Source organism: Callithrix jacchus, chromosome 5, assembly GCF_049354715.1.
Source record: "Callithrix jacchus isolate 240 chromosome 5, calJac240_pri, whole genome shotgun sequence".
NCBI classification, from domain to species: domain Eukaryota; kingdom Metazoa; phylum Chordata; class Mammalia; order Primates; family Cebidae; genus Callithrix; species Callithrix jacchus.
Genome location: NC_133506.1, coordinates 140,994,531 through 141,282,888, shown reverse-complemented (window position 1 = coordinate 141,282,888; position 288,358 = coordinate 140,994,531). Strand labels below are relative to the sequence as shown.

The 288,358-nt window shown below is 40.0% G+C and overlaps 2 protein-coding genes, 2 long non-coding RNA genes, 2 other non-coding genes and 2 pseudogenes across 6 annotated transcripts; 5 read left to right on the top strand and 3 right to left on the bottom strand.

Annotated features, from left to right (window-relative positions):
• Positions 1–59,416: 59,416 nt before the first annotated feature.
• FGF9 (fibroblast growth factor 9) lies at positions 59,417–91,592 on the bottom strand. The gene is made up of 3 exons (XM_002748897.6): positions 90,486–91,592; positions 81,886–81,989; positions 59,417–60,598 (listed from the first exon to the last, which is right to left on the bottom strand). Exons 1-3 carry the CDS (start codon positions 90,760–90,762, stop codon positions 60,353–60,355), a joined length of 627 nt encoding a protein of 208 aa, XP_002748943.1. The 5' UTR covers positions 90,763–91,592; the 3' UTR covers positions 59,417–60,352.
• Positions 91,593–91,648: 56 nt separating this feature from the next.
• Positions 91,649–101,854, top strand: LOC144582885 (uncharacterized). Its single transcript, XR_013536416.1, has 3 exons — positions 91,649–92,079; positions 94,550–95,066; positions 101,755–101,854. It is a non-coding gene; the product is annotated as an uncharacterized LOC144582885 (long non-coding RNA).
• A 47,099-nt stretch (positions 101,855–148,953) lies between these two features.
• Positions 148,954–154,487, bottom strand: LOC103793453 (uncharacterized). The gene is made up of 3 exons (XR_013536157.1): positions 154,428–154,487; positions 152,796–152,855; positions 148,954–149,091 (listed from the first exon to the last, which is right to left on the bottom strand). It is a non-coding gene; the product is annotated as an uncharacterized LOC103793453 (long non-coding RNA).
• A 66-nt stretch (positions 154,488–154,553) lies between these two features.
• On the top strand, positions 154,554–258,608 carry MICU2 (mitochondrial calcium uptake 2). The gene is made up of 12 exons (XM_002748896.7): positions 154,554–154,783; positions 189,363–189,504; positions 208,818–208,849; positions 208,938–209,013; positions 221,328–221,375; positions 222,955–223,037; positions 226,124–226,189; positions 242,701–242,798; positions 249,160–249,331; positions 255,498–255,606; positions 256,031–256,188; positions 257,962–258,608. Exons 1-12 carry the CDS (start codon positions 154,574–154,576, stop codon positions 258,064–258,066), a joined length of 1,299 nt encoding a protein of 432 aa, XP_002748942.1. The 5' UTR covers positions 154,554–154,573; the 3' UTR covers positions 258,067–258,608.
• Positions 198,315–198,421, top strand: LOC118154209 (U6 spliceosomal RNA). The gene has a single exon (XR_004744100.1). It is a non-coding gene; the product is annotated as a U6 spliceosomal RNA (small nuclear RNA).
• Positions 216,522–216,621, top strand: LOC118154411 (small nucleolar RNA U13). Its single transcript, XR_004744272.1, has one exon. It is a non-coding gene; the product is annotated as a small nucleolar RNA U13 (small nucleolar RNA).
• Positions 258,609–273,200: 14,592 nt separating the features above from the next.
• On the top strand, positions 273,201–273,612 carry LOC100397018 (peptidyl-prolyl cis-trans isomerase NIMA-interacting 4 pseudogene; annotated as a pseudogene).
• Positions 273,613–286,348: 12,736 nt separating this feature from the next.
• Positions 286,349–287,009, bottom strand: LOC100392063 (large ribosomal subunit protein uL16-like; annotated as a pseudogene).
• Positions 287,010–288,358: the final 1,349 nt, after the last annotated feature.

Genomic DNA, 288,358 nt, shown 5'->3' with positions numbered 1-288,358 from the left:
TATTACAGGATACCTAACTCATAGGAAGCTATGAGGATTCAATTATTTAACACTTATAAAATGTTAATATTTTTAAATATTTGATAAATAAAAAAGAAAACACTAAACGCCACTACTGGGCATGAGCCAGCTCCAGCCTTTAAGGAAATCAATGACTAGTTAGGACCGGGAAACAAAGGCAAACAGGGGTACAAAGAGACGTAAAACAACTATTAAACCATCACTGGCTTTTGATAGTGGCTCTGGGTCTTCAGTGACTTGAATATTTGCCTAAACACACACAATAGTTCTGAAGTCCTTTGGATTGATAAGGTAATCCAATATTTACTCTGAAAGTCATAAAGCCAAAAGTCGCCTTATTGATCACAATGGCTAGGTTTAACATGATGGTCAAGAAGGAAAATGATCCATCATCTTGGAGATTGCCATTCTGGGGTCCAAATCTGGGCTACTAGTTTTGCTGCTTCGTTTTTTCACCAGATGGAGTTAAATGCAAATAAGATGCCCTCTGTGTTTCCGGCCTGAAAGAAACAAATTCCAATGTATGTTACACATCATTAAAAATACTAAACAATGATGAGGGTAATACATAAAAATTTTCTCACCTTGAACATTTAAATAAGTGTAAAATTTGGAGATTCAACATAAAAGGCATTAGTGTCTTTATTTTTCTAACTTTTAAAAAAATTATTTTTGCTTTTTGTAGGTAGATAGTAGGTGTATGTATTTATAGGGTACATGAGGTATTTTGGTACAGGCATACAATAATAATCACATCCGGATGAATGGGGTATCCACCACCTCAAGCATTTATCCTTTCTAACAATCTAATTACACTCAGTCATTTTTAAATGTACAATTAAATTGTAATTGACTAAGTCACCCTATTGTGCTATGAAACAGTCAATCTTATTCATTTCTATTTATTGTACCAATCAACCATCCTTCTTTCAACATTGTAATAAAAATGAAAGTCTATTTTCAAGTATCCATTCCTCCCACGTGCCTAAAACATGACCATATCCACAGTAAATAAAAAAGATAGTGGGAGAAAAAAAATGTCTGTCCTGGAGGACTTTACCATCTCCCTAGGGAGACAAAGCACACTGATGCTTCTGAGGCAACCGTAAAATAATTATCAGGATCACACATGTGGAAGTGCCCAGGAGGGTGAGCCTTCACTATGGAGACAAGTCTTAAACTGAGTCTTAAGAAGGTGAGTTTTCTGGTAGAGGTACGCATAACATGAAGCTACAGACAGCCTTTGAAGACAATTTAGTGGTAAGGATTATAATCCATTTCACAGGGCTGTAAGGCAGGGGTAGCCCTCCGCTGGATGGAGCGTTCAGACAAGCTGCACTAGAGCATTCCATCCTGGCGTGCTGCTAGGATGAGCATGAGTGACTCTCACCTTTCTTGTGACTTACTGGATGCAGACACTAGTGGATGTTTAGATTTGGGAAAGTAGGAGCATATATTTTTTAACAGACCATGAAAAATAGCAGAAAAATAAGAAATTGTGTGCATTTGCTTTGGGCTACATGGGCAGCGGAATAAAGTGAACAGGTTAGGAAGCTAGCACCAGCAACACAGAGGAGCCAACGTCGGACAAATCTGCAGCGGCTCATGCGGAAGGATTTGGAACTGGTGGCTCGAAGGCCTTTGGGGGCCAGAAAAGTAAGTAATTGTGTGAAGCTGATCAGGATAAAGGAGAAGGAGAGAGAAGAACAGTTGTGGAGAAGTTCGGGAGCCTGGCCCAAGGCATTAAAAAACACTCTTCTTGCCCCAGTAAACCTCTGCAGGCAAGATTTGATGCTCTGGCTGTGTGATGCTGGGCAAGTTACTGAACCTCTCTGAAACCCTTTTCTATTTACAAACTGGAGATAATCATGCTTGCCTTGAAGAATTGTGGTGATATGTAAGTTAATAAATAACTTCCATTTTCAGCCAAATTACAGATTTCATAACTGGAAACTTTCCCACTATAATTAAATATAACAAATAAAATATGAGATTTCTTTTAAATGCATAGCTAGGTTACTGGAAGGAACTCCCCAAAGCCCACAGATAAAAAAGGAACCAAAAATCAAAGTGAGGATGGTGGCTGAGTGCAGCAGCTCGCACCTATAATCCCAACACTTTGGGATTAGATCTACACTTGGGTAGATTACAATTTACCCAAGGTGAGTAGATTGCTTGAGCTCAGGAGTTTGAGATCAGCATGGGCAACATGGTGAGACCCCCTGTCTCTACAAAAAATTAAAAATCAGCTGACACAGCTACTTGGGAGGATTGCTTGAGCCCAGGAGGTCAAGGCTACAGTGAGCCACAATAGCACTGCTGCACTCCAGCCTGGGCAACGGGGCAAGACCCTGACTCAAAAAAATAAACAAACAAAAAGAGCAAAGATGCTGTGAGCCCGCACTGTAGCAGCATGGAGTTGGTTGAGGGGGTGTGGCAAGGAATTATCTCAGTTACCCGGAGGAGACAAAACGGAAACTCCTACATAAACGCAAGACTCTTGAAGGTAACTCAGGAGAACAATGAACCCACCAGCACAGGCAGAGAAAGAGAAAGGCCTTCTTGACTGTGACTGGATGAGTATTTTTAAGTTCCCTCTGGAAATTCAAAACTGCAAGTTATATCTCATACACATTTGGATACCAAACTTGCTCCCCAAGATGATGCAAAAGTAATACAAAAAAGTATCTATGGACTGTGGTAACCTTAAATAGAAAACCAGTGTGTGACTCTCAAACTTGAGTTCACACACAGCACACAGAGAAAGAAACTACCATGAGTGAGACCCAGCACACAAAACAAGCAATAGGATTCAGTAAGAACTTCTGAGAATAGAACTCTTGCGTAAAGAGTAAAATAATAAAATTTTTAATGATTTAAGAAAAAGATAATTAAAACTGTAAGAAACAAGATAAATGATGAAAATGTAATAATCAAGTGAAAATGAACAGGCAGACTTAAAAATATGGAACTTATAAAAATAAAAAGTATGATTAATGTATTAAAATCATCTCAGTTGAACAGATAATTAGACAAAACTGAAGAAAGAATTAGCAAACTGAAGATAAACCTGAGGATATTACACAGAATCCAGCAAAGAAAGAGAGGGAGATTGAAATACATGGAGGATAAAATGGAAGTATTCAGCAAATATCTAACTGGAATTTCAGAAAGAATAAACAGAGATTGGTATTAAAGAAGACACTGTCTAGAAATTAGGCATACAGGATGCCTAGTACATTCGTTTCTATTTATTATATTTATGCAACTCTGAAGTTCAAACACCGTGAGCCACAAGAGCTTTCTGATTACCGTAGATCTTCTGCAAATGTGGTATAGTCATGGCTTGTTACGCACGGAAAAAACTTTAAAGGTAACCTAATGATGTAACCTAATGAACAAACCTGAGTTTTCATCCTAGCTCTGTCACTTATTAGGCAAAAAATATTGCTTAAACTCTCTAAGCTCTAGTTTCTTCAACCATTAAATGGGAATAAAAACATTTATCTCTAAAAAGATCAAAAGAAAAAATGCATGTAGAACACTTAATATAGAGTCTGGCACAGAATGAGATTCAACAAATGAGAACTATCATTACTTCTCTTCATTCACTTTCACTTAGGATGAGAAAACAGAAGTCCAGAGAAGCTTAATAACTGGTCTGGTGTATTAGCAATAGAACCAGGATTAGATTCCAGCTCTCCCCACCTGTATTCCTGTGCTTTTTCTCCCATGCTTCACTGCCTCCCAAATACAGAGATTAGGAGCTCCAGGCTGCCTTTGAACAGCCACATGAAACTTAGGAGCCATGGCCTAAGATGCTTCCCTCTTGGTTTAAGATGACTTAATATTCTGTGTGAAGACACAACAAGCCATCATCCAAGACACAAACAAATAGGCCAAGTGCGGTGGCTCATGCCTGTAATCCTAGCACTCTTGGTGACCCAGGCAGGAGGTATGCTTGAGGCCAGTAATTCAATATCAGCCTGGGCAACATAGTGAGATCCTGTCTCTACAAAAAGAAAAAAAAAAATTAATAAGCCAGGCATGGTAATGTGTTTATAGTCCTAGCTACTCAGGAGGCAGAGGTGGAAGGATCACTTGAGCCCAGGAGTTCAAGACCACAGTGAGCTATGATTGTGCCACTGTACTCCAGCCTGGGTGACAGAGCAAGATCCTGCCTCTAAAAAAATAAAAATAAAAATAAAAATAAAAAAATAAATATTCTGATGCAATTATAGGCCTGTGGCAAAGAAATTTCAAGCAGAGAAATTAGGAAGCAAATCCAATACCTCAAGGCATTTCAAGGAAGGGTCAATGGCAACCCTGCTTCCCAGATGTGTAGGTGTGCAGAGACACCAGTTGCTTGCTGTGACCACCCCAGGGAACAAGGGCACTCAGGTATTCCAGGGAGATGCCTCACCCCTGGTATTTGGCAAATAGCCTCTGGAGCGCAGCTGGAAAAAAAAAAAATCAGTCAGTATCAACTTTACAGAGATTTATTTGCTTCAGTAGCGCACAAAGAAAATTTGTAATTGTCTATTTTCAGAGATGGAATTCATTGCTGCCCCTGAGGGAATCTGCAAATGTGGCGGCCTGTGTGCTGTCAGGAATCTAGTCACTCCCTTCCCCTACAGCTTTGGAACTAGTCCCTTGTTTATTCACTAAGTATTCACCAGGAAACTGTGATGTCTTTATGAGCCTAATATTTTAAACATCATAAGAGAGAGATTATACTCTTTGTTTTCATGTGTTTCCTGGATGGCAGAATTCTAAGTACTTCAGGAGGTACTTAAAACCCTCTCAGTGAACCTTATGGGTTGAGGAAAGTCTTCCTCACTGTCTTAAAGAGGATCAAGCACTCTGCTGATAGAATGCCATATTACTATGTATGGGGAGAGTAATTATTAATAATAAATGCTAATGAGAATCCCACTACTGGCTAACATAGACTAAAAGAGACCAGATTAATTCTCTCACCAGAAACACTAAAAACTAGAAGAAGTAAAAGTAAAAAAAGAGCTTTCACAAATTAGATGTCAGACAACACAGGACTGTGATTGCTGAGAGAGATAAACACGTGAGGTGGGCTTTACAATTGCCCCAGCTTATTGCCTAGAGAGAGTTTCCAGGCCCCAGTGCAGTAAAGGGGAATGTAGATGATGCAGTGCACCCTCTCTCAGCTGAAGAAATGGAGCTGTAAGTCTGCAGAAGCCTAGACAGTTACAGTTTGCAGCACAAAGTACTTGAGAAGAGACGGCTGAACAGAAAGAGACCTCCGGAGACTTATTTAGTTAAGTACTGATAAGGACATGCATGTGAGAAAACCACCCAAAGCTTAGGAAAGACCACATAGAAGGAGCAGAGAAAACAATCCCTGAAGTTTACACAGAATCATAAGTAGTTCATATTCCCATCAGCCAGAGTGGAAAGCCTCATAATTCTTGGAGTATCAGGAATAGTACATATCAAGGCATTAACTCAGTAGCAAGGAAAAATTAACTCTAAAGGCTGTAGTGGTAACACCCTAAAAAAAAAAAAACTTAAAAGCAAACCTTAAAATCATCAAACCAGTTCTACATATTCTGCATCTCAGAACAAGCCTCAAGAATATTTCTAGGAATACAAATACAGCAATCATCCAAATAGATAAAATTACAATGTCCGACACCTAATCAAAAATTATCAGGCATGTTGCATACCCACTACATAGCGGCAGTATTCACAATAACCAAAAGGCAGAAGCAATGCAAGTGTCCATTAATGAACAAATGGAAAAGCAAAATGTGTATATACATACAATGGAATATTACTTAGCCTTAAAAAGAAGGAAATCTTGTCATGCTACAATGTGGATGAGCCTTGAGGATATTATGCCAAGTGAAATAAGACAGTCACAAAAAGGCAAATGCTATATTATTCCACTTATGTGAAGTATCTAAAGTTGTCAAATTCATAACAGAAAATAGAATAGTAGCTTCCCAGGGCTGGGAGTAAAGGGATATAATGGAGATATGCTCTTAATGGGTATAGCATTTCAATTTTGCAAGATGAAAAGGTTCTGGAGATCTGTTGCACAGCAATGTGAATATACTTAACACTACTGAATTGTAATACATATATATATGTAATAGGCTCTTAGAATTTGAAGGGGTCTTTTCTTTCATACAAACTGGTCTTCTACCTAAGGCAGGATCCCTCTCTATGCTGTTCCTAAAATACTGTCACTTTGCTTTGACCACAGGTTCTGTTGGAATCCATCTATCTGAAAATGTCTTTATTTTACCTTCCCTTTTGAAAGATGTTTTTTGCTGGATATAGAATTCTAAGTTTATAGTTGCTTTGTTGCTATTAGTGGTGGGGGCGGTAGCAGTGGGTAGTGTTTTTCACTTTTTAACCATCTTTAAAATGTCATAATTTCTGGCATGCCTTGTCCCTTATGAGAAGTCATTTACTTTGTTTCCTTGTACATAATGTTTTTTCTGCGGATGTTTTTAATATTTATAGTGAATTTTCAGCAGTATGACTATGATATACCTATGTGTGATTTTCTTCCTTTATTCTTTATGAGATTGGCTAAAAATCTTAATCTTGTGGAAAATGTCTAACCATTATTTATTTAAATATATTCTGTCATGTTTTGTTACTTTTCTCCTCAGGGACTCTAATAGTAGACTGCTTGATAGTAGACTGATTCTCTGATTTAATTTGTGTTGTTTCCTTGCCTTGCTTTCAGCCCTAGCTGTGTGGCACTGTTCTCAGCAAAACAGGTGATGGTGGTGGTGCAGTAGAGATTATTGTCAGGCCAAGTAAACTATGTCATTGTATTTTTGGTTTTGGTTTTGGTTTTGAGATGGAGTCTCTCTCTGTCACCCAGGGAGGAGTGCAATGGCGCGATCTCAGCTCACTGCAACCTCCGCCTCCCTGGTTCAAGCAATTCTCCTGCCTCAGCTTCCTGAGTAGCTGGGATTACAAGCACCCACCACCATGCCCCACTAATTTTTGTATTTTTGGTAGAGACAGGGTTTCACCATGTTGGTCAGGCTGGTCTTGAACTCCTGACCTTGTGATCCGCCTGCCTCAGACTCCCAAAGTGTTGGGATTACAAGCATGAGCCACCACACCTGGCTGCAAACTATTTTTTTAACTTCAGATCTTCTAGACTACAGTTATTCCTGCTTGTCCCAACCTTGACTAGTAGCTTAGCTGGCCTTTTTACTTAGAATGCCAATTTCTTATGGGTTTTTTTGGCAACCTTTCTCCTTTGCCTAGACCCAACCCAGAAGTTGCCCCAGAACTGCTCTCAGACTTGCTGGTTACATATGAGCCATTTCACTCCTTGGGAATCAGCTCATGAAGACTTTCTTGCATTGACTGGTCTTTAATAATTTCATAGATAAGTACAATTTTGTGTTTTATCTGGGTTTCCCTTTGTGTTACTACAGGAATGAAGGTCGTCTGTATCTTTTTACATTCTGACCAGAAATGAAATTCCCTTTCAATTGATTCTAGTAAAGCTGTAGTCCATGAGGTTTTTCCTGACTATTTCTGTTCTTCTATTTGAATCTCTGTTGCTAATACAATGAAGTTACTGAAAATTCTTTATGTTACTTTTTAAGTCACATTATCTTGGCTAGATTTTTTTGTTTGTTTCTGAGATGGAGTCTCACTCTGCTCAGGCTGGAGGGCAGTGGCATGATCTAGGCCCACTGCAACTTCCACCTCCTGGGTTCAAGCAATTCTCATGCCTCTGCTCCCAAGTAGCTGGGATTACAGGTGTATGCCACTATGCCCAGCTAATTGTTGTATATTTTTTTTTTTTGAGACGGAGTTTCACTCTTGTTACCCAGGCTGGAGTGCAATGGCGCGATCTCGGCTCACCGCAACCTCTGCCTCCTGGGTTCAGGCAATTCTCCTCCCTCAGCCTCCTGAATAGCTGGGATTACAGGCACACGCCACCATGCCCAGCTAATCTTCTGTATTTTTAGTAGAGACGGGGTTTCACCATGTCGACCAGGGTGGTCTTGATTTCATGACCTCGTGATCCACCCGCCTCGGCCTCCCAAAGTGCTGGGATTAAAGGCGTGAGTCACCGCGCCCAGCCAATTTTTGTATTTTTAGTAGAGATGGGGTTTCACCATGTTGGTCAGGCTGGTATGAAAGTCCTAACCTTAAGTGATCCACCCACCTTGGCCTCCCAAAGCATTTTGGCTCATCTTAAACTTGTAGTTAACTACTTTTATTAAGGTAAATTTAGTGTATTGTAACAGAAACCCAGAAGTCATATTTTTACTTACTCTTACAGTGACTTATTAACCAATTAAGAGATTTTTATAATGAAAATACATTTTTCAGAGAAAATTTTTTAATAAATTTAGAGATTAATTTCCTTCTATAGAACATAACAGCAACTAATTTGAAATAACTTATTCACATGTACTGCCAGACTTATAATCTTCAACCGACCTTTTCCTTTTTTTTTTTTTTTTTTTTGACAACGAGTTTCGCTCTTGTTACCCAGGCTGGAGTGCAATGGCGCGATCTCGGCTCACCACAACCTCTGCCTCCTGGGTTCAGGCAATTCTCCTGCCTCTGCCTCCTGAGTAGCTGGGATTACAGGCACGCGCCACCATGCCCAGCTAATTTTTTGTATTTTTAGTTGAGACGGGGTTTCACCATGTTGACCAGGATGGTCTCGATCTCTTGACCTCGTGATCCACCCACCTCGGCCTCCCAAAGTGCTGGAATTACAGGCTTGAGCCACCGTGCCTGGCCCCTTTTCCTTTTTTTGTTTAAACAATGTCAGAGGCACCAGAGGCAACACAACATATCTACAACTATACAATCTTTGATAAACCTGACAAAAACAAGAAATGGGGAACGGATTCCCTGTTTAATAAATGGTGTTGGGAAAACTGGCTAGCCATGTGCAGAAAGCAGAAACTGGACCCCTTCCTGACACCTTACACTAAAATTAACTCCAGATGGATTAAAGACTTAAACACAAGACCTGGGACGATAAAAACCCTAGAAGGAAATTTAGGCAAAACTATCCAGGACATAGGCGTAGGCAAGGACTTCATGAACAAAACACCAAAAGCATTGGCAACAAAAGCCAAAATAGACAAATGGGACCTAATCAAACTCCACAGCTTCTGCATGGCAAAAGAAACAGTCACTAGAGTGAATCGGCAACCAACAGAATGGGAAAAAATTTTTGCAGTTTACCCATCTGGCAAAGGGCTGATATCCAGAATTTACAAAGAACTCAAACAGATTTACAGGAAAAAAACAAACAAGCCCATTCAAAAGTGGGCAAAGGATATGAACAGACACGTTACGAAAGAAGACATATATGAGGCCAACAATCATATGAAAAAATGCTCATCGTCACTGGTCATCAGAGAGATGCAAATCAAAACCACATTGAGATACCATCTCACGCCAGTTAGAATGGCAATCATTAAACAATCTGGAGACAACAGATGCTGGAGAGGATGTGGAGAAAAAGGAACACTTTTACACTGTTGGTGGGAGTGTAAATTAATTCAACCATTGTGGAAGACAGTGTGGCGATTCCTCAAGGCCTTAGAAATAGAAATTCCATTTGACCCAGCAATCCCATTACTGGGTATATATCCAAAAGACTATAAATCATTCTACCATAAGGACACATGTACACGAATGTTCATTGCAGCACTGTTTACAATAGCAAAGACCTGGAATCAACCCAAATGCCCATTGATAATAGACTGGATTGGAAAAATGTGGCACATATACACCATGGAATATTATGCAGCAATCAGAAATGATGAGTTTGTGTCGTTTGTAGGGACATGGATGAATCTGGAGAACATCATCCTCAGCAAACTGACACAAGAACAGAAAATGAAACACCGCATATTCTCCCTCATAGGCGGGTGATGAAAAATGAGATCACATGGACACAGGGAGGGGACTACTAAACACTGGGGTCTATTGGGGGGAAAAGGGGAGGGCCAGTGGGAGGGGGAGGTGGGAGGGATAACCTGGGGAGAAATGCCAAATGTGGGTGAAGGGGAGAAAGGAAGCAAAACACACTGCCATGTGTGTACCTACACAACTGTCTTGCATGCTCTGCTCATGTACCCCAAAACCTAAAATTCAATTAAAAAAAAAAAGTCTACATTCATCAATATTCCATCTTCTACACTGCTCAATGTCTGTTATATCTAAAGGATTACCACCAGTGATGATTACAGTTAAACTTTCAACATCTAAATTTTTTCAATGTTCATCAATGCAATTATATTAATACCAGAAATTCATAGGAATTTCCTTCTATGGAAGCAAAAAACAAAAAGTAGTAATATTCTATCTCTATCTCTGCCTATCTCTGTCTCTTCTCCCTTTCTTTCTTCATCTTATCTGATAATTTTACTTCCTTTGCTCCAAATAGTAATTTTTTCTTGTTCTCTATGTTCTGACTATAGGCTTAAAGCATTCATCATTTCCTAACATCTTTTAAAATTTATTGTCTACAGATTTTCACTCTATTTTTGCAGGACATTTTAAATTTATAATATTTGTTGTGGTTATATGATACCTCTTACATCATTTGCAAATGCACATTTAAAGTCTGAGCACATCAAAAGCCCTGTATGCAACCACATATACTTTTCTTAATTGAAATAATTTAGTTTTGAAACACTCATATTTTACTTTTTAAATTTGATATTTATTTAAAACATGTTAACATTTGAAAATGAAATAAATATATATGTTAAAATATATATGTAAATATGTTGTGAAATATATACATAGAATATAGAAAATATATATAAATAAAATTTATATATAATCAGTCATGCAAAAAATATACATATGTAAAATATATGTTTATAAAATCAGGCATGCAAAGAACTCATACTGAGAAGAAACAATCAATCAAAACAAACTTGGAAGCAATAGAATTGGCAGACAAAGACATCTAAACAATAATTTAATTGTATTTTATATGTTTAGAAAGCTAGAAAAAAATAAGCATGTTAAATAGCAACATGAGATCTGTTAAAAATAAGTTCCAAGGCCGGGCACAGTGGCTCACGCCTGTAATCCCAGCACGTCGGGAGGCCGAGGCAGGAGAATTGCCTGAACCTAGGAGGCAGAGGTTGCAATGAGCCGAGATCGCACCATTGCACTCCAGCCTGGGTAACAAGAGTGAAACTCCGTCTCAAAAAAAAAAAAAGTTCCAAATCAATCTTCTACAGTTGAAAATACAATGTGTGGGATGAAAACCATGCTGGAGTGGATTAACAGCAAATTGTACACTGCAAATAAATAAAAAGATTAGTGAACTGGAAGACAGGGCAATATAAATTACCATTTATATGAAAGAAACACAAATAGAAAAAAGCAAAAAAATAACCAAAGAAAACCATCATGAGTGAGCTGTAGGGCAACTTCACTGGCTTACTGCAGGTTTATCTGACTTTCCAAACAAGTAGAGAGAAGAAAGAAGATAGAAAAAAGAATTTGAAGAAATTACACCAAAGACCTAGTTCAATGAAAACTGTAAACACACATATTCAAGTTGCTCCACAAGCCCTATCCCCCAAAATATGAAGAAAACTATACCAAGGCAATCAATTTTTTTTTTTTTTGTGACAGAGTCTTGTTCTGTCACCCAGACTGGAGTGCAATGGCACAATTTCAACTCACCGTAACCTCCACCTCCTGAGGCAGGTTCAAGTGATTCTCCTGTCTCAGCCTCCCAAATAGGTGGGATTATAGGTGCCCACCACCACACCCGGCTAATTTTTGTATTTTTAGTAGAGATGAGGTTTCACCATGTTGGTCAGGCTGGTCTTGAACTCCTGACATCAGGTGATCTGCCCACCTTGGCCTCCTACAATTCTGGGATTACAGGCATGAGCCACCATGCCCAGCCCAAGGCAATCAATTTGAGCTACAAATTTCTCAGAACCAGTGACACAGAAAAAAAATATATTTAAAACAGATACACAGACACACACACACACACACCATATATATGCAGAGGCATAAAGATAAGAATGTCAGTGGATATCTCATTGGAAACAATGCAAATCAGAAAACAATGGAGCAAAATCTTTAGGGAAAAGAAGACTGACAACTCAGAATTTTATGTCCAACAAAAATGAGAGAAAACAAAGACACTTCCAGACATACAAAACACTAAATAATTCATCACCAGCAGAACCAAACTACAAGAAACATTAAAGAAAAACCTTCAAGCAGAAATAAAATGATGCAAGATAGAAATCTAAATCTACACAAACAAAAGAACATTCAAATATTTAAAAAGTAACAAAGAATTTTAAAATGTGTATAAATAAACATAATGTGAGCACAATATGATAAATGCTAAAAGTAATGAGTAAATAAGTGTTCTAGGACACACACACAGGGAAATGACTAATTTTAACCAAGAAGATTGAGTGAAAATGAGTGAAGATTTACCAAGGAAATGATATCTGAATGGACTTTTGAAAGACAGGTAGGGTTTCAACATACGGAAATGAAGGGAAGGACATTCTAGACAGATAGAAGAGCATGAGATAAAAGTACCAAGTGTATATTGGCAAAGATAAGTGACCTTAGATGAATAAGTCATAAAATGCCAGGCTGCTCTGGGGCCAGGAGGCTCCAGTATGTGTGAGTGGACAGAGTTGGAAACATAAATAAGATCTTGATCATCAGACCCATGGTGCTCTGTGCAAGAACTTCCTCTTTCTATGAGAAATGGGGAGCTCCTGAAGTCTTTTGAGCAGAGATATTTTATGTTTCAATCTGTTTTAGGAAAACGACTTTTGTCCAATGTGATAGATCAAAGGAGGAGGAAGGGAAGACCAAAAAACAAATTCAGAAGTTAATAAAGCAATCACAATGAGTGGTTGAGGAAGTCCAATGTAAAAAAATAAAAGTTTGGAATGTATATGAGAATATCTCAGAGGTAGAATCTAAAAACATCTTAATTAAAAGAATGTGGGATATGAGAATTGGGGAAGAGCCAGGTCTACCTAAAGACACTAACCTGGGTGGTTGAAGAAGAAATGGAGGCAGCAAAAGAGAAAGAGTTTATTTGAAGAGGAGAAGAACTCTGATTTGTTTTTGGAAATATTGAGTTTAAGATAATGTCCAAGTGGAAGGGATTCACAAGTTGTTGAGATACTGAACTAGTTATCTGAGGGAAATTCCAGGCTTAAAGATCGAGATTTGGAATTATTTGTATAGGGCTGATGACTGAATCCCAAAAGTGTCTGCAATAACCCTAGATGGAAGTATGTGGCCATCTCACAGAAAAGGACATCAGGAATGCCTGTATTCAAAGTGAGGGCACACTGTTGGTGGGAGTGTAAATTAGTTCAACCACTGTGGAAGACAGTGTGGCAATTACTCAAGGACCTAGAAATAGAAATTCCATTTGACCCAGCAATCCCATTACTGGGTATATATCCAAAGGACTATAAATTGTTCTACTATAATGACACATGTACACGAATGTTCATTGCAGCACTGTTTACAATAGCAAAGACCTGGAACCAACCCAAATGCCCATTGATGATAGACTGGACAGGGAAAATGTGGCACATATACACCATGGAATACTATGCAGCCGTAAAAAGCAATGAGTTCATGTCCTTTGTAGGGACATGGATGAACCTGGAAATTATCATTCTCAGCAAACTGACACAAGAACAGAAAATCAAACACCACATGTTCTCACTCATAGGTGGGTGTTGAACAGTGAGAACACACGGACACAGGGAGGGGAGCGTCACACACTGGGGTCTGTTGGGGAGAAATAGGGGAGGGACAGCAGTGGGTGGAGAGTTGGGGAGATAGCATGGGGAGAAATGCCAGAGATAGGTGATGGGGAGGAAGGCAGCAAATCACACTGCCATGTGTGTACCTATGCAACAATCTTGCATGTTCTTCACATGTACCCCTAAACATAAAATGCAATAAAAAAGAAGTGAGGACTAGGACCCAGAAAGGAGGCAGAAGTCAAAAGAAGTGAGAGAGGAGCTGAAAACTCACCATTTTCCATGAACCAAGAAAAAAGTAGAATCCAGGCTCTGAGCATTGCTACCATTCCCTGCCATGTCTGCTGGGTAAGCACCTTTCCCCACCAAGGACCAACTAAGGCATCACCTTCTGTGATGCTCTCCTCAACTCCCTTGCATAGACTGAATCCCTGACTTCCTTGGGCTCCTTTGACTCCTGTTACACATTGTACACACCTTCACTGTTGCACTTATAACATTATTATAATGTTTATGTTTATATTATAATGTAATGTGTATACATGTCTTTCCCCACTAGACTGTGAGTTCCCAGACTTGCCCAACACATAGGAGGATTCCAATAATATTTGTGGAATACATGCATACATTCCAGCTCTGTTGACTTACACACACTGGAGCCTTCTGGCCCCAGTGCAGTCTGACATTTTATGACCTATCCATCTAAGATCACTTATCTCTGCCAGTACACACCCTGTACTTGTTTATCTCATGTTGTCCCATCTGTCTAGAATGTCCTTCCCTTCATACATGCATTGAACAAGTATTTAGCATGTTATGTGCTAGACACTTTATGGATCCTAGGGATGCAATGGCGAAGAGGACAGACAAGGACACCACTCTTGCAAAGCTTATATTCTAGCATTGAGGATAGGGATAGGAAACAGATAAAAAGCAAACAAATTAGTGACAAAGAAAACTGTATTTTATTCTGTAATAAGTGCTATGAAGGAAAGAGCACTGGCTGGTGTTATGGAATGTGCTGCGATGGAAGCCAGGTGCAAATTTAGGTTGTGTGGTCAACAGAGGACTCACTGAGTAAGTGGTGTTTGAGCCAAGGCATGAATGAGAAGAAAGCAGCCTTGCAGAGTGCAGAATCAGCTGTCCTGGCAAAGAAACAGATAGTGTACATTTTTCTAAAGAGAAGATGCTCAAGAAACAGAAAGAAGGCCAGTGTGGCTGAAGCATATGGACAAGGGCACGTAAGAGGAAATGAAGTCAGGAAAGTGAGCAAGAGCCATATCATGGGATGCTGACATGATCTTGAAGGTAATAGTGAAGAAGGAGTTTAGATTTTTTCTCTTAAGTGCCTTGCAAACAATGAAATGAGCTAATTTTAATTTGTATTTTTTCAATGCCATATTGAATGCTATGTAGAGAACTTAAAGAATAGATGGATGGATGGATGGAGGATGGATGGATGAATGGATGGGATAAATGGATGGATAAATGGCATGGATGGATGGATGGATGGATGGATGGATGGATGGATGGAGGATGGGTGGGATGGATGAGTGGGATGAATGGATAGATGGGTGGGATGGATGGATGGATGGATGGATGGGATAAATGGATGGATAAATGGCATGGGTGGATGGATGGATGGATGGGTGGTGGGATGGATGAGTGGGATGAATGGATGGATGGGTGGAATGGATGGATGGATGGATGGATGGATGGATGAGTGGATGGATGGATGGATGGATGGGTGGATGGATGGATGGATGGTATGGATGGGTGGGATGAATGGATAAATGGGATGGGTGGATGGATGGATGAGATGGATGGAAGGGATGGATGGGTGAGAGGGATGGATGGATGGGATGGGATGGATGGGTGGGATTAATGGATGGATGGATGGATAAATGGGATAAATAGATGGATGAATGGGATGGGTGGATGGATGGATGGATGATGAATGAATGGACGGGATGGATGGATGGATGGATGGGATGGGTGGATAGGATGGATGGATGGATGGATGGAATGGATGGTTGGATGGATGAATGGATGGGATTAATGAATGGATGGATGGGATAAATGGATGGATGAATGGGATGGATGAATGGATGAATGGAATGGATGGATGGATATGATGGATGGATGGATTTTTGTGGAAATTTGAGGAGAAAGTATTATGTGGAAATAAAAGTTTTAAGAAGGGTCAGATAGAAGCCTGGTAACAGTTGAGGAGATGGAGTCTTTGAAGAGAAAAAGGTCAAAGTTAAAAGAAATTATAGCTAAAACCAAGTGACAGAGGGGACCACAGAAGTTGCAATGGAGAGAGGTTGTACTTAGAGAGACAGCAACGAGGAACTAGGAGAGGTGATGGAAACCTTCTCAGATGACCAGCATCTCTCTGAGCAGTGGTTGGGATAAAATGTCAGCACTGCTGCAGTGAGGAACACATTGATACCATAAAGCATAAATAACAATGGTTTGGGAAGCACAGAGGTTAGGATGCTCAGGCTGGGATGAGTTCAGTCATCACGGTTCTATGATATTTCTTCTTCCTGGAATTGTTCAGAAGCCTAAACACAAGAGCTGAGAGAAAAGAAGTTGGCCTCTGAGACTTACCAGGGGCCAGGACCGAAGACTAAGTGGTGGAGCTGAGAACATTTGTTTCAAAAGCATCAATTCAAAACATATCTACTGAGCATCTGTTGTGTGTCCTACGGTGTGTCAAGTACTGAGAATACAACACCAAGTAAAACATTTTCCTTGTCCTTGGAGAACACACAGACTGGGGAGAGGTGACAGAAGCAAGCATCCATCCAGTGACGCAGGATGCAATGAGGGTAATCAGGGGTTTCACAGTGCACATAGGAGGACCCCAGCCGAGCCTTGAGAGTTAGGAAACTTTCCCCAAAGAAGTGACCTCTAAACTAAGAGAACGAGCAAGACAATCAGCCAGTAAATTGGTTGAAGGCGTTGGGCGCATGGGGAACAGCTAGTGAGAGGCTGGGGAGAAGAGGCCAGAGAGGTGAATAGGGCCCTCTACAAAAACCTCTTGCCATGCATCAAGTTGGACTCGATGGAAGATGGTCAAGCAGAGTCAGACTTGTGCATAGAGACATCCCTCTGGCTACAGAGTGGACTGTAGAGGAGGAAACGCAGGAGGCAAGTCAGAGAAGTTGGTAAAAAAATTCCTAACTCCACTGAGTTATATCCTTAAGTTCAAAACAATGTCCCCCTTCCCCCACTGGGTCAATATTAGAATGTTAAAGATAAAGAAGGTAATAAAGATAAGACGGGGTGTGAACCTGAACGCAGGCCTCAGAGTCCAGACAGGTGTGCAAATCACAAGAACCCTTATCCAAGACACTGGCTTAACCCACTTGCCTTGAACACCCTCTTATAAACCAGTAGCATCGATTTCTTCCTTGTTTTTTTTTTTTTTAATTTATCATTTACAGGGACAATTGAGTGTATTTTGATCTATGAAATCAATTTACAGAACACTCTATAGTCTTGATGCTGAGGGCAATGGATGTGACCTTGGATATATTACACTCCCTGAGTCCCATATAAGCATCGCCTGGCTTTTTATGAAAACACTTCATAAGCCCTGCCCAGGAGTCAGAATCTATGAGTGTGGGGTCCAGATATCAGCATTTTAAACAACCTTTTTCTAGTCATTTCCCAGGGCTGCTGTAATAGTCACTACTAGCTGAGTGACTTAACATGACAGAAATTTTTTGTCTCTCAGTACTAGAGCCCAAAAGTCTGAAATCAAGGTGTCAACAGGACCGCGCACCTCTGCAGGCTCTAGGGGAGGCACCTTCTTGCCTCTCTCCTGCCTTCTGATGGTGCCACAGATCCTTGACATGGCCTGGCTCGTAGACAGCTCGCATCAGTCTCTGCCTCCGCCCTCACGTGGTGCTCCCCTGAAAGTCTCCATGTCCAGCTCCTCTTCTTGTAAGGACATCCGGCATTGGATTAGGTCCTGCTTTAATCCACTTTGACCTCGTCTTGGTTACATCTGCAAAGTCCTTATCTCCAAATAAGGTCACATTCATAGCTCATGGGGTTAGAAATTCAACATGTCTTCAAGAAGACACAATTGAACCCACAGCAATTCCCAAGTGAGTTTCATGGCAAGCGAAGTTTGCAATTGTCGCTGCTCTGGGAACTTGGATGAGATCCCATCTACGGCCCACAAAGGCACGAGTTCACAGTCACATCGCATCCCAGTAGGCTGGGGGTTCCGCCACCCGGTCTAATCTAGGAGAGAACAGGCCAAGAGAAACACTCTGGAACACACTCTGTGGGACACATGCAAGGGCCCTGGACCCCACATCTCAGCTCAAGCCACCCAGCTTTCCATTGGCATGCGCAGCTCACTTTTCTGGAGGCAGCCTCACAAGGAACCCACATAACAAACAATGACATGGAATTTTTACCTGAAGATTGAAACCAGAGGTGGAGGTCTTTTTCATCATGATGTGGGCTGCCTGTCCCAACAGCCTTCTTCCACAGCTCTGCCTGATTAAAGTGGACTCCAGCCATATACGGGCATGATGACATTTTCAGGGAGTAGCTGTTCTTGCAGGTTCTGGGGCCAGGCAACCTAATTCAGATCCTTGCTCTGCCAGGTACTGAGCAATCTTAGACAATGTACGTGAGCCTCAGTATCTTCATTTCTAAATTGGGCCTAATAATTGCAACTACCTGGGAGAGCTAAATGAGATGACACAAGGAGGGTTCTTGTTGCATAATCAGCGTTTAATTCACGTGAGCCATTCTGTCTACAGCCCTCCCCACCATCATTGTTCCTAACACACTTAAGCTGATGGAGCTAGACTTTTGGGGCTCCAGCATGATGCCTCATTCCCCCATAGGACTATGTAACTTACAATCTGATGCACGGATAAACCAAAACTTTCCTCTGATATTGATGAATCAAGTAAAAACAATCTTGAGGTAGTGCCGTGTGTTTTTTAGAGAAGACTTCTTCCTAAACCAAAGCACCAGATGTTCCCTTGGGGACTCCAGAGAGATGGCCCAGCCTTGGCAGAAATGTCCGTTTTATTCTCAGTAGCCTACTTAACATTGTTATTTATTGAGGAGTTCTATTAAATGCCCATGAAATGTAATAAGTAATATGATTTACTCACATATTTTTTTAAATAACTGTGCTGCCTTTTAAAAAGAGATGACTCCTAGGGGATTCTGTCTTCTCCCCAAACCCAAAAGAATCCGATCAGCACAATCTCAGGTCAAAAAAATAGAAGCCAGTTTGAAAGAGAAAAATTGCCGTTATGATCCGGAAACATCAGGTTGCAAAAGCGTGGGGTTTGTTTGCTCGCTTGTTTAAAATCACTGAAATTTATATAGAATGAAGGCAGAAGGGCCCCTCAGCACCATTTCCACATGGGCTGCTGTGGGTGTTATTATTCTGTTGACTCACTGCATCATCAATCATAAAAATCAAAACTGACACATCAGACAAAGGGCCAAGGTCTCCCAGAAGGCCTGCATCTCGGTCCTTTTAACATTGCCGTCCACGTCACAGTAACATGGCCTCTGCTATCAGAACAACACGAGAGGACCTAAATTATCTTTTTGCAGAGGAATCACCTACTCTGTTTTCTACCCACATTTCAATGACCCACTTTCTGGTGGGGGCAAGATGAAAGTCGGGTTACACAATACTGCAGATGTTTATTTCCCTTGTTTATTTCCCAAGATAGCGCACCTTTATGGAAACAAGGCTGCCTAGAGATGCCAGCGCTCCGCAACCAGAGATCTGAACTCCATGCCAGGGTACCACCAGCACACACATGAGTCCCTGGAATTGTCAGTGTCTTTGTGAAGTTCTTCTCGTCCATGGCACTGTGCCGGGCACCAGGCAGTGCAAACAGGTCTATGTGTCCTCTGCGCTTTAGGGGCTTAAAATAGAATGCTGCATACACTCATGTACACAGTCAGCTGCCAGGCTATGGTGTGGTCCTAGGGATAAAATGGGAATATGGGTGTTGTGTGTATATTCTTTGTCATTTCATTCTACTATCGCCATGTGTATGCACCCACAGTTCCTTGTACATGCCCCTGCCCCCTACCCTTGCTTCAATTCAATGAGCCCTAAGGAGAGCTGTTGAGGCCAGATAGCAATTTGCCATGATTCACGCAAACATGATGATTCGTTAGCGTAAAACCACTGGAAAGCATGTGTTTTTGTGCCTACTCCATACTGGGCCTTTTGTGAAGTCATTGGTATACAGAGTGCACAAAATGCATGAGTGGAGAGCAGTCGTGCTGCCTCAGACTTTATGGTGCCATGGTGCCAAGGTGGGTGATCCAGGCCTTCAGGGCACCAAGCAGGAATGCAGAAAAGGGTGAGTGATCCAGTGGAGAGGGCGAAGGAGGTAAAGCAGCAACAGACACTAAAGTGCAAGCAGTAGCTAACCCAGGGGATGAGCCAGGCCAAGGCTGTTCCTGGAGAGGGTAGCAGGAGCCCTGGGTGGCTGGCAGAGCGGGAGTCAGGGAGAAAGGGAGCCTGGGGCTGGAGACAGACCGGAAAGGCACTCGGGACTAGATAACATGGGACCAGGAGCCTTGCCTAGGAGTGTGGATTCTACTCTGAAAATGGGAGGTTTTACTCAAGGCAGCAGTCAGATTTTCATTCAAGAAAATTCCCTGGAGGATGAAAGGCAAACCAGAGGAAAGCAAGAACAGAAGTAAAAAGACCCCAGGATGAGCTGTCGGCCTGATCCCAAGGAGACATCTCAAAGCCCTGGACTGAGGGGTGGCGAGGGTGGAGAGGCGGGCTGAATCCTGGAGGCACGCAGATGGGCTCGTGGGGATTGTTTGGATGTGGAGTGAGCATTTTGTTGGTTGAAGGATTACTAGGCAGTATGTAAGCAAGAGATGACCGCATCGACATCACTGCCTGTTCTAAGAAGCTCCTGGGCATGGTGTGTGAGAGGGAGGGGGAAGCAGCTTAAAAATGTGAGTGTATGACATGCAGCACTTCCCACATGGTGCACATATAAATACTGTTCTCTGATATACAGCTGCAGCTGCTCCTTCCAGCACCTGGCTCTGTTTGTCACCATGCCCCAAACTCACTCTTGTAGGCTGGCCCGGGGGCCAGCCTCCATCTCTTGCTTCAGGCCTCTCTAGGGCCATGTCACCAACTGGGCTTCAGGTGGTCTGAGGGCTTGTCCTCTCCCTGCCTGGGCTTTCATCCCTGGTTCCAGTCCCAGCCCTGCCCTGCCCTGCATGGAAGGAGTTGTGCCCCCAGTCCATAGGATTTCAGATGATGGTTTCCCCATGCAGACAGGCTCCATGAGGTCCCTGTGCTTTGCTGCAGGGCAGAGCCCCAACCAGCAGGGCAGTGGGAATGAGTCCTGACAGTTGGCTCCATTCTTTGGCCACCATTTACTGAATGCCTGCTGTATGCAAGTCCTCATGCTGGCACATACATACAGGACACACTGAGGCACCAGCTCACAAAACAAGGCAGGAGAGAGGCACCGACCAGACAGGGGTGAGAAATGGGAGGCCAGCTGTGCATAGACATTGGCTCATAACATGAAGCACACTTCTGACTGCTCACATGCAATTTTCAGTGTTCAGATTTTCAGGAACTTTGGAAGCCCATTGTTAAGCCAGGGGTAGTTTGACATCAGTCACAATGACAATGTTTACACTAAGGAAATGAGCAAGTCCTATACCCTGGGCCTCTCCCATCCCATCATTTCCACCTCCTGGACAGGTAGGGTTGAGGCTTAGCAGTCCTCACCTCTTCTCCTCCTATTTCTGGGACCCCTCCCCAGTGGAGACTATAGGACACCAGCCCATATTATCATGGAGTTGGGTAAATGCTGTGCTAAATCTTGGGTTAGATTTGGAGCTTGACACTGTGAACAGCAAAGGCATTGGAATATGGGGGGTCCTAGCTTCCTGCTCACCTATTCTCAGTCGTATAGGTACAGGGGAAGGTCAACTCAGTAGCTGCAGATGGTGAATAAGACATGGTTGGGGCCAGGCACAGTGGCTCATGCCTGTAATCCCAGCACTTTGGGAGGCCGAAGCGGGTGAATCACCTGAGGTCAGGAGTTCAAGACCAGGCTGGCCAACATGGCAAAATCCTGTCTCTACTAAAAATACAAAAATTAGCTGGGCATGGTGGCTCATGCCTGTAATCCCAGCTACTCAGGAGGCTGAGACAGGAGAATCGCTTGAAACCAGGAGTCAGAGGTTGCAGTGAGCCAAGATCGCACCACCACACTCCAGCCTGGGAGACAAGAGCAAAACTCTGTCTCAAAGAAAAAAAAAAAAAGACATGGCCAGGACGTCACAACCCAAGCAGATACTGAGGCAAGGCAGGAAAGAGTGGCTGGAGCCAGGGTGTCCACTGGCTTCCAGCACACAACTGCACACCTCTGGCCCTGAATGGGATAACTCCACTCCTTGGTTTCCTAATTTATAAAAATATAAAAACTCCACTCCTTGGTTCCCTAATGTTCCCTCACAGACTGTCAGAACCAAGACGGTAGTGTGAGGAACAGTATGACAGAGCCAGTTCCTGCCACAGTCACTGCCCGTCCATCTTGCCACTTGACGTTCTCAACATCCTTACAAAAGAAGCAGGAGAGAAGAGCAGGGGTTCACCTGGGTCGTCTCCTTCTTTTCCTCTTCTCTGAAAATTCCAGTCTTTTTTATCCCATGACTAGATTGGGCTTCCAAAACTCTCAGCCAGGAGTTCTCAAACCTGATTGGTCATTGGAATCCTCTGGAAACTCCTCAGAACACAGATTCAGGCTCACCAGATAAGAATACCTGGGCAGGGCCCAGGAATGTGCATTTTTACAGCTCCCTAGGGAAACTGCTGCTGACCTGGACTGGGGAGACCCTCTCTCCACAGTGTGCAGGCTCCAGGTGCAAATCACACTCAAGGTGGTTGGTGTCTGGAGAATTCAGATAGGGATAATCCCTTTATTTGGAGGGGGTTTTTAAAATCTTGAAATCCAGAGATCTTTGCAATAAACAATGTGCGTGCCTCCTTGCAAAGTAATGTAAACCAATAACAGTCTCCAATAATGCTATTTTTAAAAGGCTTTAAATAACTTTTTCAATGCAAAACAACCCACTTCAGTGGACTTAATTCATTTTACAGCCAGTTCTAAAGCTGACCCACTAGCGTCCTGAGATCGTCACTGTACCACCTGGGGCCATTTTATGCCACTACCACACAGGCAACTTGCTCTATGACATAAAACCAATAGATTCCACATGGTGCCGGCCAGAAAGAGTAGTATTTGTGTGGCTCCCCTCACTGCCTCAGCGGCCAGCACTGCCCTAATAGAATTCCCAGTGTTCTTGACCATGCCTCTTTCATGTACCCAAAAAAAAAAAAAATTCTTCATCTGAGCCTCTGGCTCCTGGTGAACCTGGAGCTAAGTTCAGCTGATGTGTTTTTCCTGATAAGTTAGTGTTACAGGCTTCACAATGATGACCTCAAATCCACATTGCGATGGACAGCAGTTCAGCCAATGCACCGAGCTTGATAGCCCACTGCCTGCCTTTTAATTAAAATTCCAAGTTGGTGTTTTTGTTTTCAAAGGAAGGATGGAGCCCATCAAGGTCACTCAGTGCAGCCAGGCGCTGCTGGGAAGAATGCCTCGCTGCATATTTACACTTCAGCGGCTCCTGGGAGGGCAGCACGCTGCCGCAGGAAGGATTTCTAACAACTTTCAGAATGGTTTCCAGATATAAATAGCCGCTATGGCATGATATATTCTAGCAAGAAAGACTGGAACAAAAGTAGGTTATTGACTGGCAGAAGCTTGCCTGCCAGTGGGCACTGGAGCCTCCGGGACTGGGCCGTTTCCAGCTATAATTAGCATCCACATTAATGTACTGCCTGCCGAACAATGCCCTCTAGAAGAGCCACATAAATCAGAGGAGGAAAGATTACTCAGATTTATGAAGCAATCACGGGGAGAAACCCCTGGGCACAATCACTGTGATAAATACCTTGTTAAGCCCCCTGCCCATCCCCACCTTATGCTTCCTGTTAACACGAGGGGTCCATTACTGAGCGCTGCTACTTCCCAAAGGAGAAGCCATCTGCATTGAGGAGCTGTGCGGCAATCTGGGCCCAATCCAACCTGGCAAAGCCATTCTTAGAATTAAAGAGATGGAAGAGCCCGCTGAACAAGCACGCTCCCTCCCTGGATTTTTCAGGGTGATCATTTTGTTCTTTTCAATCACAAAATCTTTTTTTTTTTTAGTCATTTTGTTCTTTTCAATCGCAAAATTATTAAATACAGAATCAAAGAGGGTTTCATGTTTTCTCCTTGACACAATTTTTTTATGTAAAGAATTGTCAGGGAGCAATCCTGACCGAGAGAGGTGACTCAGGCCTGTAATCCCAGCATTTTGGGAGACCAGGGTGGGTGGATCACCTGAGGTCAGGAGTTCAAGACCAGCCTGACCAACATGGCAAAACCCTGTCTTTATTAAAAATACAAAAATCAGCTGGGTGTGTGGTGTGCGCCTGTAGTTCCAGCTACTCAAGAAGCGGAGACAGGAGAATCGCTTGAACCCAGGAAGCAGAGGTTGCAGTAAGCCGAGATCATGCCACTCAACTCCAGTCTGGGTGATAGATCGAGACCCTATTTCAAAAAAAAGAGAATTGTCAGGAAGCAATCCTTTGTTGAACTGTGTGCCCTGGTTCTGGGGTCAAAGATGAGGAGCCCTCATGTGCTTTGAACTCCCCATTTTGAAAGTGAAATTGAAAGGACCTCCCCCACAGAAGAGCAAGCAGGGCCACATGGGAGGCAGTGTTGGGTCTTACATCAAGAGATGGCACCAAGGGCCGGAGACGGGATCATTACACTCATTGATTCTGGCTCCTGGTGAAGCAGCTGATTTCATCGTGGGCACGAAGTGCCATGGCTAAGAGTAAATTTAATATCAGCTCCATCACTTACAGATGCATGATCTTCAGCAAAACCCTCCAGCTCTCCCAGCCTCTGCTTCCTCATCTGCAAAATAGGGATAGAAGAGACCCCACCAGGAGGAGCTGCTGCAAAAACAAAATGAGAAAATGTGAGTTGTAAAGCACTCATTGTGGTACCTGGCACATGGTGAGTGTTCAAGGAAGATTAGCCATTATTTTGACAGGTGTTGATGATTCCCCAAACTCTGCCTGCATTTTCCCCAAGCCGGAAAGGATATAGGATAGACAGGTGAGGTCAGGGCTGTCCTGCCAGTTTGCCATTGGGAGTGCCATTCACTCATTCAAATATGCACTGAGTCCCTACTGTGCAGTGAGTATTCTGTGACTGAGCGTCATGTCTGTGCCTTTGTCTTCCCTTGTACAAAGTAGAATTAAGTATTCTGACTATATTCAAAGATTCTAATTACATAAATCCAATCCACTAATTGGCTGATTACATTCGCACAGATCATTTTCCTTTTTCATGGTGATAATGTGAATATCATTCATGGCACACGATTTTCAGAAATAAACTGAGCCTGAGAAACATTAATGTCATTGGAAAAAGCAAAGACTTTCCATGTATTAAGTAATACAGACAGACTGAAAATAAGCTATTTATTTCTGCCTTAAAACTCTGGTGTCTTTTAACCACTTGGGGCAAGATGTCACTATTGAATGGAGAAATGCTAAAAAGTGGTGAGAGAGGGTCTTTTGCTGATGTAAGTATGACTGTAATCTAATGTGCTAAGGTCTAAATCACAGAGAACAAAGGGGTGCTCCCCACTCCACACTCCCCAAAGACAATGGAACTGGCTCCCAACTCTTCAGCTGCATCAGGGTGTGAATCACTCCCAAGAAATCATTTCACCTCTGCAGGCTTCAGTTTCTTCATCTGTAAAAATGCTAATAATGACAGCTAACTCCAAGGGTTTTGTGAAGCTTAACTGAGGGAACCTGGTGCTTAATGATATGGGACACAGAAGGAGAGACTCTCCTATCCCCGGGGACTACCCCTCACCCCATCCAGTCTCTACCTGGGGCTCTCGAAGTTTCCAGCAAGGCCAGTCACAGGTGGGCCCTGCCCTCCCCTGTACCCCAGTGTCTCTACATGGATGGGCTCAGATTACTAGGAGCATTGGCGAGGGTTTGAATTTGACTTCTGCCCTTGCCACTCCACTGAATCTCGGCAAGACCTTCTCATCTCTGAAACTAATGACCTTTGGCCGGGATGCCTTTTCCTTTCTCTTTCTGCAGCATTTAGCACTGGCTGATTTCTATCTTGCAATCCTTTTCTCTTTTGGTTTCTGTGATATGGCGCTGCTCGAAGTTTCCTCTTACCTCTCTGATGCTTTCCCTCCAAGTCCTCATTACAGGTCCCACTTGCCGCTCTGACCCACAAATATGCACAGCCCAACACCTTTAGACCTCTTCTCCTTCCAGGCTCTTCCCTTTTATCAGCTGTATTCATTTCCACGGCTTCAACTCTCTTCACATCTCTCTTTCTAAGACAAAATCTCTATCTGTGGTCCTGACATCTTTTCCTCATTCAACAACAGGTGATTGAGCACTCAAATGCCTACAGTGGCCAGGCAGGTGATACAGCGGCGTAATAACGAGAACAGCCTGGACCAGAGGATTACAGGGAACAGCGAGGGCTGCAGCAAGGTGGAGAGCATGTAATTCACTCACAGTCCCAGCCGTTGCAGCTTTGTGGGAATGCAGGCCCAGTGATCCCAAAGCTTAATATTTTTCAAGAAAAGTCATAAATGCAGCTACAACACACAACTAACTTCCAACTAATTTACTTTTTAGATGTACAGATCAACCCCATGCAGGGCAAAATGCCCCTAAAAGGCACATGTGGCCCACGAGCAACTAATTTACCTTATCTTTCTAGTCTCACAAGTTTAACTTCCCATTTTATGCCTTATTTTAAAGTCTTGCTGGAAATTCAAATTTCACATATTCAAACTCACCATAATCTTCCCTAGGCCAGTTCTCCTTACTCACGCCTATAATCCAAATGTTGCCAATCCCATTCACCCCAGCACACAGGTCTCAAATTCCCACATCATCTTTAATTTATTCACGTCTACTCTTCACTGACCCAGTCTGCTACATCAACTTTGCAATGAGTCTTGAGTCTAAAACCTCCATTATATGATCACTGGCACCATTCATTCTCCACTGCAGTGTTACAGTAGGCTTCCTGGTCTCCCCATTTTCTCTTTCTCCCCCTGTTAATCCGTCTATGTACTACTGAACACCTTCCTTTAATACACCCTTTCATGCAACTCCCCTGCTCAGGAGCTCCACAGCTTCCTATCAGCCCATCACCATGAAGTTTAGTACAGATCCTTCTCAACCTGGCATTCAAGATCCTCCAAACTCAGATATGACCAATTGTTCTTTAATGTACATTCTCTTCTTCTGTGACAATAGAATTCCCAGTGATTTGCTGGGAACATAGACACGGAAAACACAGAGTCTGTTTCCCAGCCTCTCTTTCAACTAGGCACACCTGTGTAACCACATTCTAGTCAATGGGATGGACATAAAATTTTATACGGCTGTTTCTGTAAACCTGCAATAGGTAAGATATATATGCCACTTTTTCCCCTTCTTCTTTGTCCCCTTCTCCATTCTGATGTCTAAAATATGATTATATTAGTCGGGGTTCTTCAGAGAAGCAGAACCAGTTAGATATAGATATACATAAAAGAAGGTTTATTATAGGAATTGACTCATGCCATTCTGCAGGCTGAAAAGTCCCAAAATCTGCCATCCGCAAGCTGTAGAGACCCAGGAAAACCAGTTGTGTAATTCAGCCCAAGTCCAAAGGCCTAAGAACCAGGGGAGCCAATGGTGTGAGTCCCACTCCAAGGCAGAGGGGCTGAGAAGGAGGGTATGAACCTTGATGGAAGTCTTAGGGTCCAATGGCGCAAGAACCAGGAGCTCCAATTACCAATGATGGGAGAAGAGAAATGTCTCAATTCCACCTTTCTGTTCTATATGGGTCTTAACAGAACAGACAATGCCCAATCACGTAGGTGAAGGCAGATTTTCTCTCTTCAGTCCGTGATTCAAATGCTAGTGTCTTCTAGACATGCATCTAGAGATGATGCTTTATCGGCTATCTGGGCATTCCACAGTCCAGTCAAGTTGATGCCTAAAATTAACCATCACAATCTTGGACCATCAACTAAAGGCCCACACTATAGAGCAACGAGGTAGAAGAAGCCTAGGTCCCTGACACAAGGAGCACCTTGCAGCCTGGTCCTGCTGACCTTCGCATATTTGTATCTCAAGTCATTGTTGCTTTTGGTTTTCTGCCACTCTTAGCCAAACTTTATTTTCACTAATACAGATTGCCCAACCTACTTCTTCCCACTTCCCTAACCATATCGTATCCATTATATCAAACTATTCCTCAATATGCACCTGCTCTTCTGCCTCTTTTTTTTTTTTTCTTTTTTTTTTTTTTTTGAGACAGAGCCTTGCTCTGTTGCCCTGCAGTGGCATAACCAAGGCTCATTGCAACCTCTGCCTCCCAGGTTCAAGCAATTCTCTGCTTCAGCCTCCCAAGTACCTGGGATTACAGGTACATGCCACCGTGCCTGGCTAATTTTTTGTATTTTTAGTAGAGACAGGATTTCACTAACTTGGCCAGCCTGGTCTTGAACTCCTGACCTCATGATCCACCTGCTTCAGCCTCACAAAGTACTGGGATTACAGGCATGAGCCACTGTGCCCAGCCTACCTTTCTCTTTCCTCATACTACATCTGGATTGCTTTTCTCTCATTGAAATTCTATCCCTCTCTCAATATCCATCTCAAATTTCATGTTTCACTTCAATGAAATCTTTTTTCTTCTCTCTCTCTCTCTCTCCCCCGCCTTTCCCCAAGAGGCATTTAGTCTGTTTCTCTTTCTTCCCCTTTCACATATGTATCCTAACACATGCTCATACACACACAGCCAGCCTGACACCTCAACACTGCTGGCCTGTTGAACAGAGTAGGTCTATGATAAAATTTGTAGAACTGAATAGAGAAAAGTCAGCCACAAGGGAACAGCAAGCAGCTGAAGAGTGGGTTCAGAGGAAACCCCTGCAGGTCTTAGAGTGTTTGGGGACCAGGGCATGTTGTGAGTAGGCTCTCTGTATGTCTATGAGCTGGGGCTGTTTGATGCACCCGCTGACAGAGCCATCTCTACATCCCTTCTCAGAGCAACGGCGTGGAATCCCGCCTCGCACAGCTCTCCCTCCGCCTTGCTCCTTCCCGGTAAACCCCGGGCAAGAATAGCCCTGGCATTAACTTCTTGATCAAAAGACCATTTTGATTTTATATTTGATCAGGCACGCGTTTTACAACTTTTCACTTGGGCAAATCTCCACTGCACCCTAAGATCCACACGCCCTTCCAGATTTGTCTTTTGGAAACGGCTCTGAATGACAATAAGAATAGCTTGGCTTGGCAGAGGGTCCAGGTTAGGATTACATGACATATGGCCCTGTTGGATGCAAGCCACACTTCTCAGATTATCCAGGGGGCTGGTGTCAGTACCCATGAGCTACCTACCTAAGAACCCCCTTTACCTGTTCTCACCAGAGAACTTTGATGAAAGATGACATTTGAATATAAATAGCAAAGAAAGGAGTGGGAAAGAAGACAGAAATATCCTCTCCAGGCTCCAGGTTACTCTGGGGCTGTGCCTGCCAGGCAGTCAGATGATCTCCCCAATGTCTCTCCCAAGTGACATATGTTCTCTCAGGAACTGCGGGCTCTTCATCAGGCTGGGCAGGAGGCTCGCACCATCTCTGCAAACAGAGCTGCTTGCTCCTGCCTCTGTCCTCCCAAGCACATGCCTTTAGATTCCTAAACCTGGGCTAGTGCTGAGGGTGACCACAGATGGGAAGAAAGGACAGCGCGTCTGTGTCACAGGCTGGGAGCACAGTGAGGACGAGTCAAACACGGCAGAAGAGGCAGGGGACGGGAAGGGGAGAATGGCAGGGAGCGTGGCCTGCCCAAAGCTGCTTCTCACTTCTTGAAGCCTCTGTTCCCAGCCACCGATCCCACCGTCATCACAGACTCAGAGAGCATTTATTCAGGCACATTCAAAGGGATTAACTTAGACAAAGACCTTGGGTTGGACCTTGAGTTTATTGTTTTTTGTACTTTGCTTTTACTATTTTTTCTATCCTTCTTTTCATGTGCTACTTTTAACTTAGTCTTTGTTTTTATTAACTTAGCTTCCTCATTTACCTACATATTTTTTTTTAAAGTATCCAGCACCGTAGGATGGTCCCTCTCAGATGTCTCAGATCTGAGGTCAGCAAACTTACACTTTTTCTGGAGAGGGCCACATAGTAGCTATGTTTAGGCTTCGCAGAGTCTGTGGTGTCTGTAGCAGTTACTCTGCTGTTACTGTGGGAAAACAGCCATAGACAAGACATAAACATGAGCGAGCGTGCCTGTGTTCCCATAAAACTTTATTTACAAAAACAGGCAGCAAGCAGATTTGCCCTGGGGGCTGTAACTCGTCAACTCCTACCTTAGATCCAGAACCCAAAGCAGATATCAAGAAGCCAAGAAGAACAGCTTCAGAAAGAGCCAAGTAAGAGAACAAATCTCATCGTCCTTTCAGCCAGGCACCCATTCCTGTTCCCAAGCTTCCAGTTCCTGGTACTAGGATCATGGAACCTCTTTGCTCATGTCCAAGTCGCTCAGTAACCGTATTTTTCAGTCTTCAGTAATCACCCAGAAACCCTGCTAGTGAGACCGTGAACTGAACCTTTCTCATTCTCACTCATTACTAGCACTGATCCTATACGTACCCAAGTTTTCATCTCTACCCAACATCAGATTATGAGGCTTCTTTCCAGACAAAATGCTAAAGAGAGCGTAAGGCATCAAAAATGTATCCATGAGTCAGCGGGGGCACTCATGCCTGTAGTGGTAGCACTTTGGGAGGATCACTTGAGACCTGGACTGCAAGATCAGCCTGGGTGATATAGCAAGGCCCCCATCTCTGCAAAAAGATTAAAAATTAGCCAGGCATGTTGGTACACACCTATAGTCCCAGCTACTTGGGAGGCTTAGGCAGGAGGATTCCTTGAGCACAGGAGTTTGAGGTTATAGTGAACTAATTGTACCACTGCACTCCAGCCTGAGTGACAGCAAGAGACTGCAAAGAGAGGTAAACAAATATATCTACGTTCTCATGAAAGGCACCACAGAGGAAGTAGCATATGAGCTGAGCCTTGGCCAGGCAGAGAAGAAGAAAAACGTACATTTCAGGTAGAGGAGAAAAAAATGACTAAACAGAAAACAAACATGATCAGATTTTAATTTTAGGAAACTAAATGGCTTCAGTATGCAAGGGAAGAGTTGGGCAGGACCAGAGGCAAGAAGACGAAACAGTAGGTTGTTACAAGAGCCCAGGCAAGGGAGTGGTAACAGAGTTGCGATGTCATCTCACACATGAACAGTTTCTGCTATGCTACTGAGAGAATTGAGTGATCAGCTGAATACGAGCAGTGGGAGAGAAGAGCGTGGGGTTAGGTAGCATTCAAGTTAGGATTAGAGAAGGGTTTGGGACAGAATTAAGGCTATCACTGGTTTATTCCCCATTTGAAAACATGATTCAAAAGATTCTCATAACCCATCGTAATTCACCCCTTCTAAAACACATTATTTTTCCCATTTTAATATCTTTAATTATAAGAGGTGTCTTTGAATATTCTTTGTGTCTTAGTTTAATTGGCAGTATATTTTATCTCCTAGTGATAACAGCACAATTAGCCACTGTGGATCTTCAAATCGATGGCAGCTTGGATTTTATGAAATGTAGTGAATGTGTTCAAAACACAATCGAAAATCAAATGATTCACATTAGATCAGAGGGAGCAGAACCTTCACTGGTGTGTATTGTTTGCTAATCAAACTCACTTATGGGTTCAGAGTACCACGTTTTCTGGAAGGACTGTAGAGAGTCAGGTAGTCAGTTACCTTGGCGGTATTCAGGAAGCGATATGTAAGAACACACAAAAATTAATGAAAACTGAGGTGGATTCTCAAAAATAAAACTAAAAATGGAGTTCTTTTTTTTTTTTGAGACGGAGTTTTGCTCTTGTTACCCAGGCTGGAGTGCAATGGTGCAATCTCAGCTCACCGCAACCTCCGCCTCCTGGGTTCAGGCAATTCTCCTGTCTCAGCCTCCTGAGTAGCTGGGACTACAGGCATGCACCACCATGCCCAGCTAATTTTTGTATATTTAGTAGAGACGGGGTTTCACCATGTTGACCAGGATGGTTTTGATCTCTTGACCTCGTGATCCACCCACCTCGGCCTCCGAAAGTGCTGGGATTACAGGCGTGAGCCACCGTGCCCAGCCAAAAAAATGGAGTTTTTAAAAAGAGAAGGTAAGAAATGCAAAAGAATACATAAGAGTAAAACTATGATATTCAGAGTTATTGTGCGAGTTCAGTTCAGGAATCTATCAATCAAGTGAATTTGGTCAACAAAACAGCTATTTTTAAAATCACTTGTGACTCATTACCAACCTAATGTATGATTCAAGTTCATTCAAACAGGTTTTTTGTTGTTCAAACTGGACCGCCTGAGTATCTAATAAACAAAGTGTCATGTGAACCTGTTCACTGCCTAAATCCAGAATACGGCTAGAAATCCTAAAAGGTGTCTAAGAAAAGAAACTAAAGTCTCCCTAAATAAGAATTCCGTTTTCTGTTACCCATCTGACAAAGGGCTGATATCCAGAATTTACAAAGAACTCAAACAGATTTACAGGAAAAAAACAAACAAGCCCATTCAAAATTGGGCAAAGGATATGAACAGACACTTTACGAAAGAAGACATATATGAGGCCAACAATCATATGAAAAAATGCTCATCGTCACTGGTCATTAGAGAGATGCAAATCAAAACCACATTGAGGTACCACCTCACGCCAGTTAGAATGGTGATAATTAAAAAATCTGGAGACAACAGATGCTGGAGAGGATGTGGAGAAAAAGGAACACTTTTACACTGTTGGTGGGAGTGTAAATTAGTTCAACCATTGTGGAAGACAGTGTGGCGATTCCTCAAGGCCTTAGAAATAGAAATTCCATTTGACCCAGCAATCCCATTACTGGGTATATATCCAAAGGACTATAAATCATTCTACTATAAGGACACATGTACACGAATGTTCATTGCAGCACTGTTTACAATAGCAAAGACCTGGAATCAACCCAAATGCCCATGATGATAGACTGGATTGGGAAAATGTGGCACATATACACCATGGAATATTATGCAGCAATCAGAAATGATGAGTTTGTGTCGTTTGTAGGGACATGGATGAATCTGGAGAACATCATCCTCAGCAAACTGACACAAGAACAGAAAATGAAACACCGCATATTCTCACTCATAGGCGGGTGATGAAAAATGAGAACACATGGACACAGGGAGGGGAGTACTAAACACTGGGGTCTATTGGGGGGGAAAAGGGAGGGCTAGTGGGAGGGGGAGGTGGGGAGGGATAGCCTGGGGAGAAATGCCAAATGTGGGTGAAGGGGAGAAAGGAAGCAAAACACACTGCCATGTGTGTACCTATGCAACTGTCTTGCATGTTCTGCACATGTACCCCAAAACCCAAAATGCAATAAAAAATTTTAAAAAAGGGCCGGGCGCGGTGGCTCAAGCCTGTAATCCCAGCACTTTGGGAGGCCGAGGCGGGTGGATCACGAGGTCAACAGATCGAGACCATCTTGGTCAACATGGTGAAACCCCGTCTCTACTAAAATTACAAAAAATTAGCTGGGCACGGTGGTGCGTGCCTGTAATCCCAGCTGCTCGGGAGGCTGAGGCAGGAGAATTGCCTGAACCCAGGAGGCGGAGATTGCGGTGAGCCGAGATCGCGCCATTGCACTCCAGCCTGGGTAACAAGAGCGAAACTCCATCTCAAAAAAAAAAAAAAAAAAAAATTTAAAAAAAAAAAAAGAATTCCGTTTTCCTGCTTCCTGGCCGCACATCTAGATGAACAGAACTGCCTCCTGTCTGGAATCCCTGACTCTGGTCTTACCTGATCCAACCTATGCCTCATGCCTCTCTCTCCCTGATTCTTCTTAAATACCATTTCACGTCGCCATTGTACTCCAAAACCCTTACCAGCCTCCTAGTACTTCACAATTATTGTCTAACCATTTCTGCTGGACTTGTAAGACCCCTGAGCTGGTCCACGTAGCTGAACCAAATTGCCACCCTTTCCCTCCTTGTGGCCTCCATTACCAATAGCTAATCTCAGTCCATCATCTGTACCTTTTCTAAGTTGTTTTCTCCCAAACTGATATCGCCCCTTTAAAACTCCTGCCTATCAAGGTTCATTCCTGCAGGATCTTCCCCTGACACAGTCAAAAGGTCAGTAAAGACACTCGCAGTACCCAGAGTTCCCCATGACACAAACTTTTAGGAACCCAGCCCTAAAAGCAGTCCCAAGGGGCTCCTTCTGCATAGGTGATCATGCGCCATATGACCAAGATACTTTGGCCAGAGCTGATTGGATAAGGGTAGGCTCCTAACCTAGGCCGACAGTCAACAGGCTGGTCAAGGTCCCGTGAGCTTGCCAGATGCAAAAGTTCTGCTTAAAAAAGACAATGAAGTGTGCCCAGACTGATGGGATCCCCTCTCTTGGAAACCTCTGCAGAAGACACAGAGAGTAGGAGTCCTTCCAGGAGCAGGAGTGGAAACACCAGCTAGCAGTCAGGTTACCCTCGCAGTGGGGCCTGAGAGGGAGTCAGGACCCTGCTGCACCAGGCCACAAGACCTACCTGTTACTAAAGTGCTTTTGCATCTGGTGCAGCCTCCCAAGTCTAGTTGCCATGGGGCCAGGTATAACATTGTTTTCGTTTTCCCAAAGAACCCTGTCTGTAGGACCTTTTCTGGGATCTTGTGAAGTCTGATAACTGAGGTTCCTGATTCCCGTACATAACCATACAATACCTGAGGGAACCTGAATAAGTATAAATTCCATAAAACAAACCTGATGCACACACTGATCCTCACTGGTCCCTGTTCTCTGAATGTCTACAGAATTTCCCGTCTGAGCCCACACAACCTGGCACTTGTCTGGAACATCTTCTAAAAGTCTCTGATGTTGCCTTGCATTAATTTTGTTTCCCAAGAAATTATATACTACCTTAGGGCAGGGTTCATAGGTCATGTTTCTTTTTCATTTCTCATCGCTTAATGACCTTAAATAAGGTATTTAATTTCTCTAAGCATCAGTTTTCTCGGCTTTCTCATTTTCAAAATTGGAATAACAATAGTACTTACTTAACAGGCTAATCATGAATAATAAATGAGAACACATCTATAAAGCAATTGACGTAGTGCTTGACATACAATAGATGCTCAATAAGTGCTGCTGGTGGTGATAGTAATGGTGATGGTAGTGGTGATGGTGGTAGTGATGGTGGTGGTGGTGGACATAGTAGTGGTGGTGGTGGTAATAGTGATGTTGGCACTGGTAGTGGTGGTGACAGTGGTGGTGCTGGTAGTGGTAGTGGTGATGGTAGTGGTGGTGGTAATAGTGATGTTGACACTGGTGGTGGTGATGGTGGTGGTCTTGGTGGTGTCATGATGGTGGTGGTGCTGGTAGTGGTAGTGGTGATGGTGGTGGTGGTGGTAATAGTGATGTTGGCACTGGTGGTGGTGATGGTGGTGGTGGTCTTGGTGGTGATGGTGATGGTGGTGGTGATGGTGGAGAAAAACTTTATAGTTTTTCTCTGATGGGGCCATATTTATGCATACTAACTATATCATTTGGTGGTCGTGGTGCTGGTGGTGGTGGTGGTGGTGGTGGTGGTGGTAGTGGTGATGTGTTGGTGATGGTTCTGGTGGTGATGGTGGTGGTGGTAGTGGTGGCGGTGGTGGTAGTGGTGGTGGTGATGGTGGTAATGGTGATGGTAATGGTGGTGGTGGTGATGGTAGAGGTAGTAGTGGTGACGGTGTTGATTATGGTGGTGGTGGTGATGGTGATTATGGTGATGGTGGCAGTAATGGTGGTGATGGTGGTGGTGATGGTCATGGTGGTGATGGTGATGATGGTGGCAGTGATGGTGGTGATGGTCATTGTGGCGATGGTGGTGGTGGTGATGGTCATGGTGGTGATGGTGGTGGTGATGGTGATAATGGTGGCAGTGGTGGTGGTGGTGGTGGTGATGGTGATGGTGGTAGTGATGGTGATGGTGGTGATGGCAGTGGTGATGGTGGTGATGGTGATGGTTGGTGGTAGCAGTGGTGATGGTGGTGATGGTGATGGTGATGGTGGTGATGGTGATGGTGATGGTTGGTGGTGTTGGTGGTGGTGATGGTGATGGTGGTGATGGTGGTGGTGATGAAAGTGGTGGTGGTGGTGATGGTGGTAGTGGCAATGGTGGTTGGTGATGGTAGTGGTGGTGGTCTTGGTGATGGTGATGGTGATGTTGTTACTATATGCATCATCTACTTCTGAATACATAGTAGATAATTTAGGAATATTTATTGATATGTGAGTTGTCTGGCACACTATACACTACATGAGTTATAAAGGGGATAAAAGGTAGAGATAACTAGAAATGAAAACCAAATTTTGAACCAACTCCTTGAATATGAAGCTCTGTGCAGGATACATTATCTCATCTACACCTCACAAAAACTGATTGGTAGAAATTCAGATTTAAAGATGAGAGAAGTTAAAATAAAATAAATCTAATGACTTGCCCAATTTTACAATATTAAGAAATAACAATGGCTGTGTTTGAGATCTGATGGCTCTGGTAACAGCACCTTTCCCACTGTCCCATGCTATTGCACAAAGAACCCTCTGGGTAATTAATTGCCAGAGAGAAGAGAAGCCCAGCAATATTTTTTCAAGACCATAATGGTTTTGGAGTCTATACCCTATGGTTTTTTTCTGAAGGGACCATCTTTATGCATACTAACTGTATCATTTGTATCCTAGTCTCCCCATCGAACTGCATTTTCCATCAACACCTGATCAAGGTTTACGTAAGTGTAAGTGGCAATAAAACTCAATTACTCAATTTCAGCTGTGATGTAAAAAGAAGAGGTAACACAACAGTGAGGTGTCAAGAAGCGGTGCTGTGGCTGGGAGCTGGGAAGCCACCATTAGGACGAACTTTGAGTGAAGCTTCATTGAGAAACATCCTCAGATATATGATCAGTGAATTCTCTTCCTCAGAATTAAAATGATGGAAAAATCTGCTCTGTTAGGGTGTGTCTTACTGAGCTTTGCATTCTGATTCTAATCTGGGTGACTCCTGAAGCTACTTACCAGGCCATCGGCGTCTAGGAAAGCGAGAGAGTGCTAACATTTACTGAGCATCTACACCCAGGAAAAACTCGATTATTTCAGGAGCTCCATGGTACTCTGAGGATCTGTGTTTTCTCAGGATGAAGGAATGAGGCCCAGACAGTGCTTGCTGGGGTTCCTCCGTGAGCAAACGCTGAAGCCAAACCTCACTGCCGCATCTGTCATTTCTACCTACCTCCCACTTCCCCTCTGGAGAAGAGCAGAGGATTTGGAGCCAAGCTAGCTCGGATTCCAACCCAGCTGAGCCACCTTCAGCTGAGTGACATCTGGACACCTACCTAAATGTCTCTGAGCCTCAGTTTCCTCAGTCTGCTAGATAGAATTCTTAGGAGCATTAAATAGGAGAATCCATAAGCCTCAGCACATAGCCTAGCATAGTTGGCCCTGGACACAAGTGGCAAGTGTTACTGTCAATAATCATACAGCTAGGTCTGCTCCCTGGGTCTCCATTCTCAATTTTCTCCTTCTCAGATTCTTGTTGCAGAGGCCTAACAGCTAAAAGCTAGCAAAACCATTGTAGAAACACCAAAGTCAGCACTACGCATCAAGCAGCCGCTCTGGCTGTGTGGAAGAGCTGCCAGGGTGATGGAGAAAAGAAAATGAGATATGAGTTAGTCAGGCCGATACAGCAGCAGAAGGGCTAATGCAGGTTTGGGCTTTGTTCCCAACGGTTTCATCAGCGGCGAACAGAGGTGAGAGGCCTTTCTAATAGCCTTTCTCCAACCCCACCTGGAAAAATTACATTAAATTCCAGGCACTTCAATACCATAAAGATGTAGAAAAGCTGAAGGGAGTTCAGAGAAGAGTAATAAAAATGATGGGGAGGTTGGGAGACTTGATTTACTAGGAAAGATTAAAATAACTAACTATGTACAGCACGTCTGGGTGGTGATGCTTGGGAGGAGCGGGGGAAAGCTCGCAGCCTATAAATAATGGGGCCATGTAAACACCCGGGCAGAGCTATCTACACGGTGCAAGGAGGCACAGCCCCCGGGGAGGAGAAGATGGGAAAGGACAATGTATGAAGAATGCTGGAAAAATTGTGTCGCTGCGTTTGGGGTTTTGATGTTTTAGATTTTTTGTTGTTGTTGTTTTTAAGACAGTAAGAAAGGCAAGAAATTAAAGATACCTAGAAATAATGTTTCAATTCAGCAGAAGAAAATCCTATTTTTCTAAATCGTACGGGTTTCCGGCCTCTGCACAGCTACTACACCAACTTATATAACATTCCTTCCCAGTAGATTGTAAACCCAGCAGCAGGGCAAACGCATTGTTTTGAACACTGTTGACTCCATAGCCCCTGATGCAGTACTCAGCTCACAGCCATTATTCTATAAACCATGGCTAACAGAAAAACTGAAAGAATGAACAGTCTTCAAAGAAATCGAATGAAATAATTGATTACCAAAAGTGATATGTAGTACTGGTCATTTGAAAGCACTAAAGACCTCGCAGTATCATTGCTATGGATTGTAAGATACAAAGTTTGGGAGTGAGAGGGGCCATTAAAAGTCATATTTCAATAATTCCCAACTTTTTCTCCCAAACCCAGTACATGACATACCTATATTAATGCACAGTTTTCAGGACATTAATACATTTCTCTTTCTTTCTTTCCACCTCTAGAAATGTGTATTGGTCAATGAACGGATAAAGAAAATGTGGTATATACATACCATGGCGTACTATTCAGCCTTTTAAAAAACAAAGGGAATCCTGTCCTTTGTGACAACATGGATGAAGCTGGACGTGATTCTAAGTGAAATAAGCCAGACACAGAAAGACAAACACCGCATGATCTCACTTATGTGTGGAATCTAAAATAGTCAAACTCATGGAAGCAGAGAGTAGAATCTGTAGTGGCCAGAGGTTGTGGGGAGAGGAAAATGGGGAGCTGCTGGTCAGAGGGTGCAAAGTTAGAGTTTGCGAGATGCCTCAGTTCTGCGGCTCTGCCATTGTATGGTGCCTATAGCTAACAACATTGGATTGTGTGCTTGAAATGTGCTGAGAGGGTAGATCTTAAGTGTTCTCACCACAAAAAAAGAAGAAAATGGTAACTATGTGAGGTGATGGACATGTTAATTACCTTGATTGGGGGATCATTTCACAGGGTATCATATATCCCAACAGCAAGTTGTAAACCTTAACTATATACAACTTTTATTTGTCAATGATAGCTCAATAAAGTTGTTAAAACAATTTTTCTACAATGTGAAAAAAAGGAAAATGAAAAAAAAAACCACTCATCAGAACACAGCCAAATGAGAGTGACATTATTACATAAATAACCTTGAAGCCACCCTTATCTGTTAAAAACAATTAAGTAAATAAGTCATGGGCTGTTTGTATTCCCCTCGCTGCCTGCCCTTGTGCATTGCTTACTTCAGTCTGTCTCCCGTCCTGGGCCGGACACGCCCTGCAGACACGGGCTACCTGGTTCTCTGCATGTACTCAGCCAGGATACAGGGCCCAGCACATTCCCAGCTGCCCGAGAACCTTTTTTTTGTTTTGTTTTGAGTTTTGAATAATAATTGTATTTGCTCCATTAGTTATGTGACTGTGACTTGTGTTTTGGGGTAAATAGAGGGCTGGAGACCACCATTCTAGCTCAACATCTTCCTTTTCAGATTAGGTGGTTCCCCCAATAACCCAATTCACAGCACAGCCAAAACTATAGTGATCCCTCAGATTGACTGAGCTTACCAGGCACTGTTCTTAGTATGCGGTTGTTATTTACAAATGAGGAGACTCAGGTTTAACAAGTGAAAGAGCTGCCTAGAGCTAAAGGTGAAGGCCAGCTTGAGCACTTACAAAGCCCCCTTGCCCAATGCCCTGCCTGCCCTGCTTCCTCACAGAGCCTCACCCACTCCCCAGATTCCTCTGCACCTGGGCATCAAACAAAAGCTACCAAGCACAGGATCATTGAGATTCCTGGTGAACAATTTCCTTTGTCAATCTATCCAATGCTTAGGACTTATAGTTATGAAATTCAGAGGCAAAGCTCAGGTAACCCTTGATACACACATTTGTTTCTGAAAAAGAAAACTTTAAAGCCTAAAGTCCATCTTCGGAATTCTAGCTCCCGCATTAACACCCACAGGAAAGAGGGAAATACATCCCAGAGAGAAAGCAAGGAGAGGGAGCCCTTTATTCAGCTTGCTCAGTACTGGGCCTAGTGGCCCTCCCGCTGTAGACCCTTTGAAAGCACTGGGAAAACAAAGGTAAAGGAGACTGAACCTTTCCCTCCACCAACCTACGGGACAAAAACAAACCACGGTGCACCAATGTGCTGCCAGGCTAGTGAGGGGAAAGGTGCGATCTTCCGGGAGCGCAGCAGGGGAACAGGGGAGCGGGGGAGGTCCTAGGGAAAGAGGCTGCATGAGCAAAGGTGAGCAAAAGCATAAAGAATTGGTGGGATGTGCTGGGGAGCTGCAAGCATTTCAGGGACACCGGGACAGAGAGAAGGAAGAACAAATGATGACCCCCTGCACCCATGGCGATCCATCAGACTGATGGGATGTTGACCCTGAAGAATCATTTCTAACACGCTGGGTGAAAAAAAATCAGACTTGATCTAAGCTCAGGACATAGGCAAAACCTGACCTGCCTTGGTCTGAAGCTATGTATAGCCTTTATCCACTTAATGTGGTCGATTTTTCCATGCAGAAATATTAATGTGTTGGAACATAAGGTGCTACTCAGACCCTACTAGGGTTACATAATATACGGTGTGCATTCTACACCACCTTTCTGAAACCTGGACTGTTCCAAAACCCCGCAGGCCCCAGAGGTGTGAGGCTGCAGCTCTGTACTGTCCTGCATCTCTGTGAAGGATGGATGGGAGCTACGAGCCGAGGTGGAGAATCCAGTTCAGATGATGTAGGGGAGCCTAATTGTGGCGTGGCAAGAGAGATAGAGGAAAGGAAATGATTTTGAAAAAGAATCTGGGGATAAATGTACATGATTTGATGATTGTGACATGCAAGTTTGGAGGGTTGGGGACAAGGACTCTCGTTTCTCCCTGACTGCCAGGATAGATAATGGTACATTGTTGAGACGCTTCTCTCAGGAGTAGGTTTGGAGAGTACCATCATATGTTCAGTTTGGAATCCACTGAGTTGGAGGCACCAAGGAGACATCCAGATAGAGCTATCCAACAAGGAGCTGAACATACACGTCATAAGCTAGCTCAGGGGGATGTTTGGCAATGCATGGTGGTAAATTAAAATTGCATAAATTGATCCTGAGCAAGAAAAGAGGGAGGAGAGGAGAGGCAATTCAGAGAATTCTTTTCCACCTACCAAGAAGAGAGGGCAGAGAAACTCCAGCCAGGCTCTCCAGCAACTCCCTAAAGATGATCGGTCATCTACGCTGAGACAGGTGCCGGAAGTCAGAGAAGCAGCTCTTGAATTGCCCCCAACTTTCTGTTCCTCCTGCCTGCCCTGGGCTGGCTTGGTCACATACAAAGCTGCTGACTCCCATCAGCAGGTCAGCACCCAAACACGTCTCCTTGGACTAGACAACCTCCATTACCTCCCAAGAGTTGTCACCCCGAACGGCCTCTTTCATTAATCCCAGAGAAGAGTTATTAGGTGAGCAACATGGTAGCGATTCAAGCTCCATTATATAACTAAATAAAAACACATTGTTGGTATTTTTGATTTGTTTTGTTTATTTGTTTTGAGTTATAGAGGTGGAAGAATGTGGGTTTGGGTATGTTTTAAAATTGGCGGAATAAGAAGTTGCGCGACCTTCGAGGGAATGACTCAACATTCCTGTCTCCTCCCACCTGCACTTCTCCTTCTGCTCGATTCTATGTATACAGATTTGTGTACTCTTCTCTAGATATCTCTGACTTGTTTTTTAAAGTCATCTATAAAATGCAGGCATGCTCCTTAGAACAAACACCCAAATTCCAAACGGGAGGCAACACATAACCGTATACCCAGCAAAGGGTCACTGACAAGGTAGTTTTATTCAAATGTGTAGCTCTGGAGAGAAAAACAAACAACAAATTTACCCAAGGCTGCAAAGCCATTTTCTATGAAATAAATTATTCTCACTCAGTGACTGTACCTGGGCACCACTGTTTAGGGACTATCTTCTGTTTTTGTCTTTGGAGTTTGTTACTCACTTAAAGTGGGCAAAACTTCATTGTGAAAGACGCAGCATAAAGCCAAGCTTAAGGCTAAGATAAAACAGAACCAATATTACAGTCTCAAATAATATATATGTTCTTGTGGGTTTTTTCCTTTATTTTTTAATTGATGAATAAAATTTTATATATTTATGTTTGTTTTGAAAAATGTGTATATAGGCTGGGCATGGTGGCTCATGCCTGGATCACTTGAGGTCAGGAGTTCAAGACCAGACTGGCCAACATAGTGAAACCCCTATCTCTACCTAAAATACAAAAATTAGCCAGGCACAGTGGCACGTGCCTATAATCGCAGCTACTTGGGAGGCTGAGGCAGGAGAATCGCTTGAACCCTGGAGGCGGAGGTAGTAGTGAGCTGAGATCGTGCCACTGCACTCCAGCCTGGGTGGCAGACCAAGACTCTGTTTCAAAAAAAGAAAAAAGAAACATGTATATATTATAAATGTTATATATACTAATATTGTAAATAACTAAATCAAGCTAATTTAACATAGGTATTATGTCACATTAATTTTGTGGTAAGAACACTACTCTCCTAACAATATTTAAGTGTACAATACATTATTTTTAACTATCATCATCATGATATATAATAGATATCTCGAACTTATTTCTCCTATCAAACTAAACTGTTGTGTCCTTTAACCAGTATCTTCCCAATTCTCCCACCCCACCCCCTTTCTACTCTGCTTCTATGATTCCAAATATGTCCTTGTGATTTTCTCTCTTCCATAAGGACATTTAGGGAACTTTTCCCTCTCATACCTCCATCATGCCACCAGCCACTAGACTGCAAGGTCAAAGCTGAGTCTCAAGGTCAGATGGTTTTCATGGGCTGGCTACCCACCAGTTGGAAAAAAAGACCCCACCTTAATGTACAACCTGAAGTCTTCTGCCCTCATGCCCAATGAAAAGTTTGACCCAGGTCATTGCTGCCTCTGGATCCCCTGACTACCTATGTGGCCCAATCTCAGCATGGAGGAGGGAATAGAGGGATTTAAAAAACTCAACAGAAGGGAGAAGGCATGTTATCGGAAGACATATGTGAGTACTGGATGATCAGGCTTCAAAGGCGGACTGTATCTCACTCCCAGTGGCAACCAAACCAAATCAAGTCACATCCTCTCTCGAATTTCCATTTGTTTTCAATTTGGAAATAAAGGAGGCTCTGCAGGGCCATTGCATCACCTCTCTGGAATGTGGTGAAGGTAAGTGAGATTGTGCCTGCCCACTGCTTTGCATTCCAAGAGGCACCAGAGCTTGCAAAGAACATCATGGACTCCACATTTGAACTGCAGAGCAGAGGCAGGAGGGGCAACCCAAAGACCATTACAATGCAAGAAAAACGCTACGTTGGACTTTCTCAAAAGTAGAAATCTTAGTGGGCAGCACCCCTCAGGTGCTATAATATAATATAGAGAAGAAAGCTAAGACCAAGTCAGAAAGCCTAAGTACAAGTACAGATATAATATGAACTACATAGTTTGTTATCCATAAAACAGGAATAATCACAGCTCCTTCTTATGTTACTGTAAGGATTCCAATATGAGGTATGTAAGGACAGCCAATATCTGATGAGTGCTTACTGTGTACCAGGCATTATTGAAAATGCTTCACAGAACTTCCCTTAGTCCTGACAATCCCTGCAGAGGCAGGGATAGAGGACTAAGCTAAGGCACAAAGAGATAAGTAATTTTGTCCCAGGTCACAAAGAAGAAACAGTGAAGCTGAGATTCAAATCTAGGTGACCTGATTACAATGTCCATGCTTTTAAACACTGCTCAACCACCTGGTGGAGAATGGGTGTTTAACAGATGTTGAAGAATGATCCTACAATGTTAGCTCCACTATCCTTAAAATATTGATCTCTCGGCTGGGCACGGTGGCCCACACCTGTAATCCCACCACTTTGGGAGGCCGAGGCAGGTGGATCACGAGTAAGGAGTTCAAGACCAGCCTGGCCAAGATGGTAAAACCCCGTCTCTACTAAAAATACAAAACTTAGTGGCCGCGGTGGTGGGCACCTTTAATCCCAGCTACTTGGGACGCTGAGGCAGAGAACTGCTTGAACCCGGGAGGCGTTAGTGAGCCTAGATTGTGCCACTGTACTCCAGCCTGGCCAACAGAGCAAGACTCCATCTCAAAAAAAAAAAAATTGATGTCTCACTGACCTGCATCAGTCAGCATCCCATGAAAATTCAAATAAATATTATTTATAAACTATTATTACCCAAGTGTGAATTTGTACCAGAACAAATGATTAATATTTTAATGGGCTCGATTCTCCTTTTTAACTATTAATAGTTAAGCAGTAATTTTTAAGTCCAGAAGATTCCCCTTTAGTGTTGGATGCAATGCTAGATAATGCAAGGCAAAAAAAAAAAAAAAAAAAAGACCCAGTTTCCATTGAGACAAACCACAGTTGATTTCTTTACTGCCCTCCTAATAAAAAGTTGTAGAAAGCAAAATACAGCTTTCATGTCCAGTTGTAGAAAGCAAAAATACGACTTTGATTGGATCTCCTCTCTTTTACACATAACTTGTTTTCAGACCATTCATTCATCATTCAACAGTCTTGACCTTTCTTTGTGTCATATTTTAAATATAAAGTCCTACAACCCTAAGGATGGGTAATTCAGTAATCATTGTATTAATTTTTCCCTCTCATCTCTTATGAACTTCACAGCATACATCTGAACTCTGGTGTTTGCTTCAAATGCCCAGCCCCTAATAGAGAGCATACAAATCAAGCGGATTTGTAATGTGTTCATACATTTGTCACATGGTCCTTAATATAGTTCCTTGAGTGTGCTCAGAACCATCGGGTGTGGTTCCGAATTTAGCCTTCTGACAGTCACGTGTTTCTGTGATTAAAAACAGCTAAACAGGAATTTTGAAACTTAACTGCTGTTCTGAACTAAAAATACAGAGCTAATCATTCCAAGGCATGTCAAAAAGATATTCCATATGACGTTACACATATGACTTGTTCTCCTTTTCCGATTTGCTTCCACATCTCCTTTACTATATGTTGCAAGTCAACCCACTTTGTACCAAAAGGCTGTATTTCCTGTACCCAGGTTTGGCAGAACCCAGGTGGAGATCTATTTGAAACTTTACCCTGAGGAATGCTCTGCCTTGTCCCCAGATTCATCCACCTGTCTCTGGCAGATCACTCCACTCCTTAGAGCTGAATTTTAGAAAATCAGTCAGGAGCAAATATCCCAATACTGTTTCCCTTCCTCTGAATTCTTTCTATCTCTGCTATTTAGCAATTTGAGGAGAGCTTCCTTGATGGGAAAACACTAGTCTGTAGTTGTAAGGGAAAAGGGCTGACTTAGATTTAGACTCCCTGACATGCCAGGATCACACCAGCATCCCTTACCTCATTTTAACTACATGACAGCTCTGGAAGGTCATTATGGGTTGTGATCATTTCATATTATTTGTTTAAAATGTGTTATCATGGTACAATTGGCATACAATAATCTACATACAAATATATTTTGACAAATTTGACATGTTCATACGCCTGGTAAATCAAGATTGCTAACAAATCCGTCACCCCCAAAAGTTTTCCCATACCTCTTGGTGATTCCTCCTCCAACCCTGCCTGTCCTTATCTCGAAGCAACCAATGATCTTTCTAGAACTCTATATTAGCTTGAATTTTCTAGACTTTTATGTGCATAGAAACATGCAATATGTACTATTTTTTTCTCTAGCATCTCTCCTTCAGCACTATTTTGAGATCCATCAATGCTGTGGTGTGATTCAGTAATAAATTCTCTATTACTGCTGAGCAGTATTTCACAGTATAGATATACTGCAGTTTATTTATTTATTCACCTGTGGTGTTTTGCCCAGTTTTTTGGCTATTACAAATAAAGCTGCATGTTTTTGTACAACCATATGCTTTTAGTTCTATTGGGTACAAACACAGGAGTTGAATGGCTGGATCATACAGTAGGCATACGTTTAACTTTTTAAGAAACTGGCAAAATGATTTCCAAAAGTATTGTACACTTTTACATCCTAGTTTCTGTGTATGAGAGTTCCTCCAAATCCTCACTGACATGCAGTAAAGTCAATTGTTTTTTAATTTTAGGTGTTTTAATATGTGTGTTTTATGACTGTGGTGTTATTTTACATTTCCCTAACGAGCAATGACGTTGAGTCTCTTTCCATGTGTTTGTTTGCCATTCACATATTCTTTGGTAAAGGGTCTGTTCAAATCTTTGACTCTTTTTTTGAACTGAGTTGTTTATTTTCCTGAGTTTCAAGAGTTCTTCCTATATTCCGAAGGTAAGTTCTTAACAGATACGTAATTTACAGATATCATACTGTCTTAATTACTGCAGCTTTACATACAATGTTGAATTTATGCAGTGTCAATCCTTCAACTTTGTTCCTTTTCAGAGTTATTTTATCTATTCTAGATCCTCCACACCTCTATATGAATTTTAGAATCAGTTTGTTAATTTCTTAAACTAAAAAAATTTAATTGCCTGTGAGATTTTGACTGGAATTGCCTTAGAGTATAGATCAATTTTCAGGAAATTGACATAATAACAACATATAAACATGATATATCTCTCCACTTATTAGATGTTCTTTAATTTTTGATTTGCTTCCACATCTCTTTTACTGTATATCATAGAAGTCAAGCCACTTTGTACCAGAAAGTGGTACAAAGCAAGCTTTTAAAAAGCAAGACCCAATTATATGCTGAGATTTTTTAAAAATCTCATCTGACAATCTCTGCCTCTGAGTGTCTAACTCAGCCATGTTTTGTAGTTTGTACTATATTGGTCTTGAACATCTCTTGTCATTTCTCATCTCTATTTCGTTCTTATCCTATTAAATGGTATTATTATTTTAATATCCAACTGTTCATTGATGATAGAATTGTAGAAATATAGTTGGTTTTTGTACAATTGATTGCTCTTGCCTCCAGAAGCCTTGCTAAACTCTCTTTTTAATTCCAGTAGCAACTCAGTAGATTCTATCAAATTTTCTATATACATGATCGTGCCATCTGCAGAAAACAAAAAGACAGTTTTTCTTCTTAGTTTCTCATCTGGATGTCTTTTATTTCTTTCTCTTGCCTTATCACATTGTCTAGGATCTCCAGTGCAATGCTGAGTAGAAGTGATATTAGTACACATCTTTCTTATCTCCCTGCGTTTTGCAGTAAAGCACTCATTCTTTCGTAAGTATGATGTTCACTGTAGGTTTCTCATAGACGCTGTTTATCAGGTTGAGAGAGTTTCTTTCTTTCTTTCTTTCTTTTTTTTTTTTTTTTTTTTTTTTTTTGAGACAGGGTCTCATTCTGTCATCCAGACTGGAGTGCAGTGCTGCAATCTCAACTGACCACCACAACCTCCACCTCCTGGGTTCAAGCAATTCTCCTGCCTCAGCCTCCCAAGTAAATGGGATTACAGGCACCAGCCACCACGTCTAGCTAATTTTTGTATTTTCAGTAGAGAAGGGGTTTCACCATGTTGGCAAGGCTGATCTCGATCTTCTGACCTCAAGTGATCCGCCAGCTTTGGCCTCCCATAGTGCTGGGACTACAGGGGTGAACGACCATGCCCAGCCAAGAAAGTTTCTTTCTATACTAATTTACTGAGGGTTTTATCAGGAATTATTTGAATTTTGTCAGGAATTATTTGAATTGCTTTTCCTGTTTATTGAGATGTTAATTTTTTTTTCATTTTTAGTTGGTTTTTGTACAATTGATTGCTCTTGCCTCCAGATAGATTACACGGATTAATTTTTTATTGTTAATTAGTCTTGCATTCTTAGGATAAACTCCACTTGGACATGATGTATTATTCTGCTTATATATTGTTAATTCAGTTTGCTAAAATTATGTTTAGAATTTTTGCATCCATATTCATGAGGGATATTGATCTGTACTTTTCTTGTTATGTATTTCTCTGGTTTAATTTATAAAATGAATTTAAAAGTATTCCTTTCTCTTCAATTTTCTGAGTGTATCTTAAAATAGCACTTTTTTCTCCTTAAATATTTGGTAGAATTTATTGGTAATGTCATTAGAGTTTTCTTTGTGGAAAGGTTTTAATTGCAAATTCAATTTCTCTAATAAAAATAGGGGACTCATAATTCTCAGCAAACTGACCCAAGAACAGAAAATCAAACACCTCATGTTCTCACTCATAGGTAGGTGTTGAACAATGAGAACACATGGACACAGGGAGGGGAACATCACACACTGGGGTCTGTTGGCGGGACTCGGGGAGGGACAGTGGGGGAGTGGAAGTGTGGGAGGGATAACATGGTGAGAAATGCCAGATATAGTATGGATGATGGGGGGATGGAGGCAGAAAACCACAGTGGCATGTATGTACCTATGCAACAACGCTGCATGATTCGCACATGTACCCCAGAACCTAAAGTACAACAAAAAAAAAAGAAAGAAAAATAGGGACTCATGTTATCTACTCCTGAGTTTTGGTATTTGTTAGTTTGTGTTTTCAGTTTGTGCATTTACCTAAATTTTTGAATGTATTCAACATGAAACATTAGCATCAATTTTTCTTAATATTGTCTTATTTTAACATCTTTAGAATCTGTAGCAATGTCATGTCTAGTTTTTGATAGTTGTAATTTGTATCTTCTTTCTTTTTTCCTAACCCGTTTGGCTAAAGGTTTATTATTTATATAAATTTTATGGATTATGTCAAAAATTTTTATATCACTGTTTTTTCATTGTTTTCCATTTTCTATTTCCTTGATTCCTGCTCAGATCTTTATATTTCCTTTATTAGGCTTACTTTGGGTTTTATTTTCTCTTCTTTTTCTAGTTTCTTAAGATGAACATTGGAATTATTAATTTGAGAACTTTCTTCTTTTCTCAAATATAATTCACTGTTGTAAATTTCCCCCACAGTATTAATTTAGCAGTGATTTTTGATATATTGCATTTCAATTTTTATGCAATTCAGATTACTTGATAATTTTACTGTTGATTTCTTCTTTGAGTCTTGGGTAAAAGGGTATCATTTAGTTTCCAGTATTTGGTGATTATCTCCAGCTCTTTCCAGTAATTGAATTCCATTACCAGAGAACACATTTCTATTAACTCTTTTAAATTTATTGAGATATGTTTTATGGCTCAGAATATCTTGGTAAATGTTCCTTGTGTGCTTGAAAAGACTATGTAATACACTATTGTTGGGTGGAGTGTTCTATAAATATCAATTAGATTATATTGGTTGATACTATTGTATAAAACTTCTATAGTCTTATTAATAATGTGTTGTTTACTTGTTTTATCAATTATTGGAAGAGGGTTATTCAAATGTGAAATTGTAATTGTGAATTTGTCTATTTCTCCCTGAGGTTTTATCACATGTTGCTTCATGTACATTAAAGCTATGTTTATTAGGTACACAGTTTGGATTTTTATGTTTTATTGATGAATTGACTCCTTTATTATTTTAACATGATTTTCTTCATCCCTGATAATATTCTCTTCTGTGAATAATCTTGTCTGGTATTAACATAACCACTCCTTCTTTCTTTTAATTAGTGTTAGCATGGTGTATATTTTTCCATTCTTTTACTTTCATCCTATGTGTCTATATTTATGTATGTCTTGTAGGCAGCATATAGTTTGGTCTTGCTTTTTAAAATCTCATCTGACCATCTCTGCCTTTGAGTGTTTAGGCTATTTACCTTTCATGTGTTTATTAGTATGGACAGGTTTAAGTATATCATCTGGTTATAACTCTTTGTTTTATTATTTTAGTGATTGATTTAGGATTGATACCACACATCTTTTAACTTAGTGTAATATTATACCACTTCAGGTGTAATACAAGAACCTTACAATAATATATTTTCATTTATACCCTCCCAGGTTTGTACTAGGGCTGTCATCTATTTTACTTTTACATATGCAATAAATTTCACACCTCATTGTTTCAAATTTCACACCACATTGTTATTTTTAAACAGTCAACTATCCTTTTAAATGATTTGAATGAAAAGAAAAAATTATGTATTTATCCACGTAGTTATCATTTCTGGTGTTCTTCATTCTTTTGTATAGTTCCATATTTTCATGTGGTATTTTTGTCCTTCTTCTTAAAGGATTTTAACATTTTAACATTTTTAACATTAATAATTAACATTTACAATTTTAAATTTCTTATAGTATGTCAGTGTCAGCTGATGAATTTTTTCAGTTTTCATATGTCAGAAAAAATTTTCACCTTTGTTTTTGAAATATATTGTTGCTAGGTATATAATTCTAGTTTGACAGCTTTGTTCTTTCAGTACTTTAAAGATATTACTCCTTTAATAAAGATATTAATTACTCTGTTTTCTTGTTTGTATTGTCTCTGACCATAAATCATCTCTCATCCTTAACTCTATTCCTCTGTAAGCAGTGTGTTTTTTAAGGGGCTTCTTTTCAAATTTTCTCTTATCAATGGTTGTCAGCAATTTGATTATTATGTGTGTTGGTATAGTTGCTGTTGTTTTCATTTTTTAATACATGAGGTTTACTGAGCATCTCAGATCTGTATGTCTACAGTTTTATCAAACTTAGAAATTTTCTGACCATTATTTATCCAAATATTTTTTGTCTCCTCCCTGTACTCTCTTTTGGAGACTCCAATTACATACATATTGAGCTACTTTATGTAGTCCCACAGTCTACTGAGGCTCTGTACAATTTTTTTAAATTCTCTCTTCTCTGCTTCTCATTTTAGTCTCTATTGGTAATTTAAAGAGAATTTATCTTTTCTTTTGCCTAAATTTGTCTAAATTGCCATTTTTAAAATATACTCATTCTAATGTATTTTTCATCTCACACATTGTAGTTTTCATCTCTAGAAGTCAAATTTTAATATGTTCCTGTAACTTCCAGGTCTCTTCTTGAATATGTAGAACATAATTATAAAAACTGTTTCCATGTATTTTTCTACTCACTCTAACATCTTTCTATTTCTAGGTCAATGATATAGTTTGATTTGTCCCCCCAAATCGGATATTGAAATGTAATCCCCAGGGTTGGAGATGAGGCCTGGTGGGAAGTGTTTGGGTCATGGGGGTGGATCCCTCATGTCTTGGTGCTGTTCTTGTGATAGTGACCTCTCATGACGTCTGGTTGTTTAAAAGTGTGTAACACCTCTCCTCCCCACTTTCTCTCTCTTGCTCCTACTCTCACCTTATGAGCTGCCTACTCCCCTTTCACCTTCCACCATGACTGTCGTCAGCTTCCTGGGGCCCTCACCAGAAGCCAAGCAGATGCCAGCACCGTGCTTCCTGTATAGCCTGCAGAACTGTGAGCCGGATAAGCCTCATGTCTTCATAAGTCACACTCTCAGGTATTTCTTTATAGCAATACAAGAATGGCCTAATACAGTCAGGTTGAATCGACTGATCCTTTTTCTCCTTATTATGAGTTACACTTCCCTGCCTCTTTGCAAGTCTGGTGACTTTTGGTTGGATGCCAGACATTGTTTATCTTCTTGAGTGCTGGATTTTTTTATTCCTATACCTATTATTGAGCTTTGCTCTAGGATGAACTTCTTAAATATACTTTAATCCTTTTTGGTGTTTCTTTTAAAATATGTTAGATGGGGCTGGAAAAGTGTTTAGTCTATGACTAATTGTGCTCCACAACCAAGGCAAAACCCTTCTCTGTATTCTACCCAGGTCTCCGTGAATCTTGAAGTTTTCTAGTCTGGCTGTAGGAACAGGCACTATTCCTGGCCCTTTGTAAGTGCCAAGCACTATAACCTCTCATGTTTAAGGGTGGTTCTTTCCCTGTCCTTAAGTAGCTTCCTGATACTCAGGCACTAATCAGTACACAGCCCCTTTCTAGAGAGTTAATCAAATATATTTATAAATTGTTCATACATTTGCCACATGCTCCTTAATATAGTTCCTTGAGTGTGCTCAGAACCACTGGGTGTGGTTCCCAAATAAGATAGCCTCATGACAAGCTGTCACATGTTTCTAAGATAAAAACAGTCACATAGGAATTTTGAATCTTAACTATTGTTCTGAACTAAAAATATAGAACTAATCATCATAAAACATGCCAAAAAGGTATGCTAAATTACTGCATATTGACTTTATGTATGTTTTATTTTTCAGATGCACAATTCAAAATCAAACCAAAAAGGAATTCTTTTGGGAACAATTTTAAGCACCCTGTTGAATGAGAAACAAAATATTTCCAAATGGCCTAGGTTCTTTAAAGTGCTTACTTTAAAGAGAGGGTCTCTACTTTAAGTCATATCCCAGTCCCTTTCCCCACCAAGAAGTGATATTTTCCAGAAAGGAGACAAGAAAAAAAAAGCTCATGAAAATTAGTTCACTTCACTTTTACCAGAGATGTGCAAAAACCACATAGGTCAATATATATTTATATTGTACATGAAAACAAATTTTAATAATTCTGCTTTTACTTTAATAATCTTGGAACATAGTATTTATCAATAATTGCTTGCTGAATAAATTAATAAGTTTCAGTGAAAAGTTCCCTTCACTTGAATTTTGCTCAGGTTCTAAGCTATATGGGAATTACAGACATGTTGAAAAATCATGGGTTTACCTAAGATTAAACCTCAACTATTGGCCAGTTTTCAAAGGATTGTTGTTGCTGTTGTTGTTTTAAAAAAAATGCACCAAATATAATTCATGACTACAAAAATAACTTTTATTATTCATACTACAATATTTGCTATTTCTATTTTAATTATCCTATAAGCTGAGATTTTGGTATTTGAAAAAATAGATACAACCCAAGTGTCTATTAAAATCAGTTCACTAGGACATAAAACAACTAATTTGAGATGCAATTTGGCCATTTCAAGGTACTGATTCTTCTGAAACACATTTAGGACGACATGGAATACAGAATGGGGCCAAAACACAGAAATCTGCTTTTGGGCTCATGGATATGGACTAGAGGTGACCAGAGCATATTTTCAGGCAGGTAAATTTATCCACTTCAACAGAAAACATTGTTAATTCAATACAACTCTTCTACCCAATAATCTATATTTTAAAAGAAATAAGCATTTTGCATCTGGAACAAAATGAATTCTCTGAGAAGAAAATAGTAGAATTCAGCCTGCTCGCATAGGAAATATGCCAAGAGGAAGAAAGAGGAAGCATATATTAGGCACAGTAGAGTCACTACAAAATTTTAAGTTGCTTCTTTGAAGCAAATAATCAGAAGAAATGCCCTGATTTCTAATTTTGTGCCCACTTACCAAAGAGTCATTCATTACCCTCAACTATCCCCAGATGGCACTTCAGATGCTAGGTGAATGGCAGTATCATGGAAATATTTAGGCTTTACCCAACCAATGTCAGTCATGAAGTATCTCCTAAAGGATGGTGAGTTTCTTTGCTTACCAAGATGCCCTGCTTTGAATACTGCTCTAATTCAATTTGCTTTTATTTCCTAAGCCAAATTTAAGATCATAAGACTCTTCTGAGAAAATCCTAAAGACCGTCCCTCACACTCCATCAGTTCTGCTTATTCTGTAATATGCACCTAAACATGTCTACTCTTTAAACATGGGATGGGGAGGGCAGACCCAAGAGAGTAGGAATCGATGGTACCCTCACAACTAGGAAAGGAAATCAAAGCAAGCCACAAGGAATCCAGAGACAGATTAATTACACATTCGTCATTTGGTGAAGATGAGCAAAACGAAACGTTTCATCTCTCTAATCAAGATGTACAATTTCATCTTTCTGACATTCAAGCTATGACTATATATTAGATGTCCATTGAAATTCCAGTGAGATGGATTCAATGGGAGGAGATGAGGCATTTTCCAAGCTTTATCAGTCCCTTTAGCCCAGTCAGGGATGTCTCCACTGAGCTCTCATATCCTTGAAAGTCATCACAAATCTACAACTGAAAAATTTGGAATTCCATTTCCTTTTCCCTTGAATTTTCTCAAGGAGGGGAGGTCAGGGAACAGGCTGGCCTACATTCTGTTTATTTCAAAAGAAACTCATTTTCTTCCAAGCAGTGGCTCATCTACTGAAACCATCTGTGTCATCAAATCTGAGGACGTTCTTTCAATGCCATTCTACGTAAACCAATAGAACTTGAATAGGGCTACTTCAAACTGAGCTCTTACATATCAAGGTAAATTAAATACATAGTTGAAGAAGAGCAAAGTTCAGGAAAAATTACCAAGGTGTCCTAATTTGCTTTGGATGTGGGCATCCCAGTCCTACAGTTTCTTGAGCAGGTACCATGTGTCTATAGATTCATTGACATAGAACCCAGTTTGGTGTTTAAGTAACAAGATCGGAATGTTGTCTTATTTTTTACTACTATATCCCAACCCTGCTTCATATCATATAGCAATTTCTCAATACAAATTTATTGAAAGAATGAACTGGATGTTTTAAAGATTATATTTTGCCTCTTCTATTTTCCTATATTTTAATTATTTTTACACTGCAGATTTTGCCTGTGACATGAGGTAAATGGGAGAGGGATAAATAAAATAAGTGATGCTAATAAAAACATGTAGGGGCACAATGGCACATGTTTGCAATTTGGGGAGACTAAGGCCGGCAGATCGCTTGAGCCCAGGAGTTCGAGACCAGCCTGGCCAACACGGTGAAAACCCGTCTCTACAAAAAAAAAAATTAACTGCATGCCTGTAATCCCAGCTACTCAGGATGTTGAGGTGGGAGAAGCCCTTGAGCCTGGGAAATGGAAGCTGCAGTGAGTTGAGATCGTACCACTGCACTCCAGCCTGGGTGACAGAATGAGACCCTGCCTCAAAACATAAAATTAAAACAAAAATGAGTAAGATAACCTTTCTCTGGAAAGAAACCAAGGGCAGCACAAGAGCATTCTGAACAAGGCCACAGGTGAGCCCAGGGCAACAGAGCTGATCTAACGCAAAGACTGGTTCTGATCATCTCCCCACACCCCCACAGAAGGCATAGGAAACCCTGCAAGACCAAAGCTGGTCCATCAGCCAGCACTTTCCACCTCAGGCTTTTTACATCTGACATTAGGCTCAGACAGTTATCTGGGAAACATCAGTCAAAGATAGAATGAGCCCAAATTCACAATGGACAACGCCCTTTCTTGACACATAGAACACCAGAGAATCGATAGCTCTCTTCCCTATAACCCTTCTCATCCTTTGCAGTTCACCATAATCATCACAATCCTGCACCCTCATAAGTCCGAATCGGGTGCAGCTTACTTTCCACAGCTCCCAGCACCTTCCTTATCCCAGGATTCATCACAATGCACCATGATGTCTATTTGTCTAAACTCTGTGTGCCACCAGTGACATGTCTGCCTTCTTCATCCTGACTCCAGCTCCACATAATAAAATGAAGGAAGGAGGGAAGGGAGTGAGAAGGAAAATAAGCAGGCAGGCAAGAGGGAGAACGAGTGTGGTCAACCACAGAGCAAGGGGACATCTGGAGGACTGCTTCCCTCTGAAACAGGAGTCGTGATTCTATTATCTTCACAGCCTAGGAAGAGCCCTCTTATTAGTAAGTGGTAAAAAACAGAAATCTCACCAGGCTGCAACCCTGTGCCCGTGCATACACTAGGAGCCAGAGACAACAGCCAGGAGGAACTTACAGAATGTTTTGCAACATCATAAGGAGAAAGCCTGCATGAGTGTTTCCAAAAATAAGTTTCTCCACTCTGGGCCATGAACATTGTCAATAATGCCTGCCCTTCCCCCATGCAAGGAGGGCAGCACCGGTTGTTCAGCTCTGAACGCTCTCATACTCAACTTTTTCTTTTAACTCCTTAGCTCTTGGTATCAGATCTTCCTAAGTCTACTAATATCAATGGGAATCATAACCAAAACAGCAGAGCTAGAAGGACCTTCAGCAGGGGACAGAAAAAAAAAAAAATAGCAAGAACCAGTTACAAGCACAGCTTGCCAAAGGCTATTCAGATATCCAGTTATGCCTACAAAGTTTGTAATTAAAATTAAAATTTTAAAAACTTTTTCCAATATGTAAGCTGGAATATGGTTGAAGAATAATGAGAATTTAAGTAAGAATTTTCTTTTCCTATTAACCCAAACAGCAAAGAGGCCTTGTAACTGGCTGACCTAAGAGCCAGATGTCTGCCTAGCAACCTGGTGACTAAGCTGGTGGGGAATACATATTAAGAATATTCATTTTCAATTTATTCCAAAAGAAAATTATCGAAGTGTCTATTTCTTATTTCTACATGTTCCTCTCTGATGAAGAAAGGCTACATCAAAATTTTTTTCTAAAGACCTAAGAGCAACGACAGAGGCACGCTGCAAGTACAAATCACATTTTGATCCATTTATTCACACATTTGTGACCAAACCGTGTGTGGCCAGGGTCCATGCTACAAACCTGAAGCCCTGAATTCTGGACTGTGTCCTAAAGAATAGACTTACAATTCCTCCCCATTCTGCTTTTAAGAATAAAGTATAATTTTAAAATGTGAAATGTCTATGGATACATGTGGGCATCATAGATCATGTAGACCACATGAGTACACATGTACATTTGAGAGGGGCTCGCTGGCTAATATTTCTTTCAAATTCATCTGGCAAACTCCCCCACCCCCAGCATTTCACTGCTTTTTTGTGCAAGTGACCACAAACAGTGGATCTAAATTTGGCACATTTCAAGGTCAAGTGATGCAGCAAACAGAATCTGACCTCAAACAATATGCCTTTGTCCATTCACCCATCCACGTAAATGTGCACACACACTTAGCTTCGCCTGCTCCAAGTTCATAAATCTTCATCCCAAAACATTACTTGCTTCTTCATCGAACGCTTACAGAAAGAAGACATCTGGATATGTTTGTTCCTTCCCTTTCATCCGCCATAACCCTCACCCCCTCAACACACAGCACTGCTGTAAGAGCAACGAGAATATGCTTTTTAAATTCCACTGGCTCAGGTAGGCACAGAATCTGAAGCAGCTCCAAAATGGACATCAAGTAAGAAAATACCGGTTTTCAAAAGTCTGTAATTCTGTATTTACACAAATTACATAATCCTGTATGTATTTACATACAATTACAGATTATCAAGTAAATAACACAAGGTTGTAGTGTTAATGAGATGAAATAGAATCAAAACACCAGAAGGAAGTCACTTGTGTATCTACAAAACAGGACCTGGCAGGGCAGGTTCCCCAGCACTGACCTGGCATGTCCTTCAACACTGCTCCGGGACATTCGCATGACAGATGGGAAGGCTGTTCAGTCTTTGACCATGGTGCAAGTGTTGGCACCAAAAAGACAATGGTTTGGCTATCTGAGCATCTGTGAAACTGGAACCCCCCATTCCACAATGGCTCAGGGCTGCCATTCACCGGGCTTTGGGTCTCAAGACAAGAACTGGATGCAAACCCATGAGCTGGGGATGACTCACTCTACTGCCCAACAGACAATGCCCACACGGAAACCCTGAGCCATCCACTCTCCCAGAACTCCTATTTACATAAATTGCATGAGTCAGCATTTATTTATTTACAGACCATTTCAGTTTATTGTATCAATTGCCAAAAGCATGTAACAGTTTGCTTTTCTTAAAAAACAAAAGCTACTAAAACAAAATTAACTCCAAAAGTAGACATTAAAGTAGCATTTTCTAGGAATGCATGAAGATTTTAGTCGTTTTCACAATTTTCTTTCTTTTAGGTTGATTAAGGTCTCATGCTACTTTTAAGACTACTTTTAGTGGTGGCCTAAAATCAATTTTTTCAGTGCTAAATAGTATACCTATAATGTTCTAGAAACTTGATTCTTCCCTGTGGTCAAATGTTTAATATTTTTATCCAAAAAAAATGCCTTTTGGAAAAACAAAGCCTGAATATGTGCACATTTTAGCAGCAGCAAAGGGTTAAATAATAAATAAGAATACTACTTCTTGGAATTAAATGCAGTTTCTGTTTAGAAAGGAAAAAAAAAGAAAATAAATGAAGAGGACATTCTGAGCTTTATCATAAATCAACTATTTTACATTGCTTCTGTCCCCCAAAATATCTCTTAATTCCAAATATTAGGCTTAGATTTTCCTTAATGCATATCAGCAGGAGGGCATTGCCATGTACCCCAACTTGGACCACAGAAAGGCAAGACATCGTCTCGACAATAAGTCATGCGCTTCTAGCTCGTGACAGCTGTCACTCACCAGTGACATACTTTTTCTTTTTCATAGAGAATGTGCATCAGAGCAAAACAGTTTGAATATTAAATTTTTAAATTAGTTCCATAAATCCCAACACACGTTTAAACTGTCACTTTCCACTTCTCAACACCGCCGGCTAGAAAGTGTCATATGTAGATGAGAATTTGTTATAAATTCCTTTTTTCTTAAATATTGCTTTAAGAGTTTGGCTCTTTTCTCCTTAGTATATAGTTAAGAAATAGTCTCGCTTGCCCAAGGGCAAGTTCCAAAATTATTGCTACTAGAGAAATATGTATTCCTATGCTTTTCAGCATAAAATGTTATAAAAGCCTTGTAAAAGATATTCTACATAGTAACATCCCCTCTACAAAAATTGAGTGCTTGTGGAGACCATTTTAAAAAACAAAACACAGTCAACAAGTATAATACTTTCCCCCTCATTGTCATTATTGATAACGATTTATTAGTTTCATTTTGCAAGTTTTACTAAGGGTGCTATTACCACGTAATTATGACAGTTCATACTGAAACCCATTTGCTCTAAAAGATGCTACAATGACCCCTATGATACTTCTATAATTTCATACTTGATAGCCAAGTGAACCAAAAAAAAGTTTACAAGATCCTGTTAATGTGATTCTTATGTCTTTAAAAAAAAATAGTCTGTGCTACATACTTTTTTTTCCTTTTTCAAGAATTCTAAATCAATACAATGTTTGATGTTAATACTGTCATTCTGGAGATTAGCTAAAATAAAAGCAGAGTTATCATTTAGCTTTGGTATATTCTGCGATAGATTTAAACAAGTAAGACATATACCAACCCTCATATTTTCCAACCATGAAGTTACAATAGTGGAGTCACTTATGAGAGAGGAAATATTACAGACACAGAATCAAAGTTTGAGACCCAGTTTATCTTTAATCCTCTGGGATAAGCTATGAAACAAGCAGTCTGAAGAGTGAATACTCAGTGTCATGAGCGATGTGCATAAGTTTACAATAATACGGGCACAAAAGAGATTGTCGCCTTTAGTACATCAGGGTCATTAGAATTTCTCACATCCATGCACCGTTATATCTACTTGCATGAATTTACCACAGGTTCATAGCGGACTTTGCCATTTAATGCTTACAGAGCCTAAAGCTTCCAAAATGCCTATCTGGCCTGTACATATTTCATTAAAAATAAACTCTATATAATAAATAAATATATAAAATAAATAAAATGTTGCCTTTGGAATTTCTATAAATAAATTTAATTTTTTTGTTTTTTTGTTTTTTGTTTTTTTTACTAAGAGGTCTTTGCTTTAAGTTCACTGGGATGATACCAGTGAGAATTAACTGAAAAAGTCTTTTAAGTAAGACTGCACCCTTGCGCAGGCCACCAGCCAGAATCCTGATGAGTCGAAGTATGGCAGCTGTGCTGATATAGGATGAAGTACAACTGATCAGAAATGTAAAAGCGTGTCTATTTCCAGCATGCATCAGGCCGCAGTCCTTTCACTCTCGCTCTGCCCGTATCTCCTGCTACACACACACACACACACACACACACACACACACACACACACGGTCTCCTAGCGCTCAATCTCTCCTCTTCTCTCATGATAAATCAAGCAAGTGGCCCTAGGCGGTCCTCCAGGAGGAGAAGCCTTTAAGTGCAGAACAAAATCAGCATGTTCCCATCCAAGCCTCCATCATACATTATGCATGCGACAAAGTTTGGCAACAGTGGAGCTGATGTGATGACACAGCTAATCAATAAGAACCCACCACGTGAAACCTTTATAGTGGTTACTTTTTTAAGGGCTCAAGTGAAGAAATTGTCTTTGTCAACTTTGGCTTAGAATATCCTTATACAGTTCAGGTACTTTGTCGGGGTCCACTGGTCTAGGTAAAAAATGTGTGAATTTCTGGTGCCGTTTAGTCCTAGTCCCTTCTCTCGGAGTCCCATCTTTATTTAATGCAACATAGTATCGCCTTCCAGTGTCCACGTGCTTATATATGTTTGATGAGTAGGTATTATACCAGTTTTCTTCGAACTGTTCTCTGAATACACACTCTTGGGTTAGTTTTTCCTGTAAAAAGAAAAAGAGGGAGAATATCAGGAAAAATAGCTAATGCATTCTGGGCTTAATACCTAGGTGATGGATAGGTGCAGCAAATGACCTTGGCACTCATTTACCTATTTAACAAACTGCACATCCTGCACATGTACCCTAGAACTAAAAACTAAAATTAAAATTTTTAAAAGGTAAATAAACGTTGCAAAATTAGCTACTTTCAATATTAAAAGTAATATTTCATTGCTACACAATATAACCACCATGAGAAAATACTGATGTTTTAGCCCATTTTAACCATTTTAACGCATTTTGCAAAAAATGCCTAACCCTACAAATTTAACTACATTCTAATTTCTAATGGCAAAAGAGTCTACATGTTTTCTAGTTGAACTCTTGCACATACCAATCATTTAAATCAGTCAAATGCAAAGAACAACTAACGTGATAGGTTTTTCCCATTTTTTCCTAGAGCGGCTATGTGACGACCGTGCTGGGAGGGAGAGCCTGTGGCTGTGCCAAGGCTCAGATAATGGCTTTGTCTTTAACACCAGTATATTTTGTATAAAGTACTTGCTGCAGAGACCAACAGTAGCAATCTGACCAGTGACGTCAGATATGTTCTGCCCTTTTTAGCAGCGGCATTTACTTACTACTCTCTAAGAGTGGTTCTTAAACTCCATTCAGTGTGTAGAAGAATCACCTGAGAAGCCTTTTCAAGATGCAGCTTTCTGTGCCCCAACCCTTGAAAACTCTGATTCAACAATTCTCGAAATGCATTTTTAATAGGCCCATGGGAGAATTCTAAATGCAAAATTCTAATTTTCAATCTACATTTTAAAACATAATGCTTCTATCATGACTGAGTGAGTCTTCCTGAATCCGAAGTAAAAACAAATGTTCTGGCCTTCCTTTTCCTTGAATGTAGATAGAAGAGACCCCTAACTAAAAAAGCTACATTCTCAGCTTCACAGATCCCAAGAAGAAATGTGCCCTGAACCAGATCAGAAAGGTTCTGCATCTTCTCTCCACTTGAGCTTTATGAAAGCTGGGGTCCAGCTGAACCTCACAACCTAGGGCTCCTGGGGCTGTGATCCTCACGGGCAGCAGCAACCAAAAATAACCCACACACACCACATCCCAAAGCCATGAACACGCCCCAGGCAAAAATGTGTGCATCGAAGCCGGCCCCTAGAGAAATAAAGCAAAAGGACTTACTGGCCTTTTTCCTCTTCTCACCGTTCAACTGAAACTTTTAAAATGAATATATTTAGTGTTTAAAAATAGTAAACACTACAATAACTTGTTAGAAGTAGTTTCTTTTCTCTTACCTACCTGGCACCTTATATAAATAAGAACACAAATAAGCAAATACAGAAAAGGGTGTTCGTTTCTGTCATTCAGTCCCAGGGCACAGACAGTAAATTTTATATATCACCACAATACAGACGTTCTCTTTTCACGTGCGGAGTTAAGGACAATTTAATACAATGAATTCATAGATATCAGTTGGGTAGAATCCATCATCCCCACTCCTTGCAGAGTAAGTCAGAAGAGCAAAGGAGTAGACAAAGGGAGATAATGTGACAAAATCAATCAATAGTCTGTCGTGAGGCCACCTTTTCTATATCCCTTCCCTAATCCAAAGGCTTAAACCACACTCAAGAGCTCATGAGGGCTGGCACTTCCTGACAGGTGCTCTTCTGTGTGTTCGGAAGCACTGAGTAGGTTTTTAAAAAAATACTATCACACTGGACAAATTTTGCTAAGTGGGCTGAAATGAAAAAGCAGAGGAAAAACAATATATCAGGCAAGGACAAAAAGGATGGGAAAACTTTAGACTTCTGGTGCTGGGTTCATAAGGAGAGAATGAATTGCAGAAACAAGCTCCACCCCAAACTGAACTACTCCCATCTGAGGGTGGTCGGGAGAAGCAGCTCTACCCGACAGGAGGGGCGCACAGGAGAGACGCACTCCTGTACCCTCCTCTGCATGTGGGCCCAGAGGGGTGCTCTTCTGGGGAAATTCAACCTCCTCCTAGGCTGAGGAGATCAGGCTGAATGTGTGAATGTGACTTCTTTCTCATCTCTATTGAAACTGATAAAAGTTTAAGTGTGTTAAAGACATTAATGGCTATTTTAGTCTTACTTCCATTTGCATAATAGTCTCCTCAGAAAGATCATTCCTAGCTAAAAATAGCTGGTTTCAGTTTGCTGTAATCAAGTGAAATTTCTAAACAAATGATGTGCATTTATTTTATCATTAATAAAACAAACCAAAAGATGGAATTGGATGAGCCTTTAGTTCTAGAAAGGACAAAAAAAAAAAAAAAAAAAAATTCAAAGTAAGCTGTCTTTTTTGCAGCAGGAAATCAAGTCACCTACAAACACTATGAAATTAAACTTTATTTTAAAATGTAGAACACTTGCTCCCCGTTTTTTGAGCAATGAGTGAGGTGCTACCTTATATTTCCTCTGCATACCCAGCATACCCATAGCACAATGGTTTTTCTTGGATCAGAAATAGATACACAAAAATCCCGGCAGAATATAATGAGTTTATGTGATGGGAAAGCCCGACTTTGGAGTCGGAAGCCTGGTCCTATCCCAGCTTCACCCATCACTAGCTGCAGGGCTTTACAACTGGTTCTCTCACCTCTCCAAGTCTCAGGAACCTCATCTTTAAAACAGGTTAGTGATAAGTATCTTGAGACAGGGTTGTGATAGAGATCCAGTCAGAGAACAGCACTGAACATGGAGTAAGCTCCCAGTCAACAACAGTGTTCTTAATACCATGTTAACGTCTTAACATCTTAGAACCTGGTACCAGTACCATGCTGTTTTGATTACTGTAGCCTTGTAGTATAGTTTGAAGTCCAGCAGTGTGATGCCTCTGGCTTTGACCAAAACAGAGACATCTACCAATGGAACAGAACAGAGACCCCAGAAGAAACACCACACATCTACAACCATCTGATCTTTGACAAACCTGACAAAAACAAGCAATGAAGAAAGGACTCCATGTTTAACAAATGGTGTTGGGAAAACTGGCTAGCAGTGTGCAGAAAGCAGAAACTGGACCCCTACCTGTCACCTTACACTAAAATTAACTCCAGATGGATCAAATATTTAAACATAAAACCTAACACCATAAAAACACTAGGAGAAAATGGACATAGGCTTAGGCAAGGACTTCATGACTAAAACACCAAAAGCAATGGCAATAAAAGCCAAGATAGACAAATGGGATCTAATTAAACTCCAGAGCTTCTGTACAGCAAAAGAAACCATCATTAGAGTGAATCGGCAACTAACGGAATGGGAAAAAATGTTTGCAATCTACCCATCTGACAAAGGGCTAATATCCAGAATCTACAGAGAAATAAAACAGATTTACAAGAAAAAAACAAACAACCCCATTCAAAAGTGGGCAAAAGGTATGAACAGACATTTTTCAAAAGAAGACATAGATGAGGCCAACAAACATATGAAAAAATGTTCATCATCACTGGTCATTAGAGAAATGCAAAGCAAAACCACACTAAGATATCATCTTATGCCAGTTAGAATGGCGATCATTAAAAAATCTGGAGACAACAGATGCTGGAGAGGATGTAGAGAAATAGGAACACTTTTACACTGTTGGTGGGAGTGTAAATTAGTTTAACCATTTTGGAAGACAGTGTGGTGATTTCTCAAGGATCTAGAAATAGAAATTCCATTTGACCCAGCAGTGCCATTACTGGGTATATACACAAAGGATTATAAATCGTTCTACTATAAAGACACATGCATACATATGTTCATTGCAGCCCTGTGTACAATAGCAAAGACCTGGAACCAACCCAAATGCCCATCAATGATAGACTGGACAAAGAAAATGTGGTACATATACACCATGGAATACTAAGTAGCCATAAAAAACGATGAGTTTGTGTCCTTTGTAGGGACTTGGATGAATCTGGAAACCATCATTCTCAGCAAACTGACACAAGAACAGAAAGCCAAACACCGTATGTTCTCACTCATAGGTGGGTGTTGAACAATGAGAACATGTGGACTCAGAGAGAGGAACATCACACACAGGGGACAGTTGGTGGGGGTAGAGGAGAGACAGCCGGCGGTGGGGAGGGAGGGGAGGGTGGGGAGGGATAACATGGGGAGAAATGCCAGATATAGTATGCACCTAAAGTAAAATAAATAAATTAATTAAAATTAAAGTTAAAAAAAAAGAACCTGAATACACATTAGAAAACAGCGAATGCAACTTTTCCAGTTAAATACATGGGATAGCAAGGCCCAGAGGTGAAGCAATTTGCGCCTGTCTGTGCCACAGGATCTTGTTATTATATAATGAAGCCATCAGAGCAAGAACTTTCCAGGAGCCCTAGTACAGCCACCACTCTTGGGACCAGGCCCTTCCATTTTTCACTCTTCACTGACGAGGCAGTATGATGCCCGCAGCGCCACTCTTCCAGTGACACTTGTGCCATTTCCCTCGGGGAAGGTGCTGGGGAGGGTCGCAGAAGTAAAGGCTAAAGTTTGCAGGCTATGCTCAGCAATTCAGTGAAGCAACTCTTCTCAGAGTCCTATGTGTCTTTCTACTTCAAAAGGTAATTTTGTAATAATTCTATTCATTTTCAGGAGGACTAGGTGGAGAGGGAAGGAAAATAGCAATTATGAACAAAATTCCACAGTGGTAGAGGTATGACGAAGAATAAAACGTGAAATAGTTTTCAGTGCTTAAGGAAAGATTCTCATTTTATACTTTTTTAAAGAATACGAAAAATCCCCTTTTAAAAAAGTAAATATACTAAGAAATTGAACTGACCTTTTCACTGCCAGTTAACACTGCCCTATTTCCCTGGCAAGCTATTCCAGCACCGTTCATACACACATAACTTAGAAAATAAAGCGAATTATTCAATGTAAACAGTACAATCGGCCAGGCACAGTGGTTCATGCCAATAAACCCAGGACTTTGGGAGGCCCAGGCCGGAAGATCACTTGAGGCCAGGGGTTCAAGACCAGCCTGGGAAACACAGTGAGACCCCATGTCTACAAAACATAAAGAATTAACTTGGCATGGTGGTGCACACCTGTAGTCCGAGCTACGCAGGAGTCTAAGGCAGGAGGATCGCTTGAGTCGAGGCTGCAATGAGCCATGATTGTAACACTGCACTACAGCCTGGGCAACAGAGTGAGACCCTGTCTCTAAGAACCAAACACAAACGAACAAAAGAAAAACAGTATAATCTATAGCCAGCATTTTTCGTGATGGCTGAGTCCAATTCCAGTTGTCTCATATACAAGAGGGTTATGTAACTTCAGTCAACAAGTTAAATGAGATTGTGCAAACATGACATTGCAAAATCACTGGTACATTTCAGCTCCTGCAACTACACCAATTATGCCACAGAGATCAGCCTAGATACGTTAAAAATCAAAATTATCATGAAGAGCTAAAGACTGTGTTACTCATCTAAATCATACATATGCTTTTAAATAATTTCTTCCTCTTATTGGGGATTATGCCAATGTGTGATTTTTATTTTAGACAGAGTAGCAAGATTTACAGAAATAATCTCTTGATGATCACACTTCAGTACTTAGTGATACCATATTTAGTCGAGGTGAAAATATTTATGTTATATATTTCTACTCCAAAATTATTTTTCTAAAGAAAAAATAAGTCAATAAATGCAAATTTGGATAGCAAAAAATATTAACCTACATTCTTATATAAATCTGGGAATAAAAGGAAGGGGTGGGGGAGGGAGTGTCTGCCTTCAAATAAACTATACACTCTAGAATTATAGAACTCAGATGTTTTAAAACTCACCACATGTTTCTAATGCAGACAGTTTATAGAGTATTCCACTATAAAGTGATCAATTCTTGTTTTATTGTATTTCCATGTTTTAATTTTTTTTTAGATTATTTAACTATAGCTGTTTATGGCATACCTATCTTTGAACTGTTGGATTATATCACTAGGCTTGGGTGGAGAATGTGGATTTGATTCAAAAGTCTACTGAAGTCCATGCTTTGGAACAAAATCTGGTGACTGTTAGCAACTATGGAAACGTCTTTTCATTTTTTATCATCAAATTCCAAGCAGGGAAAAACTGAAATTAAAACTTCAAAACTCTTACCAATCCCATTAAAACCAAAGTATGAGATAATAACGTGAAAATTATAGTACAGCCCAGAGAATGCTTAGGAATGGGTTATAATACATAAACTTATAGACACTATTTTAAAATATAAGACAATTTGAAAATGTATAATCCACGTGGGCAACATTATGCTGGATTTGTATCTCTGCCCACTTAAAAAATGAAGTCAGAGTTGTTTCAAAAGTCAAGACTTAGTAATAGTTATTATTGAAAACATATAGACTTCTGCCATGCTGTTATTTTAAAACATAATTTCCATATTAACAAACATATGGTGTCGCTTTGTTCACATGGTTGCATTTATTCTACTCAATGGGCCACTTAGACTACTTGCTGCTATGTTATAAACTACTACAGCACGTCGACTTATGATCAGCAACTGTACACTGACTTCACTGCAGAGGTCCCAAACATGTCATAAGTTAATGGCTTCAGTGTAATCGTTCATTCTCATATCTATGTTTATTACAGTCATGATATTTAAACCTCCCTGAACCACAATTACTGTACTCATACAGATGTACTCTTCCTCACTAATAATCTAGCAGTAAAGCCTTAATGAGAGTTATCGCAAGGATCAGGGTGATTAAATATAATGACTAAAGGACCATTAAGAAGAAGCCAGGTCTTTCCACTCTACTCTCATGGGAGAAGTCCCCAAGTAGACAGAAAGCAACAAACACAGAGAGATTAGGCAAGAGGGCACTACTTACTTTATCAGAAGCTCTGACCCAGACCCAACCAGACGTGGCTCACCTTAAGCCCCACTTTCTAATTCCCCAGTGTTCCAGATGGGCCTGCTTTTATATCCACATTTCTGGCCATCAAAATTGCCACCAGAATTGTGGGAACAACGGAATCAGTTGTGTCTGGTCCACATAAACAAAATGAACCAAGTAGGTAGACCATTTCTCATTTTGTCTCATCAAAGTATACAGGAAACTAAGAATTCCTAAATTCTCTCCACTCTTCCTCCACCTAAAATAAAAAAGGAAAAAGTAAACACAAAAGACCTTTGCCCAGAAGGTACTTAACGTCAGTATTTGGGAACTCAGCAATAGGGGTCCCAGTCTGAATCTAATCACATATGCACAAAAATACACACACACACGTACACAAACACACACGCACATCTTCAGTGCTGCTCACCAACCATGTGGTACTCGGTCTGCTGCTAAGGACAGAACCTGCCAAATGTACCACCGGACAAACTACTGAGAGGTCTTCCTTGGAAGCTGCCTATAAAAATGAATGTTTGTTTAGCAAATAATATTAGCTCATAAACTTTTAACACATGTTCAGAGGTGTATTCTCACAGGGAAGAGAAAGTCTTGCTCAGAGAATAACAGAATTCAAACTTTCAGAGTTCAATATTTACTTTGAGAAGTATTTTTGCTCGTGTTAATGTTTAGCCAATGTACATTTAATTGTTCCATAAACAAACCTATAGGAAAAATTCATTGAATTTCAAATCTTATACCAAGTTGAAAAAAAAAATCACATGGAACATTTTTCCCCCACAGACTAGTATCTGGTAAGGGTAGTAATGTAATTCAGTGACCACTTAAAATGCACATCAAAGATACGCAAAAACTAAAAATACTTCAAATTAAATATTACTCAGTAAAAACTGAGAATAGAGTGTCCTTGAAGGATCAGATTGGCAGACAATGGAGGAGAAACGGAAAGCTAAAAGTCTGAGAGGTAAAATTGCAGGAACAAGGATTCCAGAAAGACGTTCTACAAAGACAGCTGACTCCATCTACCTTGTTTCCATGATAATCATGGGAGATACTGGAGGGGCAGAATTTTTTTAATGTACCAGACCTTCTATGATAGAGAAAGCAGACTAAATTCACCACATGATTTGAAGAAATAAAAGGACAGAAAATGACAGATTAACAAATCTAATGACAGTATATGCTCAAAGACAAATTTTGAAGAAGTAAAAGATGCACAGAATGTCCCTAGTAGAGGCATGCTGACCTTCTAGGAAAATGCACACATAATCTAGTAACTGTGGATGAGTCGATTAACAGTCCCAGGGCTCCATTTTCTCCTCTGTAAAAATGAAGAAATTGGACTAAGATTTCTAAGGTCCCTTTAAGTCTAAGATTCTAGTGATTCAGTTTTGGAAACATCAAAACCAAACTTATCCACAGTAACCCTGGAAGGATGTATTGAACAGGAAATGGAAAAAGAGACTGCAGTGCAGTTGGGAAATAGAGAGATAAACCCAATGGAATGGGCTGCATCACTTCCCCACTGCAGTGGGGAGTGGGGAGAGGATGGGAAACAGAGACTGAGTTCACGCTTCCAGAAATGGGGGGAGAATGAGATGCTGATTCCGGGAGGAAAGGACGAGGAAGGAGACAGCCACGTTGGACTGCGGAGCTCTCCTTCTCTTCCCTGGGAGACCACTTGGGGGATACAGTCCTCGAAGGCATCACTACTTCCTTGCACTTTGGGGACTGCCACATTCTCTTCCCAGCGTTGGCCTCAATAAACATGGCTCGTTCATGAACTTTCTGCCTGATCAACAAACCCTACATCATGAACTGCCCAATCCCGTCAAAGTTAGAGAAGAAAAGCCAAATCCCGTCAAAGTTAGCAATCTCGGGCCGGGCGCAGTGCCTCACGCCTATAATCCCAGCACTTTGGGAGGCCGAGGTGGGCGGATCACGAGGTCAACAAATTGAGACCATCCTGACCAACATGGTGAAACCCTGTCTCTACTAAAAAAATACCAAAATTAGCCGGGCGTGGTGGCGCGCGCCTGTAGTCCCAGCTACTCGGGAGGCTGAGGCAGGAGAATTGCTTGAACCCGGGAGGCAGAGGTTGCAGTGAGCCAAGATTGCTCCACTGCACTCCAGCCTGGTGCCTGGTGACAGAGTGAGACTCTGTCTCAAAAAAACAAAAAAAAAGTTAGCAATGTCATAGGACACTCAAATCTGGAGGAGCAGCTGGGCATGAGCACAAGGCAGAGAAAATGCAGCTCAAAAATCAATGAAGCCAGGGATCCCTGGGTACTATGTGATAGTTCCACATGGCTCTTGAGTTTCTAATTTCTCAGACAGCCATAGCAGATACCCGTGTCCCCTCAGCACCCCCATATCCACCCAATACCCACAGAGAAGTCCTGAGCAAGAATGCAAGGAAGATGAAACTGTCCCTGGCACCCTCCCCACTCCTTGGCCCCCAACTCCTAGCCCCCGTACACTCACATCAGCCCGGATTTCTTGGGAACTCAACCTTTATGCTGACCCCACCTTTTGATAGATTAATAGAAATGGCCCTTTCCTCCTCAACACCACAGTGGGACTATCTCTAATTCTCTGTAATTCCATTCCTCTAAGACACCAAATGAATATGCTGGCATGGACCTCTTTAAAAATTGTGCCTTCACCCTAAGAGACCGTCTCTAACGATAGCATTTTGGATGCTATGGCAGCCTGTGAGGTTACCATTTAAAAAATAATAAATAAGTATAATCACCAAGTAAATGAAATACCTCATAAATGTCTTTAACTGAGCAGATAAAATAATTGTGAGCAGCATATGAGAATAAAGTATGTAAAATTAATCTTGGTAAATAAGGCTTCATTGTTGACATTTTAACATATAACTTGAGGAAGGGCACCTCATGGGTTTTAATTTCAGAATTCAAACTCACAAGAAACACAGTGTCAGTGTGTCTCTCGCACGAGTGCAGCATTTCTGTCATCACCACACGCTTGGGAGCACGAGCATGTGCTGAGCAGACACATAAGCCAAGCACTACATGGGCCGCTCTGTAGGCATCATCTTCTCTAATCCTCACAGCCTGGCTTAGAAGTGCCTAACCCTATCCCGTCCTATAGCCACAGCTCAGAAAGAGAAGATTACCCACGGCTACAGGGCCAGCGAGCAATGAAGTGGTGATTCCAGGGCCTGTGCTTCCACTAGCCACGCTTCATCTCCAAGTTGCCACTGTTCAGCCTGCAAGTATAGACTAGAGTGTCCCATCTAAACACAGCACAATGAAAATGAGCTTGAAAGAGAGAGAAAAAAGGAAGAAGAATACAAACCAAGTAAATACAGCCAGAAGAAAAGTACCTGAAACACAGAAATTCCCATGGAAAACAAAAGAAGCGGGAAAAGGAAGGGAGGAAGCAAAGTGGAGAAGGAGGAAGAAAGAGAGCAGGAGAACCTAAAGCTGAGGGCGGACAGCTCATTATGTGCGAATACACAATGCAACATGGCAGCTAAGTAGGCAAAAATAATGCAGGGCTACAGCACTGCAATCACGCTATGTACTGTGGGGACAAGGACGACTTCGGTATGACCTTGGCGAGTCCGTTCTTAGAATATTGCATTGAACTTTGGGCACTTCATTACAAAGAAGCAACAAACTTCAACAGAGATTTCAATAAAGAATTACCAAAAAAAAAAAAAGATTAAAAGGGAATCAACTAATGTCAGATTGTAAGCATTTACGGAGAGCATGAAGGAAGACAGCTCTGAGCGTGGCTCTCGCACTTAGCGCCATAACCTTTGAGTCCTCAGGGGAAGCCCTCTGCAACGGGGGTGTCAGGAATGCAGACATTTTCCTCAGCCAGTTGTCACAGTGCCGCTGAGGCACACCAGGCCAGCAGGGTGACAAATAATGCTTCCGTGCAAGTTTAATTCAGTCCCTGGTAAGGGGGAGACAGGAGGGGTAAGGCGACCAGGACACAGCTGAAGCTGCCCCAGGACAGTAGCCACCACTCCACCCCAGCAGGGCCAGCATTTTTGTAAGGATCCGGGGCATCTCTCTGGCCAGGAGGGGCTGCTGATGCTGACAGGGGAGGACCCGCCAATGTCAGCAAAGATGCCTCTGGCACCAACTAGGATAAACAGAAGCAGAGACAAGATGTGGCAGATGAGGCAGGGACAGAGGAAAGACCACAGAATCCGGGCACATCCAGCAACCTCCATGTTTCTAAACCCTGCAGCAAAGTAGCCTTCTTGGCTGAAAAGCTTTTTTCTCTACTGAGAACACCTGCCTGTTTTTCTCCACCTCCTCTGTGCATAATCCTGACATTCTCTCCTACTCCTAGAATTAATCTCCCTCCTGCAAGCTCTCCAAGCCCCTTTTGTTTACAATTCTATTATAACATTCATCACACCAAATTATAATTCTTAGTTTCCATGTCTGACTCCCTCAACGAAGTTCCAAGTTCTTCCTGAATCAGCTCTAAGATCACCCTCACGAGGAAGTACCTTTGCATTTGTAGATACAGCTGATTCCCCTTATTAGAGGCAGTGAAGTCCTCTAAAGTCTCCTAGAATACTGAACCGTTGCTCCCGGGGGAAATACAGGGTTGGGTTCCTGTGAGCCTCTGGTCGTAACATTTTTGTCAACCAGCAGATATGTAACCTTGTTTTATGTGTGTTTCTGTTGAACGACACCACATTTAATATCCGTTGCTGATTAACATCAAACTCACAACTAACAGCTTCTCCAACACACATATTTGCTCCTTAAGCCGCACCACAGCCTTCTTGTGCTTGGCAAAGCTCAACCACACTTCAACACTACGCTGAGGATGCTTTCTACACAAAATCACCAATAAAAAGCACAAAACGTGACACATGGCACTAAACAGATCCCGAAAAGGACCCTTGCTTCCAGCAGAGCTGAGACAAGGAGAACAGCATCTTCTCCAACCTCAGCTGGGAGCATGTGCATGGAGCCTACTCACATTTTTTGCTTCTCTGCCCATGTCCACAGATAACCACGAAAGTCAGACAAATACTGATTTGGGGGTTACAAGCAAGTTTAAGTAAGTGAGTGAAATTTTAAAAATTAAAAAAAAAAAACAGAATCTGTGAACAATGAGGATCAATGTATTTCCAGCACCTACCAAAGCACCATGCATTATTAGTAGGTGATCAATAAGACCTGTTGACTTTGGGAAAGAAAACAAGAAGGGGTTGTAAGGTAGTGCCTGCGTGTGAGAGTGAATGCTAGTGTGTGAGTGGGTGTGAGCAGGTTAGTGTGTGAATATCTAAGCACGTGGGTATGTCTATGAATGGAAGAGTTAGCAAGTCAGTGTGAGTGTGAGGGTGAGTGAACTGTGATCAGAAGTGAGTGTGAGTATGCAAGCATGGGAGAATGTGTGTGAATGAGAGTGTGTGTCAACAGAAAAGTGAATGTGTGTGTATGTGTGGATGGAAGAGTGCTTGAGTGTGCGAGTGAGTATCTGAATGATTAGAGAGCGCTTCCAATTTGAGCCCTATTCTGAATCAGGCTGTGCAGCAGCATTAACTCAGGGAACCCAGGGAGACTACGCTACCCCTGGGAGAAGCAGGAAGCTCTGCAATTCAGAGGTACTGTCCACAACACTGAGGCTCTGATTGAGGGGTTCTCCAGGGTTCCATGCGATGAACAATCTATTCTGAAAACAAGGGCAACGTGGGAGAGGTGAGGGGCAGGAGTGCCAGGATTTAGGAGGTCAGGAGAGGAAGAAGCCAGAAGAGTTTGGAGATGCTGACTTGTGCCTCTGTTGTCCCTGATACTACTGTCACCTGGTTATCTTGCAGACCCTGACTCACAAGCTGATCAGACTTCTCCGTGTGCCCCAAGGCTCAGGATGAGGGGAAGCAGGAGTCGGCACTGTCAGCAAGCCACAGACACAAAAGACCCTCACACAGATTCTCAGTGAGGAATTCATTTTAAAGTGCTAATGAATTCAGAGGAGTTGCTGTCATAATGCATTATTTCAATCATAAGACACTTAGAATGCAATTACTAGCATGTGAGGCTCCCTAACACTTTTTATCAAAAAAGGAAACTTCTTATACTCAAAATAATCAGGAACCACAGGTCTACAGGTCAACTCCTCCAGCTCTCAAATACCTATTCAGGAATCTAGTACTTATCAACTAGGCTCTGCCTAGTCCTAGAAAAACACACAGGTGATTTGGGATCCCACTGACAATACATTTCATTCATTCAATATTCATTAGGTGCCAAGTGCATGCAAGACTCGGCTTCACATACTGGTGGGACCATGGGAACCACAGTCACCAAGTCTCTGCCTTCATAGAGCTCCACTTTACAAAATGGGGCAGCTTTAATAGGCGTCTGACTCAGGGCTTCCCAAAACTACTCCCTCAAGTTCTTATCAGGCTTCTCTGGCAGAGACTGAGGCAGAGGGACTTCAGAAAATGCAGCAGTGTGAGGCAGGGAAGAGAGTAGGGGAGAGGGGTGCTGGGCTCGTGTGTGAAAGCTGCACCTGTCATGGGAAAACTCTGCTCCAGGATTCCTGAGAATGTTCCTGGGGGCCCACAACAATGTTCCTCCAAATTCTCATCCCAGACAGGAAATGTGTCTGCTGAGCGACTAACAATTTAAAATAATCCTTCCCCAAACCTGGAAAATATCCAGACCTGTGTTCTATGACTGGCCATACTAGCTGGGAATGTTTTCAGTGTGCTTTAAACATCAGTAAATGTAGCTACCATGCTCAACACCCTAACTGAAATCAAACAGATACATTATTTTAAAAGATGATTGTCCACTAATGGCCAGCAATACAGATGCTAAGGAAAGAAATGAACCACTAAGTTAAAACTAGGCTACTGTAAAGAAAAATAATCCTCCAAAATCACATCTGTGTAAGATATATTAAAAACTTGCTCCACTATGTGGTTAATTCTGGTTAAAAATATTCATTATGTAGTTAATTCTAGTACATGTATTTTTTATTCGCAAAAATGGATGGCCTTTCTTAATATATATATATATATATCAGACAAGATTTACTAATTTGCCTACATTCAAATCCTGACTTGTCATCATCTATGTGACCTTCAATAAGTCACTAAAAGCTCACCTTATCTATAAAACCAGGACAATGTATGGATTCAGTCACACAGCAGAAGCTGCACTCCATATCATCTAAGAATTGTTACTCAATTCTTTGAAAATTGGTCACACACATATGAAACACAGCATAAGGCAATGCTCTATTATTCAAAATATCTGTTGAAAACCACCCCTCTCCAGATCATGCCTGATATCGGATAGGTTACTAAGGAAATGAAACTTTTCCTCTCCTTTAAGTGAACTGCGTTCTTTGTACAGGACGTGTCTGAACATCTCCCATTAAAGCAATCGGAACTGAACCACTACGGTGACCAATCAGAAGCTGAGTGGTCCTTGCCATGTGGTGTGGTGTCCTGCTCCATGAACACATAAGGTTATTCTGCTTGTTCAAAGGTAGCTCCAAATTGCCCCTGCAGAGCACCTGTGAGAGATGAGGGGGCCTCTGATGAACTGCAAGGGTTAGCCTCCGTCCTCAACTCTGCCCCATGCCTGTGCAGTGTCCTCCAACAGTGACATCACAGATCCCTAGAAGGCAAAGGGAATAATCTACGGGGCCATAAGTTCTCTCCAAGAATGTTTTTACTTTGCCTTTCCATTTCAATGAAAAAGTATTAGAACTGTTTCAAGGTATCCAGGAACCCACAGATGACCATCCCATAACCACATAACTGCCCCCCAAGAATGCACAAGGGTTTAAAACTATTGTCAGTGCTACACAGTGCTATAACACTTCCACCATCAGGACCGATAGGAAAAGTCAAAGGCACAGTGAGTACATCGGAGGTGTGTCTGAGATACGTGAAGACCAGATGAGATCATTTAGTGTCCCAGGAACTCACAGGAAGCAGTGGGCTTCAGGTCATCCTGAGGTGCTCTGCAGAACAGGCACCCTGAGCTCACAAGAAGATGTGCCAAGCACCAAGGTGGATTTACAGTGAGGCAGCATCTTCATCTCAGTCAGGGAACATCTTCCTTCACATGAAATCCACCGTGTCACTGTGTATTTTACTGATCTTGCCATTTGAGTTCTGGCATATATATGTTTTGAATTACAGTTGTCAAAGAGGTATAAGGAATTTATATCTAGTTTCATGTGTGCACATTTTCAAATAACATAGTAAAAATAATTTAAGTCAATATAGGATTATAAGGATCTGAGCTACTTCACTGTCTCCTTTTAAACAGGTGGGTATCTCCTTCGATTCCGGGACAGAGGGATCTGCAGGGTTCCTCCCATCTGCCCCACAATATGGAAGCACCATGCAAGAAATTTCTTTGACTCATATACGTCTGCCCAACAGAAAAAACTGTCCCCAAATGAGGTATTTGCTAAAAGAAACTTTCTGTGCATTGGAAACAGTCAAACCCCATCACGCCTAGTTACTGATTACACGGAGTCCCATAAACCAGGGCCCTGGTGCATCCCTGGAAATATAACCAAACCTACTAGTAAACATCTGTTTTAACAAGCACCTGTCAGGGTGAGGCTAGGAATGGCTGCAAAGCACTGGTCTGAGGCAGTCAGCACAAAGCTGGTCCTCACTCTGCAACCGCAAGTTTTGGGCATTTCAGCAAGTCACTTAACCTCTCTCATTTTCAGTTTCAGGAGCTGACTAACTCCTGTGAAAACACCTGGACTCTACGAGCTCACAACCCTGTATCAGTGCTATCACTGTTCGATGCTCACGTACGGTAGACACCGCGTGTGTGTTCATGACAGGGTGAATAACTGGGTCAACAAACATTTACCACGTGCCAACTGCACATAAATTGCCCTGCCTGGCCTTCAAGAAACAGAAAGATTATAAAGCCAAAGACTCTGACTCCAAAAATGTTCATTAACAAAGAGACCAGCAGGAATTACAATTTTGGGCAAAATAATGTAAGTGTTATAAAGGGATACACACCAGAAACGTTAGCACTTCTGCCATCCCTGTGCCATCCTCCAGCGTCACTTCTGTAGACTCTACGCTCTATGTTCCAACATCCTTATAACGTTAGTGCCTGTGCCAGCTACTTTTTTAATAAGAAGGTCAATTCCTTTCATTCAATGCAAGCTTCTTGAAGGAGATTAATTTTTTCATGACATTCTTTTTTAAGGAGGCATTTATTACGGTCAATTATTCTTGATGTTTCAAAGCATCTTGAAGGCTGGGAATGGTGGCTCAGGGCTGTAATCCCAACCCTTTGCGAGGCCAAGATGGGAAGATCACTTGATGTCAGGAATTTGAGACCAGCCTGGTCAACATGGTGAAACCCCATCTCTACTAAAAATACAAAAATTAGCCAGGTGTGGTGGTGCGCACCTGTAATCCCAGCTACTCAGGAGGCTGAAGCAGGAGGATCTCTTGAACCCAGAAGGCAGAGGTTGCAGTGAGCTGAGATTATGCCACTACACTCCAACCTGGGTGACAGAGCAAGACTCTGTCTCAAAAAATTTAAAAAAAAATGTTAAAGGTATCTTGATAATACTCAAACAATTTAGATTAAGACTCTAAAAGTAACGACCAGAGCTATGATTCTAATCTTTTTGATAAGAACAAAAGTGACCAATGTTAATGAATACTCTAATCCCCTGGCCCGGTGTGTTGTGTGTGTGTGTAAGCTAACATCCTCTTGCATAACCGGGCAGCATATTTTAATCGTTACATTTGAAGGGTCATGTGACCTGACTTGTCTGCCCTTCCTTTTCTGAGGCTCTTATTTATTCCTCAAGACCCATTTTAAATGCTACCACTCAACCTCCCCAAGCAGTTATTTAAACACTCCTCTGGGACACCAAGACATCTGTCAATTCCTCTACTATGGTAAATTTCACACTGCCCTGAATTATTTATAAGCATAGATATCTGTTTCATTGTTTTGCACTCATCACAGTGCTGGATGAAGCATAGCTATAAATGTGAAATAAGTAAGCAAATAAATGAATGGATATATGGATAAATTATCACACGAATACAATAATCGAACACCATCCCTGAGTTAGAATTATTCATGTTCTCCTTCTAATCGAATGATAGCCATTAGCAATATAGTTTTGCTTATTTTCGCATTCTAATAGGATATCAGAATCCTGTGTATTTTTCTGAAGAAGTATTAACCCATTTACCTCTAACCTCTTAGATCTATTCTCAAGGTAAACCTGAAGGCAAAAACAAGCAAACAAAAGCTACACAGATGAAAAGAGAAAATTAATCCCAAAATAGGAAAATACACTCTAAATGAATTTCACTATATTTACACATTTACTTTATAAAAGTGACTCTTATCTCCCCAAATCTCCTTCATGAAACTTCACACAGATAAAGATTCCTGGAGGCTCCAAATGTGAGTGTATTTAGTAACATAACCACTGCCCATTTCTTTCCCTCTCTCAATCTCATCACGAAGAAAATGAGATATTTTTGTCACTCCTCATCCTCACTGCCACTCGAGGCATGATAACCACAAACCCAGTGGGAAATATGAGACTCCAGTCCCCCTGAGAAACAAGACTTTCACTCTTGCCCTCCCCCTCGCCTGCAGGGGGAACAGACCAAAGGGAAATAATCTGCTGCCCAGGAGCCTCCCTCCCAGCTCCTTACAAAAGAGGCGAAGAGATCTCGCTGCACTAACATTTTGTGTGCATAGAGAACATCATCGGTCAGACAGAGAAGACCTGAGAATGAAGGCTGAGAAACTGAAACTACGGAATTCTTGGGATCCATCCAGACTGGGAAGAGACATTCCAGATGTCTAACTCGAGTTCTTCATCTTACAGAAGAGGAGAAAGAGAGCCTGGTGCCTACTTCGTAGCAGATACAGAATGAGAGTTAACCATGCTCTTGACACTGCAGTATCTTTCTTCCAGCGTCAGCCTTATCCCCCTTGGGCCACACACAAGGGAGACAACACAGGCACACACGGGCCAATTATGCATAGAAATGGAAGATGGTGATTCCTCCTTCAACTGGAGACCTAAATATACATACAAGTAACCATACAAGGGACATACTGCGAGAACACTTCAATGCAACTAATGAGGGATAGAAATAAATCTTAACTTTTAATTCAGTTCAACCCAATGAGAATTCATCGAGCACCTACTATGTACAAGCGCCACTGCTGTGTGTTAGGAAACCTTAAAAAAAATGTGGTCCATACCCTTTAGATACATTAGGAAACAGAGAAATACAGTCGATCACACTGTAAACTGTACTGTGACTTATGTAATAAGGGAGCAAAGTATTCTATCCCCGGGGACCAAAAAAACACTCAAGAAATACTAACTAGAATAAACAGGGTTAGAGTTGGGGGTGTAATGAAGGTTTGGCAGAAGTGGCATTTCCATTGAATCTTAAACAAAAAGTCCTGCTTCATCAGGTGGAGAAGGCAAGAGAAAGGCATCTGAGAGAGAAATTCACTTGATCACACATGTAAATCAGACGGTATAATGTGTTTGGAGAACAGCAAATAGACCGGAGTTGCAAAGGTAAAGAGGCACAAGGGGTACTCCCAGCAAAGCAGATCCAAGCAGTGGTTCATCCTAAGCACTAGATGCCGCATTTAAGAATGTGGGCAGTATCCTTCAAAGGCAAGTATTCGAAGGGATCTCTGTGCACAAGTGACACTCCTATCTGGGTTTTGAAGGTACTTCTGTCATCGATGTGGAGAATGGATTGGAGACAGAAGACTAGAGATGCAGGGAAGTGGCTGAAGACGTGTTTCTGCAAGGAAAGCATAATACAGAAAAGCGTCTCTGGCAGCCACCTTTCCTCAGAGCAATTTCTACACCTAGGACACTCTTCGCAGGAGAAGGTGTGTGCTTCTCAAGCACGTGCGGAAGAAGAGCCATTTTGCCCTTTCTTTCATTGCCCTTTGCCTGGCTGGGATTCCATGACTGAACTGTCAGTGAGCTGTGTGGCAGTGGTGACAAGTCTACTCCTGTCCACACAGTGTGTATGTGCTCAAGCCCAACGTGAGGCAGCCAGGAGTTACAGAGAACCTAACAAGGCAGCCGGGACTTCCCAGAAAATGGGAAAGATGGCCTTCTCCAGCTGTCCACCTGCTGCTGTTTCCTACAGTATAGTGACTGGCACCCCGTGGGTCTACACTCAGTGTCCCTCTCATGCTGCCCTAGGCACTGTGCTAGGAACTGGGGCGTGCCAGGCAGGAAGGCATGAGTAAGAAACCACTTAAATCATCCAGAAGGAAAGATGAAGCTCAGCCCGGGTAACAATCCTACCAGCAGCCTTGCTGAACACAAAATCAGACATGCTCTCCTTGTCAACCAATAAACCACAGGAGTCTGAATCATGCTGGTGATTTCACCTGAAAGACCAGTCATCTCTCAACTGGGAAAAATTCAGAGGGTGTGCAAGATGATCCTTGGAACAAGAAACAAGTAATAGGGTCCCTATTTAGGTTTCCTCATTCATTCTATTCTTTGAAATTGTTTACTTTGCTGTTATCTCTTATAAAATAGCATGTATAAACTATACTTGATATATACAATTTTAAAATAATTTAATATTTAAGAAGCACACTCAAATTAAGCATACTATATTTATTTGAAATGCATATGTTGAGATGCATATTGAAAACAATTTTTTTGGTGGGGATACATGATAAACGTTTGGAGGCCACTGTGATAAAACAGAGCCCCATCTACATACTAAAAGTCACAACTTCTCTTCTACACAAAAATGCATTTTATTGAGTCCAACTGAAATCCACATTACGTACCAAGAAAAAAAAGAAGGTATGACAAAAGGAGAACGTCATTTTCTATTTTTTAAATGTAAAAGTTTCCTTTATCTTATATCTTATCTTTCTTCCCACTTAAAGGTATCACAAAAGTCGTTTGGGGGTAAATAACTTTGCCTAAACCATGTTCTGTGTTTATAAAGCTAAACTCAATCCTATAACTACAAATATATTTTAGCATGTTATATGTATATGTATATGTGTATCTATATATACATATTTTTAAAGCCTAATGGTAGAAAAGTATATCTAGAAAAATTTTTGCCCTTCACTTCTGTGTACTGAGAACTCCAAAACTTTTCTTATTCTAAGCTTTTTTTTCTTTTCAACATCTTATAAACTCTAATCAAAGTTCTCATATTTAGAAAACAGGGATTAAATTCTCATTTGACCACCAGTAATTGCAATGATAAATTCCTCTGGGAAACCAAGGCAAGAGAATCACTTGAGGCCAGAACTTCAAGACCAGCCTGAGCAACATAGCGTGACCTTGTCTCTACAAAAAACATTTTCATTAGGGTGTGTGGTGATGCACATTCATAGTCCCAGCTACTCAGGCGGCTGAAAAAGGAGGATCTTTTAAGCCCATGAGTTCCTTAAACAAGCTGCAGCGAGCTACAATTATACCACTGCACTCCAGCCTGGGCAACAGCAATAACCTATCTCAAAAAAAAAAAGAGAGGAGAAAGAAACACTAAAGATTAATTTCATTACAAGTTTGAATGTTGAAAACCCAAGTTTGTATATATTATTCATACTCACACATTCAGCAAAAATTTATTAAGTCCCTGTGTGTACCATGCACTGTGTTTTAGGTACTGCATTAGCAGGAGTGAAGTGATACCATGATGGAAAGTTAGTCCCCACCACAGTGTGGAAGGGTAACCTTGTCTCATTCACACCTCAGCACCTAGAACAGTACCTGCCTGGCACCTAGCAGGGCACAATAAATACTTCTTTACTGCCTCCCCTGAGGGTCTTACAACCTAGTAGGGATGGGGAGTGGAAAAAAAAGAAATTCACAACATTTGCAAATAATTACAATATTGTTATATTCTTATTCACATACAAAAATATCTGACAACAATTTCCATCTCCCTTCTCTGCATAATGAAAATCTTGCATGTAGCTCAGAGAGAGTTTAGATTCACTGCATGGTCTATTTCTAGTTTTAATTACAATGCTTGGCAAAGCTTAGGAGGAGATCATTTCAATTCATTTCAAAAATAACTCTCATTCAAAACAAGAAGATAGGATTTTTCACACTTGTACATTTTTTTATTTACTTGATAATGAAGATGATTTGACATATAAATAAAGCATTTTCTTAGCAACGTTGGTCTACTGAAGACACAGAGCTGATTATCTATTAATAAAAATAAAATGGCTTTCCTCAAAAAGTAAAAACTTACACTCGCCTTCCAAACAGACTCAGTTTCATTTCTGGCCCTTTTTAATCTAGAGAAAAGACAGCTGTTCAAATCAAACACGGAGCATAAAGCTGGATGAAGTCCCTGCAGTGCTTACCGATCCATACAGCTCCCCCTTATCATTCATCCCAAGGTAGAGTCCGCTGTCCACGCCTCGAATGCTGACCAGGCCCACTGCTATACTGATAAATTCCAGAATGCCTGTAGACAAAGGTAGAAGGCAGAGGACAGGTCAGAGCGTGGAGCATGTCCCTAGAGTCGCAGCATCCCTGGGGTTTTGGAGAGGACACTGAGCCCAGCTCCCCACTTGGATAACCCCAGCTAGTTAAAGAAGTGTCTTTTAAAATCACTGCCTAAAAGAATTTATTTCCACCTAAATTCTATCTTATCATAATGATACAAAAATACTTATTAACATGACTTACACAATAAATAAAACATTTGAAAAATTAAAAAGCTACTGTCTACATAGATATGCTAAGAAGTAACAGGACAGAAAAACCAGTGTGAATATAATCTAATTAACTTAAAAGAGTAGAATTTAAGAGAAAGACAACCTATGTCTACTTCATAAAGTATCTGTATGTGATTCTCTTATTTTGAGAGACATAAGACTATTCTCTAAACAGAATACTTAAAGGAAAAAAAAAGACAACCTACTTCCACTTTAGAAACATGAAGTTAAGTATCTGTATGTGAATATCTTGTTCTTGGACTTCCCAGCCTTTAGAACTACGAGAAATAAATATCTGTTTAAGTAGGGAAAAAAAAGTATTCTGTTTAGAGAATGGTCTATGTCTCTCAAAATAAGAGAATGAGGTGCTAACTAAAGTCTTGATTGGTTTCTACAGAAGATTAACCAGCTCCAGCTCTCTGTGGTATAATTTTTTTAACTCTATCTAAAAAACTAAAACTTCCTACATACATCCCAAATATTGATGCTTAAACAAAGTTTTGGCTTTTGCTATACTTAGCTAAACCTCAAAGAGATAGTTAAGCAATTAAAATAATAATATTCTGAAGAGAGAAATACTGCTCATGATTTAAAGTAGGCATGCAATACTGTATCCCAAAATCAAATCAACACAATGATCTTCTTTTACTTCCTTCTTTCCCCTTGCTTACCTCACTAAGAATAACACCTAAGCTGGGCATAAATCCAGAGTTTTATGGCCACACAACAGCAGCTTCAATTTCTCTAACTATATTGTGGTTTTAAGATGATTAGCCCACAGTATATTTAGGACGCTGCTAATATGACTTTAACTCAGACATTTTTTTCCTTTTTATTATAAATTAAAGTGCTACATTTTATGTAGCCCTTTTATTAATGCATATCAAATACTGAGTTGTTTTAAAAATATTTTCAAATATTAAAAATTTTACTTACATTTAAGAGTTCAGAAAAAACTTAGGGTAACAATGGGCTATAGTCAGTCTCGTGTGACTAATAAAAAAGCACTTACATGAATTTTTCAACAATTAATTTTGCAACTCTCACAAAACACACTGGTGCCGCAATCAAAAGAAGACAGGACAGCATAAATCTAATAAAGGAAAGGATTAGCTCAAGAGGAAACTCCTCCAAGGTGAAGTAAAAAAGAGCTATTTCTTCTAAAGGGGTATTCCTTATTCTTTTATAAGGAAAAAATGTAACAAATTTATCTTGCACTTACAGTTTATGGATTATCTGAAGATTCAAATGTAATTATTTTAATAGAATGTTAGACAGTGTATGAAAAAATATAAAGTGAAATTATACATTGTTTTGAATCTATTACTCTATGACTCTACCATGGAAGATGCATCTAAAAGAAGCCAGTTTATGACTAGCCTTCCCTACTCACAAAGCAAATGGGAATTTAAATAAGGCAATACTTCCATGAGATTCATTTCTCATGAGATACACTCCCTTTTTGATGTAATCATTTTATTTCATTGTACTACTTCTAATTCTTATGAGCCAAAATAATTAAAATGTTGTATTTTATTACTATTAGCAGTCACAAGTATGTGAATATCTTCTTAGCTACCTGAAAGCACAGCAAAATGTGAGTTATATATACCCTGAAATTGATGTAAGGAGTTAATTAATGTCCAATTTTCATCATAAGATGAAATGTAGAAAACAATTGGCCCCCTTTGAGGTCTGAACGATTTAATTTACCAGATCAATAAGGAAATGTTTAATCATAAAACTAAAAGATATTTGCAGCTTCTAAAGGGGCATAAGATGATCTTTCTGTTTTTCCTTGCACATGAGGTAACTCTAAGGACTAAAAATGAATATTAGCTAATGTTGCCCATCGGGTCCAACAAAGAATAAGGTGTACATGATTTCATAAAGCCATTTCACTGGCTGGTCTGCAGAACATCAAGAAAAAATAATGCAGCAGCAATAATGATTATTGTAAAGTGAGAATTCTTGAGCCAAAATGAGAGGCTTTCTATCATTTAATCCTCAGAACAACTCTAAGCATTACAATATTCTAATCCCCAGTGTATGAATGGGGAAATTGAGGTTTAAGGAAGTTAATAGTTAGCCCCCAAGCAATTGCACTCCAAAGCCTATTTCCTTAACTATTATGCACATCTTAAAGTTGGTTTTGCCTCTTTTTAATGTTTCTGCGATTTCTGTATTAGTTTCATATAGGTGAGTTCTGAAAGCATTGTTAATATATAATTTGGAAATGACGATATTAAGATATCTATCTAGTTTCTTTTTCTGGCATTGACAAGACAGCTGTAATTCATATTCATTCACTTTTTCATTCAAGAAGCTATTATTGAGGGACTATTATAAACTAAGCATCACGCCATTTCTTGAGTATATAAAGATGAACCAGATATAGCCTAGGTCCTATCACCCTCAAATTGCTCACCATCTGTTGGGAAGAAGGACACATAAACAGATAAATAGAACAAGAGTGTGGCAAATGCAGTGAGAGGGAGATGTTCAGGGTATGGGCAGTCCAAAGACGGCCAGCTCATCTGGGTTTCTGAAGGCAAGTCAGAGGCTTCCCAAGAAAATAAATACCCTAGATGAGTCTCCAAAAAGCTATCCAAGTGAGAAGGAACTACCCAGTGACCCCAGGTGGAAAAGATTTTATCACCTCAAACCACCACCCATTTCTCTGTAGCTCCTTAAAAATAGAGACCTCAAAAGAACAGCCTAGCTTTTCATGTGGTCACCTCAGTGATGCAAGGACAAGCAGACTATCTGAACATAGCATTCTCCCCCATGCAAAGAGCACCACTGTTGTAAGGTCAGGAAGACCTGGCAACCCCGCAACAGGATCCCACCCCAACCAGACTGGACACCTCATCATTCCTGGTACCCTCTTGTCTACAACAAATTCTATAACCTCAGCGAGGTCCATTCACCTCTCTCTGGGGTGAAGCTGGTGCCACGCAAGTGCTTACAACTACACTCCCTAAGTACACGCTCCACATGTTACTTGTTCACATGACTGGGCAGCAGAGGGTGCTGGACCAATAACAGTCAGGAGAAGCCTTCTGTGTAGAGACATCTGAATGTTTAATGATCAAGGAGAGAGGAAGGGAAAGAAGGAAAGACCAAAGAAAAGGAAGGAAGAAAGGAGAGAGGAAGGAGCAAATGATGAGACTGTGCCTAAAATTAGAACTACGGCACACATGTGCACCATGGCAGCCTGTCCCTCATTTTGGGCAAACACAGCCTTGACATCCTTAGCTCAGAAGGTCCACAGTAGTGGGTAGTGATAGAGTGACATGGGAAGCACAGGGTCAGTGACTGCTGTCATTTCTTTATTTTCTTCCACAGCAGTCAACAGTTCCAAATGAGAACACATTCACTGGGCCCCCATGGAATTTGATGAGGTGTGAGATCATCTATAGTCCATGAGGGACCAGGTCAATGCCTCAACTATTTCAGGAAAATGACCCCACTGGACCTTCCTCATTGCCCCAGACTCACTATTAGTGACCATCCCCAGAGCTGAGGGGCTGCCCCAGTTCCATTCAAATGGACAATTAACCCAAAGCTGGCACCACCCCCTAGACCCATCTGTGCTGGGCCTCACCTCCAAGGCCATGTGAGGCCAGCAGTGGGAGGGCAAGGCAGTCAGAGCTGCTCCACTGTGGCCCTCATGACATGGCCCTCTGACCTAAGAGCCCCCAACACATTACAGAACATATTGAGACCACACAAATTATGCAGACTGTGGAGGGGACAGGGCAAGGGGCTGCGGAAAATCCGTGATTAAGCCTCTTCCCTGCAGAGCTTCCTGCTCACCCAGAGAAGCTCCAGCCAGGGCCGCCAGTTCAATCATCTCAGAGCTAGCATCAGGGTAAGTTCGCATCTGTAGCAACCTGAGCACATCTCAGAGTTTACATAGAAAATGACTAACCTAAATGGAGTTACAACCCCACCCATTTTTCCAGAACCTGAAGCAATCCTAAAACCATCTCCTTAAACACCCAGTCTTTTCCTGAGACAATGAAGAATCAGATACATAGAACAAAAATTTTTTTAAGTGTAAAACCCTGAGAATAAGATTTTTAATACCCATTTAAAAAAAATCATACTACCATATTTTTTCACTCTAGTAAAACTTTCACCTGACCCCTCTTTGAATGGAAGCCCCAGTTTGGGTGCTCATCTGAGGTCCTGATGAAGTCTGGCCTTTCAGAGCCACCACCCCAGCCAAAAGGTGAACAGACTTAGGCTTCCCAAGCAAGTTAAATCGCAGATCAGGCCCAGTGTTCACGTTTTTATTATTTTACATTATTATTTCCCCAAATGATATTCTGCTCACTTTTTTTTTCCATTTAGCAAGGCTGGAGTGCTTTAAAAGTGACCTATATATAGATATAGGTATGTAGATATACAGATGAAACAAAACATCTCGGTTCCCCAGCCTAATGCACAGAGATACAACTGCCAGCTCCTTTTCTCCTTGTTCAATCTTACCTCCACACCACCAGCCCCAGAGGGAAAAAAAACAAAGGGCTCCTTCAAGGTCCCATCTAAGTTGTCACCTCTGCAGCTCCTGCTGGAACAGTAAGACTCCCCCACCCCCACGTCCCCTGCACTACCGCTGCTGTGTCACTGCCAAGCTTGCCAGCAGCTGCAGTCACCTGCGGCTGCCTGGGGGCGGCAAAACTCCTTTTTCCAGCACGTTTCCTTCTGCTGTTTCATTTAAGGTAGAAAATGAACTTTCTATTTTAATCAAGGTGTAAACCCACTCCGACCCCTACCTACAGTTACTCTTTTCTAGAGAAACTGAGAGTGAGGACGAAGTCCCCAGAGGGGAGCCGGGCTGCTGCGGAGGAGAGGCCGCTGCTGGAGGAGGAGGAGGGCCGAAGGTGAGGCCGCGGCGGCGCGCGGGAGCGCCAGGTGTGCCAGAGCCCGGCCGCCGCAGCCCCTCGCCCCCTCCCGGCGCCCTTGCCCTCCCTGCGCGCGCCGCGGGGTCCTAGCGCCGCTACCGCCTCATTCCGGGCGGGGCTGGGAAGGCGAGGGTAGGAGGCTCCCAGCACACGCACCACCGCTCTGCAGAGGTTGCTAATATTGGGACCTGCCGCAGCGGCAGCAGCGGGAGACCGCGGCACTGCTGTCACCCCGGGGGCCAGCTTCTCACTGCAACCGGATGAAAGACTTAAATAACCCTCCTGCCTCACCCTGCTTCCCCACCCCCACTGCGCACAGCCACCCACTCAACTCCATCCCAGCCAGGGTGAGTGGCACAATGGAGCTCCAGAGCGCCCTTCCCCCTCGGCCGACGCCAGGCCGACGGGCTAGCTCGCGGCTCGGCGACCCCAGTCCCCAAACTGGGCCGGGGCTTTCGCCCCCTCCCAACCGACACTACTTCTTGCCCCTCCCCCCAGTCCCCACCTCCCAACAGCGCCGACAGTGCCTAAGGACTGGAGATGTCACTTCCTTGGCGACACCTTTCTCCGACCTCTAGGGGTGAGGGGTCTAGCTTTTTGTTTGACGTCTGGTCTCTGTTGAGCCACTGTAGCCCGCCGCAGTCCTCGTACTCTGACCCCAGAACGAGCCTCTCCTGCCTTCCCCTTCCGCGTGGTTCCCGGCCTTGAATCCGCGCTCTCCCCTGTAGCAGAGTTACGGGATTTCTAATGACTCGATTGCGTGTAGCAAACGCCCTATGCTAAAGGTGACTGCATCCAAAAAAAAAAAAATGCTTATGGGAGAAGGAGTCCGTGGAGGAGCACCAACTAGAACATCCCATAATCTCTGTACACCAGGGCCCAGTCGTGCTGCACCACAGTTCTAACAGGGTCTCTCAAAGGCAGGCTCGGCTGATCCACACAATAAAGCCTGCCCGAGCCTGCCGCGGCGCCCCTGCAGCGGTGCGCCCCCGCCGCGCTCCCGCTCGCACCCCGGGCTCCCCCGGTGGTGAAGCCTGAGCCGAGGCGGGGGCGCGGGAAAGCTGGACCACAATCGGCGAGCTCGCGAGCTCTGCTCTCGGAAAGCGGTTAACAATAGCACGCCGCCCCCTCCACCCGCCTCCGAAGCCCTTTGTCCCCCCCACCCCCACTCCTTCCCCTGCGGCTCCGGCCAGGGGCCCCCGACCCACCTCCCGGGCACCACGGAGCCCTTGGAGTCTCCAAAACCTGGCTGCGTGCTTCAGAAGAAGGGGAAGGGCACGGGATGGGACAGGGGAGCTCAGGGGTCCGACCTCCAGCCCGTCCTCCGTCCCCGCCACCAAGTCTCCTGCCGCTGCGCGCGCCTCCAGCCGTTCCCACACCGCAAACCACCGCACAGCCCCGGGCGGCGGCTGTCAGCCCCGCCAGACCCGCTGTCACACACAAAGAGAAAGCGAAGGGGCTCAACTTGGGCCAAAATGAAAAACCGGAGTCCCTAAACGCGGCTAGAAGTGTGTCAGCCCCTGCCTGCCGCCCCTCAGCCCCCGCGGTCCCCGCAGCTCTGAAGGGCGCACCCGAGCCAGGCGGAAAGGGAGCCGGAACACGAGCGCGTTTAGGACCGCGCGGAGCCGGCCGGGCCGCCACTAAGTGCGCCGCGGGGCCCGGGCGGCCAAGCGGGCACCTGCCGGCCGCGAGCGCGGGAGGGCTGGGGCTCCGGCCGCCTGGCACACCTAGGCCGACCGCCCACTCCGTTCGCCTCGACCGGCGCGGCTCCGACGCCCGCGAGTGGCCGACGCGGCCCCGGACACACTCACTCGCCCACCCAGGGCCGCCCACTGCCTGTTGTTCTGGTGTCGAACGCTAGGCACGGTGGCAGCCCTTAAAGAGGCCAGGTGGAAACGGCACTTTTAGTAAAAGTTTAGTCTTGCCTTTGCAACAACCAGAAGCTACCTTTACTAATGGGGTGGGGAGGGGATAGTTATATTTCAACTGAAATAATTGCAAAGCAAAGAGCTACAACTTTCTTTAAGCAGCGAGTGGAGACGCCCCAAGCAATTTCACACTACTAGGCTCAGCTGTGGGCTTAGGCTCCGGGGTGAGCACAAGGAGCAAATCCTGGGCCTCGTGGATCTGGGACTATCCCCCGCCCAGGCCTGAGTCCTCCTCACCTTCTGGCATCATCCGCAGCAGCACGAAGCTGAACATATAGTTTAGATTGTTTTCAACATCTGGCACTAAAGCGTGAGGAAGAAAAATCACCGCAGGACTTTGCTTTTTACGACCCAGTTTAAGTGTTGTCAGGTGGGTTCACTCAGAAGTTAACTCCTTCCAACAGTCTGGTTGCCCCAACTGGCGCTTAATTTTTTCTTTTTTAAGTAAGGAAAAAACTCGAGAGTCCACCCCATCGGGAGTGTGTTAGTTGACTTCGTGCTGTTGGGCTCAGGGTACCCCGGCAAGCACGTGTGTGCAGGCATAAAGTGGGCAGAGCCACCAGCCCTCCAGTCTGCAGCCCTCAGTGCTGAGTCACAAATACCCTCGCTGAAAATGAAATCCTCGGAATGCCCTTTAAAATTACCTCGCAACGTTTGCACGAGCGCACACACTCACACCAGAGAACCAAGCAAGAAACCCACACAGGGCTGCACGCTATGGAAATTTAAAAGCAGAGATTATCACTTGATAGCTGGGAAGAACAAACATCCCCAGCGAGCGTCCTGCCCCTTCCCAAGTCATTTTCCCAAAGCCTCTGCCCCCGGTTTTCACGGAGCCTAAAATATGACTTTAGTCCTCCCAACAGGACAATCCGTCAGCAACCTTTGTCTATAGGGCTTTCAGACCCTCACAAGGGGGAATAATCAATGCGCTTAATAAATAAACAATTCAAGCAGTATACTTATTACAGGAAAGGGGAAAAGTGAAAAACCTTAATTTGGGCACAAGATACCCACTGCCTTCAGGAAACTGTTAAGTTCTTAGTAGTTAATGATTAAAGCTTTAAACTCCTGCAATCGGTCCATTCAAAAGAAACTTCCTAAACCCGTGTATCTGATGCAAAAGAACTGGAAACTTGTATTATATTTATAAATTATGCCCCCCTTTAAATTAAAAGTAGGGGGCCTTTTGATGTATACTTGCATCAGTGCCAGCAGCAGATCTGCAATTCCGGAGGCATTTTTTTCTGAGCTGGCAAGACACAGAAAGAAAGAGAGATACCGAGAAAGAGGGGAGGAGGGGAGATCCCTTCCCACGTTCCCCACCCGGCCACCACCTTCTTGGTAGTTATAATTCCAACATGCCATCTCATGGACACTAAAGGGTTAATGGTATACCTACCGAATCGGCTGTGGTCTTTCCTGGTTCCCTGGATAGTACCATTGGGGAAGATTTCTAAGTGAAATCCAGTCCTGCAGTATAGCTGCCTCCGCCTGAGAATCCCCTTTAAATGATCCAAGTCCGTGACTGCGGGTCCCCTGGGGAGCCCCCCTGCGTCGGACTGACTCAGGTGGTCACTTAACAAAACCGGGCTCTCCACCGGCAACACGGGCACATTCCCAAACGGTACCGCATCCTGCACACCGAAATAGTTCCCAACTTCACCTAAGGGAGCCATCAGAGGACTCGGCTTTTGGAGCACAAGAATAAACGATAATGATGGTGTCAACCCAGGAGATATTAGGCGAGGTATATCCAACTCCCCTCCCTTACTGCAGTTGCAGAGAGAGAGGAAAAAAAAGGTTCTTTTCTTCAATCCATTAAATGCATAAATAAAAGTAATCTGCTGTTTCACTGGCACAGGTTCAAGGTCAAACCACTGATAGTCTAAGAAACCACCACTTTATACTCACACACTGACATATTGATAAACATATCTATGTATCGCTACAGATAGATCCCCAGCTCTTAGCAGGCAGGAAGGTCTTCATCCCATCCGACAGTAATAAGGGAAAAAAATCCGTAGTTTCTCCATTTGGTTTGAGATCAGAATGACCATAGCAACTTAAATGCCTAGGCGTTATTATAGGGATTTTTAAGATGCACGGGCTACGTCAGAATTTACGGATCCTGACTCCAGGAAGGCATGCGCTGTTTTTACTCTCTAACCGACTCTGCAGACATCAGCATGAATCCTTCAAGGGGAAAAAAAAATCTCACGTTGGTGGCGGCGACAAATCTCCCCTCCCGGTCCCCCCTTCAAAAAATGATAATAATAAAACAAAAAGAAACTTTAGGCGTCCAAAGCTAGTATCCAGGATTCTGCAGAGGCTCGGCAGATGTCCATTGGCTTAGAACGGGTGGCGAGCGGCGAGCGAGGAGAGCCGCGTCCGGGAGCTCGCGTGCCGCCCTGGCTGCCGCGAACAGGTGTTGCCGCGCCGGCTCGCGGAGCGTTGTAGCCGGGCGGAGCGCTCCTCCTGCGCAGCCCCCGCCGGCGCGCAGAGTGGCGCAGGCAGCGGCATTGGGCTGGGTTTAAGGTAGCGCCGCGGCCGCCCCGGCTCCCCGCGGTCCTAGCGCCCGGCCTGCTGCCCGCGCCACTCTGCGGCAGGCAAGGCGCGCCAGAGCGCAGGACTTCCTGGGGAGGCAGCCGAGGAGCCCTGGCTTTACAAAGAAAAGCAGATGAAAGATGCACTGCGAGAGGCGGGAGGAAGAAACCTTGAGTCTCCTGAGACTCGAAGTTCTGCGGAATGGAAGCCAATAACCTAAAATCTAGCTGGCTACACGGATGGAGGGTCAGAGTGAAACTGGGAAACTAGTTTTCACTTGGGCTCTGTAACCTTGCATTGCGTTATAGAATAAGACTGAGTGGAGAGAGTCGGAGGGAAGAGGAGTTGATTTAATGGGCTTGGATGGCCGTGGCAGTTTCTCTTCCATTCTTCTGCCACACACACACACACACACACACACACACACAGAAGCACAAACTGTGTTGCAGGTAAGACGCGGTTAGATCTGAACCCCACTTCCCCGTCACACACACACACACACACACACACACACACACACACGCAGATGAGGGCACCGTTTCGGTTTTGTTTGGAGCGTTCTGCTAGGCATCTTTGGGTCGGGGCTATGTTTAGGTCCCGCCCCGCAGCCCGGGTCCTGGCTGCAGCCAAACAGTCGGCAGGGGGGCGCCAGAGAACCTTCTCTGTCCCCGACTTCGACTAGGGCGCGCGCGTCTTCGGGGAGTCTGGGTCGAGGGGAGCGCCCCAGTGGACTTCCTCTCGCCCCCAAACCACGCTCCTTTGGAAGAGCGGCGACATCCCGAGCCCTACGTCGGCTCGGGGAAGCGAAGGGCGAGTTCTAGTGTCTCCCTCCAACCGCCCGAAGCCCGCGGTGGAGCCGGGAGGGCCGGACGCAGGATGTTCGCGGGGCGCCCCGGGGCCGCTGCCGCTCCTTCCTGCCCTCCGCGGCGGGGCCGCACGTGGAAGCCTGACCTCCGGTGCGCGGGCTCGGGTTTCTGCTCGCCGCCGGCGGCCTTCACGCCCAGCGGGAGTCTGGGACAAAGAAACCCGCCTCCGGGGGCCGTCCGGGGCCCTACTGGGCCGGGCCGGCCAGAGAAACTGGAGTCGGCGCGCTCTGCACCCGGGACAGCCTGCCCGCCACCGGATCCCCAGTGCCCGCGGGCGCGGAGCGCGGCGCCCCCGACACACACAGACGCTCGCCCGCAGCCCTCCCGCGGGGCCCTCCTTCCCTCCCCCTGCTCCTCTTTGTTCACATTGTCTTAGAAACGGCCCGACTCTCAGGTCAAGATGGTGAAAGTTGCTGAGACTTGAGCGCAGCTCCAGACTGCGGAGCGTGCAACTGAGAAGCAAAGTCCGAAGCAGAGACTGAACCCCTGCGGTGGGGAAGCGATTCAAACCCTCTTTATGGGGGAGAAGTCGGATCCGCCTTAGTAGTCAGCTAAAGGCTGGAGAAGCAGAACTGGGGCTGGCCCTACTCCGGACGGGAGGGCTTCGCCTGAAGACGAACGGGAGCGATGAATTTGCAGATTTCGGGGGCGCTGGAGGTGCCAGCGACCTGGAGCGACCTTCCCCTGCCCTCCGGGGAGGAAGGCGTGCTCCGGCCCGGGCAAGGAGAAAGGAGAGAGGAGCGAGGTGGTCCTCCCCTCTTCCATTCCCACCCCCGCTTTGCCGCAGTCCAGGGTCATTGGGTGTCCGGGGCTGGCTCGGTGCGTCTTGCTTACGTGTTTCTGAAGCATGAGAGCCCTGCCCCGTGGTATTTACAGCAGTCACATCCGCGGAGGTACAGAGCGGGCTTTAACGTTAACTGCTCGGCAGCAGATACAAGAAGCTGGGGAGGAAGTGTCACTTCTCATAAACCACCCGAGTCGCTCGCATTAATCACCGAGGCAGCCAGCAGCGATGGTTACAGCAGGGGCGTTCCTCGAGCAGTTGTGTACAATGCGCCGAGATGGTTGCTTAGGGGGGAAAAAACGATGGAAGAGACAGAGACAGGAACAGTGAGAGAGATGGAGACAGGGAGAAGCTTCTTAAGAAGAGAGGCGAGCAGCACGTGAACACCGGACATTTCTAGTGAAGACAAGACTGGGACCATTTCCACCAGCTGTCTCCAACTACATTCTTTCGGTCTGAATTTAGATTGTCATCCAATGAGCAAAGACCATTTCCGCTTCCGAATCCTGCAGCTTGTGACTGTCCCTTTAAAAAGCGTTGCAGCAGTGGGAGAGAGGGCGAAGTAGCTGATGGAGCACTTTCCCAGGTTGAGCGTCCTCCCCCACTGCAGTTGGCTTGATCCACATTTCATCCGCATCCTTAACTCCAGCTGCAAGAAGCTTTTGATGCTTCCTCGCCCCTTTGCCTTCTCTGTCAGGTTTCTCTGCTTGGTTTTGTTGGTTGGTTTGGTCTGGTGGTTTTTCTTATTGTAGTAATAGAACAGTGTCCTTCCTTGCACCGGCCACATCACATTTTTCCTGCACTCACCCTGACTCTCCAGGGCTGACATCCTCAAGGTTCTTTGCTCTGGCAAAACCATGCCCATGTCCAGAACTATGAGTACATTTCACAAATCTTCTCAGTGAGTATATAGATGTTAGTTCTCCAAGAAGACTGAGGCCTTGCCTTCTACAGACACGTGGTGTAATTGGGTTAATAACCCCTGCCTCGGAAGACTGTCATTAGGAGTAAAAGGAAAATAAAATGCACACAAAACAAGCAGCACACCTTAGACCCTCAAGACATAGTCGCATTCATTACACTATTCTTTATGTAGTTCCCCGGTGGATTTCTCCCATGGGGGTATTCAGCCAATACTATTATTGATTTTAATTCCAAAGCTCCCTGAGGCTCTCTTCTCAAAATGTTTTAACTCCTCTTACTTTTCTCCTTCCCCTTCCCTGTGTTTTCTATCACGTTTGTCATCTGTCTTTTCTGTTGTCAATTTAGTACTTAGGCCCAGATGGGAATGAACGACAAGAGAAGTAAAGAAGGCTATGAAGAGGAATGAGCACTGGAACGGGAGTCCGCAGATCTGAAACACATCATCTGACCCTCTGTCTACTCCCTGTATGGCTGCAGGCCCTCTCCTCACCCGGCCTAGCCCTTTGCTGTGAAGTTGGTTCATGCAGGTTAAAGTGAGCTGTCAGCTATAAGGTCCTCTGCAAATTCAAAGTGGCCCTTTAGAAAAGGTCTACCTTCCCTGCTGTGTTCATTAGCTTGTCTTCCTTCAGATTCCCTGGATCCCAAAATCCAAATCAGTAGAGTCATTTCATTCCTTCTCTATGATAAAGGTGTCACTGGGCCTCTGCCGTTCCATCCGTTTCCTTCATTCTCCTCCTCCCCACCCCACAACCCTTCAATCTACTTTTTTTTGTTTAGGAGCAATGAGGAGCATGGGATGGAGGGGAGTGATTTGGGAAGGTTGAAGTCAGTGTGACCCCAGAAACTACATTTGAACATCACGGTAAGAGGATAGAACCCTTGTAGAGTTCTACCATTTATTGACTGCTTACTCTGTTTCCAACACCCTGCTAAGTGCTTTTGTGCTTTCTCTTCCTAATATTGAAAACTGTCCTGTGAGATATTATTTGATCCCATTTTATAAATGAGGAAACTGTGGCTTATAGAAATTAAGAAGCATGCCCATTGCCACAGAGCTAATAAATGGTGGAGCCAAGTTCATAGACATGAGAGATCCTCATTGTGCAACACTGCCCTCAATTATAACAGGCATGTACTTTAAAAATTTTAATAGCATGTCTCCCCAAAATAAATCCACAGAAATAAATGATGGGCATATATACTTGTTTACATCAACAGCCAGTTACACTGAGTGTATGTAAACAACAACTAGCTAAAAGACAAAATGAAGGAAAGAAAAGACCCCAGTTACAATAAGTTTTTTTTTTTGAAACAGAGTTTCACTCTTGTTACCCAGGCTGGAGTGCAATGGCGCAATCTCGGCTCACCGCAACCTCCGCCTCCTGGGTTCAGGCAATTCTCCTGCCTCAGCCTCCTGAGTAGCTGGGATTAGAGACACGCGCCACCATGCCCAGCTAATTTTTTGTATTTTTAGTAGAGACGGGGTTTCAACAGGTTGACCAGGATGGTCTCGATCTCTCGACCTCATGATCCACCCGCCTCGGCCTCCCAAAGTGCTGGGATTACAGGCGTGAGCCACCGCGCCCGGCCCACAATAAGTTTTTTTAAAAGCAAAGGAAAGCGAAGAAAGGAAGGAGAGGAGAGATAAGATCCCCAGGAAAAAAATTAACCAAAAAAAAAGGTAGAAGATCATGTGAAGAAAAAAAGGGTTTTTTGAGACAAGATCTCACTATGTTGCTCAGGCCGGTCTCCAACTCCTGGGCTTAAGCAATCTTCCCACCTTGGCCTCCCAAAGTGCTAGAATTACAGGCATGAGCCACCACTCCCAACCAAGAAACATATATATATATATTTATATATAAACACATATAAAAATATTTATATATTTTTATATGTGTTTATATATAAATATATATATATATGTTTATATATTTTTAAAAATATATATGTTTATATATTTTTTGGGGGGGATAGAGTTTCACTCTTGTTGCCCAAGCTGGAGTGCAGTGGCCCAGTCTTGGCTCACTGCAACCTCCACCTTCAGGTTTAAGCAATTCTCCTGCCTAAACCTCCCTAGTAGCTGAGATTACAGGTATGTGCTACCTGCCTGGCTAATTTTTGTATTTTTAGCAGAGACAGGGTTTCACCATGTTGGCTAGGCTGGTCTCAAACTCCTTACCTCAGGTGATCCACCTGCCTCAGCCTTCCAAAGTTCTGGGATTATAGGCATGAGCCACCATGCCTGGTCTGACCAAGAAATATTTTTAAACTATATTTAAATATATTTATAATTTATATTTAAATATATTTTTATTTTATTTTATATAAAAATATATTTAAATATATTTTGTATTTTGTATTATTTTGTTTTATTTTATATTACATAATTTTATTTTATATAAAATATAAAAAAGGTAGAAGATCATGTGAAGAAAAAAAGGGTTTTTTGAGACAAGATCTCACTATGTTGCTCAGGCCGGTCTCCAACTCCTGGGCTTAAGCAATCTTCCCACCTTGGCCTCCCAAAGTGCTAGAATTACAGGCATGAGCCACCACTCCCAACCAAGAAACATATATATATATATATATATTTTATATAAAATAAAATTTATTTTAAATTTATTTGTTTTATTTTTATTTTAAATTTATTTTAAAATATTTATTGGTGTACAAAAGATGCCCTGAACAAATTGAAAGGCATATCATATTCTTAGATAGAAAAACTCAGTGTCATATATATGTAATCCTTCCTAAATTAATCTAAAAACGATGACAATAAAAATGCCAAGACTTTTAAAATTAGATAAACTGATGCTACAGATAATATGGAAAAATAAAGTTGACAACAAATTTTTTTAATTAACAAGAAAAATTAAGGAGTAACTAGCCACACAATATTTTTAAATATTTTTAAAGCTATAATAATTAGAACACAGTATCATATGAATTATTTATATTAGCCTATGAATAAACAGATAAAGCAATAACAGAATTGAAATTATAAAAATAAATCCAAATACATATTAGAATTCTATATATGGTGATCAACTAATTTGGAAAAAATGAACGATGAGTGAACAGTTTTGAAACAACAGAATAGACAACTAAAAAACACATATTTATTCTTCATAATTTACATGAAGATAAAACCCAAATGCAAATATTTAAAATGTAAAAAATAAAACTATAACAAGTCCTAAAGGAAACAATGGAAGAATTCCCTTATGATCTGAGGTATGAAGTCCTTTTTAAATGTACCATAGAATCCATATGCCTAAAAGAGAATATTGATAAATGCAACCACACACAAAACATTTTTTAACTGCATGGGAGAAAAACATGAATTCAACAGATAATGATGAAATGGGAAAAAAATGCATCTCATATAAAGATAAAGGACTCGTTTTTCTAACATATAAAAAGTTGGCCAGCACGATGGCTCATGCCTGTGATCCCAACACTTTGGGAGGCAGAGGCAGGAGGATTACTTGAGGCCAGGAGATTGAGACCAGCCTGGGCAACAGAGCAAGACCCTGTCTCTACAAAAATTTAAAAATTAGCTGGGTGTGGTGGCACACCCCTGTAGTCCCAGCTACTTGGGAGGTTGAGGTGGGAGGATTGCTTGAGCCCAGGTCAAGGCTTCAATGAGCTGTGAGCATGCCACTGCACTCAAGTTTGGGTGATAGAGTGAGACCATATCTCAAATATATATGTGTGTATGTCTGTGTCTGTGTGTATGTGAGTGTTTATGTATATATACAAAGCTCCTACAAATCATTAAGAAAAATTTGACTTCTGGTGTCTGATCCAACATGTAGAGTGCTTGGAAGTCATCATTCCCAAGCACACAAGAAAAAAACTGAATAAACTGAAAATCAAGAACTCTTCTTAGATTAATCAAGAATTTTAGGTCATAGGGAAAACTGCTGCCCTGAAAACTGGAGAGGCAGACAGACAGATACAGAGAATTACAGCTTACCAAAGCAGAAGCAGAGGAGTAGGAGACCACAGCTGGAGCTGCTATCAGTAGGAACACTTGAAACTCTAATTGTTGGAGACTCGCTGTGACAAGCTTGAAAGTTAAGAATTCATCGAAAAAATCTCCTACGAATTTTCTTACAGGAGTCCCCACACTTTCCTGAGTTTTACCTCCAAGAATCCTACCGGGTTCTTCCTGTGAAGATCTGAGAAAAATCCTCTTCTACTTCCCACAAGAAAAGAGGAAAAGTGACTATTTCTAAAGATGCCCAGGGCTGTCTCTTCTTAGCAAGGCCTACCCTCAAGGAAAACTGTTTGACCAGAGCCTAACCAACATGGGGAAGGGGAAATACATAACTCCAGCCCCCTCTAGCCTTCAAAATGGGGATAGGGAAATACCGCCCCCAGGCTCACTAACAGACTGCACCCTAATGATGGTGATCTAGAACACATCTCCTCCACACCTTACCACTACATCACTAGAACTACACTAAAGTGCCCTAGAACTTAAAGAACTGCAAGACTCAAACACCAGGAATCTCTAGACCAAAACAGGGACATCAGAGGACATTTTAGCCTCTGACACTATAGCTACAGCAAAGAGTAAACACAGCCTAACCCCTAACCAGATAAATATAAAACCTCACACTAAAGGTCTATCTACCTCTCGGTCACTTTTATTCAATATGTCATGTCTAGCTTTCAACAAAAAAATTATAAGACATGCTAAAAGTCAAAATAGTACAGTCTGAAGAGACAAAACAAGCAAGAACTCAAAAATGACAGAGATTTGGGAATTATCACACTGAAAACCTAACAATGATTTATTTGCTAAATCACTAATGGAAAAGTGGACAATATGCAAGAATAGATAGGTAAGGTCAACAGAGAGATGGAAACTAAAGGGAAAAATCTAAAAGAAGTGGTAGAAATAAAAACCATTATAACAGAAATGAAGAATGCCTTTGATGAGAATAAAGTTAACTGGACACAGGGAAGTATGCCCAGGGCTCTCTCTTCTTCTCTCTGAAGAATCATTAGGGAGCTTGAAGGTATGTCAACAGAAACTTTTCAAGCTAAAATGCAAAGACTTTTTTAAAGATCGAAAAAATAGAATATGGAAAAACTGTGAGACAATTATACAAAGTATAAATATTCTAATGGGTATGCCAGAAAGAAAAGAAAAATAAATAGAAGAAAATTGGAGGTAATCATAGTTGAGAATTTTTCAAAATTAATGATAGACCCCAAACCATCAACTAGGAAGCTCAGAGACCACTAAGCAGGATAAATACCAAAAAAATACATACACCTGGGCTTATATTCAAACCGCACACAGTCAAAAATAAAGAGAATATCTTGAAAGAAGCTAAGGTGCGGGGGCAGGGGACACCTTACCTATTGCTATGGTTTGGATATGGTTTGTCTCCACCAAAACTCATGTTGAAATTTAATTGCCAATATTAACAGTATTGAGAGGTAACAGGGCCTTTAAGAGGTGAGTCATAGGGACTTTGCCCTCACAAAGGGATTAATGCAGTTCTCATGGGACTGGGTTAGTTCTTTCAAGAGTAAGTTGTTATAAGGTGGGTTGGCCCCCTTTGTCTTTCTCTTTGCACGCACCTGCCTCCCCTTTCACTTCTCCACCATGTATGATGCAGCATGTGGCCCTCACCAGAAGGTGACCGAATTTAACTGCCCAACCTCCAAAATTATAAACTAGAGAAACCTTTTCCTTTGTAAAGTATTCAGTCTGTGGTGTTCTGTCACAGCAACAGAAAATGAACTAAGACAGAAAATTGGTAACAACATTGGGGTTGTGATTGTAACAAATGCCTGGAAATGGGAAAGCAGCTTTGGAACCAGGTAATGGGTAGTATCTAGAATTTTGAAGAAGTCAGCTAGAAAACGCCTATACTGTGAGCAAAGCATTGAGGGAGATTCTGGTGACGGATCAGAAGAAGACAGACTAGGGAAATTCTGAAACTTCTTAGAGATTACTTAAGTGGTTGTGACCAGAATTCTGATAGAAATATGGACAGGGAGACCCATTCTGATGAGGTCTCAGATGGAAATGAGGAACAAGGTATTGGAACCTGCAATAAAGACATCCTTGTTATTCAGTTGCAAAGAACTTGGCTGCATTGTATTTATGCCTAAGGGCTTTATGGAAGGTGGAATTTAAGAAAGACAACTAGAATACCTGGTGGAAGAAATAGCTAAGCAGGAATGTGCTCGAGATACTGCCTGGTTACTCCTGGCTACTTACAGTGAGTTACAGGAGCAGTGAGAAGCAGAGTGGAAAGATTTGGAAAATTCACAGTGTGGCTATGTAGAGAGCAAAAAGTCAGTACAAAGAGGCAGCCAGGCAACTGTTTGCTAAAGAGATTAGCACAGGCAGAAAGAAGCCAGGTCTGCTCATCAGGACAATGGGAGAATGGTCCTAAAGGCATTACAGGGATCTTTGAGGCTGCCCCTCTCATCTCAGACTCAGAACCTTGGCTTGATGCCCAAGGCCACCTCCAGACTCTGCTCCCCACATCCAGTTAAGCAGTCCTTGCCCTGGCAAGGCTCACATGTGTCCAGGTGCAATTCAGGCCACTGTTCAAGAGGGCACACACCGTAAGACTTGGTGGTGTCCATGTGGTGCTAGCTGCAGGTATGCAGAATACAAGAGCTTTGGAGGCATGGTTTTCTCCACCTAGATCTCAAAGGATGTCACAGAAAGCCCACAGCACCAGCAGAAACTTGCCACAGAGGTAGAGCTGCCACAGAGTCCCTACCTGTCAATGCCTAGTGGAGCCACAGGAGTGGGGTTGCCACTGAGACCCCAGAACTGTTGAGCCACCAGCAGCATGCAACACCTGCCTGAGATAGTTACAGACACTGAGAGGGTGCCCACATAGCCTGTACCCAGCGAAGTCACGGGGGTGGGGCTGCCTGAAGCCTCAGGAACTTATCCCAAGCCCAGTGTGTCCAAGTGGTGACATGTGGCATGAAAGATTATTCCAGAGCTTTAAAAATGTATGTCTTCCCTGCTGGATTTGGGGCTTGCTTGGGGCCTGTTACTCCCTTCTTCCTGCTTATTTCTCCCTTTTAGAATGGGAATGTCTACTCCATGCCTATCTCACCATTGTAGTATGGAAGTAGATAATTTGTTTTGATTTTACAGGCTCACAGCTGGAAGCACTTTGCCTTAGTCTCAGATGAGACTTTGGACTTTTGCATTAATGCTGGAACACATTAAGACTTATGGTACTATTGAGATGGAATGATTGTACTTTGCATGTGAGAAGTATCTGACTTTTGGGGGTCCAGGGGCAGAATACTATGGATGTGGTTTGTCCCCTCTAAAATACATGCTGAAATGTAATTCCCAACATAACAGTACTGAGAGATAATGGAGCCTTTAAGAGGTGTTTGAGTCATGGGGGCTCTGCCCTCATGAAGGGATTAATGCAGTTCTCAAGAGACTTGATTAGTTCTTTCAAGAGCAAGTTCTTTACAAAGCAGGTCAGCTGGCTTCATCTTTCTCTTTGCATGCACCCATGGTCCGCCATGTTATTCCACAGCATGAAGCCCTCACCAGAAACTGACCGGATCTGCGTGCCCAATCTTGGACCTCCCAACCTCCAGAATCATGAGCTGAATAAACCTTTTCTTTATAAATTACTCAGTCTCGGGTATTCTTTTATGGCAACAGAAAGTGGACAAGGGTCAGAATTACATCAGACTTATCTTCAGAAACCATGCAAGCAAGAAAAGAATGGAATGAAATATTTAAAGTGTTGAAAGAAAAATATATCAACAATAGGATAGACTAGTTATTTTACAGAAAAGAAAATACAAATGTTCCTTAAACATTAATAACCATGCTTAACTCTGTTCAAAAAAAATTACATCATAAAATTATGTCAATATATGATTTTTAGCCTATAAATTTGACAAATATTTAAAAATTATATAAAACAATGTGTGTTTGAGTTTGGGAAATCAGGCACTCTCGTATATTACTATGGAGATTAAATTGACACAGTCTTTACGAAGGGTACTTTGGTAAAATCTATTAAAATTCCAAGTTCATGGACCCTTGGACTCCACCATTTCTCTTCTAGAATTTACCTTATATATGTCTATGCATGCATATGCAGACTCCCGTATGCCAAAGATTCCACACTGTGGCACTCTATGCAGTAGGGAAAGATTGCCAACAGCTGTGTGTCCATCCAGAATGACCGATTAAGTGAATTCCAGTAAACCTATAAAACAGAATCTTATGTAGCTTGTTAAAAGAAAAGTAAGGAAGCTTTTTGGATACTGATAAGGACTAATCTCCAAAGAATATTATGGAAAAAAATACAATCCTGAACAGTGTATATGGCATGCCTTATTTGTGTCCTAGGAGGAAACCTTTTATATTTACCCATATCAGAAGTATTTCTAGAAATATATTCAAGAAGCAAATACAACACCATTGGCTACCTTTGGAAAAGACAATTGCATAGCTGGGGGACAAGGGGTGGAAGGGAGAATTTTCACTAATACACTTTATTGAATGTGTTATTTACAAAAATAATAAAGTTTAACTTTTCACTATAATTACCTATTTCTCTCTGAAAGACATGGAAGTACTGTGCCTGATGCAAAAATCTTGGGAGCAACTGCAGAAAACATTGTAATTAGGGACCACCTTCCCCCACATATCCCCAGGTGTGTGCATGGATACATCTCCGAAAATGTGAAAAGACAAACTCATCAGGTCTTTGGGGAGGCTGGCAAGGTCTGCTACTTGCCAGCTCTCCACAATAACTCTTGTCTTTCCTCAGCCACGTCTGACTTTTTTCCTGGTCATTTTACTTTCCTGCCTCTTCTGTCATAAAATGTTGCTGCCAAAGCCCGGGGATTTTCTTCACTTATCACTGTCCCCATGCTACATCACATTGCTGGTTCAAACTGCCCCATCTCCCACTCCAAGTCCAGCCTTATGGCCAGTAAAGCTGCCCAGCTTCCTGATGTGACCTCCTTCCCCTTCTTCATTTGCCTCTTCTCTTCCATTGCTCTTCACTCTTCTTCCGGTCTCACTCCAGCATAACCCATTTTAATTTTCCCTACTTTCATAATATAGATGGGGCATAAATAATAATAGTAACAACTATATTTATCAAATGCACATTGTATAAAAGAACTTCACATATTCCATTTAACTTCATTACACTGCAAGTTCAACATTGTTATCTCTATTGGTTAAAGTTGAGGAAACTGGGGCTTTGAGAGGTTAAGATGCTTGACCAAAGTCACACAGCTAGGAAATCATGGGCCAGATTCTAACACAGACCTTTCAACACCATAGCCTACATTCTCTACTACTTAGTCCACTGGAATTTAAGAATTAGCTAAAATAATTTTTTGATCTATTGCATAGCTAGCTTCCATTGAACATGTGAATGGAGAAGAACTTCTCCCTTTTTTGCAAAGGCTTCTTTAATATTTGCTTCTTTCTTGATGTTGGAGGGATGTTTCCAGTATTTTCCAAGGGTGAGTAGCAACAAATTGCCTCGCACTGGTACTGCCATCATATCCCAAAATTAATGTCCAACTACATACATCCACGGTCAGTTCTCAACCTACTCGATTGACCTCTCAGCAGAATTTAGCAGACTCAATCACTCTCTTGGCTTTCATATCTTTTTTTTTCTTCTGTCATCTATGACAGATGAACACATTCTAGCTTTTCCTCCTACATCACTGATCGTTTTTCCATTTCCTTGGCTGCATCTTCTTCTCAATATCCAGCATTTTGAGTATCCCACAGCTTTGTTCTCACAGCTCTTTTTTTCCCTATACTCACTTCTCAAATTTCATCTGCTCCCAAACTTTACATGTCATCCATTCACTGAGGCTTCCCAAACTATACCCCTAGCCCTTCCCTACTCCAGTGTTTACCCTGCTGTTTCTCTGGCACTTCCACTCCATGTTCTAGGAGACCTGAAAAACCCAACGCTGCACACCTGGAGCTCGTGAGTCTCCACAGCCTCTCTCCCCAGAAACCTGGGTTGTCCCCAGAAACGTGGGCTGCAGGTGTTCCCTGTCTCAGCAAACAGCACTGCATCCACTCAGCCACCCATCCAAACTCTAACACTTCCACTTTCAAAGAAGGTCCAAAGTCCAACCACCTTCTGCCATCTTCTCTGATCCCATGGTGGCTCTGGCCACCAGCGACTCCCCACTTGGATTACTGCAATGACTTCCTCACAGTCTCCCTGCACAGGTATCAAACCTACTTGCCACACAACTTAAGCCCAGTCGTGTCACTCTGTCACCCTTATACCAGATTACCTGAGAGCATTCACTAGCTGACCCTGCCTCCCACTATGATTCCGTCTCCTACCACCGTCTCAAGTGTTCACACTACTGCAAAATGGATCTCCCTGTTTTTTCTCAAGGTCTGGCATGTTCCCATCTGCTGGCAGACCTATTGGGGGATTGCTTTTCCCTCAACTGTCCATGCCTGTTCCCTGGCTTCAGTAAGCTCTCTGTAGAACTGTGACTTCTCAGAGAGGTTTGCTTTGATCACTCTAAAATAACACTTCACCTGTCACCCACTATCACTATTTTCCTTCATAACATTATAATTGTTATTATAGTAATTTTATATTTAATTTATTAAAATATAATGATATATATGCAACTAATTATAACAAATATTACTGGCTGATACAGTAAGACAGGCAAGGCCCTCACTGTTGTGGAGCTTACATTCTATGGAGAGAAACAGACAATAAGCAAGTCAGCAGGATAATTTTAGGTAGTACTGAGTGCTATTAGGAAAATAAGACAGTGCTGTGGAAGGGGCTGAAGCCCTGCTTTCTAAGGCTTTCTAAAAAGATGACATTAAAATGAGACTTGAATGACAGAAAAAGAGCTGGTCTTGCTAAGATTTGAGTACAGTCATCCACCGTTATCCCAGGTTTCACTTTCTGCAGTTTCCATCACCCACTGTCAGCTGAAGTCCGAAAATATTAAATGGAAAAATCCAGAAATAAACAATTCGTGAGTTTTAAATTGCATGCACCATTCTGAGTAGCACGATGAACTCTTGTGCTGTCCTGCTCCATTCTGCCCAAGACATGAGTCATCCCTTTGCCCAGCAGATGCACGCTGTATACACTCCCCACCCATTAGTCACTCGTAGCTGTCTTGGTTATCAGAAAACACGTAGTATATGTAGGGTTCAGTACTATCCATGGGGTCAGGCATCCACTGGGGGTCTTAAAACATATGTCCCATGGATAAGGGGGGACCTCTGTAAAGGGAATTCCAGTGGAGGGATTACTGAGCACAAAGACCGTGAGGCAGAAATGAGCTTGAAATGACTGAAGAACAGAGGGGAATAGCAGTGGAAGAATAAGTGAGAAGCCCAGTGTGTGAAATGAGTCAGAGATAGACACGAACCATATCTCCTAGTGCCATATAAGCCTTGTTCAGGAGTTGTGTGTTATTCTAAGCATGATGAGCAACCATTATGATGGGTAATGATTCCCCTAAAAGAATCCACAGGCTGCATGATGCAGTTTCTTCACTTCAAACAGAACAGATGCTAAGCAATGTTGAATAACAATTATGAAATTGTCTAGCTGGAACTTGAGTGACTCTCATTAGAATCACAGTATTTACCTTTTGCAATACTTTCTATCACTAATTAACCTTTTCCAAGACCCTGTCTCTCCCCAGCATCTGGTTCCTCTGCTTCTACTTCTCCCCAACTTAAACCTAATTTATACTCAAATTGTCAGTATCTTCTTATATTCTCTTCGTCTTCATTTGTTTCCAACTCTTCCCTTTGCTATCCTCATTAATGAGGATACTAAGTTTAATGGAACATTGGTCTGCTTTACTTCCTATAGTCCTATGCTTTTTTGTGATTCAACGAATAATTACAAAGTTACCATTTTTATAGTAAGTATGACCTTAAAACATAGGACATAGGAAGAATAAGAAAAACTAAAAGTATACATTATATTGATATGGTTTGGCTTTGTCACCACCCAAATCTCATCTTGAATTGTAGCTCCCATAATCCCCACGTGTTATCAGAGGGACCCAGCAGGAGGAAATTGAATCATTGGGGCAGGTTTTTCCCATGCTATTCTCATAATAGTGAATAAATCTCATGAGATCTGATGGTTTTTTAAAGGTCAGTTCCCCTGCATATGCTCTCTTGCCTGCCACCATGTAAGATGTGCCTTTATTTCTTCTTCGCCTTCAACCATGAGGAACTGTGACTCCATTAAACCTCCTTTTTTTTTATAAATTATCCAATCTCAGGTATTTCTTCATAGCAGCATGAAAATGGACTAATACAATATTAAGAATAAAATAATATTAGATATGACTTAAATGTATAGAAGTCATATATCAAATATGAAGAATGAGTGAAGAAAGAAAAATGGTAAAAAGAAAATTATTAAAGAAGTAAGAGCATCTAACTCCTATTATCTCTCTGCCAACAAAAATCTCATGTCATTAAATAATTGCCTTTATAATTAGATCAGAATTTCTTTAGAATCAGAGAAAATATCCAGAAAAAAATTTCTGAGCACATACATTGTATAAGACATTGTGCTAGAGTTTGTCTGGGACATGCATATTACACAAAAAATATGGTTCTGAATCTCCACTTGTATTTGTTGTGGCCTGTATTTACTTATATTTGTGCTTTCTTTTATTCCATCCTGAATTTCCCTGTTTTCATCAGGAATCGTTTTTTTCTTCTGTTTAAAGAACTCTCTGTGGTTTCTCTTCTAGTGAGGCCCACCATCCACAAATTCCCTCCATTTTTGTTAGTCTGAAATGTGTTCATTTCACCTTTTAAGGACATTTGCACCAGGAATAGAATTCTCGGTTGACAATTATTTTACTTTACTATTTTAAAGTTGTCATCTTATTGTCTTTAACTTCTGTGTCTTTGGGAGGTGTCAGCTGCAAGTCTTATCATTGTTACTTTGCAGGTGATGTGTCTTTTATCTCTGGATGCTTTTAAGATTTTTCTTTTTTAGTATTTAATTTTTCAGCAAGTTTAACATGTTATCCCTAGATAAGATTTCTTTGTGTTTACTCTCCTAGGGGTTTGCTAAGCTTCTTAAATCTATAATTAATGTCCTCTCATTTTGGAAAATTCTTAATCATGTTTTTTATATTGCTTTTTTCCTATTCTTTCTCTTCTCTTTTTCTGGGACTATAATAACGTGTATGTTGGACTTTTTTTTCTATTAATTTTTCTCACTGTGCTTCAGTTAGGGCTTCAGTTTGTGTATTTTCTATTGACCTCTCTTCCAATTCACTAACCTTAGTCTCTACTCTGTCCCTTCTGCTGTTAAATGAATTCACTTAGCTCTTAATTTCAAATATTGGCTTTTTTCAATTCTAGATTGCCCATTTGGATTTTTTTAAATAAATTCCCATTCTCTGGTGAATTTTCCATATTTTCATCTGTTGTTTCCACCTCTCTCTTTCTTTTCTTGAACATTATTTTAAAAGTTCCAATCTACTAATTCTAATAGTTCTATCGTGTAGTCTGGTTCTGCTGTCTTTTTTGTCTCTTTATTATCATTCACATTTTCTTGTCCCTTTGCATGTATAGATATTGTTAATTGTATTCCAGACATTGTGCATAAAAGTGTGTTATATGTACATGTTATATTCCACCAGAGAATGTGGAGTTTTTCCCCTTCTTTTAGACAGACTGAGTGAGAGGCTGTGCACCTTAATCCAATCAGGAATTTAATTTAAGACTTAATAGACCTTTGGATCACCCCTGTCCCTGGGGTATACCCCTCTCAGGACTTTGATGGAGAGTCTGGTGGGTATCAGTTTCCTCAATCATGAAAGATTGTGAAAAATCTATCTCTAACCTTCAGAGGTTTTCAAACAAACTCAGTCTCCTGGCCCTAGAAAACTTCAACATCTGGCAAAGGTCTTAATGGGAAAAACAGTCATGTGCTTAAAGTAGGCTCTACCCACTAGATGCTTCTTGCTTCTTAAGAGCATAAGCCTGTGGGAGGTCTCATTTTCCTTTAGACATTTTCAGACTCACTCCTCAGTATCCTGTAAAGTCCAAGAACTCAGCAAATATCTTGCGACAAAAATAAATTCTGAGTTTGAACCACTCCAAGTTTCCAATTCATCACATTAGCATCATGTTGGTTAAAGCTTTGCTGCTTTGTCTTTCCTTCACAAGGACCCTCTGCCTGAACCAAGTCCAGTCCTCATCCTGAATCCAGAATCAACAAATGCCCCTAGGGCCAAAGGAAACTGTCAATCATCAGCTTACCTTGGAACAATTTACTCCTCTCCATAATTTTAGCTCATCTAGTACTCGTTTGTTCCACAATTTTCTGAGGTTTTGAAAAACATGATTTTTGTAATTTCTCCAGCTTTTTCTAGTTGCTGCAATAGGACCAGCTATATTCTATCCAAAGTAGTAGTCTTATTTTTATCTTCGAAAATGAGAAAATTATTGTATCAAGTATTCTGCCCTATATTTCATAGTGTTTTATAGTTTTCAAAGGTCTTGCACATTCACTATTCCAATAAAACCTTTCACCAAGTCTGCAATGGAAGTAAACTAGGGTATCTGAGTCAGCAGGGAATCTCTGAAGTCACACCACCTGAGCACAACTGTCCATGTGAAAGGCAAAGAGCACTTTTCCAGGTTCTTCTGAGGCCTAGCTTGTCTGCACTCTCTCTAATTTAAGGATATACACATAGAAGAAATTCACCAGGCCAGAGTCAGAGCTGCATTTATCAATCTTTGTTTATAAGACTGCATGAATGCAGATTCAAGCTGAGATTTAAACTTACTTCTAAATCATTTTCCTAGAGGTTGGTAAAGGCAAGTTCATAACATTCATGAAACAATCACCTCAGGCAGCATTTTCCACTGGGTTGCTGACTGGAGAGAACAGGAAACCAAAAAGAATATTCCAAATTTTTCTAAGGCTAAAATTGTACCCTATATGAACTTTCTGGCATGTTAACTCTATGACTTAGGCAGGTGTGTGAACTCACCTCCTAACATTTATCCCAGCTTGTCAATATTACATAGAACTGAGAGGATATGTTTGTGCTTACTACCTCTCTAGAGAGCCTTACCAAACTGATGTTTCAACAAAGTGGAATGGAAAACATCCTTAAGTATCTTCTAGAGAGCTTTGGTAATCCAACAAAACTCCTTTCATTGTGCAGGGTAGTTGCTACTCAGCTGAGCTGGTCTTTGGCACAGTGGTTATCAGCCCTTATGTATTGTCCTCTAAAGGAGGGCCAGAACATCTCAATGCTCAAAACTTTTCCACCAGCACTAGCACAATTTTTTAAAAATCAGAGGGGAGAGGAGAGCAAACCTTGTTCATGAACTAGCCAGACAGTTGATTTGAAACTAATTAACAGTTAATTTTAAGTTAAATATAAGCCTTTACTAAAAAATAATTGAATAGCATGGGTACAAAGAAAAGTAGGAAAACATGGCCCCTCTTGCAATACACAGGAGCTACTTGAGGAAAAAGTAAGTGAAACTGTGTTTTAAAATGCCAATAATGGTAATGCTTCCTTCTCTGCAGTGCTGTAATCTGATCATGTATGTATTTTAATTACTGTCCATATTTGGGATTGTTGACTTTAGTGTGGCATTGTTTGTTTTAATATATTGAACACACAGTGAAAAGACAATGAAAATTTCTTGGTATTTCTAAGCAGAACCAAACAGGGAGAGAAATCTGTATTTTAAATCACTTTTCACCTGAAACATAAGAACTCCCCCTGAGGGTACCCAATATTAATCTTTGAACATTTCCTTAACAATAACTAAAAGGTATGTATTCATTCATTTATTTCATTTTGCATCCTTCCACTTGGATTAGATGACCTTGTAGTACTTTTTCTGTCAGCTTCAAATATGTACCTGATTATGTGGATTTCAAATGGTGTAGTTACCAGTGACTGACCCCAAGCATACAAACTCCATGGCTTTTTCCTCAGGAAAAATTACCACAATGTGAACTCAATTTGAAAGCGTGAATAGAAGTGAAACATCAGTAGTCATACACCTAAAAAAAAAAGGTATGGTTCACTTTGCTAAGTTTAAGAAACACTTAAACTAGATGGTAAAAGATGATGAAGCCAGATGTTAAGTCTTGGCACATATTCTTTTCCACAGAACAAGACGAAAAGGAATGCTCTCCCATAGTCCATATATCCCTTCATCCATGAAAGAAACATAAAGTGAAATAAGCAAAATGAGACAGTACAGCAAGGTAGAAGCAGCATATTCTTCAGAAGTTCTCCCATCAGGCAGACTGAATGAGCTCTTTAATCGTTCCAAGACCAATTGCCTCCTCTGCACACTGGAGATGGTAGTAACACTCACCGCATACTTCTTTTGAAGATGAAAAGAGATAGACCATGTAAAATGCATAGTTCTCTGTATGGCATCCAAACACAGCTCAATAAACCTACATCTTTTCTTTTTCTTTTTCATGTATTTTTTCCTTTTTGAGGCAGAGTATAACTCTTGTCGCCCAGGCTCGAGTGCAGTGGCATGATCTCAGCTCACTGCAACCTCTGCCTCCTGGGTTCAAGCAATCCTGCCTCAGCTGCCTAAGTAACTGGGATTACAGACACACAACACTATACCTGGCTAAGTTTTTGTATTTTCAGTAGAGACAGTGTTTCACCATATTGGCCAGGCTGGTCTTGAACTCCTGACCTCAGATGATTCCCCCGCCTCAGCCTAGCTACATCTTATTAATGAGCATAAACTAATTTTACCTAAACATTAAAGATATTTTCAACAGGAAAAAAAAAGAGAGAGAAAATGATGTATATGAAGACTAATAACAAGAGGGAAAAGCAGGAAAAAAATGTAAGTGCAGTATGATTACTACTATACAAAAATAACAAATGGATAATAAGGTAGGGTTTGGGGGGAACCGAAAGGAAATACACCAAAATACTGGTATTAGTAATGTTAGGATCATGAACTTAGTGGTGTTTTTGCCTTGTTTTCCAGAGTTTCAGCTGTATGATTCTATTAATTAAATAATGAAATACATATATATATACACACACACAAATATTCAATACATATATATATATTCAATACATATATATGAAATACAAATATATGTATATATGTGTATTTCATAATTTAAGTAATAGAATCATTATTAAAGTAATAGAATCACACTACCAAAACTCTGGAAAACAGGGCAAAAGAGAATAGAATCACATATGTATACACATATATATAAAGTTAAATAACCCTTTTTTAAAACAAATTACCTACTTCCTAGCAGAAACATTCAAGATAGTGTTTTATATGCTCCAGAGCTGTTTGCAGTTATTGCTAACAATGATTTCATTCAATCCATCATTTATTGAGAGCCATACACCAGCCTCCAGGAGGAAACAAAATAAATGAGATAAAGTCCTGTCCTCATTATGTCCCTTGATAATAACAATGGTGGTGATTCTCCCATTGTAAATCAGTGTGAACATTAAGGGTCACTGTATCAGCCAGGATGCCATCAGGGAAACAGAGAAAGAGAAAGAAGGGGGAGGGCTGGCAGAAATGAGAAAAGAAGGGAGGAGGAGGGAGAGGGAGATTTATTGCAAGAAATTAATTGGCTTGCCGAAATCTGTAGCACGGGGCTGCAGGCTGGCAGTTCTGGGACCAAAGTTAACTGTGCAGTCCACAGGCGGAATGTCTCCTTCCTCAGGGAAACCTGGGTTCTGTTTTTAAAGTCTTTCAACTGATTGGATGAAGCTCACCCAGATTATCTGGCATCATCTCCCTTATTTAAAGTCAAACGAACACTCATCTTTATCTGGGCAGTTGCGATTAACATCTACAATCAGTTGACTTTACATCAACAGTTCTGAGGTTGAGACACCCTCATCTACACCATCCTAGTAGGAGCTCTGCCACAAATTTCAATCTCGTGTCTCAAAATTTTCTTAACCTTTAGTTTGCTGGCTTTGCTGAAAGTTTCTTTTGTATCAAAGTTTTGAGTGATTTTGGAAGGGTAAGAGGAAGAAAACATGTCCTTTTCAACACAGGTGAAAATACTAATTTCCTGAATTAGTGCCCGTTATTGTTACTGCCTCTAGTAAACTACTAACACTTTCAATACAATCACATATATAACACGTCTACCAACCTGCTGTTAATTCGTTTATTGGGAAACTTAATTTATGCTATTAATTTTTAAAGTTACATATCCCCAGAGATATATTCAATTTTTACTTAACATTCTTGAATTGAACTTACACATTGAACACCATTTGCTCATTTCAAAGTCTCTTTTGTCTCAAATGAGGAATAAGAGGAAATTTTTTAGCTTATAACAGTAGCATCCTCAGGCCCCATGTATCTAATTTACAATTAACATAGCACATATTTTCTGCTAACAATCCAATATGTTTGTTGTTTGACAGGAAAAAAAAAAAGGCTGAAAACACACTGAAAAGGATGTGTTTTTCATTGCCCATGATATTAGTCAGAATTCTCCACAGAAACAGAATCAATAGGAGATATATAAACATAGATATAAAACTAGCGAGATAGAGGGATTTATTATAAAGAATTGGTTCACATGATTATGCAGACTGGCAAGTCCAACATCTGCAGAGCAGATGTCCCACTCCAGTCCAAAGTCCAGAAGCTGCTGTAGAACCAGGAAGAGGCCATGCCCCAATCCAAAGGCCATCAGGCAGGAGAATTCCTTTTTATTCAGCAGAGGGTAAGCCTTTCTATTCAGGCCTTCAACCAATCAGATGAGGTGCATGCACATGAGGGAGGGCCATCTGCTTTACTCAGTCTACAGACTTAAATTTTAATTTCATCCAAATCATTTTCACAGAATCATTAGAATAATGTTTAATGCCCAAATACCTGGGCATTCCATGGCCCAGTCAACTTGACACATACTATTAACCCAGTGAAGAGAAAAAAGACACCAGAAAAGGGGAAGGAAAACTAGAAACAAATGTTCAGTGATAGGGAATCAGTTAAATAGACCAATTTGGCCACACAGATATATTATAAATGATTGCTTTTTAGTGAGGTAGAAGATTGTTTAGTGCATGGAAAGGTTTTTTAAATACTATTGACCAGCTCTCTGCAATCATAGACATGAATTTTTATAGTACCTTGAGATATAATTCTTCCCAGCCTATAAATATGAACCTAGTTAGAGTATTCAGGTCCTTACTTACCAAACCTATAAAATAGAACCATTTGGCTGGAAGGGAACTTTCTGATCATCTCATCCAAATTCCCCCTAAGAGTAACTTAGGGAACAGTAAGGCAGTGATTTCAATTTATCTTAAATTATTGGTGGAACCTTGATTCTAGACACTTTTAAAGTAATAAGCATTTAAATATGAAATCAGGGTCTGAGGCTGACCACAAAATGAACAGGGAAGTACGGACCTGTGTTGGTAAATAATGTTTCACTATTGCTATTTTTTCTGAGAGTCAAGATAGCATAGGAGAGACCAGTCGACACTCTGTCGCGACTTTTATTAGCATCTAAAGGGAACTCCAGGAGCAGGATTTTTTTACTCCTGGCTGTACCTCAGGACTATGAGTAGAGTGACATAAAATTAGAGTTGCAAGGGACTCATGTCAGACTTACTGCTAGGATTTCCCTCCCCTCAGTAGAGAATGCTAATTGAGAATTCACTCAAACTTTTGACTTGCTTTATTTAGATGTGCCAAAGGAAAAAGCAGAAAAAAATAACACTGGACATGCAAATTACCATTTTTTTAAAAGGCCTACAATTTCAAACGCAGTGTTTCCAGAACCACTTTTTTCCACCTATAAAATAGTTTTGATCAGAGAAAGTCTTATAAAGTCACTTCTGAAGTTAATCACCAAAAAGTAAAAATACAGAGTATTAATTTTAAGTTGATCCATGCCTGGAACCAACATTTCAGAATTCAGTTGTAAATTTACATATATCTATCTGTTCCCAATACTTACATACCTAAATGCCACCCTATTGAAGTTTAAAGCTCTGATATTGACAAAAATATTCTTCCTGTATCATGTGGTATGTATGGACCGTGACAAACTCAAAAAAAACACTGGTTCTTATTGCCAAGATGTGACTTGTAATTATGAATCTTTTACTTTTGTACTGAGAAGTGAGGACAGTACAAACTCCAACAGAACCATTATAAGAAGAACAACTATAAAACACACTAAGATCATTAAATAAAAGGTGCCTATAGACACAAACTCTGAAGCCACAGCATTATTACTACAGTAACCAACATAATAAGAACATTTTTCTTTCATTTTGCCAAATCAGTTGCTGAAATAAGTTTCCCTATTGAAAAAGTTTATGAATTAATTCTTAAGATTAATCCAATAAATTTATCAAACACCCTCTTTCCCACACTAAGCAGCCTCCTATAACTGACTGCCAAATGAAGATGCTGCTACTGAACCACTGTCTGTGAACAGAGCGTTCTAGAGCTTCACCTGGAGATCACCTGGGATCCTTGTTTAAATGCATGTTCCTAAGATCAACCCCATAGAGATTCCAATTCAACATCTCTGGATGGGGTTGGGGGGTGGGGGAGCCAAATATCTGTATTTTTTTTTCTTTTTTTTTTTTAAGAAAGAAAGAAAGAGAAAGAGAAAAGGAGGAGAGAGAACAGGAGTCTTGCTCTATTGCCCAGACTGGAATGCAATCTAAAAATAGGTATTAAAAACCTCTTTTTTGCCGACAATTGTGCTTAACAGTGGAGACAGGAAGGAATAGGGAAAGAAAATAACAAACAAACAGCCAACCAATATTTCATTTAAATCTGTGAAATGCTACACAAATGCTAAAGAGTGATTTGCTTCCATTTATGTGGTCACTTTCAAAATAGGTGTAATGTGATACTAAAAAAAATGTATGTTCTGTGGACCTGGGGTGAAGAATTCTATAAATATTCATTGAGTTTACTCGTTCCAGATCTGAGTTCAAATCATAAATGTCCCTGTTATTTTTCTATCTCGTTGATCTGTTGAATATTAACAATGTGGTGTCAAAGTCTCCCACTATTATTGTGTGGGAGGCCAACTCTCTTTATAAGTCATTGAAAACTTGTCTTATGTATCTGGGTGCCTCTATATTGGGTGCATATACATTTATGATCATTGACTCCTATTGTTGCATTGATCCTTTTATCATTATGTAATGTCCTTCTTTGTTTCTTTTAGTCTTTGTTACTATTGTGGTCTATTTTGTCAGAGATGAAAGTTACAACTCCTATTTTTTTTTTCCTCTCCATTTGACTGGTGAGTCTTCCTCCAACCTTTTGTTTTGAGTCTTTGTCTGTCCTTGCTTATGAGATGGATCTGGATACAGAGTGTCAATGTGTTTTGACTTTTTGTTCAGTTTGCATGTCTATGTCTTTGATTGGGGCGTTTAATTCATTTAAATTCAGGATTAATATTGATATTTGTGAGTTTAATATTGTCATTTAATGCTAGCTGGCTATTTTGTCCATTAGTTGGTATAAATTCTTCATTATGAAGATATTCTTTACCTTTTGGTAAGTTTTTGGGATGACTGATACAGGTTGTTCCTTTCTGTGTGTAGTGCTTCTTTCAGAAGCTCTTGTAAAGCAGGTCTGGTGGTGATGAAATCTCTGAGTTCTTGCTTGTTCATGAAAAATTTTATTTTTCCTTCATTTATGAAGCTTAGTTTGACTGGATATGAGATTCTGGGTTGAAAATTCTTTTCTTTGAGGATATTGAATATTGACCCCCACTCTCTTCTAGTTTGTAGGGTTTCTGCTGAGAGATCTGCTGTGAGTCTGATAGGCTTCCCTTTATGGGTAACCTGACCTTTCTCTCTAGCTGCCCTTAGAATTTTCTCCTTTATTTCAACCCTGGTAAATCTAACAATTATGTGTCTTGGGGTTGCTCTACTTGAGGAATATCTTTGTGGTGTTCTCTGTATTACCTGGAGTTGAGTATTGTCCTGCCTCACTAGGTTAGGAAAGTTTTCCTGAACAATATCCTGAAGAATATTTTCCAGCTTGGATTCATTCTCTTCATGACATTCAGGTACACCTATCAAACATAAATTAGATCTTTTCACATTGTCCCATATTTCTTGGAGACTTTGCTCATTCCTTTTTACTTTTTCTTCTCTAATCTTGTCTTCTCGTTTCATTTCATTAAGTTGGTCTTCGACCTCTGATATCCTTTCTTCTGCTTGATCAATTCGAGTATTAAAACCCATGCATACTTCTCAGAGTTCTCGTATTGTATTCTTCAGTTCCATTAATTCACTTATATTCCTCTCTAAATTGTCTATTCTCATTAGGATTTTGTCAAACCTTTTCTCAAAGTTCTTAGTTTCTTTACATTGGGCTTGAACGTGTTCTTTTAACTCACAGAAGTTTCTCATTATCCACCTTCTGAAGCCTAATTCTGTTATTGGAACACACCCGTTCTCCATCAGGCCTTGTTCCCTTGTTAATGAGGAACTGTGATCCTCTGTAGAGGGAGAGGCATTCTGATTTTGAGTATTCTCAGCCTTTTTATGCTGGTTTCTTCCCATCATTGTACATTTATCCACCTGTCATCTTTGTAATTACCGACTTTCAAATTAGGTCTCTGAGTGGACGTCCAACTTATTAATCCCAGCACCAAAATCTGAGCAACCCACTGCGCCGGCTAAAACAGCAGCGTCAAGATTCTTGGTGCTTTTCTGTCCGGGAGTCTCCGGTCTGGCTTCTGTCCTGAATCCCTTCTTCGGTTAGCTGACTGGGTGGCTCTGCCCCTTCCCGGAGCTCCAAACGTCAACCAAAAGAAGACCCAGTCCCGTTTACTCTGCACCGAGAACCACTGTGCCGAGGCACCGGCAAAACCACCACGCCGGCTGCAAGAGTCGCGCTGGTGACCTGTGGGGCTCCTCCGCTGGGAATCTCCTGGTCCTTGAGCAACAAAACTTTGAAAGTGTGGCGTCCTCTCGTTCTCTGTGCTTTCCCTGGAAGCTACAAGGCTGAGCTGCTAGTGATCGGCCATCTTGGCTCTCTCCTCCTCATATCTGCATTTTTAATGCATACCCCAAGTGATTCTGAATGGTGATCATGAAAAGCACACTTGGAGAGATTCTGTGATCCCGAGAAGCCTTTGACTTGTTTCACCTGTTGTGATTTTCACTGATTGACTTGCATTCTCTTGCCTGGCTTCCTTCTTAACCTAATGGTTCAAAAACTTGGCTGAGTGTTGGAATCATGTGGGAGCCAGACCTCACCCTCAAAGATTCAGAGTAAATTAATCCAGGGGGAGCCCACCTCCATGAATTTTTGTAAAGCTCCCCAGGTGTCGGTCCAGTTTGAGGATGTCATCAGTAGTCTGCAAACCAGCTGTAACTGGTCCTGGGCACACTCTGCTTAGCCTCATCACCAAGTCGTTAGTACCTGAGCCAACTGCTTGTTAGGGTGCCCAGGGCCAAGACCCCAACTTCAGGAGACCACAAGATCACAGAGATTACAGACCTTCATGCCAAACAGAGTGGCCCTTCTGAACTGAAGCCTCCCCATCCTGGACACAATCCCAGAGGGGCCCTTTAGGGACACTACTCTTTACTTTCCACAAAAAGAAATCTAAGCCCAAATAAGAGGGCTTTCAATCAGAGAAAATAAGATTTTTCCTCTAGTAAAGGAGTGTCCCGCTCCCTCAGGAGAACTCTTCTGTTTTAGCTAGCCAAAGCAAAGAAAGAAATAATAAATACTTAAGTATGGATTTATTAAATTATATATATGATTAAATATTTATTAAACATTTAATAAATGCTTAAGATATTTATATATTTATTCTTGCCTACTAGAATAAATATATAAAGGAAATGGAAGTTTTCCTAAGGCTGAAGGACCTCCTTATCCAGAAATATATATGTATATATATATATATATTTGTGTGTGTGCATATATATATATAGTATATATATATATATATACACCCTATCATATCATATATATGTATATATGGTATTGCAAAAGTAATGCAAACAACTCAGAAGCATAAGAAGCAAAATTAGGCCAGGTACGGTGGCTCACACCTGTAATCCCAAGCACTTTGGGAGGCCGAGGCAGATGGATCACTTGATGTCAGGAGTTCAAGCCCAGCCTGGCCAACATGGTAGACCCCGTCTCTACTAAAATACAAAAAAATTAGCTGGGTGTGGTGGTGCATGCCTGTAATCCCAGCTATTCAGGAGACTGAGGCAGGAGAATTGCTTGAAATCGGGAGGCAGAGGTTGCAGTGAGCCAAGATTGCACCACTGCACTCTGGTCTGGGCCACAGAGTAAGACTCCATCTCAAAAAAAAAAAAAAAAGTAAAGTTAAACAATCTCTCCCAGCCTCTCAAACGCACTCCTAGTCCTTGGTGCAGATCCTCCCAGAACTTTTCGAAGTACTGACATATGTGCAGAGGGTTGTTCCTTTAACTAGGACCAAAGTGTACATATTGATATTCAGCATGATTTTTAAAAATTAATACTATACCCTGGATATCCTCCTAGGTCAGAACCCGCAGGCTTGTCTCATTCTTTGTTAATGGCCACTTCGTTCTCCATAATATCCATGTACCAATTTAAGCATTTCTCCTACTGGTGGATGTCTGGCTTGTCAACAGTTTTCCAGTCCTTCAGACAGTACCATGATAAACATTCTTCAACACTGAGCACAGTCCCCTCCTGAAGTGAACACCCCTCTTTGCACAACTGCATGGAAGTTCCTTGAAGAAGACAAAAGATATGCCCTGAAGTTAAGCTGAAAGGCCTGCCCCAAATGATGGCTCCTTTAGCATAGTTCCTGGTCTTGCAGTTCCCCTTGAGGAGAATTTCCTTACCTGTTTGTAGAATTCAGCTCAGATCAATAAACCTGGACTGAGCACCCACTAAGTACTCAGCCCCATGCTAGATGCTAGGGTTCCAACACGATGTGGGACGCGGTCTCTGCCCTCAAGCTCTGCCATCATGGCGGGTGTCAAGTACCAATCCAGTAATAGAAGCAACTGCAAAGGGAGAGCCAGAGTGGGCAGAATGGACTCACCAGTCCCTGATCTGAATGTCTGCTCAGACATTTACTAATTATGCTCCCAGAATTAGCTAGCTGCTGTCTCAATACCTGTCTAACTGTCAAGAGATGACATCACTCTATAACATCTCAAACATTGCTCCTCTGGGAGATATGCTGACTGTACATCTTGCAAAAAGCCAATAAATTGTATATTGCACACACATATATACATTGTGTATGTGTGCATACAACACACTAGAAGTGATAAACCAGTCTCGTGCATGGATGTTGGAGTACTCATTACCTCGGATGGAAAAAACGTTTCCTTCTGTATAGTCCCATTTATCTGTCAAGTTAGACACAAAATGTGTTTGTTCTCTAGCTGCAAAGAACTATGCATGGTTTACTATTGTGTATGTATCTCTCTGAAACAATGATTCAGTATTATGTTCAATAAGTTTACAGGTGTTTCAAGTTTTTAAGATAGAATAAATAAAGCTTAAAGATTCTTCATGGGCTGGGTGTAGTGGCTCACGCCTGTAATCCTAGCACTTTGGGAGGCCAAGGCGGGCGGATTAAGTGAGGTTGGGAGTTCAAGACCAGCCAGGCCAACATGGTGAAACCCTGTCTCTACTAAAAAAAAAAAACAAAAAATTAGCTAGGTGCAGTGGCACACAGCTGTAATCCCAGCTACTCAGGAGGCTGAGGCAGGAGAATCATTTTAACCTGAGAGGAAGAGTTTGCGGCGAGCCAAGAGCGCACCACTGCACTCCAGCCTGGGCTACAAAGGGAGACTCCATCTCAAAAAAAAAAAAAAAAAAAAAAAGATTCTTCATGACTGTGATGATTAATCTAATGTGTCAACTTGACTGGGCCACAGGTTTGCCCAGATAGTTGATCAAATATTATGTGTGAGTATGTCTGTGGGGGCGTTTCTAGATAAGCTTAGCAGCAAAGCAGGCAGCCCTCCCTAATGTGGCCTCATCCAATCCACTGAAGGCCTGAACAGAATACAAAGGCTGAGGAAGAAAGAATGCTCTGTGTCTGCCTGACTGCCTACAAGTTGGGACACTGGTCTTCTCCTCGGGACTCAGATGTAGACACCATCACTTTTATTGGTCTCATTCTAACTGCGTCTTCCCCAAACTGAGTAACACTGATCTTATTTCATTTTCATTTTCCTCAACTTCTAGACTTCCACTGTATGTCAGATTTCCTCCGAACTCTCTATTCAGTAGAATACGCTTCCCAATGCCCACCCAAGTGTAACTCTTTGTCCTGTTCACTGATGTACCCAAGTGTTAAGAAAGGGGGGCTGATCCATATTAAGCACTCACTGACAATTTGTTGTCTGGCTAAATGAATCCCCCTGTCTCGCCCTTCCACAACCCAGGTCTGATTGTATCTGACAAGTGTACCAATTAAGGTTATGTGCCAAAAAATTAAGTTCTCCCCTTCTGATCACAATTGTACTGGTTATTGGGATGTCTGATTAGACCTTACAGCCATCTGCTTGAATATAAGGGGAGAAGTTTTTAAGTTCTATAAAATTATTTTTGTGACCTATAATGCCAAACAGTACGTCTATTTTCCAAAATGTCTACTTTCCAAACTTTGATCACTCACTCAAGGCATTTTACATTCTTCAGCCTTGATGTGACAGCATTAACTTTGCCTTTACCCATGTTTTATTTCTGGTTTCTAAAAAGTGATGCGGTGTTTTTGTGCCAAGTCCCAGCTGTGCAATTACCGATAAGTAGGCATACTACTTGGCATTATAGGTTAATGAATATTGAGACTTGGAGTAGAAACCAATTTCGGAACAAAACCCTAATGCTAACATTTTTCTTTTCCTTTGTGGGTGACTATTTTCTTTTCAACTTTTGTTATACAGCACTGTGATTTCTATAAGAATGTACTTGGCTTGGAAAAGCTAAGATAGATGGACTCTCAGATAAAGTTAAAAATACCTTTTTCATTTCTCCCTTATGCTAAGGAGTTATGCTGTTTTTCCTTAGATTACGCAAAAAGGAGAGAAAAACTTAAAAAGAGGAATCTGAGAAACTCTGAAGGCTCCATTAGACCTTGGCAGAGACCCAAAGAGACCACCAAGCTTGCTCATAAATGTACAGTGTCTAATAAAAATGTGATGATGATTATTATTATACGTTTATTGAGCAGCAAAAATGCACTACATTAAAAAATACATGCACTGTGTTTTTCATCTCTCCGATGGGCGTGTAGAGACTGCGGCTGTTTGTTTTCCTCAGTAATTGGCATGCCGTCCTCACAGTCCCATGGCTGCCAGGGGTCACCACGCTGCTCAAGGGTGCTGGACATTTCCTGTGGACCAAAAACTGCACCTAACGCCATCAGCTCACCTTGGTACCCATAAATTATGGATCAGTTCCACTCTGTGGATTGAGTTAGCGTGGGACAAGATGATTTAACAAGCCCATTGGATTTTTTTCTATTCTCCAAAGGAACCAATTCAGTTGAGCTTTCGAAGATGAGGAATTTGCTTCTTAACCCAAAGATCACACACAAACGTGACTTCCTGTGCTACTCCTACTTCTGATTTAGGAATCGGCACAGGCAACCACTGCTGTCTTAAGCAAATTCGCATGCTGTTTGGAAAATAACAACAAAAAACCGGCTCCTTAGGGAATTTTCAAACTCCCTCACTAATCATTACTTTACAAGCGCATTATGAACTCAGGCAAAGTGTTTTAAAAATACAGCAAATTTTAACCAATGGGAAACCATAACTTGTATTTCAAAGTAGAAATAGGTGCTTTGTAACTTGCTTGCCATCTCTACTGGAAAGAATAAAATTTATTCTAATGGAAAGAATAAAATTCTGTCCGTATAAAGGTCTTCTTTTAAACACCATGAAGTCTGCTATTTCTCTTTGCATCTCATCCTCTTTAAAGCTACAAGTCACTGAAATGACTCGAACCAAAGTTTGGAATAACTGTTGTGGGACCCAGCTTGCCTGGACACTATTACCACAGCACACCTAAGGCCAGTTGCTTGGAAACTCCCCTCCCTTTTTACTATTATTTTCATGCACAAATAATAGAAGTGAAGTTGGTCATTTGGGAGCTGAATTCAGCACTGGCTCCTCATTCTGACTAAATAAGAAATGATCTGGAGAAATCATATTCCATGAACAATTTTTGTGTCTGCATGCTACAGGGGAGACAAATGCTTAACCCTAAAAATATCAATCACAACTCTTTTAAAACTTAGTACACTAGATATATTTGTGATTTTATCCCATCCTTCACTCTGTTTTCTAAGATGACAAAGCAACAGCTGTCATACATAGACAAACCCAAAAATCTAACCTACATCCAAAGTTTCTCATTTTTCTTTTTCTGAACAAAAGTAACCAGACCTGAGTCAGTCAATGATCCTCAAGGAAAGAAAATTATTACGGTGGGAAACACCTAGCTTATCTTTGTGCCCACCTAATTGTTGTCTCAAGTTTTGTTTTCTTATACTAAAAATATTTTTCAACTCGGCCAGGAGCAGTGGCTCCTGTCTGTAATCCTAGCACTTTGGGAGGCCAAGGCAGGCAGATAACTCAAGGTCAGGAGTTTAAGACCAGCCTGGCCAACATGGTAAAACCCCATCTCTACCAAAAAAATACAAAAATTAGCCAGGCATAGTGGTGCACACCTGTAGTCCCAGCTACTTGGGAGGCTGAGGCAGGAGAATTACTTGAAGCTGGGAGGTGGAAGTTGCGGTGAGCTGAGATGGTGCCACTGAATTCCACCCTGGGTGTCAGAGAGAAATCCTGCCTCATGTATATATATATAAACTCATTCAATACCTGTATCTTTTACATAGAAGATATCGTCTCTAGATGCATCCCTATTATATCAAATTTAGCAATGTATTAAATGTAGTAAAAATAAATTAATCATATCGCTTAGAGAAAGGGTTCCTGTGACTAAAAATTAAGTGGTTCTTCTCAGGGCTAAACCCGGGGTGAGGCAAACAAGGTGCGTCTACTGCAAAATTTGAAAGGCCCTCCCTCCCTCTCGGGAGCTGGACCTGCACTGGCATGACTCCCAGAGGGAGCACACGGGGTGCTTACTTTTGCCTGTGGGGTGCCTCACGCTGGTCACACAAGTCCAGTTCCTGCCGGGGTCCAGTCAATGCAGCCAGGATCGGGCAAGTCTGGTTATTCTAACAGATGAGGCAAAGCCAACCAATCCTCATGAGCCACCGGGAGCCGACCTATGGCCTGAAGATAAGGGCTCTCCTGGGCAAGGACAGGCAGCACCAGTTTTTGTCACGCCCCGGTTATTCAAACCTGTGATAGTAGCCTGGTTCAGTTATCCTAAATAGCACTGAACAGCTCTTGCCACTAGAGTGAATCCAGCCTTCCTTACCGACTCACATCAGGAGAACCCCCTTCTGTCTTTTGCCCCCCATTTTCCCTACTGAAGTGCTGCCGTTTGTAAACGTGAAAGCAGAGGCTCGGGGCAGGCAAATGGTTCTGTCTACTACTTACTGCTCCATACTTGGTAAATGTAATGCCTGAAATCTGCAAGGGGCTAGCTTTGCAGAAGATGGGTTTTGAGAGACAAGAGAAAGCATGCGTCTTTTTTCACTAGCTGTTCCAACTCTGTTTTTGCAAATGGGAACAGGTTCATGTCACATGAAACGTGTTTGGCTTTCTCAGGAGCTCCTCAACCTCCAGGAGACGTGAAAAACACTTCTAGCCAACAAGGCAGAAGCGCTAGTCACTGAACGGACATTGTCGCAGGCCTGTTGTTGCTCAATGAGATTAGTCTCTAACTGATGCACACGGGTCTTATTGAAAAGGCTATTCTGTAATTGTTGCCATTAGCGAGGCTACCATTAGGCACTTGCCTAAAACTTCCTGGAGGGACTCACTGGAGGCTCCAGCAGCCGCTGTTCACTCATGTAGAACAGCGGGAGCTGCGCTAATTTCCACTCTCCCATCCATTAGGGGAGAGAAGCAGCTCATTAGAGGTCCTCCCCTCTCAACTCCAATTACCCTGGGATAATGACAAAACATGGAGCACACTAGAAACTCTCAGAGCTCCGCAGCCATTCCTCTCGTTCGTGATCTCTGCTGATTACATCCACAGAAATAAACTCCAGCCCCCCCAAATTTCCACACAGCCAAGCTTGTCGACATAATCGGCCATGTGAACGCGGGTCACATTAATTTAAAGGCTGAGCATTTCAATCTACATAGGAGACTTCTAGGGGAAATGCTTAACATAATAGCATAACACAGAAAGTTGTTTTGTTTTTACCAATTCTTCCTCTCACAAGGAAAGAAACTCTCACAGCAAGATGAAGCAAAATCATTGTTCTCAAAAGTTTTAATATTGTATGTCTAACCTGTGCAGAAAACTGTAGAGAAATTAAACGCTAACCTGGATATCCCCTCTTACAAAGTCATACCAGTTCAGGAGCGAAATGATTGGGAGGGTGGGGATACAGGGGTAAAGGCTGAGAAAGAGAACGAGAATTTTTCCCAGAAAAGCATAAAATTGCAAGAATCTCAACAAATTACATCTTCCTTTGTAAATGTATCATACTACCGGGCAGAACGGAGCCCTGGGCCGCAGGGACTGACTTTTGTACACTTTTGTTCAATGCTATTAAAATTTCACTTCTGCTTTCATGCTCTCTTATCTGCTTAGTTCATTATGTATGTTGCAATTCACACTAAGTTCAAAAGCCACCACTTTTTTGTTTTCAGATGTCTTTATCCTCACTGGTGTCTGCCTCATCCCCAGGCCTACCTCTGGGACAGACAGCCCCCTTCTTATTTCTGGATGGGATCTGAGAAACTGTCATGGTGCTTGTCTGAACTTGTTAGTGGTAATGTCTCCATAGTGCTGTAATAAGCAAATGTATCATTCAATTGTCTCACTATTTTAAGTGAAGCAACCAGTTGCTTTCTGTATTATGTAAATATTCTTTCAAATATGCAGAAGCATATTTTAAGGATATTATTTTACTGACAGATCTTTTTCATGTGCACTAATGAAAGAGGTATTTTTACAGATAATCCAAATAGCATAGAGCTCATGTAATATAAGGACACTGTTAAAAGAAGCAGTGCTAACTTCATATCCCAAAGTCCTGATGGAAAAAACGACCACTGTTTGGAATGTAATAGAACTGTCGAAATTTTACAGAAAGTCAGCTCTGCAAACAGCAAAACGTAAGTCAGTCTTCTGTTTATTCTGTGCCAGTATTAAGACATAAATTGTTGCTTACAGATAGAAAATAAAAATAAAGAATAGAGGCGCCCTCTTGTGGAGAGAACCAACACTACCACGACAAAACTGCTAGCTTTCTCCCATTCAGATCATGTCCCAAATCACACGTTCATTTTCAAAGGCAATCGTCTTCCTAATTATTGCTCAAGTAAATAGCTGTGCTACTAAACAAGGGGTTTGTAGTTTCATTTGCTCTCCTCAACGCCTGGGGCCTGCTTGGCAGCGACTCCTGAGGGTCTCACTTCAGGTTCTGCCCCTCTGGGGAAATACTGAAGGCACCAATGCCTTGTGACCACATACCTAATGAACTGGTCTTTCTCTGTATTGTACGTTAATTTTATGGTCATTGTTTGGAAAAGAAAACCTGCTATCAATAAATCTTGCAGTCATTGTCCTAAAAGCAGTAATTGTGCTGTTCTTATGGTTGGAAAATAAGCTAGGATGAGCAGTGTTTCATAGCATTTATGATTTACCAAAATTGCTGAGCTATTTCTGTCTCTCCTGAGATGACAAGCACTGGAAAGGCAGAGATCCTTCTCTCCTTTGACTATGCACCGTCATGGCCTTGCATGGTTTCTGGCATACAGTGGGTGCTTAATAACTAGGAGTTGCACAAATAAATCCCATTTCCACAACCAAATTCGGTTTGCTGAAAGCAGCAGCCCAGACAGCCACAGACGTAGTAGTAGTAGCAGCGCGCACACGGGAGTGGCAGAAAGGAAGGTGCCCAGGAGCTCCGCTTTGCAAACCCGGGAACTGCAGGGGAGAGAGGAGGGAAAGGCCCGGGCGGCTGAGACTGAAGTATGACACATCCACCTTGCTCTGCCGCACCCAGACTTCAGTGGGCTCAGGCTTCCCTGGAGGGCTTGTTAAATGCACAGGGCTGGGCCCCACCCCAGAGGCTGTGAGTCAGTGGCTCTGGCGTGAAGCCCAGAATGTGTGTCTCTACCAAGTTTCCAGGTGATGCTGTTGGTCCGCAGACCACACTTTGAGAACCACTGATGTAAAGCAGGGCTTGATTCACATCCCGACTGCAAATAAGAAACGTCTGGAGACTTCTGAAAATGCAGGACGGCCACACCATGTCCAGGACAACTGAAATCTCTGTGGGGGAGGCTCAGGCAGCAGTCATCTTCAACCCCAACCCCACCCTACCTGGAAGAAAACCTTATAGACAGAAAGGCTTGGCCAAAGTCCGGGGCTCTGTGTATAGGTTATTAGTTTCATGGACAGAAACATACAATGATACGTCACTTTTCTGCAAAGATTTCCCCTACGTTATCTCATTTGCAGCTCAAACAATCCTGGGAGGAAAGGAAAGCAAAAAAATTAGTTCAATTTTAGAGACGAGAACTGAAGTAATAAATGGCATTCCCTGGACTGAAGTCAGATGATTTCTTTTAAAATACCACCTTTAGAGTTGAATAAAGTTGGAATAGAGGTCAGTGTCCAGCTGGGGAACTAGAGCCTCTTGGAGAATTTAATGAACAGCTTGACTACAGAGGAAATGGCAGAGCTGAGCAAAGCAATTCAGAGATTAGCAACACAAGGAAACTGCCACCATCCAGAAAAGAGTGGGAAGGGTGTCACTGGCCTTTAAGATCACCTGGTGCTGCAGGACCTCTGATGGGCCTGGAGAGCCATGGCAGAGAGAGAATGAAAGGGAGAGATTCACGGGTTTCTCCCTTCCTGCCAAGCTCCAACCAGTGTCTTCTTTTGGCCCAGCCAATGCAGAAGCCTTCTGACCTGTAGCTTGGGAAATGCAGCCGGGCAGGCTCAGCAGAACCAAGAGGGTCTTAGCACAATCGGGCCCAAAGCTGACCATATGGACTTGAATCTTGGACAAGTTTCCCGACCTCTCAGAAATGGAATTCTTCACTCCATAAAATGGAGAATATATCGAGATTGAATAATTGACCCTAGCACATCGCTGGCACTGAGCAGGTGCCTCATAAACTGAATAGTCTCCCTCCCTTCTCCCTGCTCCTCTGCTGTCAAAGCTGTCAGTCTTCTCTCTATCCCACAATTAAGAAACCACTGGAAATGATGGGTCCACACATTAGTGATGTCTATGTTACTTCCACAGTGAGAGTTGGGCCTTTCCCATGGGGCATGGCTGATACTGCTGCCTTACCGTAGACATCATCAAACCCCAGAGCTGCTCTTGCTGTCACAGGAGAGCTAGAACAAGACTACAGAAAGGTAGACACCCTAAGCTATAGTAAAATAGCATCTGATGGGGAGCCAAAGATGGGGAAATGGTTGAAGAAGCTTCTTACAACACAACCCAGAGAAGTGATGCCTCTGCTGAATAAATTGACACAGAAGTATGAGGTACAGACTGGTCCCCAAAATATTGTACCAGGCCATCAGGTTGGTGACCACAAGCTGTGAACCTATCTCCCACTGTCTTCCAACAGAGTACTGAAGACATTTTCAGGCACATGTAGAGCATTTATTTTTATATCACTATTTATCATCAATAAAAGCAGTAGACTCATCTTTTTGTCACTTTCTCATTTAAAGAAATTGAATGCACATTTTACAAGAATTAATTAGTAAAGACGGGTAAGAAAAAAGAAAGTGCTGGAGGTAGGAAATGTAGCTTCATGATTATTTGGTAAGAAGAAAATAAGACTTTCATTATTAACAATCTAACACGGGAGGCTTTGTTTTTACTAGTCTGTCTTACATGATGCTAAATTATTGAGGCCTAATAACAATTGGTGTTTTCTTAAAAAAGTAAAATCTCCATTTAGAAGAAAGTGTGTTACTAGGAGTGCAATAGATCTGGGTTCTATTGCTGGATCCAAGGCAAAACCTTCAAGTCTCTGGGTTCATTTTATTTCCTTTGTAAAATTAAAGTTAATAAACAATCTCAAAGATCTCTCCCAGATCTACAATTACACAATTTCTTTAAAATTTGAAAAGAAATTTCAAATTTCCAGTGTTACCTATTATCCCACTGAAAATTCACTAGTTGGGGTGGGAGGTTAGTTTTCAAAGAGCAATATATTAATAGCGTAGTTCAAGGCTTCTTCTCTGAGAGGTTGCACAACACTGAGTTGAAAAGGAAGACCGAGCCGGGCGAGGTGGCTCACATCTGTAATCCAGCACTTTGGGAGCCTGCGGTGGGCAGATCACTTGAGGTCAGGAGTTTGAGACCAGCCTGGTCAATAGAGTGAAACCCTATCTCCACTAAAAATACAAAAATTAGCTGGGCGTGGTGGGGCACACTCCTGTAACCCCAGCTACTTGGGAGGCTGAGGCAGGAGAATTGCTTGAACCCGGGAGTCGGAGGTTGCAGTGAGCTGAGGTGGTACCACTGCACTCCAGCCTGAGTGACAGAACTCACCTACCTTCTCCGAGCCTCCAGCCTCAGCAGTCAAACAAGGTGACTTCCTCCTATGACTTTGGGATCAGTAAGTGAGCCGAACACTTCGAGCACTGTATCAGTGCAAGGCATGAGGTGTTGCTCATGTTAGCTTTTATTATACCACAGATAAGTGCCAACGAAAACCTTTTTCTTCTAGTTGATCATTATTTAAGAAATCTGCAGAATCCTATACCACAGTTTACTTTGGGAAAGAATATCTTAAAAATCTGAGGTCAATTTTACTAAAAAAATCTAATTAACTTCTAGAAAACTCAAAAGTTCATATAAATGCATATATTGAAAAAAGAAGTCTTTCTCTCTTGCAGTTAGTACAAATGTTAGAATAATCATACCTTTTCCTCTATTCTTTTTCAAAGTATTGATGTATTTTTCATAAGTATTTTTTTAAGTATCTTGACTAGAGGATATACTCTCAGTTAAAATACGATGTCCTTTGTTGGAAAGAATAATTATCATAGCATTTTACAATCTTAAACTTTATTGAGAAAAAAATTATATATACTTTGTCATCTTCAATATTATTTTTAAAGCATCATGTTTTAAGATAGACTTTACTATTATTATTATTAACAATAAGAATACTAATTATGATCGTTAGCCATTGGCAGCTGCTCAAAGAAACTAGAGACTCAATAAACTGCTTTGAGTTTGGCATTTTTATGCAACATATAATTTTAAAATACTGAAAATAGATTTAAACACTAGTAACTCTATATTTGCTTCCTTAATAGTGTTGTGACATAATAGATTTCTTTCCTGTTTAAGTTGTTTGTTTCAGCTGAATACAGAGCTATTATTCAGACCTCTGTAACTCACATTAAACTTAAGAGACAAAGGTCCCAATAAGCCTTACTGGAGTTTGGAGTAAAATATGTCAATTAACTTTGTTAATCTTGACATGTTTTATTGTGCTTCTTAATGTAGCTTGTTTCAGAGCCTAGGGGAAAAATCCATATAAACTTCTATCACAATATGTTTTTTAATCAATAAAAGAAGAAGATTAATTTCCTTAATAAAAATTAAAAAGAACTAATTCCACTGGTGTTACACATCCTAAATCCTCTGGAATTAATGGTTTCACCTGAGTACCACTATTGATACTTATCCGAGAGGAATCTGAAAATGCTCAAAGCATAGTGGTGAATCATAGCCTGTGTGCCTTATACATTTTTCCGAAAATTATTTACCTTTCCCTCCTGTTGATCCACATTTTTAAAAAATCTTCCTTTATATTTATATGGCCTACTCTATTCTGTCTCTGTCCAAATTAATATCTACTAAATTCCATGTATTTAATTTAAAAAATACAAGCTTTTGCTGTTAGGTAAATCAAATTAGCTAGTATCTCCTAATTCCACACACCTCAGAAGAACTAGTCAATTAAATTTTTTAAAATCAAAGTAAGATTCGTGACATCTATTGCTTCTCAATTTTAGTGCCACATCAGAATAACCTAGGAACTTTCAATTCAGCAGAATTGTAGGCTAGATAGTCTGGTAGGCCCTTTCACTGGGAAACAAATAAATTCTGCATAATATGCAATTTTTGCTGCATCACTAGGCTTACAGTAATTAAGATATGGCAGGCATTACTAGGGCTCCCTGATACCTGGTTCTTCATTCTTTCTTGGGCACATGGAAAACTGTACTTCTCAGGTCCCCTGCAGTGGGAGGTCACATAACTAGTTCTGTACAGTTAAAAATGGACAGATGGTAAGCATCACTTTTGAGTTGACAAAGTAAAAGTTGCCTGTATAATTCTCTACGCTCTCTCTTCCCTATATGCCATAAAATTGAGGCCTCACATTAAGATAGAAGAGACAAAAGAACAAAGTAACCTGGACAGGTAGATCATGGCATGGAAGACAGATATGCTATAGATGCAGGTACTCTGACCTGCAGCAGACCTTGAATGGCTAAGAATTCGACTTGTATTATTTTAAATCACTGAGATTTGTTTTGAATGACTTATTAAAATTATGCAGACTAGCCTAATCTAATTGATTCATAATAGAAACCTATAAGAATAAAAAATAAACAATGAGCTACAAGAATAGGTAAAGGGTAGCAGTGCCCCAGGGATAAAGGTTAATATTAACCTAGCCAGCACAAAGGCAGGGGAGTTGACTTAAGATACAATGGTTTAGCCAGAGAGTCTGCAAAGGCCTGGCTTCCAGCAGAAACAAACGACTTCTATTAGGACCCCAGGTTTTCCACACATAAGATCAATGAAATATGAGCCCCCTATCAAAAAAATCATGATGCCAAAATAGAAAAGATAAATCCCCAAGACTGGGAGTCAACAGAAATAACAAACACCAGAATTGGGTACTCAGAAACTTCAGATGTTTACATTACCACCCATAGACTATAAAATACTTATGTATATTATGTTAGCTGAAATCACAAAAAATCAAGCTACAGGAAATTATTAAAGATGAAACATTTAGAGTTTATAAATAAAAAATAGCAATTGTCAAAATAAAAAAATCAATGTATTAAACAGCAGAAAACATGGTTGAAGAAAAAATCAGTGAACTGGAAGGCTGATCTAAAGAAATTATTCAGAACACAGCATAGAGAGGCAAGAAAATTTGAAAGAGCCATTAAAAGATGGAGGAAAATGGAAAATAGAAGTCTAATAAAAGGACAAAATAAAATGGAGAAAAGATAGTTGTTGAAAAGATAATGACAAAATTTTCCAGAACTAAAGAAAGACATGAATTCATAGACATTGGAAGCACCACATTATATAAGAAGACAAGAAAAAATTTACATCTAGACACATCTTATTAAATTACTGATCACTACAGATGGACTTTTTAACAGCAGAAAGACAGATCACTAAGAATCAACACTTGGATAGTGAGTAGATATCTCAGAAGCAATCATGGAAGCAAGAAGGCAGTCAAATGCCTTCAAAGTGCTGAGAATAAGTAAGAATCAATCTAGAATTACATGTCCAGAAACTATCTTTCAAGAGTTCAAAATAAACAATTCTGATCAATTAAAAACTGGGAGTGTTTACCACCAATAGACTATACTAGAGGAACTTCTAAAAGATGTATTCAGAAAAAAAGAAAAATTATCTCAGAAAGAGGAACTGAAATACAGGAAGAAATGGTGAGCCAATAACTTGTTTAAATTGTGGGAAAATCTAAGGAAATATTTGTTTTTTGAATCAACACCAGTGTCTGATTTGTAAAGATAAGAAAAAGGACAGAATGAAATACTGAATGAAAATCACACATAAGCTGGGAGAAAGTGATCAGTGCTAAAGTGTTCTAAGGACCTGAATTGTTCAAAAGGAGGCTAAAATGTTGATTGAAAGTGTTAATAAAGTCAGTACAGTCAGCCTTCTGTATCCACACGTTCCACATTCATAGATTCAATCAATGACATGGAAAAAAGACTTGAGCCTACAATGGTCACCTCAATATTGAACATGTACAGACTTTTTTCTTATCATTCTCTAAGCAATATAGTGTTACAACTATTTACATAGTATTAACATTGTAATAGAGATTATTTAAAGCATATGGGAGGATATGCTTAAATTATGTGCAAATACTATACTATTTTATATATAAGGGACTTGAGCATTCATGAATTTTGGTATCCTTAGGGGTCCTGGAACCAATCACTCATGGATAACAGATGATTGCATGCGTAATAAGATTTCAAGCCTGAAAATAGAATGTAATGATTTTCTTTTTCTTAATGTAATAATTTTCAATCACTAGACAGGGAGACAATGAATAAAATTTTTTAAATCAGTACTTAAAAGGCAAGAGGGAAGGGGCAAAAGCATAGGAAAAGCTAGACAATAGAAAGCACCAAGTGAGATTATTGAAACAAATTGAAATATATTTATAATCACAATAAAAGTGAGCCATATTTTTCAATAAAAAACGCAAAAACCAGCCATATGCAGCTCATGAAAAACAGACCTAAGGCATCTAGACTATGGAAAATTTTAAAGTAAAGATATAGAAAAAGAAATTCTAAATCACTGCAATTCTAAAATGTATGTATCTCAAAGTGTGTCAAGCAAACATTGTTGGAACTGCAGGAAGAAAGTGAGAAATTACCATCATAATGTAGGGGCAGGGGAGTTCAACACGTCTCTCTCAAAGAGAAAAGTCAAGTCAAAGAAACAAACAAACAAAAAACCCGAAGAACTATAGCTATAGAAGAATTCAAACAACACAATGAGCGAAATTGACTTATTGAACATATTCAGAATGCAGCCAATAATTAGAAAATATACATTCTTTTCAAGTACAAATGAGATATTTACAGAAAGTAAAAGAAAGCAAGTCTCTATACTTTAGAGAAATATCACACAGGCCACATTCTGTAAACTTGAGACAACGCAATAACAAAAGGATAAACAAAAGTTCTATATTTGGAATTTTTAAACTTTGAAAAGGGGATAAAAGAAGATATTATAATGGAAAATTTTGAATATGCATAAATGAATGCTAGAAATACTGTATTTGAAAACTTGTGAGGATATAGCAAAATTGGTACTTCACAAAATTGTTAAGACATATGCTTATATTACAAAAGAATAAGGACTAGAATTTAGGTGTGCCCTTAAGACGTCAGTACAAATAAATACACAAACAAACAGAAAGTCAAAAGAAGGAAACAATAAAGAGAAGCACAAACATTCACTCCTTATAAAAACAAAGAGGTTAACAAAGAAATGATGCCCTACGAATATCCATTAAATTAATGGCTGTCAAACTTTACCTTGCAATAGAATCACCTGGAGTGCAAAGCATGGAGTGCTTGGCCCTATCCCTGAAATTCTGATTCAGCTGGCCGAGGACAGGTCCAAGATTCTGCATTGCTAACAAACACTCAGGTGATGTTGATGTGCTGTCCAAGTACTACACTTTAAGACTCACCAATCTAAGTTAATATTTTAAATTCTCACCCAAACAACCATAAAACTACTTTTAGTCCTATTTAAAGGAGTCAGATTGTGCATACGCATTTATCTTCTCTCTTTTCTGATACTCTGTTAAACTGTAAACCCAAGTAATAATAAGATCGGGACATACACATCAGCAGGTGAGAAATTACACAATTCTGGAAGAAAGCAATTGGAATAGTGGTAGCAGAAGTGCACAGCAAAGAAAAAGTCAGGTTTCTTACAGACAAAAAGGATACTGAATTACTCCTGACAGAACCCCAGACAGGATCGGTATCCAGCTAAGATGTGGTATCAGACTAAGAAGGATTCAAGGAGCAGGGAAGGCAGAGAAAACAGAGCAAAAAATTATCAGTGAAATATACAAGAAAGTAATTTGGCTTCAAGTACCTTAGCATCCACTTGGAGAGAGACATGTACAAGACAATTATCAAATTCAGGCAAGCTGAGTAATTAGGAATGTTGAGAATTATTTTATGAAAAAATATAATTTGACTTAATATTTAAAACCACTGTACATTATATGGATAGTGTATGTTTCCTAAAGTTATTTTTTAATGCTTCACCTTCCAAAGTATTTTGTACCATTGAAGAGTATTAAGATTAGTTATAAAATTTATTGAATTGCTAAGGAGAATTACTAATTTTTAAGTATTTGATTAAAAAATTAGGATTCGAGATGTAATTATAGCTTCCATAAGCAAGCAGGAAAAGTAGATAATAGAAGAAATATTTTATTAGCAAAAGATATTCAAGTAACATGTATATATTCAAAGCAATGCATTTTTACTCCAAAGACTATAAAGTCCAAAACCACCTGAGCCATATTATACCCCCGTAGATGTTTGGCATTAGGGAAGATTCAAAATAAATTTGTCAGCACATAACTAGAAGGGAAAACTTTAAAGAATTCATAATAAGATATTTAGTTGTGCTTGGGTGTTTGTATTTTCTTAATTCTTGCTCTAAATCATATTATTCTTAAACAAAATGTCATACAAGAGTGGAAAACATTTAAAATACTCCTCGTTTATATTTCACATATCAATAAAGGAGAATCAGAGATATTAAATTAATCCATTAATTGTGGTGCTCTTATTTCAACAAAGATTTTAATATAAAAAGAAAATTTAACAGCAGCTAGATTTTTTACAAGGCGATGTAAAACCCTGGTGTAGTGAAGGGTGGCATCATTCTGGTGATAAATACTCAAACTGCGCTGCTTCTTAAAAGGAAATTAATAAAAGGGCTGGGCACGGTAGCTCACACCTGTAATCCCAGCACTTTAGGAGGCTGAGGCAGGTGAATCACTTGAGGTCAGGAGTTCAAAACCAGCCTGGCCAACATGGTGAAAGCCCATCTCTACTAAAAATACAAAAAAAATTAGTCAAGTGCGGTGGCAGGTGCCTGTAGTCCCAGCTACTCAGGAGGCTGAGGCAGGAGAATTGCTTCAACCCAGGAAGCAAAGGTTGCAGTGAGCCGAGATCACACCACAGCATTCCAGTCTGGGTGACAGGGAAAGACCCCTTCTCAAAAAAAAGAACGAAAAAGACAAAGACAAAATTAATAAAAGTACATTTTCGTGTGTGCTAGTTTTGCAAATGCAAAACTGTTAAGTGATGAGAAACATTGTATGATAATTATAATCAATTTTTCATGTGCGTGGGGCTTTTCTCCTCTGAGGTCATTTTCTTAGTCATCTATGTGATCAGCATGCTTTTTATACCTTTTAGGAAAAAATAAGCAGAAAATACACGACGCTTTTTTTAACTGAAGTTTCAAAGTCCTGGGGCATTTGAGTATCAGCCTATTCCTACTCTTCTTGCATTTTCTTCCCTGCTCTTTCACACAGCTTCTACCTCTGCCAGTGGTGCAATCATTGGTGTCCTCCATTCTTCAGAATTTATTTTGAGAAATTAGATAGATTTTTCTGGTTAGACATGTCCCCAGAAAGTTGGTTTTTCTTTTCACGTTTCTCAGTAAAAGACCAAACTACCTCACGTATTTGAGCGTTTATGTCCATGGTTTGAAGTGTCTACCTGCCGAAGCACAACTCTTATTTCACGTGGCTCCCCAACATATCTGTCCATCAGAACTGCATTTCTTGCCTTCGAGCATGTTGAATATTTTCTATTTCCCTCCATCTCTTGGTATTTCTGTTGGGTAGAATACAGATGAGATGCTTGTGTGCTGGTGCCACCTATTGTTAGAAAAGTAAATGTGACTGTGATGCTTGCTAACGAGACTACACATTGAACTAATATTGACTCTAAGACTACAAAATGGCAAAACGATAGAACCACAATCTTATTTTTAATCTATTGTAAAAGCCTTACTGGAGTAGGGGAAGATACTAAGTGGTTATATTTTATCTTCATTTTTATTTAATATCTACAAAGACTGGCTGGGTACAGTGGCTCACACGTGTAATTCCAGCACTTTGGGAGGCCAAGGCAGCAGGATCACTTGAGCCCAGGAGTTTGAGACAAGCCTGGGTAACACAGCAAGACATCATCTCTATTAAAATTTAAAAAAATTATTGAAAATAATGTTTGTAAAAAGATTTACAAAGAATATTTTCAGTTTTTCCATTTTCAGTTGGACTAATTACATGACAATCATGAGCATAAGCACATATTCCAAGCACAGAAAAGCAATTAAAATTCAAATGAAAAAATAGCTAAGTAATTAAGTGTATTATGTCTATATAGACAAAATTTTCAATGTTATAGTCAATTCAGAAACATTTAAGGCATTTTGAATTGGTATCAAGTTGTCAACTATGATAACATAAACACACTTTTATAATTTTTTCATTTACACCCTAAAAGTTGGCTCAAAATTATGATTTTTTAATTTATAAAGAAAAGAGGTTTATTTCGCTCATGGTTCTGCAGGCTGGGAAGTTCAAGGGGCATCAGCTCAGCTCTGGTGCTACTCAGAGCAAGGAGGAAAATTGAAGGCAAAACAGACACATGCAGAGGGGGAAATGCACTTTCAAAGATACTGTTTAAAATAAGTCTTCTCTTTGCAGCCACTTTCAAAATTTAAACAAAATAAATCATCCATTAAAACATGTTTCCATTCTTATTCTTCACACCCAAGAACTGAAAATGTCAAAAGATTAGAAAATAAGAATCATGAGGAAAGATGAAAGGCACTAATTATCTACAATCTCCTGTGGCCCTTTTGACTTTTGGTTCCACGAGAATTAACAACAGAATTGCCGGAGGACAGTAACCAGCTTCTTACAGACAGTGCCTGTCACAGTCCTGAGGTCCCAGTCCTGGAAACAACATGAGAAGCTCACACATTCAGGGTGTCATTGAGGCCAGCTTCCCATTCAAAGTAGGGATGCCTTTTGAAATATTCTTGACGAATAGCCAATCAGATTTTTCTTGAACATTTCCTGAGTGGAAAATATAAGACCTCCCGATAAAGCCTATTCCATTTTGGGCATCCATTGGGGAAATCATAGTCAAATTAAATAAAACTAGAAATGCCTTTTACTTGATTAGAAGGACTTAAGCATAGCAGGTAAAAGTATTTTTCCAGTTCATTGGCTACCTGGAGAGCCCTGTAATCTGTCCTATCCAAATATGAAGATTATAACATTTTTATGTAAATATACAACATTTCAATGACCCATTAGAAAAATTTAAATCTCCCAATAATGAGACTTCCTTCAATCAAATAGTTTTTCAATTAGGCCCTGAGGGTGATACATACTTCTTTCCCTAGAATCCTTAAGTCTTTTACCCTATTAATGTTTTTCCTTTTTGTATACGTTTTCCTCTTCAGACAGAGTTATGTTTAGTAAATGCTAATGCTTTTGTTTCCATGTCTCTCCAATACAATAAATTTACTTCAAATGTGGATAATACAATATTTCTGTAGTATAGAAAGGGCCAGTCATCCCCTTTCTCTGTAAAATTCATTCTTTAGTTAATAATTTTCATCTCTGAGCCTAAGAACCTAGTCCTGACTGCTCTTCTGAATTCCAAAAATGCAATTCACTACCTACTGGACTTCTCTACGTCATTATTACAAAATACTTCAGAAGCCAGGCATGGTGGCTCACATCTGTAATCTCAACACTCTGGGAGGCTGAGGCAGGCAGATAACCTGAGGTCAGGAGTTTGAGACCAGCCTGGTTAACATGGTGAGATGCCATCTCTACTAAAAACACAAAAGTTAGTCTGGCATGGTGGCGGACACCTGTAGTCTCAGCTACTCAGGTGGCTGAGGCAGGAGAATTGCTTAAGCCTGGGAGATGGAGGTGGCAGTGAGCCAAGATCACACCACTGCACTCCAGCCTGGGCAACAGAGCAAGACTCTACCTCAAAAAAAAAAAAAAAAACCTTCAGATACCACTAGACCAAAATGAAATTGTCACTCCCTTCTTTACTTCATCTCTTTTCCCTGCATAAAGCTGCTCCTCCGTGGGCCCTTCCTTGTTCATGGCAATGCCAAGATTCTAATTGCTTTGTGTTTTCCCTCATCTTCAACATCCCATCAGCTGCCAGGATCTTTTGATTCCACCCCTACCTTATGCCTCCAGCCTCCCCAGCCTCCACATGCTCTGCTCCTGTCCTTGGTCAACTCTTCACTTCTGGACTCTTAGACCGTTTCAACAGTCTTCTAACTTATCTCCTAGTCCTCCAATTAGAAACATTGCTGATTCGCCACTAAACACAGAATTCAAAGCAAAACACTTCACCCTTGGATCTCTAAACTTCTTTTCAGCCTTATTTCGCACGACACTTCCCTGGAACCGCACCCGACAGTTGGTATTCTCCCAGAATATAGTCTGTTCTGTCCTGCCTCAGCAACTTTGCTCAAGTAGCTCTTGTGGTAACGTCCTTTGGGCAATCTCTGCTAGTTGGTGTACTTGCCACTCTTGAATTCCCAGCACAAACTCTAGTACCTCTTCTAAGAACACTCCCAGTCATATTAATCCCTTCTTTCTCAAATACACCTAAAACACTTTGAATCTCTACTGTAGCATTTATCCCATTTTACCTCATATAAGAGTTTTTTATATATATCTTTCTTCCAAAATTGCAAACTTCTTGAAAGCAAGGTGTCTTGTTTATTTCTGTATCATCCACTCATGGTAGCAAAATTCTTTCTTCCTAAGGGGCACTTTATAAATATGTGTAATAGGAAAAAGCTAAAGTCTCATTGAAATCAGAGTAGATTAATCAGTAACATGAACCAACCCTTTAAGAGATGTTAAGTGATGTCCTTCCTGTTTTTTAAATTCGTTTCTATGTCTATATATTGATTAATAAGATATTGTACATGCTTACCTGGTGCTATGGAAATGAGTAAGACAGGATGCAAGGTTTGAGAAAACTGGCTCAAGCAAACCTTGGCTGACATCAGGCACAAAGAATTTTACAAACCCGCTCTACAGTTTGTCCTCAGAATGCTGCATTCGAGTTGTTTTGTTCATAAATGATGAAATTTCATAAAGTACCGATAATGAAATGGGGAAATGGAAATGTACTTTGGAAGTTCTTTGATCACATAATATATTTCTTCCTTGCCTCGGGGCTCAAAGAATGAGGATGACAGAGAGACTGGAAAATGGAATGGTGAGGGTAGAGAGTGAAGAAGCAAGTGGTAAGAAAGAGTTGAAGGAGAAAATAAAAGAAACAAAAAGCAACTTAAAAGGACCAACAGTGATTGATGACCCCTTTGCTGTGTAGTGTGCTCATCACTCTGCCCTCTGGTCCCAGACTGTCTTTGATCTTTCTCACGGCTCATCCCATCTGCTGCCTGGAGGAGCTGGAAGGACCAAGGGTCAGAGTAATGTTATTTCTTCTCTTGTTAAACCTCATGGTCTCCTCTCTCGGCAGTCCTGCTTCCTCACTACTTGTATCAGGGCTGGAATCAAAGACCCACGTGTATGGTCTGTGTCTATATATTTGAAGGAACTGTTGTGGGTTGAATTGTGTCCTCCAAAAACATATGCTCAAGTCATAACCCCTGGCACCAGTGAATGTGACTCATTTGGAAATGAGTCAGATGTAATCCAGTTTGCTGATGCATTCAAACCAAGATGAGGTCCTACTGGATTAAAATGGACCTTAATCCAGTGACTGCTATCTTTTTCTTTAATCTTTTTGACTCTTTTTCTTTTTTAAATTTCACCTTGTATGTTAAATACAGAGGTCCATGTGCAGGCTTTTTACATATGTATATTGCACCCAATAGGCAGTTTTTCAACCCACGTCTCCCTCCTTCCCCTGTCTGGTAGTCCACAATGTCTATTATTCCCAGGTTTACATCCACATTGTTATATTATGTCAATGTTTAGCTCCAATTTATAAGTGAGAACATGTGGTCTCTGGTTTTCTGTTCCTGTTAATTCGCTTACTATTATAGCCTCCACCTTCATCCACTGATGGGTATCTTTTTCAGAGAAAGGAGAAGGAGATTGGGCACAGACACACAGAGAAGGCAGCCCTGTGGTGAGGAAGGCAGGGACGAGCAAAGCAGCTGCAGGCCAGGCGAGCACCAAGGAGGGCCAGTAACCAACAGAGCTGGGAAGAGACAGGGAGGTACACGTCCCTCGAGCCCTCAGAGAGCCCTGCTGACACTTTGACTTCAGACTTTTGGCCTCTAGCACTGTGAGAGAATACATACCCGTCACTTTAAGCCACACAGTGTGCGCTGATGTGCACTGCAGCTCCAGAAAACTCATACAGGGACTTAAGGATGTTGAGTAATCAGAGATCTTAGACCAGAGTATAAAGGTACAAAAGTTTCTCAGCTCCTGAGATAGAAGTTAATCCACGTGGCCCAGATCGCTAAACAATGTGGTTTTCTCGACTTAGAACATATTTTGTAATATTAAGTTCTGGCTTTGCAATTCCATTTTATTAATGTTTAAAATCTCAACAAGAACAAAGAAGCTGTCACTGAAGAAGAGAAGAAAGTAGAAGAGTTAGCAAATGTCTGGCATTTAGTAGGTGTTTAATAAAAATACTTTTTGAATGAATGAATAAATGGAAACAATTATCGGAAAATATCTTAAGATATAAAAGCAGAACCACTGATACTGATCCCTGAGCACCACAGTGGATTTCACAGGCTGAGCTGAGTAATTCAAGAGTGTCTGTCTATACAGGTGGACACAAAATCCAAGAGTAGAGCACCTACCTAAAAGGTATGTGAAGAAGTAGACTAGACTACAGCACTGCGGAAACCACTATATGCTCAGGTGGATGGAATGTTTTCCTGAGCAGCTTGCTGAGTGCTAGGATGGATTGGTGGGTAACGCGGTGTGTACCCACTATCATAGAAAATCCGAGTCAAAAACATGGGTTGTAACATGAGCAAGTAATATTTTATCATTCTTTGTTTTTTCCCCATACTTTACCTTTTCATTATTTGTGTGTTGCCTTTCTTTTTTTTCTTTTGAGACAGAGTGTCACTCTGTTGCCTAGGTTGGAGTAGAGTGGTGCTATCTCAGCTAACTGCCACCTCCACCTCCAAGATTCAAGCAATTCTCCAGCCTCAGCCTCCCAAATAGCTGGGATTACAGGTCTGCACCACTACACCCAGCTAATTTTGTTTGTATTTTTGTGTATTTCGTAGAGATGAAAATACATGTTTAGTAGAAATGTGTATTTGCACCATGTTTCCCAGCCTGGTCTTGAACGTTAGAGCTCAAAGTAATCCACCTGCCTTGGCCTCCCAAAGTGCTGGGATTACAGGCATGAGTGTGTGGTGACACCCAGCCAGGAGTTGCCTTTCAATAAACAACATGTATTGTCAGAAAGCTCTAAGATACTGAGCCATCCATTATCCCTGGCCAACCACGAGAATCTCTCCCTCCCCCATACACAAAGACCCTTACTGCCCTGTCTAAATGTGCGTATTCCATTAGCTTCCTACTCCAGTTTACATGCTGTCATGAGAGCAACCACTGCCTATTTAAACATTCTTCTGAACTTCCAGCCACCACTCATTATCCAGTTTTCATCCTTTCTATCTCCCTGAGTAGCAGCACTGTCCAGTAAAACTTTCTGCGGTGATGGAAATGTTCTGTATCTATGCTGGCAAATGCAGTAAGCACTGGCAGCATGTGGTCTTAAATGTAGCTAGTGAGATTATTGAACTTGATTTAAGTTTTCTATTTAATTTTAATTAATTTAAATTTTAAAAGCCACAAGTGGCTAGTGTCTACTATACTGGACAGCACAGCTCTGAACTATTTTTGAGGAAACCCCCGTCTTTTTCATTGCTTCCATACCCTCAGACTCTTGTCTAAGCAGAGACAGTTCATAGTCATTGATCTACAGGCACTCTGTCCTTGACCTTGAAATCTGCAGAATCTGTCAGGCATCGAAGAGATTGCCTGCCCCTACGCTGCCTCTGAAAGGGCAAATATTTGGGGAATTAATGAAGTTGCAAAGAAACCCACAAGCCAGTCGTTTGGATAATCCATTGCTGAAAGGAATTTTATCACAAGAATGAATTAACCAGGCTCCACCTGGAATTTTCATCTGATATTTCCAGTGATCTATGATCATGTCAGTCAGGCGGCATTTCTTAACAGTGATTTTCTAGACACTCTGTAAAAAGTGAAAAAAGTATTGACCGGGAAGGGCTTCCATCTAATTGGAAAAAAATCTGTCATTCACAAAGAAATAATTTACATGTAAGAATCAGATGTTTAGGATGTATTTATGTGTCACTTTACTTTTGCTTATTTGTTTCATCTCCTACTATATATGTAACCTGCCTAAGGTGAAAATCATGCCTTTCCTAGAGCACACAGACTCTTCATTTTCAGTCTAAGCTCTTGCTACTTAAAGTGGTCCTTGGGCCAACAGCATCAGAAACTCTTGAGCACTTCTTTGAAATGCCAGCTCTACTTTATTCCTACAGAACTTGAAATTACATTTGAACACGGTGCCCAAGTTGTTTGTACATTACATTATTGAAAAGCATGATCTAAACTAATCAGAATTTTCCACACCAATCCCAGTAAATATCTGTGCTTATTACAAAGATAGTAATAGGCTGGTCTTCGGCCATACTGTATTTTATGGAATGTTTCAGTTATTTGTAAAAAGCTCATCCATTAGCTAATTAGCTGTAACTTGAATTTGAGAAGCAGTATATTTTTGTGGGAAGGGTGCTAAATTGATAAGAGGAAACCTGAATTTTCTGTTTTTGCCTCTGTCATTGTCTGTTGGACAATGGGCAAGCCATTAATTTTGTTCAGTTTCAGTTATTTTGGTTTTGTTTTTAATTAGCATCCAGTTAAATATATAAAATTAGGTTTTTCTACCAGCTGCTCCAACACTTGGCTTTGTAGCTCTTTAGAATTTAACAAAAGAAGAATGATAAGACCTCAAACAACTTTCTGTACATAAAAAACCTGACATTGGAATTCTGCGTTTAACCATGATAAGGTTACCCAGAATTTGCTCTTTAGCTACCACATCTTCCTTGCTGCCCCAGATTAAAGTCAAGATTTAAGCTGTCTCAGACATGTGAGAAGTTCTTTCATTTTTAAAGACTTCCGGAATTCACATGGAACTGAAATTTAACAGTCTTAACTGCAAGCGAACCTAAACCCCTCCATCTTTAAGCTGTCTTTTCAGCCTGTGTCCTTGTGGTCAGCAGAGGTTAGGGACCAACAAGTCACTCTTTTCTGAAAGAGCCTTTTATATTGACCTTACCAGGGATTAGTTGTCAGCTCCGGGCCAGACCGTCCAGGAATGGTACACAGGCCACTTGGGGTGGGGGTGGTGTCATGAAAGGAGGAAGTGGAATACGACAAAAGACAAAAGTATTCACTGCACAGTACTGCCTAGGGCCAAAGGCCTTTCTAGTCACAGACAAACAAAAAAGATGGACACAGTTTTTTCTTTGCTCACACTTTTGTTCAGCTCATTTCTTTCTTGGCCTTTACTTTCAATGTGAAGCCTTTTTTTTCTTCCTGTTTGGTTTCAGTGACTGCATACAGTCACTCTTTTGTAAAATCAAAAGCAGATTTATCCCTGATAGGGAATCCTGAAAATTTTCCAGTCCCTTAATATTCTAGGGACATAGTAAAGGTTATATTTAGATGCTGCACTGCATTTCAGAGAAAATGTGATTTCCCTTTAAGGGTTTGCTGCCACATCTCCTACTTACACCAAACACACTTTCAAGTTAATAAAAGCTTTACCTGCCGAGGCAGCAAATCAGGCTATAATTAAAAGGGAGGAAACATTTTACACAAGAAAATGTGTGGTTTGGTTAAATCGTAAATACGAAGAAAAAAAGAAGGCATGAAAGCTGATAACAAGATATAATTCGCATTCGTGGTTTTTATTTATTGAACAAGCTGTTAGAAGAAAACTTGTTTTAACTATTAACTTACCATATTCTAATATGTCTTTAATGTCTCACATAGCTACCGCATTAGAGCCTGTAAAAATAACTTTAAATTCCAATGTCAAGTGGAGCATGAAGATTTGGTTTCATTTTCAAAACTGCTTTGCTGAGAAATATACCCTAAAAAGCAATTCTCATTTTACTTCCTTACAGCTCCAACAGCTGCGGGACGAATTATAAACGTATTTAACCCAATCTGAAAGTCAGAATTTTGATCTCTGAAGAAAGTATTTTTGAAGAGTCTTGCACATGCCAGAAAAAGGATTTAGAACTTTGATAAGGCTTCAGAATGTAAGAAGCACTGTGAAATTTTAACAAAGAACTACCTTCTTTTTTTTTCTTCCAAGAATGCTTCAGATCTTTATTATACGATTTAATACTCTATTATATATGGATGAGTAGTATTTTATTCTTGAATTTTTCATCCTTCTGGGTACATCATATTACAACAGACAAAAAGATATTTTATACAAACAGATTCAAATAAGCGTTTATTTGTTCTCACGCAAACGTTACAAAAATACATATATATCAGCATATATATTCATGTTTTCTGAATATTCATTCAGAATGATCATGCTTTCAAACATTGTATATCTTTCCGAAGCTGCAGACAGCTCTTGGAGGAGTGGCTGGTTAATAAGGACCCAGAGTCATGGCGATTTTTCAAAGCGTGTCCCAGGGGAGCATCACAAATCTCTAGGAAAGGATGGAAATGGTTTACAGTGCCTTCTGTACGGACTGGTGGCCTTTAGGATGCCAATATCGGCAGCCTTAAGATAGGGCTAATGCCATGTGCTTATCTGCACTTACAGTGCTGTGTCATTCATCATTGCCATCTTCTTTGGAAAAAAGTCACAACATGATGTGTCAGTATGTGTTTCTCTGCAGCTATGATAATTTCGGTATTTGCACTAGGGGAAAATAGACAATTCTTATAATGAAAAATGTCTCATGTGCACATGTGCTATCTCACTGCTTTTCTCTGTTTACTTTATTAAAAGATTTTTAATGAAACTCGTAAGCACCATGTTCTGCCTAAATAATATCTTAGGTTATTATGCTTCTCAATATATACATTAGAAATTAAATGTTCCTTACAAAGTGATTGCAATACATTCAGAGATCCTTCAAACTGAAATATAGAAAATATGTAGCAAATATGTGTGCACCATATAAATACATCTATAGATTTGTTTCTGCTCTCTAATTGTTTACTATCATAATGTCCCCATTCCTAAGCTCTTCTGTTCCGTTAGTCTCATCTAATTCCATTTTAAATTTAACACTTTAAGTCAACACATATACTAGTATATTTATTAATCAATCAACTAATAAATACTTCTTAAAAAATTATGAGGAGAGCTACCAAAAATCTAGAAAACATGTTGTAAACTCTCAAGAAGATAATAGCCTAACTGAAAAATATGACCATCAGAAAATGATTGGAGGGAGCGGTGGTTCATGCCTATAATCCCAGGACTTTGGGAGGTGAGGGTGGGTGGATCGCCTATGGTGAGGAGTTCGAAACCAGCCTGGTCAAATGGTGAAACCCTGTCTCTATTAAAAATGCAAAAAATTAGTAAGGCATGTTGGCAGGTGCCTGTAATTCCAGCTACTCGGGAGGCTGAGGCAGGAGAATTGCTTAAACCCAGGAGGCGGATGTTGCAGTGAAGTGAGATTATGCCATTGCACTCCAACCTGGGCAACAAGAACAAGATTCCATCTCAAAAAAAAAAGAAAGAAAGAAAGAAAAGAGAAAATGGTAAAATCTACATATTTTAAAAATGTATTTATATCAGTTTATTTACCAAAAAATATTTGAGCCATTTGAGTAAACACTTAAAAAGGATTTGTTTTTATTTTTTAGCAAATTATGGAGTCGTAGGAAAACAAAGGTAAGAAGTCAGATAATACAGATTAGAAAGCTCACATAGTTACTAGACATGAACCACAGAGTCAGCACTGAAGAAAACATGATCAGTTACAAGATGCAGAGTGTCCAAAAGAGCAGGCTGGGTACAAACTTGAGGGGTCTTTTGTTATCACCAGAACTAAGAGAAACTTCCCCTATTGATTCTTACCGGGGGATACAATATGGCTTACTAAGCTACAACCTCAACAACAGTCTTTTTTTTAACTCCCTTAATCTGAGATACAACAGTCTTTTAATAATATAATATTGAGTTTCATTTTGCTATACAATGTTCTTAAAAATAATGGCAATGACAGAGAGTAAATAATTGAGAGCTGCATTGGAGAATTTACATAGAGAATATTGATAGCCAGTGTATTAGTCAGGGTAATCCATGCCAGCTGCTGTAACAACCAACCATAGAAATCTCAGTCTTTCAACACAAGAAAGTCAGTGAAATGTAGATTGTGTGTTTCTCCTCAGCAGCTCTGCGTCTACAAGTGACCTACCCTACCTATCCCTACTTGCATGCATGCGTGGCCTGCGAGAGCCCTACAGAAGACGAAGAGGCAGGGCATGGAGGAAGGTACATTGGCCTTAGCTACGTTGGCTCAGAATGAACATAGTCAGCTCTCCTCACATGCCATTGGCCAGAGTGTGAGGATATGGCCACACCTCACTGCAAGGGAAGCTGGGAAATATATCATCCGTGTGCCCTGGAAAAAGAAAATAAAATGAGATTTGGTGAATGTTTAACATTGCCTCCGCCACAACTAACAATGCCATACTGAGGAGATTAGATGTGATGCACTAGCCTGGGGTTCTTAAAGGGTACTGTCATATGAACTAATGACATGAGAACAAAATATTAAAACTTCTATGCATTGTTAATTTTAATCCAACAACAACAAATAACAAATATTTATATATATAAAACAAATAAATATATATATATGTATATTTAAGAACTATAGGCCGGGCACAATGGTTCATGGTAATCCCAGAGGATGAGGCAAGTGGATCGCCTGACATCAGGAATTTGAAACCAGCCTGGACAACATGATGAAACCCCGCCTCTACTAAAAATACAAAAAAGTTAGCCAGGCATGGTGGCAGGTGCCTGTAATCCCAGCTACTCAGGAGGCTGAGGCAGGAGAATCGCTTGAACCCAGAAGGCGGAGGTTGCAGTGAGCCAAGATCGTGCCATTGCACTCCAACCTGGGAAAGAAGACCGAAGCTCCATCTCAAAAAAAAAAAAAACGATATTTATACAGACCCAAGTAAGAAGGCCTCATGTCATGATATGCAAGACAAAAGAGTGTAAGTTCTATGACTTAAAGGAGTCATGAGTGGTATCCTTACTTGACCGTGAGGTTTCAATAAATTGTCAGGGGTTGCAGTTTCTGTGCATCCAGTTAGGGGGATTTACCGGTTATATTATCTAGTGTTAATGAAAATAAGTCTGATGAAAGTGGATACCTGGCTTGTTTTGGTTTTTGTTTTTGATGGAGTTTTACCTAGGCTGGAGTACTCGGGTCACTGCCCCCTCCACCTCCCAGGTTCAAGCGATTCTTCTGCCTCAGCCTCCCGAGTAACTTGGATTACAGGCACCTGTCACCATGCCAGGCTGATTTTTCGTATTTTTAGTAGAGACGGGGTTTCACCATCTTGTCCAGGCTGGTCTCAAACTCCTGACCTCAGGTGATCCACACCCCCTTAGCTTTCCAAAGTGCTGGGATTACAGGTGTGAGCTATCATGCCCAGCCAATATCTGGCTTTAAAAGAGTCCTGCAAAAACTCTACAGACAGATCATGCTAAAACATTAACATGCCAGTGAACTAGGACAAAATTCTGTTCTCCAGCTTTATTATAAGATAGAAACAACGATCTAATCAGACAAAATCAGTCCAAAAATAAGGTAATAATCAAGACAGTTATTTGAAAAAATTGATTTATATCCACTATCATTAATAATGAACCTAATCCTAAATGTACATTAAACTCTAAGATATTAACTATTAATGGTATGAAGCCACAATAAGAATTTAATACTACTATCCAAAACATGAAGACAAACCTCTACAAATACATTTTTTCAGAAATATTCAATCCAATACTTGACAAAATTTTACTCAACTTGACTATTCATAAGTTCCAAATGGGAAATTCACAATCTCCACTGAGAAAACAAGGGTTTTATTACAACAGGTTTTTCCTACTGTAAGAAAAACCACTAAGATAATATTCATTCATTCATTCAGGAAGTAGTCACTGAGTGCCAACTGAGGGCGAGGCATTGTTCTAGACATCAGAGATTTAGGGATGCACAGAATAGGCAAGACTGACTGTCCTCCTGGAGCTGACATTCTGGGGCAGTGGTTCTCAGCTGGGGGCGATTTTGTCGCCTAGGGGACATTTGGCAACATCTGGAGACATGATGTTTGCCTTTCACAGCTGGCGCAGATCCTACTGCCAGATGCCCAGGCTCCTGCCCTACTGATGGTCTCTGGGTGGTGTTGCTGACACCACGTGTTCACACACTGCAGTAGGCTAAAGACAACTAATCAATAGATTGGCTTTGGAGAAAAGGAATGAATGAGAAACTGAAATTTTTATTTGGTTTTTAAGAAACAATAAAAATGTCAAAGCGTTTGCATCAACTTAGCGGCTTATTCTGCAGTTAAGGACAGGCTATGATATTCTGGATGTCTCAATGCGCAAGAATGCATATCACAGACTTGAAAGTTTCTGCAGAAATCTTGGGATCAAGGAACATTTCATGAGATTATTTAGATCTTGTCCCTTGCTCCTCTGGACGTGCTGTGTTTCTTAACTCTTCTCTGTCACCATCTTTAATGTGCTTGAGATGTACATTTTACAGCTGAAAAGGAGAAAAGGAAAGAAAGTGTGAATAGTCCCATTTGGTAGGCTACACCGAACTTTGGAAATACTATAATGGACTTTAAAGTACTGACTGAATTCATTTGACATACACGATCTGTTCCATAAATGTGTTTCCAGAAAAAATATTTTTTGCAACCCCAAACATTGTGCTGTCGCTAATTTTCATAAGTGTACTTTATGACAACACAGACCCCTCTCTCTGAGATGTGGAAGTGTTACCCAACACCCATAAAACAGACTTTTTAATCTTTTTCTTTCTGTTATCTTGGTGTCCCCCCAACCTCCCAGCATTTTAAGCAATTGACACAACTTTTTGTCTTCAGCAAATATTTGTGTTCATTGGATTATAAGCATTATTAAGAAATACAAAAACAAAATATTGGTGTGTGGGTTTTCTTTTTAAAAGCACTCATCTTTTAAAAATAGATAATGAGCAGGGCACAATGACTCATGTTTGTAAACCCAGCACTTCGGAGAGGCTGAGGAGGGAGAATAACCTAAGGCCAGGAGTTCAAGACCAGCCTGACCAACATGGTGAAACCCCTTCTCTACAAAAAATACAAAAGTTAACCAGGTATGCTGTAATCCCAGCTACTCAGGAGGCTGATGTACAAGAATTGCTTGAAGCTGGGAGGTAGAGGTTGCAGTGAGCCAATATCACAGCACTGCACTCGAGCCTGGGTGACAAACTGAGACTGTCTCAAACACACACACACACACACACACACACACACACACATCGAAAACAACAAATAAAAATACATAATAAAATATGTAGAATAAAATTATATGAACCTGAGGGCTACTCCAACACAATCTAATTAAGGGAAAAGGAGAAGGCAGAGATGAAATAAGACTGGCCATGAGTTGGTAATTGTGGAAGTCCAGCTCTACATACATGGAGACTCATCATTTTAGTCTCTCTAATTTTATATATATTTGAATTTTTCATAAGAAAAAGCTAAAAAAAAAAGACAAGTATTATGGTTTCATTACCTCAACTAATAGTACAGTACAGTCACTCCTTTCATTTGGATTAATATATTTTTGTGAGGTACCTTTTTGAGCTGTGATAGTCATCAAAAACTAATGTATAAATTAACTCAGTATAATACCAGATCTTGTGTCTCATAAAACCTAAATCAGCATTGTCCAAGTCAATGAAGCCAATTTAATCACATAGATCTCACTAAAATATTGTTTTAGAACAAAACATTCATTGCATCTCTAATAATAAAAACACAATTTTAATTTGTAAATACTAGTTCATCTCTATATCATCATTTAAATTCTTACTATGTGGTTTTTAACACTTACTTGTAAATGTGTAGATTTAAGAAATAACATACATAAATGGGGAGGGTTACATACTTTTAAAAGTTTTCAGCATAGAGGGCATAGGCCAATGTGTGAGAGCATACTTTACTTCAAGCTCTATCCTATTTGTCCCTGTGTCTCCAGTGTGTGGTACCATGCCTGGCACATATTTCACACTCGATACAGTTTGTTAAATGAGGAGAAAAAAGCCACTTTGGAGTAGCATAGAATAGGAATTTTAGAAGTGTAAAAATAAACTGAACCCCTTCTCCTCATTTTCCAACAGGGAGACAGAGGCTTAGGAAGGTTAAATCACAGAGCTAATGGATGTATGGTGAAAGAAATGTTTTAGGAAGATTGATCTGACATAGATCTATGGGATGCTTCAGAGGAGTGAAAGACTGGAAGCAAAGGCACGTGTTAAGAGATGGCTGCAATCATCACAGTGCGAGGTAATGGGAGCTGCATTGGGAGGATGGGAAGGGAATGAGATGCAGAGGAGGATCTGAAAGACACACAAAATGCTCCTCTGGGTACTGCTTTCTCACTGTCAGTAAGATTTCATTCTAACCTATTTCTACACATGCTGGTATCAATCATGATATCCAGATATTTTTACCATGGCCCCAAACTGCACAAAAAGACATAATTAGCAGTTCTTTTGACTCATCTAGGGCCTCTGAGAGTGATTCATACCCTCCGCTACGCAATTATCCACCATATATATAGTTCAACCTCTGTCTATTCCAAGCAATGGTTCTTTATAATATCCATTCATATGCTTTTCACTTAATTCCTATGGGAGTCCAAACTCTTTAATCTTTTGAGATTCCCCCATATTTTTTCTCCTCCACCTAAGATAATCAATTTCAATGCACATTATTCTGGAATAGAACAGTAAACAATCTTTCAGAATCAGATAGCAATTTTTGTTTTTCTCCCCAACACATGCTAAGAGCAAAGATGTGTCTGAGTTAATAATTTCTTTTAAAATGGAAATACAAAGGAGTAAATATCTTCAGTAAGAAAAACTAGTTGACCTCCTTTGTTCAAGAGCAGTAACCCAGAGGGAATCGAAATTTTTGTTGTCAGTAAAAAGGAAAATAATTTGGAGAAGCCTGTGGATAGTGGCTAAGAAAGGCCAGGATACGTCTGGGCAAGCAGAAGAAATACACTGGCAGAGCATCTGAGATTCAGAAGAGGAGCTCAGCCTCAAGGTGGCTGGGGACGCTGGAAGGGAAGCACAAATACCCCAGTGACAAATGTGCAGAGGGACAAGGGGGCTGACAACTGTTTCATAGCCTGGAGATTATTGGGTGGCCCCTGCCTGGCTCCCAGGACACTCCAAGCCAATCCCCATAGCTATCCCTTCTACTCCAAGCCTGCCAGCACACACTGTATGCAGCCTCCCCCAGGCTCGCATGCTGCCTCAGACCCCAGCAAGTTCCAAATTAAGTCTTCCCTCTTCCCTAGATGCTTTTCTGCCTGTGCCAGCCCACCACACCCTTGCCCCTCTGTACAGTACAATAGAGACAATTGTTTTGAAATTCAAGCCTAGCTTCTCCAGCGAAAATAAAGCTTCTTGAAAGCAGTTTTTCTGACATACCACTTCTGTTCTTCCTTCAGAAAAAAAGAGCAGGAGTAAGTGAGTTAAGAATGATACTTTGAAACAATCAGTATTTCCATTCTGTTTTTGTCCAGCTATTTAAAACAGTATACATTGTATAGCTTTAGAAGCAGCTTATTTGGAGATTGGTTTATAAACTGCATGGTTGAAAATACATCCCAGCCCAGGACTTTACAGCTGGTGATGAAGAAATGAACAAAGCTGGAGCCCAAAAAGACCAATATAGTCAATGTGTTTAGACAAATGTCAGCAGCTGCCAAGGAAGATTTCATACTTAGAATGGTTATTCGACTAGAGATTGGTTCTATTATAAGAATTTGTTTCCTCTACATATGAAAAGTTTGAATACATTAAATTACAAGTGAGAGTTCTAGAGGCCTGGGCACATAATGAAAATTAAAAAGAAAACTAATTACACTGTTTTCCAAGTGGGTTCAAAGATTTTCAGCAAAAGAAAATAAAAAGCTTTTGTTCTGAAAATAAAGTACACCAAAGGAGTAATATACTTCTGTATTTTCGATGCCCAGAGCATAGAAATAGAAACCCCAGAGTTTCATTTGTGCCAATTATTTGTTCGCTTATATACTCATTCGTTGAATGTCTATTATGTGCTGGACATTGTGCTAGGTGCTACAGAAACAAGGAAAAGGAAGACATCTTGCCTAGAAGGATATCGAATTGTGGAAGAAATACAATGCTCTTAAATATGCCACGTTTTAATAGAAATCTAAACTTACCTTGGGCTTGAGGCAATAACTGAGTAATAGATCCCAGATTTCATTAAATACCTAGAGCAACTGTGTGAATTAGGTAGTTAGAAGTAGACAAGTAAAGACCGTGGTTTCTGGAAAGCAAGAATAAGCTACAAAGTAAGACATCCAGGGTGTCCAAACATATCCTAAAAGTCCTGTAATCACCAGGGGACAGAAACAAGCTAGATGTCAATAGTCCAGAAAAGCAGGACATGTGCCAAGAGCTACCCGAGTTAGCAGAGGTGAAAAACAGACCAGAGGTTGACAAAGTCAGGCTAGATACGAAAAAGCAGAAAAGTCTCAGGTTAAGATGGGCTAGTGATCTGAAATCATGGACATTCGGTCAAGCTCATTTGTGTTCACAGAACAGAAGTAAACCAAACCTTGACCACAGTAAACATTCATCTGTCATGAGCCTACCAGGTGCTAGGCATTTGGCTTCACTTTACATAAAATATCTCATTTAGCTCCCCCACCCCAAACTATAAGAGGGTTGTTTACAGATGAGAAAATTGAGACTCAAAGAGATTAAATACCTTACCCCAAATTGCAGTCATCATCTCCCAAATCGTGAATCATTTACAAATGAGAAAATTGAGACTCAGAGAGATTAAATAATTTCCCCCAAACCACAATGATCATCCTGGCAGAGCTAGGACTCAAACCTTGAGGTCTGGCTCACAAGTCTGTGAAGTGAGGCTCATCTCTCTACTTCCTGCCTGGGAAGGCACACTGAAAGTGAGTCCCGCAACTCAGGGTAAAGTGAGAAAGCTTTAACTGCAGATTAATTTGGACAAGCAGGCTAAGAGAAAAGGAGCAAGGATTAAGGGCAGATAATAACAAAGTGATCCACGGAACTTCCATTGAATGATCAAATTAGATTTCGTGTGACAGGCTTTTGTCTCTTGAAGTTTTGTTTTGTGCAAACCTGCAAGACAGCAGTGATTATGTCATGAGGACTCTTGGCCCTTTGATGTCGGCTCCGTTACTGCATGCCCAACTAAAACTTCTAATAGCTGGGGACATTTCAGAGGCTGAACAAAGAGTTTATTAGAGTTACTCGGGAAAAGGGCAGACCAAAGAATGGAGGATTGGAGGCTGTTAAATAAAACAAAGTAGTCCGCCTCAGCTACACCACTTAACACCAATGGAAGAGCCAGGACCGAGGTATCCTTCTAAGCCTGCACTCCGGAAAACCTCTGGGTCCCCAGTGATAAGAGACACGGGGCTGGCAGGCTGCTGTCTCCGACATCAGTTTAGGGTAGGATAAGAACTACCATCACTTTGTTGAAACTGAACTTAAATTCAATATTCAGCCAATAGTGAGTGCCTGAAATAAAGAGAATGGCTTTGTCTGAGAATCCTTTTAGCAGAAATGAAAGAAAAGTCAAGACTATAAGCATACGAAGACATGAACAACCCCGAGGCTACAGAGACTATTTCAAAACACGTTTGCCGGTTTCACAAGATGAAAAATGGAAAGGAGAAATCGGCCCACACAATCGAGGGCACTATCTTGCTTTGGACTAGTAGGTCATGTTACACTGTTTTGATACTCTTCCAGTCATCCCATCCCCACAGCCTCAGAAGGCGGGCCCCGGAACCGAAAGCCACTACCTGCGGCTCCGAGCTTCGCCTCAGCAGCCGCACCCACGGCGCACGCCCGGTAGGCGGGGCGGAAGCTTGTTGGATCTCGCGAGAGTTCGCAGGCCCTAGGCAGTGGCGGTGAGTGACAGGCGTCGCGTAGCTGCGCTTCCGCAAAGATGGCGGCGGCTGTAGGGAGCGGCGCTCGGCTGGCGGCCTGGGGCGGAAGACTGCGGCGGGGGCTCGCTGCCAGCCGACGGGCTGTGCCGAGTCGCGGCTCTTTGGCAGCCGCAGTGGCCGGTGCGGCCCTTGCAGGAGCAGGAGCCGCCTGGCACCACAGCCGCGTGAATGTCGCGGCGCGAGAGGGCAGCTTCACCGTCTCACCACAGGTACGGAACGAACTCTTTCTGTGAGCCGCAGCCAAGCTCCTCCCTCCCCTGACGCCCCTTGACTAGGAGTGGTTTGGTACTGGGCGGCTCTGGCTGTTTCCTGGAGCCGGAGGTAGGGGTGTCGCTGCAAGTCGGGGCGCCTTGCAGCTGGTGGGACTCGCTCCTTCCTGGACTGTCTCCTTCCTGGACTGTCTCCTTCCTGGACTGTCCCCTTCCCCAAGCCCCCGAAGACGTTCGAGGCTGGTGACTGGAGATTTTGCCTCCCTTGGGAGAAACCCGCGGTGCGGATGACAAACTGGCCGCACTAATTTAGTAGTGACGAGTGTGGGTGTGTCTTAATTCAAGGCTCCTAATTCAGAATCTCTCAGCACCTCGCCCCTTCCTCCCTCTCTGGTCAGTGAAGTGGCATTCACATCCGAAGGTGGTGTGCGTCCAGTTACCCCTCTGGGATATACTTTTGTTAACCTTTGTAACTAAAAGTTTTACTACCTCTTCTTTGTATAGCGTGGTGAAGTTCTGTAGATGGCTTTTTTTTTTTTTTTTTTTTTGAGACAGTCTCGCTCTGCCGCCAAGGCTAGCGTGCAGTGGTGCAATCTTCAGCTCACGGCAACCTCTGCCTCCTGGGTTCAAGCAGTTCTCCTGCCTCAGCCTCCCGAGTAGCTGGGGACTACAGGCGTGCGCCACCATGCCCAGCTAATTTTTGTATTTTAGTAGAGACAGGGTTTCACTGTGTTGGCCAGATGGTCTGGATCTCTTGACCTCGTGATCTACCCGCCTCGGCCTCCCAGAGTGCTGGGATTACAAGCCACTGTGTCCGGCCCAGTTTGCTTTTTCAAGTCACGAAAGTGTCAGCCATAAAAATTAACCTGTTGATGATTTCCAGATTTTATTAGCAACTTTAAAGAACACTATTTCACGATTATTAGCCTTACTACTTTAGTGGACCATATGTTCTAAGCAAAAATTGATCCTAAAACTTCCTTCTATTAAGTCGTCCTGGCGCCGTGGCTGTAATCCCAGGGCTTTGGGAGGCCTAGGTGGGTGAATCACCTGAGGTCAGGAGTTCGAGACCAACCTCGCCAACTGGTGAAACCCGGTCTCTACTAAAAATATAAAAAATTAGCTGGGCGTGGTGGCGGGCGCCTGTAATCACAGCTACTCGGGAGGCTGAGGCAGTAGAACCACTTTAACCCGGGAGGTGGAGGTTGCAGTGAGCCAAGATCTAGCCATTATACTCCAGCCTGGGCGACAAGAGCAAACGCGATCTCAAAAAAAAAAGGTAAGAGTCAAGTTCCCTAGTTCAAGATAAATAATGTTGTCATGTAACACATTTGAAAATAGGAAAGAGTACTACTTTAAAATTTTTATAAGCAATGTTTTTACATATGAACTTTTTTGAAAATTGAAAGTATTATTTTCTTTGTTAGATTTACATTATGTTTTTCTAACAAAAACTCAGGGAACATTCAGATACAGTAAAAAAGAGGAAAGAAGTCCTTGTGAATTAAAATTAAGTATTGGCAAGTGATATTCCTTATTTGTATTAATAAATAACATAAGTAATATTATATTAATGTAATGTAAACATATATAATGAAAAGATATATCATCTAGTGTTTTTATAGCATTTTTGTGAATCTTATTGCCAAGCAGTTTAGTGTATTCATCATCATTTTCTCTCTCCCCTTAATTCATCCTGTTTAAGACCCTTAGGCTAATCTTCTCCAGAGAAGTGCTTTAACCACACAATGTAACCTTCTTTAGAAACCTTAGTGTCTCATTTTGCCAGAGTAAAATCCACATTTTAAAACTTTGTCATTCAGAGCCCTTTATAGTCACACTCTGACCTACTGCTGCTACTCAGGCACCTTCCCACTAAAGTGATTCACTCACTATTCTTGGAACAAGCCTTAAATACCACTCACCCCCCTGCAGCATTTGTAGATTCTGATTTTACTTACCCATCTCATTGGTTTTTTTTCTGGCCCACTTCTAGTCTTTCTCCTTTGAAATCTGACTTGACTCTAAAAACTTCACACTAGTGTAGTTATTTTGGATTCTCTTCCCAAGGCTCGGCTCTCCTTCCCTGCAGCTTTGTAACTTTAATCTCCTTCCCTGCAGGTTGTAAGTTTAAGCTTTGTAATGTTAATCTTTGTAACTTCTACCATTTTATTATCAATTGTTTTATAAGGTCTGTTGGCACAGCATTTGCCTCATCTGCTGTTGGACCGAGACAGTGGTTCTCGTCCTTTTGCCACCACGGTGGACGTGTCTTTCAGCATCAGTGTCTGAATACAGGAAGGATTGAAAGGAACCTATAGCTTGAAAACTTTGCCTTCACCTCAGTGATTTTGATACATTTCCCTAAGAGGTGGGGCTGTTAATCCTCCTCTGCCACTACTTTGGGGAGGTGTACATAGTTGAGCTAGATATATACCAGAATTTTGGCTCGTGATGAATAATCTCATCACAATACACTTTCTTATGCACCAGTACAGTTATCTTACTTAGTATTCCAAGTTGGTAAAATCTTCCTGATGTGGCCCTGTAATAATAGTGTTATGTTCTTCATTTCAGTCATTACACTAAGTGCTTTTTCCAATAAAAATATGAATTTGTATTAATGGAGTCCTACACTTTTCCACTTCCCACTGTGACCATCAGCTTGCATTTGTGAGGGTCAAGCAGGAATTAAGGGTAGAGTGTCATGTCATAAAACAATAGATAAATTGGAAACCTCCTTTTTTCTTTACTTTCTTCCTTCTCTCCATGGGTCACACCAGCCTTCTAGTCAATTTTGATGAGACAACCTGGATACCCTGGTTGCCGGTGAAGGACTCACAGGCTTATTATGGGTTTTTTCAGTGGGAGCCTCTGAACACTGCTGCTTCTAGTTGACCATCTTGGCCCTGCCGTAAGGATTTTCATGTTTGCATTATATGCAGTGCCGATGATATATGGGCATTTGATCTGATCCAATTCATCCCTTTTGTTTCTGCAATTATTATCCTCAAGGAACTTAAAAACTCAATAAAAGTGAGCTTTTTAGTATTGTTCCTCTAGCACTGAACCAAGAGCTTGGCATTTAGAAGGTGTTCAAAATGTTAGTTGGATAAACATTCCATAGTTTGAAAATAGTTTGACCTACTCCCCACTGGAGATTTTGCCTGCCATTATTTACTATTTGCTTTGTATAAAATTCCTGATAATTTGGTATAGCAATTGAGGTTTAGGATATTTGAAAATAAGGTTATAAGACATTGTAACCTTAATAAAATATAAAATCATATTTTATATTTTTAAGATGAGGTCAGTGTGATGGTTAATATTATGTGTCAACTTGGCTAGGCTATAGTGCCCAGCTATATGATCAGTGACCAGTCAAGATGTAACTTTGAGAGTATTTTTTAAATGTGATTAACATTTTAACCACTAAACTGAGTAAAGCAGGTAGCCCTTCATAATATGGGTAGGTCCCATCCAATCAGTGGAAGGCTTTAAAAGCAAAGACAGAGATTTCCTAAAGAAGAAAGAATTTGGCCTCTAGACTGCATCATAGAAACCAACCTCCCTGCAGATTTTAGACTCAAGACTGCAGTGTTAACTCTTACCCAAATCCTAGCCTGCTAGCCTGCCCCATGGATTTTGGATTTGCCAACCCCTGCATTTGAACCACTTCCTTAAGTATATCTCTTTCTCCTTCTCTCTCCCTCTCCCTGCTTGGATGTGTGTGTGTGTGTGTGTGTGTGTGTGTGTGTGTGTGTGTGTGTGTATGTCTTGTTCTGAGGTGAGGGAGAGATATATATACATATCTTCTCTTGGTTCTCTTTGGAGAACACTGACTGATATAGTCGTTGGTTCTGGGAAGTGGTGTGCTGCTGTGACAGACACCTAAAAATGTGGAAATAGGTTTGGAATTGGGTTTATGGTAATGGGTGGTAACTGAAAGTCGCATTTATTAGTGATGAAATTGAATTATTTAGCAAAGGCAGTTTCTAAGCCAAGTGTTAAAGGTGTGGCCTTAGTTTTCCTTGCTGCACATAGTGAAGTGTGAGTGGTGAGATAAAGAAGGAATTGTTAACCAAAAAGGAACCAGAACTTAAAGGTTTGACAAATTCTTGGCCTATCCATCTTGCAAAAAATGAGAACGTATGCTCTGCAGATAACACAGAAGACTGTGTTTGAGCACCTGTTTGCTGAAGAGATGTAGTGTGACTCATGGATCCAGTCACCCATCTCAGAAATGCTGAAAGGGATAGAGAAGGGATGAAATGAAAGAAGGCTGTGGGACTTCTGGGAGTCCACAGGCTGTTAGTCTGTTGCCTTTCAAGTAAAGGGAAGAGTGACCCTAAGGTTGGGGTCACTACCTGGTGGGCCCAGAGGATGAGCATCAGATTCAGACTGTCTGACTTTACTATGGTGTGAAAACAATACACATTCAGTAGAAACCATACTTCAGATTTTGAATTTTGATCATTTCCTGGCTAGCAATATGTGATGTGATACTGTTTTCTCAATGCTGAGTAGCAGTAGTGAGCTGCATCTTCCAGTCAGACACACAGTCATGAGGATAAACATCAATATTCTACAGTGTACTGTGTTACCCAACTGTAGGCTTAATGTTAAGTGTTCTGTGCATGTTCAGGGTAGCCTAGGCTAAGCTATGGTAAGATGTATGGTAGGTTAGATGGATTAAATGCATTTTCTACTTAACAGTATTTTCAATTTGTGATGGATTTATCAGGACTTAACCTCATCGTAAGTCAAAGAACACCTCAGACTTGCTTGGAATCTGTGGCCTCTTGTTTTCCTTCCAATTTCTGCCTTTTGGAATGGGAGTGTCTATCCTATTCCTTTCTTACCATTGTATTTTGGAAGCAGTTAATTTGTTGCCTCATTTCACAGCCTTACAGAAGAAGTAGAATTTGACTCATAACTGATTTTAATGAAAGATTTGGGCCTTAGTAAGATTTTTGGACTTAGAGTTGATGCTGGAATGATTAAACCTTTTGGAGATGTTGGGATGTGAGGAGGACATGAATTTGGGAGTAACAGAGGGTGGATTGTTAATGAGTTGAATTGCATCCCCCTCAAAATTCATACATTGAAGTCTTAACCCTTATTAGCACAGTATGTGACCTTATCTGGAAATAAGATTATTGCAGATGTGTTAGTTAATGTGAGATCATATGGAATAGGTTGTCCCCGATCTAATATGACTAATGTCCTTATAAAAAGGGGAAATGTAGACAGAGAGATGCACACACAGGGAGAACACCATGTAGAGATTGGAGTTGCCACAAGCTGATGAACTACCATAAAAGTTGCTTTCAAAGAAACATGACAGACAGGAGATCATACCCTCACATCAGAAAGTGATTTCCCCAGGGGTTAAAAGAAAGGCAAACAAGCTGAGTGGTCAAGAAAAGATGCCATTTTGTCACTGCATTCAAATTATGGCAGATAAACTAAAGATAGTTTGAAGATTAATAAATGGCATTAGGGGTCTTTTTTCTCAAGACCGGCTTACAAGTCTTAAGTCTTCTTAATATTTTTCTTTTTTCTATAACTTGCCTGGAATTTGGATGTAAGGCTTTTCTCAAGAAAAAAAATATAACAGAACATTGTATTCCAAAAGCTTAGTTGACATGTTTAGATTAATTTTATATGATTGTTTATATAGTTAATTCTGTTATAGGAATTAATTATAAATGTTAAATTTGATATTATTTACTTAATAAATTTGATTTGGATGTCTTTATGTCCAGAGAAAGCAGAATGCCTCCAACTGTGCAATTCAAAGTCTCACTTATTTGAATGTATCAAAAAAAGAAAAATCAAGATTCAGTATTCACTGAAATTTCATTTACTTTAAGTGCACATTTAGCTTTTAGTTCTTATAACTACCATCTTAAAGTACTTATACCTGACTATTTAGCTTTTATTTATCATTTTACTAATACTTAGTATAGTCCCTAGTTCATGGTAGGTCCTAATAAACAACTGTTAACTGAGTAGGTCAGTGGTTGAATGAATAGTAAGAGTATCCAGCTAAAGCTGTGCTTAAAATGACTTAATTCAGTACAAAATCAGTGTGCCTTTCCTTCCATCTGTAATTCATTCATATTTTTCCTATGCCTACTTGCATTTGCAGTTTTAAAGCATTTTCACCTATGACTGAGTAGTGGCTACTTTCCAAAATGTTCCTTAATTTAGGTTTGGTTGATGTTTGCTCATGATGTATGCACTTTTGTCACAAATAACACTAAAGCCATACTGTGTTCTTTTCAATGCATCGTATTAGGAGGTACACAAATTAGATTTCTACCGGTGGTAATTAGTTACTTTTATCATATAGTAAAAAGACATCTGCCAAGTTTTTTCACTGAAAACTTCATAAGTACTTTGTACTCATTAATTAATAAGTATTTTGTGGGGAAATAATTTTGTGGCTTTCTAGGGCTTTCTCTCCACTGTTTACTCAGTATTCATTTATATCTACAGGATTATAAGCTGATTCATGGTTTCCCATTTTTTCAGAGTTCCCACTTATTTTGATACTCAATCACCCCAAATGCAACCAGTCTCCTAAAAGCCGGTGCCATGAACACTCGGTACTCTTCTCCTCTCGTCCCTGGCAACAGGGAGGAAGGAAGAAAGGGTACAGCCAAGTCTTGATTAACTGATCTGAGAGAGGAGAGCTTTTAGCTTTGATGTACAAAATGACAGATAATTTTTCTAGCATATAGTAGCTTATACTCTCTAAAATGTCAGACAAATCATGGGAAAGAGGGAAGAAGATCCCTGGGAAAGTGACTCCTAGGAAAACAAAATTAGGCATCTTCTCTCGCCAACTTTAATGCATCACTTTTCTATACTATATTTGAATGTTTGTATATTTATGCTGACCTTGGTACTGGAAAGATTTAAAGTGACTTAGAAAAATGCCACTGTAAGTTAGAATTTTTAAATGGAGAGAAAAATGAGAGTAATAAACATAAGCCATAAAGACTAAAAGGTATGCTATAACACACCAGGTTTGTTGGTTCCCACCCATAATCCCAGCATTTTGGGAGGCCAAGGTGGGAGGATTACTTGAGGCAAGGAGTTCGAGGCCAGCCTGGACAATATAGCACGAACTCTTCTCTACAAGAAAAAGAAAAAAAAAAAATAGCCAGGATTGGTGGTACGTGCCTGTAGTCCCAGCTGCTCAGGAGACTGAGGCAGGAGAAACGCTTGAACCCGGGAGTGGGAGGTTTCAGTGAGCTGAGATCATGCCACTACACTGCAGCATGGGTGACAGAGCAATACTCCGTCTCAAAAACCAAACAAACAAAAAACCTGATGGTTAACTGCTCTGAAAAATAAAGAAGTAGATTCAGGGAAATACGGGCCACATCAGAGGGATCTGTAATCTGCTACTGCAGCAGGTAACCCAAATAGTTAGTGGGAGAGGGAATAATTTACAAAGCTGTGAACCTTAACCATGAGATGGAACAATTACAATGAATATAGGACCAATTCCCACAAACTTCTAATGGCTTTCTTCTAGTGAGTCAGCTAATTGGGGTTTTTTAATGTTGCTGTAAACTGTTATCTAAAAAATGTTTTTTCATAAATCTTGGTATTTGAGTTTAATACAGGTAATATATTGGGCATTAAATTTAAAAATCATTAAAATTCTAAAATAGAGAATACCAAAGATGGTTTGCTTTTCTTTGATACTATTTAAATTCATATTTTGAACTGATTTTTTAATTTTGTGAGTACAATCTGACTAAAAGAGATGGTTACAAATTTTAAATAAAAGCAAGAAATGTGGACCAGTATGTTTAAACAAACAGAACTACACTTTTAATAACTTAGGAAGTGAATTTGCAGTTTTATTAGATGTAGGGCCTTTTTTTTTTTGCATGTCAGTGAATATTTTAAACACTCAATGTAGTTAATAAGATGGATCTATTTTAATTTGCTATAATCATAAAATTAAATTGGCATAGCTTTCTTTTATTTCAAGCTGTTTGACCATAATTCGTATTGATTATTTTTGTGAAAAAAAAAAGATGTTAATAGGACATTAACAATAGGTAAAATTGGAACTTATTGGAGTGTACTGCTAGTATATTTGTGTGCTGTGCATTAGTTTAATGATATTGCATGTAAAATTGGTATGCCAAGGACAGTAAACTTTACAGCAACATACAGAAGTTTAATAACCATGAAACATTGTAATCCCAGTGAAGACTAAAGCTTTCTTGCAACAGTAAAGGAAGAATGCAAAGAAGTTTTTATACTTTATTGCCTCAGGTAAAAATGTCTGTAGAAACAGGTAAGTGATGACAAAGCTTTGATGTTAATAAACCTAAATGGAAGTTACAAATCAAAGTGTGTAAATGGCTAGATTATGAAAAGAGAGATGACAAAGTTATACCCTGTACTTACATGTAATTTGTGCTTTTGGCATAACTATTTGTCCTGCATGAATGAGAGGTTGTCTTACTTTTCTTCCTCATATAATGGGACAGTACTTAACAATCCTACTGTAAATCTATGGAGTGACTTTTCTGGGAGGCCAAGGAGAAAAGAACAACAAATTGTAATATAAAAACAAAAGCATATTTAACCTTTTCTTTTGCATGTATATTGTTTAGTGGAATCTGAGTAAATATTACTGTTTGTTCTTGTTCTATAAACTATGTGTTTTAGTAGATAATGAATTACAACAGTACATAAACATAAGCCACTTATAGTAGCAGTATATGAATTTAAATGTTTTATGTGTAGTTTAAAAAGTGGTAAATTGGTAGAGTAAATCAGTAGTAAATATATCCTCTCAATAACTCTTCATAAATAAGATTATTAAATGTTTTCAGAGTGGAATTTCAATATAAAAATAATATTTAACAAATTATATTTTTAAGTATAGCCTGGCCCTAAAATTTTCATAGGCATCTATGAAAGTTCCATAGATATGTGGTATATGGAATAAAAGTTGAACTCTACACACACACCTTATTTCCAAGGAAATAAGTCGTTATAAAATCTTAAATTTATCCACATGGATATTATTTGCTTTGTGTTATGTACTAGAAACTTGATACCTTACGATCATAGGCATCTTTGTCCTCAGTCCCTCATCACTTAAGCTGTATATATCCTGGAAATGCAAACCATTTTTAAAATTAGGCAAAATGAACTTTAAATATGAAAGCACAATGTGTTTCCACAAACTGTCCAGATATTTCAAAGCAACATATGAATAATGCAGCACATCTACTGTTTGGAATTGTCATTCTTCTCATTCACTAGTATATACAATTAGAAGATTATATACAGTAAGAAGTTGTAAACGGGTTGATTTCTACATTTCTTAAAACGTAGGAGATTAAATACAGGTGACAGGACACTGGAGAGCAAGAAAATGGGGCAAGGGCTAGTCTCCAAAACAAAATCCAGGAGATTAAATTACACTATTGAGTGTTTTAAGGACAAAAACCTTTTCAGTTTAACCTGGTAGTAATTGCCCAATTAAGAAACCAGCTCAAATCAGCACATTTTCAATATGGCTCTGCGTCCATTCAACCCTAGTCCTGGGAAGTTCTGGAATGCTTGGAATGCTGCAGGACTGAATTCCAGGTCAGGGAACTGCTCTTTCCATGATAGGAGTAGTACTGCTTTGACTGTTGCTTTAGCGGAAGCCCCATGGATGGAGTTGTGACTGCCCTACTGCAAAGAAAAAACAGTCAATGGCTGAGCACCTCCCAAAGACTCATTTAATTATCAGATGATAACTGATCCAGCTGCCTACATATGTTGAAGTATATATGAAAGATTTATCTGTCCTAGTAGTTCTTAATCTTAGACATACCAAGTGTAACATACTTTAATGGCAAGCCAGAAAACAGTGATTGAGGAAGCATTGGGGTTTAACTAGGAAACCATCGGAATCCAAAGAAGACAATCAGTAGTATATGTTCCAGAGACACATTTTTCTTTTCTAAAAAACTTATTAGTGACTGATCACCTTTTATCAGTGATTGGAGCTTGTTTATTTATTTAATACTGCAACTTTTTTGTTTTTATTTTCTGCTTTTAGAGACAAGGTCTTGTTCTGTCACCCAGACTGAAGCAGTGGTGCATCATAGTTCAAGGCGACCTCCAACTCCTAGACCCAAGCCGACCTCCCTCCTCAGTCTCTCAAGTAGCTAGGACTACAGGCACAAGCCACCATGCCTAGCCCAACCTTTTTGTTTTTAAATTAGTATTTTGTATTTCATTAGTAAACTTGACCATTAGACAGTGCCTAAATTCATCTTAAATTATAGTCATGAAAAGATTGCTTCCTGAAACACTGAAGAAATAATTTTTTATTATGATTACTGAAATTCCTTGACATATATCAGGAAGGGGGCTAGAGATGTTGCTTGTTTCTCGATTCTTTTTTCAAAATTACTTATGTTGGTTTTTTTCTTATTGAAATACTGTATATTAGAGAAAAAGTAGGGGAAAAGTCAACAGGAAACTTGTAAAAACCGTCTTCTTCCTATGATGACTTGAGAAGACTAGTTACTATTAAAGTTTGGCTGTTGGGTCTTGAGTAGGTAGGTTTTTTTAACAGAAATAAAGCTGTTAGTGCTGAAGCGAAGAAATGATTGTGGTAGTTCCAAATCATGTCAGTAGAGGGAAAGTGCGACGTCCAGTCCCTTTTGGAGACCAGCCCTCACCCCGTCTCCTAGTTCTCCAGTCTCTTGTTACCCATATTTCTCTTTAGTTGTTCTCTACTATTGGCTATAAGTATTTATCATACTTAATGTGATGGCTGCTTTCTTATATAGAGCGGGGGAAGGCAGCCTGCAGTGGCTTTATTGCCACATTGGGGAAAAGGTATAATGAAAACAAAAATCAGAATTATGCAGATAGGCATGTAAGATTTTGATAAAGACCAAGCTTTTATTCAAAAATTTTGTGTAGCAATGATTTCCTGTAGTTCTTTGCTTTATTCATGCTAGATAGCAGTTTTGTGTATTCTTCATTTTAATTAATCTGCTTTAGCTGGTGACATTTTTAGGTGACCTGGCATTAATAGACTTTACACTTCATACTTAGTCATGTTGGGGAATCTCTTTTCTTTTAAATTTTAAAAGAGACCTTAACTGCTGGATATCGAAAAGGAATTAAGTCAAATATTCAATCTCAACTGTTTAAACTTCATTAACTATATACATTATTCTAACATGTGCAGTACTTAAAATTGAGACATTTTATTTTGCTGGTCATTGTATTTGACCGTTTTATCATTCGTCTTTGAATAGGGTGTAAATCATGATTATGTACTAAAAGTTATGTATTCTCTTTCCCAAAAAATTCACATACGTGTTTCACACAGATATCAGGGAGTTATGAACCCCAGAAGTATGATTATGTCATGTAAGGTTAAGAACTTCTGCTGTAGGCCAGGCACAGTGGCTCACACTTGTAATCTTAGCAGTTTGGGAGGCCGAAGTGAGTGGATCACCTGAGGCCAGGAGTTCGAGATCAGCCTGGACAACATGGAGAAACCCCATCTCTACTAAAAATACAAAAATTAGCCAGGCTTGGTGGCACATGCCTGTAATTGCAGCTACTCAGGAGGCTGAGGCATGAGAATTGCTTGAACCCAGGAGGCAGAGGTTGCAGAAGCTCTGCTCTAAATTTTCAGGTTACATCCTTATCCCTTTCTGGTTCTTAATATTCATCCTTCACATTATAAAATGTTTCAAAGGCTAGATCTAAAATTATTTTCCACTTCACTCTTTGATTATGTCACTGCTAATTTTTACATGCTGTTACCTTCAGATCATGTAATTGATGATATTTGCCTCTTACTCTACCAGTTCTTCTCTTTTGTTCTAACTCTGTACATTCTCTCTTCTAACTCTGTTTTACTAACTTATTCTGTTTACAACTTTATAAATGGAACAGACACCTTTGTTTGTTGCCACCAACCTTCGTTGTACGAGGGAGCTTCTTCAAGTTTATTCACTCTCTAGCCTGTAAATGAATTGGGGTATTCAAGTTCTCACAGCCTAAGAAGTCTACCCATAACTTCAGGAATATTATTACTACTGGTAATAATATTTATTATATAAAGTTTTATAAAATTATATGTTAAGGGACTGTCTAAAACAGCCCATAAATATTTAGAAAGTAATTTTAAACTAAACAAACTGACACAATTCATTCAGGTTTTCAAATATTTAAGAGTTACTCTTTCGTACTTCACAAGCAATTCAAGTTTGGAGATTTGGCTTGCCTGGATCATTGTAGAACATCAGGCTCTGTCTATTCTAGTCTACCAATGTCTGCTCCACTCTCTTCCCAAGATCTAACTAGGATTATTCTTTATTATAAAGACACAGGAGTAGATGTGCCAATACATTTTAAAAGGGAAAGATTACCCAAATGCTAGCTCTGTCCATGCCTACCCTTAAAAGTATGTACATACAACTTATAAACTACAAGCTTTCACTGGTTTTGTTTCTTATATAAGATTCTAGAATTCTTGGGGATTGAGGTAAAGATTTTTCTTTAACCTGCACCAAATAACTTTATATTTGGTATAGACCTCACTGCTGCCTGGGCAAAGGCCAACAATTTTACTTAGTATATGATTCACTGGGACAGTTTTATACTGCTTCCTGTGCTTGAGGTTAAGATGTAGCACTCACATTTGACACCAACTGTTGTAAAAAAAAAAAAAAAAAAGTGTAGGGGCGGTTGAAGGAGAAAAATGACCCTGGTTCTAATGGTGGCAGTTGAAGTAGTAAAGTGGGAAATTGTTTTCTGCATATTTCATTGCAGTTTTACTTTAGTTATGCTTGTTGCTACTGTAAAGCATAACAGAAAAATCACAAAACTTGTTGGTGTTTCAGTTGTTATACTGCAAATTCCGTTGTGAAGTTTTTTAGAATCTTCACTGTTAAAGTATCCTCAGAAATTACTGAGAGCACGGGTATCTTATGAAATATTTCAAAAATAATAAGGTAAAAGTCGAAAGGGAGACTTTAGCAGATTTGTGCTAGATCTTAAATGATTTGCTGTATATTTGTTCGTGACTAATATAAAACAGAGTTTTGCTTGAACAATAAATTAATTTTCCAGAATATTATATAACCATATCTGCATTACTTTATTTTGTATTGTGTGATTTATTTATAAACATGAACAGAAATATTAATTGCATGTGTCTTAGTACCTTTGCTGGTAAACTGCCTGTTTCGGTAAAATATCTGGCTCATTCTCTGCTCATTTCCTATAAGTACATTTTATTAGCAGAATTTTATCTTAGAAATATTTCATTACAGTCTGTCAATGAACTCAAAGATGAAGCTGAAAACTCGACTAAAATCTAAACCAACCATGGTATAAGGCCTGAAATCCATCAAGTCATTCATTCAGATTTACAGAAGGAGAGTGTGAAGCAGCTGGTGTAATCCAGTTTCAGAGCATTCTGTTTCTAAGATTCCATGATTTCTATGCTAAGCAAAAAATAAGGCAGTATCCTTTGGTACAATTAACACTGCCACCACCTGTCAGTGGCTTTACCTCTTCCTCTTGTTACAGAGGCATTTTTAAAATCTAAAGTAATTAGCAGTATGCAGTAATTTATAGTTAAAATAAAGGGAAACAAAGGACCCTATTTGTTTGTGTACATCTTTAGTGAGGTTGCACATAGAGTACATAGCTGGCTATCTAAAGATATTTTAATGAATTATTAATATAATAAGGCTTTAAAATACATCAGCATAATCACTTTTGCATATTGGTTAACAGACTTAAAAAAAATTTTTTTTTTTTTTTTAATATGGGGCCTCACTCTGTCACCTAGACCAGAGTGCCATGGCACAATCATGGCTCACTGGCTCACTGCAGTCTTGACCTCCCAGACTCAAATGATCCTCCCACTTCAGCCTGCTAAGTAGCCGGGACCTCAGGCATGTGCCACCATGCCTGAGTTGATTTTTTAAATTTTTTGTAGAGATGAGGTCTCCCTATGTTCCCCAGGCTAGTCTCAAACTCCTGGACCCAAGCAGTCTTCCTACCTCAGCCTCCCAAAGTGATGGGATTACAGGCATGAGCTACCAAGCCTAGCTCTAAAATTATTTTTTTAAGATCACACTTTGAGTTTGGAATTGATTCCCATTCATAAAAACCCGTGAATGTTACTATGTTAGCCATGTACTAGGTATTGGGGATACAGAATAAAAAAGATACTTCCTGTTCTTGAAGACTTCAGTGTAGTGAACAGGCAATTCCAGTGCAGGATTACTAGGGCTTTGATAAAAACTTACTCAGGGTTCTATATGCCCACAAGGGAGGACACCTAACGCAAAATAGGTACTTCTGGAAGGACTCCTAGAGGAGATAACTACTGGAATTCTTTTTTTTTCTTTTAATTTATTATTATTATTTCTGGAGACAAAAATCTTGCTCTGTCACCCAGACTGGAATGCAGTGGCACCATTATAGCTCATGGTGACCTTGAACTCACGAGCTCAAGTGATCCTCCTGCTCAGCCTTGTCAGTGACTAGGACTATAGGTATATGCCACCACATGAGGCTACTTTTTTTTATTTGTTAAATTTTTGCAGAAACAAAGTCTTACTATGTTTCCTAGGCTGGTCTACAACTCCTGGCCTGAATAATCCTTTTGCCTCAGCCTCCCAAAGTCCTGGGATCACAGACATGAGCCACCAAGCTCAGCCTAAAATTAATTCTTAACAAATAAGCCAAATGAAAAAGGGGAGCTGTATTACATGCTTAGTTCTGTGAACTGTTTTAATTATAGTTAGAAGCAAGTAAGTGGTTATTTACTCTGTCCCCTGGAAAGGTTCACTGAAGTTAGTGTAAGGCAGTCAAGTGAATACTGAAGCTAAGGAGACCCTAGCAGGTCAAATCTGTTTTAGGAAAATCTTGTTAACAGTGATCAAAACTGAGATTGACATTGAAGAGAGATAGTACAGTATTTGTTTTATACAGTATTTGTTTTGTTTTCTGAATTGTACAAAGACTAATTCAGAAAAAAATACCATCAATGAAAATTTTTAAAAGAAATATAATTTTTAAAGTAAGAAATCAGAAATCTACATTCAAACCGTCATTATCTTCCATTTACCTGAAAGTTTTTAAATTTTTTGTTCCATTTTTGTTTTGGATAAAATTTCTATTTGCACACAATCAACATACACTGTAGGACTTTTTAAAAAATAATTCCAGTGTTTGATAAAATTTTGTATAGGGTTGGGGTAGGCCATGAGAGTTTCGATGATAGGGAGGCAAACTGCTGTCAGTAGGTATTCAGCCATGAGAATTCTCACTGTCAGTTTCCTGTAAGCTGGGGAAGCACATGGAGGTGACAGCCATTTGTTCAGGACTGGGATATGGAAGTCTGAGTGGGTCACAGAGAATGTGGGAGCACAGGGGAAAGCAGGACAAAATACTATATGAATGAATCACTTTCCTACTGCATTCACAAACTATAAAATACTTAGAGCTACAGATTGCAGCTGTTCCCTAAGAAGGGATAGGAGGAAGAGAGGGATCCTTTAATCCATCTCCTCTTTGTTTCATACTATGTCATATATTATAGGATATAATAACCTAAATGTTGTTATCCCTAGTGGTAGCCTCTTTTTATGACCCAGCCCTCTGATAGCAGCACAGACTTGAAGTTCTCAGTTTCCAGGAAACCTTTTTGCGTGGGTACATGGATTCCTGAAATTAGATCAGAGCTTATACCACAGAAGTTCCTTGTTACTGCTCTGCATCTACTTCTCAGCTACCCACAGAAGAGGGATCAGTCAAGATAAAACAAGATACCAGACCTGTTAACTAGTTTTCTATTCAAATTTAATTATATAACATTGAAAAATATTAGTCTGGTGCTATCACATTGTGAAAAGTAAGAAATCAAAATGTCATGTTTGAGAAATAATGTGTGAAAAATACTTAATTAAATTTATCCTTTTGGAACATACACATTTGCTAAATGCTTGTTGCTCCTTTCATAGTTGAAATAAATGATACTGATGATACCTTGTTGGCAGTATTGAGATTTTAAGCCTTTTTGTTTTGTTTTGTTTTTTGAGACAGTCTCACTCTGTTGCTCAGGCTGGAGTGCTGGAGCAATCTCCACTCACTGGAGCCTTGACTTCCCAGGCTCAAGCAATCCAGCCACCTCCACCTCAGCCTCCTGTAGCTGGGACCACAGGTGTGAGCCACCATGCCGAGATAATTTTTGTGTTTTTTGTAGATACGATGTTTTGCCACGTTGCCCAGGCTGGTCTCGAACTCTTGGGCTCAAGAGTTCTTGAGGGAGTCTCCTGCCTTGGCCTTCCAAAATGCTGGGATTACAGGCATAAGTCACCCTGCCCGGCCTACTCTTTTTTTTTTTTTTTTTTTAATCACTCAAAACTTAGTTTATACATTCTGTTTGCAGCAAAAACAGCAATATATGTAATTATGATGTGCCTCTTGGAAGATAATTACACAAGAAGCAAAAGTGAGTTCTGTTCAGTTAATCAGGAAAGAAAAAGCACTTGAAAAGATGTTTGTTTAAACTCATCAGCATCCCCTGACAGTGGCCACTATTCTCCAGATAGAAATCTGTGGGATTTTAAAAAAACTTATGTGTATGTGTGTATGTGTAAGCATATGCCATTTCATTTTACCATCCTCATCTTTAAAAAGCCATGCTAGCTTTCTTCTAGTCTCTGGGAAAAAGTCTAGACTAGACCATTACAGATCAAACAATATTTCAGAAGCCAGAGAGAGTAGTTCATAGAGCTTCCAGGTTTCCTAGGAATGACTTTTGTCTCCTTGGCTGTCATTTTATAGAATGTATTGTGAGGCATAGCTTATGCAGTGAATATTTTTAATTTAGTCTGGCAATATTTTGTTTCATATATGATAAAGTCTCCCTAATTCAGAATAAAGTGGAAACATTCTGTCTAATGAAATGAAAATTTCTGATAGTAAAGGTTTCTTTAAGAGGGAAAGATAGTCTTCCATTTATACCACAGAAAGTTCAGAGACAACAAAGCAATTTTATATTTTATACAGATTATTACAAATTCCAAAATAAAGGCCCCAAATGAATAGATCTTACTGTATTTTGTCTAATGCCATATATGTGTGTGTGTGTGTGTGTGTGTGTGTGTGTGTGTGTGTGTATAGAAAGCTATAAGGAAAGCCCTTTCTTTTCCCACTTTCTTCCTGAGAAATATGGAGACCAAAGAATGTTAAACAAAGAACAGAGAACTCACTTTTTTTCCAATATGTCACTTCATGGATAAAAAGTAGAGACAGAGTGGTGAAGCACCTGTTGCTTTAAAGGCAATAAACTAGTGAAATGTTTTAACAGAAGTCATCAGCTTTCAAAGATCTCTTTTATCCAGTTCACATCACTCATTGCTCTTAATTCCTTTGTCACATTTTTTACTGCATTACAAGTAATCCTTGAAATCCATGGAGCATTTTATATATAACTAGAACCATGTGGATGGGTCTCATGTGTTCACCATAGCCCCAAATCCCAGCATTTCTTCTGCTCCTCTTTTTCCATATATTTAGTAGTAGATACAGGTTTGAGAAGCAAATCATGGTAATAAAGAGAATCCATCCCTCCACTCCCAGCACTTTCTACCTCAGAAGACTCTAAGTCGCATCTTGGGTAGGGATAGGATGACAGCCGGTCAACAGACCCTCAGCAGCTCTTTGATCTCCACCACTGCATTCCATACCCTTCCTCTCTTCCTGACCAGCTAGTTCCTCAGGCAGCTGCTTCTCCTGCCAGTCCATTGGTTATTTATATGTAATTGAATACACTGCCAACTGAGTAGGTTTGTAGAAGCATCTTAGGAAAGCTGTTTCAGATAAAGGTTAAGATTAATATTGTTTATTCCATTCCTACTGGAATATTGTGTTTAACTACAATAAGCAGTTTGAGGTCAGGAGGGACAAAAGATTCTTTCCAGTTTTGTAGGTTGAACAGCAGCAGTGCTGTTCCTCACCTTGCTCTGCTTTTACCTCCCCACATAATATATGAGGGCAATGTGTACCTTTTGAGAATAATCTTAATTATGTCTAATCCTGTACTGTGTCTTTTTTTTTTCGTTATTAACTCCTTGGACAACAGTTTTTAAAAGGTTGAATCCAGCAATCAAGGCATTATGGTTCTAACCTTGTTTACATTTTCTGAGAAACTAAAATGGATCAGTTTCCTCCTGAGGTCCTCTAGAATTGTTCATACTTAGTATGCATACACATAGGGCAGAAGCAAATAGAGTAGCAAATTCAAGTCTTAGTTTCAATAAAGTATATTTTCTATTATATGTTTTAAATAAATACTCTATTTGCTCGTTCTCTTTGTGCCTTTATTCCTCCTTCTATGGGATTTTGTTTCATAGACCACATATTTTCTGTGGTGTTGATTCCAATTGTTACTGTTTCATTAAAGTTTTTTTAATTTTATACTTTTCTCCTCTCTTTTATTTAGTTTGACCAGCTCCCTTTTTGTATATTTCTGTTGTCTTGCATCTTATCTTTGCTCTCTGTTATAAGGTTCATTATCTCTTTAATTTTCTTTTTTTTTTTTTTTTTTGGGGAGGATGGGAGGAAGGGAGGGAAGGAGGAAGGGAGGGAGGAAGGAAGGGATGAAGGAAGGCAGGAAGGGAGGGAGGAAGGAAGGAAGGGAGGAAGCGGGGAGGGAGGGAGGGAGGGAGGGAGGGAGGGAGGGAGGGAGGGAAGGAAGGAAGGGAAGGAAGGAAATCAAGCAATGAGAGAGACATTGCCGACCTGGATCTAGAAGTTTACAAGTTGATTTCTTTTTTTTTTTTTTTTTTCTTTTTTTTGAGAGAAGGAAAGGAAAAAAAAATGAGTAAAGGAGAGGAAGAAAGAGGAAGAGAAAGAGGGAGGTGAACGGAAATATTGCTTTATTCTGAAAAAAAGTGGGTATTAATAATGGCCAATCAATGTTTCATTTAAACCTATGAGTAGGTGTGATGTGGTATTCACAAGAATGTATATTTTGTGTATTTAAAGTGGAGAGCTCTATAAATATTTATTAAGTTTACTTGTTCCGGATCTGAGTTCGAGTACTTGATATCCTTATTAATTTTCTCTCTCATTGAATCTAAGTCTCTATGTATCTGGGTGTTAGGATCGTTAGCTCTTGTTGTTGCATTCATCCTTTTGCCACTATATCTTTGTTGCTTTAAAATCTATTTTATCCGATACAAGAATTGCAACTCCTGCTTTTTATTTATTTATTTATTTATTTATATTTGCTCTCCATTTGGTTGGTAAATCTTTCTCCATCTCTTTGTTTTGAGTCTTTGTGTATCCTTGCATGTGAAACAGGTCTGGATGTAACATGCCATTGGGTTTTGGCTGTGTCTTTTGATTGGGGGATTTAGACAATTTAGATTTAGGGTTACTACCATTTGATGTTAAGTGGCTGTTTTATCCATTCGTTGATGTAAATTATTCTTTATGTTGATGCTCTTTACTTTTTGGTATATTTTTAGAAAGGCTAATACTGGTTGTTTTCTTCTGTGTGTAATGCTTCTTTCAGAAGCTCTTGTAAAGCAGGCCTGGTGGTAATAAAATCTCTGAGTACTTGCTTGTTCATAAAAGATTTTATTTTTCCTTCAGCTGTGAAGCTTAGTTTGGCTGGATATGAAATTCTGGGCTGAAAGTTCTGTTCTTTGAGGATGTTGAATATTGGCCCCCACTCTCTTCTGGCTTGTAGAGTTTCTGCTCAGAGATCTGCTGTAAGTCTGATAGGCTTCCCTTTGTAATTAACCTGACCTTTCTCTCTGGCTGCCCTTAGTATTTTCTCCTTCATTTCAACCCTGGTGAATCTAACGATTATGTGCCTTGGGGTTGCTCTTCTTGAGGAATATCTTTGTGGTGTTCTCTGTATTACCTGGGTTGAATATTGACCTGCTTTGCTAGTTTAGGAAAATTTTCCTGAATAATATCCTGAAGGGTATTTTCCAGCTTGGATTCATTCTCTCCATAGCATTCAGGTACACCTATCAAATGTAAATTTGGTCTTTTCACATAGTCCCACATTTCTTGGAGACTTTGCTCATTCCTTTTTATCCTTTTATCTCTAATCTTGTCTTCTTGTTTTCTTTCATTAAGTTGGACTTTGACCTCTGTTGTCCTTTCTTCTGCTTGAACAATTCGAGTGTTTAAACCTGTGCATACTTCTCGGAGTTCCTGTATTGTATTCTTCAGTTCCATTAATTCACTTATATTCCTCTCTAAGTTGTCTATTCTCAATAGGATTTCATCAAACCTTTTTTCAAAGTTCTTAGTTTCTTTACATTGGGCTACAACATGTTCTTTTAACTCACAGAAGTTTTTTATTATCCATTCCCTGAAGCGTGATTCTGTCATTGGGATGCACTCGTTCTCCATCAAGCCTTGTTCCATTGTTGATGTGGGACTGTGATCCTCTTTAGAGGGAGAGGCATTCTGATTTTGAGTATTCTCAGCCTTTTTACGCTGGTTTCTTCCCATCATTGTAAATTTATCCTCCTGTCGTCTTTGAAATTACCAATTTTCAGATTAGTTCTCTTGAGTGGACATCCAAGTTGTTAGTTCCCAGGGCCAGAACAGCGGCATTAAGACTGATGGCGCTTTTCTGCCCAGGATTCTCCTGTCTGGCTTCCTTCTTGTGTCCGTAATAGGCCACTCTGCCTTCCCGGGGCTCTAAACCTCGGTCAGAAGGGGAACCAGTCTCGTTTACTCTGCGCCAAGGTGCCGTCACAGCCTCTGCACCGGCCTCAGGAGTCGTGCTGGGGACCCGTGTGGGTCCTCCAAACCTCGGTCAGAAGGGGAGCCAGCCCTGTTTACTCTGCTTCGAGAGCTGCCGTGCCAAGGTGCCAGCGAAACCGCTGCGCCGGCCACAAGAGTCGCGCTGGTGACCCATGTGACTCCTCCACTGGGGTTCTTCTGCTTTGTGAGTGACCAGAATTTGTCTGAAAGTGTGGCGTCCTCTAGTTCTCTGCACTTCCACTGAGAGCTGCAATCCTGAGATGTTAGCGATCAGCCATCTTGGATCGTTCCCCTATCTCTTTAATTTTCTATAGTTTTTTTCTCTTTGAGAATGTGATTTTTATTATTTGTTTCCTATTGCTCTTGCCTTCATTTGTCCTATAGAATTTGCTTAGGACCCTCATTAGGTTTTAAATAGATGCTCTAGCCAAGTACATTATTTACCCAAAACAATGTGAATGTATATTATTTTTTAGTACTGATCTAAGTATACTCTTTATCTTTCCATTAAAATATTAGCTAAATAACATAATAGCTTTTATCAACTGTTAGTCATTCAGCTGCCTGACGATCGAGAAAGAGCTGGGCTTTGGACGATTGCAGTTGGGGACATGTCTGTGTCCTGGGTCTATACGCATCCCTCAGTGTCCACAGGAGATTGGTTCCAAGATCAACACTCCACACCCCATCATGGATAGCAAGTCCCTTATATAAAATGTCATAGTGTTAATATTTGTGTATAACCTACAAATATCGTCCCATATACTTTAAATCATCTATAGATATCTATACCTCATAAAATGTACATGCTACATAAATAGATCTTAGACTGTGTTTTTTGTGTTTTATTTGTATTTTTTAATTGTTGTTTTGCCATTTTTTTCTCGTGTGTGTTTTTTTTTTTTCTAGTATTTTTGATATGGGGTTGGTTGAACCACAGATGCAGAACTTTAGCTATGGAAGGCCAGCTGTACTGTTTGTACCATTTGGAAGTTCTGCCTGTTTGGCTAAGCAAGTTTATCCCATTCCATAGGGTGGACTTTTAGTTTCACTTTGTTTCTCCATTTCAGGGTACCTACCAATTTAAGGAAGTATCCTCACAGTTCTTAGGTTTTAAGTTACTGTAGCCGTTAACACTGCCTTACAGTATTTTTCTCTTCCCAATGAAGCCATATTTTGCTGATACTGATCCTACCTTTAACAAGATGCAGGAGAAAAAAAGTAAAGTGTTGGGTCTTTAGTGAGTGCAGTGAGTGATAGGAGCTTCAAGTTGCATATTCTGTACTTCTTTCTGCCCTGCCAAGTACTTACAGATTGGGAGGTGTCAGTGACAGCACAACCCCTAGCCCATATGGTACCTTTGTGCAGATTCGAAAAAGACACCCTTTCCTCTGCGGATCTTACTGCCATTTGCTAGACAATTGTAGGATTACAATATAAATTGGTTGCCATAGAGTTCTGCAGTGCACACCCTAACAATGAAGTCATTCAGAATTTCTGTCTTCTAGTTCTGTTATAGTATGCTAGTCTCTGAAAGAAGAAACTGGTTTTCAATCCTAGTGTTATCTTACAGTTTGGGCCAAGTTTTCAGTATCCAGAAGATCATCTAGAACAAACTTAAAGTGAGAGGTTAGGAGCTCACTTCAGCATGGCTGTGTTTACCTCTTTTTGGTTTTTGTGGGGGGGGGTTTTTTGTCAGTAGTGGGAGGAGGAGTCCTTACTAGGACTTTACACATGAGCAGCAACATTTATACTGAAATTTACATCTCATATAAATTGCTTAAAATTGCGGTTTGCCTTATGATACTTTTTATTTTTATAAGGAAGTTTTTTAGCCCTAGGAGATAGCCCCATTTCTTCTGACGTCCTGAAATCCCTAAACTTGTATGTCAACATACTGAATTGTTATTCATGTAGGTGCATTTCCTGAGAGTGATACTTCATTGTGACTGCTACTAAACCAGTAAAAAGTTCTTTAAAAACTATATTAGCATTATCAGAAAGATCAAAGCATTTGCATCATGTGATCTAATTTTATTTAACATGTAACAGTATTTGACAACCCCAAACCATGTCTGCTTTTATTTTTCTGAAAGACATTATGTTTCCACTCACAGCTATAATTATTTTCAGTTCATGTAAATATAGCCCTGGTATTTTTATATAACATACATTCTATGAAGTACTTTGAATATGTAATAACATCAGACAGTGATGTTGAATTTATATGGCATCTGTGGAGTATGCAGCATGTAGTATATGTGAATCTTCAGGTAACTAAAATTAACCATGTAAGCAAAAAAACATTTGTTTTTTTATTCACATTAAAAATAGCTAAACTGTATTTTATATTTTTCTATATTCTAATATTCCCTAATGATTAATGTATCATCATAACCATGAATAGACCTGGCGCTGTTGATTGGTTGTAATAACATTGATTGGTCCAGGCAGTTGCAGCCATGTCTTCTGTAAAGAAAAATTTAAAATCCCAGGACCCCCCAAACTTAAGCCTAGAGGCTGAATCATGCAACACCCCCTTTCAAATGAATGGCTGTTACTAACAGTATACTTTAGCCAGGTCCTCCTGGAAAGGAAAAGGGCCTTAGGCATGTGGCAAGGCCTACCCCACTGATTATTCATAAGTAAATTCTTTGCTAGCCTCCCATAAACAAGGACATGCCAATTGTAACTTTAGGTGTACAGTCTAAGTCTAGCTCCTAAAGTTAAAGTCTGTTCAGTTCCACACTGATAATGTCAATTACAAGTGTCCCCAGGGCAGAACAAAGAGAAGACTACTACTTCCTTTTCTCTTCAGACACACACCTTATCTTCTATAATGTAGATTCACTGGGCACTAACCGAAGTCTCACAGGAATGTAACCATTTGCCTTACCCCTACCTGCCACTCTTCCTACATGCCTTCACCCATTTTAAGGAAAGGTATAAATACTAAAACTCCTGAAAACCTCCAGAAAAACAGCCACAGATGTGTTTGTAACTTATGTGTTTCCTGGACATGGCCTACAACTGGCTTAATAAACCTCAGTGATTAAAACTTACAATCCAGAGAATGATCCAATATGGCCGATCGCTAACATCTCAGGATTGCAGCTCCCAGTGAAAGCTCAGAGAACGAGAGGACGCCACACTTTCAGACAAATTTTGGTCACTCATGAAGCAGAAGATTCCCAGTGGAGGAGCTCCATGGGTCACCAGTGCGACTCTTGTGGCCGGCACAGCCGTTTCGCCAGCACCTCGGCGCGGCAGCTCTCGGTGCAGAGTAAACGGGACTGGTTCCCCTTCTGACCAAGGTTTGGAGGAGCCACACAGGTCGCCAGCGCGACTCTTGTGGCCGGTGCAGCGGTTGTGCCAGCACCTCAGCACAGCAGCTCTTGGTGCAGAATAAACGGGACTGGTTCCCCTTCTGACCGAGGTTTGGAGCTCCAGGAAGGCAGAGTTGCCTATTATGGACTCAAGAAGGAAGCCAGACTGGAGATTCCCGGGCAGAAAAGCACCATCGATCTTAACGCCGCTGTTTTGGCCGGCGCAGTGGGTTGCTCATATTTCAGCCCTGGGAATTAACAACTTGGACGTCCACTCAGAGACCTAATTTGAAAGTTGGTAATTACAAAGACGACAGGTGGATAAATTTACAATGATGAGAAGAAACCAGCGTAAAAAGGCTGAGAATACTCAAAATCAGAATGCCTCTCCCTCTAAAGAGGATCTCAGTTCCTCATCAAAAAGGAAACAAGACTTGATGGAGAATGAGCGCATCCCAATGACAGAATCATGCTTCAGGGAATGGATAATAAAAAACTTCTGTGAGTTAAAAGAACATGTTGTAGCCCAATGTAAAGAAACTAAGAACTTTGAAAAAAGGTTTGATGAAATCCTAATGAGGATAGACAACTTAAGAGAGGAATATAAGTGAATTAATGGAACTGAAGAATATAATGCAGGAACTCTGAGAAGTATGCACAGGTTTAAACACTCGAATTGTTCAAGCAGAAACGATATCAGAGGTCGAAGTCCAACTTAATAAAATAAAACGAGAAGACAAGATTAGAGAAAAAAGGATAAAAAGGAATGAGGAAAGTCTCCAAGAAATGTGGGACTATGTGAAAAGACCAAATTTATGTTTGATAGGTGTACCTGAATGCAACGGAGAGAATGAATCCAAGCTGGAAAATATTCTTTAGGATATTATTCAGGAAAATTTTCCTAAACTAGCAAAGCAGGTCAATATTCAACCCAGGTAATACAGAGAACACCACAAAGATATTCCTCAAGAAGAGCAACCCCAAGGCACATAATCGTTAGATTCACCAGGGTTGAAATGAAGGAGAAAATACTAAGGGCAGCCAGAGAGAAAGGTCAGGTTAATTACAAAGGGAAGCCTATCAGACTTACAGCAGATCTCTGAGCAGAAACTCTACAAGCCAGAAGAGAGTGGGGGCCAATATTCAACATCCTCAAAGAACAGAACTTTCAGCCAGAATTTCATATCCAGCCAAACTAAGCTTCACAGCTGAAGGAAAAATAAAATCTTTTATGAACAAGCAAGTACTCAGAGATTTTATTACCACCAGGCCTGCCTTATAAGAACTTCTGAAAGAAGCATTACACATAGAAAGAAACAACCAGTATTAGCCTTTCTAAAAATATACCAAAAAGTAAAGAGCATCAACATAAAGAATGATTTACATCAACGAATGGATAAAACAGCCACTTAACATCAAATGGCAATAATCCTAAATTTAAATCGACTAAATCCCCCAATCAAAAGATACAGCCAAAACCCAACAGCATGTTAAATCCAGACCCATTTCACCTGCAAGGATACACAAAGACTCAAAACAAAGGGATAGAGAAAGATTTACCAACCAAATGGAGAGCAAAAATAATAAATAAAAAGCAGGAGTTGCAATTCTCATATCTGATAAAATAGATTTTAAAGCAACAAAGATATAGTGGTAAAAGGATCAATGCAACAACAAGAGCTAACGATCCTAACACCCAGATACATAGAGACTTAGATTCAATGAGAGAGAAAATTAATAAGGATATCAAGGACTCGAACTCAGATCCGGAACAAGTAAACTTAATAAATATTTATAGAGCTCTCCACTTTAAATACACAAAATATACATTCTTGTGAATACCACATCACACCTACTCATAGGTTTAAATGAAACATTGATTGGCCATTATTAATACCCATTTCTTTTAGAATAAAGCAACATTTCCGTTCTCTCTCCCTCTTTTTCTTCCTCTTTCTTCCTCTCCTTCACTCCTTTTTTTTTTCTTTCCTTCTCTCAAAAAAAGAAAAAAAAGAAATCAACTTATAGACCTCTAGATGCAGGTCGGCAATGTCTCATTACTTGATTTCCTTCCTTCCCTTCTCTCCCTCCTTCCCTCCCTTCCTCCCTCCCTTCCTCCTTTCCTCCCTTGTCGCCTTCCTCCCTTCCTAAAAAAATAAAAAATAAATTAAAAAACTTACATTCCAGTCATTCATTTTACTTGTCACTATTTTGTATGATTTTTCTCTCCTGCCTCACTGTCAGGCTGTTAGATCGCCCTTCTGCCATTAGTATATTTTAATCTAGCACTTATAATTTAATGTTTTTAATATGGCAGGGTTTTGAAACTAACCAAGTTTATTAGATTGATACGTAGATTAAGAGTGCTGAATCATGATACCAGATTCCAATTCCAAATTTCCAGATAGGCTCCAGTGTCTATGTAAGATATGTTGTCTATTTTATAGATTAATAAAAGAAAAGGTCAAATTCATGATGATCTTTGCAGTATAGTATGGCTGCTGTTCCTTTCCTCTGCCCATTTTTGTCACATACCCGGAAGACCCTCTACACCATGGATCTGGCTGCCCAAATGTCAGAGCTAACTTTAGTATAGCTTGCTCTACTATTGTTTCCTGTCTTGGCAAACTCCTACTCATCATTTAAGATCCAGTTTAAATGTCTCCTACTCCATAATGGCTGTCTTAAGTCTACAAGGCAGTTTATTGGTTCTCTGCCTTCTCATAGAATTTATATATAGTTCCGTTAGAGCATTTGTTAAAATTATGACTATCACAATACTAATGGCTAACCTTCTAGAACATTTAATATGTGCTGGGCACTATGCTGCGTTTTATGTGTATTATTTCATTGAATGCTCATTAAAAAAAAAATTTGCGATAGGTAGTATTATTTTTTGCATTTCACAGATCAACTGAGGGGTAATGTTGCCCAAGTGGCAGAACTAGAATTTAAATCTAGGCAATTGAAGTCCCCTTTACTCATTTTTTGAACGAATCAGCTGAGGTGCAGAGAGATCATTTGTCCAAGGTCACATACCTAGTAAGTGACATAGCTAGAATTTGAATCCCAATCTCTAAGTGCTTTGAACTGTTTCTTTGCCATCCAACACTCCCCTTTGTAAGCTCCTTAAGTGGGAGACTTCATAGTATCTGTCTATATGTCCCCAGAACAGTGACGTATAACAGGTTTTTAAATGTTTGAGAATGAATTAATGAACTTTTTAACTGCCTGATAGGTAAACAATATTAAGCTAGGTATTTGTACTGTTACTAGATTTGATTTTTTAAAAAATTTTTAATTTCTATTTTATAGAGACAGGGTCTCACTACATTGCTCAAGCTGGTCTCAAATAATGTAGATACCTTGATATTTATTATAGCTCCTTATCCTCTCCATTCAAACTGATATTCTAACTGTGCTTACTTAAGTCTACAAGCCATTTCTTTGCCTTAGCTCAGTTTACCAAGCCTAACCTACCACAAATACGCCACAGTGAAAAAGAGACAACAGAGATTAAAGTAAATGAGTACCCAAAGCAATATGGTTAGTTTAGGGAATATGAAAGTAGCAGCAACAAAAACAAACAAGAAAAAAGTGACTTGAAACCTAAGAGGGAAGAGAAACAAAACTTAATAAAGAGAGAGCATTCACACATGTTATCAGGAAGAGCACACAGATGGAAGGAAGGAAGACGTGAAGAAAGAAACCAAAAGAACAAATTAAGAAATAGTTCGCATTTTCTGCCAAAAGCTTGTTGTAAACTGTGTTTTTTTGTTGTTCAAAGTTATTAACAATGGATAATTTGCCATACGTTTCCCTAGGTAAATTAGCAGCATTTGGACCTTAGCTGCTTGTACCCAACATTTATCAGAAGTAATTAATAAGCAAACTAGTTAACCAAGCATGGTATGAAACTCAAAAGACCTGACTTCTGGTCCTTTGCACAGAAGTGTTGGAGTAGATGATCTCTAAGTCCCTTTTAACTCTTAAAATTCTATGTCAAACGTCAGTTATAGTCCCACTATGTGTAAGGCAGCAGGCCAGATGCCTTGCACAGCACAGTGAAACAAAGATGAAATTTATGCTTCAAGAGTTTAGTTGAAAAATTAGACAAAAAAAAAGACAGCTTGTTTTTTATTTCAGCACATTCATGGAAATGATACAATAAGGTACCTTTTTTCTTCTTGGGAACAATATTGTGGTTAGTACATTCTTGACCATTAAATTTATCCAGTACATCTGAGATTTGTTCAGAATTATTATAAACATGAAGAAAAGCAAGCTAAGCCTGACAGATGAATAAAGGGTTAAAAATGGTATTGGGAAATTAATCTTCCAAATTATATGAAATAAGCATAAATATAGAATGCACATTGATTATATTAGTGAGCTTTTAAAATGTACTTATGAAATTCAACTACTTTATAATAAAGATGACCTAAATAACACTATGTTGAGTCATCAACTTGGAATTAGAAAGGCTCTGGTAATTTCAGAATAATACTTTTTTTTTTCCTTTACATAAATTGTTGTAGCAAAGAAACACATTCAGTGCATCCTACTTACTTACTTTAAATTTGATTGAACTAGGAAAATAATACATACCATTTAGGAAATGGACAACAGTTAGCCCAGGGACTAAAGGATGACTAATTCCAGTTTGGTTCTTTGTTATTTATTCTCTGAAGTCTAGCTTAAATCCTATTCTTTTCATTAAAACTTTCTCAACTGTCATTACCCACACACTGCTTTTTCTGTTTTCCTAATTTATATTATTCTAACAGGAGCTAGTATAGGATAGTGGTTGAGACAGTGGGGTTGATGTCATACTGCCTAAGCTCTCACAATCTAGGCAAGCCATTTAACTTTCACAAGCTTTAAGTGTTTTGATTCTTTTTTTTGGTAAAATGAGGATAGTATCCACTATTAAGGGCATTGTGAAGATTGAGTGAGAACATGTATGTTAAGATGTTAGCACCCTGCTCTGCATATATAACATACTTAACAAACATTAGATACTATTGTTAGTATTTACTACTACAGAGTTGCCCCCTTGATTCTAAAGTGTTCTATCTCTTCCTAGAGTCTCCTCAAATTAGTAAATGCTCAATTAAGTGTTTTCTTTGGAGAAAGTGGGACGTAGGATGAAGAGAAAGACTCTAATAGTAGGAGATGGTGACTTGGGGGCTTGCTTTGTATATTTAATAAGGAAAATAATAGGATTACAAACTGCCATGGTGATGACCTCCAGATGATAATTTTGTGTTCTATAAGCAGAGTGTGAGAGGTAGTGGAGAGGATTAGGAAAAGGAGAGACATTATTAGTGCTAACAGTGGGAGCTGAAAGGTTTTAGGGTAATGGAATAGGTTTATTTAGACTATGGAGTAGCAGGAAGGAAAAACTACCATACCAAAATGAATTGGGGGGATGTTGATAGGGTTGTTGGAAGGTTTTATACCACACCATGTACTGGTAGATTTATGGCAGTGGGACAAATTTGGAGGTGATTTTTATGTAAGTGACCTTCTAAATTCATGGTCTGCCATTCAGTGACAGCTTCAACTCAGAAATCAACCTCTGAAAGAAAGCGAGCTTTAGTTTCAATTCCTCTACCTTTTGTTGTTCACTAGAGCAGTTATTTACCCAAAATTGAAAGGAATGACAGTTAATCAACCTTTCAGCTCAGTAAGATGGCACTTCTCTGAATAACGGACTCTTCTCAAGCCTCTTTAAAAATGTTATCCTGTGTGAGTTATAGGCGTATATAAGCATATAAAAATGGTAACCATAAGATAGATGAGTTTTTGCGGTCTAAACCTCCTATATGAAAAACAAACAGAATTTCTTTGAAAATAGTTTTTACACTCACTTCCAAGATGTACCAGCAGAAGCCTCCTGTAAGTACCAACAGTGACAGGTGCTTGTAGCACAGGAAATTCACCCCTTCTTCAACAGTTGATTTGATTTGCCACACATCACTAGCGAACAACTTGGTGGCATTCTGATTGTTTATCTTTTAGGGCAAGATACCCTGATTCTGAACTCACTTGGGTTGGGTTGGCATGAGCTGTATCCTACTGAAAAAAATACCCCACCTCCCTCCTAGGTTCACTTAGACTTCTGCACGTGGAGTAAATAAAGCCATAATGGAGCCCATGAGAATTCCCAGGAGGCAAGCAGTCTGGATGGTGACAGAGGAAAGGGCCAGGCAGGCAGGTAAAACACAATCTCAACTGGCCAAGGCCTGGCAAGATTGGATTTCCCAGGGGTTAAGTAAAAAGAGCATAGGGAAATATATATTTTCAGTTTCTTAAGATACCATGTGCATGCAGCTCTGACCTCCCACTTTAGGAGACTCTGGCTGCTGCTCAGTTTTATCTGGGCAAGTGATAATATTCCTGTAGGAACAAGTGGTGGCGAAGCCTCTTTCTAATCGTTTCTGCTCCTTCCTCCAGTCATCTTTGGGGCTGGCAGGTGGGACACAGTAGTGAATAAGCACTGTGTGCCACAAGTTTTTATGCAGAGGATAGAAGGAAGTTTCATCCCACAGGCCCCAAGATAAATATAATTTTAAAGCAATTAAAGCCTGTTTCAGTGGGAGAGTTTCCATACAACATGCTGGGGATATTCCTTAAATTTTTTTGGTTGTTTTTATTTTTTCTTTTTTCCATTAAAGTCCATTGATCGTCACAAAAACCCAGGAAAATGCAACTAAGGAGAAAAGAAATGTCCAACCAAGATCTAAGAACCCAGAGCTATGGAGGAGACGTTGCACTTGACTGCTGGGTGTACACAAGGAGCCAGGAGGGGCGATCCCCATGGATCATGGCCACTGGCCGCGGGAAACACAGGAGGGAGGCCAGGCAGCTGGCTGGGTGGTTATGTTAACTGCTGCACGATGACAGCATTGAGCAGGTTGGCTTCCTTCAGGGTCTGGTTCTCATCAGCCAGCTCCTTGTTTGGGAAAGTAGTCATGAGGATAAAGCTGGTGGTAGCCGTGGCCGGCCGGCCGGCCGGGCATCCATGATGAAGAGTCGGATGTCACTGATCCTGTGGCTGTGGTTAAATTTCTGCACCAGCCTCCCACCATCTGCAAGCCGAATTTGGATGTTTGTGGTAGGCTCTGATTTGTCAATTAAAATGGAAGAGCCGGCTTTGGCTTCATTTTCTGCCTGTTGGGCTGGAGAGCTGGTACCGAACACCTGCAGGTTCTGCTTCACAGTTGTTCTTTGACCTGCTGACTTGTGACTTGCAGAAACTTAGGCAGTAGTCCTGACCTGGTAAAGACCCTCCACCACCCCTATAAGTTTGCTTCCTATGCAGGTTTGGGAGAGGAGGGCCATTGGGCTCTTGGATGGAACCCTTTCCCCATTAAACAAACCAGAGACTTAGAATCCATGCTGACTCAGGATCTCCTGGTTTGGAAATGTAGTGTGCCTCGATCCTCTTTCCAAGCAGGCCTCACCAGTCTGTTTCTCTTTCCTGCTTCACCCCTGCAGTGAGCCAAGAACCAACACTATATCCACCTAGAACTGCAGAAGGGCTTGTGGTTTCAACCAAGACCCATCCTGAGAAAGGGACTTGGCTTGGTACTTTTGATCCCAAAGTTCCCACACTGGCAGTGGCCTGCTGGGACAATTGCCTCTGTCATGGTGTTTCCTCCAGCAGGTGGAGATTACTGTGGAATATGGGTCTGGAAAAACTATATATTGTTGTCACCTTGACCATTAAAAACCAGAATGAGGAGGGGAAAAAAAAGAAAAAATGGTTTTTACGTATTGGAATGGAAGGTTAGTGTTTTTACTTAGTGATGAGGTTCGATATTAGTTAGGACCAGGAATGAGTAAGTTTGCTACAAGATAAAGGACAACCAGAAGAAACACAGAGTTGATGGCCTATCTTGTTATGGAACCAGTAGAAGACAGATAAATGAGTAGCTGACCTTTTTTAGTTGGTTGAGGTTTGGAAAAAAGAGCTTGTTTATTTTACAAAAAGGATTAAATTGTTGGTTGAAATCATATATATATAAATTTTTTCTTTTTTTTGCCAGCCATGAACAACTTAAATATCAGGAAGTTTAAAAGAGACAACATTCACTTAGAAATATGAAAATATACTTTTTTTCTGTATAGACTATTTAACTTTGTTAATCTAATAGATTAGTATAATAGATGTAAAAATTATCTAAATAGTATATATGCCCATGTTCAGCATCTTTCAGTTCTCTAAAATATGCTGTTTTCTCTCTTATATCTAGGACTTGGTAAATGCCATGACCTTTACTGAGAATACTGTTAGCCACCCTCTCATCCCTATCCCAGCCATATACTTTCTTATAAATTCATTGCCAGAATGCTTAGTACTTTGATAGGAATTCGTTTATCTACTACTGTTTTCCTACAGATATTTAATAACAATTTGTTAAATAAAATGGTATGTCTATTGCTACGTATATTTATATTTCACTATGTGTGTATGTATATTTGCCTCATGTATAAAATGTTCAGAAAGTATCAGTAAAGTTTAGTTTTCTGATTACTGGCATAAGTGCGGACTTACATGATTAAAACATTCGCCTTGAGTTATTTTTGTAGTAATCATTTAAGGGGAAAGAAAGGGAAAGGCATAGGGGAGGTAAGGGTACAGATCATTGCAATATTATTGATACTCTGTACATGTGCAATATTCTGGTAGGCACTGACAACACAAAAGATTTATAAAACCAGCTGCTCAAGGAAGCCTATTATCTAATTAAGCAAGAGAATTCATTCTGGTCAGAGAACTGAAATCAGCCAAAAAGAAGGGGTTGGCAGCTTTGAATTTGGAGAGATTTAAGCAACTGGAATTTATGTTTTTCCCATTTCAATTCAAGTCAGCAGTCACTGAACATTGCCTGTGTGTCAGGGAATTCTAGGATCAGTATTAAGTGTGAAAAGTAGGTGATAGGTCCAGGAAGGATACCGTAGTTAAGTTAGAGCAGCACTCCAGGATGCAGTTAGAAAGCAATCCAGGATGAAAGCCTGCTATTGGATTTCACAGATAATATGTTCTTGTATCAAGAGTCGTGCTTTGACATAAGTGTCTGGTAACTGCTGTGTCATCTTCCTCCAGTCTCCCTAGTTCACAATGCCCAGTCATGTTAGGAGGATAGTGTGGTAGTTAAGAGATTAAAACCCTTTAAGTCGGACCTCATTTTTTAGCCTGCCTCTGCCATTTACTCTTTAGTTTCTGTATCTACTGCTGTATCTGCTGTTCAAAGTTATTGTGAGGATTAACTAAATAATCTATGTGAAGTACTTAATTAGTACAGTGCCTAGCACATAGAAGGTGCTCAATGAAAAGTTCATTAAAAAGATTTCAATACTGTGTTCATTAGCACTTAGTCAGGGTCTAAGTCCTACTGCCTGAGGTGCAGACTCTTCCACTATAATACTTTACCCATCCTTCTTCTAGCTCCTTCTACCCATTGTTCTTTCACATTTCTGAAAACAGCTATCTATCTAATATGTCACATTTTATCTTTATGAAAGCACAACTTTACATGATCTGTTGCCCTCCTGTCTCTCTTCTGCCACTCTTTTTCCTCAGTCACTCTGGTAATATTGGCCTTTCCGCTGTTCCTTGACCAAGCTTGTTCCCACATCATGGATTTTCTGCTTGCTTAGAACACTCTTACAGAGAGCTCAGGACACACTAACTCCACCTAACTTAGTCTCTAAATGTTACCTTAAGATATTAAGATGTTATCTTAAGATATTAAGATGGTCTGACTATCTTAAGATATTACCACTTTATCCCTTTCTTATCCTGCTTTATATTTCTTTGTAGTGCTTCTTGCCATTTTATTTATTTTTTATTTTATTTTTTGAAACAGTCAAAACTTTTTTTTTTTTAATGGTCTGTCACCAGGCTGGAGTGCAGTGGCACAATCTTGGCTCAGTGCAACCTCTGCCTCGTGGGTTCAAGCAGTCCTCCTGCTTCAGCCTCCCAAGTAGCTGGGATTACAGGTGCCTGCCACCACACCCAGCTAATTTTTGTATTTTCAGTAGAGACGGGGTTTTACCACATTAGCCAGGATGTTCTCAATCTCCTGACCTCGTGATCTACCCACCTCAGCCTCCCAAAGTGCTGGAATTACAGGCATAAGCCACCATACCTGGCCTGTTTTACATTATTTTATACATTTATTCATTAATTGTCATTTTCCCTCTTTGTAATATCACATCCCCCAAGTTAGTTTTATTCACTGCTGTATCATCAGTGCAAAGTAGGGACTCAGTTAATATTTGTTAAATGAATGATTTTTAAAGTTTGGGGATTGTCAGATCCAAGCATGAAAATTACTTTTTAAAGATTGTCTTAGAAATGACTGTTTGAGAATAACACTGAAAAAATCTTAAATTGCAATGTATTTTTCTTTTAGAAAAATGTTGAACATGGATTAATAGGGAAACTGTCTCTTCGTAAGCAGCGCTTTATGCAGTTTTCTTCACTGGAACATGAAGGAGAATATTATATGACACCACGAGACTTCCTCTTCTCAGTGATGTTTGAGCAAATAGAACGTGAGTTGCGTCTTTTTTTTTTTTTAATCAAACTTTAGGGCTGAAAACCCTGTTTTTCAGGATCGATAACACCTTTTCTTCATTTTAATTATCATCTTTGTAGCATGCATTTGCTTACTATTTAGACTTTTCATTTCTTATGACACTACTGACACTTTTATATTTATCTTAGAAATAGTTGTTTTGTATATAGGTTTCTCTAAAGAGACAGGAAAAATAGTTTATGTTTTAAATGCCGCTAAATATATCATTAGTAATTACTTTGTCCATGTTTTTAATTGGGCCAAAAAAAAAAAAATGAAACTAGATTTGAGAAGTTAGGAGAGCTGCTTAATGCAATCATGATGTCATAGGTAGAAAATCCTGAAAAAAAAATGAGAAACAAGTTGAAAAACTATAATTACATGATTTTAGTTCATAAGCAGCCAACTTGCATTTATTTCACATTTCAGAAATTCTTAGTTTTATTATCTAAACTAGTCCTCACTTTGTATAGAGTAGATTTGGCCCCATCTCTCTGCCAAATATTGAAGAAGGAGTCTATGAAAACTTGTTGGCTTTCTCACACCTTCCAAAGTGTCCTGAAATACTCTCTATAAATATGCAGCAGCTGAAATGGGTGAGAGCAAGGTGAGCAATCAGAATAGTAGATTGAATTGGAAGAGGTTGGGAGAATATGAGACAGCATTCTGAACATTGAAGGATGCTGAACAAAACCAAAATGAGTGATCATGGTGCATTCTAGGGACAGTCAATTCACTAATTACTGGAACCAAAGGATTACTTTGAACAGTAGTGAGGAGTCAAATTGAAAAACAGATAAGGTCTGAATTATCCAGAAGACTTTAGTGACCCTCTCCAACCACCAGTTGAATGGTATTTGGTGGGGATGCATGGACTTCATCTTGAATCCATGAGGGAACATTGAAGGTTTGTGAGCAGAAAAATAAAGTGGTTAAAATATGTTTAGATTTTTGGGGTGGGGGGAGTTGTTTTTTGTTTTGAGACAGAGCCTTGCTCTGTCTCCCGGGCTGGAGTGCAGTGGCACAATCTTGACTCACTGCAACCTCTGCCTCCTGGTTCAAGCAGTTCTCCTGCCTTAGCCTCCTGAGTAGCTGGGATTATAGGCGCCCACCACCACGCCTGGCTAATTTTTGTATTTTTAGTGGAGATGGGGTTTTACCATGTTGGCCAGGCTGGTCTCAACCTCCTGACCTCAGGCGATCTACACACCTTGGCCTCCCAAAGTGCTGGGATTGTAGGCATGAGCCGCTACACCGGCCTTGGTTTTGTTTTTGTTGTTGTTGTTGTTGTTGTTTTTTACAGCTTTTTTGCAGGGAAGTTTGACTGTGTGTATCAGAAACCATAAAGATATTTACCCACATAATGCAGTAAGTTTACAACATAAGTAATCAAAGATATGCACAAAGATTTCTCTTAAAAAGTAGTTTAGCCTCTGACATGTAATGCACTTAGACATCGTGAATTGCCCTTAAATTCATCAGAGAATTGAGGTCACACTGACCTGGAAACTGGAGGCAAGCAGATCCACAGAGTCAGCTTACTGCCAACAGAAACCACTGAGAACCCAATAATGGAGCCAGCTTCAGGTAGGAATATTTAAAGGGTAATTAATTGCTAGAATCTGAGTGTGAACTAGCTTGAGAGATAACAACTCCTGAAGAACCAGCCACTGAGAAGCACATACGCTTTTATGAGTTTTACCTTGAGGAGCTCCACCAGGTTCTCACAGGGAAGATCTAAGAAAAATGCTCTTCCCACTCACTCATTGGGAGGGAAAAGTAGCCATTTTTAGATACTCCCGGAGCATTTCATTTTCCTTAACAAAGGCCTGCACAGAAAGAAAACTCTTTTACTGGAGCTCAGCCAACCTGGGGAGATGGAAACTCCCAAATCTAGCACCCTCTGGCCTTCTTGTCTTACCAAAGGGAGTGGAAAAACAAAAAAACTGAGAAGTGCTTTTGAAGAGCACAGCCCTTTACAGTCACACAGTCTGACTGAAAGACTGAGAATTGATCATAGGACTGTATAATCCCTACCTTCCTTTTCACCTCGCCACCACATTGATAGAGCAGGCCCTTGTACAATAATAAGGCAATACTGAAGATACTGAAAGAACTTACCTCTCAGATCCTGTTTAAGGAGAGAAAAGACAACGGGGAGACAAAAAAAAAAAAGGCACCAGAGGTGGGGTGTGATGGTTCATGCCTGTAATCCCAGCACTTTGGGAAGCTGAGGCAGGTAGATCACAAGGTCAGGAGTTCGAGACCAGCCTGTCCAACACAATGAAACCCTATCTCTACTAAAGATACAAAAAATTAGCCAGGCATGGTGGCGCATGCCTATAATCCCAGCTACTTGGGAGGCTGAGGTAGGAGAATCGCCTGAATCCAGAAGGCGAAGGTTGCATTGAGCTGAGATTGAGCCATTGCACTCCAGCCTGGGTGACCACGAGACTCTGTCGCAAAAAAAAAAAAAAAAAAAAAAAGCACCAGAGGAAATTTTAGCCCCTGTCACCTGCAACTATGGTAAACACAACTGGTTCCTAGCCAGGTAAACATAAAAGGCCAGTCTACCTCAGTAACTTTTACCCAATACATCGTGCCTCACTTACAACAAGAAAGTCCCAAGTTATGCTAAAAGGAAAAAGCACAATCTGAAAAGACAAAGCAAACATCAGTATCAGATTCTTATATAGCAGATATTTGGAATTATCAGACCAGGAATTTAAAATAACATGATTAATATGCAAAGGGCTCTAATGGAAAAAATGCACAGCATTTAAAAACAGGTAATGTAAGCAGAGGCGGGGAAATTCTTGGAACAAACCAAAAGGAAATGCTTAAAATCAAAAATAGTATAACAGAAATGAAGAACACCTTTGAAATTAGCCAGACATGATAGCACACACCTGTAGTCCTGGCTACTTCAGAGGCTGAGGCGGGAGGATCACTTGAGCCCAAGAGTTTGAGGCTACAGTGAATTATGATTGCACCACTGCACTCCAGCCTGGGTGACAGAGCAAGACCCTAACTCAAAAAAAAAAAAATGCATTTGATGGGCTCATCAGTATAACAGACCTGGTTGAGAAATGAATCATTGAGCTTGAAGATATGTCAATAGAAACTTCCCACCTTGAAAAGCAAAGAGGAATAAAAAGAAAAGGCCTGGCACAGTGGCTCATGCCTGTAATCCCAGCACTTTGGGAAGCCGAGGAGGATGGAGCACAAGATCAGGGGTTTGAGACCAGCCTAACCAATATGGTGAAACCCCGTCTCTACTAAAATACTACTAAAAATACAAAAATTAGCCAGGCATGGTGGCACACATCTGTAATCCTAGCTACTCAGAAGGTTGAGGCAGGAGAATTGCTTGAACCTGGAAGGCAGAGATTGCAGTGAGCCAAGATCGCACCACTGCACTCCAGCCTGGGCAACAGAGACTGTCTCAAAAACAAAACAAAAAAAAGACTGAGAAAAACAGAATATTCAAGAACTGTGGGTCAGTTACAAAAGGTATAACATATAAGTAACAGAAATAACCAGAAAGAGGAAAAGAAATATTTGAAATTATAATGACTGAGAATTTTCCAGAATTATTAACAAACATCAAGCCATAGATTCAAGAAGTTCACAGAAAAACACCAAGCAGAATAAATATCAAGAAATGCCTAGGTATATCATATTCAAACTGCAGAAAAATTTTAAAAAACAGAGAAAAAATATTGAAAGAAGCCAAAGAAGCAAAAACACCATAACTAATAGACATTAGATAAGAACTGTATCATTTCTTTTTGTAAATCAGCAAGCAGTAAGAGGGTGGATAAAATATTTAAAATTTTGAAAGAAATATTCACCAATGTAGAATTCTATATCCAGTAAAAATTATTCTTCAAAAATGAAAATGAAATACATTCTCAAACAAAAATCGAGAGAATTTGTTACCAGTAAATTTGATTTACAAGAAATGTTTAAATAAGTTATTTAGAAAGAAGGAAAATGATATATCAGAAACTTGGCATGAAGAAAGGAAGAGAGTTAAGTTAGAAAAGTAATACATGAATATAAAATTAAGTCCCATATTTTAAATTGATGTAACAGATAACAGTTTAATCAAAATAATAGCAACCCAGTATTGGATGATCAGATTGTATGGATAAGTGAAATGTATAACAGCAGTGGTATAAAGGACAAGAGGGAGAAATTGGGAATGCTTTGTTAGAAGATATTTGCACCACCCATGAAGCGGTATAGTGTTATTTGAAAGTGGACTTAGATTAGTTGCAAATATATATTGCAAAATTTAGGACAACCACTGAAAAAAAATTTTTTAAGAAATAGAATTGACATGCTGAGAGGAGAGAAAATCAAGTTATATAAAATACTCAGCTAAAACCAAAGAAGGCAAAAAAAGAGTGGGAGACTAAAAAAAATGAAAAAAACTCAAGGGTAATTAATAAAAAATGATTAGATATGGTAGATATCAATCCAACTATATCAGCAATCACTGTAGTTAGGTATTTTATGTATGTTGTCTATAAGAAACCCACTTTAAATACCAAGATACAGATAGAGTAATTCCTAACACTATTCAAAAGAAGGCCAACTTGGGAGAAATCCTCTCTCTACTAAAAATACAAAAATTAGCCAGGCATGGTGGTGAGCATCTGTAGTCCCAGCTACTCAGGAGGTTGAGGCAGGAGAATTGCTTGAACCCGGGAGGCAGAGGTTGTAGTGAGGAAGATCCCACCACTGCACTTCGGCCTGGGCAACGGAGTAAGACTCCGTCTTAAAAAAACAAACAAAGGAAACTACTACTTTGGAAAATAATTTAGAACTATTTTATAAAGTGAAACATCAGCATAACTTTTGACATACAATTTCCATTCCTGTATATACTCTATATGCAATAGGAATGTTTGCCCATGCGCAGTGGATATATGTATAAGAATGCTTATAGTAGCAGTGTTATATTAGCAGAAAAAACTGGAAACAACTCAAATGACTGAATAAATAAACTGTGCTACAGTGTATTCACACAATGGAACAAACCTAGTCAACCGACTTTCATCATGGCAGCATGAGTAACTCCCTTGGCCCACTCCCACTGAAACGGTGAAAAAAATTTAAGACCTTTCCTTAAAGTCTCTGGAAGTGGTCTTAGAGTCGTACAGCACATTAAAAAAAATCATCTGGTTAAGAAAATCTACTAAAGTTGGATAAGAAAAGTAAGAGTCTATGATTTTTGAACTAAGAACTCCCTCCCTACCGTGTCCCAGTTGTTGAATGGAAACCCATTCCAAACTTGTATAGCCAAAAGGGTTTCCTCTTCCCTCAGTAGCCATTCAGAGGGCTTTCTTCCCAGAGAAACAGGACATCAGCATTTCTCATCCTGCCCCCAGCTACTTGTTGCTGAGGCTAGTTCTGGGGAGTGCAGCTGAGAAGTGGGGGCTCCTTTCGCCCACTCAACCCTCACCTGTGAAATGGAGGTTCCACCTTGGACTCTGTGCTACTAAGAATACTGGGACCCTGATTGCTCTTGTCTCAACTTGTAAGACAGGTTCCACACTGAGAGAGGCAAGTCAAGAAGACCTGAAGTTACACCATTGGACCTGTTCCCGGTCCCAGAGCCCCAGCCCACAGATTTTGTGGGGTGAGAAGTGGAGGGTGTGGGGAACAGGTAAAACAAATAGCTCCTTATCTCTTCCCAAAGAAACTGACTTTACCGTCAACAGAAAATAGAGAAGTGCAAGCCTAAGATCCACTCTCAAAAACCATTGGAGGTTGTGGTGAAAGGTAGTTGGGAGGACATTGACAAATTCAATGAGGATAACAGGCTAAACTGTAGGCTGACTGCTTTGCAGAAGAGAACTAGGGAGAGAGACAACTGTAAGGAGCCCTCTTGGGGTCATAACAAATATTAAACACTGACCATGGAAATTATTCCTTCAAAGGACCCCAAATTAGTGGAGCTTAACATCTTGGTATGGTCAAGAAAAAGGAAACTAGAGTGCTGCCAAAATTACTGTCATCCCAGGGTGACTGTAGGCAAACCCAAAACCGCCTCCCTGAGGAGTAGCGTCAGAGGCTTAACACTGGGGTGGGGGATAGTCTTCATAAAATAATGCAGCCTGGCACTAAACAAATAAATAGCAAATAAGCAAATAGCGGTAACAACCCTGGGAGAGCAGGGAATAGAGTTGCTATAGTATATTATCTGAAATGTGAGATTTCATAACAAAAATTGTGAAATATGCAAAGAAACAGGAACATATGACCCTACTGGACAAAAGCAAGCAACAGAAACTGCTTGTGATTGCAACCAGATATCAAATATAGCAGAAAAAGACTTCAGAATAGCCATTGTAAATGTATTCAAGGAACTAAAATAAACCATGATTAGAGATTATAATGTTTCCACTTTTATTATTCATTGGAATGCAATTAAACTATCAGAAGGCATTTAGCTAAATCAAGAATGCAGTAATTTTGCAGGCCAAATAATACATCCTTTATGCATATGATGTACTTCATCTTCATTTTTCATCATGGATAAGAGGAATAATAATATTGGTTGCATTCCTACAGATCATGATGAACAGCAAAATAAGGAAAAACATGGCCAACCCACTGACCCATGATCTCCATGAATAAACAGAAAGATACAAAACAATGTAAGATTTATTAGATCCTAAACTCATTTTTACCTGGTATTTATCTTTTGGGATTTTTTGCAAATAATAGACTTTATTAATAGTAATTGATGAGGCTTATGTAAACCATCTCCCCATGCTCCTCTCAAGTAGATACTCATTCTTCCTGGTTCCATGGTAGGCTTGAGGGAAACAGTGTCATCCTCAGTCCTCCACTGTGCACTCTAAAAACTATCAAATGTGCTGCTTATCTAGCCAGAATACCATTTTCCCTTCTTTACATTCTTTTCTACTGAATTTCTTTAGCCTTATAGTTCTTTAGTTCTCATTTCCAGTGACCTTCATTCTTATTCATGTCCCATGTCCATTACCTGGAATTGCCCTAGTTTTAAAATCTCAGAATCCCATTCTCTGGCAACAACTTGTTATTGTCCCTACCTTGCCTACTTTCTAATACCCAGTACACCTATTCTCAGATTTAATAAAAGTTTCTAGTCTCAACTATCCCATTATTCCCAAGCTCTTTGCTCCTCCTGGATCGTTTTCCTCCCTTGTAGCTACAGGTTTGTCATTCTGTCACTGTTTAATAACTACTTGCAAATATCCTTCCCATTTGTTGTTCTTGTTGGACTTAGCCTGCTGTCAGCTTTGGGAAAAAATCATGTGATGTGCTGATTGGGGCCACTACATTCATAGTCTTCACCTTCACCTAGAGTTTCCAAATCATTTTACACATGAATTAACTTTCTCCTATTTCCTTCATCAGCTCTTCCCAGCTGCTTTTTTCAAACTTTTTATCACATCCTTTTTTCACTTTTATGATATTATTTGACCTTTTTTTTTTTTTTTGAGACAGAGTTTCGCTCTTGTTACCCAGGCTGGAGTGCAATGGCATGATCTCAGCTCACCGCAGCCTCTGCCTCCTGGGTTCAGGCAATTCTCCTGCCTCAGCCTCCTGAGTAGCTGGGATTACAGGCACGTGCCACCATGCCCAGCTAATTTTTTGTATTTTTAGTAGAGACAGGGTTTCACCATGTTGACCAGGATGGTCTCGATCTCTTGACCTCGTGATCCACCCTCCTCGGCCTCCCAAAGTGCTGGGATTACAGGCATGAGCCACCGTGCCCGGCCTATTTGACCTATTTTTAACTGAGCAGATTAAAGCCATAAGCCAGGGAGTTCTTCAAATCTTTCCCTTACTGCCCAAGAACTTGCCTACATGCTTCCTGGCCTTTTAAACTAGAAGTAGTGCTCTTGCCCTGCTAAGGCTGATTCCTCCACCCTCTCCTCTAGTTCCGTCACTTTTCTCCACTGTCTCATTCTTTAAAACTTCCAAATAGTCTCATGTCTTGACTATCCTGAAAACTCCGTAGACATTAGAGGTGTAAATTTAAGAATCTTCAATATATAAGTGCTATTTCAAGCTAAAATACTTTATAAGATCTCAATATTTACTTTATGAGAAAATTTAAGTAAAGCATTTCAAGGAAGAAGGAGTAATCAACTATGAAAAATGCTGTTGAGAAATCAGATGAGATGAAGACTAAGAATTGACCATTGGATTTGGCAATATGAGGTGGTTGGTGACCTTTATAAGAACAGTTTTGGTGCATTGGTATAAACACGAAAGCCCGACTGGAGTGGGTTTGGGAAAAAATGAGAAAAACAAAAAATAGACCCCAGAGGGGCTTGCCATAAAGAGAAAGAGATGAAGCAACAGAGGTGGAAATGCGATCAAGAGGATTTCTTAACATGTGTTGGTAGATGAGACGGGAAAACTTGGCAGTGCAGGAAGAAGCAAGAATTTCTAAAATGACGTCCTTGTGAAGACAGGAGGGGAAAGAGTATGAGAGCACAGAGTTCCTTCATAATAGCAGGAGAAAAGGCACACACACCACAGGGCATCTAATGCGAACTGGTCAAGTTGTTTATCATCTTTCTTTCTTTCCTTCTCAGTGAATTAGGAAGCCAGGTCATCAGCTGAGAGTAAAGAAAGGGAAAGTATTGAAGATTTACAGAAATAGCCTTATAAAACAGTAAGAAAGTAATGGATTGAGAAATACAATATAGTCACCAGTAGTCTTATTAAAGTACCACTTGAAGTTATTAATTATGAAGTGAAACTAAGTCTATTTATGTTCTTGCTTCGGCAGCACGTATACTAAAATTGGAAAAATGCAGAGAAGATTAGCATGGCCCCTGCACAAGGATGACACGTAAATTCGTGAAGCATTCCATATATTTTTTAAAGTATAAAAAAATAAGTAAAATAAGTCTGTTTAGCATGATTGTGGTTCTTTTTCTCCACTGTTTTCAGCTGCAAAAGTGCTGCTATGGAATAGGCAGAGAGTTGGATCTAGCCAGCGTTGGGATTAGCCAAGAGCATATAACAAAATGAAAGAGAGGCAAGGAAGTTGATATATATACAAGGGAACCAGTCTGATGGTTGACCATGGAAGCTGAGCCAGGTGGCATGTTAGGACATGAGCAGGTGAGAAATAGTGGAAGGGTCTTAGACTCAAATAGATTGTAGGGCCCAGTGAGATCAAAGGATAGTTGTAGTCCACACGCATAAGTGAAGGACAAAAGAAGAATGGGCATTACTGTATAGTTGAGAGTACAGGTCCTAGAAAAGGACAGAAAGTGAGTTTGAATATTCACTCTACCACTTAGTAGCACTGCATCTGTGGACAAAGTTTTATAAGCTCTTTCAGCCTACGTTTCCTTATCAGTAAAATGGGAGTGCTAATAGTACCTACCTCAAAGCATTGTTGTAAAGATCCGATAATGCAAGTAAAGAGCAGAGTACCTGGCACATAGGAGGCTCTGAAACTTAACTGTCATTCTTGTTAAGGAAAATGCAAAAGTATTGGCCGTTATTATAACTGAATTCATCAACCATGGGTGATTTTGGGTTTTTTAAAAATTGTTTTCTATATCTAACTTTTAAAGATTTTATAATGAGTGTTATTCCTATAATTGGTAGACCCTGCAAAAGTTTTTATTTATTTTGCTTTGTTTTGTTTAGGAGATAGGGTCTTGCTCCGTGGCCCAGGCTGGAGTACAGTGGTGCTGTCGTAGCTCCGTGTAGCCTCAACCTCCTAGGTTCACGCAGTTCCCCCATCTCAGTCTCCCAGGTAACTAGGACCACAGGCACATGCCACTCTGCTCAGCTAATTTTCTAATTTTTTGTAGAGACAGAGGTTTTGCCTGGTTGCCCAGGCTGCTCTTGAACTCCTGGCTTCAAGTGATCCTCTTGTCTTGGCCTCTCAAAGCACTGGATTATAGGTGTAAAACACCATCCCTGGCAGGAAGTATCTTTAAGTGTAACTCAGCATTAAGTTGAAACTGGAAACCAAAAGTTAATACATTCATGTAACCAAAAGGGTCTGGGCTGAGATGATAGAGTGGATTTTGCCTTAGGTCTTTTCTAAGTCAAAGCAAGCAGATATTTGTAGCTCCCGTGTGGGCAGCTAGACCTTGCAGTCATTGTTGCTAATAATATTTAACAGAAATTAAAACAGTACTATCTCTGCATTTTAGAAACATCTATTCTACCACCTGTTATACTGTGATTTTAGCTTAAATTCCTTGAAGGTTCTTTTCACACATCCAGGAGCCTGAGGTCACAGCTTAAACCTCTGTTAAATTCTTATTGACTAGCTAAGTGTAAGCAAAAATGCGTCACAAAACAGATACGACTTATTAAAGTCCCATTTGAGGTTATAATTATAAAGTTAATGTAAGTCCGTTCAGCATAATTATGGTTATTTTTCTCCACCATGTTCAGCCACACAACTGCTGAACTGCAAAGAGGCCTTTAGAAAGACACCACAGGAATTTTGCCCTATACTGGTGTTGACTGCTCCTTATACCAGTATACGGTATGCCCTTATTTAAACTTACAGCATAAGAGATTTTGCTGCAAATAAATAAGTAAATAATAAATAAATGAATAGTCAACCCAGACAGCCAAATTCAGATTAACCAGTTGATTGCTCTGAAAGAGTTATAATTAGGGTGACCATAGAATTTATTGTGGTGCATGTGTCAGAGTTGCTCATGTGACTCCATATGTTTGTGAACTTATCTTGGACTTTGAAATTCCACAAATAAATCTTAAATTTAAAAACTAATTGCAGTTAAACTATGTAGTTCTTGTTTTTGCCACCGTATACCGTAGCTTAATCTGATTTGGGGCTCATCTCCTATCTCTCTGAGATTGTTTCCTGTTCTGTAAAATTGAGTATCAGTTATCTAATGTGATAATAGAATTTCACAAACTTGCCTGATAGTAAATTTGCCAGAGGCCTTTGTTTAAAAACTCTCAAGCTTGTCTTCCCCCTCCCCCACCTTGGGAAATTTTTATTCATAAGGTCTGAGATACAGCAGTAGAATTCATGTATAACCCTCCCACCATCTATCAACCTATCTGTCTTAGATTTCTGTATGCTTAGCAAGTACCCTCCAGGTGATTGTTTTGATCAAACAAGTTTGACAAATATTTATAACATATGTGAAGGTGTTTTGGGATGCCAGGTGTCAAGTGTTGTAAAGGGTGGCATATTGCAGTAAAACTGGACCTGGAGACAGTCCTCTCTCCACGGCTTCACTAGCCCAGTTGTAACCTTGGGTAAACTACTTGACCTGGCCTGTTTCCAGATATATAAAATAATAGTGTCTACCATATAGTGTTGTTGGCATGATTAAATTAGAGAATGTGAGAAGACCTGTAGCTGCTATAGGTTAAAACTAATATTTTCAATTAAAATTCTAAAAGTTTAAAAGATTAAAGCCACCTTTCCACAAAATCTGTTTTAAGGTCTTAACCATATTCATCAGGTAAACATTAGCAGCTACATATTTTAGATTAAGAAATAAGATGTTTCTATAATAAACCTATGTTCTTGTTAGAAATTGAAACATTACAAAGTATAAAGTAGAAAATAAAGTCAACCAGATTGTCACCACCATTCAGAAATAACCAACATTCACACACTTATTTTTACAAATTTGAGACCATCTTTTAGCTTTATATGCTGTTTTTATATGCTAACTTTTTCTGTGTAATGGATTGTGAGTTATTTTACTTGTTAATAATTTTTTTTTTTTTTTTGAGACAGCGTTTTGCTCTTGTTGCCCAGGCTGGAGTGCAGTGGCACAGTCTCAGCTCACTGCAACCTCCACCTCCTGGATTCGAGTGCTTCTCCTGCCTCAGCCTCCCCAGTAGCTGGGATTACAGGCATGTGCCACCACGTCAGGCTAATTTTATATTTTTAGTAGAGACAGAGTTTCTTCATGTTGGTTAGGCTGGTCTTGAACTCCTCGCCTCAGGTGATCTGCCCGCCTTGGCCTCCCAAAATGTTGGGATTTCAGGCGTGAGCCACCATGCCCCGCCTTCAATAAATATTTTTTCTAAAATATTGGTTTTGTGACCTCACAACACTGTTTTATTAATATGCCATAATTTATTTAATTGGTTCCCTAGTGGTAGGACATTTGCCTATATTTTTTCCAATCTTATGAGTAATACTATAGTGAATATACTTTTTCATATATCTTTGACTCTTCTTCCTTGATGATCTTATCTACATCAGTGATTGACCTGTTTCCTTAACACTGATTTTCATTCCCATATCTCCAGATCAGACTTCTCACCTGACCACGAGACCCATATATTTCTTGTCTCTTGAACATCTCTAACTAGTACCAGAGGCATCTCAGGTGAACAACTCTATATGCACTGCAGATGCTCTGCCCCCATACCCACCCCAAGTACACACACACACCGATACCTACCCCATCCACAGTTCATGTGTTAACAGCCTCAAGGTCTGTCTTACTTGACATCATATTCCCAACCTAGCACAGTGCCTGGTACAGATGTTAGTCAGATAGATTTGTAAATACATCAGTCAGTACAAACTATTACGTAATAAAATAAGTTAAAATCTATACATTTCTTTAAATTTGTATTTGATTTACCTTATTTAACAGGCACTGTGTTAGGCCTTGGGGATATAGTGGTGAATAAAACATACTATTATTACATTAATAGAATTCATGATGTAGTGTAAGAGCTTCAGTAATAAAGCCTGACAACATTTCAGCAGAGAGATCAGTGAGGGCTGGAATAGTCAGAGATTTCACAAAGGATATGAGAAGAATGGATAGAATTTCCCTAGGTAAAGCAGAAAAAGGAAGAATATGGCATATGGGGAGATGACTTATTAAGATGCTGTAGCATTTGTATTTTCAAAAATTAAAATACTATTTCTGGTCCCACATGCTCTTCCAGAACCTTATCACTCCCCATCAAAAGTGGAGCCTATGTCCCTCCCCTTGAACCTTTGTAGCTGCCTCAACTCATAGAGCATGTGCAGTAGAGACATTATGAGACTTCTGAGACCAGGTAATAAAAGGCAATAAGTATATAAAGCCAGTTGCTACTATTCTTAATGACAAAAGATAGAATGCTTTGTCCCTAAGATCAGGAACTAGGCAAGGCTGTCCATTTTCACTACTTGTCTTCAATATTGTACTGGAAGATCTAGCCAATGCAAAAAGGGAAGACAAAGAAATGAGACCTACACATATAAAACGGAAAAATAAAGCTGTCTTTGTTTATACACGGCATGATTACCTATGTAGAACATGCCAAAGAATCTATCAATATTAAAGCTATTAGAACTAATAAGGAAGTGTATCAGGGTCACAGGATAGAGCAGCACTGTATAAAAAGCAGTTGTATTTGTTTATACTAGCAATCTCAGATGTATCATGCTGAGTTTCTGCAGGCCTCCAGCTGTTGTTAATACCTTCCCCTACTCTAGCAAATTACCCGACCACCTAGCTCCAGATAAAATAGAAATCATTAGATAGGAACCACCTCAGCCTCCTCTGCCAAAACTACTTGCCTTGGCACTCAGCTTCTCTTGCCTTCTCATCACAATGGAAGAGACTGGCAGGACTTGCCATCTGGTCCTAGAACATTCCAACACATTCCCATTTCAGAACTTAACACAACATGTTTATAATGCTTTTAACCTCAATTTTCTGAGCTAATTCATATTAATATATAAGAGCTTAAGCAGCTCATATTTGGAGCTTTCCCTTACTTCTCCCACCCCCACGTTATAAAATCTCTTAGCTGCTATATTTTCCCTTTAGATTATTTTTAATTAAATATGTTCTTATTATTTCATAATGCCTGAGGTGATAAAAAAGAAAGTCTTTCAAAACAACTTAAATGTATTCGAAAACCATACTTTGGAAATTGGCAAGGAAGCCAGTTTTAGGCATTAGGCTTTTTAGGGAATAACCATTTGTCTTCCTTTAGAAAAAATAAAGCCAGAGAATATCTTTACCATCGCTATCTAAATATTCCAGCAGACATAAACAAGCCATATATTTTGTTGAAGGAAAATAGCACACTAAATTTGTTCTCTTTTTTTCTTCAGTTACCACTTAAAATGTTTTATTTGTTGATTTTCATTTTTTTAATTGACACGTAATAATTGTACATACTTATGGGGTACATACTGACATTGCAGTACATGTAATGTATAGTGATCATATCAGGGTAATTAGTATATGCGTCTCAAACATTTATCATTTCTTTGTGTTGAGAACTTTCAGTTTCTTCTCCTAGATCTTTGAAACTATGTAATGTATTATTGCTCACTGTAGTCATCCTATAGTAGCATATAGAACACTAGAACTTTGCCCTCCAATCTTGCTGTAATTTTGTATCCTTTAAGAAATCTCTTCCTATCCCTCTCTTCCTCCCACCCTTCCCAGCCTCTAGAATACTCTGTTCTACTTTTTACTTCTATGAGATCAACTTTTTTTTTTGAGATGAAGTTTCCCTCTTGATGGAGCACAATGACGCAGTCTCAGCTCACTGCAACCTCCACCTTCTGGGTTCAAGCAGTTCTCCTGCCTCAGCCTCCTGAGTAGCTGGGATTACAGGCATGCGCCACCACACCTAGTAATATTTGTATTTTTATTAGAGATGGAGTTTCACCATGTTGGTCAAGCTGGTCTTGAACTTCTGACCTCAGGTGATTGCCCACCTCAGCCTCCCAAAGCACTGGGATTACAGGTGTGAGCCACCACACCCAGCCAAAATCAACTTTTTTTTAGCTCCCACATATCAGTGAGAATATTGGGTGTTTAACTTTTGGTTCTTGACTGATTTCACTTAGCATAATGTCCTTCAGTTCTATCCATGTTGCTGTTACTAACAGGATTTTATTTTTTTAATGGCTGAATAGTATTCCATTGTTTGCATATACCACATTTTCATTATCTGTTCTTCATCTGTTGTTGGACACTTAGATTGATTCCATGTCTTGGCTGTTTCGAATAGTGCTGCAGTAAACATGGTGGTGAGATGCAGATGCCTCTTTGATATATTGATTTTTTTTTCCTTTGGATGAATGGCCTGTGGTGGGGTTGCTGGATCATATGGTAATTCTGTTTTTAGTTTTGTGAGGATTTTTTTTCTACTTCTGTAAGGAGTGTCATTGTTATTTTGATAGGGATTACATTGGATCTGTAGATTGCTGTGAATAGTGTGGTCCTTTTAACAACATTAATTCTTCTCATCCATGAGCAGGAGATGTTTTTCTGTTTGTCTGGAGTTACTGCCCATCAGAAGTTACTGTCTCGGTTTCTTTCATCAGTGTTTTGTAGTTATTTTTGTGAAGGTTTTTCACCTCAGTTAAATTTATTCCCAGTTGTTTTGTGTGTGTGTGTGTGTGTGTGTGTGTGTGTGTGTGTACCCATTGCAAATGGGATTGCCTTCTTGATTTCTTAGTTCATTGTTTGCATATAGAAAATGCTACTGATTTTTTTATGTTGATTTTATATCTGCAACTTTACTGAATTTGTTTATTCTAAGAGTTTTTTGGTAGAGTCTTTAGGTTTTTCTATATATAAGATCATGTTGTCTGCAAATAGGAACAGTTTGACTTCTTCCTTTCCAATTTGGATGCCCTTTATTTTTCTTTCTGTTGCCTAATTGCTCTGGCTAGAACTTCCAGTTCTATGTTGAATAAGAGGGGTGAGAGTGAGCATCCTTGTCTCATTCTAGTTCTTAGAAGAAAAGCTGAGAGCTTTTAGTATGATGTTAGCTGTGGCTGTTACCACTTTTATTAGTGATATGAGGAAGGTTAGTTTTGCTAATGCATCATCTTCTGCCTTGGTTTCCATAATAGCTGTGACTGAATAAAAACATGTATTAGAGTAATTATCCCTGTCTTATGCTGATTCTAATATCAATGCCAAGTTGTCCCATACATTTATGAAAAAGTTATGAAGAGAAGGAAATGTGTCTAATTTTTATATATCGGAAGATTCCTAACCTCTACAATATGAAATTAGGTTATGTAGTGCTGGTATTGTTTTTGTAATTATGATTATCAAATAATTTTATTTTAGCTAGAGGCAGATTTATTTGATCTGTAAGAATGTGTATAGATGCAACTTTACTAATTTAAGTATTAAAAGGTCTGCTTACCTATAACAAGATATGCTGTATCTGGATTTTACTTCATAAATCCTCTGTAAATAGTGAAAACCACATGGTGGACTCTCTTGTGTAGGTGGAATCCTTTAAAACCATTATACTTCCTGAGCCAAAATTCTGTCCTAGTGCTTCAAGATCTATGCCTCCTCCTGCAAAAACAAAAAACCCCAATGTGTTTTTCTTGTTTTCATATTCATACAATGAAACATTACAACCTCAGTTCTAGATCTTTTTTCCTGGTTTTTTGCCCCATACTGTTATTTTCATATATAAGTGCATGAGTACATATAAAATAGCTGTGAAAATAATGAGACTAAATTTTTTATTTGTGTGAATGTGGAAATAGCCAAAGAAAGAGAGACAGGAGTCACCCCCTATACCCCACATTGAAAAAAACAAAACTCAAGCAAAAACAGAAGGAAAAATTAGATTATTTGCAGATGGGTTTTATCCTTAAATAGAAAAATATTGTCCAGAAATACTTAGGTATATTTAATGTGGTCTTGCCTTTTTACTGCTATCAGGAGAAATAAGGTCATGGCTCCTGGTGTGCAGGTCAGACCACGGACCTCTTATTTTGCGGCTCTTGTTTTTTTTCTGATACAGCCTGTGAACAAGTAGTATAGAGTAAGTAGCCTGGGTGAGACAACTGTCTACCTAAACAAACCCTACCACAGTGTTCTGGATTTGAAACACCACACCCTCTCATAATACTCAGGGAAAAGTACATTAACTGAAGAGAAAGAGGAAGAGGAGAGAATAGGTGTTAACTCCTAGTATCTGTTCCTTGTCTTTTTTTTTTTAATCTAAAAGTGAATCTTATATAAAAGAATAGCTTCTAAACTTTTAGCCAAAAAGTTAATTTCTTATTTTCTAATCATTTATTCCATTTGATTTTTAAATAAGAGTTTTAAAAGGGGTTGTTACAACTTAAACTGCATTAAGTATGTGGTTTTCCCACTTTTGATGATCAGATTTTTATATACATATCGAATAGAACTTGTAATCTACATGAAGTAATCAAAAGCAGCAAAACTGCCTCTATAATCGTACTGTGCATAATTATTCAGTTTTGTTAAGTGTTGAAAGTAGGTCACAGGTTCTTTTTCCTCTTTACTACTATCATGGGATTCAAAGAGTCTAACACCTGTTTTTGAAAACTCTATATGAGATATGAAAATAAATCCTTCAGTGCCCATATTGTTACCTAATTCCTGTTGCCAATTTGTTTTACATGTAAAATGATATAATTATCCAAAAGGCAGGGACCTGGATAAGAAGACATTGTGAATTTTTTTCTGACTTGTTTATTCAGTTATTCAGTCAACAGATATTTAAATGTTTAGCACTGACCTACATAAAAGTAAGACAAGTATGAAATCTGCCTCCATAGATTTTATAATTTATTTTTTACCTGTAATTCTGGCATTTTATTATTCAATTAGTTTATGACTTTATTGTGGTATTTCATTCACATAGTATCGAATTTTATTGGCTTAGCTGTTTGGCGGCTAGACTTCTAGCTGCAGGGAAGCAAACATTACCTTCTTTACTCACTCAGTTTCAAGTAGAAGGATTTTTTTTTTTAACAGATTTCTGAAAGACCAAAAAGGAATCTAGCCTTCAAACAGATAAAACTCCTTAGAAATAATCTGATTTTTAAGAAACTTTTAGACACCATCCATTTTGCTGCCTCAAATTCTTGTTCCTCTTCTGCCTTCAAAATGTCAATCATTGCTTTCTAGAATACTTTCTAAGTTGGATGTAAAGCTTAATCTCCTTTTTAAAAATAGATAAGACTAATTTTAATTGTCTAAAAATAAAAGGGCACATGAATGTATATTTGTGGCATAACTCTAGGAAAAGCATAGAAATAATGATCAGTTTCTTTTTTAAATTAATTTGACTATGTAAAGACAAGTAAATACATGTATTACACAGTTTTCTGGAGTTCATTATCAGTGTTATATTATTATATACACATTCACTCACTTCCGTTTTTACATTAAATGGTAATTTTTATCTATTTGATTATTTGGTACTGTAACACCACCTAACAGTAGAATCTGAGGCTCTTTGACTTTGGCTATCACCTAATAGTTTCTCCAGTGAATAAAAATTATCCGAAAATAACAACTCCTAAGCTTACAAACATAGCCATAGATGTTTCTAAAAAGTATGTAGTCATATTCACAACTAAATGTTTTGATTAATAATGTAAAAATAAAATCTTGACAGTTTACTAACACCAAATAATAGAATTTGCCCTTGTAGATTTATCTTCCAAATTAAGCAACCCAAACTGCAGAAAAGGCACATCTAAAAGCACTCATTTTTTTTTTAATGTGCCACCTGAATATTCACACACTGTGTAATTGTACTGAAGGAACTTCATAGACAAGATAATTTTGAGAGCAGTAAGCAAAGTTAGTGCTGTATATACTTATATGAGAGACAAAAATAAAACATTTTTCAGTTTTGTTCTAGATGTTTAAAATGACTTGAGGCTATCATCAGAATAACTCCTAAAAAAAAAAAAGACAGTATCATGGCTTTAGAATTATGGTGGATATGAGGAAAGTTATATAGACAGTAAAGAAGGTGGCTTGAAAACCTGAAAGCGTTTTAAATCTCTTATCCAATGAAGTTATTTAAAGTGACTATTTTAGAATGGATAGTTATGTTGGCTAGACTTTTACATTGGACTGGAGAGTTATAAGCCTAAGAGGACTTTCCAGATTTACAAAAAAAGGAAGCTTTCTAAATCATGAGTGTTTTTTTTCTAAATCAATGAAACTGAAAAGAGAGTGGTTTTAATAATCATATGATTCAGACAACTAAGATAAGTCATAGATGGTTATATACAACTTCATATGTATGAAATAGGGTGAGTGAAATTAAAAATGGATCTTGCAAAATATTATAGTGTCTTTGTGTTTAGTCTTAGAATTCTCTGACTCACAATTATGGTTAAAGTGTTAGCTAAAATTACAAGTCTTTTGAAATAAACATTTGATTGTTTTGTCTTTTAAATAATTTTCTTTCCGCCACTTGAGTTTTACCAAAGAATATATATGGATACTAAATAATGTTTGTTCTTTGTTGTAGGTAAAACCTTGGTCAAGAAACTGACAAAAAAGGTAAGCAATATGTGGGAGGAGGTGGCGTTTGTTTTTGGTAAGATAGAAAATGAACTTTTAGTTAAATTTTTAATATGTGTATTCAAAGGACATCGAGGATACACTGTCAGGGATCCAAACAGCTGGTTGTGGATCAACTTTTTTCAGAGACCTTGGCGATAAAGGTAATTTTGATTTGTTGCTAAATTTCTAGTTATGTGTTTTATTTAACTGGAGTATTATTAAGGAATTAAGGTATGAGATCTCCACCATGTTATTTAACAGGTGTTTATAAAACATAGTAACATAGTAAGTAGGAGGTAACTTTTTCAAAATCTCTGAGCAGTTACAGATAAATTATTAAAACATCAATGTTAATTAAAGCCCTGGAGAGGGGATGAGGCAGAGTATTTAAAATAAAAGATGAGAAGCCCCCAAGAGCATTCAGAAGAGCACCACTATTTAAGGGAGTAGATGGGGCAGAGTGATCAGAGAGGTAGAGGAACACCAGTAGAGTGTTTTCACACAAGCCAAGCAGAGAAAGTGTTAAAGAAAAAGGAATTTATCAAATATGAAAACCAAGTAAATTTAGGGAGTTGAGTGAGCTAAGGACTGAGAAGTATACATTCTATTTAGCAGCTGGAAGTGTTTGACATTTTAACAAGTACAGTGGTGTCTTGTTATCCATAGGGTATTGGTTCCAGGACCTCTCTTGGATACCAAAATCCAAGAATGCTCAAGACCGTAATATAAAACAGCATCATATTTGCATATAACCTACAAATATCCTCCCATATAGTTCATACCATCTCTAGATTGCTTATAATACCTAATACAATGTAAATAGTTGTTATATTCTATAACTTTTTTGTTTTGTATTGGTATGTTTTTGTTTTTGTTTTTGTTTTTTTGAGATAGGGTCTTGTTCTGTTGCTGGGTTGAAGAGCAGTGGCACAATCATAGCTCACTATACCATCAAACTCTAGGGCCCAAGCAATCCTCCAGCTGCGGCCTCTTGAATAGCTGGGGCTCCAGGTGTGCACCACCACACCTGACTAATTTTTTTTTTTATTTTTGTATAGCTGGGAGTCTCACTATTTTGTCCAGGCTGGCCTCAAACTCCTGGACTCAAGCAGTCCTCCAGACTTGACCTTTGAACGTGATGGTATTAACAGGCATGAGCCACCACACTTGGCCTATTTTTTTTCTTATTCTTTTTTTTTTTTTTTAATATTTTTGATCCATGGTTACTTGAATTCATGGATGTGGAGGGCCGACCATACAGGTCAGTGATAGGATGAGATCTAAAGCCAGGTTGCAGAATGCTGAGAAGTGAGGAGGGATATGAAAAAAGTAAGCACAAACCTCTTGAGAGACGTGGTCATGAACAGAGGAGTTAGTGGGTAGTAGCTAAGGGTAGAGAAAAAAGACCAAGGGAATGTTGGCTTATTTTAGGTGGTGAGCATGCTTCTTGTTGATGAGAAGGAAAGGTGGAATATACAAAGGAAGTATGGATAGAACAAAATCCTGGAAAATACGAGAGAAGGGATTGTCTTCAGAACAGGAGTGGAAGGATCAGCACTCCACAGGAAGGATCTTTCCCTTTGTATCAGGAGAAAAGGATTAACAGATGAGCATTTTATGCAGATACTTGCAAATTAGTGGTGGGCAAATGAGACAGGTGTTTTGGAGTAGCCTTGATTTTATTTATAAAGTAGGATATAGGGCTGAACTTTATGGAAAAAGAAGGTTTGAAGTAGCTTTTGGGATATAGAAAAAGAACAGATGAGAGAAACAGAAAGATTTCTGGAATCCTTCAAGGACTAGAAGAGAACATAGATTATGAAAGAATAGAGTCAATGATCAGTGTAGTTGTAGCATAGAAGAGAATAGAACAGAACAGAAAGAATAGAATAGTTGGACAGTTAGGATTTGCTAGGCAGAGGAATGGAGGAAGTCATGGCCTAGGGAGTTAACAATGTTAGGAGTAAGACAGGTTTTAACTAATGAGCCATTAGAGTCTAAGCAGGATAACAGAGACAATAGAGAAGAAGGTAAAACAGGAAGAAAAATGAAAAAAGAAAGTAGGAAAGTCAAGAGGAAAAAAAATTCCATTTTATGATAAACTTCAATAAAAGAAAAAAGTCTAGAGAGAAAGCTGCCAGTGAGGTTGAAAACAGTTGTAGTGGATGTCCAAGTGCAGAGAAAACTGTGGTCAATAGAGTAGGTGTCTGAATCTAATTTCTAAGCTGATGCACTTGCAGGTGATTTCAGGGTTCAGAGAGTGATCATAGAAGTAGATAGCTAAAATAGAAGCAGTTGGTACTGTTAATTTAGTGAAAGTTATCAAGGATTGGAGAGATGGACCACTCTGTTTTAGAAGTGTAGAAAAAGTGTTCACATGAGGTTGGTGATTACTCTTTTTCGTTGTTTAAAGAAGGAATTGGAGAATTAAGAAATAAATGTAATTTCTAAATCAGTGGTTTATAACCTTTTATTGAACGCAGCAGAGCTTTTACAGTTAATCTCAAGAGATTTACAGCACTCTCAAATCAACATTAATTTTATGGCTGGGTGCATTAGCTCACACTTATAATCCCAGCCCTTTGGGAGGTCAAAGCAAGAGGATAGCTTGAGCCCAGAGAGTTCAAGACCAGGCTGGGCAATGTAGCAAATCTCCATCTCTACAGACAAGGTAAAAGAAAAAAATTAGCTGGGCATGGTGACACACACCTGTAGTGCCAGCCACGTGGGAGGCTGAGGTGAGAGGATCACTTGAGCTCAGGAGGTTGAAGTTGCGATTGCAGTGAGCTGTGGTCTCCTCGGCAACAGAGCAAGACCCTGTCTCAAAAAAAAATATAACATTAGTTTTAAATTGCGAGTTAAGTTTTATCACATTACACTCTATGGGGAAGAAAATATGACAAAGGTATAATTCCATAAAATCAGTATGAATCAATTATTATTCATTGTTGATAAATATCTATGTCTGCACATTCATGATTTAGTGGACTTTCATTATATTCTACAAGTATTAGTTCCTTATACTAAACTGTCTACTAATCTTTACACTCACTCCACCCCACCCCTCACCAATTCTGTCCAGTCATAGCACCAGAACATCCCTATATACTTTGAGGTTAACAAGCTCCTAAATTTTTTATAGTGGGAATTTACTGGAATGTAGTATATGGTTGGTGAACAAAAGTGTGTGTTTTGAAGTTGACAGACTTAAATTCAAATTTTCCCTAGTTTTATGACCTGGGGAAATTACTTAATCTCTTTCATCCTCACTTTCATCACCTTCAAAATAAGATAGTAATGCCTTCCTTATGGGATTGTTGAAAGAATTTAATAAAATAAGATGTTTTAAACATTTATAGTATCTGTTATGTAGCCTTAAAAAGTATTAAGAACATGGGTTTTAAGCCTGGTTTAGATTCCTAGCTCTGTTAGTTAGCTGTGTAACCTTGGGCAAGTTGGTTTTAGTTTTCTTATTATGTGTCTGGTACATTATAAGTTTATAATTGGAATGTTGCTCTATGTTTTTTGTAAGATTTAATATTAACTGAACTTTAGCTTCTTATTAATGAATTTGTAAATGGTATTTTTAAAAATCATAGTTAATAAAGATTTTGTAAGGTTTTACTTTAGGAAATTATTAATTTGGCATTTTAAGGTAGATTTTAAGCATAATATTTAAATTTCAAGTACCAGTATTTAGATCAGAGCTATGGCTTTGAGATACCTTTCCATGATATGAACTTTTCTGGAAGCAGTTTGAGATTTTTTAGAAAGATATTTACCAGTTTTGAAAACTCAGATAATGTCTGTGAATATACACTGAACTGACTTATGATTATTTGAGGTTTTTTTCCCTGAAGTAAGGAAGGCTGGGAACAGTTCTATAATAATTTTGACCTAAAGGCAGACTATGAGAACCAGAGTAGATTAATTCAGGTTTTGTGTAAAACTGTACATAAACATAATGTGATTTTAGAAATTCTATTCAAAATTGTTTTCAAGGAAAATGCATGAAATAAAAACTGAAAAGAGAAAGTTTAAATCATCTTAAAAAAAATTGAGAGGTAAGAGATTAATCTGTAGATCTTACAAGAGAAACCCATTTCAAGGACCTTAGAAGCACACTTTGCTTCTCAAATACCTTATAAAATCCTGTATAGGGTATTTCACAGAAGTATGCTACACTGCTTCATTGCTGCATTCATGTTGTAGTAACCTGGTAGTGCCTTAAGTGCTGCCTGTGGCCTTTATATGGAATACCATACTCCTGCTACCTGCTAAACAGCTTCTCACTTCTCAGCTACCCTGCTCTATGAAGTCCTCTCTGAAACCAATCATCAGAGTCTTACGCTTTCTCATTTTTGTATTTTGTTATACTGTACTCTGTGATTTCTAATCTTTCTTAAACCATAAGTTGTCAAAGTGGAAAAATATGTGTGGTTCTTTTTTATCCCTAGTTGCCTGGTATGTTGCCTAAAAACATTCTCTAACACATAGTAAATGTTCATCTAAAGTTAACTACATGCTAATTACAAATTATCCTGAACTATTTCAGTGAGTCCCTTGAGTATTTTTGCTATACAGTTTTAATTAGCCTTTCTTTGTATTAGAAGCATGAACACTGCCAACCTGGGCAACATAGGGAGACACTGCCTCCACAAAAAAAATTAAAAGATTAGCTGGACATGGTCGCTTACACCTGTAATACCCTCTACCCAGGAGGCCAAGGTAGGAGAGAATCGCTTAATCCTAAGAAGTTGGCTTCAGTGAGCCATGATTGTACCACTATACTCCAGCCTAGGCAACAAAGTGAGACCTTATCTCAAAAGAAAAAAAGGAAATATTTAAAAATTTAAACTGGATTAATAGGAATGCTTTCATAAATTTTAAAAATAATGCATCAACTTTTTTTTCTTTTTTCTTTTATTTGAGACAGTCTCACTCAGACACCCAGGCTAGAGTGCAGTGGCTCGATCTCGGCTCACTGCAACTACAGTTCTAGTTAGCCTTTCTTTGTATTGAAAATATGAACGCTACAGCCTTGGCCTCCCAAAGTGCTGGGATTACAGGTGTGAGCCACCGCACCTGGCCTCTCTGTTCTTTACATAGCTGGAAGACTATTTTTGTTCTCAGAGTTAACAACAGCATTAATCATATATTTCCAGGATGGTATTTTTTGAAGGAGAATTGAGACCCAGTATTTCCGGATGATTGGGAGAAAGCCCTTAGTGATGAACTATTAGAAAAATAAACAGGAAGATTTTTCCCTTCTTAGGCAAAGTCCATGAGGATATTTATATGAGAAATAGAGGAATGAGGACGATGAGGGGGAAGGGATGAGGCAAGGAGTCTTTAACTAGAAACAGTGAATGACTGCAAGGATCGATTTTATATATATAACTAACATTCATTACAAAGTCAAAGATAAATTTTTTAAATGTACAATGCAGTGGCTGTGGGAGGAAAATCAACTTACCTTCCTACATTCATAAAGGACTGGCAAGGAATTCTGGTCTGTAAGATGCAGCTTAATGATGACAAGAAATTTAAGCAATTGACAGGTAAAAGATGAGGCAGAACTGTAGAGTTACAGAACTAGGAAGCGTTCAAAGTATCATGAAAGGGCATGGTGTAAGATCTGTTATCTCACCATTCGTCCAAATGCTGGCCACCCTTAACTAAGACTTTTCTATACTTAAGCTTTTCTGTACTTTTATCCCACTCTGACTGGGGTCTCAACCCTGATCCTTCCCCTTCTCCATCCCTCCAGCACATCTACCGTACCACATTCTAGCTGGGAGAAGAGTGTCCCTAATTGTGAGAAGCCTTCACAGGCTGAATATATAGAGAGCCTCACAGCTCCTGTATAGCCTGTGGTTTATGAGCTGCTTTAAAGCCTACTTCATTGGTAAAATAGAGATGCTTACATGAAACTTCTGACACAGAGCCTGAGATTGTGTCAACAACAGATCTCTTACTAGGGAAATCTGTGTCTCTTTTACCTCCTGCCTATTAAACATTGGTACTTCATAGAATTTTGTCCTTCAGTTACTACTCTTCTTCAGCTTCCTTGGTTTTAGCATTTATGAGATGATCCCAAATCTCTTTCATTGCCTCCACTCATGAGCCTCAGCCTCTGTATATACAGACCAGCTGCCAGACACCTGCTTTTGGATCTCTCTCAGTTACCTTGGCTTCAAATATGCCAAACTGCACTCACCATCTACCCCCTAAAACAACACTTACTGTATTCTTGATCTCATTTGGTAGTAGCAGATTTCATCTAACTCCCTCAAACCCAAGAAATATCTTAGAACCCCTTCTCTCTGTCTCTTTGCCCATCCCAGCCTTCATATTCAACTGAACACAATGTCTTTCCAGTTTTACTTCCCAAGTATTTATCAAATTCGTCCTGTCTTCTCCCTACCTCTAGAGAATAGAAATCAGATCAAGTAACTTTGTCACTTAATAAGTAAAATCCAGCTTCCTTAGTTTGATGCATATAAGCCCCTTGTGGCCTGTGCCCTGCACAAGCTTCTCCCCTCTCCTCTCTTGCCATTCTACACAGAGCACCATGTCTGCTCACGCTTCTATGCTTTTGTTCATGCTGTTCCCTTTGCCTGTGCTGTTCTCTCTCTCCCTCTACTCTCTAACTCACCACCTTCTCCCAGCCTTCTGCTCATTGGAGAATTAGCCAAAGCATCACCTCTTCTGGGAATTGTTTTTAACTTCTTCAATGGAAAAGAATTGTTCTCTCCTCTGCATGCTCATCATTCTTTATATAGTCTCTCTTGCCATATTTTATTATAATTGCTTGTTTAGGTGTCATCTGCTAACTGCTTAGAATATAAACTCCTTGAGGGAAAAGGCTTTTTTTCTGTAAAGTTGTGAGGTCTAAGCCTGATGGCTAGCATGTGGTATACTCTAATAAATTGTTTTTGACTGAACAAATATTGAGAACAGTAGAATTGGTTATTAAATTGTGAGGAAGCCCAATACGGTGGAATGGCTGAGACTTTTGTATATTTTGTCTATAATGTTGATGTGATCTGATAGTGTAGGAAAAAAGTGCTTATAAGTGCAATAGGGAAACAGCTTGAGGAAAGACAATAGTTATGTTTTAGTTCTCTGACATACATGAATTCAAGTGTACATTTCCAACTTAAAGAAAAAAACTAATGTAAATATAAGAAAGATTCAGAAGATACAGTTTTTAAAGGTATACTTTACTATTGCTGTTAATAGTGGTTTGAAGAAAAACAGTGTAAAACTTAGTTACACTTGGGACCCTTTGAAATACTCCATTTTACCATATATAAGAACTATCAAAATTTACACTCTTATCATAACTAGCAAAAGGTAGTACATTCTGAAAATAAGAGTAATTTACCAACATGTATTACTATAAGGAATAATCAGTTGTAAGTTATTATACATATATTTTAAACTAAGCGTAATTCTCAATACCATCCTCAAAAATATACTGAGTATAAATTATGAGATGTGGTGTAAGATATAAATATATTCTTACAATAGATGGGATAATTCAGTGTCTTTCGAAAACAGGATTCACAAAATTGTACTCAACAGCAGATCATATTTTAGAATGGTTCCAACTTAATATTTCTAGATATTTCTTAATTAATAGTTCTAGATTGTAACTGCCAGAATTTATTCATCTTAAGTGTGATGATTGGGTTTTCACACTCATGAGTGAGATGTGCCTCCTTCAAACCTTGTTACAAGGACAACATATTAGTTGTCTGACGTGAAGAGGGGAAAAAAATAAGAATTTATTCATTTCTTCTAGTGCTCCTCTTAAGGATTCTTTAACAAACTTTTAAACATAAATTATTAAAATATTCCCCTAATGCAGTCTTGAATCACTGCCGTTTAATAGCATTTGTTTTACAATTAAATTTAACAAATATATATTAAACTATTTCTCCTGTCCGTATTCTCGTGTGTCAGTTTTCTTTAAAAACATTTTCAGTGGACAGAGGCCTAGAATGCTTGTTTATTTATAACCCACCTTGAGGGTGAAAGGTACTGTTTTTATACTGTCTCAACTCTGTGATTAGTCAAGCTTTTTATTTAAGTCAGTATTTCAAAGAAAGACACTGGAATTTTCTTTTTCAGAAAGTTCTGCTTGCATAAAGGACCTGTACCTGTGTCTACAGAAAAGAAAAGCAAGGTCTCCTTTTGGCACCAAGCCCAGTGCAGCCTAGCAGTTTGGCCATTTTTTTTCATATTGCCGTATTCCTTTGATAATTAGAAAAATTCTTAAGGCTGCCAAAGATGAAATACTTTGATCCTTCAGCTAACATTAGAGTACTTCTCCCAGGTACAAGATATGACAAAACACATTTAACTTATTCTCCCTTTATGTAAGGACTAAATAGTTGAAAGCAAAATAAATCTGAAAATGTACTACAGTCTTTTTATTAAAGAAAAATATACCTGCTCCAAAATAAAAACAACAAAAAGTCAGTAATGCAAAAAAAAGAATTCATTGGAAACCTTTTAAATAGTTACTTACAGGTAAAACTTGGAATCATCTAGATATACAATTTTTGCCTTCCTTGCTCTGAAGTAGCTTTGGGCTTTGGCCCTGAGTCTTCTCTCCTCTGTTTGATTGGGAGCCGTTAGGGTATGGTGTCCTGCACAGAAGGGTAAATACATTCCCACTGCCATCACCCTCTGCATGTCTTTATTCTTCCTGTCTGAACTATCATAGTAGTTTTATTTCCCATTGCTGCTTCCACATGAACATTTTTTCAATCACTTTTCAGTTTTCATATTCAGCTTCATCTATCCTAAATAGCTTTCCCACTGATACCACATCAGCTTAATTAAAATTTTTACCAATCATTTAAAGAGTACTATTAGAATTACTTCCTCTCTGACAGCTTTGGTCATCTAAGCTCAGATATACTTGCACATTTTTCTAAACTCCTGTAACTCTTACTATCCATGTCTCTCTATGGCGTCTAGTATTTTCTGTAAACATCTGGAAATATAGAACACCATCTGTGAAGAATTCTTGCCAAATTATGCACACATCTGGATCTAAGTACCGTTTGTAGAAAATACAGAAGGTAGAGGAACATGTGAAATACCAAGGAGATTCATTCATCAGAATTTTATGGACTGTTGGAAATTTTACAGGATAAATGACCAGCTTCTTCAACAAATAAGTTGAAAGGTAGGGGCAAAAAAGACTAGGGAGAAAACTTGCATATTAAGAGATACATAAGAGACAGGAAGGCTGGGTACGGTGGGTCACATCTGCAATCCCAGCACTTTGGGAGGCCAAGGCAGGAGGATCACTTGAGCCCAGGAGTTTGAGAGCAGCCAAAGCAACATAGGAAGACCCTGCCTCTACCAAAAAAAGAAAAAAAATGTTTTTTTAATTAGCTGGACATGGTGACACATCTCTGTGGTCCCAGCTACTCAGGAGGCTGAGGTGGGAGGATTGCTTAAACATGGAAGATCAAGGCTGCAGTGAGCCATTACTGTGCCATTGCGCTCTAGCCTGGGCAACAGAGTGAGACCTTATTTCCAAAAAAAAAAGGAAAGAAAAGGAATTAAAAAAATAAATTAGACTACATCAAAATTAAGAACATTTGTGAATCGAAGAACACTGTCAAGAGGATGAAAAAAAGATCCACAAATGGGAGAAAATATTTTCAAATCATATATATTTGTATATATGATAAGGTAATAACCAGAATATACAAAGAACTATAACAAAATGTTTTTTAATGGGAAAAGGGCTCAAATAGAAATTTCTCAAAATAAGAGATACACATGGCTAATACGCACATGAAAACGTACTCAACATTACTAATCATCAGAGAAATGCAAATCATAACCACATTGAGATATCACTTCGCATTCAGTAAATTGGCAGTTAAAAAAAAAAAGCAGAAAACACAAGTATTGAGGATCTGGAGAAATTTGGTGGGAAATTGTATTTCCACAGCTGCTGCAGAAAATATAGAGCGATTCCTCAAAAATTAAACAGCATTGCCTTATGATACAGCAGTCCTGCTTCTGGGTATATACCCAAAAGAAATGAAAGCAGGGACTCAGACAAATATTTCTTTACCAATATTTGTAGCCACACATAGAAACAGCCCAAATGTCCATCAGCAGGTGAATGGATAAACAAAATGTGATGCATACATACATACAGTGGAATATTATTCAGCCTTAAACAGGAAGGAAATTCTGACACATACTGCAGTATGAAAGAACCTTTAAAACATTATGCCAAGTGAAATAAGCCAGTCACAAAAGGACAAATATTATATAATTAATCTTCTATGAAGTACCTAGAATAAGCAAATTCAGAAAGTGGAATAGAGGTTACAGGGGCTAGAGGTGGGGATGAGTGGTGGGATTCAGGAGTTAACGTTTAATGTGTACAGTGTTTGTATTAGGATGATGGAAAATTTCTAATGCCGATTGTACAACAGTGTGAATGCACTTAGGGCCACCAAACTGTACAGTTAAAATTGGCTTACTTGGTAATTTAATTTTACCACAGTATTAAAAAAACAAGTGATTTAAGAGACCTACTCACCAAGTGCAATGTAAGGACTTTCTTTGGATGCTCATTTGAACACACTTGAAAACTTATCTAAAACGGGAAAATTGATAATGCTAATTTGAATTTGAAGATGTTAAGGAAATTATACTTTTTAGATGTGGTAACTACCTGGTAGGGAGGGTTTTTTCGATATACAGCCCGAATTTTTTAGAAATATGTGCAATGTGGAATTTGTTATAAAATAATCCAGTGGGAAGTAGGGAGTGAAAAGAAGTAAAGGTAAAGCAGTACCTGCCGTGAGTTGACAATTATTGGCACTGAGTTTCATTGTGTTATTTATATAATTATTCATCGTATTCTCTTTGTTGTTGTGTATGATTGACATTTTCCATGATTAAAAAAAGTTTTATTAATTGTGCATTTTGCTATTATACCAGTCTTGTGATCTGGAGAGAACAATTGTTTTTTTTACCAGGAAGCCATGTTTTTGAGATATTATATCTATATTTATTGTAACTTTTTCATTGTAAGCAACATAAAACGTGACACAATTGAGCAAGCAAGAAAGTTTAGTGACTAGACAGAGTTAGCTTCAAATCCAACTTCATCCAGGGCTCAAAGATCACCATATTCATTTTCCGGATCTGGCAATTAAAGATTGGCTACATTCTCGACCTCTAAATAATGGCCTCTGGTGGTTCCAGGCACTCTCTCCATTGTCTCACATTCCTTAGAATAACATTCTCACATCACCAAAGCCCAGCACAAAATAAAAATGTAGAAGTCAGTAATCCAGCATTTGCATCAGAAATCCTGCTGTACTGCTCTGAGTGGCCCAACTTAGGTGATAGCTCATCCCTAAGCCAGTCCCTGGATCAAGACTTTTGCAACCTGCCTGTTACCTTGGCCTGAGCTACTTGCCCATCCCTACATCAATTCCACAGAAATGCAGTGATTGGCTTTGGCCAATTAGCATTTACTTGCAGAGGCAAATGTAGGGTCATCCTACCCAAACTGCATATTTGAAACTGGCACAGAATGATTTCCCAAAGGAAAAATCAAGTTACTGCTACAACAAATTAATTGCTACATTTTAAATAGTATAATTTGACTCTCAGTATTCCAAGTCTGTTATTCTACTGAATTTATAAATTTGCTTCACTTGAGACATTATGAGTAGTAAAAAGTTAAGTAGAAATTATAGTGCCATGCAAATAGAACTTCTAGTGGATGCCTATTATTTGCTGGCCAGCATCCATTCCTTCTCTGTATTAGCATTCTCCAGAGAAACAGAACCAATTGGAGGTATAGATATTCACTGTGAAGAACTGGCTCATGAGGTACAGAAGTCCCTTGATCTGCCAGTTGTAGACCCAGGAAAGCTGGTGGTGTAATGCAGTCCACATTTGGAGGCCTGAGAACCAGGGGAGCCAGTGGTGTAAACTGGTCTGAGGCTAGAAGATAAGATGTCCCAGCTTAAGAAGTGAGGTAGAAAAAAAGGTGAATTTCTCCATCCTCCGCTTTTTGTTCAACAAAGAGAGAGTGAATAATGCCCACCCATACTGTGGAGGAGAGCCTACTTTGCCAAGTCTACCAATGTAAATGCTAATCTCACAGACACACCCAGAAATGATGTTTAATATGGTACTCAAGATGTTCGGTCTGTGACCCAGTCAAACTGACTTAAAACTAACCGTCACAACCTCCTTACTGTAGTAACCTGATGAAGCATAGTTTCTTTTTTTCAGTATTAGGACTCTACTTCAACTATTATAAAAGTTTTCCATTGTATCAAAGAGGTAATTTAAAGTAAAAATAGTTTTTTAATTAGGTGAAATTTCAATCTTAATGTCTCTGTATGTTTACTTCTAAACCATCTAAAACTTATTTTCTGGTATGTTTTTATCTTATCTCTTTCAGGGCTAATTTCATATACCGAGTATCTTTTCTTGCTTACAATCCTCACTAGTAAGTATCCCACAGTTTTTCTCAGTGATCATGTGGAATTCTCTATTCTTACTAAACAGGATTTTAAAAGCCTGGTATTTATGTGTTTATCATGAAAAACATTATCGGTACCTTAGTTTCTACATCTACAAAATGATAATGTTGGATTCGATTATCCCCTTGAGTCTCTTCTACCTCCTGTGCACTATAGTAGCCCATAGCTTTGTCTCTTTAATAGGAAGTTTGTTGAACAAGAGAATGAAAGTGGTAGTCTTGACTTTAAAAATGCTTATCTGACATTATACAAAATTCCTAACCAGTACCCTTCAAAAGTGCGAAGGTCATGGAAAAGAAGGAAAGACTGAGACACTGATACAGATTAGAGAAGACTCAGGAGACATAACTAAATATAACATGGAATCTTATATTTGATCCTAGAATAGGAAAACAGCGTTAGTGAAAAAAACACGAAATCTCAGTAAAGTCAATAGTGTAGTTCATAATGCTATGCCATGTTAATTTCTTAGTCTTTATAAATGTATTATGGTTGTGTAAGATGTTAACATCAGAAGACCAGCCATGGTGGCTCACCCCAGCACTTTAGCTTGAGCCCAGAGTTTGATACCTGGGCAACATGGTAAAACCTCATCTCTACAAAAAAGTAAAAAAATTGGTGAGGTGTGGTGGTGCATACTTGTAGTCACAGCTGCTTGTGGGGGCTGAGGTGGGAGGATTGCTTGAGCCCAGGAGGTTGAAGCTGCAGTAAGCTGTGATCACACTGCTGTACTCCAACCTAGGTGATAGAGTGAGACCCTGTCTCAAAAAAAAAATTGACCGGGCATGGTGGCTCATGCACTTTGGGAAGCTGAGGTGGGCATATCACAAGGTTAGGAGATCAAGACTTTCCTGGTCAAAATGGTGAAACCCCATTTCTACTAAAAATACAAATATTAGCTAGGTGTGGTGGTGCATGCCTGTAATCCCAGCTACTCAGGAGGCTGAGGCAGGAGAATCACCTGAACCCAGGAGACGAAGGGTGCAGTGAGTAGAGATTGTGCCACTGCACTCCAGCCCGGCTACAGAGGTAGACTCTGTCTAAAAAAAAAAAAAATTAGAGGAGGCTGAGCAAAGAGTATATGGTGACTCTGTGGATTCTTTCTATTCTATTTATAAAGATATAACTATCTTTATAAAATTTGTATAAGCCTAAAATGATTACAAAATATGTTGTTGTTGTTTTTTAAGTACTCTGAAAAAGGGAAATAAAAAGTAATTATTAATTTGAAAATAGCCAAGGTACTGTAAGAATATAGAAAAGCCCCTAGTAGAGCTAAAGAAATAAATTATGCCCACAAATTAATTTTGCATTGAAAGGCAGAACATTTACTATCAGAGCAGTAGCACCTATGCAAAGGGTGGAGAAGGAAGGGAACAAAGCCATAACACCAAATATCAGCCTTTGAAATTGTTATAAGAAATTATTATGTTTTCTGTGTAGACCCTTATTCATACAGTTTCTGCTAGTTTATGTGAAATTTGAAGATCTATCTGCAAATAACTTGCTTTTCATCAACATTTTTCATTTTTCACTTTAATGCAGAACCGCATTCTGGATTTCATGTTGCTTTTAAAATGCTGGATACAGATGGTAATGAGATGATTGATAAAAGGGAATTTTTTAAGGTAAGTAGATGCTAATTATTTTAGGTTTATCATAAAATACCTGGATGTTTGTGTGATAATTTTACACTCTGTTGCCCAGGCTGGAGTGCAGTGGCACGATCTCAGCTCACTGCAGCCTCTGCCTCCCAGATTCAAGCGATTCTCCTGCCTCAGCCTCCTGGGTAGCTGGGATTACAGGCATGTGCCACTGTGCCTAGCTAATTTTTTATATTTTTATTAGAGATGGGGCTTCACCATTTTGGCCAGGCTGATCTTGAACTCCTGACTCAGGTGATACACCTGCCTCAGCCTCCCAAAGTGCTGGGATTACAGGCATGAGCCACCATGCCCGGCCATATGTAGCATCATATATTTGAAATTTTCTTCAAAGAACCAAATAATTCTTTACATATCAAAAAAGCATATTTAAAAAGAAGGGATTGATCTTAGTTTATCTAAATGTTTTCCTAGTAGATTTTATTCTTGCTCTACCCACCATATGTACTAGAAAAGTAATGAGAATCACTTTAATACCCAAAACATAAATGTAATAAAGTGATGTGAATAGCAAATGTAAAAGTAATGATAAAGTATGGTAATAAAAGCCTTGTGAAAATGTCCTAAAATACAGATTGCCTCAGTTTGTTACTTTTGTGTTTTGTGAACATTCATGTTTTATTAACATTCAGATCTGAAAACTGGTTAGTAAGTGTATTCCTTGCTTCTTTATCTCAAGAACTCGTAAAATAACAACTGTCTGCATGAGCTGTTCTCTGTCAGCTAATAATAAAAGATAGCAACTGTGATCAAAGCCAGTAATGGTTAATCCATTAAATCTTTACCTTGATCGATGGTACATGTGCTTATATGGGATACATGCCACGGTTTTAGTGCAGTCTCGCTAAACAGTAGATTGATGGTAGGTCTGTTTCCTAGTATCAGTTGCTTCTTAGGTGGTTCTTTTATTTTCCATTGCTTTCCTATTGATGGCAAGGACTGCGCACTTAATATAGTAGCATTACAGTTTTATTATACTAAATACATCTGCTAGAGTTATTTTTAAATGAATATAGAAACCTTTCACATGAGTTATCAGGGAAATGCAAGTTAAAACCGCAGTGACATACTACTACCCTCTCAAGAGAATGACCAAAATTAAAAAGACTTGTCACATCAAATGTTGGTGAGAATGTGAAGGAACCAGAATTCACTTTAGAAGATAGTTTGGCAGTTTCTTATAAAGTTAAACAGATCTGTTATCCTCCTAAGGTTTATCCAAGAGAAATTAAAACCCACATCCACAAAATTGAGTTGTAAAAGAACATTTGTGGCATTTTGATTCACAGTAGCCAAAAACTGGAGCCATGAAAACATCCATCAAAAGGTGAATGAATAAATAATGCTATATTCATAAAATGGAATAAAATGCAACAATAAATGGCAACAACTACTGACAGGCAAACAGTATGGATGAATCTTAAGACCATTATGCTGAGTGAAAGAAGACAGACACATGCTGTTTAATTTCATTTATTTGAATTTCTAAACTAGGTGAAACTAATTTACCTTGCGAAAAAAATCAGAACTGTCTCTGTGGGAACAAGAGTAAAAGAGAAACTAGGATTGAAAACTAGGAAGAGACACAAACTTTGTCAAAATTGTACGGCTGGTATTTGTACGTTTTAGTATATGTAATTTTTTCCTGAAGAGCTATAAATAATAATAACTGGAAGGGGAACAGCGAACAGGTAGAGGTATAGATGAGCCAGGAATGGCAGAATACTGATAATTATTGAAAGCAAATAATGTTTATATGGTGACTTATCATAGAATTCTGTTCATTTTACTTATGTTTGAAATTTTCTGTAATAAAAATAAGAGGTTCCAGGGGAATAAGCACAGGGAGCAATGTTTGGATATTGAACTTGGCATTATACCATTTGATTGTCAACTTTAAAAATAGGCCGGGTGCAGTGGCTCACACCTGTAATCCCAGCACTTTGGGAGGACAAGGCAGGCGGATCACGAAGTCAAGAGATCGAGACCATCCTGGTCAACATGGTGAAACCCCGTCTCTACTAAAAATACAAAATTAGCTGGACATGGTGGCATGCACCTGAAGTCCCAGCTACTCTAGAGGCTGAGGCAGGAAAATCGCTTGAACCCAGGAGGGGAGGTTGCAGTGAGCCGAGATCATGCCACTGCACTCCAACCTAGTGACAGAGTGAGGCTTTGTCTCCAAAAAAAATTAAAAATAAAAATAAAATATAAAACTTTTTAACTTTTTTCTAAAATAAATAAGTAGGGGAAAGGGGGACATTAAAAACTGGCTGAGAGATTTAGAGAACTAGAAGTAAACCACTTGCCTAAAACAAACATAATAGAAATAGCCAAATTCGAAATAACTAATATGGAATTAATTGCAGCAGTTTTCAAAATGTTAAATAGCCTAGAAAAAAAATGGATAGAGATTTGTCTCCTAATTGATTTGAATCCATAGTTCGGGATTTTTGTCTTTAAAATGCTTTCTTTTTTAAATTTGCTTTCCATATGAGGATTGATACAAATGCCCCTGAAAGGCAGGTAGGTTTTTTTAATGTACTCAATTTCAAGATATTATTTACAGTGTCCTAATTAGTAGAAATGTAAGTCTTTAAATTATTTTAATGCTTTATAAATGCATAAAGGGAAAAGTAAGACTATGTGTATAATATAAATCACTTTTTAAGAACTACATACTTTAAAATGTCACCATAAACTGGTGATATAACAAATTAATTATGAGTAAAAATTCTCTTGAAAGAAAGTTTAATCTTGAAGTTTTTATAGAGTGCTACCTAAGAACATGTATCTATTAAATAAGCTAGCTTTCTTGTAGAAAATTATAGTAGTAGTAATGTTAATACTTTTCTTACCTCTTTTGTCCTCTGATTCTTACCTTGTCTAAAAGAAAAAGATAATAGGAGTTATGATTAGAAAGAATTTAACTTAATATTCAGCAAATAACTACGTATATTTTATAACAACAACAACTTGGCATCTGTTTTTTAGTTGTTTTGAAAAATCTGGTAGGAACACATGTAAACTCATGATTGCAATCTTTTTAGCTGCAGAAGATAATAAGTAAACAAGATGACTTGATGACAGTGAAAACTAATGAAACTGGATATGAGGTATGTATAAATGATTTACAAACAATTGATATTTATAATAGCTACTCTTCTGTTTGTTCAGATATTCCCAATAGTTACCAATAGATTTGGTATCAGAAATTTAATTTTTTTAATACAGTCATGCACCACATAACTTTTCAGTCAACAGCAGACTGCATGTATAGTGGTGGTCTGAGCAATAGGCTATACTATATAGCAGAGATATGTGGTGGGGTATACCACCTAAGTTTGTGTAAGTACACTGTGATGTTCTCACAGTGACAGTCACCTAACAATGCATTTCTCAGCACTTCTCCCTATGGTTAAGCAATACATGACTGTATTTTAAATATATATGCTATATTTACATGTTCCTAACTTTGGGTGGTGCACAGGAGTATGTTGGTAGAGCAGAATTTCCCTCCCAGTCACCCAGTTCTCCTCCCTGGGCAATTAGTGCTTTCAGTTTCTTGCATATCCTTCCAGAGAGTTTTTATGCATATATAAGTATACATGTAAAGAAATAAATAGATACATCTGTATTCTCTTTTCTGTTTTAATATAAGCAGTAACATACTATACATTGTTCCACACTCTTCTTTTTTAACTTAATATATCTAAAGATGTCATTCTTTTTTAATGGCTTCATAGTACTTTGTTGTATGGAATAGTAGTTGATGTAGCCACTCTTCTTTTGAAAGATATTTAACAGGTATTCATCTTTTGATATTACAAATAATGCTGCATTGAATAATTGTAATTATATTATTTTATACATATGTGAACATATCTCAGGAATAACCCCTGAAATTCAGTTGCTGGGTCAAAAGATGAATATTTCTAAGGTCATTGACAAACTTTCATAAATATTGACAAATGCCTTCTAGAGAATATGAACCAATTCTTATTCCCATCAGTAATGCCTGTCAGTGCATTTTTCATGAATCATCTTTTAATCAATTGTAATTCCACACTCTGCTTTTCATAAGATTTTCTTAAAGTTTTAAATCACTTCGTATTTTAGAGCATGTCTGCCTCAAAATCAACAAATTGTTAAAGTCACAGTTCTTTACATTTCATTCCCTTTGAGCAGTTTTATGCTGAACTTTTTGGCTCACATTCAGTTCCCTGAATGATATTCCCTTTTCCTAAACATATCTTGTGTGCTCCCCTAGTACCCTGTATGTCCCCAATCACAACACCTTGTCACATGTTAATATAATTGTTTGTGTCCTCCACAATGAAAGTATCATCCTTCTCTTTAAGATTGTGTGATGTTAGGTAGTAGTTCACAAGGTCACTCTAACTTCTTTTTTTTTTTTTTTTGAGACGGAGTTTCGCTCTTGTTACTCAGGCTGGAGTGCAATGGCGCGATCTCGGCTCACCGCAACCTCTGCCTCCTGGGTTCAGGCAATTCTCCTGCCTCAACCTCCTGAGTAGCTGGGATTACAGGTACACACTACCGTGACCAGCTAATTTTTTGTATTTTTAGTAGAGATGGGGTTTCACCATGTTGACCAGGATGGTCTCGATCTCTTGACCTCGTGATCCACCTGCCTCGGCCTCCCAAAGTGCTGGGATTACAGGCTTGAGCCACTGCGCCCGTCGGCCACTCTAACTTCTAACAGCAACTACAGAATTCAGGGGGACCCCCAAGACCACTCTGAGGTTCAGTAACTTACTAGAAGAACTGACATAACTCACAAAGTTATTACGGTCATTGTAACAATTTACCACAGGGAGAGGATGAAGAATCAGCCAAGGTGGCCAGGCATGGTAAACCCCAGTATTTTGGGGGCCAAGGTGGGCAGATCACCTGAGGTTGGGAGTTCGAGACCAGCCTGACCAACATGGAGAAACCCCATCTCTACTAAAAAAAAAATACAAAAATGAGCCGGGCATGGTGAAGCATGCCTATAATCCCAGCTACTCAGGACGCTGAGGCAGGAGAATCACTTGAACCTGGGAGGTGGAGGTTGCCGTGAGCCGAGATTGCTCCATTGCACTCCAGCCTGGGCAACAAGAGCAAAACTTAGTCTCAAAAAAAAAAAAAAAAAAAAGCCAAGGCAAGGGGCACATGGAGCGGAGTTCCAAAAAGTTCTACAAGCAGAGGTTCCAGTTGTCTTCTCCTAGTGGAGTCGTGGGTAGTGCTAACTTTCCCAGCAGTGGTGTGTAATAATAGGCACAGAGTAGTGCCAACCAGAGAAGCCCGCCAAGGCATTGATGTCCAGAGATTTTATTTGGGTCAGCCATGTAAACCTGGTTGGCTGTCCATGTGGCTGACCCTTGTCTCCAGCCATTCCAGGATCAAGCTGATCCCCTTCATCCAAATCCCCACCCTAAATCTTATTTTTAGACTGTCTGCTGTGGCCCAAGGCCCCCCAGTCAACAAAGACACTCTTATCTTAGAGATCATCTTCCAGCAGCCCAGAACAAAGACCAGACCTCTGTTCTGATAAGATTAAGTCTTTACTATGCAGATTGTATCTATGTGGCCTTATAAAGTGCCAGGCATGCTCAGTTAATATTCTTTAATGAATGAACAAATACCTAATCAGATGGATGTGATGCATTTAAATGTTGGCCTATTTATTGGTTATTAAGATTGTTTCCAAATATTTGCTATTAGAAGTTGATATGGTTTGGATCTGTGTCCTTGCCCAAATCTCATGTTGAAATATGACCACCAATGCTGGAGGTAAGGCCTGGTGGGAAGTTACTGTATCACAGGAGTGGTTTCTCATAGTTTAACACCATCCACCTTGGTGCTGTCATTGCAAGGTGAGTTCTTGTGAGATCTGGTTGTTTAAAAGTGGATGTCACCTCACTCGTCTCTTTCTTGCTCCTGCCTCCAGCCGTGTAAGATGCCTCTGCTTCCCCTTCATCTTCCGCCATGGTTGTTAGTTTCCCAAGGCCGCCTCAGAAGCAGAAGCCCCTATGCTTCCTGTACAGCTTGCAGAACCATGAGCCAATTAAACCACTTTTCTTTATAAATTACCTACTCTTGGGTATATTTTTATAGTAATGCGAGACCGGACTACAGAAGTCATGTCACAGTAAATATCTAAACATGTAAATTTAGACTAAAATTCCAGAAGTGAGATTCTTGGAGCAAAGACATGAATACTTAAGTTTTTGGTACCTGTTGCCAAATTGCTTTCTATTATAACCTTTCTGGAAAGGTTATAACAATTTATAGTCCCACCAGCATTGAGTAAGCATACCTATCTCTCAGCAGTTTTTCCAGGATTTGGTATCTTTGTTTTAATAATCTGTGTCACCAATTTGATAGAGTGAGAAGTTATCTCAAATATTTTTTAGAGCATTTGTATTTCTTATTTTATAAATTTTCTATTTTTGTTTTTTGAGACTTGGTTTTTTGTTTCATATATGCTCTTAAGAGTATTTTATATTTAAGAATGTTAACTTAGTCTGCAAAATTATTGAAGTATTTTTCAGATTAGTTTTTATTATGGATTTAATGTCATATTTATCTCACTTAATTTTTCCAATTATTTTCATTCTTTAAAAGGCCCTCCCCACATCAAAATACTAACCTATGTTATCTTCTGGCTTAGTTGTGGTTTTATTTATTTACATTTAATTTTTTCATTCATCTAAGTTATTTCTTGAGGGCATCCCTAGGAACTTTACATTACTTTTTTACTGTTACATAAATGAACTCTTTTTTTCCCTCCAGGGGAAAATTATTGTAACTAAACAGGAAATCAATTTGATTTTTAGTGTTGTTGCTCTGGTCTGAATTATCTTATGATTTTTACTTTTCTGTTTATTTTCTTGGTTGTTCTAAGTGTAAAATCATGTTATCTCTAAATAATATTTATCTTTTCCCGGCATGATGGTTCATACCTGTAATCCCAGTGCTTTGGGAGGCCAAGGTATAACGGTCACTTGAAGCCAGGAGTTTAAGATAAGCATTGGCATCATAGTAAGACCTCATCTCTACAGATATTTTCTTTTCAAAAATAGGCATAGTGGCACATGCCTATAGTCCTAGCTACTTGAAAGGCTGAGACAGGAGAATCCCTTAAGCCCAGAAGTTCAAGGCTACAGTGAGCTCTCATCATACCACTACACTACAGCCTCAGTGACAGAGCAAGACCTTATCTTCTTAAAAAATAAATAAAAATAAATTTGACATTAAACTGCAGCTGTATTTCAGACTCAGAGCAATAGTTGGTTCTAATCTGATTAGAAAAAAATTACTTCTTTCATTTGTTTTTTGGTATGTGGTAAATATCAAAATTAGAAGCTATCTATCTTTCAAAAGGAAATTTAGCAGTGTAACTGTTTTAGTCCATTTTCTGCTACAGTAACTGAATATATGAGACTGGGTAATTTATAAAGAAAATAAATTGGCTGGGTGTAATGGCTCACACCTGCAATCCCAGCACTTTGGGAGGCCGAGGCAGGAGGATTGCTTCAGTTCAGGAGTTCAAGACCAACCTCCTAGTGAGACCCTGTCTCTACAAAAAATTAGCCAGGCACAGGTACACACCTGTAGCCCCTGTTACTTCGGAGGCTGAAGTAAGAGTTGCTTGAGCCCAGGAATTGGAGGAGGCTGCAGTGAACTATGATCATGCCACTGCAATTCAGCCTGGGCAATGAGACCTTACCTCTAAACAAAGAAGTTTTGGAGGCTGAGAATTCTGAAGATAAGGAACAACATATGTGAGGTTTTTCTTACTGATGGGAATTCTCTGCAGAATCCCTGGGTGCTGCAGAGCATCGTGTGGCAAGAGGGATAGAACATACTATCTCTCTCCTTTCTTCTCTCTCTTCTTTTAAAGCCACTAATGCCCCACCCTCATGACCTCATGTAATCCTAATTACCTCCCAAAGGTCTCACCTCTGAAATACTGTAGTTGAATTTCCTACCCTCTTAATAATGTTGCAGTGAGATTATATTTCAACATGTATTTGGAGGGAACAAACATCCAAATCATAGCAGTAACATTCTGTCTAGAATACATAGGTAACTGTAGATCTGGGGGACTAGTAATATTCTTATGTCTGTAAGTATGTTATTAGAACAAGTATAACAATCAGCTAATTAAATGCCTCATATGTCAATACTGTCTTAATATTTGGGAGCAGAACAGTGTTTGCCTGGCTTGAATCTGATGACTTTTTCACTAATTGATACACCCCCATATTAATTACGTGTATAGAACCTGAGCATTTGTGAACACAGAGTCCAAAACTGGAAACTTATCATTCACAACTATTTTGAACAGAAGTGAGAACAAATTAGTCTTTCACAGACCCCCAGTATCTATATAGAATGTAGGAAATATAGGGCCTATATTAAGGAATTGGGGATCAGAGTTGCTAGAAAAGGCCAAAAAGCTGTGATCTTCAGTCATTTATCCATTCTAGGCAATCCCCTATATGAGTAGGTAGGGTCCAGATAGCACTAGGTCCTATGGCACTGACCAAAGTCAGGTAAATAGTCCTAATTAAATTGCCAACCTATGAGGGGGCTAGACAAGGAGAGTTTGGGAATAAAGCTATACAGGACAGAGTTGGAGGTTGTTGGAGGGCTTTTGTGGCTCTAGGATTACAAACCAATGTGACATGGGATATAGATAGAGCACCTCATAGGCTGAAGAGGAACGCAGCCATCCTAAGAATTTCAGAGAACACTATAAGTAGGCATGTTTATTCAAATATGTTCTGATATGCAAATGTTTATTAAACAATCATATAATATGTTTCAGGCCCTGTATGGTATGCTGTGTGTTAAACTTACGAGTCCCCTTCCCTCAAAGAGCTTATTTTTAGACCAGAAAGGACAATTTAAAAGTACTGTGCAGTGTGGGGGGCAAAACTGTCTTTCTACTATCAAAATAGGAAAGGAACTAATACGATTTATTCTTTGACTGTATTCATCTTCATTCACAATGATTTTTCATTTCTTGAAATTTATTTTCACTCTAATGAGAGACTTTGTCTATTATTAAAGAATTTAGACTTTTTAGAGTTGGAGAGGGTGGCCTAGGAGGGTGAGGAAGAAAGGCTTTCCTTTTGACTCTAAAATCAAAATCCGAATGCTTTAATAATTTTAGTTTATAGACAAACTTGAATCTTAAAACTATTCTGATTTGGTCCCCAGGAAGTTTAAAGCAAAATTTGTGACCGACCTTTATGAATTATGAAAGGCGCTATAGCACGTTAATATTTTTATATTAACTCCTTAGCCTCCTCTTATTAAGGGACCCTTATCTCTCCTTCGTGTTGATTGTATGTATGTATATATATAGGTATGTGTGTGTCTTTGAGCAGTCCTAATTTTTGTGGAAAGGCAAGAGGGATATATGAACATACTCAAGTTCTTCTGTAACACAAACTAACAGAAGTCAAAGGAATGCTAAAATAATAACAGAATGAGATGACACTGGAGACTGCAGAGCTAAGAAAACAAATTGAGAACACAAACACTGTAGATTAATGGATGGACAGTGGGGCACACAAATAGGAAGATATCGCTGAGGGTGTTTGGAAAGGTCGGAATAAAAGGGATAAAAATTGACACTTTTCATGTGCCTGAATACCAGTGAATACTCAGGCATTCTCTCTGAGACAGAAAGGAAAGGAAAGGTTTGGCATAGAGGGCAGATCTGGGTGGGACAAGATGCAACTCATGGATACAGATACTTTTTTATTTAAAGGGACATAAGAGGTGAGAAAAGTCAAGTATTTATCCAAAACAAATGAGAAAATCTGTTTTATTCTTTGTTGTCTGTAATAATTTGTTTATTCTATTGTAATGTTATTTGGGTTTTCTATTTTTTTAGTGCTGGTATTTGTATATTGTTTTTGAATTTTTTTGTGTGTCATGGAAACATTTAATATGGACCTGAACTAAAAATAAGAACTCTTCCACTTTTGGGAAAATGGAGTTGATACACTTTTTTCCATTCCTCTCCCACTAAGTATAACTGAAAATCCTAGGCCTAAAACACCTAAAAGGTAGAGAAGAGAAGGCAAACCAGCTGCTCCATAACCAGCATCCTCAGAACCAAAGGAATGACATGGTGGTAAGCTCCCTAGATTTTATTTTTTTGTTTCATGTATCCCAGATTTGGAGCTGAAGGACCTGGCAACCCAGAAACACTGAACGACACAGATTTTTAAAGCTCCAACAAAAGCCTGGTCTCTAACAGGAAAAGATCAGGAAAGGGGCAGGCTAGCAAGACAGAAAACTTTTACATAATAATTATTCTACTTCAGCCAAACTATGCACACACATACAAATTGTAGCCTCACATCCACCCATACCAGCAAAGGTTTAGTGGGGAGCCTAGACATCTATTCTTGCAGGGTTATAATGAACCAACCCACTATGATGGTGTCAGAGCTGTGATTTTCGTCACCACTGGTGTTATCAGAGGAGGGTTAGTAGTCTTTTACAATTCTCCAAAAGTAATGAGACCACTCTCCCCATCTCCACCCACCCCAAGGTGTCAGTGGAGGATGCAAGAGGAGTATCTAGGCACTCCAACCCCTCCCATTCAGGGCAGCATCAGTTAAGGCCTAGTGTGGAGCAGGAACTTTGATCCCTGCACAACAGTAACAGATCGGTCCTCAAATGTTAGTGGAGGCCTGGGGAACCTAGGCTTCCACCATCACCTGGCTGTAAGGAGGCAGCATCTGTCTTCTCCTGTCAGAGAAAACCAGCTAAAACAGAAGCATTAAATAAGGTCCAAGGTCTCACAATACTGAAAATGTCCAGATTTCAATTTTAAAAATCATTCATTATACAAAGAACCAGCATTATCTCAAAATTAATGTAAAAAGACAAGCAATAAATGCCAACACCAAGATAACAGAAATGTTAGAATTATCAGATAATGATTCTAAAGCAGCCATTGTCAGAGTACTTCAATGAGCAGTTACAAACACATTTAAAACAAATGAAAAGATAAAACCATCAGCAAAGAAATAGAAACTGTAAAAGAATAACCAAATGAAAATTTTAGAACTGAAAATTACAGTAACTGAATTAAAAATTCATTGAGTAGACTCGACAGCAGAATGGAGGAGACAGAGGAAAGGATGAATGAACTGGAAGACAGAAGAATAGAAGTTACCCAGTGTGAACAACAGAGAGGAAAAGACTGGAAATAAATGAACAGAGCCTTGGGAACCTCCGGGATTATAACAAAAGATCTGATATTTGTGTCATCATAGTCTTAGAAGGAGATGAGAGAGAGTGAGTAGTATTGGAAACAATACTTGAAGTAATAGCTGAAAACTTCCCAAATTTGGCAGAAGACATTAACATAGATTCAGGAAACTGAGCAAACCTCAGGTAGTCTAACCCCAAAGAAATCCACACCAAGATACATAAACTTCTGAAAATGAAAGATAAAAAATCGTAAGTTAGCAGTGGTGAAACTGTTATACCTGACCAAGTTAGAGAAAGTGCCACACTCTGAGTTCCAATTTGAGAGTCCTTTATTGCCGGTGACCAAGAGACGGCTAATGCTCAAAATTTTCTCAGCCCCAAATAGGCCGAGATTTTTTTTTTATACCTAACCTAGAAAAGAGGGGAGGGAGAGTCTAGCTGAAGCAGAATTTTACAGAAGCAGAACGAGCAAGTTAGTAGGAAGAAGCTAGTAACCAGGAGGTAGGAGGTTCCCATAGTTGCTGGTTACTAAGAGTATTTCCATACGATCATTAGGGTGGTATTTTCAAAATAGCAGGTAGACTTGCCAAGCTGGATGCGGTTACAACAGTTATGGGTGCTGAGAACAACGTGACCCAAACCTCAGCGGTTCAAAGCTTTGAGTACAGCGTGACCCAGTAATGCACCTGGGCGGGCCGTGGAAGGGAGAGCAAAGCTAAGCTGGAGCTTGTCAGGCTTTTTTCTAAGATGGAGTCAGGTTAGTTCATTTCAAAACAACACTTACCTGTAGGAGAAAAACAGAATGACAGCAGTTTCTCATCTCTCATTTCACGTTGTTCAAGACCAGAAAGAAGTGGCACATTTTCCAAGTGCTGAAAGAAAATAACTGTCAGTTTAAATCCAATATCCAGAGAAAATATCCTTCAAGAATGAGGAGAAAATCAAGACATTCTCAAATGAAACAAAACTAAAAGAATTTCTCATCAGCAGATCTACCCTAAATAAATAGCTAAACATAATTCTCTAAACAGAGAGGTAAGAATAAAAGGAGGACCTTGGAACACCAGAAAGGAAGAACATACTAAGCAAAAATATGCATAAATAGACTAGACTTTACTTCTCTTAATACTGAAGCAAAAATGGTAACATCTGATGTTCTAAATGTTTGTAAGATAAATATTTAAAACCATCATAAACATGGAAAGTAAAGGACCTTAAAGGTACGTAAGGTTTCTATACTTCACTCAAACTGCTAACCTCATGACACCAGTAGACTGTGTCATATATAGAAAATACCTAGAGCAACCACAAAAGGCTGTACAAATAAATATTCTAAAAAATGCTATGCAGATAAATCAAAAATGAATTCTACAAAATGTTTGACTAGCCCAAAAGAAGGCAAGAAAAGGAAAACAGAGAACCAAAAAACAGAATAAATAGAAAACAAAAAATAAATTGGCAGACTTAAGCCCTAACACGGTAATAATTGTATTAACTGTAAATAGTCTAAATGCACCAATTAAAAGACAGATGGCCGGGTGAAGTGGCTCACGCCTGTACTCCCAGCACTTGGGAGGCTGAGGTGGGTGGATCACCTGAGTTTGGGAGTTCGAGACCAGCCTGACCAAAATAGAGAAACCCCATTTCTACTAAAAATAAATACAAAAAATTAGATGGGCTTGGTGGCATATGCCTGTAATCCCAGCTACTCGGTAGGCTGAGGTAAGAGAATGGCTTAAACCTGGAAGGTTGAGGTTGCAGTGAGCCGAGATTATGCCATTGCATTCCAGCCTGGGGAACAAGATAGAAACTCTATCTCAAAAAAAAAAAAATTATTAAAAGACAGAGATTGCCTGGCTAACATGGTGAAACCCTGTCTCTACTAAAAATACAAAAATTAGCCGGGCATGGTGGCGCATGCCTGTAATCCCAGCTACTCCAGAGACTGAGTCAGGAGAATCACTTGAACCCAGGAGGCGGAGGTTGCAGTGAACTGAGATCCCACCACTGCACTGCAGCCTGGGTGACAGAACGAGACTCCATCTCAAAAAAAAAAAAAAGACAAAAGTTTGGCAGAGTGGATTAAAAGATGTGACCCAACTATATGCTACAGTAAACTCACTTCAGATACAAAGATACAGCACCTTGAAAGTCAAAGGAAACCAAACACCACTGTTCCTATTGACATTTTTTTTTTAATAATAATTCTTTTTAAGGATTAAAAGAAAATTGGCCAGGCTTATGCCTTTACTCCCAGCACTTTGGGAGGCCAAGACAGGTGGATAACTTGAGGTGAGAAATTCAAGACCAGCCTAGCCAAAATGGTGAAACCCCATCTCTGCTAAAAATATAAAATTTAGCCAGGCAAGATGGCTCACACCTGTAATCCCACCTACTTGGGAGGCTGAGGCAAGAAAATCATTTGGACCTGGGAAGCAGAAGTTGCAGTGAGCAGTTGCACCCTATCCTCCAGCCTGAGAGAGCAAGACCCTCTCTCAAAAACTAATAATAATAAAGGATTTAAAAAAAAAAAAGGAACTTGTAACTGATAAAAAGGCAAAGGGTGAAGAAAGATAATGTATTATGCCAACATTAATGAAAATGTAAAGAAGAATAACTGTCTAATACCAGATAAAGTTGACTGCAAAGCAAAACAAGTAACCAAATAGAGAAAAGGATATTGTATAAATAACAAAAGCATCAACCCAACAACACCATATAGCAACTCTAAATGTGTGTACCACAACAACAGGGCTGAAAAATGTGTGATGCCAAAACTAACAGAACTGAAAGGAGAACTAGACAAATCTACAATTACAGTTGGAGATTTAAACAACCTTCTTTCAACAATTGGTAGAACAAGTAGACAAAATCATCAAGGACACAACACCATCAGCCAGTAGGATCTAATTGTCCTTTGTAGAACTCTCTTCCCAACAATAGAATACACATTATTTCCAAGTGTTCATGGAACATATTCCAAGACAGAGCACATCACAGGCCACAAAACAAACCTTATCAAATGTAAAAGAATTGAAATAATACCAAATGTATTCTCTCACTACATGGAATCAAACGAGAGATCAGTAACAGAAAGACAACAAGAAACTCTCCAAACACATGGAAACTAAAGAACATGCTTCTAAATAATCCATGTGTCAGAGAAAGTCTCTAGGGAAACCAAAAAATATATATAACTGAAAATGAAAATACAGCATATCAAACTTTGTGGGTTACAGCCAAAGCACTACTGAGAGGAAGGTTTATAGCATAAAATGCCTACATTAGAAAAAAGGAAAAGTCTCAATAATCTAGGCTCCTGCCTCAAGAGATTAGAAAAGAAGAGCAAAAACCCAAAGTAAGCATAAAGAAGAAAATAATAATTATAAGATCAGAAATCAGTGAAATTAAAAACAAGCAGTAGAGAAAATTAATGAAACGAGCTGGTTCTTTGAAAAGATGTATGTTGAAAAATGTCTAACAAGACTGACAAAAAAGGAATACACAAACTGCGAATATGAGGAATGAAACTGGAGCTATCACAGCAGACCCTGTAGATATCAAAAGAGAATACTACAGCAGTTCTACACACATGAACTTGACGTATTTGATAAGATGGACGAATTTCTTGAAAAACACAAACCACCACAACTCATCCAATAAAATAGATCATTTGAGGAAATTGAATTCATAATTTTATCACTCCCTAAAAGGAAATCTTCAGATCTAGATAGTTTTGCTGGAGAATTTTACTAAATGTTTAAAGCATTACCACCTACACACAGTTTCTACGAAGAGAAAGAAGGAAGAAGAGGGAACACTTTCCAGAACGCTTTGCAATTCATTATATGAAACTAGTATTACCCTGATACCAAAACCAGACCTAGACAGTACATAAAAAGACAAACCAGGCTGGGCACAGTGGCTCATACCTGTAATTTCAACACTTTGGGAGGCTGAGGCAGGAGGATCACTTGAGCCCAGGAGTTTGAGACCAGCCCAGGCAATACAGTAAGATCTTGTTGTCTCTACCAGAAAAAAAAAAAACCATAAAATATTAACCAAGCATGGTGGCACATGCTGGTGGGAAAATCGCTTGAGCCCAGGAAGTAGACATTGCAGTGAGCCATGATTGCACCACTGCACTCCAGCCTGGCAACAGAGCTAGACCTTGTCTCAAAAAAATAATGATAAAAATAAAATGTAAAAACCAGCCTGTAATCCCAGCACTTTGGGAGGCCCAGCAGGTGGATTGCTTGAGCTCAGGAATTTGAGACAAGCCTGGGGAACATGATGAAACCCCATCTCTTTAGAAATACAAAACTTAGCTGGGCATGGTGGCAAGCATCTGTAGTCCCCACTACTCAGGAGGCTGAGGTAGGAGGATCACATGAACCTGGAAGTGGAGTCTGCAGTGAGCTCTGGTCATACTCCTGCACTCCAGCCTGGGCAACAGAGAAAGACCCTGTCTCAAAAAAAAAAAAGGACAAGCAAATCTCCCTCATGAATGTGGTGGACACAAAAATTCTTAACAAAATATTAGGAAACAGAAGGGTTTTTTTTGTTTATTTGTTTGTTTTTGAGATGGAGTTTCGCTCTTGTTGCCTGCTCAGTCTGGAGTGCAATGGCGCAATCTCAGCTCACCACAACCTCCACCTGCCAGGTTCAAGCAATTCTCCTGCTTCAGCCTCCCAAATAACTGGGATTGCAAGCATGTGCCACCACCCTGGCTAATTTTTTTTGTATTTTTAGTAGAGGGGAGGTTTCTCCACATTGGTCAGGTTGGTCTCTAACTCCTGACCTCAGGTGATCCGCCTGCCTCGGCCTCCTAAAGTGCTGGGATTACAGGTGCGAGCCACTGTGCCTGGCCAAGATATTTTTTTAAATATGTATCATGGCCAAATAGGGTTTATTCCAGAGATGGTTCAGTATTCCAAAAGCAATCAGTGTAATACAGCATATTAACAAACTGTAGAAGAAAAACCACACAATCAAATCTATCAGTATAGAAAAAGCATTTGACAAAATTCAACACCCATTTGTAGTTTTTTTAAAAGCACTCATTAAAACAAATAGGGCAGGGAGGTGGGCATTGAACTTGGTAAAGAGCATCTACAAAAAACCTACAGCTAACATACTTAATGATGAAATGCTGAATTCTTTTCCCCTAACATCAGGAACAAGGCAAGGATGTTCATTCTTGCTACTCTTGTTCAATACATTACTGAAATTTTTAGCCACTCCAGTAAGGCAAGACAAGGAAATGAAAGGCCTACTGATTAGAAAGTAAGAAATGAAACAGTCTCTTTTTATAGATGGCATTGTCTCTGTAGAAACTCCCAAGAAATCTGCAAAAAAAAAAAAAAAAAATCCCAAAACACAACAAAGCTTCTAGAACTAATAATTGATTTTATGAAGGTCACCAGGTACAAGAAAAATGTACAAAAATCAATCACTTGTATATACTATCACTGAATACCAGGGACACTAAAATTTTAAATATACCATTCACAGTTTTCAAAAAGTAATGAAATCTCTTCAGCAAATGTTGCTGGTACAACTGGATATGTATGTATAAAACAACATGGACTCCTACCTCACACCATATATAAAAATTAACTCAAATGGGTGTAAGAGCTAAACTTATAAAACTCTTAGAAGAAAACATCAGAGCAAAGCTTCATGACATTGGATTTCACAATGATTTCTTATATAATGGCACAAAAATCACAAGCAACAGAAGAAAAAGTAGATATATTGAATTTCATCGAAATAAAAAATTCATGTTCATCAGAGGACACTATCAAGAGTGTGAAAAGATAACCAGCATAATGGAAGAAGATACTTGCAAACTACATATCTTGTAAGGATCTACTATTGGTATGTATGTAAAGAACTCTTCTTATAATTCAACAACAAAGTGATTAACAACCCAGTTAAAAACTGGGCAAAGGACTTCATATTTCTCCAAAGAAAATAGGCAAAAAAAGCACATAAAAGTATACACAGCACTTTCAGTCATTAGTGCAGTGCAGATTAAAACCATAGAGAGATATACACCATCCAAATGACTAAAAACAAACCACTGACACACCAGATGGTTGCAAGGATGCACAGAAACTGAATCACTCATTGCTAGTGGGAATGTAAAACTACCACCCAAAAATAGTGAGTGTGCTCCTGGGATTCTATGCCAGAGAAATGAAAACCTATGTTCACACAAAAACCTATACACAAATATTCTTGGCAGCTCAGATTGGCAACATCCAGCCCAAACTGGAAACAATCTAGATGTCTTTTAACAGGTGAACAGTTAAACTGTGGGATTCCATTACTGTGAAATACTGCTCTGTAATAAAAAGAAACACAATTGATATGGCAAAAGATACAACAACCTGAATGAATCTCCAAAGAATTATGCTGAGCCAAAAAAAAAAAAAAAAAGCCAGTACCTGAAAGTTGCAAACCTTATGATTCTATTTATATAATGTGTTTGAGATCACAACATTATGGAAATGGATAATTCATTAATAGTTTTCATAGGCTAAAGAAAGGGTGGGAGCAGGAGGAAAGCTGGTGTGACTGTAAAAGCAACATGAGAGATCTTTGTGGTGAAAGAATGTTCTGTATTGACTGTGTCAAGTTGTGATATTTTACCACAGTTTTGCAAGATGTTACCATTGGAGGATACTGAGTAAAGGGCAGAGAGGATCTTTTTGTATTGTTTCTTACCACTGCATTTGAAATCTGTAGTTATCTCAAAAAGTTATTTTCTTTAGGGCAGGCAGGGTGGCTCACACCTGTAATCCCAGCACTTTGGGGGAGGCCAAGGCAGGCGAGTCATGAGGTTGGGTGTTCAAGACCAGCCTGGCCAAAGTGGTGAAACCTCATCTCTACTAAAAATACAAAAAATTTAGCTGGGTGTGGTGGCAAATGCCTATAATCCCAGCTACTCGGGAGGCTGAGGCAGGAGAATCGCTTGGACCTGGGAGGCAGAGGTTGCAGTCAGCTGAGATCATGCCACTTTACTCCAGCCTGGGCAACTGGAGTTGGAGATGTGAGACTGGAGATGGAGTGTGAGACTCCATCTCAAAAAAAAAAAAAAAAGTTATTGTTTTCTAAAGGACTCATGAGAAATACTCATTTGTTCCTTGGGTTGTCTGGGTTTTTGTGCCTTTTGCCTGATTTGTTCTTTTTCTGTTTCTTGCTACAGTGTCTTTGTATAGTTGTCTTGCCTTATCTTTTCCTCATGCTCATGCTGTATCCAGACCCTCTCTGCTCTGGCAGAGCATGAATGAGATTCTCCTTAATACTGTTCTCCCCTATCTGGAACTAATTTATCTTTTCCCCTGAGCTGCAGGTACTGCATTCTGGTCCACTGTTACGTAGACTAAATGAGGGAAGGGAATTCCTTAGTCTAAATGCAACCCTTACTGGAGCACCTAGACTCTGCTCTCTCTCCGTAATTCTATTAAATGTTCCAGACCACGGCCCACTCCACCCTCTAAGATATGTCCCACCCCGTGGGCTTCTGATTATTCCCTCAGTTTAACATAGTGCCCTGAAAGATAGAAGCCCTTTTCACTCTGCTCAAGTCCCACCAACCTTCAGGGAGGAGCTTCTACTGAAGAGTTTTCCATAACTTGTCTCAGGGTTGTTTTCTCACCCTGTTAATCTGCTTATCATAGAATTGAAGGTTTTCTCCTAATGTGGTAATCTGACATCCCCCTTGTACTTCTGAGAATCAGGGTTGGGATGGTGGAAAGATTAGGAGACATGCTAGACCATCCCGCACCTGAGTCTAGTATGTCTCTGACTGCTCTTTTTCAAAATCTGGTTTAAATTTTATACCCCCTTTGTTGTTTGGTTGCAGCTATTTTTTTTAGTAGGTTTTTTTTTGTTGTTGTTTATTTTATTAAAGAATTAAGAATGTGCGAATCTGCCTCACTTACTACCTTTACTGGAATTCTCACCTGTTCATTGTATAATTAGGAAAAACAAGTGTTTTGCAAGTATTTCCAACATTCAACAAAAGCTCAAAGACTTTCTTGCTTTAACTCTCTCAGTGCTGCTTCATTAGTAAAGACCTAGAGATCATATTTTGAAGTAACATTTATTTCACTATTCTAAACTTCTATTTTGGCCTGATCTAAGGTCTTGTTTCATGCTGAAGTCCACCATGAGTATTTCAGCCCTTACTGTTTTTTGCCTGCTTGAGCAAAGATGGTTATGGAGTGTTTGCAAACTAACAGAAGGAATGACTCTATCCCTCTTTTATAGCTTTTGTTGTTGTTCTTTCTGGGTATTATTCTAAGAATTCTACAGATTCAGGTTTTTTTCTTATTTATGATATTTTAAATTATTATAATTTTTTTAATAGGAAGTAACAGTGAAAGAACCTGAAATTAACACAACTCTTCAGATCCATTTCTTTGGAAAAAGAGGACAAAGAAAACTTCATTATAAAGAATTTCGAAGGTAAATGCAAATATTTCTATTCATTTACGGAAATGTTATGGGTAAGAAATAAAGAGAAACAGAGTATATTCATTTCCCAGAAGTGCAGATCATAAAACTAAAATACTGTCTGGATTTTGTGTTTCTATATTGTATTTATCTCTTAAGAACTAAACCTATGAAATAGAAACTAAAATTAGTGTGCTCAAAATATTCTAACCTATTATAGAACCTATTTTCTGTTTCATAGAATACTTTTTAGAATTCTTTTTAGTAACTTAATATTTGCAACAAAGAACCATGCCCCTAGCATCAGTTGTTCTTTAGGCAAAACACCAACCCAACTTAAAACAGCAACCATTTATTCTCATGAGTCTTTAAGGCAGTTGGGTAGTTCTCCTGGTGGGGACAGGATTGGCTGATCTTGACTGTACTCTTGCATTTGAAGTCTGCTGATGGGTTGGCTGGCTGCTGGCTCTTCTAAGATGATCTCAGTTGGGACACCTCAGCTGTGTTTCATGTAGTCTCTCATTCTCTAGCACAAGAGTTGGCAAACATTTTCTGCAAAGGGCCAAAGAGTAAATATGGTCTCTGTCACAGCTACACAGCTCCATCCATGGTTGTAGTGTGAAAACAACCATAAACAGTACGTTAACAAATAAACATGACATGTTCGAGTAAAGCTTTATACTAACATTAATTTTAAGTAACGTATTTAACCTCCCTAAGCTTATTTTTTTATCTAAAAAATGGAAAGAATAATGCTTACCTGTATGATTATTATAAACATTAAAATACAGTGTCCTGTCTACCTTCTTCTCAGTGATAATAATTCCATGCACAATGAGACAGTGCGCTTCCCTGTGCTACTCCACTAACCAAAGTCTTAAATATCAAAAAGCAGAACAGAATAGTGGGGGAAAACACTGATTTGGGAGGCAGGAGACCTGCATCTTATTCAGCTGAATCCAGTTCAGTAAAGACTTACTGAATGTGATACATGCTATTATGTGTCAAATTACCTCTCAAACACTAGGGATAGTGCCTTCTGGAAACTCTCTAGCAAACAGGCAGAAAAACATTTAAATACATTGTAGTTAGTGCTTTCTTATATAAACAGGATATTTGGGCAGCACAGAAGATCACTTAGTGTACCCTGTGTTAAAGGTTGGGACTAGGTAATCAGGGGAGGCTTTCTGGAAGAAATACTAAGCTGAATCTTGGCAAACTAGCAGGGATTAACAGGCAAACGTGGTTTGGGCAGGGAGGTATTTGAGGGAATGATAACACAGCAGGAGCAAAGATGTAGAGGCATGAAAATGTATGCTTTGTAAAGGGAATTAGAAGCAGTAGAGTTTATAAAGCAGTGAGCATAAGTTGAGGAGAATGGAGGCTGGAGAATTATGTACTTACATGTGTGAAGGTTTTATACATCATAAGACAGAGGTAGCTTGTTGAATTAACTCAGTGATGAAGGCCCTGAAGGATGCTGTGTGAAGGGTATTTAGTCAGATGTGCCCATCATCTGGCAGCAGATTAGAGGATAGATTTTATGAGAGAGAAGACCATTCAGATATTCCAGAAAAGAAATAAGAGCCTCAAACTAGTGTAGTGGCAATAAAGATTTTGAAGTGGAAAAGATTACCAGACACAGGAGATAAAATTGTAGGACTCAGTGATTGATTAGATTTAAGGAATGGAGAAGAATACATGAAAATCCAAGTGCCTACTGCACTTCAGCCTGGGTGACAGAGTGAGACTCCGTCTCAAAAAAAAAAGAAAAAAAAAATCTGGCCAGGCATGGAGGCTCACGCCTGTCATCCCAGCACTTTGGGAGGCTGAGCTGGGTGGATCACAAGGTCAGGAGTTCAAGACCAGCCTGGCCAAGGTGGTGAAACCCTGTCTCTCCTAAAAATACAAAAATTAGTAGGGCGCAGTGGCAGGCACCTGTAATCCCAGCTACTCAGGAAGCTGAGGCAGGAGAATCGCTTTAACCCAGGAGGCAGAGGTTGCAGGGAGCCGAGATTGTGCCACTGCACTCTAGCCTGGGTGACAAAATGAGACTGTCTCAAAAAAAAAAAAAAAAATCTAAGTTTCTGAATTGTATCCTAATCCCACTAATCACAGTTTACCCAATAGCGATACTGAGTCATCTAACCTCTCTATAACAATTTTTTTCAACAACAGTTTAAACCGTACTTCTTTTGTATACTTAAAATATCACTCTCAATGTTTTTTGAAGTTCCAAAAGTATCATAATTTAAAACAAAGCTATTATCATAATACTGATATTGTCATATTACTGATAATTTTTCAAACTACATTCACAGAGATACTAATATACCACTTCACTTCACTTTAAGATTCCCTGACTAGTTAATTTTTAAAGATGCTTCTCACCTTACTTTAATGGCTCCTATAAATAATGGGCCCTGTGAAATTTGTCATACCATCGTGCAATTTTTTAAATCAGGTTAAATTAACAAAAACTTTAAAAGTGAAGTTTTTCAGAAGTTTTCTAAGATATTGCAAAGTGTCCCTAAAGTTAAAATTATAATTATACTAAGCTGGAATTTATGGCAATCATAAAATATCTTTTAAATTTTGCTAAGTCATAAAATAACAGAAAATGGCTTCTAATATATAATATTTTCAAAATTTTGCACAAACCTACTAGCCAAATTAATCACTGAAATTCCACAAAAACATTTTCGTATGTATTATTTGGAGCGCTTATACTTTTGTGTTTCTGGGAGTGTAATGAATAACTTGTTTAACTGATGATGGAAGGAGGCAAAGTCTGAAAATACAGGAATGGCTGGGAATCACCAGAGGAGCAAGGTCCCTGAAGGGCAGGAAGTGCAGGAATATGGGTGAGATTCACAGTGCAAGCAAGTAAGTTAGCCATAGACAGGAAAAGGGACTCCTCATCCATTGTGACAGGAAGGAGAGAGTGGAGAGAAGGATACCTGTAGATGCTATTAAAAATTTTAGTGACAATAAGAAAATGAATGAATTTATTAAATAATGATTTCTAGTTTCTATAGGAAGCAGGGTCAAAGTCATATGCTGAGGATAAACAGATAAGAAAGTGAAAAGGGGTTGAAATAGCTTCTAAGTTAAATCAAAAGGACACATTTCCAGGCTAGCAGAAGAGAGTCTGGAAAGGTCAAGGACCCAGTTGAAAATGTGCCCCATCAATTTGTGAAGGTAGCACTATGTGCAGTTTTAATATGGTTTTCTTTAAGCCATACTCGAAGAATCCCTTTTGCAGCCCATTAGAGCTGAGGTTGTGGGTGAGAAAGTGGGAAGCAATTAAGAGTGGAGTCTGGAGCTTGGCGTGGCAGCTCACACCTGTAATCCCAGCACTTTGGGAGACCAAGGCAGGCAGATTGCTTGAGCCCAGGACTTCCACAGTAGCCTGGGCAACATGGCTAAAACTCATCTCTACAAAAGAGATGTGTGTGGTGGTATGCACCCGTAGTCCCAGCTACTTGGGAGGCTGAGGTGGGGAGCATCACCAGAGTTCCGTAGTTTTCTCGTAGATGGTGGATGCATTGAATAGGCCTTCAAGTACCAGACTAGGTTACCAAAAGGACAGGCACAGATCAAGAGAAACTCATCAGCTAATGAGGAAGCACACAGAAAAATTTGTGATTTGTTTTCTGTTTTTTTGGGGTTTTTTTGAAACGGAGTTTTGCTCTTGTTACCCAGGCTGGCATGCAATGGCGTGATCTCAGCTCACCACAACCTCCTGGGTTCAGGCAATTCTCCTGCCTCAGCCTTCTGAGTAGCTGGGATTACAGGCACACACCACCATGCCCAGCTAATTTTTTGTATTTTTAGTAGAGACGGGGTTTCACCATGTTGACCAGGATGGTCTCGATCTCTTGACCTCGTGATCCGCCCGCCTCGGCCTCCCAAAGTTTTTTTTTTTTTTTTTTACTTATACAACTAATAAAAAGATTTTCCAACTGAAATACCACTTAGCCATTTAAGTAAACACCGCAGTATAATTTAATTCTGTCTCCCAGAATTTTGGTGTTCTTTTATTGTTATGAAAGCAGCAGATATTTAAATTGTGAAAACTGAATTTTCTATCAACCACCATGACGTTCCGGGGGAAAGCATTGACTCGGGCTACTCAGGCAGCTCCTGATGACATTTCCCTCTCTCCCCACCTCCCCGAATCAGTGCCTCTTGGTTTTGTTGTGTTTTTCCTGTCTCTTTTTTCCTCTTCTCTCTTACTCTCTTTGGAGACTTTTCTTCTTCTGCCTTTCTTTTCCCTTTTAAACTGCATGATTAGCCTTAAAGACAGTAACCAGAAATAATCCCTGAGTTTATTTCTAGTATGGCACATTTGACCTCATTTTTTATTTCAGTGAATTTTTTATACTGAAAATAAACCTGCGACTGAAGATACATAATGGTTAGAGGGAAGAAAATTGGCCTCAAGTCTTCTTATCAGGAAAAATTGGGGAGGATGTTGATACTAATGTACTTTTTAGGACTGGGATTGTTAAAAATTCTGAAATGCCAATTATCAGTTGAGGATTTCTGAGTTTCATCAAGAGTTTTTATAAATTCAGAGGTGTCTGTAAGCAGTAGTTTGCTCGTAAATATGTTTAACAGCCATCTGTCTTAGGAAAAACAGCCTTGATTTGTAGTGTTTGCCAATTAGTAGTATAAATAAATACTTTTGCCACACCAATGTCAAGCTCCCCAGCATGAAGCACAGGTGGGAAGATGTGCTCGATAGACCCACAGCTGATAGGCGCCACTCCAGTACACCACTGCCTAAATAATTTCAGTGAGGAGAAACAGATGTCTTTCATTGTTTCCAATTAACCCAGTAATTTATAAAGTATGTGATTTGTTCACAAATGTGTCTGTCAGCCAATCTACTATAAATCTTCCAATTCATATATGCATGTTCAGATCATGTTCTAGAGGTTCAAGATATTATGATTTTAGGCTTAAAGGGAAAAGATTATCATCTTAAATTGACTCATATTCATTAAAAGTAGTATAATTAGGTAAGATGAAAGTAGCTTAATCCTGACAATGTATAGTTTGTAAGATGAAAGTAGCTTAATCCTGACAATGTATAGTTTAACGGCAATTAAGTTTATAATATTTCAGCCTCTGCCAGCAGCTCGGATAGAGCCTGAAGAAAAAGAAAGGGAAAGGAACAAGTTATTAATGTTTTTATACCGTATTTTCTGCTTGCATAATTCAGTATACACTCATTTGCAAGTAGAGCATGCATTTAACAGTCTTAATAAGAATTAATTGATTGTCATTACAGTATACAGGGCAAGAAAAATAAACAAAATAAAAGGCAAAGTATATCAGGAAAATATTTTGTTGATCCATCAGTTTAAACTTAAAATGCTTCAAATTTTAGATAAAGTTCTGCTTTGACCCAGGAAGAAACATGGCATCGATGAATCTGTGTATTCAGTACATTCAGAAAATGTTTTAAGTAACAAACTCTTGCCTCCCATGTAGACAGAAGTCTAAGATCAAATTCCTTCATGCTTTTAAGATTTCTGGGATAAATGTAGAACTTCAAGCAAGTAATTTTTAACAGTGACAGTTTTTCTCCCACTGAATTAGAATGTCCCTCTTCTGTATCACCCCATGTATATTTTCATTTGAATTTAACATGACAGATAGTATAGATCTTTTAACATGTGGAAAAGTGAATAAAGAGATCTGCAACATATTAAAATTCATGGAGATGATAATACTTTTCACATGATTTAAGTTATAAATAAATGAAGTATAACATTTCTGGGTTCTTGTTCAAAGAAGATATATTTTAATCTGATGTCTTTTCGACTTGTCCCTTTCCTGAGAAGCCATTGATGACAGTTTGATCAAAGCGCCATGTTGTTTTTATAAGAAAGGAATGTTGAGTCATATAGACATGTATTATTGTTAAAAAGATTATATAGGTAGATCTAAGTTTTTGATGCCAAGCCATTGATTACACTGATTAACCCTAGTATCAGAAAAATGTTAGGAAGTAGTAATTATGATTACCATTCTAAAAGCAATGTCCCACCTAAATTTTAAATTTCTCTGATTATTGATAATTTTTCTATATTGGAAAAACTTAGTTCCCATGGAATGGTATTTTCTCTGGATGGGTCAAAGCAACATTTTACATACCTTTTTAAGTCTTTAGGTTTATCAAAATGTAGGTTTGTAACTTACACAAACACATTCCTTGCACAGCACTCTGCCTTATCCTGCTCACCACATCAGGAGGCCAGCCACTCAGTATGTAATACTGAAGGTACTTTGCAGACCCATTTACAGTATTTAAGGTTGAATACCACTAGTTACTTTGCTAATTTTGTGTTTTAACATTTAGATTTATGGAAAATTTACAAACAGAGATTCAAGAAATGGAATTCCTTCAGTTTTCTAAAGGTTTGAGTTTCATGAGAAAAGAAGACTTTGCAGAGTGGCTACTTTTTTTCACTAACACTGAAAATAAAGATATTTATTGGAAAAATGTGAGAGACAAGTTGTCAGCAGGAGAGGTTGGTATACCTTTTATTATGTATGTGATAAAGACGAAATAATAAGTTAGACATGATTACATAAATAAAGTAACTTCTGCTCAGCGTGGAGGCCCACACCTGTAATCCCAGCACTTCAGGAGGCTGAAGCAGGTAGATCTTGTGAGGTCAGGATTTCGAGACCAGCCTGGCTAACATGGTGAAACTCCGTTTTTACTAAAAATACAAAAATTAGCCAGACATGGTGGCATGTGCCTGTAATCCCAGCTACTTGGGAGGCTGAGGAGGAGAATCGCTTGAACCCAAGAGGCAGAGGTTGCAGTGAGCCAAGATTGAACCATGGCACTCCAGCCTGGGCGACAAGCGAAACTCCATCTCAAAAATAAATTAGTAAATAAATAAATAAATAAATAAAGTGACTTCTGAATTAACCAAGACTGTGCTACTCTCAATGGTATATAAAATCAATTTGAGGAGTGTTCTCTACATGCTGTTTTCCTGTGAAGGAAAACTACTGCCTAAGACAGAATTGAGTCTAGCAATTAGAAGTTTTTCATTTCCAGTAAAGCCACGAATAAGACAGGTATCACCACGATTATTTAATATCATTCTGGAAATCTTAACCAGTCCAAATTAACACAGTTATTTAAAAGAGTATTAAAAAGGAGGTAGCAGTTGTCTCTGTTTTTGTGTGATGCAATTATATGCCTAGAGAACCCAAGAGAATCCAGTAGAAAAATCATAGAAACAGTAAGAATTCAATAAAGTACCTGAAGTACCTGTTACAAATTGATACATAAGGAGCAGCAGCTCTCCTGTATACAAGTTACAAGTGGAAGATGGAATGGCATCCATATGTGTGTGTATGTGTATACAAGATGTGTGAAATGATGATTGCCAAGGAACTAATAATTATTCCTGTGCAGTCGTGAGGTTTCAAGGGACTTTTACTTTCTTTATACCTTTATGTATTGTTCCAAAAAAGTGTTTGCAATGGACATATATTTTATATAACTTTTTAAAAAGTTGCTTCTATTTTAAGAAAAAAGATAATAAAATACAATAGAAGAACCCAGTTATAATTGCAAGGTAAATATATAACAATTAGAAATAAATATAACAAAAAAAAGAAGAAAACTTAATAGCCTTGATGGCTATAAAAATGCATCTAATTATAAGACATTCCCTCTTATTGAATAGAAAGTCTTAGAATCACAAATATAGCAATTCTGTTGTATTCTAATTCTTCAGTTAGTCTATAAGTGTAATGGTTATATTAGAACAGTCCAAGTTTGCTGCAACTACAAATTAACCCTGAAATTCCCCTGTCTGACCCTGAGTTTCTTGCTCAGTCATGCCACAGTTCCATTGTGGGCTGATAGGTGTCTCTGTCTGCATAGAGGTATAGACCCCCTCAGGAGTCTAGACTCGCTGAGGCTGTGACATCTTGGAGTTGCGTCATCTGGAAGAAGCACCACACTCAGAGGCTGTGGCAGGAAAAGAAGGAGGGGAGTCACAATCTAGCAATTAAATGTTTTGGCCTGGAAACATCACATGACACTTGGCTATTAGCCAGACTAATCACAAACCCCACCTGAATGCAGGGAGGCAAGGAACTGCAGTTTTTCATATACACAGGATTCAGAAAAGAGCCAGATACTGGTCAACACTTGTGGGTTTCAATAAAAATTCTTGGGAATTTTTATTCCCAAAATTGAATTCTTCGGAAGAAACTAGACAAGCCATAAAAGTTTATGGGAAAAGAATGTCAACATATTAAAATATATTATCAAATCTTGGTAACTAAAATAGTTTGTTACTGACAATGAATTTGACAGATTCCAGAAATAGACTTGAACATATGGAAAATTTAGCATTTATGAAATAGTATTTTAAATTAGTTGGTAAAAGAATTATTAATAAATGGCATTAGGATAATTCACTGGCCATCTGAGGGAGAAAATAAACATAAATCTCTACCCCATTCATTACTCTAAATTTTGGATAAATCAAAAAATTAAATGTTGAAGAAAGAAAATGAAACTAAATTAAGTGTAGAGGAAAACATGGAAACAGTGTTTTATCTTAGGTCATAAACCTTTCTAAGCAAAACCCAGAACCTTTCCAAGAAAATTTGATGAAATACCTAAAAATTAAAATTCTGTTGGCTCACCTCATCCCCTGTAAAAATTATAATCAGAGTCAAAAGAAAAAGTTAACAACATGAGGAAGTGGTAGATAATTGATATGTAAAGACCAACTTTCTTAATTTAGAATGGGATCTTTAAAAATCAGTAGGGATTGGCCAGGTGTGATGGCTCACGCCTGTAATCCCAGCACTTTGGGAGGCTGAGGCAGGAGGCTCTCTTGAAGTCAGGAGTTCAAGACTAGCCGGGCCAACGTGGTGAAAACCCATCTCTACCAAAAAAATACAAAAAAAGTAGCTAGGCATGGTGTGACACACCTGTAGTCCCCGCTACTAAGGAGGCTGAGGCAGGAGAATTGCATGAACCTGGGAGACAAAGGTTGCAGTGAGCCAAGATTGCACCTGGGCAACAGAATGAGACTCTATATGTATCAAAAAACTTTAAAGGGTATGAGATTTTTTCCCTATTTAATATGTTATGAAAATCAACATGTGATTAACTGTAGAGTATCTGAGATTTTATCCCTTTGCAAGTTAGCCTGAACAGTTTCATGGATGTTTGCAGAAGATACAAGAATATTGAGTCAGACACAAAGAATTTTATTATCATAATGTAGCAACAACATGAGCAACATATTTGTGTCAGTTCCCCCTTGCCTCCCAGTCCCTGTGGGCATGATGCTGAGAGGCCCAGGTAGATGCTGCCTGCACAGTAAGTAGGTCCACATCACAGCTGAGACCCCTCATCTTAATAAATCTGAATGTTTTGTAAACAAGCCTTCCTGAGCCTTCCTACAGTGGGAGACATTGTATATTCATAATACTGGACAGTAATCAAAGCTGTCCTGTGCTCCTGAGGAACAATGCTGTCTGCTATACAAACGATTCTCCTGCCTTGGCCTTCTGAGTAGCTGAGATTACAGGCACACGCCACCATGCCTCAATAATTTTTTTTTTTTGAGACAGATTTTCGCTCTTGTTACCCAGGCTGGAGTGCAATGATGCGATCTCGGCTCACCGCAACCTCCGCCTCCTGGGTTCAGGCAATTCTCCTGCCTCAGCCTCCCGAGTAGCTGGGATTACAGGCACGCGCCACCATGCCCAGCTAATTTTTTGTATTTTTAGTAGAGACGGGGTTTCACCATGTTGACCAAGATGGTCTCGATCTGTTGACCTCGTGATCCACCCGCCTCGGCCTCCCAAAGTGCTGGGATTACAGGCTTGAGCCACCACGCCCGGCCCGCCTCAATAATTTTTATATGTTCAGTGGAATGGGCTTCACCGTGTTGGCCAAGCTGGTCTCAAACTCCTGGCCTCAGGTGATCCACCTACCTCAGCCTCCCAAAGTGCTGGGATTACAAGCATGAAATCCTTGAAAAGATAATCTGGAACAAAAATGCAATTGGTGCTGCCTCTGTTTGATAGATATACAGAAACGTGAGACTCATGGAGAATAGTCTCCCACAATAAGAAATTACCTAAAAACTCATTAGAAATCTGGGCAGAGGACATGAACAGGACACAAGAAGAGAAATCTACAAATGACTAATAAACATGTGAAAAATGTTTAACTTCATTCACAATGAAAGACATAGAAATTCAGGCCAGACGCTATGGCTCACACCTGTAATCCCAGCACTTTTGGAAGCCAAGGCGGGTAGATCATCTCAGGCCAGGAGTTTGAGACCAGCCTGGCCAACATGGTGAAACCCGTCTCTTCTAAAAATATAAAAATTTAACCAGGCATGGTGGTACATACCTGTATTCCCAGCTACTTGGGAGGCCGAGGCAGGAGAATCACTTGAACCAGGGAGGCAGAGATTACAGGGAGCTGAGATCCTGCCACTGCACTCCAGCCTGGGCAACAGAGCAAGACTCTGTAAGACATACAAATTCAGACATTAATACAATATCATTTTTCATCTACCAGAAAAGCAGACATCAAAAAAGTTGCACCCAGTGCCTACTTTGAGATCATGATAGAAGCAGCCACTCTTTTATTTGTGCTGATAAATACACTGGTTTTTTTCTTTTTTCTTTTTTTCCTCTCTGCCTATCATCTTTTAAATATACCATTAAGAGAATAAAGGAAGGTACAGAAATATGTGAAGAGATTGTTCCCATTGTGTAGAACAGGGAGATATGTGTGTACATGTATATACTTTTATATGAATAGAATATTTCCGGACAGAGACACACTAGGAATTGGTATCGCATGTCTGGGGAATGGAACTGGGAATCAGAAGAGGAAGGACTTTTCATTATTTATTCTTCATACTGTTTGAATTTTTAACCATGTGCACATATTACTTTTTCAAAAACTTTATTGAAATGTTTAAAAATAAAAATGTCATGAAGTCACAAAAGCTTGAAAGCAGTGAACCTTGAGTAAGACCACACATTATGGAGGGCATGATCCTGAATATCCCTACAAAGAGAAACTTTTTTTCAGGCAGGGAAAGAATTTACTTTCAAATTAAGAATTTTGGGCTGAGCACGATGGCTCACACCTGTAATCCCTGCATTTTCTGAGGCTAAGGTGGAAGGATCACTTGAGCCCAGGAGTTTGAAACCAGCCTGAGCAGCATAGCAAGATCTCTTCTCTACTAAAAATAAAATTTAAAAATTGAGCTGGTGTGGTGCTGTGTGCCTGTAGTCCCAGCTACTTGGGAGGCTTGACAGGAGGATAGCCTGAACCCAGAATTTCAAGGTTGCAGTGAGCTGTGATTGCACCACTGGACTCCAGCCTGGGTGAAGTGAAATACTATCTCAAAAACAAAGTAAAAGCTAAGAGAATTTTTATACTTTGTTTACTTTTTTTTTTTTTTTTTGAGACAGGGTCTTGCTCTATTGCTCGGGCTGGAGTACAGTGGTGCAGTTACCTCACTGTAACCTCAAACTGCTGTGCTCAAGGGATTCTTCTGCCTAAGCCTCCTGAGTAGCTCGGACCACAGGCACATGCCACCATGCCTGGCTAATTTTTGTATTTTCTGTAGAGACAGGGATTTCACCGTGTTGCTCAGTCTGGTCTCCAACTCTTGAGCTCAAGCAATCCGGCCACTTCGGCCTTCCAAAGTGCTGTAATTACAGTCAAGAGCCATCGTACCCGGCCTTGTTTACTTTTTAAACTTTATTACTTGTTTGTTTTTAGAGGAAGTCTCACTCTGTCACCCAGGCTGGAATGCAGTGCTGCAATCTTGGCTCACTGCAACCTCCGCCTCCCAGGTTCAAGCATTTCTCCTGCCTCAGCCTCCCAAAATAGCTGAGACTACACACATGCACCACCACACCCAGCTGATTTTTTTTTTTTTTTTTTTTTTGGTATTTTTAGCAGAGACAGTGTTTCACCATATTGCCCAAGCTGGTCTCGAACTGCTAACCTTAGGTGATCCTCCTGCCTTGGCCTCCCAAAGTGCTGGGATTACCTGCATGAGCCACCACACATGGTCCATTTGCTTTATTTTTAAGTGTGCAGGTTTTGAAGTCAGATGGACCAAGGTTCAGATCCTGATTGTTTCCGTTAGTAGACCTCGGGCAAACTATATAACCCCTGAAGTGTTATTTAAGACTATGCTAAGGTCATACACGTTGTAAAGGGCAGAACCGGAATTTCAACGTAAGTTCATCTAACTCCAAAACCCAGGGCTCTTACTCAGTGCTGTGTCCACTAGTAAAACTTAACAGAAGTGGACCACGTAACAGACTATATTAGTCTCCTTAGGCTGCCTCCCCCAAACACCACAGGTTAGGCAGCTTAAACAATAGATTTATTTCTCACAGTTCTGAAGGCTAGGAGTCCAAGATCAGGGCACCAGCAGGGCCAGTTTCTGGTGAGGCCTCTCACTCAGCCTGCATGCAGCACCTTCTCACTGTGCCCCTCATGTGGCCATTTTTTTGTGCACACAGAGAAAGGAACAGAGAAAGCTCTGTTGCCTCTTCCTCCTAGAATGACATTAGTCTTTAACCTTAGAGAAGAAGGTTCACAGCATTTATAAGATTAATGTATTTACAAAATTGTAATAAAAACTCTTGTTTTATTAGAGCATTAGTTTGGATGAGTTCAAGTCATTTTGCCATTTTACAACCCACTTGGAAGACTTTGCTATTGCCATGCAAATGTTCAGTTTAGCTCATCGTCCTGTGAGACTAGGTAAGTTATATGAAAGACCATTCAATTTTTATCATCTGTAAACAGTTTTTTACTATATTCTTCAACTAAATACTACCAGTCAAGGAACAAATTATAAGTAAAAATAATGTGGTTATTCTACTTTTTGATGTGGCTATTCTAGATTTACAATACCAGTACTTCAATTTAATGGTTATTTACTTTTATTTTCTCATTCTCCTAAAAAGGAGGAGGAATTATTTAAATATATGTCTATAGCATTGATTAAATTAAAATAGCTCATTCATCTTGCAGTGACTTTAATGCCATCTCTCAACTTACAATTCGAATATTTTCTTCATGGGAATTTTTGTTTTTGTTTTACTTCTCGAATAATGAAAATTTAGATTAGTTCCACTTAGACTATTTCATGTAGTTGATGAGTTGTTTTATCTTTGTTTTTTAGCCGAGTTTAAGAGAGCTGTGAAAGTAGCAACAGGACAAGAACTCTCAAACAATATTTTGGACACCGTCTTCAAGATCTTTGATTTGGATGGTGATGAATGTCTTAGTCATGAAGAGTTTCTTGGGGTGTTAAAAAACAGAATGCATCGAGGTTTATGGGTAACAAATTTTTTTATATTATACATGTTTACATTATCATTAAATGATATTAAACCTAGAATTTGGGCAAAGGTACAGTCTTTAAATGGAGTTTTCATCATTTATAAAAAGATTATAAGCTGTAATTGAAATATGGAAATATACTTTATGTATGAGATTAAACATTTTCTTTGATTTTTAGAAAATAATCTGAATCTGTGATCGCACCTCTGCACTCTAACCTGTGCAACAGAGCAAGACCCTGTCTATTTTAAAAAAACATCTTTTTTAAAAAAGAAAATGCTATTCAGAAACATAGTCTAGCTGGACATGGTGGCTCACATCTGTAATCCCAGCAAGAGGCCGAGGTGGGCAGATCACTTTAGGCTGGGAGTTCAAGACCAGCTTGGGTAACACCATGTGAGACTCTGTTTCTACAAAAAAAGGAAAAAAGAAATCATACCCTAGTATTTGACTAACTACATGTAATTAGATATATGTAAATTCAAATCCCAGCTCTACTGTTTATTAATTGCTGAATCTTGCAAAGCCACTTAATTTTTCTTAGTCTCAGATTCTTTATCCATACCATGAGGAAACTAATCTATCAGAAAGCATGATCGTAAGAATTTAATGTGAAATACTTAGTATAGTAGCTGAGATAATGAAACTAATTTCACCATTAGCATTATTCACTCAAAGTCACATGTGAGTCTATACTTAATGGGACAGATCAAATTCAGAGTTTTTTTAGATTAGAATGTGCTAGAAGCACTCTCAGAAAAGAGACTGCAAGGGGAAAACTAGGATCCAAAGAGACCCTACATGGTAGGTAGGTAGGTATGTAGGTAGGTAGGTAGACAGACAGACAAGAAGAAAGAAAGGAGGGGGAGAGAGAGAGAGAATATGGTACTATGCATGAAAATAAAGCTATTTACAGCTTAGAAAAGCAGTTCCATTTCCTGCAACAAATATAACTTATGGAAAAATAAATATGATTTTCATTAGCAAACATAATATTTTATAAGCTTTGCAGTTATCCAACACTCCATAAATATATTCCTGGAAATTAAACCAGTCTTTACAGTTAACAGTTTAATGTATCTGGGAGTCTCTTTGCCCTTTCTCAGAAGACATTAAAAAGAAGAGCTGTAAATCAGTCATAGGAAAAAGAACATATATAATCTGGAGTAGAATTTTGCTTCCGCTTGACTAATTTTCATCAATGCTATGTTCCTGTGGTCATCAGGATCCAAATATATTTTCTAACCTTTACCTTTCTATTGAGAGAAATAGTAATATTTTTTGCCAACAAATGTTGCACATGAATTAGATTATTTCTTGACACTTTTCATTAAATATTTTGTGACCTGTGCTTCTTTTTTAGTTTTAGCCAACATTAAATCAAAGCTTTGGGTTTATAATTTTATTCCACACAGCTAAATAAAGTTGACCAGAAAAAGGGAAAGATTGTAAAACATTATAAAATAATTAAATTTTAAAGCCAGTATGTGAAAGAAGATGGCCCAACATCTTTATTACCCTCTTACAGAAGAAACTTCATTAATGTGTGCTGAGTCTGTTTCCACTCCCTAGTTACGTTAAGTGTAGTCACATTCACTTTCTGTCTTTTACCCTAAATTTGACAGTTCTGTTGTGATCATCTTTTACAACACAATCCATCCTCAACTACTTTTGGAGGAGGGAAGGAAATAAACAGTAACATAAACTACACATGAAATCATGTTTAACCTTGAAGACAATGACCCCTTGATTTTTACTTTTGGTTAACAGGTACCACAACATCAGAGTATACAAGAATACTGGAAGTGTGTGAAGAAAGAAAGCATTAAAGGAGTAAAAGAAGTCTGGAAACAAGCTGGAAAGGGGCTTTTTTAATAAAAGCTCTAATAATACGGCAATTATGTTGCTAAATGTCAAATTTGTGATTTTTAGAAGCACTAGCTAGATATCTTCATAAATCTTCATTGATATTCTTTGTGATATAAGCATATCTTGACTTACTTTCTGACTTATAATTTTACTAAAGAACTTAGAAAAGTAAGTATAAAAATAGATATTGGATTCTGTCAGAAGGCCTAGATTTGAAATAACGTTTTGTACTTTGGTAAGATGGAAAGCTTAGTAAAAATTCACTGATTTCTTAGACACTCTAATGTGATATGCTTTCTGGTAGGATAAAACAGGTACATATAGGAACAAGTACTTGAGACCAAGGCCAGTATCAATTCCAGACATCCTAATGTTCCTAATAGGGTAAATGAAGTCAAAAATTATTTCAGATTTTTCTCATCTGTATCTTATGTCTCATAAATTTATTGTATATTTTATGTCAGTAGCTTATCTGTTACTGTCTTTAACATGTAAATTTCAATATTATATCTGGAAGCAGAATAAAATATTTACATAGATATAAAAAATACTGAGAGGTGCTTTTTATTTTTCAGGTGTTTTTAAAACTACTTTTTTTAAAAAAATTGTAAATACTCGTCATCCCTTGCCAACCTTATTAGTTCTTAAAGACTAGTGTAGTTGGGAGAAATTTTGATCACAAGGTCAAGGTCTCATGGGATATATTAGGTTGTGGAAAACATTTAAAATGGTGTCAGATTAATTGGCATTAAACTGAATATAAAATGGCATTTTTTTTAAATGCGGTAAATAAAAATTATAAAAAAAACTTGTGTGTCAGACACACAATTTAGGAAATTGCAAATATCTAAAACCAGTTCCATTCTCTAGAGAACTGGCTAATTCCAAGGCTGTGACAGGGAAAATCCAAGATAAGGCTAGAACATCCTGTGCCTAAATGTAAAGAAGGGCTCAGAACGGTGAAGAGGCAGAAGGACAAAGCCAGCTTGAAGAGGCTGCCCCTGTCAAATCTGGTTCCGCTCAAGGATCAGAATAATTAATGTCAGTAATAGATTATAGCTTATTGAATAAGAATTCATGAGTTATACCAAAAATTAATTAATGAGGCCAGAGAAACCTCTCCCTTATTGTTGAAGGATAATGCCTTGAAATGTGTTAATCCACTAAACTGAAAAACTCTCCCACACAATTTAATGATTGAAATCGACAAGGGGCAAAAGCTTTTGTCCATTTATTAAAAATAGTTTGCTGTTGATTGAAAAACAAATTTGCTCTAATGAATTGTTTTAGAAATAATTGCTTATAAAATATTTTTTTATCTTATAAAACCAAAAGAAAAGATAGGCAATGCAAGAAAGTATAGGTATGAATGAATCCTCCACCATTTTATCTGTTAGCCACAAAAATGCTGACTCCTCAGCTGTCTTTCCAGATGCCCTTATGGGTAAAGATTAGGGGCACAAAAATTAGGATGGTTTCTCATGCGTTCACAGGCTTCGCTTTTTCAGCCTCACCTGGCACTGATTTGTTCTGCCCTACTTTCCATAGCATTCCATGAATACTATGCTGTGCACCATGTGTGTTTCACATTTCCCTACCCCCAAGCTTTTACACATGCCATCTCCTGACAGCGATGCCTTTCCTCTATCCTCTTGATGAACTTCTAGACATCAAGGTGCCATCCACATATCAGGTTTATCTCTACTAAAGTATTAAATCAAGAGTAGGAGCACTGCTTTAGTCATCTTTATATACCAGTCTAGCTGAATCCCTGGCATCCAACAAATGTTTGTTGAACAGAAAGAAGAGAGGGAGTGAGGGAAGAAAGGAGAAAGGTGGGATGGGAGGAGCTAGTAAAGTTCATAAGTCAACAAAGAAGTATGCCAAAAACCTGCTAGGCACCAGACATGCGATGATGAATTAAATGGTTCCTGCTGTCATGGAACTTACAGAAGGTGAAGACAGAACTAACCACAAAACATTTTAAGTACATATATACAAGTACTAAGATCCGAAAACGCCATGTTAGAGATTAGACTTCCTTACAACGGGAGTATTTAGAGGGCTAAGGATACAGTTTTCAATTTTTCGAGGCTAAAAGGAAATTAACAAAAGATTTCTGAAAATGAATAAAGTTCATCATGTGATTACTACAAAACTACTTGATCCCATTTGAAAAGAATCTGGATAAATATCTATATCAAATAAGCAAACTAGATTTGCCAGTGTCTCCTAAGAGTTTGGAGACTTTCACCTGGAAAACAGCTGAAGCTTGTATTTCTCTGCTTATCCCTTCGAGGTGGGAGAGAGTTGCAGTGGGTAGCTGAGCCCTGCCTTCACTGGTCTTCTCCTTGCCTACTCCCTCAGGAATCTCACACCTGTGGCTTCTGTTCTCTCCTCACCTTCAGGCCCAGTTGCTTTCTAGATGCCTCCACTTGGTTGGGACAACTCAGCACATCCAAAACTGACCTGATTATGTCTCCCTCTTTTTCCAAACTTCATTTCTTCATGTCTTCTGCCTTAGTGAGCGTCTCCCACAAGAGACCAACTGGGAACCAGTCATCCAGGAGCCTCACTCCTTTAATCCTCCATAGTCAATCATGTCCTATCAATTCTACTTCCTCAAAGTTGCCCAACTTGTGCTCCACCTTCCAACCCTGTTGCCGCTGCCTCAGTTCAAGCCCTGATTATTCATTACTTAGATGATCTCAATAGAATTCTCTTGCCCCTTCTCCAGCTCCTTGTAAGGCACAGCAATTAAGCATCCAAACTCTGCTGTTAGACTACCTGGATTCAAATCTCAGCTTCACCACATTAGTTACATAACTCACCATATAACGTTTGGCAAAATACTTGACTTCTCTGTGCCCATTTTTTCATCTAAAAAGGAATGATTTTAGTTCTGATGTCATAGCATTTTTGTGAGGATTGCGATGATATGTAAAACACACTAGAGTAAACCTTTAGCAGCTTTTAAATACTATTGCTGTTAACTTATTTCAGATCTTCCTTCACAACACTTATTTTCTGAAGCATAAATCTGATCATGTCACTACACTTCTGATAATCTTACCACACTAAAATGGCTTTAAAAATAAAATTCAACTCGGCCAAGCGCGGTGGCTCACACCTATAATCCCAGCACTTTGGGAGGCCGAGGTGGGTGGATCACAAGGTCAAGAGATCGAGACCATCCTGGTCACCATGGTGAAACCCTGTCTCTACTAAAACTACAAAAATTAGCTGGGCTTGGTGGCTCACGCCTGTAGTCCCAGCTACTCGGGAGGCTGAGGCAGGAGAATTGCTTGAACCCCGGAGGCAGAGGTTGCGGTGAGCCAAGATCACACCATTGCACTCCAGCCTGGGTAATAAGAGCAAAACTCCATCTCAAAAAATAAAAATAAAATTCAACTCTACATGCTTTTGCCCCATCTATCTTTCTCATATCCTAACACTTGCCCCACACACCTTACACTACAATACTGAATTACTTGCCATCCACTTGACCAGGTTCTCACTCTCCAAGTATTTGCACTTACTAGTGCTCCTGTAGTAAGCTACAGGAAATGCTCCCACCTGCCTAACTGCATGTGCCATTTTTGTGAGGTTTTCCATTTTTCTCCCTGCTTTTCCCTCACATTCATTTAGGTACACATGCTGTTAGTTCCTTCACACATTCCTGTCCACCTGTCTTTCAAGCCTCATTAAAGTATACTGGAATTCTTTTATGTATTCACTTCTTATTGGCTATGAGCTGATTGAGAACAACAACATGACTCTTTTAACACTATCTCCCAGCATCCATCAAAGAGCTGGCACACACTGGTTGCTCAAAAAATGTTTGACCTATGAATGAACAAAAAGGAAAGTAGAACAAGAAATATCCCTGGGCTGGGCATGGTAGCTCACGCCTGTAATCCTAGCACTTTGGGAGGTCGAGGTGTGCGGATCACCTGAGGTCAGGAGTTCAAGACCAGCTTGGCCAATATGGCAAAACCCCAACTCTACTAAAAATACAAAAATTAGCCAAGCATCATGGCCTGCGCCTGTAGTCCAAGATACTTGGAAGGCTGAGACGGGAGAATCACTTGAACCTTCCAAACCTGGGAGGTTCAAGTGATAGAGTGAGCCAAGATAACACTATTGCACTCCAGCCTGGGTGACAGAGCAAGACTCCATTTCAACAACAACAAAAAAAAATTCCCATATGTGCTTGACCTGTTCTCATGTTTCAGCTTTTCTGTTACAGGACTGGACAGGAGAGAGGAGATGGCTTAAGAGAGCTTTAAGATAGCTCTGGTTTGGCCTTTGCTTTGGACATAGATAGCAAATGTCAAGAGAGACTGGCCAGTTTCTGATATGGTTAGAAAGCAGAACAGGTTCTGGGAATGAAAGCAAATTGAAATACCTTCTCAAAGTTTGGAAACAAGGTTACCCTCCAGGAGTTAAATCATATAATCAAAGCATAATGTAGGGACCAGGCATGGTGGCTCATGCCTGTAATCCCAGTACTTTGGGAGGCTGAGGCAGGCAGATCATTTGAAGTCAGGAGTTCAAGACAAGCCTGGCCAACATAGTGAAACCCCATCTCTACTAAAAATACAAAATTAGCCGGGTGTGGTGAGAGGCTCGACACCCAAGACACTACCCTGAGACACTGTGTAATCCCAGTGACTCAGGAGGCCAAGGCAAGAGAATCACTTGAAATCAGGGGGTAAAGTTTGCAGTGAGCTGAGATTGCACCATTGCACTCCAGCCTGGGTAACAAAGTGAAACCCTGTCTCAAAAGAAAAAAAAGGTATAATGTGTCAGGGAAGATGGCAGAGCAGGAGGATCCAGTAATCTGTCTCTTCACCTAAACAACTATTGAACTGGCAGAAATTGTCTATTTTGGAACACTTCTGACATTTGAGGGAGATAGTGATGAAATTGGTAGTAAATTTTGGTGAACTTCAGCCTTTCGTGATGTAGCAGCAACAGGAAAAAGCCTGCCACCCAGCACCAGGAAACTGTCAAAGAAGCCGCCCACATTCCTGGTGCAGCTTCCTGGAACCAATGTGGGCACAAAGGACCTTATCCTCCAGGAGTGGGAGGTCATGTGTTTTGCTAGCTGCTTGCTGCTTTTGATTGTGAGGGATCAGGCTGGAGGCCAACCAGTTTTTAATGCTCACCTCACAGGTTGAAGCAGCTTCGCAGCCACAGGAGGTTTAAAGAGATAGGATCTTTTCCATCCCTGTTAAGAGCCAGACATCGTTTAAGGACGTTTAACTGTAGAGACAATGGAAAAGAAACCTCAGTGGCCACACACAATAAGGAAGATACACTTTGCAAAAATAGTTTGGAAAAGGCACAAATAGGAATGGGTCCAGCCCACAACAAGCAAAACAAGCAATTTCTGAGGAGTAGAATTAGATTCCAGAGTTAATATAAAATAATGCTCAGAATAACCAGTTCCCAACAAAAAATTATAAAACATGTACAGCAATAGGAAAGTATGATCCTTTCACAGGATATGAAGAATTTCACAGAAATCATACCTAAAGGAGACTAGACTTTGGAATTATTAGTCAAAGATGTTAAATCAATTGTTTTAAATAAATTCAATATATTTTCTAAAGAAAACCATGAATAAATACTAACAGAAATCAGGAAAACAATGTCTGAACAAAATTAGAATATAAATAAAGAGACAGCAATTATAAAAAGGAGCCAAACAAATTCTGGAACTGAAATCTGTAATAACTGAAATGAAAAATGCAACAGAGGAATTCAACAGCGGGTTTGAACAAGGAAAAGAGGAAGACATTAGAAATTATCCTGTCTAAGGAAAAGAAAGAAAGAGTCAAGAAAAATGAAGAGAGCCTAGGAACCTATGGGACCTCATCAAGCATACCAAGTACACATTATAGGAATCCCAGAAGGAGAAGACATAGAGAAAGGAGAAGCAAAAAAAATTTGAATAATGGCTGAAAATTTCCCAAATCTGATTAAAAACATGAATATATACATCTAAGAAGCTCAATGAACTCCAAGCAGGAAAATTTTAAAGAGATGCATACTGAAACATATAGTCAAATTATCAACTCCCACAGACAAAAAGAGAATTTTGAAAGCAGCAAGATAGAAGTGACTCGTGCATGTACAAGAGACCTTCAATAAGAATGACAGTTTATCTCCCACCAGAAACCATAGAGGCCAAAAGGCACTAGATGACATATTTAAAATCATGAAAGAAAAAGACTGTCAACTGAGAACTCTATATACAGCAAAACTATCCTTCAAGAATGAAGGAGAAATTAAGATACATCCAAATTAAAAAGATTGAGTCGGGAGGGGACTCAAGATGGCGCTGTGAGAACAACCCAGGATTGGAGCTCGCGTTGAATCCGCAAACGGTGAGTCAGTGCTGCATTTCCAGACTGATCTTTGTTGCCCACAGAATGGGGAAACTCCCAAGTATAAAAAGACACGGGACGCCAGGCAGTAGGTCTGCCTGGCGAAGCCGGCAGCCGGGGCGGCGGCGGCCGGCCCTACCCAGCAATCCCCACAGGGCGCGCTTGTCCGGGTGCCTTGTTGAACCGGCAGCCTGAGACTTGAGAGGGCTGGACTTGAGACTGAACGAGACTTGCACAGTTGCCCAGCCCAGGGGATTGCAGGGACAGATCGTTTGGGATACCCAGTGGGACGAACAAAACCGCGATTTCAAACTATCCCGGGCAGACGGTCCGAGACGCTCTGTGGGGGAGGGGCGTCCACCACTACGGAGGCAACCTGCCCCAACTGATATACACGCCCACTGCTGACACAGCCAGCCGTTGCCGAGGCAAACCGCCCCAACTGAGATACACGCTCACTGCTGACGCAGCCAGCCGTTGCCGAGGCAACCCGTCCCTACTGAGATACACGCCCACTGCTGACGCAGCCTGCCGTTGCTGAGGCAACACGCTACAACGAAGAGACTCCGCCGCAGGGCGGGGCAGAGACCACAGCAGAGCCGGCAGGAACAGCGCGAATCACACAACAGCAGGGCGGAGCCTCGGCAGCCAAGCAGTGGCTAGTCTGCCTTCGAGCTGGGCAGGACACCTGATCGGACATCCAAAAATAAAGCCCAAACCCCTCAACACAGAGCATTTGGGAAAAAAAAAGGGTTGTTTAATGAGCTGTGTTGCAGCAGAATCAAACATAGCAGCCTAACAGCCCTGAATGAACAACAGAGTGCACAGCTCAGCAATTAAACCCCTATAAAGTACAAACTGTCTCCTCAAGCAGCTCCTTGACCCCTCTATATCCAAAAGACTGTCATTAGGCAGGCACCATCCTGGGACAGGGAGAGCAGAAGAGGAAACTGGTAGCATCCCTCGCTGTGCCACGGCTACTGGAGGTGCACCCCAGACAAGCAGGGTCTGGAGCGGACCTCAACAGTCGTACAGCGAAGGGGCTAGACTGGTAGAAGGAAAACCAAGCAACAGAAATACTTCATCATCAACATTCTGGGTGTCCACTCAGAGACCCAAACGAAAAGTCAGCAACTACGCAGACGACCAGCGGACAAATCCACAAAGATGGGAAGAAACCAGCGCAAAAAGGAGGAAAACACCCGAAACCAGAACACATCGCCTCCTAGAAAGGACCAAAACTCCTCACCAGCAAGGGAACAAAGCTGGACAGAGAATGACTGTGACGAAATGACGGAATTAGACTTCAGAAGATGGATAATGAGAAACTTTTGTGAGCTAAAAGATCATGTATTAAATCAATGCAAAGAAACTAAGAACCTTGAAAAAAGATTTGAAAAAAGATTCGAGGAAATGATAACAAGAATGGATACCTTAGAGAGGAATATGAATGAATTAAAGGAGCTGAAAAACACAATACGAGAACTTCGCGAAGCAAACGCAAGTTTCAATAGCCGAATTGACCAAGCAGAAGAAAGAATATCTGAAGTCGAAGACCAACTCAATGAAATAAAACGAGAAACCAAGATCAGAGAAAAAAGCGCAAAAAGGAATGAACAAAGTCTCCAAGAAATGTGGGACTATGTGAAAAGACCTAACCTACGTTTGATAGGTGTACCAGAAGGGGACGAAGAGAATGAATCCAAGCTGGAAAATACTCTTCAGGACATCATCCAGGAAAATTTCCCCCACCTAGCAAGACAAGCCAACACTCAATTGCAGGAAATACAGAGAACACCACAAAGATATTCCGCAAGAAGAGCAACCCCAAGGCACATAATCGTCAGATTCAACAGGGTTGAAATAAAGGAGAGAATACTAAGGGCAGCCAGAGAGAAAGGTCGGGTCACCCACAAAGGGAAGCCCATCAGACTCACAGCAGATCTCTCGGCAGAAACACTACAAGCCAGAAGAGAGTGGGGGCCAATATTCAACATTCTTAAAGAAAAGAACTTTCAACCCAGAATTTCATATCCAGCCAAACTGAGCTTCAGAAGTGAAGGAAGAATAAAATCCTTTGCGAACAAGCAAGTACTCAGAGATTTTGTCACCACCAGGCCTGCTTTACAAGAGCTCCTAAAAGAGGCACTACACATAGAAAGGATCAATCAGTACCAGCCATTCCAAAATCACACTGAATGCTAAAGAGCTTCAACATAATGAAGAATCTACAACAACTAACAGGCAAAACAGCCACTTAGCATCAAAATGGCAGTATCAAATTCACACATAACAATATTAACCCTAAATGTAAATGGACTAAATGCACCAATCAAAAGACACAGACTGGCAAATTGGATAAAAATCCAAAACCCATCAGTGTGCTGTATCCAGGAAACCCATCTCACATGCAAGGATACACAAAGGCTCAAAATAAAGGGATGGAGGAAGATTTACCAAGCTAATGGAAAGCAAAAAAAAGCAGGAGTTGCAATTCTCATCTCTGATAAAATAGACTTTAAAGCAACAAAGATCAAAAGAGACAAAGAAGGCCATTACATAATGGTAAAAGGATCGATACAACAAGAAGAGCTAACGATCCTAAACATATATGGACCCAACACAGGAACACCCAGATACATAAGGCAAGTTCTTAATGACTTACAGAAGGACTTAGACTCCCACACAATAATAGTGGGAGACTTTAACACTCCACTGTCAATACTAGACAGATCAACCAGACAGAAAATTAACAAGGATACCCAGGGCTTGAACTCAGACCTGGAGCAAGCAAACCTGGTGGACATATACAGAACTCTCCACCCCAAATCCACAGAATACACATTCTTCTCAGCACCACATCACACCTACTCTAAAATTGACCACATAATTGGAAGTAAAGCACTGCTCAACAAATGCAAAACAACTGAAATCATAACAAACAGCCTTTCAGACCATAGTGCAATCAAGTTAGAACTCAGAATTCAGAAACCGACCCAGAACCGCACAGCTTCATGGAAACTGAACAACTGGCTCTTGAATGTTGACTGGGTAAACAACGAAATGAAGGCAGAAATAAAGAAGTTCTTCGAAACCAATGAGAACGAAGACACAACGTGCCAGAACCTCTGGGACACATTTAAAGCAGTCTCTAGAGGAAAGTATATAGCAATAAGTGCCCATATGAGGAGAATGGAGAGATCCAAAATTGACACCCTATCGTCAAAATTGAAAGAGCTAGAGGAGCAAGATCAAAAAAACTCAAAACCCAGCAGAAGACAAGAAATTACTAAGATCAGAGCTGAGCTGAAGGAGATTGAGACACAAAAAACCCTTCAAAAAATCAACAAATCCAAGAGCTGGTTTTTTGAAAAGATCAAAAAAATAGACAGACCACTAGCCAGATTGATTAAAAATAAAAGAGAGAACAACCAAATAGATGCAATAAAAAATGATAAAGGGGAAATCACCACAGATTTCACAGAAATTCAAACCATCATCAGAGAATATTACAAACAACTCTATGCACATAAATTAGTAAACCTGGAAGAAATGGATAAATTCCTGGACTCCTGTGTCCTCCCAAGCCTAAACCAGGAGGAAGCTGAAACTATGAATAGACCAATAACAAGGTCTGAAGTTGAGGCAGCAATTAAGAGCCTACCTCACAAAAAAAGCCCAGGTCCAGACGGGTTCACAGCCGAATTCTACCAGACACACAAGGAGGAGCTGGTACCATTCCTTCTAAAACTATTTCAAACAATCCAAAAAGAGGGAATCCTTCCCAAATCATTTTATGAGACCAACATCATCCTGATACCAAAACCCGGCAGAGACCCAACGAGAAAAGAAAACTTCAGGCCAATATCCATGATGAACATAGATGCAAAAATCTTCAATAAAATATTGGCAAGCCGATTGCAACAGCAAATCAAAAAACTTATTCATCATGATCAAGTAGGATTCATCCCGGGGATGCAAGGCTGGTTCAACATACGCAAGTCTATCAACGTAATTCACCACATAAACAGAACCAAAAACAAAAACCACATGATTATCTCAATTGACGCAGAGAAGGCATTTGACAAAATTCAACAGCCCTTTATGCTAAAAACCCTCAATAAACTCGGTATTGATGGAACGTATCTCAAAGTAATAAAAGCTATTTATGACAAACCAACAGCCAATATCATACTGAATGGGCAAAAACTGGAAGCATTCCCTTTGAAATCTGGTACTAGACAAGGATGCCCTCTCTCACCACTCCTATTCAATATAGTACTGGAAGTTCTAGCCAGAGCAATCAGGCAAGAAAAAGAAATAAAGGGTATTCAAATAGGAAAGGTGGAAGCCAAATTGTCTCTATTTGCAGACGACATGATAGTATACCTAGAAGACCCCATCGCCTCAGCCCAAAAACTCCTGAAACTGATAAACAACTTCAGCAAAGTCTCAGGATATAAAATCAATGTGCAAAAATCACAAGCATTCGTCTACACCAATAACAGACTTAAGGAAAGCCAAATCAAGAGCGAACTGCCATTCGCAATTGCTACAAAAAGAATAAAATACCTTGGAATACAACTCACAAGGAACGTAAGGGACCTCTTCAAGGAGAACTACAAACCACTGCTCAACGAAATCAGAGAGGACACAAACAGATGGAGAAACATGCCATGTTCATGGTTAGGAAGAATTAATATCGTGAAAATGGCTATACTGCCCAAAGTAATTTACAGAATCAACGCTATCCCCATCAAGCTACCATTGACTTTCTTCACAGAACTGGAAAAAACCACCATGAACTTCATATGGAACCAAAAGAGAGCCCGCATAGCCAAGTCAATTCTAAGCAAAAAGAACACAGCGGGGGGCATCACACTACCGGATTTCAAACTATACTACAAGGCTACAGTAATCAAAACAGCATGGTACTGGTACCAAAACAGAGATATAGACCAATGGAACAAAACAGAGGCACCGGAGGCAACACAACATACATACAACTATACAATCTTTGATAAACCTGACAAAAACAAGCAATGGGGAAAGGATTCCCTATTTAACAAATGGTGTTGGGAAAACTGGCTAGCCATGTGCAGAAAGCAGAAACTGGACCCCTTCCTGACACCTTACACTAAAATTAACTCCAGATGGATTAAAGACTTAAACATAAGACCTGGCACCATAAAAACCCTAGAAGGAAATCTAGGCAAAACTATCCAGGACATAGGAGTAGGCAAGGACTTCATGAACAAAACACCAAGAGCATTGGCAACAAAAGCCAAAATAGACAAATGGGACCTAATGAAACTCCACAGCTTCTGCACGGCAAAAGAAACAGTCACTAGAGTGGATCGGCAACCAACAGAATGGGAAAAAATTTTCGCAGTTTACCCATCTGACAAAGGGCTGATATCCAGAATTTACAAACAACTCAAGCAGATTTACAGGAAAAAAACAAACAAGCCCATTCAAAAGTGGGCAAAGGATATGAACAGATACTTTACGAAAGAAGACATATATGAGGCCAACAATCATATGAAAAAATGCTCATCGTCACTGGTCATCAGAGAGATGCAAATCAAAACCACATTGAGATACCATCTCACGCCAGTTAGAATGGCGATCATTAAAAAATCTGGAGACAACAGATGCTGGAGAGGATGTGGAGAAAAAGGAACACTTTTACACTGTTGGTGGGAGTGTAAATTAGTTCAACCATTGTGGAAGACAGTGTGGCGATTCCTCAAGGCCTTAGAAATAGAAATTCCATTTGACCCAGCAATCCCATTACTGGGTATATATCCAAAAGACTATAAATCGTTCTACTATAAGGACACATGTACACGAATGTTCATTGCAGCACTGTTTACAATAGCAAAGACCTGGAATCAACCCAAATGCCCATTGATAATAGACTGGATTGGAAAAATGTGGCACATATACACCATGGAATATTATGCAGCAATCAGAAATGATGAGTTCGTGTCGTTTGTAGGGACATGGATGAATCTGGAAAACATCATCCTCAGCAAACTGACACAAGAACAGAAAATGAAACACCGCATATTCTCACTCATAGGTGGGTGATGAAAATTGAGAACACATGGACACAGAAAGGGGAGTACTAAACACTGGGGTCTATTGGGGGGAAAAGGGGAGGGCCAGTGGGAGGGGGAGGTGGGGAGGGATAGCCTGGGGAGAAATGCCAAATGTGGGTGAAGGGGAGAAGAAAAGCAAAGCACACTGCCATGTGTGTACCTACGCAACTGTCTTGCATGCTCTGCTCATGTACCCCAAAACCTATAATCCAATAAAAAATTTAAAAAAAAAAAATAAGTTAAAAGACATAAATACCTTATAACTAAAACCTTATAACTAAGCCTGGCACATAGAATTAAATACTAATAAAATATTAATAATGAAAAAAAAAAAAAAAGATTGAGTCCATTTATTACCAGTATCTGCCCTACAAGAAATGCTAAAGGGCGTGCTTCAGGCTGAAATGAAAAGATAATAGACAGTAAATCAAAAACAGAAAAGAAAAAGACTACTAAAAGTAACTTCATAAGTATGTATAAAAGTCCCTGGGCCACAAATATGTGGAAACTAACAACACAAACAACGAATGAGTCAAAAAAAAGGGGGGAAATTAGAACATACGTTAAGACCAATAAAAAAACACAACAGCAAAACTATAAGATACAGTAAAAGTAGTACTAAGAGGAAAATTAATAGCTGTAAATGTTTACATTTAAGAATACCAATAATTTCAAATTAACAACTTAACTTTACACGTTAAGAAACCAGAAAGAGAACAAATGAAATCTAAAGATGGAAGGAAATAATAAGATTAAAGCTGCAATAAATGAAAGAGAGAAAGCACAGAAAACAATAGAGAAAATCAATGAAACCAAGAGTTGATTTCTTTTGAAAAGAACAAGGTTAGCAGGCATTTAGCTAGATTGACTAAGAAAAAAACAGAAGACTCAACTAAGATTAGAAACGAAAGATAGGACATTACAGGTGATCTTACAGAAATAAAAAGGGTTGTAAGAAAATATTATGAACAATTTTGCATGACCACAAATTGGATAGCTACAGTGAGCAGCAGTCACACCACTACACTCCAGCCTTAGTGAGAGAGTGAGATCCTGTCTCTTAAAATAAGAATGAACAATCCAAAAAAGAAATTAAGAAAACTATTTCATTTACTTATTTAGAGACAGAGTCTCACTCTGTCACCCAGGCTGGAGTGCAGAGGCACAGTCTTGGCTCACTGCAACCTCCGCCTCCCAGGTTCAAGCAATTCTCCTGCCTCAGCCTCCCAAGTAGCTGGGATTACAGGCACCTGCCACCACACCTGGCTACTTTTTATATTTTTAGTAGAGACTGGGTTTCACCATGTTGGCCAGGCTGCTCTCGAACTCCTGACCCAGTGATCCGCCCGCCTCAGCCTCCCAAAGTGCTGGGATTACAGGCATGAGCCACCACACCCAGGCTTATGTTTATTTTGAGACAAAGTTTTGCTCTTGTCACCCAGGTTGGGGTGCAATGGTGCAATCTTTGTTCACTGCAGCCTTCACCTCTTGGATTCAAGTGATTCCCCTGCCTCAGCCTCCTGAATAGCTGGGACTACCGGCACACACCACCACGCTCAGCTAATTTTGTATTTTTAGTAGAGACAGGGTTTCACCATGTTGTCTAGGCTGGTCTCGAACTCCTGACCTCATGTAATCCACCCTCCTCGGCCTACCAAAGTGTTGAGATTATAGGCATGAGCCACCATGCCTGACCTGAAAACTATTCCATTTATAGTCACATCAAAAAGAATAAAATAACTAGGAATAAACTCAACCAAGGGGGAATAAGACTCACAAAACATTGCTGAAAAAAGTTTAAGAAAACAAGTAAGTGGAAAGATATTTCATGTTCATGGATTGGAAGTATTATTAAGATGTCAGTACTACCCAAAGCAATCCTACAGATCCTACAGATTTAATTCTTATGAAAATCCCAATGGAGATTTTTGGAAAAATAGAAAACTTCATTTTAAAATTCATATGAAATCTCTCAAGACTCTGAATAGCCACAACTATCTTGGAACAGAAGAACTAAGTTGGAGGACTCATGCTTTCTTATTTCAAAACTTACTACAAAGTACAGTAACCAAGGCAATGTGGTTCTGACATACATATAGATATACTGACCATTGGAATAAAATGGAGACCCAAAAATAGACCCTCACAAATATGGTCAAATGATTTTCAACACAGCTGCCAAGGACATTAAGTGGAAAAGGATTGCCTTTTCAACAAATAGTGCTGTAGCAACTGCATATTCATGTGCAAAAGAATGAAGGTGGACCCTTACCTTTTGCCATACACTAAAAATTAACTCAAAGTGTATCAAAAACCTAAACATAAGGGCTAGAACTATTAAATTCTTTTAAGAAAACATAGGGGAAAGCTTCATTACATTAGATTTGACTATGATTTCTTAGATATGACACCAAAAGCACAGGCAACAAGAGAAAAAAATATATAAATTGGTCTTTATCAAAATTTAAAACTTCTGTGTATCAAAGGGCACTATTCAGAGAATGAAAAGACAACTCAAAGAACAGGAGAAAATATTCACAGATCATATATCTGATAGGGATTAATAACTAGAATATATAAATAGCTCCTATAACTCAACAAGAATAACAACAAAATCCTAGTTAGAAAATAGGCAAGAGTTCAACAGCAAGTTTCCAAGATGCCGCCCAAAGGAAAAAGTGGTTCTGGAAAAGTGGGGAAGGGGGAGCAGCCTCTGGGAGTGGCAGTGCTGACAAGAAGGCTCAAGGTCCCAAAGGTGGTGGCAATGCAGGAAAGGTCAGACACATTCTGTGTGAAAAACATGGCAAAACCATGGAAGCCATGGAAAAGTCAAAGTCTGAGATGAGATTCAATGAAGTGGCCACACAATGAGTGAAGACAAAGCCAGGCAAGGGGGCGACTTGGGTTGGATGACCAGAGGGTCCGTGGAAGGACCGTTTCAAGAAGCAGCATTTGTCTCGTCTGTAAGTGGGATGGATAAGCCTGTGTTTACAGACCCACCAGTTAAGACAAAATCTGGATATCATATTATTATGGTTGAAGGAAGAAAATAAAATCATATGAAAGACTGAAAAAAAAGAAAGCAAAAGAAAAAAAAATAGGCAAAGGACTTGAATAGATATTTCTCCAAAGGAGATGTGCAAACGGCAAGGAAGCACGTGAATACACAACATCATTAGCCATTGGGAAAATGCAAATCTGGCCGGGCACGGTGGCTCACTCCTGTAATCCCAGCACTTTGGGAGGCCGAGGCGGGAGGATCACCTAAGGTCAAGAGTTCGGGATCAGCCTGACCAACATGGAGAAATCCTATCTCTACTAGAAATACAAAATTAGCTGGGCATGGTGGCTCATGCCTGTAATCCCAGCTACTCGGGAGGCTGAGGCAGGAGAATCGCTTGAACCCGGGAGGTAGAGGTTGTGGTGAGCAAAGATCACACCATTGCACTCCAGCCTGGATAACAAGAGCGAAACTCCATCACAAAAAAAAAAAAAGAAGAAGAAGAAGCAAAGTAAAATGTAAATCCAAAGTACAATGAGATACTACTTCAAATGCTTTAGGATGGCCACTATCCACCCCAAAATGGAAAATATGTTTTGGGAAAGATGTGGAGACGTTGGAACCCTCATATATTGCTGGTGGGAATGTAAAATAACACAGACAGTCATTGAAAAGTTTGGTAGTTCCTCAAAAATCTAAACATAGAATTACCATATGATCCAGGAATTCCATTCTCAGAGACTCAGACAATGCTTGTATCCCAATATTCATTGCAACATTATTCACTCAGCCAAAACAGGGAAACACCGAGGTGTCTGTCAACAGATGAATGGAAAAACAAAATGTGGTATATATATCAATAGAATATCATCCAGCCATGAAAAGGCATGAGGTTCTGATACACAATACAACATGGATGAACCCTGAAAACATGCTACATGAAATAAGCCAGACACAAAATTGTATGATCCCACTTATGTAAAAACCTAGAAGGCCAGGCGTGGTGGCTCACGCCTGTAATCCTAGCACTTTGGGAGGCTGAGGTGGGTGGATCACCTGCGGTCAGGAGTTCAAAACCAGCCTAACCATCATAGCGAAACCCCATCTTTAAATTAAAAAAAAAAAAAAAACTAGAATAGGCAAATTCAAAGAAACAGAAAGTAGATTAGATGTTACTGGGCTAGAGGGTGGAAGTGGGAGGCAATGTGGAGTTACTGCTTAATGGTTCCAGAGATTTGGTTTGGGGTTATGAAAATTTGGGGGCCAGGCGCAGTAGCTCACGCCTGTAATCGCAGTGCTTTGGGAGGCTGAGGCAGGCAGATCACGAGGTCAGAAGTTCGAGACCAGTTTGGCCAATATGGTGAAACCCCGTTTCTACTAAAAATACAAAAATGAGGCCAGGTGTGGTGTCTCACGCCTGTAATCCCAGCAGTTTGGGAGGCCGAGGTGGGTGGATCACAAGGTCAGGAAATCGAGACCAGCTTGGCCAACACGGTGAAACCCCATCTCTACTAAAAATACAAAACTTAACCAGGTGTGGTGGCGTGTATCTGTAATCCCAGCTACTCTGGAGGCTGAGGCAAGAGAATCACTTGAACCTTGGAAGTGGAGGTTGCAGTGAGCCAAGATCATGCCACTGCACTCTAGCCTGGACAACAGAGCAAAACTCCATCTCAAACAAACAAACAAACACAACAGAAAAATTTTGAAAATAAGTAGTGGCGATGGTTGTACAACAGTGTCAATGTTACTGGGTTGTACATTTAAAAATTGTTAAAATGGGCCAGGCATGGTAGCTCACACCTGTAATCTCAGCACTTTGGGAGGCTGAGGCGGGTGGATCACCTGAGGTCTGGAGTTCAAGACCAGCCTGACCAACATGGAGAAACCCCATCTCTACTAAAAATATAAAATTAGCTGGGTGTGGTGGCACGTGCCTGTAATCCCAGCTACTCGGGAGGCTGAGTATTGAGAATAACTTAAACCCAGAGGCGGAGGTTGCGGTGAGCCAAGATCGTGCCATTGCACTCCAGCCTGAGAAACAAGAGCAAAACTCTGTCTCAAAAAAAAAAAAAAAACAAAAAAACTCCAGAGGGTCCCAACATGGTAGCTCATGCCTGTAATCCCAGCACTTTGGGAGACCAAGACTAGAGGATCACTTGAGGTCAGGAGTTCAAGACCAGCCTGGCCAACATGGTGAAACACCCCGTCTCTACTAAAAATACAAAAATTAGCCAGCTGTGATAGCTCATGACTATAATCCCAGATACTCAGGAGGCAGACGCAGGAAAATCGCTTGAACCTGAGAGGTGGAGGCTGCAGTGAGGTGAGATCGCACCACTGCACTCCAGCCTGGGTGACAGAGCAAGACTGCAAATCAGAAAACAAACCAAAAACTCCAGAGGAAGCCATTCTTGGTGGCATGAACCTATAGTCCTGGCTACTGAGGAGGCTGATGTGGACAATCCCTTGAGCCCAGGAGTTCAAGGCTGCAGTGTACTTTGACAGTACTTGTGAATAGCCACTGTACCCTAGCCAGGGAAATATAATAAGAGCCCATCTCTAAAAAAATAATAATAAAGAAATAAAAGACCAAACACAGTGGCTCATGCCTCTAATCCCAGCACCTTGGGAGGCTGGGGCAGGCAGATTATTTGAGGCCAGGAGTTTGAGACCAGCCTATTAAATTGATGGTAAGCACCAAACCACAGATCCAGGAAGCTCAGAAAACGCCAAACAGAATAAATAACCACACAAATCTATACTCAGATGTATTATATTCAAACTGTAGAAAATCAAAATCAATGAAGAAATCTTGAAAAAAGACAGAGGGGAGAGAAATAACCTCTAGGGGAGCAAGTTTAAGAATAAATTACGCTGAACAGTTGCAGTGGACTGAGATCAAGCCACTGTAGTCCAGCCTGGGCGACAGAGCAAGACTTTATCAAGAAAGAGAGAGAGAGAGGAAGGAAGAAAGGAAGGAGGGAGGGAGGAAGGGAGGGAGGGAGGGAGGGGAAAATACTCTGTTACAAAGTACCTGCATGCCTGTGAAGTGGTGTATTGTTATTTGAAAGAGTACAGCCAGGCACGGTGGCTCACACCTATAATTCCAGCACTTTGGGAGGCCAAGGCAGGTGGATCACCTTAGGTCAGGAGTTCAAGACCAGCCTGGGCAGCATAGTGAGACTCTGTCTCTACTAAAAATAACAAAAATTAGCCAGGTGTAGTGGCGGGCGCCTGTAATCCCAGCTACTCAGGAGGCTGAGACAGGAGATTGAACCTGGGAGGCAGAGGTTGCAGTGAGCTGAGATCGCCATTACACTCTAGCCTGGGCAACAGGCTCAAAAAAAAAAAGGAAGAAAGAAAGAGGACATGGACCCTGTCTCTACAAAAAATTAAAAATAAAATAAATTAGCCAGGCATGGTGATGCATACCCACAACCCTAGTTACTGAGGAGGCTGAGGCAGGAGGATTGCTTGAGCCAGGAGTTTGAGGCTGCAGTGAGCTGTGATTGCACTTCTGTACTGCAGCCTGGGTACAAAGACCCTGCCCCTACAAAAAAGAAAGAAAGAAAGAAGACATGGGTTGGCTATGAATGTATATTGCAAGCCAGGCACAGTGACTCACGCCTATAATTCCAGCACTTTGGGAGACTGAGGCGGGCAGATCACGAGGTCAGCGGTTTGAGAAACAGCCTGACGAACATGGTGAAATATTGTCTCTACTTAAAAATACAAAAATTAGCCAGGCGTGGTGATACACATGTAATCCCAGCTACTTGGGAAGCTGAGGCAGGAGAATTGCTTGAACCCAGGAGGCAGAGGTTGCGGTGAGCCGAGAGCATGCCATTGCACTCCAGCCTGGGTGACAGAGCGAGACTCCATTTCAAAAAATAATAATAATAATAAATAAACGTATATTGCAAACTTGAGGGCAACCACCAAAAAGTAAATAACCTATTTATTTTCAAAGGCTCCCATAACAATAAAATACAAACCTTCACCAAGGTCTCAAGGTTCTTCCTGCCCCTACCCCTGACTCTCCCAACCTCACCTTCTCTCCTTCCCCTTCTTGCTCAACTACTATGACCATCTTGCTTTTCCTGGAACCCCCAAAGCACTCTCCTGCCTCAAAATATTTGCCTTGCTATTCACCTAGCATGTAATCTTTCAACTCTGGGTCTTTTTTTTTTCTTTGTGTGTGTGTATGTATTTATTTATTTTTTATTGTACTTTAGGTCCTGGGGTACATGTGCAGATCATGCGGGATTGTTGCGTAGGTACATACATGGCAATGTGGTTTGCTGCCTCCATCCCCCGGAACTCATAGGACTCACCCCCCTGCATCATTCAGGTCTCTGCTCAGTTATCCTTATGGAAAAGACCATCACGAACCAATCCCCCTTGCTCTCCACCCTCTTTCCCTATGTTGTTTTCTTACTAGAACTTGATTATCACCTAAAAGTGTGTGTATATACATATATACGTGTATCTGTTTATATCTATTTATCCCATTAGAATGTACGTTCCATAAGAGCGGAGATTTTTTTTTTTTTCCTTTTTAGAGACAGAGACTCACTATGTTGCCCAGGCTAGCCCAGAACTGCTGGGCTCAAGCGATCCTGGGTTAGCTTCCCGAGTAGCTGGAACTACCGCAGGAATTTTTCTTTATTCACCATTGTGTTCGTGAAACTCGAAACAGCACCTGTCAGACGGCAGACATCCAATAAATGTTTTTGAATCCTGGAACGAATAAATAAATCAGAAAGAGCATTGGGTCATTCATGCAAGCACAGAAAAGAAGCCACAGAAACGAGCAATGCAGTGGTCATCCAAGAGCTCTCCGCACAAAGGCAGCCCTAGCAAGGACGCATTCTCCTTTCACGACAGATGCGTTCCTATTTAAAGATGAGCACAGCAGATTAGCAGAGCCTGTCACTGTTAATCACATTGTTATGTTAGCACACCTTGTTCTGATTTTATGGCCTCTGAGCAAGCTTCTGATAATCTGGTTTCCATATCATCTTCTTACAGGGAAGGAACACTCTTTGTTACTCCAACCTCTCCTGGCCAAGCTGGAACCTTGATACAGGTTTCTCCATAGGTAATCATTAGGACGCTTAGAAACAACAGAAAGCCATCTCTAAATGGGTTAGGGAAAAGAGGAGTTGATTGGAAGGGTCTGCAGGAGTGTCACAGGGTCAAACCTGGGGAGGTCAGGGAGTGGCTGGGATGTAGGAAAACTCCAGCTGAGGAATTGAAGCCCCCAGAACTCTCACCAGGCTTTTCTCTGCTTCTGTCTGGGAAGCAATTTCATTCTCTTCCACTGCATGTACACCAGGGAAATTCTATGTACATCAGGGAAATTCTAACTCTGCTCTCTCTAAGAGTCAAAAATCCCTGGGAAAGGGGCTGATTGGTTGCCCTGTCTGAACCAGGTTCTATTCCAGACCAATCCACTGCAGCCAGGAAGACAGAGTCTAGACCAGCACGGCAGCTGCCATGCCTCCGCACTCTTCGAGGGCAGCAGGGAAAGAACACTTTCTAAAAGATGGGAGTGACTGCTACCAGAAGGTGTCAAGGGTACTGGGCAGACACAGTGGATTATCACTCTAAGCTGTGCAGTTCTATAGGCTAAGACCAGTTTAGGAGTCTCCAGGGAACCACAGGGCAAGTTACACTCAACACTAGAGGATCAGGGTGAAAGTTACAAATAAGTTTCAGGAGAACCTTCCTTTTTTTTTTTTTTGAGACAGAGTCTTGCCCAGGCTGGAATGCAGTGGTGTGATCTCAGCTCACTGCAACCTTTGCCTCCCAGGTTCAAGCGATTCTCCTGCCTCAGCCTCCCAAGTAGCCAGGACGACAGGCATGTGCCACCACACCCAGCTAAGTTTTGTATTTTTAGTAGAGATGTGGTTTCACCATGTTGGCCAAGCTGATCTCAAACTCTGGGCCTCAAGTGACCTGCCCACCTTGGCCTCCCAAAGTGCTGGGTGGGATTACAGACATGAGCCACCAGGAGAACATGGCCGGCCAGGAGAACTTTCAACTTGACTGCCTGGCTCCAAGAAATCAACATACTTATCCCTCTATAGCCAATACATTTGACAGCATGCAATAAATCAAGAGCTACGTACATGGTTTTAATTCAATTCATAATATTTTGTTTTTTCTCTGCCTGGGGCATGTTTTACTTTTATTGTGAGCCAAGAGGTAGACAGCAGGGATTTGAGTAAGCAGAGAGGAGTCGTCTAGACCCTCTAGACGGGTCCCGGGTTTTTATTTTGAGTCCTGGGTTTTCCTTTTCTGATACCACAAGCGATATTCTTGCCACCCCTCACCTCTGCCCCAGTGATGTATAAGCAAAGGAACAAGAAGGAGAAAAAGCAGTGCCCACATTGCCAGGCTCGTGCCTTGACAGTTCTCTAGATTCCAGCCTCTCTGCCAACATCGTGCCAAAGAACACCCAACGTCAAGGGCACATGCTGAACAGCTGAGCCCAGCTCCAGCCCGTTAGAAGGAGAAGCTTCCATGCTCAGATGACTCCTGCCTCAGCACTCCTGACCCCTGTAGGTATCCCCTGTGATTTGCTTAAACTTCACGTTTTCTCACCTCTGCCTCGGAAATGACAGATGTTTAATTCTAAATTGTAGCAGTTAATGGACTTTCAAAGACTCTTTCCTGATATTTTTCTGGGGGAGTACAAGGCAGACTTCAAAGTCAGAGATCAATGCAGGTAAGCGCACAGATCCGTACGCGAAGGCGGCAGAGGACACGTGAGGCACTACGTTTTCTTTAATGGAAACTGCGTATCTTCAAAAGCTGGAGTCCTAACTGACTCTAATACCACCTCGATGCTATAGAATAAATGAGGCAAAATGATGAAATGCAGGGAGAAAACTCATGTTGAGAAAAATTAAAAGAATCCTGCAAATCACTTCTAGCATTACGGTTGATTTAAAGTGAAAGCATTTAATATAAATGTTCCACAAGGTGGCAGCCTTGCGTTTCCAAAAATTTTTTTATCTGCCTTGCACACAACAAACATGGTTTTTTTCTCTTCTTTCTCTTTCTTTCTTTTTCTTTCTTTCTTTTTCTTTCTTTCTTTCTTTCCTTTCTTTCTTCTCTCTCTCTCTCTTTCTTTCATCTTCCTTTCCTTTCTTCTCTTTTTTTTTTTAAGATGAAGTCTCACTTGGTCGCCCCAGGCTGGAGTGCAGTGGTGCCATCTCAGCTCACTGCAACCTCCGCCTCCCCTTTCAAGTGATTCTCCTGCCTCGGACTCCCAAGTAGGTGGGATTACAGGCACCCACCACCATATCCAGCTAATTTTTGTATTTTTAGTAGAGATAGGGTTTTGTCATGTTGGCCAAGTTGGTCTTGAACTCCTGACCTCAAGTGATTGGCCCGCCTCGGCTTCCCAAAGTGCTGGGATTACAGGCGTAAGCTACCACGCGTGGCCTTTTTGCCTTTTTTTTTTTTTACAGGGTCTTGCTTCACCCAGGCTGCAGTGAAGTCGAGTGTTCACAGTCTACAGAAACCTTGAATTCCTGGGCCTAGGTGATCCTTCCATCTGAGCCTCCTAAGTAGCTGGGACTACCAGCATGCACCACTACACCCAGCTAATTTTTAAAACTTTTTTTGTAGACACAGAGTTCTTGCTATTTTGCCCAGGCTGGTCTCCAACTCCTGGGTTCAATCTATCCTCCCACTTAGGCCTTCCAAAGTGCTGGGATTATAGGGTAAGATGCTGCACCTGGCCCACACATGATCTTTAACAGAAAAACTATATAATAAGGAAGGTATATAGAAAATTACAGAATATCTCAAAGATGATTTGCTTAATGAAGGAAAAGCATTGGGGGAGACTTTGGACTGACATGCCTTAGCTAGATATTGACCAACTCAGAGAAATGAGCACTTTACCACATTTACCATTATCACATGCTGTTTGCGTTTGCTTGCATTTGCCAAGAAAGGAAATTAATGTTTGGAATCTCTATGCAACATCTTGTTACTAACCAGGTTATTTCCTCAGCCTCCTCAGTGTCAAATCTTTATTAAAACCTGCTCTATTCAAAGCACCCTGCTAGATGTTAGTCTACTTCATAGGATAGTTCTCTTACCAAAAAGATGAAATGGGAGAAAACAGTTTGCTTATAGTACTTACAACACCTGGACTTACATAATATTTAATCATTCAATTGTGGGTGAAAAAATATTAAAAACCCCTTTATGCTTTGCAGAATGTCATATGAGCTCTTCCCCAAAACTTTATGATTTGAAAAGAATTAATGTTCATTGTAACATCCTTTCAAATAAAAATTGAGAAACAACATGAATATCTAGCACCATGAAAATGGATAAACTGTGGTACAATTGTACAGAGAAATTCTAGGCCGCTGTTAAATGGTGAATGAGTAAATTAAGGTACTAAGGTTGCTAAGCTATTGGCTTTGTGATGTTGGGGCAGGTCCCAGGTCCTGCAAAACCCGGTTCTCTTTGCTTACAGGCGGCGTGCTAGTCTCTGCCGATAGGGGGCAGTAGAGGGAGCCTGCAAGCCGCGTGGAAGGAGAGGGGCTCGCTCCTCTCCGTGTTAGTGTTATTTGTGTCTGCATTCAGCTTTCATCCTGGCAGCGGTCAGTACCAGCCTCCGATTTTTTTTTTTAATGTTTTGTTTTGTTTTTGTTTTGCACTCCCAGAACCAGCCACATTGTGTCCTCTCCCCGCTCCCGCCACCCGCCCAGGCACTGACACCAGCTGCCAGGCGCCTCCTGGACAAGGCAGGCCTTTCCGTCCAGCTTCTGGATTCTTTTTTTTTTTTTTTTTTTTTTTTTCTGTCTTCTTGATATTCACTAGCGACATCACAACAGCCTCTCACAGCTTCTGGATTCTAATCCCCTAGCCTCTTTTCCCTTCCTGCCCTGGCCTGGGGCGTGGTAGCTGCTTCTGGCATTTACTTTCTTCTTTGCTTCTTCGCTCCTCTTAACACCTGTTCAACCAGCTCCTTCCATTAATTTTTTTCTGTTGAGCTCCCATTCCTCAGACCTGAAAACACAAACCTATTGAAATACTGAATGTGGACCCTGACTCATACAATGACCATGTGCCAGGAACTACAGATATATAACACAGGAAAATAAGGAGGTAGAGGCATAGCAGACATGCATATGTACATATTAGAATATTTCTACATACATATGTATATAAAATGCACATCTATACACATATAAGTGCATATGTATTTCTTACATGTACTATATTTAGACCTATATATACATATATATATATAAAATTTCCTGCTGGGTGCCGTGGCTCACGCCTGTAATCCCAGCACTTTGGGAGGCAGAGGCAGGTGTGTCACCTGAGGTCAGGAGTTCAAGACCAGCCTGACCGATATGGTGAAACCCTGTCTCTACTAAAAAATACAAAAATTGGCCGGGTGTGGTGGCTCGCGCCTGTAATCCAAGCACTTTGGAGGCCAAGGCAGGCGGATCACCTGAGGTCAGGAGTTCAAGACCAGCCTGACCAACATGGTGAAACCCATTCTTTATTAAAAAAAAAAAAAATACAAAAATTAGCCAGGCGTGGTGGTGGACACCTGTAGTCCCAGCTTACTTGGGAGGCTGAAACAGGAGAATTGCTTGCACCCGGGAGGCAAAGGTTGCAGTGAGCCAAGATTGCGCCACTGCACTTCATCATGGGAGACAGAGCGAGACTCTGTCTCACAAAAAAAAAAAAAAAGTTCCTCCAATCCTCACAATAAATGCTATGAGAAAGGTATTATTATTCCTATTACACAGGAGGAGAAATTGAATCTCAGGGAGATTAGTTAATCTCTACAATGCATAGCTAATAAGAGGTAATGCTGGGATTTGAATCCAAATGTCCCTGCCTCCACATTCTGTACCTTTCCCATATGCCTTAAAGTTGTTTAGACTTCAATTCAATTTATCCTTAACTATGTTCTGCAATAACTCAGTCCTTAGGCTAATCAACAACTCTCTTCTTACCTAATATTGTAAGTAAATATAACTATTCTAATAATTACTAGAGAATTTAATCACCATAATACACGACTGCTTCTGTGATTGAAGTTAAGAAAAGGTTGAGAAAACTGCAAGAAAAGCATGGACATTTCTAATTCCAAGTTACTTGTCGTTTATTCATTCAATTAATATAATATCATGCCTATCATGTGCCTGAAGACGTGTGGGACTCACAATGATAAACAAAATAGAATTAGTCTTTCCTTTAAAAACCTTCCAGTCTAAGGAAAATGACAGTTCTTAATTAAATATTCATACATGGGAGAAATACCTAACTATATAACACAAGGACTTAATATAGACTGAGTACTTCACTATAAAGCCTGTCCAAATGCAGCCCCCATCCCTCCCCCCGGCCACACACACACACACACACACACACGCACACACACGCTCTAGAGCTTGGCATCTGCCCCCTCAATGTCTAGGATGGCATGCCCACTCTGATTTTGTTTACCAGGAACTCGTCAGTTCTCAGTTATCTCTATAACACAGTAATAGAGAGATAGAGTTAGTGCAGCTACATAATGTTTTCTAAAAAACCTGCTCTTCTGGTCATTTTACAACTTGCCTCCTATGTGACTTGTGACATTAGTCAGTGTTTTCGGTGGCAGCCTGTTAGACCAGACTTTTCCTGTAGCCTAAATACAATCAGCAACATATACCTGGACTGATCAGTGAACAATGGCCAGGAAGGTTTATAAGGACAAACTTCCAGAAATGCAGAAACAGAAAATCTAACCAAACCAGAAACTCACATCGTAATCAGGGCTGAGAATCTGTTTATACCCCAACCAGGACAGCTAAATCTCTAAACTCCCTTTTAGCTGCATTTCAGTAGTCAGGAAACAGATCATTAGACAACCCTGCAGCAAAGAAAAAGAAAAAGACTGTGTGGAGTCAAAGTCCATTGATGGAAATGAAAAATTAGTGGGGGGAACTCACAGAGAAGCAGGCTTTCTGCCTAGCCTCAAAGTGCCTCCTCCCTAAGTACTTATTAATTACTATAATGATTGAACAAATTATTTGATATTCCTCCCTTAGGAAGTGGAATCTCTTTTGTTTTGGTTTTTCTCAATGGAGTCTCACTCTGTCGCCCAGTCTGGAATGCAGTGGTGGGATCTTGGCTCACTGCAACCTCCACTTCTTGGGTTCAAGCAATTCTTGTGCCTCAGCCTCCCAAGTAGCTGGGATTACAGGAGCATGCCACCACGCCAGCTAATTTTTCTATTTTTAGTAGAGACAGGGTTTCACCATGTTGGCCAGGCTGGTCTCAAACTTCCGACCTCAGATGATCTGCCCATCTCAACCTCCCAAAGTGCTGGGATTACTCCCAAAGTGTGGCGTGAGCCACAGCACCCAGCTAGGAATTTGAGTCTAATTCCTCTCTTTTTGAGTGTGGCTGGACTTAAAGACTGTTTTCTAATAAATAGTGTAGGGAAAGGGAAAAATGGTAACTTTATGGCGGAGACAACATCTTAACCAAGTGATCAAGGTTAACAGTCCCATAAAAGTCACATTGAGGCAGGGCACGGTGGCTCACACCTGTAATGCCAGCACTTTGAGAGGCAGAGGCAGGTGGATCATGAGGTCAGAAGATCGAGACCATCCTGGCCAACACGGTGAAACCCCGTTTCTACTAAAAATACAAAAATTAGCTGGGTGGGTGGTGTGTACTTGTAGACCCAGCTACTCGGGAGGCTGAGGCAGGGGAATCTCTTGAACCTGGGAGGCGGAGGTTGCAGGGAACCAAGATCATGTCACTGTACTCCAGCCTAGTGACAGAGTAAGACTCCATCAAAAAAAAAAAAAAAGACATTGATTATCAAATACACCTTGACATAACATGAGAAAAGCACGTCACACCTCTGGTTTTCTTCTCAAAAGTCCATACCTCATCTGTTAATTAATTTTTTTTAATCCATCATCCCATCCTAGTCATGAGAAAACATCAGACAAACTCAAATTAAGGGACATTCTATAAAATGCCTGACCAGTATTTTCTTGTTCTTTTTTTCAGGAGACTGTCTAGTCCACAAGGACTAGACAACGTGAAACTCCTATGCAAGTCCTAGTGCTATGCTGGACTTAGAGCCAGTGGGCCTGGGGAACACTGGCCCTAGTGAGGCACCAGCCAGGGCAGCTAAGGGAAAGTTTGCATCACTCCTCCCCAGCCCCAGGCAGCACATCTTGGAGCTCCGAAAAAGATCCCTTCCTTCTACTTGAAGAGATGGAAAGGAAAAATAAAGAGGTCTTTGTCTTGCAGCCTGGATGCAAGCTTAGCCGCAGTAGGATAAGGCATAGGCAGAGTTGTGAGGCCCCATTCCAGACCTCAACTCCCAGATGACATTTCTAGACACACCGTGGTCTGGAAGGGAACTCACTGCCTTGAAGGGAAGGAACTAGTCCTGGCAGATTTCATCACCTGATGACTAAAGAGCCCTTGGGCCCTGAATAACCAGTGGCAGTAACCAGGTAATACACACCATGGGCCTTGGGTGAGACTTGAGATATGCTGGCTTCAGGTGTGACCTGCATATTCAAAGTTGTACGAGCTACAAGAAGAGACTCCTGGCCAGGCATGGTGGCTCACGCCTGTAATCCCAGGATTTTGTGAGGCCAAGGCAGGCAGATCACCTGAGGCTGGGAGTTCAAAACCAACCTGACCAACATGGAGAAACCTTGTCTTTTTTTTTTTTGGTGGACAGGAAGTAAATTTATTGATTCATATTATGAGGGGGCAGCACATTGGAAGCCCTCATGAGTGCAGGGCCCGCCACTTGCCCAGAGGGCCACGATTGGGGATGTCCTTAACCCCACAGCCTTCTAGGTTGAGTCGCTTCTCAGCCACCATGTCTTCAAATTCATCAGCAATGAACTTGGTGAAACCCCACTTTTTTGAGATGTGGATCTTCTGGCAGCCAGGGAACTTGAACTTGGCCCTGCCCAAGGCCTCAATCACATGCTCCTTGTTCTGCAGCTTGGTGCGGATGGACATGATCACTTGGCCAATGTGAACCCTGGCCACAGTGCCCTGGGGCTTTCCAAAGGCACCTCGCATGCCTGTTTGGAGCCTGTCAGCCCCAGCACAGGACAACATCTTGCTGATGCAGATGACGTGGAAGGGGTGGAGCCACACTCGGATATGAAAGCCATCTTTGCCACAACTTTTCACCATGTACTTATTGGCACAAATTCGGGCAGCCTCCAGGGCTTCAGAGGAGAGCTGCTCATATTCATCTGATACCATGTGGCCACAGAGTGGAAACTCATCCACTTTTGCCTTTTTCCACCCCAGGTCAAAGATGCGAATCTTGGTATCAGGGACACCTCAGCAGAAGCAAGACTTTGGGTACGGCTTGTTCTTACAATATCAGTAACAACGGGCGGGGCAGCAGCCCATAGCGACACCAGGATCTTCAGTGGTGTGCAGAAGGAAAAGAGCGAAACCCTGTCTTTTAAAATAAATAAATAAATAAATAAATAAAAGAAGAGACACCTTCTGCTTGAGAAAAGGAAAGGGAAGCTTGCAGCTTAGATGCTAGCTCGGTCACAGTGAGGGGGAGCACCAAGAGGGATTTTTAGGTCCTCAATTCTAGACCTTGGCTCTTAGACAGCATCTCTGGACATACTCTGGGTCAGAGGGAAGCCCACTGCCTGAAGGGTGAGTCCCAGGCTTGGCAGCATCACCATAAGCTGACTGGACGGCCCTTGGACCTTAACTGAACATCAGCTGCACACTGACAGTACTCCCTGTGGGCCTGTGGTGGTGGTAGACATGGGGAGAGACCCCTCTGCCTGGGGAAAGGGCAGTAAAGAGGGAGAAGAACTTTGTCTTGTGGTTTTAGCCACAGTAGAATAGAGTGCCAGGTAAATTTCTAAGGTTTCCCACTCCCGACCCTGGCTCCTGGATAGCACCTCTGGACCCTTCCAGAGTCTGGGGAATTCACTGCCCTGAAGAGAAAGGATATGAGACTGACTGGCTGACTTTACTACCTGCTGACTGTAGAGCCCTAGGGCCTTGAGAAGACATAGCGGGTAGCCAGGTACTGGTCACAGCAGGCCTTGGGCAAGACCAGTGCTGTGCTGGCTTCGGGTCTGACCCAGCACAGGCCCAGTGATGGTAGCCACAGGGGTGTTTATGCCAAGGAACTCAGCCCAGAGAGAATGACTCCGTTAGGGAGAAAATAAGGGAAGAGAAGAAGAGTCTCTGCCTGATGATCCAGAGAATTCTTCCGGATCATCAGGCAGAGACTGGTGATCCAGTCAAGACCACCAAGGTGATAAGTCTACAAGTCTGTAAGAACCACAGTGTTACTGGGCTTAGGGTGCCTCCTAATACAGACACAGTTGCAGTGACCAAAAACTTAGGTCACAACACTTAAGTCCCTTCACACTGAAAAGCCTTCCCAAGAAGGCCAGGTACAAACAAGCCCAGACTGCACAGACTATAATGAACAACGAAGACTTCAGTGACCAGACACCAACAAACATCCACAAGCATCAAGATCATCCAGAAAAACGGCTTCCTGAGACGGGGTTTTGCTCTTGTTGCTCTTGTCGCAATGGTGCAATCTTGGCTCACTGCAAGCTCCACCTTCCAGGTTCATGCAATTCTCCCGCCTCAGCCTCCTGAGTAGCTGGGATTACAGGCACATGAAGCCATGCCGAGCTAATTGTTGTATTTTTTTGTAGAAATGGGGTTTTGCCATTTTCCCCAGCTGGTCTCAAACTCTTGAGCTCAAGCAATTT

What these genes read in the sequence shown, in the direction of transcription:
- FGF9 (XM_002748897.6), bottom strand. Translation starts at nt 90,762, where the DNA reads ATGGCTCCCTTAGGTGAAGTTGGGAACTATTTCGGTGTGCAGGATGCG. An exon ending in GAAAGACCACAGCCGATTCG is followed by an intron (nt 81,990 to 90,485) that starts GTAGGTATACCA and finishes CTTTGTCTACAG; the next exon opens with GCATTCTGGAATTTATCAGT. An exon ending in AGGGGGAGCTGTATGGATCG is followed by an intron (nt 60,599 to 81,885) that starts GTAAGCACTGCA and finishes TTCTTTTTACAG; the next exon opens with GAAAAACTAACCCAAGAGTG.
- MICU2 (XM_002748896.7), top strand. Translation starts at nt 154,574, where the DNA reads ATGGCGGCGGCTGTAGGGAGCGGCGCTCGGCTGGCGGCCTGGGGCGGA. An exon ending in CAGAGACCTTGGCGATAAAG is followed by an intron (nt 209,014 to 221,327) that starts GTAATTTTGATT and finishes TATCTCTTTCAG; the next exon opens with GGCTAATTTCATATACCGAG. An exon ending in CTAATGAAACTGGATATGAG is followed by an intron (nt 226,190 to 242,700) that starts GTATGTATAAAT and finishes TTTTTTTAATAG; the next exon opens with GAAGTAACAGTGAAAGAACC.